The sequence below is a fragment of the Oncorhynchus masou genome, chromosome 7, assembly GCF_036934945.1.
Source record: "Oncorhynchus masou masou isolate Uvic2021 chromosome 7, UVic_Omas_1.1, whole genome shotgun sequence".
NCBI classification, from domain to species: Eukaryota; Metazoa; Chordata; class Actinopteri; order Salmoniformes; family Salmonidae; genus Oncorhynchus; species Oncorhynchus masou.
The window spans coordinates 23,210,764-23,432,718 of record NC_088218.1 but is presented as its reverse complement, the minus strand read 5'-3'; the positions used below and the strand labels follow the sequence as shown (position 1 = coordinate 23,432,718).

General features: G+C 45.3%; 10 protein-coding genes, 1 non-coding gene and 2 pseudogenes across 22 annotated transcripts; 3 read left to right on the top strand and 10 right to left on the bottom strand.

Moving 5' to 3' along the window:
* Positions 1 to 5,847: 5,847 nt before the first annotated feature.
* Positions 5,848 to 76,147, bottom strand: LOC135543544 (CLIP-associating protein 1-B-like). Of its 6 annotated transcripts, XM_064970887.1 has the most exons (39): positions 76,025 to 76,147; positions 74,807 to 75,368; positions 72,393 to 72,471; positions 72,071 to 72,174; positions 71,868 to 71,959; positions 71,684 to 71,759; positions 70,385 to 70,482; positions 70,139 to 70,209; positions 61,384 to 61,518; positions 60,524 to 60,609; positions 60,290 to 60,382; positions 59,897 to 60,042; positions 59,556 to 59,691; positions 58,618 to 58,688; positions 58,462 to 58,521; positions 57,752 to 57,829; positions 57,382 to 57,549; positions 56,172 to 56,218; positions 21,892 to 22,071; positions 20,462 to 20,569; positions 19,644 to 19,799; positions 19,227 to 19,331; positions 18,437 to 18,499; positions 17,872 to 18,002; positions 17,336 to 17,580; positions 16,663 to 16,726; positions 16,186 to 16,349; positions 15,377 to 15,599; positions 14,991 to 15,092; positions 13,817 to 13,960; positions 13,172 to 13,287; positions 12,324 to 12,465; positions 11,786 to 12,017; positions 11,331 to 11,404; positions 11,002 to 11,169; positions 10,708 to 10,836; positions 9,927 to 10,133; positions 8,970 to 9,086; positions 5,848 to 8,745 (listed from the first exon to the last, which is right to left on the bottom strand). In XM_064970887.1, the coding sequence occupies exons 2-39, from the start codon at positions 74,999 to 75,001 to the stop codon at positions 8,662 to 8,664; spliced, it is 4,689 nt and encodes a 1,562-aa protein (XP_064826959.1). In that variant the 5' UTR covers positions 75,002 to 75,368; positions 76,025 to 76,147; the 3' UTR covers positions 5,848 to 8,661. The 6 variants fall into 6 exon arrangements, with proteins under 6 accessions (XP_064826959.1, XP_064826961.1, XP_064826960.1 ...); XM_064970889.1 differs by lacking the exon at positions 14,991 to 15,092; XM_064970888.1 differs by lacking the exon at positions 18,437 to 18,499.
* On the top strand, positions 72,815 to 72,944 carry LOC135543632 (U4atac minor spliceosomal RNA). The gene has a single exon (XR_010456244.1). It is a non-coding gene; the product is annotated as a U4atac minor spliceosomal RNA (small nuclear RNA).
* A 2,246-nt stretch (positions 76,148 to 78,393) lies between the features above and the next one.
* On the bottom strand, positions 78,394 to 87,467 carry LOC135543541 (H(+)/Cl(-) exchange transporter 4). Its single transcript, XM_064970884.1, has 14 exons — positions 87,290 to 87,467; positions 86,382 to 86,542; positions 86,079 to 86,178; positions 85,625 to 85,812; positions 85,264 to 85,386; positions 84,892 to 85,098; positions 84,692 to 84,772; positions 84,255 to 84,527; positions 82,094 to 82,366; positions 81,655 to 81,841; positions 81,332 to 81,533; positions 80,877 to 81,073; positions 79,920 to 80,139; positions 78,394 to 79,228 (listed from the first exon to the last, which is right to left on the bottom strand). The coding sequence occupies exons 1-14, from the start codon at positions 87,300 to 87,302 to the stop codon at positions 79,138 to 79,140; spliced, it is 2,316 nt and encodes a 771-aa protein (XP_064826956.1). The 5' UTR covers positions 87,303 to 87,467; the 3' UTR covers positions 78,394 to 79,137.
* Positions 87,468 to 88,057: 590 nt separating this feature from the next.
* LOC135543543 (putative claudin-24) lies at positions 88,058 to 89,922 on the top strand. The gene has a single exon (XM_064970886.1). It carries the CDS (start codon positions 88,398 to 88,400, stop codon positions 89,079 to 89,081), a length of 684 nt encoding a protein of 227 aa, XP_064826958.1. The 5' UTR covers positions 88,058 to 88,397; the 3' UTR covers positions 89,082 to 89,922.
* Positions 89,891 to 96,661, bottom strand: LOC135543542 (claudin-34-like). The gene is made up of 2 exons (XM_064970885.1): positions 96,524 to 96,661; positions 89,891 to 95,858 (listed from the first exon to the last, which is right to left on the bottom strand). Exon 2 carries the CDS (start codon positions 95,546 to 95,548, stop codon positions 94,769 to 94,771), a length of 780 nt encoding a protein of 259 aa, XP_064826957.1. The 5' UTR covers positions 95,549 to 95,858; positions 96,524 to 96,661; the 3' UTR covers positions 89,891 to 94,768.
* A 186-nt stretch (positions 96,662 to 96,847) lies between these two features.
* On the bottom strand, positions 96,848 to 126,094 carry LOC135543538 (protein Shroom2-like). The gene is given in 11 exon segments (XM_064970881.1): positions 96,848 to 98,563; positions 98,862 to 99,134; positions 99,731 to 99,911; positions 100,755 to 101,345; positions 102,090 to 102,815; positions 103,320 to 103,405; positions 103,630 to 104,544; positions 104,547 to 106,218; positions 106,534 to 106,668; positions 123,502 to 123,650; positions 125,078 to 126,094. Coding segments are annotated over 11 exon segments (5,211 nt in total). The 5' UTR covers positions 125,288 to 126,094; the 3' UTR covers positions 96,848 to 98,290.
* A 416-nt stretch (positions 126,095 to 126,510) lies between these two features.
* Positions 126,511 to 135,166, top strand: LOC135543540 (integral membrane protein 2B-like). Its single transcript, XM_064970883.1, has 6 exons — positions 126,511 to 126,730; positions 130,690 to 130,818; positions 131,844 to 132,038; positions 133,116 to 133,226; positions 133,350 to 133,500; positions 134,512 to 135,166. Exons 1-6 carry the CDS (start codon positions 126,644 to 126,646, stop codon positions 134,598 to 134,600), a joined length of 762 nt encoding a protein of 253 aa, XP_064826955.1. The 5' UTR covers positions 126,511 to 126,643; the 3' UTR covers positions 134,601 to 135,166.
* A 1,898-nt stretch (positions 135,167 to 137,064) lies between these two features.
* LOC135543539 (abl interactor 2-like) lies at positions 137,065 to 154,491 on the bottom strand (annotated as a pseudogene).
* Positions 154,492 to 154,638: 147 nt separating this feature from the next.
* Positions 154,639 to 159,633, bottom strand: LOC135543537 (cytochrome P450 20A1-like). Its single transcript, XM_064970880.1, has 13 exons — positions 159,460 to 159,633; positions 159,069 to 159,118; positions 158,641 to 158,807; positions 158,053 to 158,198; positions 157,455 to 157,622; positions 157,275 to 157,353; positions 157,018 to 157,130; positions 156,810 to 156,864; positions 156,511 to 156,631; positions 156,111 to 156,222; positions 155,895 to 155,959; positions 155,701 to 155,790; positions 154,639 to 155,482 (listed from the first exon to the last, which is right to left on the bottom strand). The coding sequence occupies exons 1-13, from the start codon at positions 159,586 to 159,588 to the stop codon at positions 155,332 to 155,334; spliced, it is 1,446 nt and encodes a 481-aa protein (XP_064826952.1). The 5' UTR covers positions 159,589 to 159,633; the 3' UTR covers positions 154,639 to 155,331.
* Positions 159,634 to 173,346: 13,713 nt separating this feature from the next.
* Positions 173,347 to 183,145, bottom strand: LOC135543533 (transmembrane protein 237A-like). Of its 3 annotated transcripts, none has more exons than XM_064970876.1 (14): positions 182,967 to 183,145; positions 182,712 to 182,753; positions 181,370 to 181,401; positions 181,236 to 181,249; positions 181,056 to 181,127; positions 180,667 to 180,804; positions 176,331 to 176,430; positions 175,651 to 175,808; positions 175,262 to 175,385; positions 174,987 to 175,178; positions 174,620 to 174,693; positions 174,386 to 174,473; positions 174,107 to 174,228; positions 173,347 to 173,592 (listed from the first exon to the last, which is right to left on the bottom strand). In XM_064970876.1, the coding sequence occupies exons 1-14, from the start codon at positions 182,985 to 182,987 to the stop codon at positions 173,528 to 173,530; spliced, it is 1,242 nt and encodes a 413-aa protein (XP_064826948.1). In that variant the 5' UTR covers positions 182,988 to 183,145; the 3' UTR covers positions 173,347 to 173,527. The 3 variants fall into 3 exon arrangements, with proteins under 3 accessions (XP_064826948.1, XP_064826949.1, XP_064826950.1); XM_064970877.1 differs by having other exon boundaries at positions 180,667 to 180,801; XM_064970878.1 differs by lacking the exon at positions 182,712 to 182,753.
* Positions 183,146 to 183,301: 156 nt separating this feature from the next.
* Positions 183,302 to 185,754, bottom strand: LOC135543536 (MAGUK p55 subfamily member 4-like). The gene is made up of 4 exons (XM_064970879.1): positions 185,100 to 185,754; positions 184,833 to 184,926; positions 184,285 to 184,419; positions 183,302 to 184,088 (listed from the first exon to the last, which is right to left on the bottom strand). Exons 1-3 carry the CDS (start codon positions 185,263 to 185,265, stop codon positions 184,404 to 184,406), a joined length of 276 nt encoding a protein of 91 aa, XP_064826951.1. The 5' UTR covers positions 185,266 to 185,754; the 3' UTR covers positions 183,302 to 184,088; positions 184,285 to 184,403.
* Positions 185,755 to 187,296: 1,542 nt separating this feature from the next.
* Positions 187,297 to 192,264, bottom strand: LOC135543534 (MAGUK p55 subfamily member 4-like; annotated as a pseudogene).
* Positions 192,265 to 194,687: 2,423 nt separating this feature from the next.
* On the bottom strand, positions 194,688 to 215,975 carry LOC135543532 (alsin-like). Of its 5 annotated transcripts, none has more exons than XM_064970871.1 (35): positions 215,859 to 215,975; positions 215,183 to 215,287; positions 214,764 to 214,912; positions 213,590 to 214,572; positions 212,954 to 213,317; positions 211,487 to 211,658; positions 211,165 to 211,261; positions 210,993 to 211,070; positions 209,844 to 210,041; positions 209,479 to 209,704; positions 209,005 to 209,194; positions 208,794 to 208,859; positions 207,516 to 207,678; positions 207,284 to 207,415; positions 206,878 to 207,006; positions 206,664 to 206,687; positions 205,557 to 205,627; positions 205,202 to 205,268; positions 204,829 to 205,019; positions 204,637 to 204,702; positions 204,439 to 204,537; positions 204,100 to 204,264; positions 203,815 to 203,926; positions 203,611 to 203,688; positions 203,330 to 203,463; positions 202,970 to 203,134; positions 202,700 to 202,823; positions 202,265 to 202,422; positions 202,039 to 202,155; positions 201,491 to 201,667; positions 201,194 to 201,239; positions 201,040 to 201,101; positions 200,761 to 200,910; positions 199,069 to 199,165; positions 194,688 to 198,860 (listed from the first exon to the last, which is right to left on the bottom strand). In XM_064970871.1, exons 2-35 carry the CDS (start codon positions 215,200 to 215,202, stop codon positions 198,822 to 198,824), a joined length of 5,109 nt encoding a protein of 1,702 aa, XP_064826943.1. In that variant the 5' UTR covers positions 215,203 to 215,287; positions 215,859 to 215,975; the 3' UTR covers positions 194,688 to 198,821. The 5 variants fall into 5 exon arrangements, with proteins under 5 accessions (XP_064826943.1, XP_064826944.1, XP_064826945.1 ...); XM_064970872.1 differs by having other exon boundaries at positions 207,272 to 207,415; positions 209,533 to 209,704; XM_064970873.1 differs by having other exon boundaries at positions 209,533 to 209,704.
* Between the last annotated feature and the right edge of the window lie 5,980 nt (positions 215,976 to 221,955).

Genomic DNA, 221,955 nt, shown 5'->3' with positions numbered 1-221,955 from the left:
AATTCAACGTATATTCCATGTCGGTTCAACGTTTTTTTTTTTTTTTTCAAATGACGTGGAAACAATGTTGATTCAACCATGTGCACAGTGGGAGGTATTCAACATAGTATCCTCAACAGCATAAAGCGTCTCGATATCTGGAATTACTGAATTGCTCATATCTGTACTCCATTGGTTAGTTCGTTTCCAGCCATTATTATGAGCCGTCCTCCCCTCAGCAGCCTCCACTGCTGTTCTCATTTTATACCGATTTAGTAGGTATTTCCAACGTGCACAATTGTCAGTAAGCACGTCCTTTTCTACGGTCGTTTCTTTCGATAAATATATACAGTAGTATCATCCTACCAAAGCTAGACACTGACCATTCATCTGACCCTCCATCTGTCCAATACCACAGACGAGAGTGACCTGAACCACAGACGTTCAAGTTGAACAAGTCCTTGAACCCCTTGAGCAGAGCAATGTTCACTAGATGACAAAGCAGCCAAGGACTTGGAAACATTTGCCTCAGTCAGTTCAGTTGTCCTGTTTTTACTAAGTGTTTGAACCGAGGGGTCTCCAAGGGAAACGGAGCCTCTGGTGGAGGGCCAGCTGGACTAAAAAGAAGAAGACATAAAAGTTGTAGAAAAAGTAGGGAAGAGGCTAATGGGGCTCCACTCCTTTTAAGTGTGAAGTACCAGAGGAATAGACGAACGTGGAGAATTCCCCACATTCACCAATTGACATTGAGGAGGAACACTGTTAATTTTCTCCTTTTCGGTCTTTTGGCTGAGGAACTTTCAAACCTGTGATTAAATAGGACTGAGGCTGAAGTTAAACAATATCCTGAAATGAATACAGTATTGACATCCATCAACTAACGGAGATACTGGATTGAGACAAAATCATGTTTTTGTTTTGTGGTGTATCAATTATGCTTCTTTTTAGATGATTCTCTTGCAGATAAGAATAGTATGTGTTGTACTCTATGCATAATACATGAGGTGAATTTATACTTTAACTAGCATCAATTCATACACATTTCCTTGGAGAGATAAGAAATTCTACAAATTAAATGAAACAAAATGGTCCTTTTTGTCCTTTCTATTTTTACCACAGATGTCGATGTCATAGGGAGGATTTATGTGTTTGCATTCATTTAGAGGATTGTTGAAACAAAATGTGATCCTCCTTCCACTCATATCACCTCCATGAATATTCAGTAGCCTCTGAGCACTGAGGGGGAAAACAAACAAAAAACAAACACAATTATCACAAGTGGCAATTTCAACCAGATGTCTGTAGGATTTGCCGGGCTGCGGCTACGGTAACTACAGTGTTTGATGGAGAACAAGCGTTCCAGAATCCTCCGTCCAGCCAATCGGCGAAGCTCTGGGGGTTCTAATGACCCCTAGGTCAGAGGGGTCACCAGAGTAAAAAGCAGATCTGAGAAACGGCGGGCCCATTGCCAAGACAGGCCCATAAATCCCCTCTCTCAGAGGAAGCAATCTTGTATTATGCTGTTAAATCAAACTATAATCACAGCCTTGCATTGTGCTGCTGGCCCCGACCCATGGCGCAGAGAGGAAGCTACAATACGGAAAGAGATCAATTAGCCTGTGAGCTGAGGAGGAAAATAATGTGCTGCTCTGAGAGAGAGAGAGAGAGAGAGATAGGGGGAGAGAGAGAGAGAGAGAGAGAGAGATAGAGAGAGAGATACAGAGAGAGAGAGAGATAGGGGGAGAGAGAGAGAGAGAGAGAGAGAGAGAGAGAGAGAGAGATACAGAGAGAGAGAGAGAGAGAGAGAGAGAGAGATACAGAGAGAGAGAGAGAGAGAGAGAGAGAGATTGTTCTGTTGCTTCGCAAAAATACATTTTGTCAGCTTTACCAATCTTTTTTATAAATAATGAATAAATAAAATCACTTATTTTCTGCATTAAAAATACTAAACTAATCATTTTATATGAATATCTAGATCCTAAATAATAACATAACCTCAGCAAAAAAAGAAATGTCCCTTTTCAGGACCTTGTCTTTCAAAGATAATTCATTAAAATCCAAATAACTTCACAGATCTTCATTGTAAAGGGTTTAAACACTGTTTCCCATGCTTGTTCAATGAAACATAAACAATTAATGAACATGCACCTGTGGAACGGACGTTAAGACACTAGCAGCTTACAGACGGTAGGCAATTAAGGTCACAGTTATGAAAACGTAGGACACTAAAGAGGCCTTTTTACTGACTCTGAAAAACACCAAACGAAAGATGCCCAGGGTCCCTTCTCATCTGCGTGAACGTGCCTTAGGCATGCTGCAAGGAGGCATGAGGACTGCAGATGTGGCCAGGGCAATAAACTGCAATGTCCATACTGTGAGATGCCTAAGACAGCGCTTCAGGGAGACAGGATGGACAGCTGATCGTCTTCACAGTGGCAGACCATGTAGAACAACACCTACACAGGATCGGTACATCTGAACATCACACCTGCGGGACAGGTACAGGATGGCAACAACAACTGCCCGAGTTACACCAGGAACGCCCAATCCCCGCATCAGTGCTCAGACTGTCCGCAATAGGCTGAGAGAGGCTGGACTGAGGGCTTGTAGGCCTGTTGTAGTAAGGCAGGTCCTCACCAGAGATCACCGGCAACAACGTCACCTATGGGCACAAACGCACCGTAGCTGGAACAGACAGGACTGGCAAAAAGTGCTCTTCACTGAAAAGTCACTTTTTTGTCTCACCAGGGGTGATGGTTGGATTCGCGTTTATCGTCGAAGGAATGAGCTTTACACCGAGGCCTGTACTTTGGAGTGGGATCGATTTGGAGGTGGAGGGTCCGTCATGGTCTGGGGCGGTGTGTCACAGCATCATCAGACGGAGCTTGTTGTCATTGCAGGCAATCTCAAAGCTGTGCGTTACAGGGATTTCCCGCAAGACAGGAATGTCAGTGTTCTGCCATGGCCAGCAAAGAGCCCGGATCTCCATCCCATTGAGCACGTCTGGGACCTGTTGGATCAAAGGGTGAGGGCTTGGGCCATTCCCCCAGAAATGTCCGGGAACTTGCAGGTGTCATGGTGGAAGAGTGGGGTAACATCTCACAGCAAGAACTGGCAAATCTGATGCAGTCCACGAGGAGGAGATGCACTGCAGTACTTAATGCAGCTGGTGGCCACACCAGATACCGACTGTTACTTTTGATTTTGATCCCCCCTCTGTCCAGGGACACATTATTCCATTTCTGTTAGTCACATGTCTGTGGGAACTTGTTCAGGTTATGTCTCAGTTGTTGAATCTTGCTATGTTCATACAAATATTTACATTGTTAAATTTGCTGAAAATAAACGCAGTTGACAGTGAGAGGACGTTTCTTTTTTTGCTGAATTTATCTACTTCGAAGTGCTCACTGTAAGTTGAGAGAACATTATACAGACAGAATAACAAAAACATATTCTATAGCCTATGTATGAAATGGTGTAGATCCATTGTTGAATGCATGTTCAACAGGTTGAAGTGTTGTCAACTTAGAGCAGACTGGTTCAATTTAGCAGCCCTTAAGCTCTCTCTAGTGGACACACATGGAACAGCTTTAAGTCACGAACAAATTTGACAGAAGGCCTTTAAGACATTTACCATACTGTACATACAGTGAGTAGATTGATTATAGTGTAATTACAGTGTAATTAAATCACTACTTTAAAAACATATACAATACTAGTCAAAAGTTGACATACTCATTGAAGAGTTTTTTTTTTACAAGAGTGTGCAAAGCTGTCATCAAGGCAAAGGGTGGCTACTTTGAAGAATCTCAACTATAAAATATATTTTGATTTGTTTAACACTTTTTTGGTTACTACATGATTCCATATGTGTTATTTCCTAGTTTTGATGTCTTCACTATTATTGTACAACGTAGAAAATAGTCCAATTAAAGAAAAACCCTGGAATGAGTAGGTGTGTCCAACCTTTTGAATGGTACTGTATATTTCACATCACACATCTTCAGAAGGGATACAATCATTAATTAGAGTGTTTGTAAGGTGTTCTAGTTTTTGTTTTATCGTCAGATAGAATTATTTTCTACGGAATATCCTTTTAACTAGAAGTGGCTCTCTGCTGGCTTGAAATGACATGACATGTGTTGTGTTCAGACTGTTTAAAACACTGACTATCACATCAATCCCTGAATCCTACTTTGTTCCAGTTTCTTATCATCCTGAATAATAAAAAAGAGAAATCCACCTCCTGGATTCCCAGATCAGCAGACATCTAGTGTCAGTTTGACACTGGTGCTGATCTGCTCTCTACAGCTGGGGGACTAAGCCAAGGGCCTGATGAGGGCCCTTCCATATTAAACAGGCAGATTAGACACGTTAAACGGAGGGCAGCCTGGAGAGGTGCTGTTACCGAGACCTCCGGGGTCCTGCTGCTCATCAGGCAGGTACGGTAGTGCAGTCACACACACACACACACACACACACACACACACACACACACACACACACACACACACACACACACCAGGAGGGAAACCTCTCCTCTCTCCCCCACTGCCTGCTCTGCCTCACTGTCTTCCTCTCCTCACTGACCTCTTAGTCTGCCAGCGTCTGCTGCCGCGGTAATGCTACCACCATTCCCATCATGCACAGGGGCATACGAGCTCCCATGAGTCCCCACACCGCTCCCTGCCATCTGCCGTGATTTATAGAAAATGGCCGATGATTTATGGCCTAGTCATCTCACAATGAAGTTGTTTTCTTTCATTATGGCGACCTCCCGACCCAGCCGCCACTCCCCTGCATGCTTGGGGAAATGTGTGCTAATCATACACCATAAAGATCTTTAAACAGAAGGGGGGGGGGGGTTGGCCGGGGCAGTGGAAATGGAAGGGGCTTTAATAAAATTAATTTCAACAGCGTGTGAATACTAATAGAGCCGAGTAGAGCAGACCTTGGTGGCGGCGTGTCGGAGATGAGACGCGGCCACCGCAGAGAGATACCAGCCTTAATGAGACTGTTTTAGGTTATTAAGGACGGTGGAGACTAGGTAGATGCCTGACAGGCCACGCACCGTAGCTACTGCACCGTTTCTCCTTCAGCTTTTGATCTCAAATTGAAAAAGGACCTTTTTGGAGTCTTGGGTGATCCAGAAGAGTTCAAAGATGAATGCCTAGTTAAAGCTGGTAAAACCTGGATGTCTCAGTGGTCACATATTTGCCCCAATGTTAATTTAATCATATGCTGCTGATTGTAACAAACAATACAGGGAATCCACTTCAAAGCTGGCCAGCCTACTAACACTTTCTTTTTTTTATCACTAATGATGCAGGTGGCGATAGTGTTTATTGGTGAGTCTTCAGATGACTGGAGAACGCACACAAACCAAGGATACGGCAGTGACAAATGAGCGTCTGCGGTCTCATTGCTGATTCACCACATCCCTAGTGTAATGGTCTGTGCCCTCTATCCTACCCCTGATTGGGGAAGGCTACGGTGCACCTGTGAGCCCATAAGAGCAGCAGGACAGCTAATAATTGTTCAATTCAACTTTCAGTTTGCCTCCTCTAATGCCGTGTACACTAGCACGCGGTGCCGCGCAGTGAAACGCCGCTTCCCATTCGTTTTCAATGGAAGGAAAGCGGTTAGAAGCAGAGAGGGCGGAGGACCGTGGTAGCCTACTTTTGCAGCCAAAATGATTTAAAAAAATCTATTAAATAAATACACAGAGGATGCTTTTTTCCTCTCAAGAAAATGCAAAGAGCGCCATCTGCTGCTATTCCCAAGTCCTGCAGGAGATTTTTTTTCTCCCACATTCTCGGGAAGATACTGTATATCTGCTCTCAATTTATACTTCAAATATACAACATATGTGATTACATGCTTCGGACAGGGACTGAAGCTGGTTTATTTCAAGTTTAAATTTCAACAAATACTATCACGGGTGAAAGAAGTGAACAAAACATGAAATATGTACAGTCATAACACACAGAAAATATAACAGACGGCATATAAATATAGGTACGGGAGGGATAAAACAATGACTAGCTAAACAGAAGAAGCATGCATTGCAAATGGTTCACAAGGAATAGAACAGCCAAGCCAATATTACATCTGTGGGAAATACTGCCATTAAACTATTGCCTTTATTTACAGCAGCCTTGGGATGCATCCCAAATGGAACCTTATGCCCTATATAGGGCACTACTTTTGACCGGGTCCCACAAGGGTAGGGAATCGGGTGCCACATGGGACATAACCTTGGTCTTCGACGCAACAACTTTCCTGTCTAATTCATGATGTATAATACAGCATTTCGAAATAGGGGCAAAAAAACAACAATTCAAAAGCAGTATTCAGAAGCTATTAGTATGGATTAATATTGCAGGTATACTGTAAAAAAAACTAAAACAAGGCACAAGCAAATACACACTCAAGATACATGGCTTGAGGATAATAGGGTTTGGTTTTTGATACAGGCCAGTGTGTGCACACAGCATACAATTACAGTATAGTATACAATGTTCGGTCTGTTAAATCAGCCCTAGCTTGGTAGCTGTGATGGATATCAATAGTGTGTGTGTTATATAATACAAGCTGACCAGACATTCATAGATTAGAAGCAACGTTTCTTCAACATCAACAAGTCGCAGTTGGGAATGTTAGTTAATCATTGAGGTTGCTGGGTATAATATTGCATGTTCCCTCGCATGCAAACGACTCTCTTTTTATAACAAGTCTGTGAATCAATGATTAAAAGTACTGTACAAAACACTCATTTTGAGTTTAATTTTTGATTCAATTGCAACAGGCAAGTCTAACAAAAGAAATACTGTGTTTGTATTTGACAACATTTTGTACTTGGTCATAGCAATAGCTGATAAAATTGCTGAGTTCTCACATTTGAGAAAAAGAGAAACATTGTGCACTGTTACAGTACATTTTAAGTCAATGTAGTGAAACTGTAAGGCCCGATAGTCTTCTCAGTAACACGCCACCTTTATCTGGACTTTTAACAAGGGATGGGCTCAATTCCTTTCAATCAAATCAGGAAGTAAACTGAAATTGCAATTTCATTTTTATCCCCATAGACAATCATTGAGGAAAATTGGGAATTGGAATTTCTGAATGGACTGAATATAAATGGAATTGACCCCAACTCTGAATTCTTGTTCTAACCGAAACAACTGTACCTTTAACATTCATAATAAGGAGAGTAAAATACATTAGGTTTAACGCCATGATTAGTATTTCTAAAGCAGCAGTAACATTTCATAGGTGCGCATAAAAAGGTGCGCATAAAAATGACATCTATACATTTCAAACAAGGATGGTTCACTTACAATGGTCATTTACAGTGCTTTGACAAAAAAGTTCATCCAAGTAGTTGGATTTTTTGTAACTAATTCATTATTGCTGGATTCAATTTAAAATACATTTCCCCCCCCCCCCCCTGTCTTTAAATTGTAAAAAATAATAATATTTGCACTGGCACTTAAAATGTCCTTAGATTATCGATTAATAGCTCAGATTGTCATTGTATTTCTACTATGTGACGAATAGGTACCGCCCATATTTCGATTTTAGACTAAATATTTCACATTTGAAAATTCTAGGACTCTTACATTTGCAAGAATACTTCAGATCCCAGTAGTTTTGACTCATTACAACGTGGCCCGAATGTTAAAGCACAAAGAACAGCAGACTCAAACGCCACCAACTCAACCAATAACTCCCCTTCCATAATAATGTATGAAGGGTGAGACTGTAATCCTTGTGAAAAAGGAAAACGTTCCTTCACTAGTTGTTGGGCCCAAACCACAGTCAAAACACAGGTGTTACACACAGAAGCAGTTTACATAGGCGTATTCAATACAGCTTTTCACTGCGTGTACTAATCATTGGCCAGCCAAATGATCTTCTCCCACTAATGGAAATGAACGTTGTTTTTTTTAGATTCTCACTAACTAAGAAATTCTACCGCTTCACAAGGATTATTCTTTAAAATACAGGCTTAACAAAAACATAGCATCGTCACTAAGAACAAATTCTTCAGACGGCAAATACTACAGAACAATTACTATCAAAATCGCCATTTTTAAACTGCCCCTTTACAAATAGCACGTTTCCAATTAAGCCCATCTGTCCATCGCGAGAAGGAACAGAGGCAATGAGGCGGTCGTGTGCAGAGCGACACTCTGCTTCCATCAACATTAAATCCTTTCAGACGGTTTAAAAAGGACTCCGGTTTCATTCAAAGCTCTTTACATTCATTCGACTAGGTCTGAAGTAGTGTCGCATTCGTATCTTAATAAAAAAGGTGGAATAAACGTATTTACAAGACGACAAAACAGAAGGAAATAAAATACTGATTGCAACAGGCATAGGGTTTCCCAACAAGGAACAGCCTACAGCCTTTATTAGAATACATTAAACCACAAGGAGGTCTGGAAAGAAAGATTGAGGCACAACTGTTTCCCTATCTGGGTCACGTTCATTAGGGCACGCCATGGAAAATATTTCAAAACGGTAAAAAGAAAAGAAAATTAGTGTTTCTTATTGGACCAGTAGTCCAGGTAGTCCCTTCCAGTTTCATTCTGTTTTGCACCGTTTGGTGCCCTATGAACATAACCCTGTACTGTATGTACCTGCACACACATGGATGAAGCCGGAGGGCCATGTTCATTAGTATGAGGAGATGTCTGAAGAGCTGCTGCTGTTGCTGGTGGACGTCTGGGCTCTCTTTATGTACAGGTTCAGCAGCTTCATCTGGTGGGATAGTAAGGACGCTGAATGAAACCAACACATCCCAACATGACGTTTCAAGATATTGAAAAACATTCTGCAACCAGTAGATCTTGAAAAAAAAAGAAGGGAGTTAAAGACATTGCCTGTATCCTAAATGGCACCCTATTTCCTAGTGCACTACATAAGGAATAGGGTGCCATTTGAGACCGACCCAGACAGGGTGCTGAGATGAGAGGGTAGCGTACCTTGCTTCCTGTGAGCTGGGCCAGGTAGGGCTTCAGCTCTTCACCGATGACAGAGTAGACAGCCACCAGACAGAACACACTGGCCTTCCTCACACTGCTCTCTGTGTTGTCATACCCCTGTACAGAGAGACATCAGAACAATATTAGACATACACCGAGTACAGCAAACATTAGGAACACCTTCCTAATATTTCAGCCCCCCTCTTTTGCGTCGGGGCATGGACTCTACAAGGTCTCGAAAGCGTTTCACAGGGATCCTGGCCCATGCTGACTCCAATGCTTCCCACAGTTGTGTAAAGTTGGCTTGATGTCCTTTGGGTGTTGGACCATTCTTGATACACACAGTTCTTGACACAAACCGGTGCGCCTAGCACCTACCACCGTACCCTGTTCAAAGGCACTTCAATATTTGACTTGTCCCTTCACCCTCTGAATGGCACACATACACAATCCATGTCTCAAGGCTTAAAATTCCTTCTACAACCTGCCTCTTCCCCTTCACACGGATTGAAGTGGATTCAACAGGTGACATCAATAAGGGATCATAGCATTCACCTGGTCAGTCTATATCATGGAAAGAGCAGGTGTCCTTAATGTTTTGTATATACTCAGTGTCTAGACAGTGTGGCATAATCCCAACGACAGAAAGTCATTATCTTATGTAACTAAACCCCAAGCATCAACACTTTAGTGGAAGTAGATGCATATCAAGTGCTTCTATTTGAAGTAGATACATTTCAAGTGCTTCTATTTGAAGTAGATACATTTCAAGTGCTTCTATTTGAAGTAGATACATTTCAAGTGCTTCTATTTGAAGTAGATACATTTCAAGTGCTTCTATTTGAAGTAGATACATTTCAAGTGCTTCTATTCCGTGTCAACTAATCAGTAAGCACATCAATAAATCAACCAATGGACTAACCAATCATTCAACTTAACCTATAAAGCCCTTTTTACCTGCAGTAGTCCTGGTATGATGTCAGGCAGCAGCTGGTGCAGGGACTCCTTGGTGATGCGTTCGATCACCTTGGTCTGCATCTTGATGGAAGCCAGGTTGATGGGGTAGTCAGCTGTCTGGACGATGGGACACAGCACCTTGATACACTGTTCTGGGTGGATGGACCCAGCCAGGGTGGAGGCTGACTCCTCTGCTGCCCGCACAACCTGGGTAGAGAGGGAAGGGTAGAGTGAGGAGGGTGAAATGTTTGATCATGGAATGGATTCATTTTGGTTTATTGGCAGAGAAGGGTACATGTACAGTACCAGTCATAAGTTTGGACAGACTACTCATTCAAGGGTTTTTCTTTATTTTGACTATTTTCAACATTGTAGAATAGTAGTGAAGACCGAAGAACTATGAAATAACACATGTAGTAACCGAAAAAGTGTTAAACAAATCAAACTAGATTTTATATTTGAGATTCTTCAAAGTAGCCACCCTTTGCCTTGATGACAGCTTTGCACACTTAACCTTCAAGAACTTTTATATATAAAATATATTTTGATTTGTTTAACACCTTTTTCATTACTACATGATTCCATGTGTTATTTCATAGTTTTGATGTCTTCACTATTATTCCACAATGTAGAAAATAGCAAAAATAAAGAAAAACCCTTGAATGAGTAGGTGTCCTAAGACTTTTGACTGGTACAGGCGAGGCTATTAACTCAAGATGCGTAGACTTAGCATGTCCTCTAAAGCAGAGCCTCATAAACAGAGACAGCGAGTGAGAGCTACCTCTTTGTGGGAGTCTTTGTGTGCCTCCAGAGTCTTCATGATGGTGAGCTCTGCATAGTTCTTGAAGCGGGCCGGCTGGTTACGTAAGATCTCCTTCAGCACTCGTAGTGCCAGGGCCCGGATGGTGTGCTGCAGGTTGGGGGAAAAGGACACGACATGCTCAGAACCAACCATTCAGAGACAGTGGAAGGAAAAACAATGGATTAAAACAGACTGTGGCATTGCTCCCAGGACAGGAGTTTACTTTATCTGCCCATCCATCCATCCATTTATCTTTTCCTCCAGAGTCCTTACATCTTGGTCTGACAGGGTCTCCAGCAGCAGGAGCAGCATGGTTTTGAAGTGTTCCTCCCACACTGCCAGGCTGTCCTCCCGGGCTATCTTCAGCAGCTCCACCAGGGCTCCCCTCCTCTCCTCTGGCCTCTCACTGGGGTTAGACAGCTCCTTCAGCAGCTCACCCGCCTTTCGACGACCACAATAGATATTAGTCAGTGACCGCTGAATTACATATAGATCACTAAATGGAATTTGATAGGATCTCCATGGCCGTGACTTTATGGTGTTATTATGTAGCTATAGTAAAACACTGAAAAGATTGTTGTTAAATGAATTCAATCAATCACCAGTTCCAGCTGCTCCGAAGGGGAACTGTTCTTGGTGTGCAGCATCTTGTTTTCTCCACCACACTCTTGGCGACCTGCGAGGAAGAGGGTTGAGAGGGGGGTGGGGGAGTCTTACCTTACAGCTAATATATAGCCTATTATAAACAGGGTGGTCCAAGCCCTAAATGCTGATTGGCTGACAACCGTACAGCACGGGTATGACAAAACATGTATTTTTACTGCTCTAATGACGTTGGTGACCAGTTTATAACAGCAATAAGGCACCTCAGTGGTTTGTGTTATATACGACACCTGGGCCTTATTGCTTAAAATGTTTTATGACCATCCAAAATGGCACCCTATCCCTATATAGCTCACTACTTTTGACCAGAGCTACGTAAGGAATAGGGTGGTCAAAAGTAGTGCACTACATAGGGAACAAAAGGTGCCATTTCAGACCCTTGAGACAGCCTCACCATCTCGAAGCTGCTCCACGTCGTCCTCGTACACCGTCTCTTTCAGGGCAGCCTTGTCGTAGGCGCTGATGGTGTCTGTGTAGTTATAGGGGTTGTAGTCGCGGCCCCGGGGCCCGGAGAAGGAACGCGGGGAGGGGGTGTTGAGTAGGGAGGTCTTGTTGTCCAGGGCCGTGCGACCCCCGGGCCCCTCCACTACGTCGGCACCAGAGTGTGATGCTGTTCCAACACCCGGCTGAGGAGAAACAAGACTATTGTTAAAACGTAACATAACAAATGTAGAGTTTTATAAAAATAACTAAACGTATGCATGTCCATTCTATAGGAGATAAAAATATTCACCAGAGAGAACATTTGCCAAACAAGTGCACTTGTTCACTTCCCCCTCTGGATTTAAAAGGAATGGGCTGTGGGAAGACACTCCCTCTAGTCCATTCTAACACCAACCCAAATATTTTAAATCAATGAGGGGGAGTGAGTGAGTGAGTGAGTGAGTGAGTGAGTGAGTGAGTGATAGTAGGGAATTGCCCAAGTCCCTCACCGTGTCCTCTCTCTTGCCTCTGCCCGGCTCCATGAGGTCCTCCTGACTGCGGAAGCTGAAGTTCTGGATGGCCTCAGTGACGCCTCGCAGGGAGCTATAGATCTGATCGGTGTTCAGGTTCTCTGTGTCGTACTCCAACATGCTTCAGGTCACACCGTGAGGGGAGGGTTATTAATCAAGTACGACACTTACATCACCACCACAGAAAGAAGACATCTGCTCAGTGGGCAAAAGCGGGGGGAAAAAACTGGTTGAAACGACATCATTTTATTTACCTAGTACGTGAAGATGTCATTTCAAGCAGTTTCTCATGTAAAAGATCAACCGTGCATAACAGTAGGTGTTGACAGAGACAGAGTGGAACAGACTGGGGAGTCAAGGTGTTAATGTGGTGAATCCCCCGGAAATGTGGGCAAATGAGAGCACAGATTGCTGCTGCGGAATGAAAAACAAAAGAGACCGTGGGGTAGGGACAAATCAAGGTTGACACAGCTATGTGACAATGTACCTGGGAGAGTAAGCACTTCGTAGGGTCTTCAGGGAGGGGGCAGCAGGGGTGGAGGAGAGAGGAGAAGGGAAGGGAGGGGGGTACTTTGACAGGCCATCGGCACTCCAACCCCATAGCCGACTGTAATGTGCCCAGACCGCGACAAGGGAGGGAAGGAGGGAGGGAGGGAAAGAAAAGGGGGGATAGAGGCGCGAGGGAGAAAAAGAGAGACGTGAGGAGGGAACAGAGCCGAGCGGGGGGGGGGGGCTACTTGTTGTCGTTGTTAGTTAAGTTAGTAGTGATGTAACCAACTTCTACGGTGTGTTGGGGACCAGGTATTAAAAGGTTCCGTCAGACCTACCTGGGAGAGAGCGCGCCCCCACGAGAGCAGTTGGTGGGAGAGGTGAGGGGGCTGCTGCGACTGCTGGGGTGGCGAGGCGGGGGAGGAGTCCGTCCCATAGTGCTACTGGGAGAAGCCTGTGGATCACACAGAATCGGAGCAGGTACAGTACATTATAAACTGGGTGGTTCGAGCCCTGAATGCTGATTGGCTGACATCCGTAGTATATCAGACCGTATACCACGGGTATGACAAAACATGTATTTTTACTGCTCTAATTACGTTGGTAACCAGTTTATAAATAGCAATAAGGCACCTCAGGGGTTTGTGATATATGGCCAATATACCACGGCTAAGGGATGTATCCAGGCACTCTAAGAACAGCCCTTAGCCGTGGTATATTGGCCATATACCACACCTCCTCGGTCTTTATTGCTTAATCATTTGATGCTATCCCAGTATGTTTAGATTACAATTGTCCATGTTACAGCAAGCAAGGTTTATGTTGATGGCTAACGGTGCCAGTGAGAAGAGGATCTTCCTGAGCAAATTCCCTACTCTTCTTCTCGTGGTGAGTAGATATTTGGGATCCAGCCATTTTATCCCTGCTCAGTCTCATCCTCTCGACGACGTTGACTAGACGTGAACATCAGAGTCAGGTCTTACCACTCCGGTGTTGCTGGAGTTCCGTAGGTGGCTATGCAGCAGTTTAGTGGCTCCGTCCTGGAAGGTCTTGGGCAGGGCCCCCAGCAGCATGGTGAACTCTGGGGTGTTCAGCTCAAACAAGGCGATCAGAACCACCTGGGCCGCCTGGGGGTTAAAGGGTCACAGCGAGGTCAAAGGTTAGAGGTCATCAAAGAGGGCGTTCACTTTCCCCCCACTGACATTGATATGCGATATCACGCAACAGTGAAGTGCATTTCAAGGTAATGTTTGGAACATAGAAAAGAGAGGGAACATTCGACAAGCCCATTCTGCTCTCACGGAACCATGAGTCACATCAGTCAACGTACTGGCGAGCACATGATCCATATGCACCGCACGGAAATTCAGCTAGCATTCAGTTAGTCAGGCGAGTTAGAACCAATGTCAGTTCTCGTAAACCAGTTCAAGAACCAGCATCGCAATGCTCTCGGGTGAAATTCCATGCATGTTGGTCAACCAAACCTGGTCACTGCAGATAAACAAGAACTATGAGTAACAAGTAACAGCAGCACAGGCTATTAGAAAAACACAACATTAGCGCACATTCAGAGCCATTGTGTTGCCCACCATTCCCACCCCGTCACTTAAAGGGGCAATCTGCAGTTGTGACATAAACGGTTTGACTTATAAATGAATTATACGTACCCAAATATTAGCTTGTTTAACTCCATTGTTTGTAAACAAAGTAAACTTAAAACAAACACAGTATAGCCTCAAAACAGTTAAAACTATAATTTTGATATCATGGATGGTTAGTCCTTGCATCCCCAGCTCAGTCTATGAATTTAAGAGTGGTTGCATTTCTCCAGCCCAATCTCTCGTCTTGTTTTTAGCAAAACAGTGGCGGGGTCACCACCTTGCTATCTTTTCAACTGCTGATTGCCCCTTTAACATTCACTCATTACGAAGAAAACTTTGAAAGCAGAAACAACTGTTCTGGCTCATTCAGGGCCATTTCAGTCCCCATTCCCACCCCCTGCACTGTCCTTTACATCCCCAGTTATAAAGCAGAAACAACTCTGTGTCTGCCAGCAAGGCGAAGTTGGGTTAGAGACAGAGAGCCCAGGCTTGAGGAAGTTATGTGAGGCAGACTGCAGACCGTGCAGCTGACTGATGGGTCGGGGGGCTCTACTACCTGCTTGCACCTCTCCTCCACGTTCCCCTCTCCAGGTAGAGGGGCTACGGTGGTGCTGGGCCTGCCTGACAACTCCTCACCTGCCCAGCTATGGTGGAAGCTCTGGGGTTGGGGGTCGACCGACGGGTAGGGTGGGGAAATGATCCGTTTAAAATACAAAAATAAAAACAACCAAAAAAGGGATAAAGCCAGCAAACAATAGTTATTTTAGAGCTTCGGCTGATCAGTTGAAAATTGGCCGGCTGGTTAAATCTGAGACATTTACAGAAATGCTGATTAATGTGCATTGTCCCTGTGAAATATAAAGTCAATAAAACATTTTTAAAAAGTCTGATGCTGTTGCTATGGAAACAAACAAACAAACAAACAAACCCAACTCGACCCACCTTCCGGACGTCGGAGCTCTTTGGTTCTGTGGTCCAGGTGATGATGCGGGAGACGGCCAGACGTGTCTCGCTGGAGTTGACAAAGTCTGCGGGGTCCATTTGACGGGCCAGGCACTCAATGTACCTCAGGATGGCCACCTTGACCTTCAGGTTGGGGGTCTGGGTCTGGTCCACGATGAAACGCATCAGGATGTTAAACTGCTGGTCGAACGGGAACGAGTCCCTGGGAAAGAGAGGAAAAGAAATAGAAAAAGGCATGAGATGAGAGGGATTGATCCACTAGAACAGGGATCAGCAACTAGATTCAGGCAAGGACGGTTTTTTTCTTGTGTGGATTGTCGTGGGGTCGGTACCCAATTACAAATCATTTGTAAATGGCAAATTGACTGGAAGAAGCCCAAACCGATATAATATTTGACTAAAACAAAATCATTTCAAACCTCATTTGTATATTATCACGTGTCTTTCGTTTATGTGTGGAAATACTTGGGAACAGATTTCCCAAATTAAAATGACCTGGATCTGATAAAAAACAACAACATATGTCCAACAATGAAAATGCAAAAAAAAAATAAAAAATGCTCAGAAAACATGGGGGGCCCTGCACTAGAAACTCTACAAACAGACAAAAGCAACATCTAAGGGCTTTTCACACGACCAAGCAGAGCCAAACCAAGCTGTACTGAGCTGGCCTGATTACACATCCACCATAGTGGGTGGAATCGTGCTGAAAAGCTAAAAGTGGAGGGAAGAAAAAAACAACAACACCTGTGTGAAAACGGTAACAGAGATGGGGCTTTAGTTCTGACCTGGTGACGTCCAGAGCCTTCTGGACCTTGGCCTGTACGGAACCCAGGAGGTCAGCTCCCATCTTCTTCAGCAGCTGGGTGAGCAGGACAAACAGCCAGTCCTGCACGTCCTCTCTGTGCAGGGTGATGAAGTCTACCAGGGTCTCCAGAAACATGCTGAACACCTGACACAGTGACCACCCAGCCCGTCAACAATAGGCGATACATATTTACTTCACTGTTAAGGAGTATTACAGTAGGACGACATACAGAACATCAATAATTAACCAATCAACTATCTGAATAGTTGGATTCGATTGCATTACTATTAAAAAGTGACGGACAAAACAAAAAAAAACACTTACTCGCTGATGTTATAAATCCACCGCAAAGACCACCATGCGACACAAAAACAGACCGTTAGTACAGTAACTACATTAGCGTCACGTCAGAACACAGGTTATATCAGACACGGGGGGGATCGATTGGGGGGCTCACCTTGCTGTGTGGGTCAGCAAACATCCTAGTGAAGATCTCACACAACCGCTTCAGCTCCACACGACTGCGACACACGAGCGGGGGGGAAAGTAAGGCGATCAATCGCACAACACCTTTTGGTTTCAGACAGATTTCAAATCAAGTCAAACTTTATTTGCCACATGTGTCCGAATACAACAAGTGTAGACTTTACCGCGGAATGCTTACTTACAAGCCCTTAACCAACAGTGCAGTAAAAGAAGAAAAGATTGACCAAGTAGACTAAAATAAAAAGTAGCAATAAGAATAACATTAACGAGGCTATATACAGGGGGCACCGGTACCGAGTCAGTGTGCAGGGGTACAGGCCAGTTGAGGTAATCTGTACATGTAGGTGGGGGCGTAGTGACTATGCATAGGTAACAAACAAACAGCGGGTAGCAGCAGTGTACGGGGGGGGGGCGGTCAACGTAAATTGTCCGGTGGCGATTTTTATGAATTGTTCAGCAGTCTAATGGCTTGGGGGTAGAAGCTGTTGAGGAGCCTTTGTGTCCTAGACTTGGCGCTCCGGTACCGCTTGCCGTGCGGTAGCAGAGAAAACAGATTTGTATCTAGAGCACAGTTGTCTCAGTGACGGCCTCAAATACACGACAATACAAAAGTTCAAAACAAAAATAGATGGTCTCTATCCCACCTGAGAATTCTCTGGCTAACGAGCAGGTTCTGTAGTCCCAGCAGCCCCTCCTTCCTCTCAGACCAGTTGGAACTGGCACAGTGGTTCAGCACCTCGGCCACGTCCTCCGTCTGTCTCATGTAGTGGGGCGGGCCGCCGTTCCGCGAGCCATACGAGCGCTCAGAGCAGGCGCTGCTGGCGTCGCTGTTAGCGTCGTCGTCTGAGTAGATGCCCGGGGACTCATACCGCCGCCTGACTGGCCGCCGCTGAGGGGGTCAAGGGTTAAGAGGTCAAATGGTCATACAGGTACACATACAGCATACTCACGAAGTCATGCCACCGAGTGAAGAGAAACCAACGACACTTACTGTTCAACAAGCTGCCATAAGACTGACTACACATTCGAGAGGCAAATAAGAGTCCAAATAGATCCAAGAATCCAAGAAAATGTTCCACCAAGAGAAAAAGCCATCAAAGCTATTATGATCAGCATGCTGTGACTCCGATGGTAAAGAGGATAGAGAATCTAAGTCACACATGCCGGGGTAAACATCCACCTTGTTGTTCCTGGCGTCTCCTAGTAACAGGGCGTCGGCTACAGCTGCCTCCACCTCGGTCCCGGTGTTGAGGATCCTCATGGCGTTGACAGAGGCTGAGATACGGGCCTGGTGGGCCAGACCTAGACGCTCTGGAGGAAACACAGAGATATTGTAGTACTTTTAGAATAGTATTGTGGTATTATAGGAGCACAGTAACACAGTATTATTATGAAGGACAAGCAGTCAAACTATTAAATGGGGTGTAAAAGTCACAGGGGGAAAAACAAATGAAGCAAATTTCATCAGCAGGTCATGAGAAACTCAAGAAAAGAAAACACTAAATAATATGATGAACTGAAGTTTTATTTTATAGCACAGTATAAGGGCCAATAAAAAAAGTGTACTAACAAAACAGAATGACACAAAATAACACAGATTGACTTGAAAAATAAGACGCATCCAAACTGAAATAAGGAGGATGCTCAGCTCTCCATCGCCCTCTGTGGGTGATCGAGGCAAACTGCACGATGGAACACTGACATGCCATCTGTCTGGTCTAATAGAGACATGCAGGACAGGTCACCTGAGTGGCCCACAGACTCAGCCGAGTGGAGAGCACTGGTGGAGCGGGAGACACGTCTGGACGCTAGAGGAGGAACAGTGGGAGTGGGGTGACACTTTACTTGGATAGTCCCATCTACTAACCCTTATCCTAACCGTACACTTATCCTTACCCTAAACGTCACCCTTAGCCTAACGCTTATTCTAAAACTAACCGTAACCTTAGAAACCAGTGGCTTATCAACAGATAGTTTGACCATCTGTCGAGCTACAGATGGAAAACCGGGAGAGGATATCACACACGTGAAGTTAGACACGGCTTTAAAAAGAGCATCATCTTCAACTCATACAGTACATGACTTGTCAACCCGAGCAGGAGGAATTCTACCATGTGGCAACGCTAACTGGCTTCATGCAAACATTCGCGGGAAAAAGATTGAGAGGCGTCCCGGGGTTGGACACAAAGGCTCTGATGGCAGGTCCATAAGCTGACTGCGGACACAAGTTTAGTATCATCTCATCCTGTGCCATGTCATCAATGACTCTGGCATGATTAGTAAAAAATGGTTGCTGAGGAAAATGTGGTTGTCACTCAGGGGTGAAAGGAAAAATGTGAAAGACACAAGTAAAAGGCATGCAGAAGACGGAAGCAGAAGAGGTTGGTTTCGGTTGGTTTCCTTGTGGTCTGATGATGGCCTTTGTGTTCTACTCTAGATAGGGTATTGTCAGGGTTCAGGCCCCGGACAACCAAGCATTTGAGGGGCATGGTGGCTATGGTCTCTGGGCTGGGCATGTTACTATACCGTACTCACCCAGAGGAGAGAATCCCCGAGCGGGGCTGGTGTCCCGGCTGCTCTCCCTAGAGGTGTCCCTGCTGCAGCCCTGACTCATGCTGGGCCGGGGGATACGACTCCTCGCTAGCATAGTGGTGGTGGTGGTTTGGGGGGGGACACAGAAAGGGAGAGCAGCAGCAGGAGGAAGACGAAAGAGCTTTATAACACACAGCCAGACAGACAGCCCAACACACACAGAGAGAGAGAGAGAGAGAGAGCCCAGCGGAGTAGAGGAAGAGTGGAATTAGTCAGGACAGAGGAGAGGAGGTTGCATTCAGTGACAGACAGGGAATGAGGCGGTTCAGAGAGCAGAGAGGTTGGAGAGGAGGAGTACAGCTGTAGAGGGGCTGTTTTCTGTCTTCAGTGTATCTGTGTGTTGTCCTTCCTGGTCCTTACCCAGGCCTGATCTGTCTGGACTGGTGTCTCGGCTGCAGCCATGACTGCGGGGGACTTTAGGCCTCCTGTCTGATGGCGTTGTCGCTCCAGTTGCCCTGGGGATCCTGCCGTATGTGTGGCTCAGAAGACGACCAGGGGAGCCAGACCGACTACCAGCTGCAGCACGAGATAGTATGGTGTATTTATAAAGGGAGAGAAATACATACCCACACAAATGTCGAAAAGGTGGTAAAAAATGTCAAACAATTGCTCTCGATCAGTGATTCTTGATTCTGGGGACCCAAAAGGGTGCACATATTTGTGTTTGCCCTGCACTACACACCTGATTAAAAGTTTGATGACTTGATTAGTGGAATCAGGTGTGTAGTGCAGGGCAAAAAACAAATATGTGCACCCTTTTGGGTCCCCAGGACCAGAATCAAGAAACACTGATCTAGAGAAACATTGATCTAGAGAAACACTGATCGAGGGAAACACTGATCTAGAGAAACACTGATCTAGGGAAACACTGATCTAGGGAAACACTGATCGAGGGAAACACTGATCTAGGGAAACACTGATCTAGGGAAACACTGATCGAGGGAAACACTGATCTAGAGAAACACTGATCTAGGGAAACACTGATCTAGAGAAACACTGATCTAGGGAAACACTGATCTAGAGAAACACTGATCTAGGGAAACACTGATCGAGGGAAACACTGATCTAGGGAAACACTGATCTAGAGAAACACTGATCTAGAGAAACACTGATCAAGAGAAACAATGTGTCTTTTTTCCTAACGGCATGTTGCCCATATATCGGGAGAAGACACTCACGTTGAGACACTGACACCATTTTGGCTCGACTTCTCCCCCTACTGTCTGTGACAGAGGGGCTCGCCCCCACGCCGCTCCCCGAACTCGTTCTCCTGGTACGCACACGGCCTGGAAGGGAGAGAGAGAGAGAGAGACAGACAGATGGAGAGAGACAGTGATAGAGGGAGAGAGAGAGAAGGGAGGGAGAAAACAGACTTAACATCCCGTGGACACAGATTCCATTCAAATGCAGACACACCCGGCTTGGCGACACCAGCCATCATCACCTACAGCCAGAGATTTCAGACATAAACCGAGACACTGGCTAGTCTAAGTCTATACTTGCAGGTTGCTGCCAGCCATTTCAACAGACACATGCACTCAACTCTCTATTAAGCTGGTCCAAGCAAGAAATCTCAAATCACAAATGCCTCATCCTCTATAACAAATGTTCCATCTCAACATATTCATTCACAACAATAGATACAAATACAGAAACATGATTCACAACAAGTCTATTCCAGTATTCTGTTCTAGGTAGGACAATGGTTCATTCAGGGGAAAAGGAGAGTACAGCACAACAGGATTTCATGAAATTACAGTTAAACAGGCAACGATAAAGGTCAATAACCCAACAGACACTGAGGCTGCCATGTGAGTTGGACAGGTCTATTTGTGGACACAATCAATGTCTCAGTCTCCTCTCCCTGGCTACCAACCCCAGTCCTGATGACCCAGTACAACGTAGTTCTACCATGCAGACAGTCCATGCAGAGTTCAACAGATGAGCAGCGTATATATTCAATGACGTAGCACACTACAAAGATGACCACTGTGAACATGGCGCAGTATATTGCACAGACCAAAAGGGGGACAGAGATGAAGTCTTCCAGCTCCCACACATCAAGAACAAACACACAGTTAGCCATCTCATCTTACCCTCTGGTCTAATGTTACCAGGTGTGTTGTCTAAGGGCAAAAACAAGAGCAGGAGAGTCCAGGAGAGAGGTTAACAGAAGTTAGCAGGATTATCCCCATATGGAAGACTGGGTGGGGGTTACAAGATTTTGGAAAGGCCTTAAGATGTATTTTAATCATCATGTTTTGAAATAGAATTATAAAACGGGGTGGTTCTAGCCCTGAATGCCGAAATGGCTGACTGCCGTGGTACATCAGACCGTATACCACGGGAATGACAAAACAGTTTATTTTCACTGCTCTAACTACACCGGTAACCAGTTTATAAGAGCAATAAGGCACCCCAAGGGTTTTGTGGTGTATGATCACTATACCGCGTTTAACGGCTATATCCGGGCACTTGTGCCTAAGAACAGTCCTTAGCTGTGGTATACTGGCCATATACCACCCCCCTCGGACCTTACTGCTTAATAATAAGAACACACACACACACACACACACACACAGAGACAGAACATATGTTTTTGGCTCACCAAGAGAGGCGTAGGAGCCGGGTGGCAGAGCGGAGGCAGCGCTGAAGGCGGCCGGCGAGGAGGGCACGGGAGGCATCCTGGTCTTGGCACAAGCGGTGGCGGCAGCGTTCACGTCCACATCGCTACGGGAACGCTGTAGAGAGCCCAGGGTGGAGGGACCTCTGGAGGAAGCCGCTTTCGCTTCGGGGAGAGGAGTGAAGGGAAGAGAGGGAGGGAGGAGAGGAAACGGAGAGGGAGGAGAGAGGAACAATGGTTATAAGCCAAGCTCTCTACCCGAACGCATTTCGTATAGAGAGAGAAAAGAGAGGGCGAGAAAAGAGGGAAAGCTATAAACCAAACTCTTGTTTCAAGTTGGAATGTCACGTGCACAAGTACAGTGAAATTCCTTTCTTGCAAACTCTAAACCCAACAATGACGTGATCAATATCAATGTAGTACAACAAATAACACTAGGTAGAACCAAAACCCACAGGAAATAAAAATAAGAAGAACCCCAGAAAGTAAGATACTACATACAGGGTCAGTTCCAATACTATCTTTACAACGTGCAGGGATACTGGATACACTTCAGACAGTAGATATCACAGACATTGTTGCTGTGCTTGAAAAATCATGATCGACATCTTTATGAAAAATATATCTTCTGGTCTCTGATTATATTCAGAGCTGTGGATCATTTAACTGATAGAAGAGATATGAGATATTTTCTCCAGTCTGTGGTAGTAACGTCTGTGGTACTAACGTCAGCGGTAGTAACGTTAGCAGTAGTAACGTCAGCGGTAGTAACGTCAGCGGTAGTAACGTCAGCGGTAGTAACGTCAGCGGTAGTAACGTCAGCGGTAATAACGTCAGCGGTAGTAACGTCAGCGGTAGTAACGTCAGCGGTAGTAACGTCAGCGGTAGTAACGTCAGCGGTAATAATGTCAGCGGTAGTAACGTCAGCGGTAATAACGTCAGCGGTAGTAACGTCAGCGGTAGTAACGTCAGCGGTAGTAACGTCAGCGGTAGTAACGTCAGCGGTAGTAACGTCTGCGGTAATAAAGTCAGCGGTAGTAACGTCAGCGGTAGTAACGTCAGCGGTAATAACGTCAGAGGTAGTAACGTCAGCGGTAATAACGTCAGCGGTAGTAACGTCAGCGGTAGTAACGTCTGCGGTAATAACGTCAGCGGTACTAACGTCAGCGGTAGTAACGTCTGCGGTACTAACGTCAGCGGTAGTAACGTCAGCGGTAGTAACGTCAGCGGTAGTAACGTCTGCGGTAATAACGTCAGCGGTAATAACGTCAGCGGTAATAACGTCGGCGGTAGTAACGTCAGCGGTAGTAACGTCAGCGGTAGTAACGTCAGCGGTAATAAAGTCAGCGGTAGTAAAGTCAGCGGTAGTAACGTCAGCGGTAATAACGTCAGCGGTAATAACGTCAGCGGTAATAACGTCAGAGGTAATAACGTCAGCGGTAGTAACGTCTGCGGTAGTGCGTCAGGGCGGTAGTAACGTCAGCGGTAGTAACGTCAGCGGTAGTAACGTCAGCGGTAATAACGTCAGCGGTAGGAACGTCAGCGGTAGTAACGTCAGCGGTAATAACGTCAGCGGTATAAACGTCCAGCGGTACTAACGTCTGCGATAGTAAAGTCAGCGGTAATAACGTCTGCGGTAGTAACGTCAGCGGTAAGTAACGTCAGCGGTAGTAACGTCAGCGGTAGGTAAACGTCAGCGGTAATAACGTCAGCGGTAATAACGTCAGAGGTAGTAACGTCAGCGGTAGTAACGTCAGCGGAAATAAACGTCAGCGGTAATAACGTCCGGTAGTAACGTCAGCGGTAGTAACGTCAGCGGTAGTAACGTCAGCGGTAGTAACGTCAGCGGCAGTAACGTCAGCGGTAGTAACGTCTGCGATAGTAAAGTCAGCGGTAGTAACGTCAGCGGTAGTAATGTCTGCGGTAAGAACGTCAGCGGTACTAACGTCTGCGATAGTAAAGTCAGCGGTAATAACGTCAGCGGTACTAATGTCAGCGGTACTAACGTCTGCGATAGTAAAGTCAGCGGTAATAACGTCAGCGGTAGTAACGTCTGCGATAGTAAAGTCAGCGGTAGTAATGTCAGCGGTAGTAACGTCAGCGGTAATAACGTCAGCGGTAGGAACGTCAGCGGTACTAACGTCAGCGGTAATAACGTCAGCGGTAATAACGTCAGCGGTAGTAACGTCAGCGGTAGTAACGTCAGCGGTAGTAACGTCAGCGGTAGTAACGTCAGCGGTAACGCGTCAGCGGTAACGTCAGCGGTAGTAACGTCAGCGGTAATAACGTCAGCGGTAATAACGTCAGCGGTAATAACGTCAGCGGTAATAACGTCAGCGGTAATAACGTCAGCGGTAGTAACGTCAGCGGTAGTAACGTCTGCGGTAGTAACGTCAGCGGTAGTAACGTCAGCGGTAGTAACGTCAGCGGTAATAACGTCAGCGGTAGGAACGTCAGCGGTAGTAACGTCAGCGGTAATAACGTCAGCGGTAATAACGTCAGCGGTAGTAACGTCAGCGGTAATAACGTCAGCGGTAGGAACGTCAGCGGTACTAACGTCTGCGATAGTAAAGTCAGCGGTAGTAACGTCAGCGGTAATAACGTCAGCGGTAATAACGTCAGCGGTAGTAACGTCGGCGGTAGTAACGTCAGCGGTAGTAACGTCAGCGGTAGTAACGTCAGCGGTAATAACGTCAGCGGTAGTAACGTCAGCGGTAGTAACGTCAGCGGTAGTAACGTCAGCGGTAATAACGTCAGCGGTAATAACGTCAGAGGTAATAACGTCAGCGGTAGTAACGTCTGCGGTAGTAACGTCTGCGGTAGTAACGTCAGCGGTAGTAACGTCAGCGGTAGTAACGTCAGCGGTAATAACGTCAGCGGTAGGAACGTCAGCGGTAGTAACGTCAGCGGTAATAACGTCAGCGGTAGTAACGTCAGCGGTAGTAACGTCAGCGGTAATAACGTCAGCGGTAGGAACGTCAGCGGTACTAACGTCTGCGATAGTAAAGTCAGCGGTAGTAACGTCTGCGGTAGTAACGTCAGCGGTATGCGTCAGCGGTAAGTAACGTCAGCGGTAATAACGTCAGCGGTATAACGTCAGCGGTAGTAACGTCAGCGGTAATAACGTCAGCGGTAATAACGTCAGCGGTAGTAACGTCAGCGGTAGTAACGTCAGCGGTAATAACGTCAGCGGTATAACGTCAGCGGTAGTGCGTCAGCGGTAATAACGTCTGCGATAGTAAAGTCAGCGGTAGTAACGTCAGCGGTAGTAACGTCAGCGGTAATAACGTCAGCGGTAAGTAACGTCAGCGGTAGTAACGTCAGCGGTAATAACGTCAGCGGTAGTAACGTCTAACGCGATAGTAAAGTCAGCGGTAATGCGTCAGCGGTAGTAACGTCAGCGGTAGTAACGTCAGCGGTAATGCGTCAGCGGTAGTAACGTCAGCGGTACTGCGTCTGCGATAGTAAAGTCAGCGGTAATAACGTCAGCGGTAATAACGTCAGCGGTAATAACGTCAGCGGTAGGATGCGTCAGCGGTAATAACGTCAGCGGTACTAACGTCTGCGATAGTAAGTCAGCGGTAATAACGTCAGCGGTAGTAACGTCAGCGGTAGTAACGTCAGCGGTAATAACGTCAGCGGTACTAACGCCAGCGGTAGTAACGTCTGCGGTACTAACGCGTAGTAACGTCAGCGGTATTAACGTCAGCGGTAGTAACGTCTGCGGTAGTAACGTCAGTAACGTCAGCGTAACGTCAGCGGTAATGCGTCAGCGGTAGTAACGTCAGCGGTAATAACGTCAGCGGTAGTAGCGTCAGCGGTACTAACGTCAGCGGTAGTAACGTCAGCGGTAGTAACGTCAGCGGTAGTAACGTCAGCGGTATAACGTCAGCGGTAGTAACGTCAGCGGTATAACGTCAGCGGTAACGCGTCAGCGGTAATAACGTCAGCGGTAGTAACGTCAGCGGTAGTAACGTCAGCGGTAATAACGTCAGCGTGCGTCAGCGGTAGTAACGTCAGCGGTAGTAAAGTCAGCGGTAATAACGTCAGCGGTAGTAACGTCAGCGTAGTAACGTAGCGGTAATAACGTCAGCGGTATAACGTCAGCGGTATAACGTCAGCGTAACGTATAACGTCAGCGGTAGTAACGTCAGCGGTAATAACGTCAGCGGTAATAACGTCAGCGGTAGGAACGTCAGCGGTACTAACGTCTGCGATAGTAAAGTCAGCGGTAATGCGTCAGCGGTAGTAACGTCAGCGGTAATAACGTCAGCGGTAGGAACGTCAGCGGTAATAACGTCAGCGGTAGTAACGTCAGCGGTAGTAACGTCAGCGGTAGTAACGTCAGCGGTAATAACCTCAGCGGTAGTAACGTCAGCGGTAGTAACGTCAGCGGTAGTAACGTCAGCGGTAATGCGTCAGCGGTAGTAACGTCTCAGCGATAGTAAAGTCAGCGGTAATAACGTCAGCGGTAGTAACGTCAGCGGTAGTAACGTCAGCGGTAATAACGTCAGCGGTAGTAACGTCTGCGATAGTAAAGTCAGCGGTAATAACGTCAGCGGTAATAACGTCAGCGGTAGTAACGTCTGCGATAGTAAACGTCAGCGGTAATAACGTCAGCGGTAGTAACGTCTCAGCGTAGTAACGTCGGTATAACGTAACGTCAGCGGTAACGCCAACGTCTGCGGTAACGTCAGCGGTAGTAACGTCAGCGGTAATAACGTCAGCGTAGTAACGCTCGGTAGCGTCAGCGGTAGTAACGTCAGCGGTAGTAACGTCAGCGGTAGTAACGTCAGCGGTAGTAACGTCAGCGTAATAGTAACGTCAGCGGTACTAACGTCAGCGGTAATAACGTCAGCGGTAATAACGTCAGCGGTAGTAACGTCAGCGGTAGTAACGTCAGCGGTAGTAACGTCAGCGGTAATAACGTCAGCGGTAATAACGTCAGAGGTAATAACGTCAGCGGTAGTAACGTCAGCGGTAATAACGTCAGCGGTAGTAACGTCAGCGGTAATAACGTCAGCGGTAGTAACGTCAGCGGTAGTAACGTCAGCGGTAATAACGTCAGCGGTAGTAACGTCAGCGGTAATAACGTCAGCGGTAATAACGTCAGCGGTATAACGTCAGCGGTAGTAACGTCAGCGGTAATAACGTCAGCGGTAGTAGCGTCAGCGGTAGTAACGTCAGCGGTAATAACGTCAGCGGTAGGAACGTCAGCGGTACTAACGTCTGCGATAGTAAAGTCAGCGGTAGTAACGTCTGCGGTAGTAACGTCAGCGGTAGTAACGTCAGCGGTAGGAACGTCAGCGGTAATAACGTCAGCGGTAATAACGTCAGCGGTAGTAACGTCAGCGGTAGTAACGTCAGCGGTAATAACGTCAGCGGTAGTAACGTCAGCGGTAGTAACGTCAGCGGTAGTAACGTCAGCGGTAGTAACGTCAGCGGTAGTAACGTCAGCGGTAGTAACGTCAGCGGTAGTAACGTCAGCGGTAGTAACGTCAGCGGTAGTAACGTCAGCGGTAATAACGTCAGCGGTAGTAACGTCAGCGGTAGTAACGTCAGCGGTAGTAACGTCAGCGGTAAGTAACGTCTGCGGTAATAACGTCAGCGGTAGTAACGTCAGCGGTAATAACGTCAGCGGTAGTAACGTCAGCGGTATAACGTCAGCGGTAATAACGTCAGCGGTAGTAACGTCAGCGGTAATAACGTCAGCGGTAATAACGTCAGCGGTAGTAACGTCAGCGGTAGTAACGTCAGCGGTAATAACGTCAGCGGTAATGCGTCAGTATGTAACGTCAGCGGTAGTAACGTCAGCGGTAGTAACGTCAGCGGTAATAACGTCAGCGGTAGTAACGTCAGCGGTACTGCGTCCAGCGGTAATAACGTCAGCGGTAGTAACGTCTGCGTAGTAACGTCAGCGGTAGTAACGTCAGCGGTAATAACGTCAGCGGTAATAACGTCAGCGGTAGTAACGTCAGCGGTAATAACGCGTCAGCGGTAAGTAACGTCAGCGGTAGTAACGTCAGCGGTAATAACGTCAGCGGTAGTAACGTCAGCGGTAGTAACGTCAGCGGTAATAACGTCAGCGGTAGTAACGTCAGCGGTAGTAACGTCAGCGTAATGCGTCAGCGGTAATAACGTCAGCGGTAATAACGTCAGCGGTAGTAACGTCAGCGGTAATAACGTCAGCGGTAGTAACGTCAGCGTAGTAACGTCCAATAACGTCAGCGGTAATAACGTCAGCGGTACTAACGTCTGCGATAGTAAAGTCAGCGGTAATAACGTCTGCGGTAGTAACGTCAGCGGTAGTCAGCGGTAGGGAACGTCAGCGGTAATAACGTCAGCGGTAGTAACGTCAGCGGTAGTAACGTCAGCGGTAGTAACGTCAGCGGTAATAACCTCAGCGGTAGTAACGTCAGCGGTAACGTCAGCGGTAGTAACGTCAGCGGTAATAACGTCAGCGGTAGTAACGTCTGCGATAGTAAAGTCAGCGGTAATAACGTCAGCGGTAATAACGTCAGCGGTAATAACGTCAGCGGTAGTAACGTCAGCGGTAGTAACGTCAGCGGTAATAACGTCAGCGGTAATAACGTCTGCGATAGTAAAGTCAGCGGTAGTAACGTCAGCGGTAGTAAAGTCAGCGGTAGTAACGTCAGCGGTATAACGTCAGCGGTAGTAACGTCAGCGGTACTAACGTCTGCGATAGTAAAGTCAGCGGTAATAACGTCAGCGGTAATAACGTCAGCGGTAGTAACGTCAGCGGTAGTAACGTCAGCGGTAATAACGTCAGCGGTACTAACGTCTGCGATAGTAAAGTCAGCGGTAGTAACGTCAGCGGTAGTAATGTCTGCGGTAGTAACGTCTGCGGTAATAACGTCAGCGGTACTAACGTCAGCGGTAGTAACGTCTGCGGTACTAACGTCAGCGGTAGTAACGTCAGCGGTATTAACGTCAGCGGTAGTAACGTCTGCGGTAGTAACGTCAGCGGTAATAACGTCAGCGGTAACGCGTCAGCGGTAATGCGTCAGCGGTAGTAACGTCAGCGGTAATAACGTCAGCGGTAGTAAGCGTCAGCGGTAATAACGTCAGCGGTAGTAACGTCAGCGGTAATGCGTCAGCGGTAATAACGTCAGCGGTACTAACGTCAGCGATAGTAACGTCAGCGGTAGTAACGTCAGCGGTATAACGTCAGCGGTAATAACGTCAGCGGTAGTAACGTCAGCGGTAATAACGTCAGCGGTAGGAACGTCAGCGGTACTAACGTCTGCGATAGTAAAGTCAGCGGTAGTAACGTCAGCGGTAATAACGTCAGCGGTAATAACATCAGCGGTAGTAACGTCGGCGGTAGTAACGTCAGCGGTAGTAACGTCAGCGGTAATAACGTCAGCGGTAATAACGTCAGCGGTAATAACGTCAGCGGTAGTAACGTCAGCGGTAATAACGTCAGCGGTAATAACGTCAGCGGTAATAACGTCAGCGGTAGTAACGTCAGCGGTAATAACGTCAGCGGTAGTAAAGTCAGCGGTAATAACGTCAGCGGTATAACGTCAGCGGTAATAACCTCAGCGGTAATAACGTCAGCGGTAGGAACGTCAGCGGTACTGCGTCTGCGATAGTAAAGTCAGCGGTAATGCGTAACGTAGTAACGTCCAGCGGTAGTAACGTCAGCGGTAGTAACGTCAGCGGTAATAACGTCAGCGGTAATAACGTCAGCGGTAATAACGTCAGCGGTAGTAACGTCAAGTAACGTCAGCGGTAATAACCTCAGCGGTAGTAACGTCAGCGGTAGTAACGTCAGCGGTAGTAACGTCAGCGGTAGTAACGTCAGCGGTAGTAACGTCAGCGGTAGTAACGTCAGCGATAGTAAAGTCAGCGGTAATAACGTCAGCGGTAGTAACGTCAGCGGTAGTAACGTCAGCGTAGTAACGCGTCAGCGGTAGTAACGTCCAGCGGTAGTAACGTCTGCGATAGTAAAGCGGTAGTAACGTCAGCGGTAGTAACGTCAGCGGTAGTAACGTCAGCGGTAGTAACGTCAGCGGTAGTAACGTCAGCGGTACTAACGTCTGCGATAGTAAAGTCAGCGGTAATAACGTCAGCGGTAATAACGTCAGCGGTAATAACGTCAGCGGTAGTAACGTCAGCGGTAATAACGTCAGCGGTACTAACGTCAGCGGTACTAACGTCTGCGATAGTAAAGTCAGCGGTAGTAACGTCAGCGGTAGTAATGTCTGCGGTAGGAACGTCAGCGGTACTAACGTCTGCGATAGTAAAGTCAGCGGTAATAACGTCAGCGGTACTAATGTCAGCGGTACTAACGTCTGCGATAGTAAAGTCAGCGGTAATAACGTCAGCGGTAGTAACGTCAGCGGTACTAACGTCTGCGATAGTAAAGTCAGCGGTAATAACGTCAGCGTCGTCAGCGGTAATAACGTCAGCGGTAGGAACGTCAGCGGTACTAACGTCAGCGGTAATAACGTCAGCGGTAATAACGTCAGCGGTAGTAACGTCCCAGCGGTAGTAACGTCAGCGGTAGTAACGTCAGCGTAATAACGTCAGCGGTAGTAACGTCAGCGGTAATAACGTCAGCGGTAGTAACGTCAGCGGTAATAACGTCAGCGGTAATAACGTCAGCGGTAATAACGGTAGTAACGTCAGCGGTAGTAACGTCAGCGGTAGTAACGTCAGCGGTAGTAACGTCAGCGGTAATAACGTCAGCGGTAGTAACGTCAGCGGTAATAACGTCAGCGGTAGTAACGTCAGCGGTAGTAACGTCAGCGGTAGTAACGTCAGCGGTAGTAACGTCAGCGGTAGTAACGTCAGCGGTAGTAACGTCAGCGGTAATAACGTCAGCGGTAGTAACGTCAGCGGTAATGCGTCAGCGGTAGGAACGTCAGCGGTAGTAACATCAGCGGTAATAACGTCAGCGGTAATAACGTCAGCGGTAATAACGTCAGCGTAACGTCAGCGGTAATAACGTCAGCGGTAGTAACGTCAGCGGTAATAACGTCAGCGGTAATAACGTCAGCGTAGGGCGTCAGCGGTACTAACGTCTGCGATAGTAAAGTCAGCGGTAGTAACGTCAGCGGTAATAACGTCAGCGGTAATAACATCAGCGGTAGTAACGTCGGCGGTAGTAACGTCAGCGGTAGTAACGTCAGCGGTAGTAACGTCTGCGGTAATAACGTCAGCGGTAATAACGTCAGCGGTAATAACGTCAGCGGTAGTAACGTCAGCGGTAATAACGTCAGCGGTAAGTAACGTCAGCGGTAATAACGTCAGCGGTAATAACGTCAGCGGTAGTAACGTCAGCGGTAGTAACGTCAGCGGTAATAACGTCAGCGGTAGTAACGTCAGCGGTAGTAACGTCAGCGGTAATAACGTCAGCGGTAGGAACGTCAGCGGTACTAACGTCTGCGATAGTAAAGTCAGCGGTAGTAACGTCAGCGGTAATAACGTCAGCGGTAGTAACGTCAGCGGTAGTAACGTCCAGCGTAATAACGTCAGCGGTAATAACGTCAGCGGTAGTAACGTCAGCGGTAGTAACGTCAGCGGTAGTAACGTCAGCGGTAATAACCTCAGCGGTAGTAACGTCAGCGGTAATAACGCCAGCGGTAACCGCGTCAGCGGTAGTAACGTCAGCGGTAGTAACGTCTGCGATAGTAAAGTCAGCGGTAGTAACGTCAGCGGTAGTAACGTCAGCGGTAGTAACGTCAGCGGTAGTAACGTCAGTGGTACTAACGTCTGCGATAGTAAAGTCAGCGGTAATAACGTCAGCGGTAGTAACGTCTGCGGTAGTAACGTCAGCGGTAGTAACGTCAGCGGTAGTAACGTCAGCGGTAGTAACGCGTCTGCGATAGTAAAGTCAGCGGTAGTAACGTCTGCGGTAGTAACGTCAGCGGTAATAACGTCAGCGGTAGTAACGTCAGCGGTAGTAACGTCAGCGGTAGTAACGTCTGCGATAGTAAAGTCAGCGGTAATGCGTCAGCGGTAATAACGTCAGCGGTAATAACGTCAGCGGTAGGAACGTCAGCGGTAATAACGTCAGCGGTACTAACGTCTGCGATAGTAAAGTCAGCGGTAGTAACGTCAGCGGTAGTAATGTCTGCGGTAGGAACGTCAGCGGTACTAACGTCTGCGATAGTAAAGTCAGCGGTAATAACGTCAGCGGTACTAATGTCAGCGGTACTAACGTCTGCGATAGTAAAGTCAGCGGTAATAACGTCAGCGGTAGTAACGTCAGCGGTACTAACGTCTGCGATAGTAACGTCAGCGGTAGTAACGTCAGCGGTAGTAACGTCAGCGGTAATAACGTCAGCGGTAGGAACGTCAGCGGTACTAACGTCAGCGGTAATAACGTCAGCGGTAATAACGTCAGCGGTAGTAACGTCAGCGGTAGTAACGTCAGCGGTAGTAACGTCAGCGGTAGTAACGTCAGCGGTATAACGTCAGCGGTAGTAACGTCAGCGGTAGTAACGTCAGCGGTAGTAACGTCAGCGGTAATAACGTCAGCGGTAATAACGTCAGCGGTAATAACGTCAGCGGTATAACGTCTGCGGTAGTAACGTCAGCGGTAAGTAACGTCAGCGGTAGTAACGTCAGCGGTAATAACGTCAGCGGTAATAACGTCAGCGGTAGTAACGTCAGCGGTATTAACGTCAGCGGTAATAACGTCAGCGGTAATAACGTCAGCGGTAATAACGTCAGCGGTAGTAACGTCAGCGGTAGTAAAGTCAGCGGTAATAACGTCAGCGGTAATAACGTCAGCGGTAATAACGTCAGCGGTAACGTCAGCGGTAGTAACGTCAGCGGTAATAACGTCAGCGGTAGTAACGTCAGCGGTATAACGTCAGCGGTAATAACGTCAGCGGTAGTAACGTCAGCGGTAATAACGTCAGCGCGTAGTAACGTCAGCGGTAGTAACGTCAGCGGTAGTAACGTCAGCGGTAGTAACGTCAGCGGTAGTAAAGTCAGCGGTAATAACGTCAGCGGTAGTAACGTCAGCGGTAGTAACGTCAGCGGTAATAACGTCAGCGGTAATAACGTCAGCGGTATAACGTCAGCGGTAGTAACGTCAGCGGTATAACGTCAGCGGTAATAACGTCAGCGGTAGTAACGTCAGCGGTAGTAACGTCAGCGGTATAACGTCAGCGGTAGTAACGTCAGCGGTAGTAACGTCAGCGGTAATAACGTCAGCGGTATAACGTCAGCGGTAGTAACGTCAGCGGTAGTAACGTCAGCGGTAGTAACGTCAGCGGTAGTAACGTCAGCGGTATAACGTCAGCGGTAATAACGTCAGCGGTAGTAACGTCAGCGGTAGTAACGTCAGCGGTAGTAACGTCAGCGGTATAACGTCAGCGGTAGTAACGTCAGCGGTAGTAACGTCAGCGGTAAGTAACGTCAGCGGTAGTAACGTCAGCGGTACTAACGTCAGCGATAGTAAAGTCAGCGGTAATAACGTCAGCGGTAGTAACGTCAGCGGTAGTAACGTCAGCGGTAGTAACGTCAGCGGTAATAACGTCAGCGGTAGTAACGTCAGCGGTAGTAACGTCAGCGGTAGTAAAGTCAGCGGTAATAACGTCAGCGGTAGTAACGTCAGCGGTAATAACGTCAGCGGTAGTAACGTCAGCGGTACTAACGTCAGCGTTAGTAACGTCAGCGGTAGTAACGTCAGCGGTAATAACGTCAGCGGTAGTAACGTCAGCGGTAGTAAAGTCAGCGGTAATAACGTCAGCGGTAATAACGTCAGCGGTAATAACGTCTGCGATAGTAAAGTCAGCGGTAATAACGTCAGCGGTAGTAAAGTCAGCGGTAATAACGTCAGCGGTAGTAAAGTCAGCGGTAGTAACGTCAGCGGTAACGTCTGCGTAGTAAAGTCAGCGGTAATAACGTCAGCGGTAATAACGTCAGCGGTAGTAACGTCAGCGGTAGTAACGTCAGCGGTACTAACGTCAGCGGTACTAACGTCTGCGATAGTAACGTCAGCGGTAGTAACGTCAGCGGTAGTAACGCGGTCAGCGGTACTAACGTCTGCGATAGTAAAGTCAGCGGTAATAACGTCAGCGGTAATAACGTCAGCGGTACTAACGTCTGCGATAGTAAAGTCAGCGGTAATAACGTCAGCGGTAGTAACGTCAGCGGTAGTAACGTCAGCGGTAATAACGTCAGCGGTAGTAACGTCAGCGGTAGTAACGTCAGCGGTAATAACGTCAGCGGTATAACGTCAGCGGTAATAACGTCAGCGGTAGTAACGTCAGCGGTAGTAACGTCAGCGGTAGTAACGTCAGCGGTAGTAACGTCAGCGGTAGTAACGTCAGCGGTAATAACGTCAGCGGTAGTAACGTCAGCGGTAATAACGTCAGCGGTAGTAACGTCAGCGGTAGTAACGTCAGCGGTAGTAACGTCAGCGGTAATAACGTCAGCGGTAGTAACGTCAGCGGTAATAACGTCAGCGGTAGTAACGTCAGCGGTAATAACGTCAGCGGTAGTAACGTCAGCGGTAATAACGTCAGCGGTAGTAACGTCAGCGGTAGTAACGTCAGCGGTAATAACGTCAGCGGTAGTAACGTCAGCGGTAGTAACGTCAGCGGTAATAACGTCAGCGGTAGTAACGTCAGCGGTAGTAACGTCAGCGGTAGGAACGTCAGCGGTATAACGTCAGCGGTAGTAACGCGTCAGCGGTAGTAACGTCAGCGGTAGTAACGTCAGCGGTAATAACGTCAGCGGTAATAACGTCAGCGGTAGTAACGTCAGCGGTAGTAACGTCAGCGGTAGTAACGTCAGCGGTAATAACGTCAGCGGTAATAACGTCAGCGGTAGTAACGTCAGCGGTAGTAACGTCAGCGGTAGTAACGTCAGCGGTAGTAACGTCAGCGGTAATAACGTCAGCGGTAATAACGTCAGCGGTAGTAACGTCAGCGGTAGTAACGTCAGCGGTAGTAACGTCAGCGTATAACGTCAGCGATAGTAACGTCAGCGGTACTAACGTCAGCGGTAATAACGTCAGCGGTAGTAACGTCAGCGGTAGTAACGTCAGCGGTAGTAACGCCAGCGTCAGTAACGTCAGCGGTAGTAACGTCAGCGGTAATAACGTCAGCGGTAGTAACGTCAGCGGTAGTAACGTCAGCGGTAGTAACGTCAGCGGTAATAACGTCAGCGGTAATAACGTCAGCGGTAGTAACGTCAGCGGTAGTAACGTCAGCGGTAAGTAACGTCAGCGGTAGTAACGTCAGCGGTAGTAACGTCAGCGGTAGTAACGTCAGCGGTAGTAACGTCAGCGATAAGTAAAGTCGTCAGCGATAGTAACGCCAGCGGTAGTAACGTCAGCGGTAGTAACGTCAGCGGTAGTAACGTCAGCGGTAAACGTCAGCGGTAATAACGTCAGCGGTAATAACGTCAGCGATAGTAACGTCAGCGGTAGTAACGTCAGCGGTAGTAACGTCAGCGGTAATAACGTCAGCGTAAGTAACGTCAGCGGTAGTAACGTCAGCGGTAGTAACGCCAGCGTAGTAACGCCGTGCGATAGTAAAGTCAGCGGTAGTAACGTCAGCGGTAGTAACGTGCGGTAATAACGTCAGCGGTACTAACGTCTGCGATAGTAAAGTCAGCGGTAATAACGTCAGCGGTACTAACGTCTGCGATAGTAAGTCAGCGGTAATAACGTCAGCGGTACTAATGTCAGCGGTACTAACGTCTGCGATAGTAAAAAAAAGTCAGCGGTAGTAACGTCAGCGGTAGTAACGTCAGCGGTAATAACGTCAGCGGTAAGTAACGTCAGCGGTACTAACGTCTGCGATAGTAAAGTCAGCGGTAATAACGTCAGCGGTACTAATGTCTGCGGTAGTAAAGTCAGCGGTAATAACGTCAGCGGTAATAACGTCAGCGGTAGTAAAGTCAGCGGTAATAACGTCATCGGTACTAATGTCTGCGGTAGTAAAGTCAGCGGTAATAACGTCAGCGGTACTAATGTCTGCGGTAGTAAAGTCAGCAGTAGTAACGCCAGCGGTAATAACGTCAGCGGTAGTAACGTCAGCGGTACTAACGTCTGCGATAGTAAAGTCAGCGGTAATAACGTCAGCGGTAGTAACGTCAGCGGTAATAACGTCAGCGTAGTAACGTCAGCGGTACTAACGTCTGCGATAGTAAAGTCAGCGGTAATAACGTCAGCGGTAGTAACGTCAGCGTACTAACGTCTGCGATAGTAAAGTCAGCGGTAATAACGTCAGCGATAGTAAAGTCAGCGGTAGTAACGTCAGCGGTAGTAACGTCAGCGGTAGTAACGTCAGCGGTAATAACGTCAGCGGTAATAACGCCAGCGTAGTAACGTCAGCGGTAATAACATCAGCGGTAATAACATCAGCGGTAGTAACGTCAGCGGTAATAACGTCAGCGGTAATAACGTCAGCGGTAGTAACGTCAGCGGTAATAACGTCAGCGGTAATAACGTCAGCGGTAGTAACGTCAGCGGTACTAACGTCTGCGATAGTAAAGTCAGCGGTAGTAACGTCAGCGGTAGTAACGTCAGCGGTAGTAACGTCAGCGGTAGTAACGTCAGCGGTAGTAACGTCAGCGGTAATAACGTCAGCGGTAATAACGTCAGCGGTAGTAACGTCAGCGGTAGTAACGTAGTAACGCCAGCGTAGTAACGTCTGCGGTAATAACGTCAGCGGTAGTAACGTCAGCGGTAGTAACGTCAGCGGTAGTAACGTCAGCGGTAATAACGTCAGCGGTAGTAACGTCAGCGGTAATAACGTCAGCGGTAATAACGTCAGCGGTAGTAACGTCAGCGGTAATAACGTCAGCGGTAGTAACGTCAGCGGTAGTAACGTCAGCGGTAATAACGTCAGCGGTAGTAACGTCAGCGGTAGTAACGTCAGCGGTAATAACGTCAGCGGTAGGAACGTCAGCGGTACTAACGTCTGCGATAGTAAAGTCAGCGGTAGTAACGTCTGCGGTAGTAACGTCAGCGGTAGTAACGTCAGCGGTATTAACGTCAGCGGTAGGAACGTCAGCGGTACTAACGTCAGCGGTAATAACGTCAGCGGTAGTAACGTCAGCGGTAGTAACGTCAGCGGTAGTAACGTCAGCGGTAATAACGTCAGCGGTAGTAACGTCAGCGGTAGTAACGTCAGCGGTAGTAACGTCAGCGGTAGTAACGTCAGCGGTAGTAACGTCTGCGATAGTAAAGTCAGCGGTAGTAACGTCAGCGGTAGTAACGTCAGCGATAGTAACGTCAGCGGTACTAACATCTGCGATAGTAAAGTCAGCGGTAGTAACGTCAGCGGTAGTAACGTCTGCGGTAGTAACGTCAGCGGTAGTAACGTCAGCGGTAGTAACGTCAGCGGTACTAACGTCTGCGATAGTAAAGTCAGCGGTAATAACGTCAGCGGTAATAACGTCAGCGGTAGTAACGTCAGCGGTAGGAACGTCAGCGGTAATAACGTCAGCGGTACTAACGTCTGCGATAGTAAAGTCAGCGGTAGTAACGTCAGCGGTAGTAATGTTCGCGGTAAGAACGTCAGCGGTACTAACGTCTGCGATAGTAAAGTCAGCGGTAATAACGTCAGCGGTACTAACGTCTGCGATAGTAAAGTCAGCGGTAATAACGTCAGCGGTACTAATGTCAGCGGTACTAACGTCTGCGATAGTAAAAAAAAAGTCAGCGGTAATAACGTCAGCGGTAGTAACGCCAGCGGTAATAACGTCAGCGGTAGGAACGTCAGCGGTACTAACGTCTGCGATAGTAAAGTCAGCGGTAATAACGTCAGCGGTACTAATGTCTGCGGTAGTAAAGTCAGCGGTAATAACGTCAGCGGTAATAACGTCAGCGGTAGTAAAGTCAGCGGTAATAACGTCATCGGTACTAATGTCTGCGGTAGTAAAGTCAGCGGTAATAACGTCAGCGGTACTAATGTCTGCGGTAGTAAAGTCAGCAGTAGTAACGTCAGCGGTAATAACGTCAGCGGTAGTAACGTCAGCGGTACTAACGTCTGCGATAGTAAAGTCAGCGGTAGTAACGTCAGCGGTAGTAACGTCAGCGGTAATAACGTCAGCGGTAGTAACGTCAGCGGTACTAACGTCTGCGATAGTAAAGTCAGCGGTAATAACGTCAGCGGTAGTAACGTCAGCGGTACTAACGTCTGCGATAGTAAAGTCAGCGGTAATAACGTCTGCGATAGTAAAGTCAGCGGTAGTAACGTCTGCGGTAGTAACGTCTGCGGTAGTAACGTCAGCGGTAATAACGTCAGCGGTAATAACGTCAGCGGTAGTAACGTCAGCGGTAATAACGTCAGCGGTAATAACATCAGCGGTAGTAACGTCAGCGGTAATAACGTCAGCGGTAATAACGTCAGCCGTAGTAACGTCAGCGGTAATAACGTCAGCGGTAATAACGTCAGCGGTAGTAACGTCAGCGGTAGTAACGTCAGCGGTAGTAACGTCAGCGGTACTAACGTCAGCGGTACTAACGTCTGCGGTAGTAACGTCAGCGGTAGTAACGTCTGCGGTACTAACGTCAGCGGTAATAACGTCAGCGGTAGTAACGTCAGCGGTAATAACGTCAGCGGTAATAACGTCAGCGGTAGTAACGTCAGCGGTACTAACGTCTGCGATAGTAAAGTCAGCGGTAATAACGTCAGCGGTACTAATGTCTGCGGTAGTAAAGTCAGCGGTAATAACGTCAGCGGTAATAACGTCAGCGGTAGTAAAGTCAGCGGTAATAACGTCATCGGTACTAATGTCTGCGGTAGTAAAGTCAGCGGTAATAACGTCAGCGGTACTAATGTCTGCGGTAGTAAAGTCAGCAGTAGTAACGTCAGCGGTAATAACGTCAGCGGTAGTAACGTCAGCGGTACTAACGTCTGCGATAGTAAAGTCAGCGGTAGTAACGTCAGCGGTAGTAACGTCAGCGGTAATAACGTCAGCGGTAGTAACGTCAGCGGTACTAACGTCTGCGATAGTAAAGTCAGCGGTAATAACGTCAGCGGTAGTAACGTCAGCGGTACTAACGTCTGCGATAGTAAAGTCAGCGGTAATAACGTCTGCGATAGTAAAGTCAGCGGTAGTAACGTCTGCGGTAGTAACGCTCATGTGTAGTAACGCGTCAGCGGTAATAACGTCAGCGGTAATAACGTCAGCGGTAGTAACGTCAGCGGTAATAACGTCAGCGGTAATAACATCAGCGGTAGTAACGTCAGCGGTAATAACGTCAGCGGTAATAACGTCAGCCGTAGTAACGTCAGCGGTAATAACGTCAGCGGTAATAACGTCAGCGGTAGTAACGTCAGCGGTACTAACGTCTGCGATAGTAAAGTCAGCGGTAGTAACGTCTGCGGTAGTAACGTCAGCGTAGTAACGTCAGCGGTAGTAACGCCAGCGGTAATAACGTCAGCGGTAATAACGCCAGCGTAGTAACGTCGGCGGTAGTAACGTCAGCGGTAGTAACGTCAGCGTAGTAACGTCAGCGGTAATAACGTCAGCGGTAGTAACGTCAGCGGTAGTAACGTCAGCGGTAGTAACGTCAGCGGTAGTAACGTCAGCGGTAATAACGTCAGCGGTAATAACGCCAGAGGTAGTAACGTCAGCGGTAATAACGCCAGCGGTAGGAACGTCAGCGGTAGTAACGCCAGCGGTAATAACGCCAGCGGTAGTAACGTCAGCGGTAGTAACGCCAGCGGTAATAACGTCAGCGGTAGGAACGCCAGCGGTACTAACGTCTGCGATAGTAAAGTCAGCGTAGTAACGTCTGCGGTAGTAACGCCAGCGGTAGTAACGCCAGCGGTATTAACGTCAGCGGTAGTAATAACGTCAGCGGTAATAACGTCAGCGGTAGTAACGTCAGCGGTAATAACGTCAGCGGTAGTAACGTCAGCGGTAGGAACGTCAGCGGTAATAACGTCAGCGGTAGTAACGTCAGCGGTAGTAACGTCAGCGGTAGTAACGTCAGCGTAGTAACGCGGTCAGCGGTAACGTCTGCGATAGTAAAGTCAGCGGTAGTAACGTCAGCGGTAGTAACGTCAGCGATAGTAACGTCAGCGGTACTAACGTCTGCGATAGTAAAGTCAGCGGTAGTAACGTCAGCGGTAGTAACGTCTGCGGTAGTAACGTCAGCGGTAGTAACGTCAGCGGTAGTAACGTCAGCGGTACTAACGTCTGCGATAGTAAAGTCAGCGGTAATAACGTCAGCGGTAATAACGTAAGCGGTAGTAACGTCAGCGGTAGGAACGTCAGCGGTAATAACGTCAGCGGTACTAACGTCTGCGATAGTAAAGTCAGCGGTAGTAACGTCAGCGGTAGTAATGTCTGCGGTAGGAACGTCAGCGGTACTAACGTCTGCGATAGTAAAGTCAGCGGTAATAACGTCAGCGGTACTAACGTCTGCGATAGTAAAGTCAGCGGTAATAACGTCAGCGGTACTAATGTCAGCGGTACTAACGTCTGCGATAGTAAAAAAAAAGTCAGCGGTAGTAACGTCAGCGGTAGTAACGTCAGCGGTAATAACGTCAGCGGTAGGAACGTCAGCGGTACTAACGTCTGCGATAGTAAAGTCAGCGGTAATAACGTCAGCGGTACTAATGTCTGCGGTAGTAAAGTCAGCGGTAATAACGTCAGCGGTAATAACGTCAGCGGTAGTAAAGTCAGCGGTAATAACGTCATCGGTACTAATGTCTGCGGTAGTAAAGTCAGCGGTAATAACGTCAGCGGTACTAATGTCTGCGGTAGTAAAGTCAGCAGTAGTAACGTCAGCGGTAATAACGTCAGCGGTAGTAACGTCAGCGGTACTAACGTCTGCGATAGTAAAGTCAGCGGTAGTAACGTCAGCGGTAGTAACGTCAGCGGTAATAACGTCAGCGGTAGTAACGTCAGCGGTACTAACGTCTGCGATAGTAAAGTCAGCGGTAATAACGTCAGCGGTAGTAACGTCAGCGGTACTAACGTCTGCGATAGTAAAGTCAGCGGTAATAACGTCTGCGATAGTAAAGTCAGCGGTAGTAACGTCTGCGGTAGTAACGTCTGCGGTAGTAACGTCAGCGGTAATGCGTAATAACGCGTCAGCGGTAGTAACGTCAGCGGTAATAACGTCAGCGGTAATAACATCAGCGGTAGTAACGTCAGCGGTAATAACGTCAGCGGTAATAACGTCAGCCGTAGTAACGTCAGCGGTAATAACGTCAGCGGTAATAACGTCAGCGGTAGTAACGTCAGCGGTAGTAACGTCAGCGGTAGTAACGTCAGCGGTACTAACGTCAGCGGTACTAACGCCAGCGGTAGTAACGTCAGCGTAGTAACGTCAGCGTACTAACGTCAGCGGTAATAACGTCAGCGGTAGTAACGTCAGCGGTAATAACGCCAGCGTAATAACGCCAGCGGTAGTAACGCCAGCGGTAGTAACGTCAGCGGTAATAACGTCAGCGGTAATAACGTCAGCGGTACTAACGTCTGCGGTAGTAACGTCAGCGGTAGTAACGTCTGCGGTACTAACGTCAGCGGTAATAACGTCAGCGGTAGTAACGTCAGCGGTAATAACGTCAGCGGTAATAACGTCAGCGGTAGTAACGTCAGCGGTAGTAACGTCAGCGGTACTAACGTCTGCGATAGTAAAGTAGCGGTAATAACGCCAGCGGTAATAACGTCAGCGGTAGTAACGTCAGTGGTAGTAACGTCAGCGGTAGGAACGTCAGCGGTACTAACGTCTGCGATAGTAAAGTCAGCGGTAATAACGTCAGCGGTAGTAACGTCAGCGGTACTAATGTCAGCGGTAATAACGTCAGCGGTAATAACGTCAGCGGTAGGAACGTCAGCGGTAGTAACGTCAGCGGTAGTAACGTCAGCGGTAGGAACGTCAGCGGTAGGAACGTCAGCGGTAGGAACGTCAGCGGTACTAATGTCTGCGGTAGTAACGTCAGCGGTAGTAACGTCAGCGGTAGTAACGTCAGCGGTAGTAACGTCTGCGGTAGTAACGTCAGCGGTAGTAATGTCAGCGGTAGTAACGTCAGCGGTAGTAACGTCAGCGGTAGTAACGTCAGCGGTAGTAACGTCAGCGGTAGTAACGTCAGCGGTAGTAATGTCTGCGGTAGTAACGTCAGCGGTACTAACGTCTGCGGTAATAACGTCAGCGGTACTAATGTCAGCGGTAGGAACGTCAGCGGTAGTAACGTCAGCGGTAGTAACGTCAGCGGTAGGAACGTCAGCGGTAGGAACGTCAGCGGTAGGAACGTCAGCGGTACTAATGTCGCGGTAGTAACGTCAGCGGTAGTAACGCAGCGGTAGTAACGCCAGCGGTAGTAACGTCTGCGGTAGTAACGCTCAGCGGTAGTAATGTCAGCGTAGTAACGCGTCAGCGCGTAGTAACGTCAGCGGTAGTAACGTCAGCGGTAGTAACGCCAGCGGTACTAACGTCTGCGATAGTAAAGTCAGCGTAATAACGTCAGCGGTACTAACGTCTGCGATAGTAAAGTCAGCGGTAATAACGTCAGCGGTACTAATGTCAGCGGTACTAACGTCTGCGATAGTAAAAAAAGTCAGCGGTAGTAACGTCAGCGGTAGTAACGTCAGCGTAATAACGTCAGCGTAGGAACGCCAGCGGTACTAACGTCTGCGATAGTAAAGTCAGCGGTAATAACGTCAGCGGTACTAATGTTCGCGGTAGTAAAGTCAGAGGTAATAACGTCAGCGGTAATAACGTCAGCGGTAGTAAAGTCAGCGGTAATAACGCCATCGGTACTAATGTCTGCGGTAGTAAAGTCAGCGGTAATAACGTCAGCGGTACTAATGTCGCGGTAGTAAAGTCAGCAGTAGTAACGTCAGCGGTAATAACGTCAGCGGTAGTAACGCCAGCGGTACTAACGTCTGCGATAGTAAAGTCAGCGGTAGTAACGTCAGCGGTAGTAACGTCAGCGGTAATAACGTCAGCGGTAGTAACGTCAGCGTACTAACGTCTGCGATAGTAAAGTCAGCGTAATAACGTCAGCGGTAGTAACGCCAGCGGTACTAACGTCTGCGATAGTAAAGTCAGCGGTAATAACGTCTGCGATAGTAAAGTCAGCGGTAGTAACGCTGCGGTAGTAACGTCTGCGGTAGTAACGTCAGCGGTAATAACGTCAGCGGTAATAACGCCAGCGGTAGTAACGTCAGCGGTAATAACGTCAGCGGTAATAACATCAGCGGTAGTAACGTCAGCGTAATAACGTCAGCGGTAATAACGCCAGCCGTAGTAACGCCAGCGGTAATAACGTCAGCGGTAATAACGTCAGCGGTAGTAACGTCAGCGGTAGTAACGTCAGCGGTAGTAACGTCAGCGGTACTAACGTCAGCGGTACTAACGTCTGCGGTAGTAACGTCAGCTGTAGTAACGTCTGCGGTACTAACGTCAGCGGTAATAACGTCAGCGGTAGTAACGTCAGCGGTAATAACGTCAGCGGTAATAACGTCAGCGGTAGTAACGTCAGCGGTACTAACGTCTGCGATAGTAAAGTCAGCGGTAATAACGTCAGCGGTACTAATGTCTGCGGTAGTAAAGTCAGCGGTAATAACGTCAGCGGTAATAACGTCAGCGGTAGTAAAGTCAGCGGTAATAACGTCATCGGTACTAACGTCGCGGTAGTAAAGTCAGCGGTAATAACGTCAGCGGTACTAATGTCGCGGTAGTAAAGTCAGCAGTAGTAACGCCAGCGGTAATAACGTCAGCGGTAGTAACGTCAGCGGTACTAACGTAACGATAGTAAAGTCAGCGGTAGTAACGCCAGCGGTAGTAACGTCAGCGGTAATAACGTCAGCGGTAGTAACGTCAGCGGTACTAACGTCTGCGATAGTAAAGTCAGCGGTAATAACGCCAGCGGTAGTAACGTCAGCGGTACTAACGTCTGCGATAGTAAAGTCAGCGGTAATAACGCTGCGATAGTAAAGTCAGCGGTAACGTCTGCGTAGTAACGTCTGCGTAGTAACGTCAGCGGTAATAACGCCAGCGGTAATAACGTCAGCGGTAGTAACGTCAGCGGTAATAACGCCAGCGGTAATAACATCAGCGGTAGTAACGTCAGCGGTAGTAACGCCAGCGTAATAACGTCAGCGTAGTAACGTCAGCGGTAATAACGTCAGCGGTAATAACGTCAGCGGTAGTAACGTCAGCGGTACTAACGTCTGCGATAGTAAAGTCAGCGGTAGTAACGTCTGCGGTAGTAACGTCAGCGGTAGTAACGCCAGCGTAGTAACGCCAGCGTAATAACGCGGTAATAACGTCAGCGGTAATAACGTCGGGCGGTAGTAACGTCAGCGGTAGTAACGTCAGCGGTAGTAACGTCAGCGTAATAAGTAACGTCAGTAACGCCAGCGGTAGTAACGTCAGCGGTAGTAACGTCAGCGTAGTAACGTCAGCGGTAATAACGTCAGCGGGTAACGGCGCAGAGGTAGTAACGTCAGCGGTAATAACGTCAGCGGTAGGAACGTCAGCGGTAGTAACGTCAGCGGTAATAACGTCAGCGGTAGTAACGTCAGCGGTAGTAACGTCAGCGGTAATAACGTCAGCGGTAGGAACGTCAGCGGTACTAACGTCTGCGATAGTAAAGTCAGCGGTAGTAACGTCTGCGGTAGTAACGTCAGCGGTAGTAACGTCAGCGGTAGTAACGTCAGCGGTAGGAACGTCAGCGGTAATAACGTCAGCGGTAGTAACGTCAGCGGTAGTAACGTCAGCGGTAGTAACGTCAGCGGTAGGAACGTCAGCGGTAATAACGTCAGCGGTAGTAACGTCAGCGGTAGTAACGTCAGCGGTAGTAACGTCAGCGGTAGTAACGTCAGCGGTAGTAACGTCTGCGATAGTAAAGTCAGCGGTAGTAACGTCAGCGGTAGTAACGTCAGCGATAGTAACGTCAGCGGTACTAACGTCTGCGTTAGTAAAGTCAGCGGTAGTAACGTCAGCGGTAGTAACGTCTGCGGTAGTAACGTCAGCGGTAGTAACGTCAGCGGTAAGTAACGTCAGCGTACTAACGTCTGCGATAGTAAAGTCAGCGGTAATAACGTCAGCGGTAATAACGTCAGCGGTAGTAACGTCAGCGGTAGGAACGTCAGCGGTAATAACGTCAGCGGTACTAACGTCTGCGATAGTAAAGTCAGCGGTAATAACGTCAGCGGTAAGTAATATCAGCGGTAGGAACGTCAGCGGTACTAACGTCTGCGATAGTAAAGTCAGCGGTAATAACGTCAGCGGTACTAACGTCTGCGATAGTAAAGTCAGCGGTAATAACGTCAGCGGTACTAATGTCAGCGGTACTAACGTCTGCGATAGTAAAAAAAAAGTCAGCGGTAGTAACGTCAGCGGTAATAACGTCAGCGGTAGTAACGTCAGCGGTAATAACGTCAGCGGTAATAACGTCAGCGGTAATAACGTCAGCGGTAGTAACGTCAGCGGTAGTAACGTCAGCGGTAATAACGTCAGCGGTAATAACGTCAGCGGTACTAACGTCTGCGGTAGTAACGTCAGCGGTAGTAACGTCTGCGGTACTAACGTCAGCGGTAATAACGTCAGCGGTAGTAACGTCAGCGGTAATAACGTCAGCGGTAATAACGTCAGCGGCAGTAACGTCAGCGGTAGTAACGTCAGCGGTACTAACGTCTGCGATAGTAAAGTCAGCGGTAATAACGTCAGCGGTAATAACGTCAGCGGTAGTAACGTCAGTGGTAGTAACGTCAGCGGTAGGAACGTCAGCGGTACTAACGTCTGCGATAGTAAAGTCAGCGGTAATAACGTCAGCGGTAGTAACGTCAGCGGTACTAATGTCAGCGGTAATAACGTCAGCGGTAATAACGTCAGCGGTAGGAACGTCAGCGGTAGTAACGTCAGCGGTAGTAACGTCAGCGGTAGTAACGCCAGCGGTAGGAACGCCAGCGGTAGTAACGTCAGCGGTACTAATGTCGCGGTAGAACGTCAGCGGTAGTAACGTCCAGCGGTAGTAACGTCAGCGGTAGTAACGTCTGCGGTAGTAACGTCAGCGGTAGTAATGTCTGCGGTAGTAACGTCAGCGGTAGTAACGTCAGCGGTAGTAACGTCAGCGGTAGTAACGTCAGCGGTAGTAACGTCTGCGGTAGTAACGTCAGCGGTAGTAATGTCTGCGGTAGTAACGTCAGCGGTACTAATGTCTGCGGTAGGAACGTCAGCGGTACTAACGTCTGCGATAGTAAAGTCAGCGGTAATAACGTCAGCGGTAATAACGTCAGCGGTAGTAACGTCAGCGGTAGTAACGTCAGCGGTAGGAACGTCAGAGGTACTAATGTCTGCGGTAGTAACGTCAGCGGTAATAACGTCAGCGGTAGTAACGTCAGCGGTAGTAAAGTCAGCGGTAATAACGTCAGCGGTAATAACGTCAGCGGTAGTAACGTCTGCGGTAATAACGTCAGCGGTAGTAACGTCAGCGGTAGTAACGTCAGCGGTAGGAACGCCAGCGGTACTAATGTTCTGCGGTAGTAACGTCAGCGGTAATAACGTCAGCGGTAGTAACGTCAGCGGTAGTAACGTCAGCGGTAGTAATGTCTGCGGTAGTAACGTCAGCGGTAGTAATGTCTGCGGAAGTAAGGTCAGCGGTACTAATGTCTGCGGTAGGAACGTCAGCGGTACTAACGTCTGCGATAGTAAAGTCAGCGGTAATAACGTCAGCAGTAATAACGTCAGCGGTAGTAACGTCAGCGGTAGTAACGTCAGCGGTAGGAACGTCAGCGGTACTAATGTCTGCGGTAGTAACGTCAGCGGTAATAACGTCAGCGGTAGTAACGTCAGCGGTAGTAACGTCAGCGGTAGTAACGTCAGCGGTAGTAACGTCTGCGGTAGTAACGTCAGCGGTAGTAACGCCAGCGTAGTAAGCGGTAGTAACGTCAGCGGTAATAACGTCAGCGGTAGTAACGTCAGCGGTAGTAACGTCAGCGGTAGTAACGTCAGCGGTAGTAACGTCAGCGGTAGTAACGTCAGCGGTAGTAACGTCAGCGGTAGTAACGTCAGCGGTAGTAACGTCAGCGGTAGTAACGTCAGCGGTAATAACGTCAGCGGTAATAACGTCAGCGGTAGTAACGTCAGCGGTAATAACGTCAGCGGTAATAACGTCAGCGGTAGTAACGTCAGCGGTAATAACGTCAGCGGTAGTAACGTCAGCGGTAGTAAAGTCAGCGGTAATAACGTCAGCGGTAATAACGCCAGCGTAATAACGCGGTAGTAACGTCAGCGGTAATAACGTCAGCGGTAGTAACGTCAGCGTAATAACGTCAGCGGTAGTAACGTCAGCGGTAGTAACGTCAGTAGTAAGTCAGCGGTAGTAACGTCAGCGGTAATAACGTCAGCGTAGTAAAGTCAGCGGTAATAACGTCAGCGGTAGTAACGTCAGCGGTAGTAACGTCAGCGTAGTAAGTCAGCGGTAATAACGTCAGCGGTAATAACGTCAGCGGTAGTAAAGTCAGCGGTAATAACGTCAGCGGTAATAACGTCAGCGGTAATAACGTCAGCGGTAGTAACGTCAGCGGTAATAACGTCAGCGGTAGTAACGTCAGCGGTAGTAATAACGCAGGTAGTAAAGTCAGCGGTAATAACGTCAGCGGTAGTAACGTCAGCGGTAGTAACGTCAGCGTAATAACGTCAGCGGTAGTAACGTCAGCGGTAATAACGTCAGCGGTAGTAAAGTCAGCGGTAATAATCAGCGTAAAGTCAGCGGTAATAACGCCAGCGGTAGTAACGTCAGCGTAGTAAAGTCAGCGGTAATAACGTCAGCGGTAATAACGTCAGCGTAGTAAAGTCAGCGGTAATAACGTCAGCGGTAGTAAAGTCAGCGGTAATAACGTCAGCGGTAGTAACGTCAGCGGTAATAACGTCAGCGGTAGTAAAGTCAGCGGTAATAACGTCAGCGGTAGTAAAGTCAGCGGTAATAACGTCAGCGGTAGTAACGTCAGCGGTAGTAAAGTCAGCGGTAATAACGTCAGCGGTAGTAACGTCAGCGGTAGTAAAGTCAGCGGTAATAACGCCAGCGTAGTAAAGTCAGCGGTAATAACGTCAGCGGTAGTAACGCCAGCGGTAGTAACGTCAGCGGTAGTAACGTCAGCGGTAATAACGTCAGCGGTAGTAAAGTCAGCGGTAATAACGCAGCGGTAGTAACGTCAGCGGTAATAACGTCAGCGGTAGTAACGCCAGCGGTAATAACGCCAGCGTAGTAAAGTCAGCGGTAGTAACGTCAGCGGTAGTAAAGTCAGCGGTAATAACGTCAGCGGTAGTAACGTCAGCGGTAGTAACGTCAGCGGTAGTAACGTCAGCGTAGTAAGCGGTAGTAACGTCAGCGGTAATAACGTCAGCGGTAATAACGTCAGCGTAGTAATAACGCGTCAGCGGTAGTAACGTCAGCGGTAGTAACGTCAGCGTAGTAACGCCAGCGGTAATAACGTCCAGCGTAGTAACGTCAGCGGTAGTAACGTCAGCGGTAGTAACGTCAGCGGTAATAACGTAATAAGCGGTAGTAACGTCAGCGGTAGTAACGTCAGCGGTAATAACGTCAGCGATAGGTAGTAACGTCAGCGGTAGTAACGTCAGCGGTAGTAACGTCAGCGGTAGTAATTTCAGCGGTAGTAACGTCAGCGGTACTAACGCGTCTGCGATAGTAAAGTCAGCGGTAAGTAACGCGGTAGTAACGCCAGCGGTAGTAACGCCAGCGTAGTAACGCTCGCGGTAGTAACGTCAGCGTAGTAACGTCAGCGGTAGTAACGTCTGCGTAGTAACGTCAGCGGTAGTAACGTCAGCGGTAGTAACGTCAGCGTAGTAACGTAGCGGTAGTAACGTCAGCGGTAGTAACGTCAGCGGTAGTAACGTCAGCGGTACTAACGTCAGCGGTAGTAACGTCAGCGGTAGTAACGTCAGCGGTAGTAACGCCAGCGGTAGTCAGCGGTAGTAACGTCAGCGGTAGTAACGTCAGCGGTAATAACGTAGTCAGCGGTAGTAACGTCAGCTAATGTTCATGTAGGAACGGTACTAACGTCTGCGATAGTAAAGTCAGCGGTAATAACGCCAGCGGTAGTAACGTCAGCGGTATAACGTCAGCGGTAGTAACGTCAGCGTAGTAACGCCAGCGGTAGTAACGTCAGCGGTAATAACGCCAGCGTAGTAACGTCAGCGGTAGTAACGTCAGCGGTAGTAACGTCAGCGGTAGTAACGTCAGCGGTAGTAAACGTCAGCGGTAATACGCGTAGTAACGTCAGCGGTAATAACGTCAGCGGTAATAACGTCAGCGGTAGTAACGCTCAGCGGTAGTAACGTCAGCGGTAATAACGCCAGCGGTAATAACGTCAGCGGTAGTAACGTCAGCGGTAGTAACGTCAGCGGTAGTAACGCCAGCGGTAATAACGCCAGCGGTAGTAACGTCAGCGGTAGTAACGTCAGCGGTAATAACGTCAGCGGTAGTAACGTCAGCGGTAGTAACGTCAGCGGTAGTAACGCGTCAGCGTAGTAAGTCAGCGGTAATAACGTCAGCGGTAGTAACGTCAGCGGTAATAACGCCAGCGTAGTAACGTCAGCGTCAGCGTAGTAACGCCAGCGGTAGTAACGTCAGCGTAGTAACGCCAGCGGTAGTAACGCCAGCGTAGTAACGTCAGCGGTAGTAACGTCAGCGGTAATAACGCCAGCGGTAATAACGTCAGCGGTAGTAACGTCAGCGGTAGTAACGTCAGCGGTAGTAAAGTCAGCGGTAATAACGTCAGCGGTAGTAACGTCTGCGGTAGTAACGTCAGCGGTAATAACGCCAGCGGTAGTAACGTCAGCGGTAGTAACGTCAGCGGTAGTAACGTCAGCGGTAGTAACGTCAGCGGTAGTAAAGTCAGCGGTAGTAACGTCAGCGGTAGTAACGCCAGCGGTAGTAACGTCAGCGGTAATAACGCCAGCGGTAGTAAAGTCAGCGGTAGTAACGCCAGCGGTAGTAACGCCAGCGGTAGTAACGTCAGCGGTAGTAACGTCAGCGGTAATAACGCCAGCGTACTAACGTAGTAAAGTCAGCGGTAGTAACGCCAGCGGTAGTAACGTCAGCGGTAATAACGCCAGCGGTAGTAACGTCAGCGGTAATAACGTCAGCGGTAGTAACGTCAGCGGTAGTAACGTCAGCGGTAGTAACGTCAGCGGTAATAACGCCAGCGTAGTAACGTCAGCGTAGTAACGTCAGCGTAGTAACGTCAGCGGTAGTAACGCCAGCGGTAGTAACGCAGCGGTAGTAACGTCAGCGGTAGTAACGTCAGCGGTAGTAACGCCAGCGGTAATAACGTCAGCGGTAGTAACGTCAGCGGTAGTAACGTCAGCGGTAGTAACGTCAGCGGTAATAACGCCAGCGTAGTAACGTCGGTAGTAACGCAGCGGTAATAACGCGGTAGTAACGTCAGCGGTAGTAACGCCAGCGGTAGTAACGTCAGCGTAGTAACGCGTCAGCGGTAATAACGCCAGCGGTACTAACGTCTGCGATAGTAAAGTCAGCGGTAGTAACGTCAGCGGTAGTAACGCCAGCGGTAGTAACGCCAGCGTAGTAACGTCAGCGGTAGTAACGCCAGCGGTAGTAACGCGGTCACGCGGTAGTAACGTCAGCGGTAGTAATGTCAGCGGTAGTAACGTCAGCGGTACTAATGTCAGCGGTAGGAACGTCAGCGGTACTAACGTCTAGCGATAGTAAAGTCAGCGGTATAACGCCAGCGGTAATAACGCCAGCGGTAGTAACGCCAGCGGTAGTAACGCCAGCGGTAGTAACGTCAGAGGTACTAATGTCTGCGGTAGTAACGTCAGCGGTAATAACGTCAGCGGTAGTAACGTCAGCGGTAGTAACGTCAGCGGTAGTAAAGTCAGCGGTAATAACGTCAGCGGTAATAACGTCAGCGGTAGTAACGTCTGCGGTAATAACGTCAGCGGTAGTAACGTCAGCGGTAGTAACGTCAGCGGTAGGAACGTCAGCGGTACTAATGTCTGCGGTAGTAACGTCAGCGGTAGTAACGTCAGCGGTAGTAACGCCAGCGGTAGTAACGCCAGCGGTAGTAATGTCAGCGGTAGTAACGCCAGCGGTAGTATGTCAGCGGAAGTAAGGTCAGCGGTACTAACGTCAGCGGTAGTAACGTCAGCGGTAGTAACGTCTGCGTAGTAAAGTCAGCGGTAATAACGCCAGCAGTAATAACGCCAGCGGTAGTAACGCGTCAGCGTAGTAACGTCAGCGGTAGTAACGTCAGCGGTACTAACGTCAGCGGTAGTAACGTCAGCGGTAATAACGCCAGCGGTAAGTAACGCCAGCGGTAGTAACGCCAGCGTAGTAACGTCAGCGTAGTAACGTCAGCGGTAGTAACGCCAGCGGTAGTAACGCCAGCGGTAGTAACGCCAGCGGTAGTAACGTCAGCGTAGTAACGTCAGCGTAGTAACGTCAGCGGTAGTAACGCCAGCGGTAGTAACGCCAGCGGTAGTAACGCCAGCGTAATAACGTCAGCGGTAGTAACGCCAGCGGTATAACGCCAGCGGTAGTAACGCCAGCGGTAATAACGCCAGCGGTAGTAACGTCAGCGGTAATAACGCCAGCGGTAGTAACGTCAGCGGTAGTAAAGTCAGCGGTAATAACGCCAGCGGTAGTAACGCCAGCGGTAATAACGTCAGCGGTATAACGTCAGCGTAGTAACGCCAGCGTAGTAAAGTAATAACGTCGGTAATAACGGTAGTAACGTCAGCGGTAGTAAAGTCAGCGTAATAACGTCAGCGGTAATAACGCCAGCGGTAGTAACGTCAGCGGTAGTAAAGTCAGCGGTAATAACGCCAGCGGTAATAAAGTCAGCGGTAATAACGTCTGCGATAGTAAAGTCAGCGGTAATAACGCCAGCGGTAGTAAAGTCAGCGGTAATAACGCCAGCGGTAGTAACGTCAGCGGTAATAACGCCAGCGGTAGTAACGCCAGCGTAGTAACGTCAGCGTAATAACGCCAGCGGTAATAACGTCAGCGGTAATAACGTCAGCGATAGTAAAGTCAGCGGTAATAACGCCAGCGGTAATAACGCCAGCGGTAGTAACGCCAGCGGTAGTAACGTCAGCGTAATAACGCCAGCGGTAGTAACGTCAGCGGTAAGTAACGTCAGCGGTAATAACGTAATAACGTCAGCGGTAGTAACGTCAGCGGTAGTAACGTCAGCGGTAGTAACGTCAGCGGTAATAACGTCAGCGGTAGTAAAGTCAGCGGTAATAACGTCAGCGGTAGTAAAGTCAGCGATAATAACGTCAGCGGTAGTAACGTCAGCGGTAGTAAAGTCAGCGGTAATAACGTCAGCGGTAATAACGTCAGCGGTAATAACGTCTGCGATAGTAAAGTCAGCGGTAATAACGTCAGCGGTAATAACGTCAGCGGTAGTAACGTCAGCGGTAGTAAAGTCAGCGGTAATAACGTCAGCGGTAGTAACGCTCAGCGGTAGTAACGCCAGCGTAATAACGCCAGCGGTAGTAACGCCAGCGGTAGTAACGTCAGCGGTAGTAACGCCAGCGGTAGTAACGCCAGCGGTAGTAAAGTCAGCGTAATAACGCCAGCGGTAGTAAGTCAGCGGTAATAACGTCAGTGGTAGTAACGTCAGCGGTAGTAAAGTCAGCGGTAATAACGTCAGCGGTAATAACGTCAGCGGTAGTAAAGTCAGCGGTAATAACGTCAGCGGTAGTAAAGTCAGCGGTAATAACGTCAGCGGTAGTAACGTCAGCGGTAATAACGTCAGCGGTAGTAAAGTCAGCGGTAGTAACGTCAGCGGTAGTAAAGTCAGCGGTAATAACGTCAGCGGTAGTAAAGTCAGCGGTAATAACGTCAGCGGTAGTAACGTCAGCGGTAATAACGTCAGCGGTAGTAACGTCTGCGATAGTAAAGTCAGCGGTAATAACGTCAGCGGTAATAACGTCAGCGGTAATAACGTCAGCGGTAGTAACGTCAGCGGTAGTAACGTCAGCGGTAGTAACGTCAGCGGTAATAACGTCAGCGGTAGTAACGTCAGCGGTAGTAACGTCAGCGGTAGTAACGTCAGCGGTAGTAACGTCAGCGGTAGGAACGCCAGCGTACTAACGCTCGTAGTAACGATAGTAAAGTCAGCGGTAGTAACGTCAGCGGTAGTAACGCCAGCGGTAGTAACGCCAGCGGTAGTAACGCGGTAGGAACGCCAGCGGTACTAACGCTCGCGATAGTAAAGTCAGCGGTAATAACGCCAGCGGTAATAACGCGTCAGCGTAGTAACGTCAGCGGTAGTAACGCCAGCGGTAAGTAACGTCAGCGGTAGTAACGTCTGCGATAGTATAGTCAGCGGTAGTAACGTCAGCGGTAGTAACGCGTCAGCGGTACTAACGTCAGCGGTAGGAACGTCAGCGGTACTAACGTCTGCGATAGTAAAGTCAGCGGTAATAACGTCAGCGGTAATAACGTCAGCGGTAGTAACGTCAGCGGTAGTAACGTCAGCGGTAATAACGTCAGCGGTAGCTAACGTCAGCGGTAGTAACGTCAGCGGTAATAACGTCAGCGGTAGTAACGTCAGCGGTAATAACGTCAGCGGTAGTAACGCCAGCGTAGTAACGTCAGCGGTAGTAAAGCAGCGGTAGTAACGTCAGCGGTAGTAAAGTCAGCGGTAATAACGTCAGCGGTAATAACGTCAGCGGTAGTAACGTCAGCGGTAGTAAAGTCAGCGGTAATAACGTCAGCGGTAATAACGTCAGCGGTAATAACGTCTGCGATAGTAAAGTCAGCGGTAATAACGTCAGCGGTAATAACGTCAGCGGTAGTAACGTCAGCGGTAGTAAAGTCAGCGGTAATAACGTCAGCGGTAGTAACGTCAGCGGTATAACGTCAGCGTAGTAATAACGCCAGCGGTAGTAACGTCAGCGGTAGTAACGTCAGCGGTAGTAACGTCAGCGGTAATAACGTCTGCGATAGTAAAGTCAGCGGTAATAACGTCAGCGGTAGTAAAGTCAGCGGTAATAACGTCAGCGGTAGTAACGTCAGCGGTAGTAAAGTCAGCGGTAATAACGTCAGCGGTAGTAACGTCAGCGGTAGTAACGTCAGCGGTAATAACGTCAGCGGTAGTAACGTCAGCGATAGTAAAGTCAGCGGTAATAACGTCAGCGGTAATAACGTCAGCGGTAATAACGTCAGCGGTAGTAACGTCAGCGGTAATAACGTCAGCGGTAGTAACGTCAGAGGTAATAACGTCAGCGGTAGTAACGTCAGCGGTAATAACGTCAGCGGTAGTAACGTCAGCGGTAGTAACGTCAGCGGTAGTAACGTCAGCGGTAGGAACGTCAGCGGTACTAACGTCTGCGATAGTAAAGTCAGCGGTAGTAACGTCAGCGGTAGTAACGTCAGCGGTACTAACGTCAGCGGTACTAATGTCTGCGGTAGGAACGTCAGCGGTACTAACGTCTGCGATAGTAAAGTCAGCGGTAATAACGTCAGCGGTAATAACGTCAGCGGTAGTAACGTCAGCGGTAGTAACGTCAGCGGTAGGAACGTCAGCGGTACTAACGTCTGCGATAGTAAAGTCAGCGGTAGTAACGTCTGCGGTAGTAATGTCTGCGGTAGTAACGTCAGCGGTAGTAACGTCAGCGGTACTAATGTCTGCGGTAGGAACGTCAGCGGTACTAACGTCTGCGATAGTAAAGTCAGCGGTAATAACGTCAGCGGTAATAACGTCAGCGGTAGTAACGTCAGCGGTAGTAACGTCAGCGGTAGGAACGTCAGCGGTACTAATGTCAGCGGTAGTAACGTCAGCGGTAGTAACGTCTGCGGTAGTAACGTCTGCGGTAATAACGTCAGCGGTAGTAACGTCAGCGGTAGTAACGTCAGCGGTAGTAACGTCAGCGGTAATAACGTCAGCGGTAGTAAAGTCAGCGGTAATAACGTCAGCGTAGTAACGTCAGCGTAGTAACGCGTCTAACGGTAGTAACGTCAGCGGTAGTAACGTCAGCGGTAGTAACGTCTGCGGTAATAACGTCAGCGGTAGTAGCGTCAGCGGTAGTAACGTCTGCGGTAATAACGTCAGCGGTACTAACGTCAGCGGTAGTAACGTCTGCGGTAATAACGTCAGCGGTAGTAACGTCAGCGGTACTAACGTCAGCGGTAGTAACGTCAGCGGTAGTAACGTCAGCGGTAATAACGTCAGCGGTAGTAACGTCTGCGGTAGTAACGTCAGCGGTAGTAACGTCTGCGGTAGTAACGTCAGCGGTACTAACGTCAGCGGTAGTAACGTCTGAGGTAATAACGTCAGCGGTAGTAACGTCAGCGGTAGGAACGTCAGCGGTACTAACGTCTGCGATAGTAAAGTCAGCGGTAGTAACGTCAGCGGTAGTAACGTCAGCGGTACTAACGTCAGCGGTACTAATGTCTGCGGTAGGAACGTCAGCGGTACTAACGTCTGCGATAGTAAAGTCAGCGGTAATAACGTCAGCGGTAATAACGTCAGCGGTAGTAACGTCAGCGGTAGGAACGTCAGCGGTACTAACGTCTGCGATAGTAAAGTCAGCGGTAGTAACGTCAGCGGTAGTAACGTCAGCGGTACTAATGTCTGCGGTAGGAACGTCAGCGGTACTAACGTCTGCGATAGTAAAGTCAGCGGTAGTAACGTCAGCGGTAGTAACGTCAGCGGTACTAACGTCAGCGGTACTAACGTCAGCGGTAGTAACGTCAGCGGTAGTAACGTCAGCGGTAGTAACGTCTGCGGTAGTAACGTCAGCGGTAGCAACGTCTGCGGTAATAACGTCAGCGGTACTAACGTCTGCGATAGTAACGTCAGCGGTAGTAACGTCAACGGTAGTAACGTCAGCGGTAGTAACGTCTGCGGTAGTAACGTCAGCGGTAGTAACGTCAGCGGTAGTAACGTCTGCGGTAATAACGTCAGCGGTAGTAGCGTTAGCGGTACTAATGTCTGCGGTAATAACGTCAGCGGTACTAACGTCAGCGGTAGTAACGTCTGCGGTAATAACGTCAGCGGTAGTAACGTCAGCGGTACTAACGTCAGCGGTAGTAACGTCAGCGGTAGTAACGTCAGCGGTAATAACGTCAGCGGTACTAACGTCAGCGGTAGTAACGTCTGCGGTAGTAACGTCTGCGGTAATAACGTCTGCGGTAGTAACGTCTGCGGTAGTAACGTCGGCGGTAGTAACGTCGGCGGTAGTAACGTCGGCGGTAGTAACGTCGGCGGTAGTAACGTCAGCGTTAGTAACGTCAGCGGTACTAACGTTAGCGGTACTAATGACAGTGATGTAATGACAGTGATGTAATGACAGTCCTTACTCCTGGTCACGGTGTTTCCCATGGAGCTCTTGGCAGACTGAGGGCGGCTGTGGAGACAGACAGAGATAAACAGTGATTAACCTGACTGACTAAGATCAATACTCCTTCAATTCTACTACTTCTCAGATCACAGACAGACAGACAGACAGACAGACAGACAGACAGACAGACAGACAGACAGACAGACAGACAGACAGAGAGAGAGAGAGAGAGAGAGAGAGAGAGAGAGAGTGGCCCTACACAGAGAGTACAAAGCGGCAGAATACCTGACCACTGTGACTGACCCAAAATTAAGGAAAGCTTTGACTATTTACAGACTCATAGCCTTGCTATTGAGAAAGGCCGCCGTAGGCAGACATGGCTCTCAAGAGATGACAGGCTATGTGCTCACTGCCCACAAAATGAGGTGGAAACTGAGCTGCACTTCCTAACCTCCTGCCCAATGTATGACCATATTAGAGAGACATATTTCCCTTAGATTACACAGATCCACAAAGTATTCGAAAACAAATCCAATTTAAAAAAACTCCCATATATACTGGGTGAAATTCCACAGTGTGCCATCAGAGCAGCAAGATTTGTGACCTGTTGCCACGAGAAAAGGGCAACCAGTGAAGAACACACACCATTGTAAATACAACCCATATTTATGCTTATTTATGTTATCTTGTGTCCTTTAACCATTTGTACATTGTTAAAACACTGTATATATAATATGACATTTGTAATGTCTTTATTGTTTTGAAACTTCTGTATGTGTAATGTTTACTGTTAATTTTTATTGTTATTTCACTTTATATATTCACTTTATATATTATCTACCTCACTTGCTTTGGCAATGTTAACACATGTTTCCCATGCCAATAAAGCCCTTGAATTGAATTGAATTGAGAGAGAGAGAGAGAGAGAGAGAGAGAGAGAGAGAGAGAGAGAGAGAGAGAGAGAGAGAGAGAGAGAGAGAGAGAGAGAGAGACAGAGAGAGAGAGAGAGAGAGAGAGAGAGAGAGACAGAGCACTAGAGAGAGAGACAGAGCACTACTCGAGAGAGATAGAGAGAGCGAGAGACAGAAAATTATAGAGAAAGACAGAGTGCCAAGTAAGAGACATGGAGAGAAAGAAAGACAGAGACTGCCAAGTACGAGAGACATGGAGAAAAGGACGGAGACAGGGAGACAGAGGGCGAGAAGGAAAGAACGGGTGGAGTGTCTCACTTGAGGCTCTCCTGTGAGGAGGAGGAGGAGCGGTCTGAGGCATGGAGGGACAGGATGCTGTCAGAACTCTTCATGTGGGACTGGAGAGCCTTCTGATAGGACGACTCTAGAGCCTGGAACAGCTGCTCCGCCTCCCGGCTGAAGTGGCAGTGGAACGTCCAGTAGCACCTGCACAACACGACAAAGAGAACAGAGGCCCAGAAACAGTGACACAGCCTGTCGTCAACGGGGCAATGTTTCAGGTTGGCAGATAAAACATCAAAATGCGGAGGAAAAGTTCTTACTGTGACGACATGCGATGTTGGTGAACTCATATTTTCAAATAGGAACATGGTTAATGCATGTCCGACATAGTGTGAGAGTGACTTACTTCCTGGCCACTGATCTGGCCTCGGAGTCTGCATCATGGACTCCTTTCTTGATGGTCTCTGTCAAAACAGCTACATTCCTGTGAGGGATCAAGAGTAGGAACACCAGCTTCATTCTCTCTGCCTGCAGCATCCCAACACCCTCCTCTCCACCAAAACCACCACAGCATAAAAAGCTACGGCTACGTCCCAAATGCCAACGCTATTCCCTATATAGCGCACTGCTTTTGACCAGAGCCCTATGGCACCCTATTCCCTATATAGTGCACTGCTTTCGACCAGGGCCCATAGGGCTCTGGTCAAAAGTAGTGCCCATGGGGCCTAGTCAAAAGCAGTGCACGATATAGGGAATACGGTGCCATTTGGGACGCAGAGTAAATCAATGAGAAGGCGACAAGAGAGCTCCCCTGACATCCCAGTCAGAGATTTGGTTTCACCACAATGATGAAGCACAGTGTGCTTTTATGGGATAGATATCCCTCCCTGGCATTGCCATGGAAACTGCTGAGATGAGGAGCCAGTCACTGACAACAACGTAGTTTCATGTTACCTGGACGGGCTCATCACAAACTCACTGGGCAGTGGCTTGAAAAAAGGTTTACAGTACAGTGGCTACCTACAACATGGCAATACAACACTGAGTTGTTGAGGAGGGGGGACGATTCTAAGTATGAGTTCATAGGCCTGTCTAGTAGCAGCCATTTAAGCGAACCTCTCTAGAGAGCTGGTCTGCCACTCCTGCAGCAAGAGGTCCAAGAACTCAAAACTGCGCCTGGGAATAGAACAAGAAGACAGTCAGGGAAAACAAACAGGCGCTCATGCTCGAGTGTGATTAGGGATAAGTCTTTGAGGCAATTTGTTGGTTTACCTTCTCACGGCCACAGATTTGGACTGGCAGCTGCCGGTCACGATAGGAATGAGACGAGGGTAGTGTGTATGCTGGAAGACAGAAATATAGTCATCCTCGTATCACTGGTCCAGTTTTATACCCGTTCAGTTACTAGCTGCTCTAGTACAGATTGAGTGAGGAACACACGAGGCATCTTTGGAGAACAATCGCAAGCAACGACCAACAATGAACGCCCACATCGGAATGCAGTGGAATGTCGTTTGCAGCCCTCGGGTAGGAAAAATGTGAGTTAGTGTTCTAAACAAAGAAAGGCTAGCCACTCGGCCATTTTGTCTGACTGACGCTCAACTCAACTGAACCACCCAGCTCAATTCAAACTCAACTCAACTGAACCACCCAGCTCAATTCAAACTCAACTCAACTGAACCACACAGCTCAATTCAAACTCAACTCAATTCAACTGGTGGGACTAATAAACAACAAGATAACAAATGTAAAATAAACTGTGTCTGTAGAATGTACACACATGTGGCAAATTGAAATCAAACTGGATGAACATCAGAAATAGATGGGAGAGGTGGAGGTTAGAGGAAGGACATCAGAAATAGATGGGAGAGGTGCAGGTTAGAGGAAGGACATCAGAAATAATTGGGAGAGGTGCAGGTTAGAGGAAGGACATCAGAAATAGATGGGAGAGGTGCAGGTTAGAGGAAGGACATCAGAAATAGATGGGAGAGGTGGAGGTTAGAGGATGGACATCAGAAATAGATGTATGTATATATATGTATATATATGTATATATATATATATATATATATATATATATGATGCACACAATTACATTGATGGAAGCTACAATCTATCTGCACTATTAAAGCTGATCTACCACCTAAAATAAAGATATATATAAGTCTAATCATACTCTACTTATTTCAAATGTAAATAACTTCACTCACTCTGATGATGAGTCGTATGACAGCGATTCCGGATGTGGCCATGACCTTGGCCGAGTTCGAGACCAGGGTTAGGAGAGTGGGCATGATGGACTCAGCACAGTGGTCAAACCTGTTCCCCAGGATGTAGGACAGGTGGCTGCAGGATAGAGGGACCGTATGGACACGGAGACAACTTAGAATGAATGCTATCTTATTTTCTACTGATGGGGCTGTACAATAAAGTGTGTGTGTTATTAGTTTGTATGACGTAATAACAGTATGGCTTCAGTAACGTTAAATAAAGTTTTGTTTGATTTGAATTGAAACCGTGAGTAAGAGGATAGGACCCGAGGGCTCCTTACCCCAGAGTGATACAGGCCTCTCTGACCACCTGAGAGCGCAGGTCTTTAGAGGACATCTTGAAGGCTGCCTCCGTGAGACGCAGCTGCTGGGAGAAACCGTCAAACTCCACCGCTCCCGCCAGGAGCAGAGAACGCATCTTCTTCAACTAGAGAAGAAGAAGATGCAGCGGAAACCAGCAAGCCGTCAATCGACGTCACACTTCCAATCAAATGATAGACGTGGCTGCTTCATAGAAACAGACACTTAATGGTCAGTGGCTACAATCCAAAATCCGCACTCAGAATGCATGGCCAATACATGGCATCAAATGATACGCTAGTGTGGATACTGGAAGGTAGCCAGTGTGATGAAGTCATCTGGAGGTGAGGGCCGATTGGTTGGGCGTCTCTTACCGCAGTGACTCTGTGCTCCCAGTCTCGTTTGTCGTCAGCCAGCACCTCCCTGATCTTGGTCATGGCGTCCTCCATTTCCCTGTTAGAGAAAAGCTGAGAGGAGGAGAGAAGAAGAACCACTGAAGAGGAAGCACATTCCTTTAATATACGACTTGTCACATAGGGCCTGTTTCACTGCCCAAGCGAGAATAGCACGGAACGAGTTTTGATATTGTTATGAGAGCGAACACGTACTTGCATAGCGGGCACTTCCTCGAAGGCACGGATGAAGTCCTCCTCATCCACAGCCCCTGCAGCAGCCGCACTAGGACCATCTCTCCCTGATATAAGCAGAGGAGCACCAGGCCAAATTGTTAACTTTACCAGAAAGCTATTCTAGTGGGCTACTATTCACACAAACATGAATCTATTATTCACACAAATATGAATCTTGGATTGGCTGCAGCCTTATGGGATTCACGCAGGGCATATCACGCTCAATTCTCAATATCCCATGTTTCTATCAATCTGTATTCTGTTTGTCTCTGTGTTCTGGTTCCATTACATCATCACATAATCCTCACCATCTGCACTGTCCCAAGGGTACAAGACACTATACAGCTCCACAGTGAATTATCTTCCATACAAACCCTGGACAGAGGTCATTATTCAGGGCTCTGCGCTGACCTTTTTTTTTTTACAAGGAGCACGTATAAGTTGAAAAATGTAGACCCACACAAAGAAATTTAGGAGCACAATGAAAAGTACTTGAGATATTCCTTTTTCTAGGTGCACTGGTGCTCTTAAACTATAATTCAATGTGCATATGTGAGTAAAATGCTCGCACTGCTGAGCCCTGTTATTACCCATTGCCAAATAAAGGCTTATCTAGATAATCCGGTCATCATAATGTCTAAAAAGCATAAGAAATGCACACACACAGACACAGACAGACGCACACAGAAACACACAGGGATTCTTGAGGAAGCAAATGAACGGAATACTGTGGTAGGAGAAAGAGCAAATCACAATTTGACAATGTTAAAAATACACATGGCTCGTCGTTCCATCACCAACACACACTCTGCTGGTGCGAACAGGAAGGGGCGTCTCACCTGTTGATTTGGTGCTGGAAGCAGAGCTGGGCCTACGGAACGACCCCATGCTCACTGTCTTCTTCCCTAACGACGGGCCCTTAGAAGAGGAGGACCGCCCACCGTCCACCGAATCATCATCTTCAAAGTTCTTATCTGGGAGAGAAGGCAAAACAGAGAATTCAAGTTATTTCCACTCTGGCACAATTTGAATGCTGGCTGTACTGAACAAACAAAGAATGTTTTATATCAGTGCCGTGTGCTCAATCCCACCCCCTCCTACAACAATAACACATTTCAGCAGCAGCCTGCATGACCTTTTGGCATGACCTTTACACAAACACACACATGGGTCATCAGAGTACATTCTGTAGTCAAATGTCTCGGTCTGATTCCGGTAACCGGGGGTTGCGCCCTCATGCTGTGGAGGTGAAGTGACTACCCCCCACCCCCAAAAACAGTGGTGAACTGAACATGTCAGTCCCGGTCAGTCGGCCCGGAGGGAGCAGAGTCATCTGCCGGGCCAGCGATCGATGAAACACAACCCCATGCATTATTCAGAGGTCCACACAAAGCAGGGGCAGCACACCAACGCATCCCGTCAGTTATATGTCGTCTACCTCACATTGTTCCTCTCCCCATTGCAATATTAAAATGAGGTACACTGTCCATATCACAACGAGGTGAACGTCTAATAAACCAGCCTGGTATAAAACCCAGCTCTGAGCATACCGCTGTCATCATCATACCAGTTGTGATGAGGGTAGCTCATAAAATCCAGACATTGTTACTAATAGCCTTCAGAATGTCTGAGCCATCAGACTTCATAGCGTGTACTCTGTACCCAGCTGTCCTCTCCTGTCTGTCACTGTTCAACTGTCTGTCCCCAATCTCTCAATCTTCATCTTAGTGACAGGTGACTCCCTCCCTCAACACTGTTGAGCTGACCCACATTCCTCCACGGCGCTCATTAATATTAATACAACGGGTCTCTCCTCTACCTCCACCCCCCACCACGTGTCAAGAAGAAAGAGAAGCAGAGCTTACAGGCACAGATCCTCCTGCAGACGAGTTTCCTCAGCATGTCGCCAGACAGTCCAGTCCAGACCCCTTCCTCATAGTCTCCAGTCTCCACAGGTCTCCCAGCTAGCTCCCTCGCTGCAGGCAGCTAGCAAATGACAGCTACACTCTCCCCTCTCTGGTGCGTGAGCACCCGTGGCTCAGGCTTTGCTGCCCTCCTGCTGCACAGTTCACACTCTCTCCCACTAACACACAAGCGCTTGCTGTGCTGTGATTCTAGGTGCCACCCCCCTACTGAGCACAGTGAGCCGGCCCGTAGAGCAGTGACGACAGAGAAAGCAGATGGGCAGCACGGGGGGGGGGGGCAAGGACACACCCTCTCTGTCACCATGATATGACACCCAGCCTGGGAGTGGGAGGAGCCAGACAGAAGCTGATGAGCCATGAATTCAATCTTAACAGGTCAGTGAGCCTAGCGCCATCACCGGAGAGTGAGAGACATGAGGGAATATCACACTCCATCTACAGGCTGTTATTCTCTGTCCTTCAAGATCATTTTCCTTAACAGATTTTGTCAGCACAGACAGCAGAGCAAAATGGAGGGAAATTCACGGCTGAAGGATGGGCTGAATGCAAATGCTAGAGTATAGTTTAGGTTCAGGATTTGCATTGTTTGCATTGTAAATAAAGACTGTGTTTTTTTTCTGGATTAAAAAAACGGGCCTTAGTTGGTAGGTGTGGCCATGGGAGTGGCCAATGGTTTGGTCACAGTCCAAACAACTTCAGAAGCTGTTTTAAAGCAAATTTCCAGACATTTTTGTTGCTATCTGAGTGACTCAAACGTTATAACAAAATCAATGGGGGCCCCATGCCATGACAAAAATACTCCTGAATGCATCTTTTGGGGAATTTTTGATTTTCCTTGACTGTCTAGCTTTAATTTTGGTGATTGTTCATTTTTATTCCTTTAAGTTTACATTGAAAACGTTTTTCCATCCGAAAAAACACTTAGGAGCCCCGCCTAATACTTTTTTATGCAGAAAAACCCTGGACTCTGTGTGAGCAAGGGCAGTACAACTTGTCTGAATGCAAAACACCCTGTCTCGTTAAAGCGACGAAGAACATAGGTTTTGTGTCTAAAATTGTTGTCTATGGTTCCAGGTCAATATGCATGAGTGCATCCTAAAAGAATACAACACAATCAGCAATGAATCACAAGCACATAAGACCTGCTGTATAACACAGTAATGTCACACAAACCAGACGTTCCCTAATTCATCCCCTAGATGGCAGTGCCCCCTGATAAACGCACCAGTTGTTGTCTGAGAAGAGAGCAACAACAGCTTCAACCTGAAAGTGATACTGTGGAATTCAACCTATAGTACCTCTGAGGAAAAGGCTCCATTAACCTCCACGGTACCTGAGGACACCTACTATCAACACACAGCTAGCTCTTCCTCTTCACCATCCGATAACTTGAACACAAACCAGCCATTCTCTCACAGAGAGACTTTCTCACCGGGGAACAAGCTATTCGAGCACCGGACAACACAGGAGCAGCACAATTCAGCAGCACCATTCGTTTCAAGCATGAACGCCATTTCTGCAAGAAAATCCATACATTTCAGGAGTCATTTCTCACAATCAATGAGACACATCGGAGTGAAACGAAGACAGCATCAAAACAATTCATCCAGTGTGGCCTGAATGAATGAATGTTGAAGGGGCCTACATGTGCACATAGCCAATCCCATGCATATGGGCACTCTCTTCACTCTGGTTAGATCTCCCTTATCATGAAAGAAAAGCAATGTAAATTCAAATTTTCATTATTTATTTTTATAAAGTTAGAGGGGAAGAGGTGAACAAATTGTTGCTGGCCATTAATAATGAGAAACCACTTGGTATTGACATTTTAGATGGAAAGCTACTGAGGATGGTAGCGGGAATATGTTGCAGCTCCTATTTCTCATATCTTCAATCTGAACTTGAAAAAACATTTTTTCCCTCAGACCCGGAGGGAAGCTAAAGTCATTCTTCTTCCCAAGAATAGTAAACCACCCTTTCCTGGTTTTAACAGTAGACCAATTTCATTGTTGACCATAATCTGTTAGCGGTTAAAAAGTATGTGTTATGGCTTTACACCCTCAGCTTTTGATCAAGGATATGGCAATCTAATAGAACACACAGGGTTTTTGAATGGAAGCCTCTCTAATCTAATACATTGTAAACTGTGGAATTCCGCAAGGGAGCTGTCTTGGCCTGTTACTGTTTTCTATTTTTACTAATGATTTACCATTAGTCTTAAACAAGCTAGCGAAATCACTGCAACTCTAAACAAAGGAGTTGAAGTTAGTTTCAGAATGGGTGGCCAACAATAAACTAGTTCTGAATATATCTAAGAGCATAGTATTTCAGTACAAATCATTCCTTAAGCTCTAAATCAGGGGAGCCACTTGAAAAATATGAAACGTCACGAGCTACAAAAATGTTTCTGGCTTTCAAATAGAAACATTCTTCTCTTTTCCTCTCCCCTGCAACTCTTCCCTGTTCCTTACTCTACAAGAGAAAGTAGCTGTAACGAGGTTCTTCGTTTGTCGAAAGAGAGTCGGACCGAAATGCAGCGTGTTGGTTACTCATGTTTAATAATGAAACAAATAACGGAACTATACATGAAATAACTAATAAATATAAAACAACAAAACGGAACGTGAAACCTATTACAGCCTATCTGGTGAACACTACACAGAGACAGGAACAATCACCCACGAAATACAAAGTGAAAACCAGGCTACCTAAATACGGTTCCCAATCAGAGACAACGAGAATCACCTGACTCTGATTGAGAACCGCCTCAGGCAGCCAAACCTATACAACACCCCTACTCAGCCGCAATCCCAAATACTACAAACCCCAATACGAAAATACAATACATAAACCCATGTCACACCCTGGCCTAACCAAATATATAACGAAAACACAAAATACAATAACCAAGGCGTGACAGTAGCGGACTGTTTTCTGACAATATACCTGGTAAAATAATGGTTAATAAACAACTCTTAAGGGGGGGCTCTATAAAATACAAGTGTTCATAGAGAAACAATGGAATTGGATGTTCTGAGTCAATGTCATTGGTTAAATCACATCAGAAGGCAATTCTTTTTTAGGTCTGGAAGAAAACAAACAAATACTTTCCCTTTAATTGCACATCTAGCGAGTGACAGGTGCCGGTCTAGTGATGGTTCTGCACTGCTACTTTTCATTTCATGTTAAAAATAACAAATAATAGAAAATAACAAATAGTAGATACAAATGATATACTTCCTCGTGATATACTTCTGCCAGGCAAGCCTACTTTGCATATAACATTTAATTGAGATATGTTTTCCCCAACACTTTCTGTCAACCCACAAGACGGTCATCACACCAACTGGCTACACACGGAGTGATAGACAAATGCACCACACAGACAGATGGGCAATATTGCTGGACCTTAATTGGTCGATAGTGGCTAACCAGGGGTGGGGATAAGTGTCAATGTTGCGTTGATTAGATAGTAGCTGGGAGCTTTGCGCTGTCTGACACTTGCAAGATTTGTTAAATGACAGGTTGCAGTGAAACACATGAAAATTGCATTTACTTTCAGAATTGTTTGGCAAGCTACTCATAGGTGGACTGGAGATCATCCTGTCGGAGACCCCTGCTGTAGACCTAAGCTGGATCTGGTTATGAAAGATGTGGCTATAGGACAAGATGAGAAAACTAAACTTCTCCGTGACACCTTAGACTGTAAACTGTCAGGACTAGGTTACCACAACTGATCAAACAAGTCCTACATGCTCGATTTTAACGGCATCTTGACTCCTGCCCGGTAATATGGTCAGGCAACACGTCTTGTCTCGCAATGTTCCAAGAGTGCTAATGTCAACAGCATGTTGACCTTTCCTGGCTCAAAGTAGAGAAGAAAATTGTCTGCATCACTTAACGTTTTTGAAACTCCAAACTGTCTATTCAATCAACTAACACAGACATTCATACTCCACAAGGCAAGCGACTAAAAGTATCTTCTTAGTCCCTGAAGCCCAAAACGAATTCAAGGCAACGCACCCTAATATATAGAAGCCATGATACTGTAGCGTGGAACTCCCTGCCATCTCAAATCACTGAAGCAAGCAGAAAAAGTTGCTTTTTTAAAACAAATAAAACAGCAGTCCACAGTGCCTCGGACCTAAGTAGCTGTAGCATCTCCCTCGCAAGCACATTTGGTGTTTGGATTTCCAGTTAAAGCTAGGATGTGCCCTTGGTATCAAGACAAGAGTGTGTGCTCAGAGAAAGCATTTGTAAGCAAGGCCTCGGTAGAGTAGGAATGTACTGCTCCAAGTGATATGATAGTCTGTTCAGCTTACTGATGTTAGTCAGCAAAGAGCAAAGTTTCATGAAAGTGTATTATTATTTTGTGTGTGGCTGGTGGATGCTACTAGGTGTGAGTGTGGCGCGGAAATGAAAATGGACATGCAAAATAAGTTTACGATAACAGGAGGAAACTCCGTAAAAAGAACCGGAGGAAACTCCAAAAATCATGGGACTTTGTTCAAAAGGCCACGCACTAAACCTTAGCTAAGCCTTTAAGGGTGGTAGACTAACACGGTAGACTAACACGGTAGACTAACAGGGCAAATGTTTGGTTTGGTTCATTTCTATGCACTAAACAAGGCGAATGAGGTAGATGAAACCCTTCTGACAGTAATGACAACTCTGTTCAATTTATTGAACAGAGTGAAGTCCACATATGTCGCTAATTTGAAGGATTCGATTGAAAGGCTGGCTGGAGAAAACTCCAACACGGTTGCTGAAGGTGAAGGATTCAATTGAAGCCTTCAACGGGGAGAAACGGCATCTGTAGCTCAGTTAAGAGCTGAACGGCACAGTTGCCGGGGTGAAAAACTGTGGTCGAAGCCTTGGCTGGAGGAATTGTAGCATCTCCATTGCCGTTTTCGGTGCAATTGCATTCAGTAGAATCTATGAATCACGTTATCATTATGAATAGTATTGACTTCCAAACGGATTCCTAATGTTGTGAGATTCTCGCCAGTGTTTGCCAAACAACTGGTCCTGAGAGATTAGGATCAGGACCTGCAATTGTAACAGCAAGAAACTGTAACAAAATGAATGAATGCAGCGTAGCCATTATTATTGCATGGATTGCTAAGGCATAACAATATGAAAGTGTGTGTATTCTTATTTTAAATGTATGTACTTCACGTCTATTAATGCTATGTATTGTAATGTTGTTATGTATTTGCATTGATTTAGTTCTGTACCTGTCTATTAATGTTATGTAATATGTTGCTTAATGTAGTTCTGTAGTTCAGTGGAATTGTCTGTTATTGTTATGTAATAGGTCAGGTTTTACGTTTTGTGTGGTCCCCAGGAAGAGTAGCTGCAGGTTTGCCTGTAGCTAATTGGCGAGCCTAATAAAATACAAAAAATACTAAATATTATGAAAGCACTAGCTAGCTGTAACTCTACCCTACCGACAATAGGCACCTCTGCCAGTCATTCAGTGCCCCCAATTTATAATTTGTGGTTCACAAGTATTCACAGAGCACAGTGGGCACCTTAATTGACTGGCTACTGGCAACAAGGAAGTGATGAGGAAGAAGACATTAGTAACATTCAGTCCTCCTCTCTTTCTTCTGACCAAGACACATGTCCAAGTTCTCCAAAGGGGAGGAATATGAGCTAAATGAACCAGGCCTAATTTGGCTTGTATCTAACATCATCTTCATACAATGTTTCAACAATGTAAAACACAGTAACATAAATAGCCCAAACTATTTCCTTTATAAAGAAATGAAAGAAAGAGAAACATCCTGTATGAAATCTCCTGCGGTTCTCACCAACATCGCTTCCTTTCATTTACCTACGGAGGCCACCGGTAAACACCATACGCATAGTCATAACATAGGCTAATAATCCCAAGGCAAACACGACTATATAGCTCATCTACCCACGCAGTAGCTATACTTTGTAGAGTGAAAAGAGATCCATACCTTCTCCTGTGGTCATAGCAGGGCTGTTGATTCCACACACTAAACAGAGCTAAGTAACAGTGAGCAATAAGGACAAACACTGCCGTCTGTCTCTGCTCTATTGTGTCTACCTACTGTACTCCGGGCTACTCCTTCCCCTCCCCTCTAGCTAGGTCTTGTGACCGCACGGACGACAAAATGACACCACTCTCTTCTCCAAAATAAGAGCCTGCGGCAGAGTCCCTTGTGTTGCTGCCTCTTCCTAGGCTCTCTACCTTTCCCTTCGCCAGCCCAGATTCAAATCCAGTATTAATCCAGCACGCCATAAATGTTTTTTTGGGAAAATGAGTGTTTCTCATTGGACAAATTCAGATGTAATACCTCCCCGTTTCAATCGGGTTGGTACCAAATGAGTAGGACACAGGATTCCAGGGCAGAGAGAGAGGTTCTTTCCACTTGCCTGGACAGTTGACATTCATGAGCTGTCAGCTGCACAGGAGAGGGAGCCCTTTGAAGTATTTGGTGTGGTAAAGAGGCAAGGCCAAGGCATTGCCTTTATGCCTGGTTAACCTTTGAGCCGCACAGGGGGAGAAAAAAACTGTGTCGACAGCAAAGGGTTTTCCCCTTTCTTTGGCCCACTAGATGACTAGAAAACGCCAATGAGATGTCGGTCGATGACATCAATGAGGCATTACCATAAAAGAACCAGCATGACACCTTGCTTTGGCCAATTTGCTCAGGTTTGATATGAAGTCGTTCAGCCTGCTAAATAAAAGCAGAGATTACAGCAGCTCAAGTCTAATCTCTACAGGGTGAACTCCTGTGATGAAAGTGAAGCCTCGTGACCACAGCAATTAGAACCTTTATGTCCCAGACTTAACAGGCCTGTGGAGACCAACATGATACGGCCGAAGCAACAAAGGGACACAGCTCCGATATCAGCCGGTCCTGCCACCATACTGCTGCTTCAGGGCAAGGCCCTACCCTGTGCGCAGAATACCAAGAACATGTCCAATAGAGAGCAGCTGAAAGGAGAATCTGACCCCCTGCCTGCAGCCCTGCATTTCTGCAGAGAGACTGCACAGTGCATACTAACTGTTCTCTTCTGAAAGAGCACTGGTTTCTCCGATGTTGGTTTTCTGTCCAGCTCTGAGTGATCTGAGCCCAGGTTCTGTATCCACAAAGCGTCTGAGAGTAGGAGTGCTGATCTAGGATCAGATCCCCACCTGTACATACATCTCATCTTAATTTGCCCAGAGTCTCACAGCAGGAAAATAATCCTGCAGCAACAGGAAATGTGAATTATTATGTGCATCATCATTAATAGACACGTTCGTAGGGGTTGATGACCAACTTTAGAAGCCTTTTTAAACCTCAAATACACTACAAGTGGCATTTCATGCTGGGCAGGAAAATTCTCTGCAACAGCAGTGATCAAGTGAAGATAGCAGCCATGTATAATTTGATGCATTGTGATCTAAAAGCCAAAAAACTGATCCTAGATCAGCAATCATACTCTGAGATTCTTTATTGATATGGGCCCAGATTGGATAGGAGATCCCCATCAACTCCCTAAGCATAGTCATAATCCCAGTGCACTGCTTGCACTACACCAGAACGTTTCAATATAACAAAGCTCAATGGAAAGGGAGGAATGTTTCCATGAGTTGTTGGATAGAGGGAACGTACAACAGTGGGAGCAAAGGAAGTACTGTGCTTACCTGAGACAGGGGACAGGATCATGTTCCCCGATCTTTGAACTTCATCAAATTTACTGAAAATGACATTCAACCTGGAAAGACAAAAGACAGTATATTGTTTTAAAGGCATCATCATACATTTATGACGAGGCGCAAGCCTAAAAGCAGACAGTCAGGCTCCCTGGTGATAGCAGAGAACTGGGTCATGGGGATTGCACTTCCCACAGAAAGCCTTGGTATCAGAAACACAACAGAGGATGAAGGTACCGTGACTGTGGCAGTCCCTTTTTCCCCAGGTCCATCCGCACCCGCTCCCCGACGTGTCGGTAGATTTCAACAAGACAGTTCATGGCCCCGTCTCGCACCTGTGTGTCAGGAAATAAAACAGGAGACATTTCACACGGCTTCACTCATCGGTCTGCCCACTAACCGCTCGACTCTGCGGACATAATCATTTGTCTGGAATGAGCATAAAATGAGATGTAAAAAAGACAGAAATCCTCTCTTGTTGACTAATAGTCAATATAGTTGTGCATATGAAACGGACAATGATAAAAGATGGCTGGCACTATATCAGTACAGGAAGAGAGGTTCATGGTCACAGTTTCCTGTTCCCGACAGGAAGTGGGAAATGCTGTTGACGTTTGTGATGACCGGAGAAAGAGCAAAGCCTTTTGAAAAAGTCTACAAAACGGGCTAATTGCAAGGAATAAACAGACATGAGATATCAGGGAAATACTGAAGTCTGATAAGTTCACATGGAATCTGTAACACTGTTGGTCAACCACCAGAGAGTTCTAAAACACCAATAATGCTGTTGTCAAAGCTAAAATCCAGTTAAACACCACAATGTATACAAAACAAAAATATAAACGCAACATGTAAAGAGTTGGTCCCATGTTTCATGAGCTGAAATAAAATATCCCTGAATTTTTCCAAATGCACAAAAAGCATATTTCTCTCAAATTGTGTGCACAAATTTGTTTATATCCCTGTTAATAAAAAGACACGCTAAAATGTGCACTTTTGTCACACAACACAATGCCACAGATGTCTCAAGTTTTTAGGGAGGCGTGCTGACTGCAGGAATGTCCACCAGAGCTATTGCCAGAGAATTAAAATGTTAATTTCTCTACCATAAGCCACCTCAAACATCATTTTAGAGAATTTGACAGTACGTCTAACTGGCCTCACAACCGCAGACCACGTGTTACCACGCCAGTCCAGGAACTCCATATCTGGCTTCTTCACCTGCGGGATCGTCTGAGACCAGCCACCAGGACAGCTGATGAAACCGAGGAGTATTTCTGTCAGTAATAAAGCCCTTTTGTGGGGATAAACTCATTCTGATTGGCTGAGCCTGGCTCCCAAGTGGGTGAGCCGACTGCCTCCCAGGCCCACCCATGGCTGAACCTCTGCCTAGTCATGTGAAATCCATAGATTAGGGCCTAATGAATTTATTTCAATTGACTGATTTTCCTGATATGCACTGTAACTCAGTAAAATCGTTCTGTTTATATATTTCTGTTCAGTATAATTGAATAGTCTAAAATAATGTAACTATACCTGGCTTGTAGGGTCTCCTAAAAGATGACATATGTGGGGGACAATTTTGCTGAGGGTCAAGCCTTGAGCTCCATATCTGTAAGGAGAAGAGCATTTCATATATTTTTTAAAGCACACAAAGAATGTGTAAGACAAAATAGATGAAAAAGTACGTTTAAACCATTCCTGGCTATTATGAACTTACACATTTAACGTGGCGATAAGGCAAATGCAGACACTCTCCCGGGTCCTGTTGTTCTTGTGTTTGAATCCTCCTAACATTCGGTCCCATACATACTGCAAATAAATACAAATAAAAACATTTATTGTAGTCCGTTTTTTTCAATAATTAAACGTTTATTTTCTATACTAACACGTAGGTGAGTCTACAGTACGTGCTGACATTACCTGTGGGTTAGCAGCTTGGTCCATGATCTTTAGTAGAAGAGCTTGGTCCTGGTCCCTGACTTGGTCCTTTGAGTCGCCTAGTCGATCTATCAAACTCGGCAAAACTAATGGGAGGAAGAAGGCAAGGACAAAGATATGAATTTTGTGACAACAACTCAAGGTGACAAGGACACAAGCATTTCGCTACACTCACATGAACATCTCACATCACATCACATAACCATGTGTATGTGACCAATAAAATTTGATTTGATTTTGACTGAAGAAAACGATGAATCATAAACATCTGTTGGAATGCATACAATTGCCAGAGATAGCTTACCAGTTCCAATCTGTGTCCTAAACCGTTCCTGTAGTCTTGTTACTAAAGCTGAGAGTATGTCCATTCCCAATAAAGCCACCTAAGAATGAAGATCAAAATAAAACATGTAAATACTAACTAAATAACATAGGCTATTCAACAAAAGCATAAATGTTAGACATTTTGAGAAAGAATGCATAACATTAAAAAAAGATTCCTTTGAAATACAAGTTCTGTTGCAAAGGATTGTGGGTAATGTGAAAAATCTTGCTTTTGTTCCCTTTGTTAAATGTTTAAAAGCAAAGGAAGCCCTCAAAAACAAATAATATATATTGTAACAATGTACTGATGCTGCTGTAGGACTACAGTAGAAAATAAAATATTAACCATGTCGGAAACCACTTTGAGATTTGATTAGGTCTTAGCTGGCACTAGGGAAGGTAACTTTCCTTGTCTTGGGGTGGTATGGGACACTCAATGAACGTGTAGTGAGAGTATCCCTGCTAACACCATAATCAACACTTTCGCATCACCTGAGCTTCTTGCTTGGGCTGTGGTGCAATTTTTGGAACCTCAGGGTTTATATTTGTACAAAGAGAACCATTTCCTGCTGTCTTGTGTCCCCTAGTGGATAAGTTCACATTGCACATACAACACAACACTATTGCTGGTTGTAACAACAAATTCATAATATAAAAAATGTGTTAATAGCTTTAATTGACATTAAAAAAAAGGTGATGAAGTCTATTCGGAAGTGACAGGACACAAAAACACACCATTTCAGAACAGGTTGTCCGTCAACAGCTGTGAGCCTGCTGCAGTGCCCCCTCCCTCTGAAAGTCCTGCAGTGTTTGACTAGGCCTGCCTTCCTTTCCTTCTTCATCAACAGCTTTCAACCTACTCCCATCTGATGCTGAAACAAAAACACAGCACTTCTGGCGCTGATAGTAACAACAAACTGGTCTTTACTAGTAGGGCAATGACAGAAGCAAGCAAAAATGTAAAAAATCTACTAAATCCTGATCATTCTTCACGTAGGGGTTTAGCCTATACATTGATTCTTAGTCATTCATATGTGGCATTCTCCTCCCCTCTACTTGTGGGGGCCAGCTCTGGTAGATAGACACCAGACAAACTGGGTCTCATCTGGGGTAGCCTAATGATAGTTTGTAAAATAAGCTCACCACTATCGCTGTGGGAATCCATGTCCCCATTACTGTACTGTTCTCTCGGAGTAATCACTCTGATTGAAGGGGACACAGTTTCTAGAGCAGCACAGGGTGCAGCTTTCTGATTCGCTGCGAGAGAGGTAAGCTGTTTTCTATGCGTGTGAGTGCGCGTGTGTGTGTGGCAGCAGAGTTGTTGACATGGCTTCTCCCTTCATCACACACAGAGTTCAGAGGTCAGCTCCAGCCTGAAAGCACAGACAAATCAAAGCAAGCGAACCCCGTGCTCGAGCTCAGTCGTTAGATTGCTCAACATCAGAGCATGAGAAAAACAAAGTGTAGTGTTGATAGTGTCCCGCTCCGCCACCTCAATGTTTACATGGAAGAAGCAGTTAGAGACTCTGACCCCTGACAGTCTGGCTGAACATTTGTGGAGTTTGAATAGCTGGGCCGAATTGTCTGCTCTGCTGATAACATCAGGGTCCCATATTATACTATAGCCTTTCCGCAGTGCAGTGATGTTGTAGTTAGCTAGAGTTTGCAGGACAAATGTCCCTAGGGGAATACTGTCTCGAGTGGATACAGATCAAACACAAAGGATTCAGGCCACCAAACAGATAACCGTCCCCTTGGTGAAGAATGAATTCCTTACCGCTCAGCCTTCATCTTGTGTTTGTGCCTGTGCTGAGGCTGAAGACCTAACAGTGAAATAATGGGTGGGTGATGTAATGTTTTGGTTTGCTGGACATGTAGGTTAGCTAGGCTTAGGCTACATCTGATGAATCCCAATCACATCTTATCTAGGACTGACAAGGTGAGATCTACTCTGGTGGGATCTGGAGGTCAAGAAGACCTTCAAATTAGCAAAGTACTAGGATATACAGGGATCACAGACACCAATTGGTTTAGAGTCCATCCACCTCATTCTGCACGGTTCTTTATGACAACCAGCTATTAAAAGCCCCATTGTACCGAGCGGCCATCAACGGTCATCAGGAGCTAACCCACTGGTCAGCTCATCACTGACATGAAGTAGGCCTATAAAGCAATTCGCCTAATATTATGCACAGCAAGCCTTTGTGTGACGTTTGAAGCCACTGGGCCTGTAGGTTATATTCTCCCCCCTAGGTGACAGTCTCACACACCATAGCTGAATTATGTCCCAGTGAATGACAGGTTCTTTCCTACACTTGTGTTACACCAGCCACTTTCACCTTATGGTTATAGCGGCAAGTGCCTGTGACAGTGCCATCCCATGGTATCCCATACCTTGAAATTGCTGGAGTTGACCCAGTTGGTAGCGACACCATCCACCATTCTGTCCAGCATGGTCTGGTCCTGCTCCAGGACCTGGGACTTGTCCATGTCCAGGATGGAGTCTATGATGTCCTGGCCCACCTGTAGTCTCCTACCCAGGTCCTTCTGCATAACCTGTTCCATACAGTACTCCATATTCCACTCCATAGTGTCTCACCAATGGTATAACGCCCACAATATCACGAGACAAGGAAAAATGTATAGGCCTAGACTGCTCACAGAGAAGATCTCAAGTGTAGTGTAGGCCTATATCCCAGATATATTACACACTTTCCTATATCCCAGAAAGTGTGTAATGTTTTTCCCAAAAATATGCTGTGGAGATGAAATCACGGGGAAGTCAAGAATGCAGAGATAACAGAGTCCAGTGGACTGTCCAGGGGTTTTAAGTCACTCGTGTTCCAGATCAAACTACAAATATTATCAGTTGTGGACAAGAGGACTGAGGATGAAGAAGAGGATTGCTGAAATGATTGTACTTCATTCTTCAGTAATTCTTCACTTTCCTGTAGACCTAAAATAGAAAGGGGATACAGACCTATTATAACAAGTACATCAAACAATAGACCTCATTGTAACACAAACTAAGCAACACAGTGTAATTACAGTCAGTGTAACAATGAGTAGCTAGTTAATAACAATAGTATTTAGGTGGACTACTGAACTGAGAATTACACACGAACGTTACACAGCAATAAAGACCCATTTTTATTGAAGCATCGATACAGAATTTACTTCGCTAACGTCAGTTACCGAGCGAGTTAGCTAGCTACTTCACATGTGAAAGTTGCTAGCTAGTGTTATTGGTTTACCATGCTAGCTGGCTAGCTTAGTAAATGAGAGCTAGCTAGGTCGCATTTGTGCTAAACAAAATTGATAACTAGCTAACTTGAAACATTACGAATGACCTGATATATAGACACATAACTATTTAGGTAGTTAAAACAGTAGTGTTAAATAGTAAGCTAGCTAACATTTGATTAAATGCAGCTAAAGCTATAAATCAACGCTGAATCTCTGGCTCCTCTAGCCAGCTTCCGTTGGCTAACTGTCTCTTGTAGCTACCAGCAAACACTGAAATGATGCTAACAAATATCAGCGGTCAACTCATTAAGCAATTCCTGTCACTAATGTATCAAGGGATTATTAACTATCTAGTTAGCCAATTACCAATCATCTGCATCCAGCCGCTCGTCTCAATTCAGATTTGTTCTGAAAAAATCAAGAGCCAGGACACTGGACTTCCAACAGGAGTATTATAGCTAGTAGTAGACGATGAACCCGCACGTACTGTATGCGTGGAGCCAAGTACAGTACTCACAGCAAACGTTATGTAGCTTGCTAGCTAGTTCGATCCAATGTGTGACGATATCATCAAGCGAGCAACAATTTATTAAAAAAGGTTCTGCTAGCGACATTAGCTATTTGGTTACATTGTTTACAGTAATAATTCCCAATGAATGTCACACGTTTGTAGCTTGTTTGCACGACAACAGTTTATTTTACCTTTATTTAACTAGGCAAGTCAGTTAAGAAGAAATTCTTATTTACAATGACAGCCTAGGAACCTACAACCCCTCAGCTGTCTGTCCAGGGTTAGAATGACAGATTTGTACTTTGTCAGCTCGGGGATTCGAACTTACAACCTCTCGGTTACTAGTCCAACGCTCTAACCACTAGGCTACCCTGCAGCCCCAGGCCCTGGTATCTCTCACTTTCAAATATTTCATTGCAAAACAGTAACACTGACAATTAAGAGTTTGTACAGTGTGTTGTATCTCAAATAGTTTCAATTTTACTTATAATAAAACACTATGTGTAAATAACCCTATTTGAATTTTAATACAGTGCAGGTGTCAAAGCAGGCTGTTTATGGGATGACCTGATCTTAGAACTTGGTCCTCTTTTTTAAAATAATGTGACCATATCCTGTTTGTCAGTAGAACCTAAATAATAAACTCAGCAAAAAAAGAAATGTCCTCTCATTATTATCGTCCTCCCTAGCCCTCGCACTCCGATCCAACACGTCTCAGACGTGCTCAATGGGATTGAGATCCGGGCTCTTCGCTGGCCATGGCAGAACACTGACATTCCTGTCTTGCAGGAAATCACACACAGAATGAGCAGTATGGCTGGTGGCATTGTCATGCTGGAGGGTCATGTCAGGATGAGCCTGCAGGAAGGGTACCACATGAGGGAAGAGGATATCTTTCCTGTAATGCACAGCGTTGAGTCCTGTCTCGTCCAGCGACGGTGGGTTTGTGCCCATAGGTGACGTCGCTGGTGATATCTGGTGAGGACCTGCCTTACAACAGGCCTACAAGCCCTCAGTCCAGCCTCTCTCAGCCTATTGCGGACAGTCTGAGCACTGATGGAGGGATTGTGCGTTCCTGGTGTAACTGGGCAGTTGTTGCCATCCTGTGCCTGTCCCGCAGGTGTGATGTTTGGATGTACCGATCCTGTGCAGGTGTTGTTACACGTGGTCTGCCACTGCGAGGACGATCAGCTGTCTGTCCTGTCTCCCTGTAGCGCTGTCTTAGGTTTCTCACAGTACGGACATTGCAATTTATTGCCCTGGCCACATCTGCAGTCCTCATGCCTCCTTGCAGCATGCCCAAGGCACGTTCACACAGATGAGCAGGGGCCCTGGGCATCTTTCTGTTAGTGTTTTTCAGTCAGTAGAAAGGCCTCTTTAGTGTCGTACGTTTTCATACCTGTGACCTTAATTGCCTACCGTCTGTAAGCTGTTAGTGTCTTAACGACCGTTCCACAGGTGCATGTTCATTCATTGTTTATGGTTTATTGAACAAGCATGGTAATTATCTTTGAAAGACAGGGTCCTGAAAAGGGTCCGTTTCTTTTTTTGCTAAGTTTCTTGTAGCAACCCTCAATTATTAATTTGTCTGGGTTCCTTGTGTTTCAACATAGGACAAAGATATTACTAGCATGTGATGAGTATCGTATGCCTACCGCAATTGAATTATGTCTTAAACTTTGTATCTATGTTATATAATACAATCTCATCCTTGTTGACACAACGTCTTCTTTTATTTAATGTCAGAACTGCGAACATTGCAAATAGTATATTGTGCATCACTTAGACGTTATTTACAAACACCAACAAAAGTGCTAATATCCGTTTTCTGTGCCAGTTCCAAGTTACAGTAATGTTGAACAGCTCATATTAGAATAATAAATATAAACTACAGTAGTGTTCAATTGCTTGAGATAATGACAAATTGATAGTTTCTCAATACAGTAGTAACAATGAATGGATGGATTTAAAAAAATATAAATTGAATTATCTTTCGGTATGAAATGACAAAGAGAACCTAGTGTGGCTAAATCCATAACCAGTGGCTCGTCAGGACTGACAAGCATAGGATAAAACAAACAGAACGGAAGTGAGGCAGGTTCAATAGTTCCACAGTTGTTTTCCACAATACATTCCCTCGGCATATTAAAACAAAACCTATGAAACTGGTGAGGGACAGCATGGAGTGAGAACTATAAAGTAACAAGAAAAACATTGTACTTGGTGGTGTTTTCTGGTTCAGCTATTTTTCTTCCAAAGTGCATTATTTATTGCAAAAAAAAACAACAAAAAAACATATCCTGGATAAACTAAATCAATTGACATGATACGCGGTCTTCTAGCAAATACATACAGTACCAGTGTTAAAACTATGTTATTACAGTTCAATATTGAGAAACATTTGAGAAGCTGCAAATGTCAAAGTAACATCAACATGTGAAACATACCCTGGGAACAATGGGTTCTAGGGGCCACCAACTTAACATTGACAACTTAGACTGAAGTCAGTTGCAGTCGGCCTTGAAGCGTCACTGAAAACATAAATATGGGGTCAGCAGCACATCAAACTAAAACATACTCATCCCAGACATAAGATGCTTCCCTCCTTGCCATGATTGACACCTCTCTTCCGGCATCTCTCCATCTTGGTCCTCACACCCCTATTCCTCCACCCCGCCCTCTTGATCCCTCTTTCCTGGTCCTCACACCCTCTTCATTCATCCTCCTCCTTACACCTCCCCCTGTTTTCATCCGTCCATTTTCTTTGTTGCATTTATCCATCTTAGTCCTGATCCCCCTCTTTCTTCACCCCTCTTGCTCCATCCCTACATTCTAAACACTGGGGGCCTGTATTTGAGAGGTGACTTTTCTTCATTGCAGGTTACAGTAGCGTTTCACTATTTACAGTCTAAGGGAGGGGAGGGGCAAAGAGGTGCTGTGGAGAATAAAGCTTCTTCTTCTTGGGCCACTAGTTAAACATGATGGATTCTGGGTCCTGGTTCATCATCTGAGCCATGTGACGGAGGACATCCTTCTTAGTGATGATGCCCAACAGACGCCTAGAGGGGGGGGACAAAACAAAACAAAACACAAATCATTCCACCGTCCAATAAGCCTCGGAATGATTCAACAGAGTCTATAGTCTTCATAAATCTAACACCAAAGTAAAATGAGCCGACTTTAGAAGTGTGCCTGTTTTCCCAAAAGCATCTCAAGACAAAGTTTATTGTTAGAACCTTCAAAAGGAGCATACTTAAATCTCTGAGCTGTTTCCCAAAGCCGCAGTTACTAAAGTTGCACTCGATTTAGTGCATTGTTACAGGGTAAGCATTAGAATTAGACACTTTAATACTTGTTGCCATAGGTGATAATATCTCATGGGAGCTGATCTGTCGTCAGTGTTGTGGAATAATTCTAATGTTAAGGTACGATTTGAAAGGGAGAACGCTGATCCGAAAACAGCGCCGTCTTTCCTTCGATCCCATTATTATTGCGCTAATGCATCAACAACGCATTTAGCGAACGTTCTATCTGGGTGGTGTTTAGGGAAACGTATTCGTTACATTTTACGGCCCGTTGTAGGAAAGGTCCGTTGTTAAAACAGTCGTAAGCCTAAATTCCATCGCGATCGGGAAACCGGGCCCTGGACTGTATGTCGCTCATGGGCAACTGCTCAGCATAATACATTCTAAACTCATCTGGTGGACGAAGACTATGTTTGATTGGTTCATTGACTGATGACAGACTCACCCGCTTCTGGTGACCAGACACTGTCGGAGGCCCAGCTTTCTGAAGATGTCCACCACGGTCTCCATGGGGGTGTGGTCCGTGACGGTGAAGGGGCTGAGGTTGAGGATGCGCCGCAGCTTCAGGGGCTGGGGGTCGCAGGCCTCGGCCACCTGGGGGTTGTCCTCCGTGAAGTAGACCACAGAGCTGCTCACCACCCCGTCCTGCTTCTGACGGGCAGTCTCTGAGAGACAGAGAGAGAGACAGAGAGAGACAGAGAAGTATCAGCTGTGGCTCCTCAGACTCGACAGATAATAATGAACCGACACATTAAATACAGTATTGCTCAACACATGCTGATGGCTTTATATGGGACTTACAGTAGCTATTGATCACAACTTACAATTCATGTTCTCCAAACTATTTTTTAAATATTTAGTCTGTCATTTCACGGTGAAAACAACCTAATGTAACAGTCCCACTATTTTTCGTTAAATGGAACCTTTATTAGTACCCTAGACATTGATGTTGTCGAGGGAGGCCAGAGAGAGGTCATTTTGGAAGTGGGTTGCTCATTTGATTGTTGGATGGAGTGGGTCTTTGCTGAAAAGCTTCTTAAATACAAGCCCCTCAAATCACGCATGCACAGCCTTGGATATGAGTGCATGTCGGTAGCACTGATATTTGGCAGCCTCGGCCACGTTGCATACTGTAGGCTTACAGAACACGGCCTTTAGATTGCAGGCCCGTTTAAGACTTGAGCAAAGCAATTAGCAAGGTACTGTTCTCTTGCAGCTGTTATGGGCATCCTAGCTGTATGGAGAACGTGCTTTTTGTATCCTTAAGTGTCTATGCATCCAAGACCTTCGAAATGTTTGAATCTTTCTTGATCGTAATGTGATTTGTGGATTTGAATAAAGTATTTCAAATGTGTGTGTGTGTGTGTGTGTGTGTGCGTGAGAGCCAGGGTTAATGTCTTACTGATGGCCACAGTGAGTTCCCTGCGCTGGACGAAGCCGATGAGGCGCTCCGACTCTCGGGACACGACCACAGGGAAGCCGTTGTAGTCGGTGTCCTTGATGAGCGTCTCCACGTCCTCCACCGTGGTGCTGTCCTGGGTCAACACGGCCAGGGGGGGCTCACTGCGCCTGGGACGCATCACATCCGTGGCCAGGGTCCTGTGTACAGATCACATTTTGGGAATTCTTAGGGTCTGTTTCTCAGACACAGATGAATCCAACTCCTGGAAGCAAAAGCATGGAGAATCTCCATTGAAATATATTTTTAGTTCAGGACTATGCTTAATTTGTGTCTGGTAAAACCAGCCCTTTGAGAAGGGTTGACTCTTCAGGGTTGAGACTTGGACTAGGGGAGGTGTGAGGTTCCTCCCCTAAGGAGGAGGAATGACAAAGTTCCTAATATGTATCCCGTAATACCTGTGCGTGAACTCGTCCCTGACGTCCAGGTAGGGGTAGCCGTTGAGTTGGATGTGGGACTCGTAGATACCCTCCTTCCCAAAGGCGTCCGCTACCCACTTACTGGTGACGGCTGCGGCCATGAGGGGGACGATGTACTCCAGACCACCGGTCAGCTCAAACATAATGACCACCAGGGACACGGTCATCCGGGTCACACCTCCTATAAACAACAAAACAAAAGTTGATGACCTGAGTGTTTATTTTATAGAGTAATCCCTCTCTGTTTCAGTCTGTCTTCTTCCGTTTGGTGCCTAATGAACACAACCCTGATGATAACTCACCCAGACATGCGGCAGCGCCCACCATAGCGTAGAGGCCTGGGGTAACACAGTCGGCTCCGGGACGACACCAGTTCTTAAAGATGATCCAGTCGTGGTGATGGTAGGCCATCTGCTCCACAGCGATGCCTACGATTCGCCCAGCGATGGCCCCCACAGCCATACTGGGGATAAACAGCCCAGACGGGATCTGAAGACAACACAGAGGACATAAAACAACACGGTTGAGAGGTGATCTGAAGACAACAATCACCCAAGAACACGGTGACCCTACTCACAATATCTGGGATCAAAACGTGGCAACACTTTATTTGAAGGGCACCTACATAAAAGGACCTAACATTTTCATATTTCATAACTAATAAGCAGTTCGGTAACATTTCATAGCTGCTTATGTCAGCTAACATAACCCCCATCTAGCCATGCCGTACAGCATACTGACCTTCATGCCAAAGGTGAAGATCGTTATTACAATCTTAAAGATAAGCGCCAGGGCCAGCTGCCACAGAGCGCTATAGACCCCGGGTCCAGCAGGGCGGTCTGGGATGTCGTCCACCGGACGGCTCATGTTGGGGTTATTAACGTAGTCACACAGCTGAGAGGACTCCAGCGCACCGCAGTCGTTGAACAGCTCGGAGATGAGCTCGCTGGTGCTGCGCCGCGTGTACGGGTTCGGGAACGCCAGGACCGCGGTGATACCCGTTATCACGATCACCTTAAGTCAATCAAATCAATCACGTTTATTGATGAAGCCCATTTTACATCAGCAGTTCTCACAAGGTGCTTTACAGTAAACCGGCAAAGATCCCAAAAAGCAAGCAAGAAGCAGAAACTGGCATTACATTTGAGTCATTTAGCAGTTGCTCTTATCCAGAGCAACTTAGTTACAGTTGAAGTCAGAGGTATACATACACCTTAGCCAAATACATTTAAACTCAGTTTCACAATTCCTGACATTTAATCCAAGTCAGTTAGGATCACCACATTATTTTAAGAATGTGAAATGTCAGAATAATAGTAGAGAGAATTATTTATTTCAGCTTTTATTTATTTCTTTCACATTCCCAGTGGGTCAGAAGTTTACATACACTCAATTAGTATTTGGTAGCATTGCCTTTAAATTGTTTAACTTGGGTCAAACGTTTTGGGTAGCCTTCCACAAGTTTCCCACAATAAGTTGGGTGAATTTTGGCCCATTCCTCCTGACAGAGCTGGTGTAACTGTCAGGTTTCTAGGCCTCCTTGCTCACATACACTTTTTCAGTTCCGCCCACAAATTTTCTATGGGATTGAGGTCAGGGCTTTGTGATGGCCACTCCAATACCTGGACTTTGTTGTCCTTAAGCCATTTTGCCACAACTTTGGATGCTTGGGGTCATTGTCCATTTGGAAGACCCATTTGTGACCAAGCTTTAACTTCCTGACTGATGTCTTGAGATGTTGCTTCAATATATCCACATTATTTTCCTGCCTTATGATGCCATTTATTTTGTAAAGTGCACCAGTCCCTCCTGCAGCAAAGCACCCCCACAACATGATGCTGCCACCCCCATGCTTCACAGTTGGGATGGTGTTCTCCGGCTTGCAAGCATCCCCCTTTTTCCTCCAAACATAACAATGGTCATTATGTCCAAAAAGTTATATTTTTGTTTTATCAGACCAGAGGACATTTCTCCAAAAAGTACAATATTTATCCCCATGCGCAGTTACAACCCGTAGTCTGGCTTTTTTATGGCGGTTTTGGAGCAGTGGCTTCTTCCTTGCTGAGCGGCCTTTCAGGTTATGTCGATATAGGACTCGTTTTACTGTGGATATAGATACTTTGGTACCTGTTTCCTCCAGCATCTTCACAAGGTCCTTTGCTGTTGTTCTTGGATTGATTTGCACTTTTCGCACCAAAGTACGTTCATCTCTAGGAGACAGAAGGCGTCTCCTTCCTGAGCAGAATGACGGCTGCGTGGTCCCATGGTGTTTAAACTTGCGTACTATTGTTTGTAAATTGCTCCCAAGGATGAACCAGACTTGTGGAGGTCTACAATTTTTTTCAGGAGTCTTGGCTGATATCTTTTGATTTTCCCATGATGTCAAGCAAAGAGGCACTGAGTTTGAAGGTAGGCCTGGAAATACATCCTCAAGTACACCTCCACTTGATTCAAATTATGTCAATTAGCCTATCAGTAGCTTCTAAAGCCATGATATACTTAAAGGCACAGTCAACTTAGTGTATGTAAACTTCTGACCCACTGGAATTGTGATACAGTGAATTATAAGTGAAATAATCTGTCTATAATCAATTGCTGGAAAAATGACTTGTGTCATGCACAAAGTAGATGTCCTAACAGACTTGCCAAAACTATAGTTTGTTAACAAGAAATTTGTGGAGTGGTTGAAAAACAAGTTTTACTGACTCCAACCTAAGTTGTATGTAAACTTCCGACTTCAACTGTACAATTAGGGCATTCAACTAAGATACTAGATTGTGATTTGGCCCATCTGCTAAATCAGTGCTAGTAACAAGTAACTCAATAGAAGAACCACCCTATGGGTCCTGGTCAAAAGTAGTGCCCTATATTGGCCAGGGAATAGGGTGCCACAGTTAGTTACCTCTAGGACGGGGTACTTCCCCAGCAGAGTGGTCTTCCTCCTCCTACACCAGGCGATGTTCCCCCGGATGAAGAGGGTTCCCCAGAGGCCCCCGAACACCCCCAGCAGGATGAAGGGGACCAGCTCAGCCATGTACCAGGGGGTGTGGTACTCCACGTAGAACAGGACCAGTCTGCTGTTGCCGAACGGGTTGATGGCGCGCAGGGTGAAGGCCGCCACCAACGCAGCGAAGAAGGAGCGCCACAGAGTCTTCAGCGGGAAGTAGTAACTCACCTGAAGAGGACAGAGATTACATACCGACGGCGGTTCAACTGAAACACTTTGGCATTTCAAAGGCAATGGATCAAAAAGAATAACAGTGACATATCTGGAAGTGAGATGACATTTGATTGAATGGACACAGCAGGTGATTTATAACGGACTTAAGTATACAACACCTCCTCCAGGCTGAAGAGAACTCCTCCAATCGGAGCTCCAAAAGCCACTGACACCCCAGCAGCAGCAGCAGCCGATAACACCTGCACAACAGACCAGCCGAGTCACATACAGACTACAACTAAATACTTTGAAATGGTTCCAATCTCCCCAAATTGTATTATTTCTGCAAAAATGGGAGCGTAATGGGCTATTACTGTACCTCTCTACGCTTGCCCTCGTTCTTGCTGTACTTGGAGAACAGGGAGCAGAAGAGGTTACCACAGCAGCAGGCCACGTGGACCAGGGGCCCCTCCTTCCCCAGGCTGAGCCCGGAGGACACAGCCAGGACCAGGGTCACCGTCTTGATCAGCAGGGTCCACTTCCCCAGGTACCCCCGGATGATGAACCCACTCAGGATGGTTTTGATCTACACAAGACGACACACAGCGTCCCCTCACTGGGATAACCTTTGCAACTGTGCAGTTATCGGAAATTAATACACACTCTTTTCAGCCAATGAAAATGAAGTATTTCAAATACTATAGGCGCGGTTGTTTTCTATTTGTGAACACTACCATTTCAAAACACTCACCTCAGGTATACCTGACCCACAGGCGTAGGGGGCAAAGACTCTTACTAGAGACACAGCCAGGAAAGAGAATAACAGCGCCCACAACACATACAGGAAGTAATTCAACACATACGCCCCGGCACCCTGGAGAAACAAGAACAGGTGGAATATATGGGTTTAAGGACCTGATACACAATCATCCCACCCGCTATCACAACAAACACCAAGATAAACCTCAGAAACTGAGAGTGGTTACATTTCCCCAAGTCACACCCCTTTATCTAGCCACGTGACGGCTGCCGTTCTTCGGGCTAAAACGCAAAGTCAGTACTGTGGCTTTAAATCAAGAGGACGTCTGGTTAACGGTTATTGATCTGCTGACCTCAGAGTGACCGGTCATCAGCTCGGCCCACTTCTGCCACTGCGGACACTTGTCTCTGTCGTCGAAGGTGGTCTCGTTGGAGGTCCAGCAGCACTGCTCATGGCTGTAGTAGAATGCAGACAGACACACCCCTTCCTTCAGGTCGGTCATCCAGTCCACAGCCAGGTCGATCACTCCAGCCAGCGTGCCTACACGGGAGGACACACAGCACGAGATCACAGATCACACTAAGCAAGGGAACAGGCAAGCCTATCAAAAGGATTCAAACCAGACGTGGTATTTCACAACTCTGGCTGTGTGACTTTTGATTGTTTGTTAAGAGAGCCACGTGTCATGTCATATGTGTGCAGTATGAATCACGGCACCCAGAAGCAAATCTCATGTGCGCCATACGAGGGACTAGAGCGGTACCAAAGAGGTCAGACTTTTTGCAGGATGTCTCTTTGGTTCCTACCTGTGAGCATTCCTATGAGCAGCATCACCACCCATCCTGACCAGGCATCCAGAAGACTCTTAATCAGCTCCCAGTAAGACTCCTTACTCTTGGTGGTGATCTAGAACAACCATCAAATCAACCATCAGCGGCAGATTCAACAGATCATCAGGTTAAGATAATCAGGTGGACATCAAGAGTTTTTCTATGGTGATGACGATTATGAAGAGGAGGATGAAGAAGAAGAATTATATCCTCTGGGGAGGAAGAATAAGAAAATGCTTAGAGTGTAGAGCTGGGTGTGGGTGTGTGTGCTCCCCTCACCTTCCTATGGCGGTCTGTGTCGCGTGACTTCTCCCGGAGCCAGTCAATGGTGTGGAAGTCTTCGTAGGTGCTGACATCAGGGAAGGGCTCGTCCAGGAAGTCCATCAGATTCCCAGTACCATTCATCTCCTCTGAGGGAGTGGCCCCAGTACTGCTGGCCCCTGGACAGAGAGACAAAATAAGATTTGGTTTTTATTGTCTAATGAAGGCCTTCACACATGCCCATTTTTTATTGTCTAATGAAGACCTTCACACATGTCCAACAGAGATACAATTCTGCTTTATCCCAACCCCTCTAAAAGACACACACAGACAGAGGTTGAAGAGACCGTGAACCCAGCCAAGGCAGGTCTCTGATTCTCAACACGGTATGAAGCACTATGCTGCCAATAATGCCCATGAGATGTATAAAATTGTAATTCTTGGGATTCGGATCACCAGACAGACCTTGTGATACTGTGTCCAAGTTTTAGCTTCAGTTTGGACATTTGTCCAGGGCAGACAGTGGGCCCTATTTTTATGTTCTTATTAGCATTTTATTGCACATAACTACATTAGCAGCTTACTTGGATAAATGGTCGCTATAATTCTGTGATGTTTTTTTTTCCCCTCTGGGGGTAGCTACGTCATGCAGAAGCAGTGAAAACAGTAACGCTACTGAGCAGTCAAGAATACAAGAGTAGGCTAGCTACTTGAGGGCCATGCATGAATACTGAATTACAAATCATTGATCAGTGACAGCGACATATGCCTTCATGTAGCTATTAGATATAGTTAGCTATAGCAAGTAGATATGGATGTAATGAGACCAATAATGTTAACGTTAATTCTAGTTAAGATTTGGCCAGATATGCGTCAACCTTTATTAATTATGACATTATTAGACATGCTATGAAATGCATGCTTACCGTCTCCGTCCATTGTTCACACAACCCGACTCCTCAAAATAAAGACATCTAATATCTCTAAGCTATATAATCATCAATATTGAATGCATTTTGATACTGTGTTAGGTTATCGCCGGCCAAACCTGTTTAGAAAAGAGAGAAGAGGACGTCATAGATTTCTGCTTCCCACAATGCATTTGCTCAACCTGCCAAATGCATGAAGGTAGAATTGTGAGTAGTGAAATAGTGACACCTTGTGGCTGAAATAAAAATATTTTTATTTTAATCCGTTCATTCATGTCAGTGCGTAGGCTACTGTTCACTCAGAGAGACCACCAGACCACTAAACCGCCTCTATAAAGAGGGTCATTTGTGTACTATTGTGTGTTGAAAATGTTTGTTCTACTCTCCTTGACATGGCCTGCATATTCAGCCTCATACTTGGGTCACAAGCTCTGTATGTCAGAGATCTGATACAGGAAAAAGGAACGTATCACCAGATATTGTTCCACAGTAAAACAATATAGTAAAACAATCACTTGATTTCTTTAAAATAGCACTTCATAAACAGGCTATTGAATGTATTTGATCAATTCAGTCTCCTAAATCTCTCCTAAATTATGTCCGGAGGCAGGCCAGAGGCTTCAACCTCACTGTGTGTGTGGAAATGGACATCACCATAGATCTGAATGATGCTGTTGGTCAATGCGTCTGACTCTCACTCAGTCACTCTCTCCTGACCACTGAGTATAGCAGCGGCTGAAGCAAGCCTCCAAGGGGAGGGCAACATGTCATCAAGCCACTGCTTTCCTCCTCTCAACTGCAGATGATGAGTGCATGTGAGTGAGTGACTGATCGTTTGAAGAAGTTACTCCCTCCCAGCCCATGCTGGTAGTAGTAAACCCTAATTGGGCGTACGGTCTTTTGAACAAATTGAGCCTCGATCAGAACCTACTGGCCGTGGCTTCCTCTCGCTTCAACTGGCTGCAGTTCAGAAGGACAGGAGCAGAGAGAAGCAGTCAGGAGTCCTGCAGTCAGGATTCCTGACTGCAGTTGACTGTGGCACAGAGAGACAGGGAGAGCAGGCAGCTCGGGAGCCAGAGAGTGGCCACTCAGAGTGGGCAGCACTATGGATCCGGGGGTGTGCGCTATGGAACTCCTCGGGGTCTTCTTCTCTATTGGTGCCTGGATCTGCTCGCTGGCCACCACCATCATGTCCAACTGGCTGACCCTGTCCACCGACCTGCTGCCCGCGGAGAGCTACGAGCTGGGCCTGTGGGAGACATGTGTGGTGCAGGACCTTGGAATTCTGGAGTGCAGACCCTATGACAGTCTCCTCGGCCTGCCTCAGGACATCAAACTATCCCGGATCCTCATGTGTGTAACAGTGGCCACGGGCCTCCTGGGTCTCCTGCTAGCCATTCCTGGAATCTACTGGATCAACAGCTGCAACCAGGGGTCTGAGGGTTTGAGGGTGAAGAGATTGACGAAGATGCTGGGGGGAATATTGTGCTTGGTCGCAGGGATACTGGGTCTCATACCTGTGTCTTACATCGCTCACCTGACGGTCATGCGGTTCTTTGATGAGGCCGTGCCGGCCATTGTGCCGCGCTGGGAGTTTGGGGATGCCCTGTTCTGTGGCTGGACGGCAGGGTTTCTACACCTGGTGGCTGGCTCTCTGCTGGTCACCTCCTGTGTGTGCCTTCAAGAGGAGCCCTGCACCTTACAAATGCCTATACCGCTACAGAGAAGACATACACACGTACACAGTACCAATACCCCACATAGGAAGAGGTCCATGGAATATGTTTGATGAGCTATTGAGAAGTGAGAACAGTAATCTCAGTAGCCTCTGCCCTTTCTCTATCGATGGTGAATAAAACACTGCTTATCTAAAGCTTTTTCATGCTTATTTACATTAGCTATAGTTATTGAGTACTCTTGCTGGGACAAATCTTTCTTCATATTCTGAGACAGAATTTACACACAATGGTGGTACTTATTTCAATCACTCAAACAGGGTTTGGTGCATGTCATGTTTGCAAAAATATCACCTACATTTATCAAACAGAAATTCTTGATGGAACCAAAGAGACTAAAGCTTTTAAAGCTGCCATTTCTTCCTTGGTACTGTGTAAGAGATAGTGTGCAATGGTGCCAGAGAATATGATGACAAGCAGTATTTTGTCTGTGAAATGGCTGTAAACTATTCTGGCCAAGGTTGATTATTCTGTATGTCAATGTCAATGATTGTCTTGGATATCATATCTTATCACAATACAAATGATTTTTTTTACAGCATCTATCATTATTGTCCAATAACTACATGAAGCCAGATTGAATGAAGCTGATTTCTCACTAGCAAGGCCATAAAAATGTATCCCTTCTTATAGCCTACACAGTTACTCAATCAACAATGCATTACAGGAATACTGAATCATACAAATTGTAAATAGAACAAAGAGAAAAGGTATAACATATTGTAGAAAGCAAGTAAGAATTAATGTGAGGAATGTACTATAATGTGAGGAATGTACTAAGTATTTGGGGATGTGTGTTTTAAAATATAAGGACTTGATTGCAACAACTTGACAAGACAATGACTTCATGGACATTTGAGGATCTGATTGTATTTGTTTCATTTCTGCTGAAATTTCCACTATACATTCTCTCTAGTTAGAGGCCAATATTACAGATTTACCACATACATTATATCAGATATATATATATATATCAATATACATTATCTTGTATATTCCTCTGTCGTGGTTTTCTGACTCTGAATTGATCAGACATTATCGTGCCACAGGGCAACATATCCTATATCAGTTATATCCATAGTGTACATAAAAAAAGTTGATATTATCAAATAAAGAAAAAAACCTGACAAAAACCTGACCATGATTCATTCCTAAGCTCACAAACCACTTGCTTGTGTTACATAAGCGCAAACTGTTGCTAGACAACAATGAGGAAGTGATTTTAAGTAAGGTGAGATGACAGACCAAGTCCAGTGGAAACGGAGCTTAAGTCTAATTCCCGCTGATTTCGGTCTTGGCTCCTGGGCTAAGCTGTAGTTAATGAACATCAGAATAATGATACGTAATGTGAGGAATGTCAGATGTCCTGGACATCGCCCATTACACACAAGCTTGCTCAGGCAGGTCAGGTTCTTATACTTCATTTTTTTATATAATTTCTCCTTTATTTATTTAGTCAGGTGAGTCCCATTGGAAATTAATCTCTTTCTCAAGGGTTCCCTACATGGCCAAGCAGAAACAACAGCCATAAAACACTGTCTATTTCAATGTTATAATTTCATCTCCAAATGAGACCATGTTCCCCATGCAGTGCATTAATTTTGACCAGGACCCATAGGGAGCTGGTTAAAAGTACTGCACTATTTAGGGAATAGGGCACCATTTGGGACACAAACTTGCTTCTGAGTGTGCTCTGCTACAGTTCCTCTCAGGTCTTCACATTACGAGAACCCGCCTGGACTTTGAAATGCTCGATTTGCTCCCCACCGCCTCCTGTGTCCAAGTTGTCATCTGAAAGATCCCATTGTTGTCCCCTCACAATGGAAGTCATTATAGTTTCCTATGTTAATCGCTTGATCTATCATAGACAGTGGTTGGTCCTGCATCAGAGAAACACATGAAGCCAACCACTATATGTTAAACGGCTCTATTGTCACATGTCACTTTGAAACACAATGAAAGGGAACATTCGAAACCATTCTATCCTACCTCAATCTCACAGTCACAGAAAACCACAACAGCTCTGTTGTACAGTGCTGATAAAGTTATGCTCCTTTCTCAGCAGATTGTGAAATGCATGGTGGGATATGTCTATCGCTTGGTGGTTAATGATTAGGGTCAGTGTGGTTAGGGTTATCACTATTGACGATTAGGGTTTGGGTTACGGGTTAAGGACAGGTTAGGTTGAGGATTTGGGTCTGGATCAATGAAGTTCAATGAGTTGCATCGATCTATTCCTTCACTATCAACTTTACTGTAACAACTTTACAGACTCATTTACAAAAATAATTGTACTGGATGTACAGTCTTACATCCTATTTCGCAACAAAGAATCCTTCACTCATGCTGCCAAACATACCCTCGTAAACTGACTATCCAACCGATCCTGGACTTCGGCGAAGTCATTTACACAATAGCCTCCAACACTCTACTCAGCAAATTGGATGCAGTCTATCACAGTGTCATTCGTTTTATCACCAAAGCCCCATATACTACCCACCACTGCGACCTGTATGCTCTCATTGGCTGGCCCTCACTTCATACTCGTCGCCAAACCCACTGGCTCCAGGTCATTTATAAGACTTTGCTAGGTAAAGCTCCGCCTTATCTCAGCTCACTGGTCACCATAGCAACACCCACCCATAGCACGCGCTCCAGCAGGTATATTTCACTGGTCACCTCCAAAGCCAATTCCTCATTTGGCCACCTTTCCTTCCAGTTCTCTGCTGCCAATGACTGGAACAAACTGCAAAAATCACTGAAGCTGGAGACTCATATCTCCCTCACTAACTTTAAGCACCAGCTGTCAGAGCAGCTTACAGATCACTGCACCTGTATATAGCCCATCTGTAAATAGCCCATCCAACTACCTCATATTATTATTTTTGCTCCTTTGCACCCCAGTATCTCTACTTGCACATTCATCTTCTGCACATCACTCCAGTGTAAATTGCAATTATTTCACCACTATGGCCTATTTATTGCCTTACCTCCCTAATCTTACTTCATTTGCACACACTGTATATAGACTTTTCTATTGCGTCATTGGCTGTACACTTGTTTATTCCATGTGTAACTCTAACCACTAGGCTACCTCCCGCCCCGTTGTCTGTGTCACACTGCTTTGCTTTATCTTGACTAGGTCGCAGTTGTAAACGAGAACTCGTTCTCAACTGGCCAACCTGGTTAAATAAGTTCAAATAAAATACAAATGTAAAAAATGCAATATTTCCCCCCCTGAAACATTATGCCGAAGGCAATAAGGAGGTGGTGACACAATGAAGTCAATGCCCTGGGGACAATAACTAAGAACTTCAATGCCAGGGCGAGTGGTGACACAACGGTGGGGAATCAGAACATGTTACACAACATCTACAAAACAATAAACCTGTCATCACCTTTCAACCTTCTACCTTAATGTCTGAGATTTACGTCAGCCAAAAGCACTATGCCACGTAGTTATGCTGTAGTAACGCTATGCTAACTATAGACTAGACCAGGGCTCTCTAAGTTAACCCTGTCCCTGGACAGCTACTGTCCCGTAGGTTTTCACTCCAACCCTAATCTAGCGCACCTGATTATAATAATTAGCCGGTTGTTAAGCTGAACCAGGTTAATTACAGCTGGGGTTGGAGCAAAAACCTACAGGAGGGTGGCTCTCCAGGAACAGGGTTGGAGAGCCCTGGACTGGAGACTAAACCCACAGTCAGGTCCTTTAATATCCTCATTCTGCCCATGATGAGAGTGTGTCCTGCCCACTATAAAGTCATCTGCATCCATTAGCCAGACCACAACCAATCCTCTAAATGAATTGAGTTCCTCTGCAAACCAAAAAAAAAAAAAAAAAAAAAAAAGTGTTGACCCCTGACGGAAAAATCTATTTTGTTCCCTCCCAACACAGTGTGCTGTCCACAGGATCTGACTGTTCGGACTTTCAGCCAGAGTAACAATCCCCACTGTGATTGTCCTTACTCCGGCTTTGAGAGGTCTGGTCAAGGACTCATATGCCCTGCCACAGCCAGTCTCAGCCTCCTCCCCTGCACTGTTCACATGAACGGGGCCCAAATGAGAATTAGAGGCTCCACAATACACATCACTTCTTCTTGGCCACTGGAGTCTTCATTTTGGGAACATAGTTAACAAGGACATTACTTACATTTATCAAAGCAAGTTTTTTTAAAAACTGAATAAAAATCTTTAACATCCTCAAAAAAGAGCAATGAATGAACACATTTGAAAAGAAAAAAAAAATCAAATCCCTTCCTCTTCTGTAGCACAATCAAATGGATGATATGATTTTGTGGGACTGAGACTGTCAAAACACCTTTCTGCCAGAGCCAATATTTGACTTGAACACGATAACACCTTACGGCCTCTAACGGAAGCCTCGTTACCAGGAAACAATGTGGTCTAATAGGGGCAGACAGTGTGTGTGTTCCTAATTGCACCCTTTTCCTTTTATAGTGCACTACATTTGGTCTCTGGTCAAAAGTAGTGCACTATATAGGGAATAGGGTGCCATTTGGGACAAAGCCAGTAACTACCCACCGTCAGTGGGGGAGCTCTACAGAGTGCAGACTGCAAGGCAGTCAGGGATAGAGGATAATTGAGGTCCTTGCCGGGCTGTCTAAAACCAGACCGGGGAACAATCCTGTTGCTCCTCCACATCAAAACAAATAGTGTGTGATAAAATTGTATTGATTCAAACATGGTCTCTTTTAAATCACATGATTTATCACAACTATTTCTGATTGAATTGTGCATGTGTATAATATTGTTCCTGGATGTCAAGAGCCCTTAAAAGTTGACGATTTAGAACATTTAGAATATGATCAAATAAAAACAGAAACGGTACAAATTCTGCATAATTTACAGAGAAATACATTCAATGGCATCAGCAATACAGGTATGAAATGTAAAACATTTAATGTAATCAGTTTTTTAAACTCCCTTTGGAGTTATTGCAAAGCAATGACTAGAGAGCTGTGTTGCAAGCATGTCCTCAAAAGAGAAAGCGTGTGTCTTTGTGTACCCTCCAATTTACTGCTTCTCTACAGTAGCAGTATTAACTCAATACAACACAAACACACTGTGAAATACTCTTGACTATTAAATGAAGGTGCTTTTCTGATATCAACTACAGCACAATCATTCGGTATAAGAATGTTACGAATCAATGTAGGATCACATAGTCTGACATATTTTAAAGGGCAAGGCAATCTGCAGTTCAAACAATAGCAAAGTGGGTACCCCACCACCGTTTTGGTAAACAGCTGGAGGGACGGGCTGGAGAAACTTATGCATTCTCAAATCCATAGACAGAAGTATGGATACGAGGACTGACCATCCAGGGTAACAAAATTATAGTTTTAAACACATTGACGCTATACAGTTTTTGCTTACAATTAGTTAAACAAGTGGAGTTAAACAAGCTTATAGTTGGGGTTCTGATGGGTATAACAGTCAAACTCATGACGCATTTCTAAGTTATATTCTTCAAGAAACAAAAATGGGTGTACACAGAGTATACAAAACACTAAGAACTCCTGCTCTTTCCATGACAGACGAGGTGAATCAAAGGTGAAAGCTATGATACCTTATTGATGTCACTTGTTCGGAGCTCGTGGGGGGGGTTCTCACAAGAAACATATAGTTGCATCAAACGGCTATTCCTTTATGTCACATGATATACAACATTGAATATGGTCAAATCATGTCTGATTTCAGAAACAAACTAAAATCACAAGTGCTCATCAGAGCGGAAGGCAGGATTGTCCATGGCCTGAGAGTTATTCAGACTGTCTCCTGGGTCTGTGGGACAGGGTAGGGATAATGTCCCAACACTTGACCCATCAAAGTGTCTCGCCTCTGGACAAGGCGGCTCCACTCTGGGTCCTACCTTGACAGGGAACCTGTAGAAGATGAAGATAACTCCACTGACGATCATCATGAACGACCCTACGATCCCGACTCCGATACCTGCCCCCGCGTTCTGGGTCACAGGTGCAGGGGGCATGTGGAAGTTCGACGGGAACGCAATCGTCTGATTGGTCACCACCGAGTTCAGGTTCCACAGGAGAGGTATGAGAAAACACACAGCAGACAACAAGCACAGAGTACCAGCCACTGCGAACGCACAGCGGATAGGCGTCTGCTTCTCCAGGCCAAAATAGACGTTCCTGAGGGCGTAGACGGCGGCAGCGTTTCCACAGAACCCCACAACCAACCCTATTAGAGTGAGCACCTGGGCCGTGGCGACCTCCGGGGGCGTGAAGGTGTCCGACAGCGCCATATTCTGACAATACATGACCCTGAACCCCGAGGTCACGAGGGTATGGCTATAGAAACACACCCTCCAGATTCCGACCCAGGCCACTCCTGAGGTGATGAAGGTCAAGTCGGCCACCTGCCAGACCCTCCACTGGATGAGTCCAAGGGTCACCGCAGTAAGGACCCAACCCACGGCGCTCAACCACAGGCTGACGAACTGAGGGTGAGCCGTGTGAACCAGGTATGCCATATCATAACACACAGAGAGCCTCACCTTAAACGGACAGCCAAGATAATCCACCGCCAGTTCTCTTAGTCTGCCTACAGACAAACAACATCTTCCGATCAGATGAACTGAAGCCCCGTCATCTCAGACAGAGCTCATCTCAGAGAGCTGCCATACTGAATGAACAGCGATCGATCTTCTTACTGATCCTGTTTTTCACCCTCAGGCTCCAGTCTCGCACCTCATATTAAGGAAGAGGCTTGGATACGTGGTCGTTTTCCCCCAGATCCGGTCCTGCTGACTCTAGGTTGGAAGACAAAGCAACTGCTGCCCTCTGAGAGGAAACATAAACATGCAATGTGGTGAGAGCAGGCAGCTAACACCACACCTGTGAATGTGAGGAGCCTCGACACAATACATATTTGAGGAGGAAAGACAAAACAGAGAGATGAATGACTGAATGGCTATGACAACTGGTGCCATGACAAAGTCTACAAACAGGGAAATTACAATGGGGGTTAAATGCAGTGGATAGGGACACATGAACTAGATGTTTTCAACAGGCTTTATGTCCCCATTTTAACTACCTCAAAAGGCTGTGGTATGGTTTATCGCATGCCACAACGCAACACAATCAACATGTGTAAGAGTATGCCGAACGTGTGTTTTAAACTGATCAAATTAGTTCAAAGACACATGCAGTATCCAAGAATAGCATGTGAACACGTTGATTGGATATAAGACAGTGGGTTAAAGCATATAGCATACCTCGAGAGCCTTGACAAATTTCATGAAAACAACACAATCCCCATGGCGACATCGAGTACCTAATTATCACTAAGGAAATCTAGCAATTTACTTTGCCTTGTCTGAAAATTGCCTTTATAAAATCAACTGTATGACGTAAAAGACAGAGCACGTTAGATCGATAATCAAATACACAGGATGTGGTGATAAAAATCTAAATACAAACTGATAGCGGACAAAACAACACATTACCTCTTAGTTCTGACAGGTTAGTAGTGGTGAGAGCTACAGATCAGCAGTCAGTGTGCCGGACCGGTCATCAATCGTCCTGTGTTCGTACCGATGTAAACAAGACCGACGCTTCCTCATCTTGTACTACATATAAAGTCACAGTCATAACATCTCTGTGAATGATTGACTCCTCTATTGCTATTCACCAGAAAGAGGAAAGGGGAGGCGGGGTTAATTAACCGATCCTACATCAGGCCACACTTAAAACCCTGCCATTTCTTAGCTTAGTCATTGTCGTTACGGCCACTGGCCAGTTGGGTAATAAGGTTACAAATACCAAGACCGTCAGAGTCATACTGTTTATTGTCTTCAAATTGATGTGAGAGTACAATGCATGTATGTATGGTTATACAAAGCATGGACATACAAATCCTTTAGTGTTCACAGTGGCAGACGCCCCAAGCACAACGTCAGGTTGAGATGGGTCCCCAAAACAGGGGAATTCTGGGACGATAAAGTGCTAATTCAATCTGTGATTTTAAGATTCCTTTGTTGGTCAAATTGCACCTTCCGCTTTTAACCCAACTCTTCCAAAAGAAAGAAACTGCCATTCAAAATACACATACATGTTTTGGACAGGCGCAGGGGTCTGACACACTGGGCGCCTGTTGTTGTGGGGGTGGGGGGGTTAAGTGCCTTGCTCAAGGGCACAATGGCATCTAGGATTTGATACCAGGAACCCTCCGGTTGCCAGCTCACTTCCTGACAGATTTTTTCTTGTCGGACCCGGGACTCGAATGGGCAATCCTCCGGTTCCCGGCTTGCCTCTGTACCTGCTGCTCACAACGGATTTCAAATGTTTAATTACCCTTTTATACTTTTGGAATAAATAAAAAAAAGACCCAGCACATGAGTATAAAATAAACATTGTCAAGAAATACCATACTAATGTATGGGTAGTGGGGGCTAAGAACAACATTGGTTGAAAACATACACATCTGTGTTGAAGCCATTAGTGGTGTGTTTAGTATGATATGTACTGTTGGGCAAATATGAAAATAACTTTAGACTTCTGAGCCAAACCAACACTGTCCCATTGAGGAAAAACCCTGTTAATGATCTAATTATAAAACCTATACTTCACAATAAGAATATGTATCATTTGTATAGTAATTAACTACAACGTAGGTTTATGAGTGAGTTTACCTGAAATGTCAAGTCACCTGTAAATATTTAAAAGGCTACAATAAATTACTAAAAAAAACATCTTCCATCACGTATTATATTAAACGGAGACGCTCCGCCTCGTCTTGGGAATCATTTGAGAGCATAGCCCTCACCACGAGGCCTCACCAACATCCCTGAACCAAACACATTTAGCAAAACAAGTTTCATCGATCTTAATGATATTCTTCTAAGGAGCTACTTTAAATCCAGAAACAGGGTGTTTCTTCAGCACAGAAAAACAGCTCCTGTCTGTACTGTGGACCTGAAATGTAACAGGCTTCAAGAAGTCAGTCAACTACAACAGAAAGCACACGGAAAATCCGTCATATCCAAATCCAACGGCGCCTCTCTGAGGCTCTCTAGTGGCCAGTCTGTGTCAGTACACCACATCGCCTCTGTGTGGCCATTGTCAGAAGGAAAAGTCTAAACGAGATCCTTGGAACGTCCTAACTCTGACGTCACCCTATTGAAGTTGAAAGGTAAAGGTTAGGTGAGGGTTAAGGTCAGGGTAAGGGTTGAGGTTAGGGACATCCCAAGCATCTCGGATTGCACTAAGCATCGTCAGAACAGCAGCCGTTGCTCCAACAATAAACTATCCAGCAGACATTTCAGCTGCTCCTCTCCCAGTTTGATCTTGTCTTCCAGCTTGCGCTGCTCGATGATGAGGGCTGACTTCATCTTGACAAAGTGCTGGTAGTCTGCCAGGCTCTCGTGGCTGAGGTGAGCAGCCATGATGCTGTAAACCAGGCGCTCCCGCCGGTCAAGGTTCTCCTTGAGCTCTTTGGCGTCTTCGTGTTGTCTGATCAACAACTTCCTCTTCTCTGACAGGGTACGCTGAGAGAGAGAGAGGGCAAACAGAGGGTGCAGATCAGTAATAGGGATACTAACAAATGCAGGGAAGCAGTTATGATGGAAGCAGTCGAAAACCTTCCTGATTAATTTACAGTACACACATCAATTAATGTTGAACATGAATATTGTAAGTTGGTAAATGCAAACATCCCTTTAGTCTGGTGTGTAATAGTACTATAGCTCTGAGCTAATGAGGATGAGTGTTAACTATCTAATCCTGCCTCACAAGCAGCGTGGGGAGTGATCTACGTCCTGCCTTAACTTCCACCCTAGCCACTACCTTCTCTTCTGGTGTAGTGTCTTCTTCCAGACTGTTGAGAGCGTTCTCCACCCTGGCCAGTCGGCCAGACAGGGACAGCAGCAAACTGACCACTTTGTCCAGATCTCCCACGAACATCCTGAACTTGTCCAGCTCATTGGGCTTGCAGACCTTCTGCACCACGGCCTCCACCTCGTCCCCCAGAGAGTTGTTGTCGTGGACATCCTCCTGAAGGCTCTCCCTGGCCTCGCGTAGCACCTGCAGCTTCTTACCCAGGCTGTCAATCAGCTCTTGCTGTGGGGAGAAAGACAGCGACAGACAAGGGGATGACATTGGAGAGAGCCATTTCACAAACTGAATCGTACTTGAGGAACTATTCCTTAATCCCGGAGAGCTGCAGAACGGTAGGTTGTCTTGGCTCAGCAGTGAACCACATTCAGCTAATCAAAGTGTTGAAGATCAGTGGAATCGGGTATGACGACGCTAAACTTGGGGAGAAGCTGCAGTCCTGTGACTCTCCGGGAGCTGGATTGGTGATCAGTGATAGATATGGCATGAAACAGTCAGTAATAATAAATAATAATCATGTTTCATTGTCACATACACCAGATGGGTGCAGTGAAATGTGTTGTTTTAGAGTAGGGCTCTTCAACCTTGTTCCTGGAAAGACACCATCCTGTAGGTTCCTACTCCAACCCTAATCTAGCAGACCCGATTCCATAATAAGCTTGTTGATGAGCTGAATCAGGTTAGTTACAACAGGGGTTGGCGCAAAAACCTACAGGAGGGTAGCTCTCCAGGAACAGGGTTGGAGCAAAAACCTACAGGAGGCTAGTTCTCCAGGAACAGGGTTGGAGAAAGAGTCAATATACTATGCTGTCTCTCTGTACCTTCTTGCTGGCCAGGTTGATGTCCAGTTCGTCCTCCGAGTCTTGCTCCAGCTCCTCCAGCTCGTCCTCCTGCATGTCCTTCATCTTGTTGAGCAGCTCAGCCTTGGGGGCAGATGTGCTGTAGTAAGAGGAGCTGGTCACCAGGGACCCTGTGGCAGCAGACATGCCCTCCTCCTCTCTCCTGGAAGGGATAGAGACAAAAAGCAGAGGGTTCTTTAACCAATAAGGCCCAAGGATGTGTGTATATGGCCAATATACCAAGGGCTGTTCTTAAGCACAGCACGAAGCGGAGTGCCTGGATACAGCCCTTAGCCGTGGTATATTGGCCATATACTCCAGAGATGCCTTATTGCTATTATAAACCGGTTACCAACATAAATATAAGTCGTTTTGCGTCATTATTATCTGATATGCACACACATCTGGAATGCTGTTTTAGCCAGTCAGCATCCAAGACCCAAACTACCTGGTTTTTAGTTCTGGTTAGTACTGTATATTCAATACTATTGAGAAGAAAGCAGGCAATAGGATGTCACGTGAAATGCAGGAGGTGATCGCTCAGTATCGATGGGCCAGAGCAACTCCTACACTTCTAAGATCGCAGAGAGGTCGGTTCAAATTGCAGGTAAAATGGAAGGTTTATGCCCCTCCATTGTATTCAGTTGTAGTCTGTGATTCAATATATTGCCAACAGGCGGCATCCATGTTAAGACAGCCACAGTCTATGGGTTGATCAGTGTTTATAATTGGACTAATGTGTTTTTGTCATGAATACATTTCCCTCTACTCATCCTCTCAATGGGAAGAAACATTAACACCCCATAATGTGTTTTTTAACTCATCTGAACAAATACCTCTGAAGTGGGAGAGGAAGTCAGTCAAACGTAAAAAACACAAAAAACGATGTGTGATTATCTCGATTATGTAAATGATGTAATGTAAATGTAAACCAGTAAATGCACAGTTCATTTGTTCATAAATGTTATAATTCTGGACTGGCAGATACCATTTCCAGTCAGCTCACCGGTCATCCATTCCCCTGGGCGGCAATCCCTGTTTGGGGGAGACTTTCCTCCTCTGGTGCCCCCCATCCAAGATCTGCTCCCCCTGGGGGAAGATCCCCTCCATCAGATCCATGGTGGTCTTCATCTTACTCTGGTCCAAGATGTCCACCAGGGACTTATCCTTGTCCATGACGTCTCTGGCCAGCTCCTCTCTCCTCACATCCTCCTCCGAATGACTCTTCTGAGGCTGCTGGGGACCCATGGTGGAGGTACCGGAGGGGCCGTTGGTCTGAGACTGCCCAGGGGACAGGGCCTCTTCTGGGGCTACAGTGAGGGTTGGGTCCCTGGGGGGACTCTGGGGCCCATGGCGTGTGTAGGGGGTGTAGGCACGGAACAGGGAGTAGGGCTGCGGCTCAGGGGAGGGCAGGCTGGTCGGTAGGGGCGGGGGAAGGTCGGGCCCCTCTGAAACTCCAGGGGCCCTATTTTTCTCGCTGTGCAGCAGGTACTGGCGGCTCTCCCTCTCTGTGGTGCTCTCAGCATGGACGATCTTAACAGGGACCTTCTTCCCTACACTGCTCATCTCCATCACAGAGTTGGTCCTGTTCTCTGGCCTGTATAGAGAAAACAGTAGCTAGTCATAACTTACAGTTAACCAATGTATTGGGAGAAAAATGTGTGGAATGTTGTCACTTAAATGACACAAATAATGTTATGAACACATTCTTTAACCTTTAGTCTACTTTACAGCTCAGTTTACTGAAACGGGATTTTATGTCAGGAGTGAGTCACATTAACCACATCTTCAAGCTTACAGTCCATGTTACTGTCTGACAGTGGACAGGTTGAGTCAATGATAATTAGAGGGATGGAACGGCGCCGTCGACTGAAAGGTCATGCAGTCAGTCAATCATATGACCAAATAAAATTACAGCCTTCTGTCTCCAGGCTTAATGTTAATGTCCTGGCTACTGTGGCAAAAATACTGTATGAGCCCCAACGCTGAGCAGCTGAAACCAAATCATTGGGAAATGGATCATAGGAAAACTAAACCATTGCATTCTGGTCTGTGGCACATCACACCATGTAATTCCAAACAATCTTCCATGGCCGCCTCTATCAATGTGCTGCTACTACGATAACGAAACGAGACTTCAAATGGAGCTGCCTCACGCTACAGAATCAGGAAATAGGCTCCTGCAACTAGGGGCCGTGCTGGCTCGGACAAGGCTTACTGTAAGTAAAGCAACACAACACAGGACAACAATCCCCAGTTAGTTACGTAAGGCTGTACAGTAGTTTGAGGGGGAGCTGAGGAGACGGGCATAAGAACGCCAGTTAAGCTGCTTAGCGCTTACCTGCTCTGGGCTTCATCCTGCATAGACACAGAGACAGGGGGCTGGTCCGTCAGCCTCTGTGGAGCAAACTGAGGAGAGGGAGAACTAGTCCCACCTGAGGAGGGAACCGTCAGACTGGCAGGCTGGTAGGAGAAAAAAGGAGAGTGGGAAGAGGGGGAGGGTGGCGGCTCTAGTGTTGAATCAGCTGCTCCCTCCTCCGTGCCCAGTCCAGCGGTTCTCCCAGGGGAGGGAGAGGGGAGCTGGGTGGAGCCCAAGGAGCAGGCTTGGTTTGGGGCAGGATCCAGCTCTGGGCCATGGGAGGAGCAGCTGCTGCTGGATGATGGTTCAGCCTGATGGGTGCAAGGGCCAGGCAGGAATTCCTGGGGAGACAGTCCGTAGGAGGAGGATGTGGATGAGGGGGTTTCCAGGCCGAGGAGAGGCCAATGTGGCATGCTGATGAGGCCTGTATTCTGAGGCTTGGGAGCGGGCGTTGGAGGTGGTAGTGGTTGCTCAGACACAGAGCTGTGGGTGTGATTGGAAGGGTACGGGGGGAGAGCGGGGAGGTTGTGGGCGGGGTTCGCAGAGTCACGTTTGTATCTGTGTTCGGAGGGGAGAGGGAGGGGGGTGGGGGTGGCCACGTCTCTGCTGCTGTGTGGCTCTGTGTCGGTCAGTCTTGGAATAGACGGTTGTGGAGGCTGTGGGAAGTGGTGGAGCTGGGCTGGCTGCTCTCTGCTCTCGCTCTGCCCTCTGCCAAGCAGAAGAGGAAACTATAAGACATCAACATACTCACACTAAGTACATATTCAACTGAAATGAGGATCAGAGTCCTTTCTGATTGATTTTTATTTTCACAAATTTAGCATATACTGTGAAAAAAATATTTCCATTTTTTTTAAATTAAAAACAAATCTCTGTAATAACACCCAGGATGCAGCGAGTGTGTTTATAACCGGAGACCTGAGTTGACTGTGATAACCAATCCTGTTTCAGGCTAACACTTTTAGCTGTAGCTTGACCTCCCAAACCCTAATAACTACACCTAGGCTGAACTGGCATGCTCCCCGCCAGCCCTAACTCAAACTGCTATTGTTATTAAACTGTAGTACACACTCATGTACATGCGGGTGTGCGTTACTGCACCGCCAACAGGTAACTATCACCTTGAAATGTGTTCCAACATCAGGTGGATAGGTTATAACCGATCTGAGCACAGAAACCTTAGTCGAGAAGAGAATCATGTGGAATGCTCACCTGGTGGGGTAACTGCCTCCTTGCTGGTCCCGTCTGTGATCCAGATACGGGTTTTCAACAGTCTCTCTCCATGGCACAGGGATCTTCTGAAAGAAAATGAAGAACACACTGAATTGCCTTAATATAGCTGGCCCAATATAACCTTCTTTTAAAACAGCACTCTGGCCAGCTGGTTTAATGTTTAGACAATACAACATGGACTTTGATATCTATGAAACAAACTCATGCATGTCTGCGCTAATGTCAAAGGAAGTCACGCAGATCACTTCACTACCGCTACACTAAGAAACAATTCGATGGAAACGCTCACCTGTGTGTGGAAGTCTTGTGAGGGAGACGATCTGGACCTCTCGTGGACACAGACAGGCGTCTCCTCTGTTCCCTGGTCCAGGATGTTGTCAGCAGAGTGGTACCTCCCCTGGGGCTTTGTGTCTGAAGCCTTCCTCTGCATGTTCCAGGTGACCTGGTACTCAGCAAAGGTCCCCAGCCTCTGCTGCTCCAGTAGGGCCTGTCTGCCTGCGGGGCTGAGGGGGTCTGGGTGGTGGTCACTGGAGGTCTCACTGGCAAGGCCCGGCCTCCAGCCCTCCTCAGTTTCGCCTGAGTGGGCTCTCCCTCTGGCCTTGCCCTCTCCGCGTTCCAAAGTGCCGGAGGTGGTGCTGGAGCTCTGCTGGCCTGACTTGTGGATGGTTGAGATGGGTCTGCAGAAGGAAGGTTTAGCAGCCATTTCAAAGAACTTCCGCCGGTCTATAAATGACCGTGCTGTTCCAACAGGATGTTCTCCATCACCCTCCACTCCGAGCTTGTTGATCTTGTCTGGCTCGGAGAACGAGTGGACCCTCTTGTTCAGAGGGAAACGCTTGCGGCCGCCAATGCGGGAGACTATGTGTGAGTTGGGTTTGGTTAACTGAGCCTCCGACCCTGACCCGGGAGGTTCTAGGTCTCTCCTCCTAAAGGACGTGGCCTGGAGGACCCTCGCCTGCGCCTCTTTGAGGTGGTCCTTGTAGGACGTGGAAAAGGAGCCATCAGAGGAGGTGGACTTCCACCCCCCCGGGTCTGTCTCCTCTTCCTCTGGCTCCTCCGTCTCGCTGGGGCAGGTCAGGGTGGCAGCACTCCGGCTTTTCTGCAGCTGGGCCCTCTTTAGCTGGATCTCGTTGCGGAGGGTGGTGGCGTATCGGTCGCTGCGTCTCGCCAATTTGCCTGTTGCCATGTTGTCCGTTAAAGCCTCCTGTAGGGCGTGGTTGGCTTCTCCCCGCCGTTGGATGGTGGTGGTGGTGCCGTAGCAGGGTGATTAAGAGCCTGGTGGAGAACACTCTCCTGGGCTAGAGAATGAAGCATGGGGCTTCTACTCTCCTGAGCCAGACTATGGAGCATGGGTGTCTTTTGAGAAGAGATCTTATGGTTCTCCTGAGAGACCCAAGGGTCTTCTCTCAGTGGTGCCACCTTGTGGTCCTTGGGTGGACTGGGAGAGTAAGAATTTCTAAGCTGGGCCTCTGTAGGTCTCTGGCCCTCACTCCTCCTCTCATTCTCCTCAGTGGTAGGTTTACCAGATGAGGATAAGGAATTAGAGGCTGTGTGGCCGTAAAGCAGAACATTGGCCGGTTGGAAATTTCCGTTCCGCTCCTTGCAGTTGGTGTAAGCAGGCTGAGGATTAGGAGGATACTTGACCTTGTTGGTCTTGTGGAAGGAACTTGTGGAGCCCCTGTCATTGGAGCCCTTAGCTAGCTCCATGTCCGATCTCCAGACCTCTGATTTGCTCTGTCTAACACAAGTCTCTGGCTGGGCTGGCTGCTTGGTTGTGATGCAGTAGTACCGGATGTGTCCTCCGCAGTCATAGTTCTGGTCGATGGTCGAGGTGGACAGGGACGTGGTGGAGGACCTCACGTGGTTCCTGCTGTTACTGCAGTTGGTAGGGAGCTCCTGGAGGCTGTGGTAGTAGCTACCAACGCTCTGCGGCTTCGGTGGATGTGGGGCGGATCTGGTCTGCAGGTAGAAAGTGCCTTCGTCGCTGTACTGCCGCTGGTGGTTGGGCAGGCACGTGAAGGGAGATTGACTCTGTCTCACGTCCTGGCTAGACACAGAGGACAGTTTGTTTGGGTTGCTGAGCTGGTTGTGGTTGTAGTCAGGTGCTCCTGCTGCTATGTTTGGGTGGAGGAAGTCTTTCTTGCAAGGTGGAGGGTTGTAACTGCACCTAGGGTCTACACCGTTCTCATCGTGAGAGATATGGTTGCCCCGGCCTCTGTAGCTGCTGTTCTCTGGGGCCTCAGCCAGCCTGTCCACCCCTCGTTCCTGGGCCTTCATCTGCCTGAGTGGTGGAGCTCCAGGCCCCTCTGTGTAGGCAGGGTACACCTTGGTGACAGCAAAGCTGTCATTGCGCAGGGGAGGAGGAGGAGGAGAGGGGGGCGCTGCTACCCTCCTCCTCTCTGGGACATGCCACACAGGGCCTATGTGCGATCTGCCAGAGCCTGAACTGGAGTAGCGGGAGCCAGGCTGCTCCTCTGGGACTGTCCTGGGGCTCTCTGAGCCTCCGCCCCCCTGGGGCCGCTGGAGGTACCGGCTGTGGCGCCTTCCATCCTCACTGGTCGGAGTTTGGACACCCTTATGGAACATGCTGCTCTCAGTTGCAGCAGTGTCAGTGTTGGCGAGGGCCAGAGCAGGCTCCGGGGGAGGGCTGGTGGAGGAGAGGCAACTGAAGGCCGATTCTCTCTTCCCACCAGATCCTCCACCCCCAGAGAGAGGCTCAGCGCTGCGGTGGTACCTGCTGGGGGAGAGGCATCCTGGTTGGAAGGGGTGTGAGGGGCGCTCTACTCTCTCCATATTCCCCACGGAGCTGAACTGGCTGGATAACTGGCGTAGATTCGAGTCGTGGTCCCCGCAGCTGGAAAGGTCTTTTGTGGATGCACTAGAAATAAAACAAGAAATTGTGTTGATAATCTGGTTATCGGTAGCTAAATTAGATTTATATTAGGTATTATTAGCCATTTATTCTGTGTTTCGTTCTTTGATAACTGACCTACTTTTACATTCTTGCATATAATGACCGGAGATGAGAACCCCATGAGAATAATGGCTACCCCTACTTCTGACGAGATGGAGTAACCATAAACTCTCTGAATGTAACTCAGACAAATTCTCTATGAACTGTGATGACCCTAACGGGCAGTGTCGGAGTAACAATGACACTAGAAGGAGGTCATAGATTCTTCCAGCAGCTCACCTGACTTCATGTTTGACCTGCCACACAGGTGGAGGTGCAGGTGGAGGCTCGTTGTGACTCTCTGTGGGTTCGGGGTGGTCTTCTGTAAACTTGGAGGAGTGCCATGAATGGGGCCGGGAGACTGGTTCATTCCTCCTACAGAGAGAAGGTTAAGGAAAGCATGTTATTGAAATGCAATTAAAAACAGAAGGCAACAGACAAACAATTCTTTCTCATTTCAGTCTCACCCCTTGAAGCGGTTCCTCCTGATATGCATGTCGGAGAGAAGTAACAAAAATATGTAATTCAGTAGAAAAAAAAGAAGAAACTACTACTACAAAAAAAATACAATCTGATGTGGAAAAGTTGTTGTTTTACATTCATTGTGTAGAAGTTATGAACCAAAACAATGAAATATAGACCTGGACAGATGAGATACAATGTGAAGCTTTCACCGAACAAACCTGACATATAGACAAGCACCACAGACAACTACGGTACTCTACGCCACGTAATGTTGGAAGCTGGGATGCAATGGGTGACATCAACAACAGAATGGGATTGGGTTCAAACATTGAAGGTCACAAGGGACCACTGAAGGATCGGTTTTGGTTTGCCAGTGTACTGGAGGAGGTTGCTATTCCACAATACCTCATAGAACTTCGTAATATCTTGGTGAGAAAGTTCCTGGCCACATGTTTGTCAGTTTCTGATTCTGATGGCATGGTGGTCTGTGAGGCAATATCCACCATTTTCATTTTCCTGGGCATGCAGCAGAGGAGGAACAACATACAATATTGTCAAAATCCTAAAACAAATCCCTAGTCACTATCATTTAACATTTTAGTAATTTAGCAGAGGCTGTTATCTAGAGCGACTTACAATAGTGAGCACACTTTTGTTTCTTCCATACTGGTTTTCCAACTGAGCTACAAAGTACTGAAGATCCTCAGTATAATGTCAGTGACTGACCAATGAGAACTGTGCACCCCCTTCTGGCCAATAAGAGATTTATGCTTTATATTCATTGTACATTAAATGGTATGTAACATGGGTGACAGACCTTAATAAATTAGTAGTTCATTTGGTCAACTCTTAAGACGTTTGATGAATCAGTCCTCAAAACGCAAGAGGAAACCACCATTGCAGTAGAAATCTGTGAGAAATATCTGTTATTTAGAAGAACAACACAGACAGAATAGAAATGACCTTTAACATGGTCTGTCTGGTGGTCAACCCACTGCCATATGGCTGTACGGCGACAGACAGAGAGAGATCCCTTGAGTGTAAACAGCATGGTGTTGTCGGGGGCTTAGCCTTTGAATCAATTAGAAAGATGAGATCAGTGGTTTCACACTATGTGCAAGCTGGCGACTGTTCAACACAAACCTGGGTTCAAATACTATTTGAAATATTTCAAATACATGTAGTTTTTGCTTTAGCCTGCCTGGAGTGCCAGATGGGTGGCATTTGCACTTTTACAACTATTATATTGGTTCCATTGCATCAGGAAAGTTCAGTCAAGCACAGATAAAGAATGTGAAATGATATCAAATAGTATTTCAACCCATGTATGGTCCAACAGGGCATTTTCAGTTTTAATTCACCCTGTGACCCACACCCAGTTGGAACGACCAGAATGGACTAGACAAGAGCAACATATTGTGGACTACAGATACTGTATAAGCGTAAGGCTAAGACCCACCCACTCAAATCCTTAACCTCTCTGATCTACGATACAAGACTCCTACATTCCATCATGGGGGCCAAAGGAATGTGAAGATGTATTTTGCTTTGCAGTCAGCCCCAAGTCTAAAGTGGGACATCAACGTTGGCAATCTTCCAAAAACTCACGCACTTGGTTCATGGAGTCAAGCTAATTTCTGGGAGGGAGGCAGAGGGCACCCTGAGAAGCTCTCCTCAATAAGAATCATAAAGAAAAGAGTGTCAAAGACAGACCACGTAGGCACGCACGCACATCGACACGCACTCACTACCGCCTTCCCTCCAGTCAGTCAGTGGTCCTGAGAGTGGTACGCTCCCCTAACAGAACCCTAACAGAGCTCACAATAGAAATGCAAATAGTATTCTAGTCAGGAGTCCTTATTGTCAGGGTTACAGCTGAACTGCCACAGCTACTCAGAGGGGAGGAGGAGGAGACGTTGGGGCTAGTTTTTGAAAATCCTCCTCCGGTTTCAGTGAAACTGACATTCAAAAACCAACAGTAGCGAAACTGACCCAATTGGGTGTGAATATCTAGGCTATGCGGGCAGCAAGTGTGAAACGCGTAGCCTAGACTGTAGGCTTAGATAAAAACAGAATAAATCTATAGGAAAGCTTCGTAAATACACATGGAGGGAATTAGCATTTCAAACTGAAAGAAGAGATTTATTGAAACAAAATTTTAAGTCGCTCGGCGTGGAGTTGACAGAGCATTAGGTAGGGAGACGGATGAAAGAGAGGGAAGTCCAATGAGCTTAAGAAGAAATCAAAGAAAACTTACCAAAGAATTATGAATCACGCTGTGGCATTTCAGATGCACTCTTTTGTTGTCAAGTTCTCTTTCAGCAAATAACAGTGCCTCAGAGAGCACTGATAAAGCAGGCTGAAAATGACTGCTCCTCTCCTCAGAGCCTTTCTACGCCGTGCATTCCTTTGAGACACTTCAATGACTGACAAGGCACTTCTACAGACCCTGGTCAGATTTTACAGCTTCTTTGGCAAAGGAGCTATCTGTGCAAAGGAATCCTCCACATCATAACTTCTGCTGCATCAATCCAATCACAGAAATCTCAAACACAGAGACAGAGAGCTCTTCTGCCATACTCTTTACACACACAAACTGACTGACACTCCATCTTGGTGTGGCTCCAACAAGTGTGTTTGCTCCCAGTGTTGTATATAATAGGAGATTTCCTAGGGGATTGTGGGGATTTACCTCGGGAGGGGAGGGGTCAGGGTTATTGTCATGCCCAGGGTCCTTGCTTTAGATCAGTCTATGGGGCTCTCTCATTGGCTCACAGCCCATTAACAACTCGCATGGAGTTTAAAAAGTAAGATTGCTTGCGTCGTCAGTCAGCACACACACTCGATAGTCACACAGTGAATCCTGGCACGTGGCAGTTAGCTTGGACATAAAGATTTGTTTTAAACAGCTCCCATTCCAGAGGAATCTGTCAAGCTGATTTGATGACAGCATTACAAAACAGGCAATTGGCAACCAACCAATGCACAACACACAGTTGGAGTTGGGAAGTATGCTGTATCGTAGCAACGAGACCGAGATCTCCACTTAATTAACGGAGTCATAGGTCAGCTGACAATGGAGAGAAGAATACAGAAAAACAACTAATAGTACACTCTCTCGTTAGTGAACACCGTAATGACCTTGACGGCAGAAAGACAAGGCCAAGATAACTAACTACTTGACTTCACTATCTGAATGATATCAGTCATGGCGGAAAACACAGTAACTCGATACAGAGGGAAAAGAAAAAGGCACCCGTAGAGATTATTTAGTCCTGCAGTCGAAGAACAAACAAGTTGATGTGTGTAAACCAAACACTGCAAGTCCCTAAACACAATCAATCCCAGTTTAAAATAACAGTAAACATTTCTAAGACAAGAGCTATTTTTCGACTGGCTCAGATAACCAGCGAAAAACCAGTGACTCTAATAAGGACGTAGAACTGTTGAATCATCACCTCGCTGGACAGAAGAACCAACCCAAACAGAATCAGGCAGTGTGCCCTGCTATGGCTCGGCCCGCTGAGCCCCGTTGCCTGGTTTTTAAAATGGGGGCTGAATGAAACAAGCAACACAATAGAAAGTGCAAGCGTAATCACAGCTGGGCTTATCGTCTGGTTACAGAGAGGAGACCTCAGCATCAGGCTCCACACCCACGATACATGCCGTTCTGTTCCTACAGGGTTCAGATACCAGCCTGTAAAATAAGTGGGTATAGTATGTGGCAGAGGAACGACGGTCAGTCCTCTTTACCCTCATTCTACAAAGACATCTAGAACAATAAACTGATGGCCTAAAAAGTCCTAACACATATCTGATAAAGTCACCCCAAAAATGTAAAGCGTCTGTCTCAGAGCAAATGCTTACTCTAGAGTAGAACAGTTTGTCTTTGTGTGGGAGTGGAGGTAGAGGGGAGAGTAGAGAGGCCCCCACTGTCATGTTAATGGTTCAGTGTTAATCCAGGGCTTTGCCTGAGGATGGGCGACTCCCTGCCTGACAGTAAACACTATAGGATCTTCTTCTCCCTCCTCACATGTTTAAGTTGACTATACAATACCTCCTAAAGGACCATTTAACCGCAAAGCCCAATTCAATTAAAAGTTGGAGGAAAAGTTGGAAAGATGTGCTTGTTTTATTTTGGCTGTCAGCAACCCGGTTTTCAAATCTGATCAGGGATGGAGGACAAAGCTAGTGTGTGACATAGCTATAATAAAGCAATATAGACAATTGTCATTGTGCAAAAATGACGATTTTTGAAACACTAAGACTCCTAACAGATGAGCTTTACAGCAGATAGTTTCAGTGTCCTCCTTGTCCTGTGAGTCTTACTTCTAGATAACTCTTACCATTAAAGTGAATAACAGAGAAAAGCATACCTGAAATGATGTCTTCAGTGACGTCCTAGTCCTACCCTCTCAATCCAGGCATATCAAGGGAGATAAAACAGCAACCACCCCCAGAGCCTGGCTGTCCTCATTTGACTACACTGCCTTCCCAAAGCAGAGATGATGAAAACAATGAGCTCGAGTGAGACAACCTATCCCAACTAGCAATGTCAACTCACCTAGGCAACATGGAACGTTCCACTTTCCACACCAAGCGGGGGGAGGCTAAATCTACAACACATTAAAAGAGTTAATACAGTAAAAGACCATCTTATCCAGATACTTCACAAACTATGGAGTCTACACCAGAAATAAAGCATATTATTTTACACTGGTTCATATAGGATTTGCATAAGATTTTAGCTGGTACAATCAGTCAATTCCCACCTTTTCAAAAACATTTTTTTAACAGTGTTTACTACTTTGCCCTCTCTCTAAGCGGAGTGAGTTCATGCCTGTGGCTTTACAGGTTGTAATAGGATTCAGGCATTAAGACGCTGGAGCCAGTCAGCAGGGACCTTGTACGATGTCATGAGGCATGAGTTTACACTAAACTACTAACATATCTCATTGGATTCACGTTCTATTTTTTATATTTTTTATCTGTTTTATGCAAGTACGTGCCTCAAGAGTGGCCTACTATACTATAACACACTTGAACTGAGAAAAAAACATGTTTATAAGAACACAAAAACCCCAAAGAGAAATTCAACTACATATAAAAACCATTCTGATTTTCATAGAGCACTTTGAGTTACATGAATTCACTAGGCTTATAGTACATATAAAACTTATTAAAAATCATATGAATATATATATTACATATAAAAAAAAGCAACTTCATCCACTAGATGGCATGTTGTTGTGCCTCTTCTACTTATCCCATGTTTTCTGCAGTTGTTTGTTCTGGTTAGCAGCAGGGAGTGTGGAAGACCAGAGTCCAGAGAGATTAAAGTACATTAACAGCAGAATACAACACAGAGGTGTGAACGTCTGATTGAGGATAATCAATACTGGATGCCTAAATCAAATCAGGGTTGATCCATCATTGGCCCCCCCATATTCAATTCACTGTGTGTGAGAGAGAGTTAAAGTCTAAAATCCACAGGGGGGTTCACAAAGAATTCACCTAAGAATACTCTGCATGCCTTTTAGACCAGCATACGGTCATTAGCTAGTTACTGGTGGTGCCAAAACACAACGGGTTGGCAGTTTGGCCATGGTCTATTCACACACAATTCCTTTCACACACACAGGGGCCCTGCCGGTTGAGTGGTGACGGTCCCCTACCACCACCACCAGCTGTCTCTGGGTCTATCTACGTCAGGGACAGCCAACGACACAGCCACAGCCAGGCAGCTAGACCAACCAGCCAGGACCCTGGAATTCAGACAAAGCCCCTGAGAGAGAGCGCTGGTTGGTCCTGGCTCCCCAAACAATGACCCTAACTGGCCCTCTTTGTGTGATTGACAGGGTGCACTCACATGGAAAATGGTTCCCCTTTTGTTCCGTGGTCCCTTCTCTAATGGTGTGATGGGCTAGCTAGTGTATCACACGTCTGTGGCCGACTGATAAACTAGAGGACAGTCTCAAATGGCGCTATAGCGCTTGAGATGTGCGCAAGTAACATAATTATTGTGATTAAATTGATGTTTACCTTCAATTGCCAAGTATTCTCAGAAAACCTTGTCATTTGGCATTGAAAGGGTAACATTCCTGAGTAATGAATGAGTCATAATGAGGAAGTGTTTGACCTGTAGTGGGGCAGTCGGCGCTGAAAGTCAGAATGATTAAGGGTCTGTCAATGGGATTTAAAAGTGTAGAAGCATAAGGGAAACAGAGCCGATGGGTGTCTCTGGACAGAGTGATGTCTGATGATGACAGAGAGCCGAGGTAAAGTGGGCTAAAGGTCCTCCATGTTTTGAAACTTGGCATATCTCACTCTCTGCCCAGACCCTCACCCCCTACTCCCCAGATACTCCTCTGTGCCATTTAAGAGTTATTATCTAACCTGAAATAACAGCTGTGACACACAGAGAGAAGTCTGGACAATGGGTCCATTGTCTTCCTCAGCCAATGAGCAGAGGCCCAGTCAGTCTCTACAGGACATGCAGCCCCCCTGCCTAAGTCATGACATGGGCAGTATATTTCTGCTGTATACAACCTATGTGAATCCCAAATGGCACCCTATTCCATATACAGTGCACTACTTTTGACCGGAGCCCTATAGGGCCTCGTGAAAAGTATTGCACAGTAGAATAGGCTGCCATTTGGGACACAAACCTAGACAGCCAGCCAGAGGAGCATGAGAAAAAACACAACACTGGGGCCGTAGATCTGGCTTTTCTAGTGTAAATATACACTCAAAGGCACTAGATATTAGTGTTGCACTGTATACCAAAAGTTCTGTACTTTTTCGACATTAGAGCATGAAAGACAGTTTGGTACTAGAATGTTTTATTTTCTGTACTTCTGTCAAATGTGTCTCACGGATCAAGTCTGTCTATCCCCGCTGCCAAAACGAACGAGTGTGCTCGCATACTCCCTTAAGTACTGTTTGTCCATTTTGAGACGGCGTAGCCAGTAATACATTCAATTAATCTAACTCAAGAAATATATGTCTTTAATTTTATGTTCCCCCCCCCAAAAAAAGAGCTTAGTCGCGCAATTTTACATCTAAGTATTTATCTGTGAAAGAAATGTGAATGAAAACGAGTCATCTCTCATTGAATAACAACAAAGACGAAAGAATCCCTACAGTTGACCAAACGCCGACGAAAGGAACTTCGGCTTGCCTCCAGAAGAAAATGCGGTGTGCCTGAACAGCCTACAAAAATGACTTGCTGAAGTCCAAAACGACACCAAATGTCGTCATAATATAAGTACGAACTCTATCGAATGTTTCCGCATGCGGACGACTTTATAGCGCGTGCACACCGTGTCTGCTCCACAACCTGCACTGGGAGTCCTGGGCTGTTAACTTCTATGCAGCATGAGTGGGGAGCTAACACACTTGAATAATGTGACACTGAATTTAAATATGTTGAAACTGTTCACAAAACAATCTCCATACAGGCTACAACACTTTACTATGCAGGAAGATACCAGCAGCTTCCAGCTTTGTAGGCTAACTTCCGACTCTGACTGTGTGTGAGAGAATAGAGCTCTGACGGCCACCCCACCAGTGTTGCCAATACATTTTCAGGGTAAATTGCTCGAGGCAGATTGATTTGTTGCTAAATGACGTTGTGATGTCATTGCGTGATAACGTGAAATTGCGTCATGACGTAGAATACACGACAATGTTACTCAAATTGACTGGCCATCTCCGCGAAAAATATGATTTGACATTTGTTCAGGTACAGACTCCCACACTTTTCTGTACTTCTGGCTGTACAATTTTGATTGAGACATGATTGATGTTGCAAGTTCTGTTCAAGATCAAACATTCGTGACCAACTACATTCATTGGGTTTTGCTCGTAGAACCGGTACCACTGCTGCTGCAGTCAGCCAACAATGATTTGCAATTTACTGAAATTGCTGCTGCCTGTGCACGGGCTGAGCGCCTGCTGCTGACGTCACTCACAACGCACTTTTGCAGCCAGGCACGTGTGTTGTGACTGAGTGTGTGACAGAGAAAATAGTTTTTGTGTCATTTAGAGGGGAAAATGCGTGCATTTTAGCGTTTGTCACTTTTCAAAAGTTGCTAAAAGTTCAAAATACAATTTTAAAAGTAGCTAAATTTGTTGCTAGATGCTGTTTGACAAAAACGTTGCCAGGGTAGTCTGAAAAGTTGCTAAATCTAGCAACAAAATTGCTAAATTGGCATCCCTGCGCCCCACTCTTGCTAATGAATTTGATAATGAATGACGTCATTACTGGTTAAAAAGACTTTTAAAACAGCACTTTCCCTATAGGGCAGTCTTCAATGTCCTCTACACTGGCTTTCTCTCACTGTTGTGTGGAAGGGGTCACATAATATAAGCCATGTACTGCATTCCGTCCCTGTTGGGTAGATATCTGATCCCTGTTGGGTAGATATCTAAAAAAATATATACTTCACACTGCTGTACTAAGTATAGTAGATATCACGGATGAAAGTGTAAAAAAAATATATACTTCACACTGCTGTACTAAGCATAGTAGATATCACAGATGAAAGAGTCTAAAAATATATATACTTCACACTGCTGTACTAAGCATAGTAGATATCACGGATGAAAGTGTAAAAAAATATATACTTCACACTGCTGTACTAAGCATAGTAGATATCACGGATAAATGAGTGTAAAAAAAAAAAGTTTTTAAAAATAAGACAGAAGTTCGCACCTAGTCCGAGTGTTACCATAACAAGCTGTGGCCTTGCCCTTTGTGGTTAAGTAATGATCAGTTAGCATTCCACTCTTCCAGTTCAAACTAAGGTATACTGTACTTTATGACCAAGCAATATTCTTTAAATGACATGTGTCTAGTATAATGACAGTCCTGATTATGCATGTCAGTGGTTAGAGTTGCACCAATATATAGTCCCTGAGACCATACACATTATCTTCACACATACGGTACCAGTCAAAAGTTAATTTGGACTTAGTGGGACTCACTAAAAATAATTTGTTTTTCAACAGGACAATGACCAAAAAACCACACCTCCAGGCTGTTTGACCAAGAAGGATAGTGATGGAGTGCTGTATCAGATGACCTGGCCTCCACAATCACCCAACCTCAACCCAATTGAGATGGTTTGTGATGAGTTGAACCGCAGAGTGAAGGAAAATGCAACCAACAAGGAACTCCTTGAAGACTGTTGGAAAAGCATTCCTCATCAACCTTGTAGCGGTATTTATTTGAGAGGGGTAAAGAAAGATTTTGTTCGGGCGCCAGGCAGGTATTAACCATGCCGAAAGGAAAAGAGTAGAATAGAGAGTCTGTTGCAGGGTAAAGCACTGGAATGAGAGGGAAGAGAAAGAGAGAGAAAAAGAGAAATCTTAGCTGTGGTCTTCAGGCCTGCCGGTGTACGGTCTGACTGTCCGATGGTTTGTTGGTTTGTATGGTAAAGCTTCGCAACAATGTTGCTACTAATCCATGCGATCCATAACGGGCGCGGTCCCAAACAAAAACAACCACGATCTAAAGCGATCACACCGATGATTGAGTTAAATACTTTATAAACTACAAACGCTGAAAAACAAACAAAACTTCTGCAGCACAGCAAACACAATCAAATTGTCGCGCCAGCCAAGAGCCCCCCCAAAGAGCTGAATGAGCTCTCTTTATCTCCTCCTTCCTTAGTGCTTATGCGCTCTTAAAGTGGCAGTGCACGGTGAAGGCTCCGAGCAGATTTCGCCACACTCCTCCCCCATGAAAATCAAAGCCTGTAGAATCAGAGAGGACGCAGGCTTTGACAGGTTCATGTTCCTGCTACACAAAACCAGGGAAGTCCTCATCATCAGAGTCCTCCACGAAGAGGTCCTGCAGGTGTTGCTTTTGCCTGCGATCCAGCTCTTCTGCCGTAGGGTAGCAGGGCTTTAGGTCAACAACATGCACTGTCCTGACATCTTCCCCAGTGTCCTCCAAACAGACCAAGTAGTTCACTGGTCCCAACTGCTGCACTACACGGTATGGACCTTTCCATCTCGAAGCTAGCTTGGCAGTGAACTTCTTAGATGCCTTTGACAGATGATGTGAACGTACCCAGACACGAGACTGGGGTGGAAAACACACGTCTCGTCTATGTTTGTCATAGTTTCTCAGCTGTCGTTGTTTGGCTTTGGTTTTGCTGGCCTCCACTCTGGCTAGCAAGGTGTGGTGGTGTTGTACGGCATCAAACGCTGGGCAGTCAGGTGAAACATTCGAACTTTGCAAGACCCTGTCCATCGGACCTTTTAGTGGTCTTCCCAGGTGGAGTTCGGCGGGAGTGACCCCAGAAGTCTCCTGCACGGCAGAGTTCAGTGCAAAGCGAAATTCTGGAAGATGCTGATCCCAACTTGTGTGCTGATCCCCCACGAATGAAGCAATCATCCCCTTCAGGGTTCGGTTTACCCTCTCGGTAAGGTTGGTCTGAGGATGATAGGCTGTGGTCAACTTGGCAATTACACCCCAGTAGGTACAGAGCTCTTTGTAGATTCCTGATATGAACTGCGGACCTCGGTCAGAGAGGATTTGGTCTGGAATCCCGAATCTGGTAAAAACCTCCCTTCTCAGAATTAGAGCAATGGCTGATGCAGTGGCTTTGCGGAGGGGAAACAACTCCACCCAGTGTGTGTAGTAGTCCACTACCACCAATAAAAATTCATTCCGTGTCCCCCGGCTGGGAGGAAAAGGTCCCATGAGGTCAATTCCCAAAATTTCATTTGGATGGTTCACCACGGTCTGCTGCATTTTCCCGGCAGGTCTGCCAATGTCTGGTTTGTATTTCTGGCAGACTTCACACTGCTGTACAAACTTCCGGGTATCAACCCACATGCCTGGCCAGTAAACCACCTCTTGTAGTCTTCGATAAGTTTTAAAAACTCCAAGATGGCCACTCATGGGATTGGCATGATAAGCTTGGATTATCTGGTCACACAATGTAAAGGGAATGAAGACGCGATAATGGGTGCTGTGTATTCCATCTCCTCTTGGAGTTTTTCGATACACTTTATCCTGAATTATGCTGAACTTATCATTGAAGCGACTCTTGGAGTCTTCTTCAGACAGACTCTTGTGGATCGCCATGATGGCAGCATCCTTCTGCTGTGCTCTCCATACACTCTCATCATCCAGAGGAAAGGAATCATCCAGACATTTAGCGGTAGCATAAGTACTGCACAAGGGAGGACAAACATTGGCAGTCTCTGTAATCCGAGAAAGGGCATCTGGTACAACGTTCAGTTTTCCTTTGCGATACTCAATGATGAAGTCAAACTTCTGCAGTCTGATAGACCAGCGAATAAGGCGGCTGTTGGTCTTGCCTGATGCCAGAACCCACTGCAGAGCAGCATGGTCTGTGACAACGGTGAAGATCTTTGCCTCCAAGTAGTAGCTCCATTTCTCCAAAGCCCAGACCACAGCGAGGCACTCCCTTTCAGTCGTTGAATAATTCCTCTCGGCTGAATTAAGGGTGCGACTTGCATAGGCAAGAACTTCTTCTGTTCCAAGTCCTGTTTGTTGAGCCAAGACTGCTCCAAGTCCTGTTTGACTTGCATCCGTGTACACAATGAAATGAGCATTCAGGTTAGGATGTCCAAGCACTGGAGGAGTAATTAGACTGTTTTTGAGTGCTTCAAATGCACTTTGGCATGCAGGGGTCCATTGGAATTTCACACCTTTCTTCTTAAGGTGGTTGAGGGGTTCAGCTACCTTTGAAAAGTCAGGCACAAACCTGTGGTACCATCCAGCCATGCCCAGAAACCGCTGAACAGCCTTGAGGGATGTGGGAATTGGGAATTCCTGCACGGCTGCAACTTTGGCTGGATCTGCATGGATACCTTCAGCATTAACCACATGACCAAGGAACTTGAGTTCTGGCAGACAGAAACATCACTTCTTCAAGTTCAAGGTCAAACCTGCAGCCTGTAGCCTGTCGAAGACGGACTGAATGTCTTGCAGATGATCCGCGACAGAGGAGGAGTAGATTATGATGTCATCCAGATACACAAGACAATTTCTACCCCTCAGATCTCCCAGGACAGTCTCCATCAACCTTTGGAAGGTTGCTGGAGCATTCTTCAAACCAAAAGGCATGACTTTGAAGGAGTACAAACCAGCAGGGGTGACAAAGGCAGTCTTGTCCTGACTAGCGGGATCCATTGACACCTGCCAATAGCCACTGTTCAGATCCAGATTACTAAAGATGGATGCTCCTGCCAGAGATTCCAGTATGTCATTTATGTTTGGTAGAGGGTAGGCATCGCTTTCTGTTATAGCATTCGGCTTCCTGTAGTCCACACAGAATCGATATCCACCATCTTTCTTAGGAATCAGGACAACCGGAGAAGCCCATCCGGAAAAAGAAGGTTCCACAATTCCATTCTCCAACATGCTTTTGAGCTGTTCATTGAGAATTGCCAGTTTGGCAGGGGACAGCCTGTAGGGACGCTGCTTAATTGGGACCTCATGCCGGGTATAGATTTTGTGTTTGAAGACGGTTGTACGGCCGAGTGTAAGAGGACAAACCTCACTGTTCATGTCCAACATCTGGGAGAGCTGCCACCTTTCATCATCTGACAGACATGCCTGTTCCACTGCTTGTTTGATGTAGAAATCCGCATCAGGTTTGTTTTTGCTCTCGGATAGAAGGGGGGGTACGGCGGTTATCAGGGTGATAGTTGGGTTCTCGGACTTCACTGGTGGAACATGTTTTTGTCTTTGTCTCTTTATATTTTCTCTGTCTCTGACTTGACCTTGTCCGGACTCTCCATAATGTAGCAGGCTCCAGCCTGAAATCAGTGCATTACCAGTTTGAAATGGATGAGGCTGAGAATAGTCAGAGTGCAGCCGATAGGAGGGTTCGGACATCGAGATGGTCAGTCCACTGAAGAACAGGAAGTCTAAGCCAAGGACTACAGCAAATGGAAGGCTTGAATCTGCAAGAATTGCCACAGGAAGGTTAATAGTCTCACCATGCAGTTTTATTATTATACTAATCCAGCCCAAGGGGGTGGTAGGTTCTCCATTGGCCAAGTACAATGGTCCCTCCTCCCATGTTTGTAGCTCCTCATGAGGTAATGCCATGTTCTGCCACAGGGCCTCTTGCATCAGGGTGTAAGATGCCCCTGTGTCGATTATGGCCTTCCCTCTCCAGTTCCTAACAGTCAGAGGAACCAATAGTTGTTGCGGAATAGGAATAAGACCGCTAGCTGTGCAATCTAAAGGCTTCATGGTGGGCATTAAGGCTGACCCAATTGTATGCAGGCCACCACGTCTGTCTAGACTTTTAGTCTTCGGTCCTTTCTGACCTTTTCCTGAATCCTGACGCTGGACATAGAGCGGGCAAGAATCTGGAGGATGTTGGACTTTACACCTCCAACACATAACTGGACATTTGTCCTGGATCTTGGGTACAAATATCTGAGACGGTTTAGCCCCAGGAGAGTTATGGGTATACTGGGATGAGAGAACAGGGTTTTTAGTTTGGAGGTGGTGCTTCCAGTCCTTCTCAAACTGAGTCCCAAGACGCACCAGATCATCCACGTTCTGCACACGTTCTCGAAGTTGACTAGCAAGGCGGGGAACCATGTTCTTAAGAAGGAGTTTGACCATCTCCTGCTCAGTAATGTCAGCCTTCCATCTCCTACATAGAACTCGATAGGAGAAGGCAAAGTCCCGTATTGGCTCTGCTTCACCCTGGACTCTGTTACGAACACGTTCCGCCAGTTCATCCACATAGTCCTCTGAGAGGAAGGCTAAGAGGAATATATTTTGAAACTCCTCCCAGGTTGACACATGTTCACGGGCTATCTCCCACCAGTCTCTTGCTGTACCATGAAGAACACTGCGGAGGGTAGCAAGAACCTCCAAGTCAGTAAGGGGCCGGATAGAAAGAAAATCATTACACTTAGATAAGAAAAACAGTGGATCAACATCATCTTCTGGGCTGCCAAAGGTGGGGAAAAGTAGTTTGATAGGGAGGAGCGCTCTAGAGGAGGCATGACAGTGGCAGCGGGAGTTCTGTTGTTTAACAGTATCTTCAGAGGGGGTTTTGTAGTACTACCTGTTCCTATTCCCTTACTGGCCAAGCCAGTGGCAGAGGTAAAACCTGAGGGAGGTGCAGAAGATTTGTCCAGAAGGGAAAAGCACTGCATTACCTCCTGGTGCAGCTCTTCCAGTTGAAGGTCTATGGCCTTCTGTGCTTTTTCCATCTCATTAACAGTGTCCTTTTGAGTCTGTTCAATCAAAAATCGTAGTTCCCCTGTGAGAGAGTTCTTCATGTCCTCCATAACTTCCTTCAGATAAGAACGCACTCCTTCACAACAGAGGCTGACTCCTCTGCTCTCTGTTTTTGTTCCTCCTCAAGAAAGATTATGACTTGATGATGGTTAGTTTCCATTTGTGTTTTGAACCGGTGCAGTTTTCCTTGAATATCCTGCTTCAGAGAATCTTGTAAATATTTCTGTCTCTGAACAATTTGTTGTTGGTTTTCCTCCATTTGACAGGGAAGGTAATCCAACCTCCGCTGCACATCTGTCTGATGAGCCTCCACACATTCACTGAGTTTGCGAATGGCATTCTCCTGCATTGTCAAACTATGATTGGTGTGTGTCCATTGATGTTCCAGTTGTCCAGTGATCACAGAGAAACTTCTCCCAGTCTCTCTGGACAGGGTAACCGGAAGGGTTTGAGGGGAGGGTAATGGTGGAGATGTTATAGGTGAACCAGAAGCCTGGGGATTAGGGTCAGTGCTATCCAACTCCATTAGTCCATCCACAATGAAAGAATCCCGAACATAGTTACCATCAGGTGTGTCCACATTGACACAGTATGGGGTTCCAACAAAAGACATGATTCAACCTTGTGTGGATGGTGTCATGAGTGTTTCTCTTCAAGTCCCTGTTTGGGCGCCAATTCTGTAGCGGTATTTATTTGAGAGGGGTAAAGAAAGATTTTGTTCGGGCGCCAGGCAGGTATTGACCATGCCGAAAGGAAAAGAGTAGAATAGAGAGAGTACCACTACCAGACCCACACACATCAGCAGAAGAGACTGCCTAGAGTGTAGCCTGTTTACCAGATAGCCAGTGGAGAGAAAAGAGAATACACACCATATAAAACCCACATCACAGCACAGGGGTAACCCCAACAAGAATACTTCATACAATAATACTAATAATGGCAGAGCAATTCAACAGCATCTTCATACAAGAACGAACCCAGTCATCAACAGAGGATTTGCAATAATCTGTATTATTTTCTAGTGGATGAGTGCAGAGGGTATGAATGTGGGGGGTGTTCATTGACACAACAAAGGCCTTAAAAATGTCCACAGTCTTCTCGGCCACATGTCATTAGTACACCTCACCTCAATACAGTTCACATTACAATACACAACTTGCAAGAAACCTCCCTTTTAACTAAAATGTCCATCAAAATACTTCTGGCAGGGCAATAATAGTCCAGCTCTAATGAACTTCAATGGGAAGTGCATTTGAAAAATAGAGAGTCTGTTGCAGGGTAAAGCACTGGAATGAGAGGGAAGAGAAAGAGAGAGAAAAAGAGAAATCTTAGCTGTGGTCTTCAGGCCTGCCGGTGTACGGTCTGACTGTCCGATGGTTTGTTGGTTTGTATGGTAAAGCTTCGCAACAATGTTGCTACTAATCCATGCGATCCATAACGGGCGCGGTCCCAAACAAAAACAACCACGATCTAAAGCGATCACACCGATGATTGAGTTAAATACTTTATAAACTACAAACGCTGAAAAACAAACAAAACTTCTGCAGCACAGCAAACACAATCAAATTGTCGCGCCAGCCAAGAGCCCCCCCCCAAAGAGCTGAATGAGCTCTCTTTATCTCCTCCTTCCTTAGTGCTTATGCGCTCTTAAAGTGGCAGTGCACGGTGAAGGCTCTGAGCAGATTTCGCCACAACCTGGTTGAGAGTGTGCCAAGCTGTCATCAAGGCAAAGCTTGGCTACATTGAAGAATCTCAAATATAAAATATATTTAGATTTGTTTAACACTTTTTTGGTTACTACATTATTCCATGTGTGTTATGTCATAGTGTTGGTGTCTTCACTATTATTCTACAATGTAGAAAATAGCAAAAATAAAGGAAAACCCTGGAATGAGTAGGTGTGTCTAAACGTTTGACTGGTACTGTACATAAAATATTGTTAACAAACCCCAACAAAGGTCAATGTGTGACTGCATCTTGTCCGCAACACCAATTACAACTGCTTTATGTATCATCCCAGCAGGTCAAAGTGTGTTGAAATGATACACCCCCAGCTGGTTCTGAAATGCCCTTTCTGAATGCACCGACTACAATACACAGGACTCCTCGTTTCCAAGATAGTGTCTTTGTGGGTTAAGGTTAGCTTGTTTGACACTTTGCAGACACGAGTCCAGAGTGAAAGTAATTTGTACAAAAAACACTCTTCCTGATATGCCCAACTCTTGTGTGCTGAATTTGGTATTGGTGTGTCAGTTTAAGATAAAACAATATATTTATGCATATCCGTACGTGGGATGTATATACCGTTTTAAACACAGGGCACTTCTCAGCACAATGGGAGAGATGGTACCCAGCAATCACTCTATGATAGTGCCCAATGAGACATCTTGTATTGTACTCTTATTCAATGTCTGTCATATTCAATTAAATTCAATAGAAATGTATTGTGCCCAGGTGTAAGGGCAATTTAGTTGCAGCTCATAGCCTACCTTCTGACAACCAGGGCGAGGGTCTTGTGGGAGCTCTTGACCAGACAGACGGCCTCTTGCCTGGATCCACTGATGGGAACTGTGTTGATGTTGACAATCTCATCTCCCACCTGCAGGCTGACTGTCGCCGCCTTGCTGCCCTCCTCCACCTGAATCACACAACAGAAATGTTTAATGAAAGGTGTTTATAAGTAGTTTATTCATCCTTAATAAAACAGTTATAACATACTGGGGCAAATTGAGATTTTGTGACTGGTAACATTTCTGAAGTGAAGAGTAACAATTGCAGAAAACAATTGCACACAGATAGTGTTGGCAGGGGAAAAGGGGCACAGTCAAGGGATGCTGTCAGATAGTGACGTGGATAAATAGCATGTTAAGACTTAATTTCTCATTAGTGAAATATATTTTAATAACAGTGCACTTTCCATAGTTCATCGGTTTAGAATAATATCACATTCCATCCACAGACTGTTGACATGACCTTCTCTTCAACCCTACCATGCTGGCATTGAGTCAACTTCATTAAAAAATGGTCCCATCATATCCACCCTTCCAAAACCCCTCTATCCAGCCCCGTCTCAACGTTCAGAGTGGACTAGTCTACTACTGACAAACAAATGGAGCAAGTTACAAAGTACTGTGAAGTGTATGATTTTGTAAATTCTATAAATCTAAAATGAACAAGATGGATTGTTGTTTTCTGTAGCTTCTGAATGTGACGAACAGCTGGAGAACACAAGCAATATGGAGTAAACCCAATCCCTGTAAGAGATGGTGGCCAGTGGCCATGGATCTGTGCTCAGTCCAGTGTCCAGCCTGCACTGGAAGAATTATCCTGTGGCAACCTGAGAGCTCTGATAAAAAATTTAACCATAAGCAACTTGAGAACGGTTGGAGCAGACTTGTTGCACATTCCATCACTTATTCTCTACACATACAGGTGTACAGGAGAGGGGAGGAGAATGGAAACTGATAAACAAACTGTTTCCTCATTCTGTTGGAGAGCAGCACTGACTGAGCCAATCCTGGTCTGCCAAACACACCTTATCTTCACTTCTGCATTCCCCACTGGTTCCTGGCACTGCTGTGATGAGTATGGAAGACAGCCGCAGCCCCCCCACCCAAACACACATAGAACACAACTCGTGGTGGCTAGAGGAGATGTGCTCAAGACATTGACCAGGGCAGAAGTTTAAAGGTAAAAATGTGCAACATACCACAGGCATAAAAGGTGTGGGGACAGCCCCAACTATTTATGGACTGAGAAAACATGTCAGTGTTTGATGAAACACACACAGTTAACCAAACAGGAAACTACAGTGATGTTCCAGTGTTTAAATCTCCACACAGCCTTATTTTCATATCATGGGAAACAGGAAAGGTAAAACCCATCTGTGACAGTGGAGAAATACATATATTTATAGTTTTTATTTGCGTGATTGATCTATGGTACTTGTTATTGCTGTTAATTTGCACGTTGTTAAATAGTGTGGCTAAAGTTAAGTCAATACGGTTCTCTGTATTTGTCTTCATCTTAATAATCATCATAGATAGATAAGATAGATAGATATACCTTGGTTATGAGCAGTGGTTCTCGGTGCTCCAGCCCCCCTCTCAGAGTGAACCCCCAAGGGGCCCCACCAAACAGCATGACATCCACAAATCTATATTCAACATCATCCTTATTCCTGTCCCCGACAGCCGTGAATATGTCCGCGCCTAGGAAGGCTTTGACTTCTCTGGCTGACATCCTTAACTCGCTTCTGTAGTCGACGACGTCCATGGTGTTGAAGAGGGATTAGAATTCTGACAATCAGAAGTTCCCGACCAGCCCCCGTTTTATTTCACAAGAGAAAGATCAACTAACTTAGTCACTATAATTTGCTGTCATATGTGAACACCTGCCATACTCGACAACGCGTTTAGCTGATGAATAACAACAACGCTCAGCTTGTACAGTTGTAGTTTATCCTGGTTAAGACAGCGAATCGATATAAACTGTCCTCTTTCTTTCCTTATGTTTTCCATCACGTACATATTTTCCCCGTCACTCATAGTAACCAACGGTGACGAAAAAACATAGACCTACCCTCCTCTCCAATTGTACCTATTCAACAGGCATAATTTGATGCCTCACGCATCGTTTTCAACCAGCTGGCTTCTCTTTAAGCAAACAACAACCCAAAGTTTTGACACGTCTGAAAAAACATGGTTAATGTTTTAGAAAAAATAAATAAATATTAAATCAAATAATTTAGGCAAGCCTACTTGAGGAGAACAAGAAAATAAAACGGAGTTTGGTGAAAACCCAGTGTTGAAGGTCTGCACGGGACAGGCACCTGCGACGAGACACCTGCGCAGACAGAAATAGTAATGGCGTATTTTTGTATGCACTATAATCCGCCATGGTTCGTTCGATAAAAGCCTATGGAGAAAATGAATGGTGTTTTTTTGATTAACTCCGAAAATAAAGTATGGTAAATACGGGCTTCGAACATTTTATTCTATGAGATCATCTTCCTCAGCTAATGTCACTTTGTGAGTTTTGACGAATTTATGTCATTAAAAAAAACACTAAGGCTTTATAATTCGCTAAAGTAATGTTAACTGACTGATACTATATCATAGAACAAAACGTATAAACTCTCCGAAACCTGTGTTAACCTCAGACCTTATTTTTGGCGTTTGTCCCAAAACGGTATTATTTCGCCATTCAGTTTTCCCACAGGGATGGCTGAACGAAGCAGATGTAACTAATTTCCGGGTTTTAGGACCACAAGCTGGCGAGCAGAGGCACGCGCTCGATCGTCAGACTAACATTATTAATGATTTCGATCTCTTTTGAGTTTCTCATGTGCAACATTTAATCAACACATTTTATTCCATACGATAAATGCCTATCTACCATTAAATATATTTGAGATTGTACTGCCCCCCAGTGGGAAGAAAAAAAACGTTCAAGAAAGTTTGTAAAATCGTATAGGTTCTTGAATGCAGCCAAATGCCTGCAATCACTCATGTGACCCGTTCGGGATGTTTTGTGTTTTTTTTTTAGCAACGTCATTGTAATCAGAGACCGCACGAAGACATTCCTGCATAAGGTGATTTCGTCGCTTGGTCTAACATTTAGATTTTAAACATGGTGAAAGTAACATTTAACTCGTCCTTTGGACAAAGGGATTTGAAGAAAGCATGCAATGCTGAAGCGCTTATTCCAGAGGAGAGGGTGAGTTGAGCTAAACCAATGTGGTTAATATTTGTTGCAACAAACGTGGAAGACGCAACTGTAACCGTTCAAACAACGTATAACCATAACCGAAACAAAGTAACGTCGATTAGAAACATGTCTAGAGTCTTGATAATTCAACCCATGACACGGGCGATGTCGGAAAATGGCTGCTACACAAATCATTTTCGGCAGACTGAGTGTTGTTCGCAGTTCCTGGCCTGTGCAGGACCGTGTTAGCTTTTCGATTCGGTGTTGATTTAGTAGAGGCCTGGAGGCTTGAAATACCTGAAGAACATTCAGGTCGTCTTTCCTATTCATTCGAACAGTTCTTCCTGTTTTGGTTATGAAGAGTAAAATGTAAATGCGTTTATGTAGACGCCATAGACAGTCGTGATCTGAATTGACCAAATTAAGTGTATTCATGTCTTAAGGTCGGTGTGTTGTCTTTCCTCCTGACAAAATGCATGCTGTGTACAGACGTTTTTGTTAACCTATCAATTGTTAGATGCTGTATCAGCAATAAGAAGCCTGTGAGTCCAAACTCACCCCAAACCCATGGATTCATGTTTACGGTTGGTGCAGGGTATTGCCCATAATAAAGGCACTAGAGGTCGACCGATTATGATTTTTCGATGCAGATACCGATTGTTGGAGGACCAAAAAAAGCCGATACCAATTAATCGGCCTATTTTATTTATTTGTAATAATGACAATTACAACAATACTGAATGAACACTTATTTTAACTTAATAAAATACATCAATAAAAATCAATTTAGCCTCAAATAAATAATGAAACATGTTCAATTTGGTTTAAATAATGCAAATAATGTTGAAGTGCAGTGCAATATGTGCCATGTAAGAAAGCTAATGTTTAAGTTACTTGCTCAGAACATGAGAACATATGAAAGCTGGTGGTTCCTTTCAACATGAGACTTCAATATTCCAAGGTAAGCGGTTGTAGTTAGTATTTATAGGACTTTTTCTCTCTCTACCATTTGTATTACATATACCTTTGACTATTGGATGATCTTATAGGCACATTAGTATTGCCAGTGTAACAGTATAGCATCCGTCCCCCTCCTCGCCCCTACCTGGGCTCGAACCAGGAACACATCGACAACAGCCACACTCGATGCAGCGTTATCCATCGCTCCACAAAAGCCGCGGCCCTTGCAGAGCAAGGGGAATAACTACTCCAAGTCTCAGAGCGAGTGACGTTTGAAACGCTATTAGCGCGCACCCCGCTAACTAGCTAGCCATTTCACATCGGTTACACCAGCCATTAGGCTGATAGGCTTGAAGTCATAAACAGTGCTGTGCTAGCGAAGAGCTGCTGGCAAAACGCACAAGTGCTGTTCGAATGAATGCTTATGAGCCTGCTGCTGCCTACCATCACTCAGTCAGACTGCTCTATCAAATCATAGACTTAATTATAACACACAGAAATTACCTGCCTTTGGTCATTAATATGATCGAATCCGGAAACTTTAATTTAGAAAACAAAACGTTTATTCTTTCAGTGAAATACGGAACCGTTCCGTATTTTATCTAACAGGTGACATCCCTATGTCTAAGTATTGTTGTTACATTGTTACATCTAAATATGCAGGTTTAAAAATACCTTTTTTTAGTTTTTTGAATTTGACCCCTTTTTCTCCCCAATTTCATGGTATCCAATTGTTAGTATTTACTATCTTGTCTCATCGCTACAACTCCCGTATGGGCTCGGGAGAGACGAAGGTTGAAAGTTATGCGTCCTCCGATACACAACCCAACCAAGCCGCACTGCTTCTTAACAAAGCGCCATCCAACCCGGAAGCCAGCCGCACCAATGTGTCGGAGGAAACACAGTGCTCCCTGCCATCCAGGACCTCTATACCAGGCGGTGTCGGAGGAAGGCCCTACAAATTGTCAGACTCCAGCCACACTAGTCATAGACTGTTCTCTCTGCTACCACACAGCATGCGGTACCGGAACGCCAAGTCTAGGTCAAAGAAGCTTCTAAACAGCTTCTACCCCCAAGCCATAAGACTCTGGAACAGTACATTTAAATGGCTACCCATCATTTGCACTCCCTTTGTTATTTACTGCTGATCTTTTAATTTTTTGTTATTCTTATCTCAATTTGTTAGGGACTTTTTAAAACTGCATTGTTCGTTAAGGACTTGTAAGTAAGCATTTCGCTAAGGTCTACTATACCTTTTGTATTCGGTGCACGTGACAAATACTTTTGATTTGAAGATTGACCTTCCAACAGGACAATGACCCTAAGCACACAGCCAAGACAATGCACGAGTGGCTTTGGAACAAGTCTCTGAATGTCCTTGAGTGGCCCAGCTGGAGCCCGGGCTTGAACCCGATCGAACATCTCTAGAGAGACCTAAAAATAGCTGTGCAGCGCCATTCCCCTTCCAACCTGACAGAGCTTGAGAGGATCTGCAGAGAAGAATGGGAGAAACTCCCTAAATACATGTGTGCCAAGCTAGTAGCATCATACCCAAGAAGACTCGAGGCTGTAATCACTGCTTTGTCATTGTGTGTAGATTGAGGGAAAACAACTATTTAATCCATTTTAAAATACAGCTGTAAAGTAACAAAATGTGGAAAAATGAAAGTGGTCTGACTACTTTCCAAAGTATCTGGGTGGATACATGGTTCCATTGGAAATAGAATGCAGATGCGATTACAAGTCGATAGAGAATCTGAGTTAGTTGAGGAATAATATCAGAGGAATGCAGCAGCCAGGGACAGACCTGGGAAGAAAATGCCCCTGCATAGAAAGACCTGGCCATCATGTCTGTTTCACCTGTAGGGGAGCAGTTTGGACAGTCAGACGGGTGACATGTAATGCTAATATCCTGGATAAGGTGTCAGACTAGTGAAGGTCTGTGACATGACCAGACAGCATGGTCCACAGAGACCATCCACGAGCCACCTCATTATTCCTGACCTGTAGCCATGTTAATAAGCTAACCTGAAGTGATGAGTGAGACAAGCATGTCCATCATTCAATAGCCCCAGTATCTGTTGCAAATGTTGGATTAATGAAAATATGCACCTTTGGTTTACCTCAAGCACGTCTCTGTATCGACACTGGACTAACGAGGGAGGAAAAACAATATGTTCTTCCACTAAAGTACGAGCATCTGTTTTGTTTTCCTCATCTGATCTCCAGGGAGAGCTAGAGCTGTTGACATCCACTCTTTTGTTTCAATACGAATCCCACCCCAACTCTGCATAAACAACTTCAGAAAGTTAAGGGAAAGGGCCTGCCGCCAAATTACAACATGTGCCCCTGGGCGCTGTAATATTAAAGTGAGGGAGCAAAAACGACAGATGGTGGAGAGGCCTAAAAGATAAGGCAGTAATGGTTAGAAAGAATGTCTTGAAGAAGTAGATGATGGAAAGGAGGTGTGAGGTCACAGAGAAGCGAGGGAGGGTTGGTGAGAAAGGGAGGGAGGTTTAGCTGTGTGTTTTGAAGGGCACGTTACATAAGCACCCCTCTATCACTACTACCATACTCCAACTGATATGAACAGAACACACCACAGCTGTATTGTGCTTGCATAGTCACACTATTTGAATCAAACACCGTTTGGCTATGTTGTGTTGGAGCGATTTTTATTTGAACAATAGAGGGTTTATAGAGGTCAGTTTTCTTAATGCTAGCCATGATTCGTCTGGGCTGACATAGCCTACTGTTCATTGAGAAAGGTTGATGGGTTGAACCTATGTAATGGAACACAGGCAGACATGCGGGTATTGCGAGAGGCTGTAGGCTCTACTCTGTATGTTTTAGAGGACCACAATGGCAAGAAGTCTTTTGACTTTTTTGTTTTATGTATCCTCTGCAATTGTAATATAGGCCTATGTACTGTATCTGTTGCCTGGTGTAATGTATTTTAAGTGATCAAATCAAATGTGCATGCACTATATCTGTCTTCTTACACTCAGGACCTGGAGGATGGCATGCGGGTGCGTCGGCAGTCCAAGGTGTGCTGCTGGTACAGGTGCCTGGGCCTGGCTCTCATGCTGTCAGGTGTGGTGGTGGGAGGGGCCTACCTTTACAAGACCTACATACTGGTGAGGGACTGTTGGTTAGACCCCTATAATGCCATAGGCTCAACTATATACCGAACAAAAATATAAACGCAACCATTTCAATGGTTTTACTGAGTTACAGTTCATATCGGGAAATCAGTCAATTTAAATTTTCATTAGGCCCTAATCCATGGATCTCACATGACTGGGCAGAGGCACAGCCATGGGTGGGGCCAGCCAATCAGAATGAGTTTTCCCCCACAAAAGGGCTTTACTACAGACAGAAATACTCCTCAGTTTCATCAACTGTCGGGGGTGCCTGGTCTCAGACGATCCCGCAGGTGAAGAAGCCAGATGTGGAGGTCCTGGGCAGGCGTGGTTACGCGTGGTCTGCGGTTTTCATACCAATTAGACGTACTGCCAAATTCTCTTAAACGACGTTGGAAGCATCTTGTGGTATAGAAATGAACATTCAATTCTCTGGCAATAGCTGTAGTGGATATTCTTGCAGGCAACATGCCAATTGTACTCTCCCTCAACTTGAGACATATGTGGCACTGTGTTGTGACAAAACTGTACATTTTAGAGTGGCCTTTTATTGTCCCCAGCACATGCGTAATGATAATGCTGTTTAATCAGCTTCTGAATGCCACACCTGTCAGGTGGATGGATTATCTTGGCAAAGGATTAATGCTAACAGGGATGTAAACAAATTTGTGCACACAATTTGAGAGAAATAAGCTTTTTGTGTATATGGAACATTTCTGGGATCTTTTATTTCAGCTCATTAAATATGGGACCAAGACTAAACATATTGCGTTTTTATATTTTTGTTCAGTGTTGTTAAAGATGCCTTTCCTTGGTTAGAGGACACATTTGCATACACTGTGGGCTGGTTTCTCAGACACAGATTAAGCCTAGTCTTGGACTTTTGAATCAGCCCCTAATCGGGAGATATTTCCGGGAAACCAACCCAGTGTGCTAGCTATCTACAGTGTTGGTAAGTTAGAGCGAGTCAGGGTGAGAGACAAGTCCTCACTGTTGTCGTCTTCCCTTGACTTCCTCAGGAGCGCAGGGTGTATTGGTGCGGTGTGGATTATCTTGAGCAGGACTACATGGTTCAGGACGAGGTGGTCTTGCCCTCTGCGCTGAGACACATCCAGGAGAGCATCCGTGTGCTGGAGGAGGTGGAGCTAATCAACGTTCCCGTGCCCGAGTTCTCAGACAGCGACCCAGCCGACATCGTCCATGACTTCAAAAGTGTGAGAGGAGAACACTGCTACACACACACACACACACAAACCAGGTTTCCATCCAACCTTTTTTATGCGCCTGAAGTGCATGTCGGATAGTCACGACAGGCCGAAACTGAACATTTGTCGGTCAACTTTCCAAATGTCGACAACCCTAAATACACTAGACAAGGTGAGCTCTTTTGTGTTAGTAAAATGAATTGTGAGAAAAGTCGGTGGAAACGCTTTTATGTGCAAATATTGATATAATAACCATCACATCGAAGTAAACTTGGGAGTCACTCAATGACATGTGCACCTCTCACTGCGACTTGTTTGGGAACCATGCAGTTTATTAGGCTACAGATGAAATCGGTTTTGAAGAACTTCGGAGTGGTGAACGTGGAAGGTAATGACCACGGTGCGCCTTTCCAATAAATATCCAGAGTCTTATTCTGGCGACATGATCAGCAAATGCTTGGCTGCCGTTTTGACAAATCAAAACTCTTGCTCTTTTGTCAATCTTGTCGTGTAGGCTCATACTCCAATATGTATCTGAGCTGTTGGCTTGAGCGCATTTGGCAATACCAGAGTGGGCACACTGAAAATCTGATGGAAACCCATTTAACTTGTATGTTTTTTTTTGGTTCATGGGAATTTAACTGCAAAAGGTATTAAGTCATCAAGCACAGCCTTTTATCCACAACAAGTCAATTTGATGAAATGCATCTCTGGTGTGGGAATGTGCATGTTGTTTTTATGTGGATTTTAGAAAATTCACATGAATCTGTTTAATTGGATGGAAACCTACACACACACACAGTGGTGTGAATTGTTGTTGAGAAATACTGCATATGTGACATCACAGAGCTCGGTCTATCTATCTGCTACCATGCATTTACGGCTCAAAGAGGAAAGTCATTCCTCCAGCGTATTATCCCGTAAACTCCGATTTCTAGAAACCGGTAAGTGTTCAATACTGTGTTAATAAAACACGTGCTGAATTGAAGTTGAACGTAATCGTGTGTGTTGAAGTCTGAGGTTTGAATGTAAAATACCTCCGGGTGTTTTTGTAGCGTTGGATCAAATTCCTTTCCTCCTCCTCAGAGGCTGACAGCCTACCTGGACCTGAGCCTGAACAAGTGCTACGTCATCCCGCTCAACACCTCCATCGTCATGCCCCCCAAAGACTTGCTGGAGCTGCTCATCAACATCAAGGTACCTGTAACACACACACATACGACTGGAGCTGTTTATGTATTTCAATAATTAAAAAAAAAATCTATAAAATGTTGAAGGAAATAATGTTAATTAAGTGTGTGAGTTGCCCCTCCCCCCTAGGCTGGTACCTACCTTCCCCAGTCCTACCTGGTCCATGAGCAGATGATAGTGACTGAGCGTCTGGAGAACGTTGACCAGCTGGGATACTTCATCTACAGCCTCTGCAAGGGCAGAGACACCTACAAGCTGGAACGCAGAGAGACCATACTGGGTTAGTACTGCTGACACACACAACATACTGGGTTAGTACTGCTGACACACACACACAACATACTGGGTTAGTACTGCTGACACACACACACAACATACTGGGTTAGTACTGCTGACACACACACACAACATACTGGGTTAGTACTGCTGACACACACACACAACATACTGGGTTAGTACTGCTGACACACACACACAACATACTGGGTTAGTACTGCTGACACACACACACAACATACTGGGTTAGTACTGCTGACACACACACACAACATACTGGGTTAGTACTGCTGACACACACACACAACATACTGGGTTAGTACTGCTGACACACACACACAACATACTGGGTTAGTACTGCTGACACACACACACAACATACTGGGTTAGTACTGCTGACACACACACACAACATACTGGGTTAGTACTGCTGACACACACACACAACATACTGGGTTAGTACTGCTGACACACACACACACAACATACTGGGTTAGTACTGCTGACACACACACACAACATACTGGGTCAGTACTGCTGACACACAACATACTGGGTCAGTACTGCTGACACACAACATACTGGGTCAGTACTGCTGACACACAACATACTGGGTCAGTACTGCTGACACACAACATACTGGGTCAGTACTGCTGACACACAACATACTGGGTTAGTACTGACACACTGACACACAACATACTGGGTCAGTACTGCTGACACACAACATACTGGGTCAGTACTGCTGACACACAACATACTGGGTCAGTACTGCTGACACACAACATACTGGGTCAGTACTGCTGACACACAACATACTGGGTCAGTACTGCTGACACACACACTTTTTAAGATGTACCCCGAATAGTCATGTATTGACCATTTTGTGAAATTCCTTCAGCCCCTTGGTGGACACAGCATTATACTCTGGCCAATGAACAGGTGCCATAGCAGATGTTTTATATAGGTCTACACACCCATTTTTAATACATATTCCTTCATCTGTACCTTGCAGGCAGGGAGAAGCGTGAAGCCCTGAACTGCAGGACGATCCGTCACTTTGAGAACAAGTTTGTGGTCGAGACACTCATCTGTGATCCTTAAAGTGAAAGGGGACTGGCTGCTTCAGACAATCCATGTATAGTTTCACTCACTGTCTGCAGTGAGATTTTTAACCCTTCTCTATCTCCCATATCACCTCTCATAGATCCTTTACTATTCTGTACTGCTGGTAGTTTTGAGTTGTCAAATTTAAGTCCAGATGATTCCAAGTCAATACTGTTGTATAAAACTAATGTATTTTTCACTTTGTGTAAAGTAACATTTTCATTTGGGGGCAACTCTTCTCTTCAAAGAATAAGATGTGTTCAGCTTTTCTTTACTCTGGGGTTTATTATTGTTAAAGAAAGTGTTTAAACGAACACTTAAGTCAGTTAATTACACTGTTATCAGGTATAACTAGATTGATGAAATATAAACTCAATGAGAATATGCTTACTTTAGCATAGAAAATGATTTTTGTATCTGCTGCCACTGCTGTTACAGTGGGATGAAACAAGAGGAATCTCATACCCCACAGGTCCGTCTGAAAACAGAGCACGTGGTAACTAACATGTTAATATAGTCTGTAAAAAGGAAGATTAATACCACAATAAATCTTAATTGTTTTATTGGTTTTTGTTCTCATGGTTTTACAAATGATATTTCTAAAGTTAAACTTTTTTTACTGTGCAACACAATGGCATTATGGACTGTTTTAACTTGACATCCAGAGAGATCTTGGTCTGAGGGAATAGAACACTTGTTCTAACACTTATTCTCCATTTACACATTAAATGAATGGCTCCTCCTGGAGTAGTCAAATCCCATAACTTTATTGATCTTCAGATGTTGGGATAAAATTTGCCATGGATTTAGCTTACACTTTAGTCTTTGGATGAGGCTGGTTTAGTAGTACCTGGGGTTGCATTTAGCGTTGCACAGCATTGTGGAACATTGCAGATAAATGTCCTGAATAGAGCTGACATGAGTCTTTATGCTACATGTCAGAGGCATGTTTATTCTACATAACATATCTGAATATTCAAAAAGGTTGTGCTTCGCTGACCTTGCCCCTAGGGTCCAGTTCTGGGGCTGCCTTGTGAAGGGCCAACTGGGTTTCAGACACCACTACAGTATTACGAAAAATGGCATGCAAGAACAGACGCACTTTCAATAAAAAATAAAGGATTTGACTGACAGACAAGCACAGAGCCCTCAGACACGGCCAAGCACATTGGAAATAATACTTGTACCTCAAACACTCAATGCATCGGTTTTGGTGCCGGTTTGTAATCAACGGCCGGCTTTTATGCTCATTTTAATTAGTCCTCATCCGAGGCAGTAATACAGCTTAATTTTATAATTTCAGTAACAATTATCTTTACAAATGTGCTTTCAATTCCAAACAACTCAAAGATCTACATTTTCAAACCCATCCCACTGGCTATTTTTATTGCAAATGGAAGTGATACCTTACACACACACACTTCAATATGGCACAAGCTTCCTTTATCACCTCCTACAAATGCATCATGAAACCCCACCTGTCAACGATGGTAATATGGGTGAATATTTAAAACCAAACCAATAACCACATCTAAAATATTAAGACAGGAATAATATAGCAGAAAAGGAGACTAAATGAATATTTTTTCCCAAAAACATGCAGTCTGCCACCCTTTGAGGTCCCACTACAATAAGAATCAAATATTGAAATTGTTGATGCAAATGAGTGGCCAGAATGTTTGTCTACCTAAAAGGTGGCTTCCTGACAGTCCCTCTACCAAGACAGACAAAATCAATCTCTGTCTTGAGTACAAGGTGAGGCAGTGACTTAACTCAAATTGCAAAATTAGTGTCTTATCCTTTCTACTTTGGGCCAGATGGCTATCTAAGTGTTTCTCAAACTTGTTTTGAGCCATTGAAGCAGTCTTCAATTAGAGCTGACCAAATCAGTGTCGTCATCTCAGGGACCAAAGGTCGAGAAACAACTGCTCTACCTAACTATCCTGATACGAGAACTGGCCTGTGAAGTGAGGCAAGTGCAGTAGTGACTGAGCATGCTCTAAGCCCTAGTGTTTTAAGCTGCCCTAGCTAGCCTGGGGCCAGAACCAATTCATTAACTACTGAATCCAAACTGAAGGGAGTTTCATAGTTCTTTTCCCCCAGTCTTACCCGCCACTAATGTCTGTTTTGTCAGGGACTGTCAAGCTTTGATGTGTTGCCAAACTTGACATCATATAAAGTTCAAGCACAACAGTCCATCTCATCCCACTAACCAATATGAGCTCCTGGTTTTAAATGAAAGAGTCTAGAAAGGCTCTGGGAATGTCAGGAGAGAAAATATTGGAAAGCATTCTCATCTAGTGTCTTCTCTTGGGCTGAGAGTAGAGAACTTCATCGGGATCATCTGACACCTATTTCTATCCTTAAATCAGCAGCCCTGCCCGCCGTACCATCCCTCCCTATATAATACATGGTCCAAATAAATACAACTTTAAAATAAGCGCAAACGGGCAAAAGGAAATGAGAAAAATATTTTTTAAATCACAATAATCCTTGTGGCCTTCCTTATAATAATAGTAAAGACAAAATTAAGCCCTAATAGTACATACAAAAACCACCACCATACAGTCTCATATCATTCAAAAACACAGGGAATATCTACAAGTGGCCGTTGTACAATGTACTTCATCTGGTAGACCGGTTGAGGATAGTTGTATACTCTTCATGAACGCTCAATCTCCTCCTCGTCGACTTCCACAATGTGATCATGCTCTGCCTAACAAAGTCTTTGACCTTCCTATCTACACCTCTCCTCAGTCGGCGTAGTGCATGATGGACTCGACGTAGTTCCCGGGGAAGAGGCCGGTGGTGCCACTCATCGTTCCTTCGTACCAGCCGTCGTCGTTCTTCTTGATGACGTAGATGATGGCGCCCTCGTTGAAGGACAGCTCGTCCTCCTTGTCCGCCGCGTAGTCGTAGATCGCCACCACTGTGCACCAATGAGAGAGGAGGATGTTAGAGGAACGAAGAGGTCAGGGGAGATGGGTAGAGGACAGGGAGATGAGGGTGAAGAACAGGAGAAGTGGACAGGGAGATGAGGGTGAAGAACAGGAGAAGTGGACAGGGCAGGGGTTAGATCATGGTGGCAGAGAGAATCACTCACTACCTTTCTCCATGTAGGTGCGTGGGGCCCACGGGGGGTCCTCCTCTGCATAGGGATCACTGTACTCCACAACGGCCGACTCTTTCCTCCTCCTCCTCATCATCCTCATAGTCCTCTGGAGGTGGAGGGGGCGGGGTGGGTTCCTCAAACACAGCTTCTTCTATGGGGGGTGGGGGAGGGGGCACGTCTGAGACTGGGGGGGGGGGGGTGGGGGTTTTACAACAGTCAGAAACCACCATGCCTACATTCCACTGGTTGGTTAGTTACATGTTGACTGACACTGGCATTCCCATGCATGTGGCATAGGGCTGCAGTGGTTGTCTTAGGTATCCATGCTGAAAGTGTATAAAGAAAAACTGGGGGAAAGGAGAACAATTTCAACATGCACAGATGAGAAGTTTATTTTTTATCGAAGTTGATGGATAGTTCAGCTTTGAAGTATCGACAAAAATAGACTCACGTCGTGAGTAAAATAAACACATGCACGAGGGAGCCACTGCGAAGACGAGGCAACAAGGCAGAGGAGCTAAAAGCCACTTACTGGTCTCCTGTACCCGAGCCACAAAGCCCATCAGAGGGAGCTGGGGAGTGATCTGCATGGACGGGGGAGGGGGGGCAACAAGAGGACCTGCTACAGACACACCACAGGAGAAGCGGGGAGAGCGAGAGAGGAGAAAGAAAGAGGGAAGAAAAAGAGCAGCAGATCGTAATTAGGTAAGGAAGGAAGGCAGAAAGAGAGATGTGGTAGAATTAGAATTTAGAACATGATAGAAGCCAGTTAGATCAGTAGGCAGACTAGGCATTAAAAAGGGCTAAATCAAGAGCAGGAATCCTTTCACACAAAAAAAAGACAGCGAGCTGCCGGGACCTAGGCGCTTTGTGCTTTCCCATAGGTTCACCTGTCTGCTGAAATCAAATGGTGTTTTTGTGTATGAATTTAATACTCTGAGAACTCACAAAATGACAGTTTGCTTCCACAAAATCTAAAAACTAGTATTTAAATGTTTTTTAACCAAACTCTCAGCCAAGTAACAGAAATAATTTGGGTAGGTATACATTTTGTTCCTACAAATGAGTTAAAGGATGGACCAGGAGCCCAAACGCTCCAGGATCCAAACCAGACAATAATATATGAAAGAAAACTCTAAAATGCAGACTCAATATCTATCTACTTCCGGCGCCGACAGAGATGGCCGCTTCGCGTTCCTAGGAAACTATGCAGTTTTGTGTTTTTTTACGTGTTATTTCTTACATTAGTACCCCAGGTTATCTTAGGTTTCATTACATACAGTCGAGAAGAACTACTGAATATAAGATCAGCGTCAACTCACCATCAGTACGACCAAGAATATGTTTTTCGCGACGCGGATCCTGTGTTCTGCCTTACAAACAGGACAATGGAATGGATCGCATGCAGCGACCCAAAAAAACGACTCAGAAAAAGAGGGAAACGAGGCGGTCTTCTGGTCAGACTCCGGAGACGGGCACACCGTGCACCACTCCCTAGCATTCTTCTTGCCAATGTCCAGTCTCTTGACAACAAGGTTGATGAAATCCGAGCAAGGGTAGCATTCCAGAGGGACATCAGAGACTGTAACGTTCTGTGCTTCACGGAAACATGGCTCACTGGAGAGACGCTATCCGAAGCAGTGCAGCCTACGGGTTTCTCCACGCATCGCGCTGACAGAAACAAACACCTTTCTGGTAAGAAGAGGGGTGGGGGCGTATGCCTTATGGCTAACGAGACATGGTGCGATGAAAGAAACATACAGGAACTCAAATCCTTCTGTTCACCTTATTTAGAATTCCTCACAATCAAATGTAGACCGCATTATCTACCAAGAGAATTCTCTTCGATTATAATCACAGCAGTATATAGCCCCCCCCAAGCAGACACATCGATGGCTCTGAACAAACTTTATTTAACTCTTTGCAAACTGGAAACCATTTATCCGGAGGCTGCATTCATTGTAGCTGGGGATTTTAACAAGGCTAATCTGAAAACAAGACTCCCTAAATTTTATCAGCATATCGATTGCGCAACCAGGGGTGGAAAAACCTTGGATCACTGTTACTCTAACTTCCGCGACGCATATAAGGCCCTGCCCCGCCCCCCTTTTGGAAAAGCTGACCATGACTCCATTTTGCTGATCCCTGCCTACAGACAGAAACTGAAACAAGAAGCTCCCACGCTGAGGTCTGTCCAACGCTGGTCCGACCAAGCTGACTCCACACTCCAAGACTGCTTCCATCACGTGGACTGGGACATGTTTCGTATTGCGTCAGATAACAACATTGACGAATACGCTGATTCGGTGTGCGAGTTCATTACAACGTGCGTTGAAGATGTAGTTCCCATAGCAACGATTAAAAGATTCCCTAACCAGAAACCGTGGATTGATGGCAGCATTCGCGTGAAACTGAAAGCGCGAACCACTGCTTTTAATCAGGGCAAGGTGTCTGGTAACATGACCGAATACAAACAGTGCAGCTATTCCCTCCGCAAGGCTATCAAACAAGATAAGCGTCAGTACAGAGACAAAGTAGAATCTCAATTCAACGGCTCAGACACAAGAGGCATGTGGCAGGGTCTACAGTCAATCACGGACTACAGGAAGAAATCCAGCCCAGTCACGGACCAGGATGTCTTGCTCCCAGGCAGACTAAATAACTTTTTTGCCCGCTTTGAGGACAATACAGTGCCACTGACACGGCCTGCAACGGAAACATGCGGTCTCTCCTTCACTGCAGCCGAGGTGAGTAAAACATTTAAAAGTGTTAACCCTCGCAATGCTGCAGGCCCAGACGGCATCCCCAGCCGCGCCCTCAGAGCATGCGCAGACCAGCTGGCTGGCTGGTGTTTACGGACATATTCAATCAATCCCTATACCAGTCTGCTGTTCCCACATGCTTCAAGAGGGCCACCATTTTTCCTGTTCTCAAGAAAGCTAAGGTAACTGAGCTAAACGATTACCGCCCCGTAGCACTCACTTCCGTCATCATGAAGTGCTTTGAGAGACTAGTCAAGGACCATATCACCTCCACCCTACCTGACACCCTAGACCCACTCCAATTTGCTTACCGCCCAAATAGGTCCACAGACGATGCAATCTCAACCACACTGCACACTGCCCTAACCCACCTGGACAAGAGGAATACCTATGTGAGAATGCTGTTCATCGACTACAGCTCGGCATTCAACACCATAGTACCCTCCAAGCTCATCATCAAGCTCGAGACCCTGGGTCTCGACCCCGCCCTGTGCAACTGGGTACTGGACTTCCTGACGAGCGCCCCCAGGTGGTGAGGGTAGGTAACAACATCTCCTCCCCGCTTATCCTCAACACTGGGGCCCCACAAGGGTGCGTTCTGAGCCCTCTCCTGTACTCCCTGTTCACCCACGACTGCGTGGCCACGCACGCCTCCAACTCAATCATCAAGTTTGCGGACGACACAACAGTGGTAGGCTTGATTACCAACAACGACGAGACGGCCTACAGGGAGGAGGTGAGGGCCCTCGGAGTGCGGTGTCAGGAAAATAACCTCACACTCAACGTCAACAAAACTAAGGAGATGATTGTGGACTTCAGGAAACAGCAGAGGGAACACCCCCCTATCCACATCGATGGAACAGTAGTGGAGAGGGTAGCAAGTTTTAAGTTCCTCGGCATACACATCACAGACAAACTGAATTGGTCCACTCACACAGACAGCATCGTGAAGAAGGCGCAGCAGCGCCTCTTCAACCTCAGGAGGCTGAAGAAATTCGGCTTGTCACCAAAAGCACTCACAAACTTCTACAGATGCACAACCGAGAGCATCCTGGCGGGCTGTATCACCGCCTGGTACGGCAACTGCTCCGCCCTCAACCGTAAGGCTCTCCAGAGGGTAGTGAGGTCTGCACAACGCATCACCGGGGGCAAACTACCTGCCCTCCAGGACACCTACACCACCCGATGTTACAGGAAGGCCATAAAGATCATCAAGGACATCAACCACCCGAGCCACTGCCTGTTCACCCCGCTATCATCCAGAAGGCGAGGTCAGTACAGGTGCATCAAAGCTGGGACCGAGAGACTGAAAAACAGCTTCTATCTCAAGGCCATCAGACTGTTAAACAGCCACCACTAACATTGAGTGGCTGCTGCCAACACACTGACACTGACTCAACTCCAGCCACTTTAATAATGGGAATTGATGGGAAATGATGTAAATATATCACTAGCCACTTTAAACAATGCTACCTTATATAATGTTACTTACGCTACATTATTCATCTCATATGCATACGTATATACTGTACTCTATATCATCGACTGCATCCTTATGTAATACATGTATCACTAGCCACTTTAACTATGCCACTTTGTTTACATACTCATCTCATATGTATATACTGTACTTGATACCATCTACTGTATCTTGCCTATGCTGCTCTGTACCATCACTCATTCATATATCCTTATGTACATATTCTTTATCCCCTTACACTGTGTATAAGACAGTAGTTTAGGAATTGTTAGTTAGATTACTTGTTGGTTATTACTGCATTGTCGGAACTAGAAGCACAAGCATTTCGCTACACTCGCATTATCATCTGCTAACCATGTGTATGTGACAAATAAAATTTGATTTGATATAACACAAAAGACAATTTGCGTTCTGGTAGGAGTGATAGTGTTGCTGGTCAGGGCTGTTACCTGGGACCTGGTTGAAGTGGGGTCCTCCGTTGGGCTGGTTCAGGGCCAGGGGCATGTTGGAGTTGGGCTGGCCCGTCAATGACGCGGGCCGGCGGTACGGCAGAGACCCCCCACCGCAGGAGAGTTCAGTGGTTGCACCGGTCGGTTCATGCTGAAGAACTGGGGGGCACCTGGGGTACAGACAGCATAGGGAACAAGAGAGATTTTGGTACAGTGTAGCTATGTCGCTGAACTTAGCACTTCTGGTTCCCGTCACATGATGCACTTAATTAAATGGGATCAATTTAAGCACTTTGCTGTTTTTGGTATTCAGACATCGTCAAAGACCCTTTTCAACATCACTTACTGTAAGAGCACAAGAACAATTTAACTCATGCACAAGTTGTGATGATAGCATGCAGGTGGTGACTGGGAGCGATGGGAGAGAGTTGCCCTAAGGAGGGAATGAGAGACACCCAGAGGAAAAAGGAAAAGACAGAGGGACAGATCAGACAGTGAGAGGGAGGATGATGGAGGAATTCTGATCATGCAGGGGTGGAGAATGACTGGCCCACGTGACAACATGCCTGCTGGTACACAGACAGATACAGGTCCTGGGATGATGGGAGAGATGGATGTGATCCTGGGATGATGGGAGAGATGGATGTGATGCAGGGGTGGTGGTGGTGGGACACTCACCTTGTGCGGGGGTGCTGAAAGCAGCAGGGCCGGTGCTAGTGATGGCAGTGGGGAGCTGGGGTGGGGGTGGGGGCACGGGTGGACCCTCAGGAGGGGGGGTGGGGGAGGGGTTAGGAGCTAGAGAGAGTACAGGGAGGCCATCAGGTGGGACGGGAGTAGTGGTGGCAGTGGGAGGTGGCTTAGCATGGTTGGGAAGGGCAGGGGCAGTACCTGCACCATCAGCAGATGGGAAAGTGAGGAAGGCAGTAGAAAAAAGAGGAAAGGAAAAGACAGGAGAAGGAGATAAAGACAGGTGCTCAGACACTATCAAGGGGGAAGGAAGGAGAGAGTTTAAAGCAGTCTGACAGACCGTATTGCTCTTTAGAGAGCTAGTAGGCGGAGCTTAGACAGTGGGCAGGGTATGGGTCCAGACCTTACCTGGGAATGCTGTGGGGGGCGGGGCAGGCGTTGGCACGGCAATAGGCAAGCCCACGGAGCCGCTGCCGCTATTCTCTCTGCTGCTGCTGCGGCTGCTGCTGCTGGGGTGGCTGCCTCCACTGCTGCCACTGCTAATGATGTCACATAACCCAATCAACACCCGCTTGCATTAAGTAATTTACCGTCTAGATTAGAGGTTATATATACACTTTGTAGGGCCGGTTTCCCAGATACAGATTAAGCCTACTACTGGACTAAAAAGTAGTGTGATTTTTTTTGTCCAGAACTAGGTTTAATCTGTGGTGGAGGAAACCCGGCCCTTAGAGCCCTATTGGTATCAGAGGACCTGCAAGCACAACCTACCAAACCAGAGACTCTCCTGGCCCAAAATCCTGCCCCCCACCTACCTAGCACTGAGTGGATTTAAATGAACAGCTCTGCTTTGAGATGACATGTACAGCAATAAAGAAATGAATAAAACGTCACAAATTACAACATGACATTTAGCGGTGGTCCATTAGTGAGACGTGACAAAGACAGAGGCGCCACAAAGCTGGAGGCATCTGAAGAAAATCAAGGCGAGAATAAAAAGAGGAGACTGGAGACGGAATGAGTGAGAAACTGGATGGATGGAAGAAAGGACCAACGCATAGATAGATAGGTTGAGCTGAAAGAACTGTCTGTTTAATTTAAGCCAAGGTCAACCATTGCTACTATTAGTTTTAACGTCAGTTTCAAATGTAATAATGTGCTCAGAAGGAAATAGAAAAGGGACTGACGGAGAAAAGGGATCAGCTGAATTACAAAGGCCAAGCTTCAATTCTCTGGTGGCAGATACTCTGTCATGTAGTCCTAAAGATCTTGTTCTCACTGCCTGGTAGGAGCCTCAGTGACAGCCAGAGATGCTCGTGTTTATCTCATCTGAATTTCGTCTGCTGTTACGCAGGTGATAAAGAAACATATTTGAATACATTCCTATCTGAGCTGTACTTTCATTCTGTGTTCTTGGTGTAGTGCCTATTCGAAGTGTTTCAGGCCAGTTTTTCTAGTGATATTATTTTACAAGTCATGTGGGTAGGGTTGGGGGAAAAAGGAGTTTAGTAGCATGCAGCTACAGTGTCTGTAGTCTATTGCAGCAGATCTTTACTACAGGGCAGTTGAATCTAAGCGTGTCTGTTCAGTGAGTCCAGGGCCGCTCGAAGTGTGTTCTAGACGTGTTTTTAGCTAGCGGTGTGCTGGGAGCATGCGGGGCGGGGTACCTGTACGTGCGGTTCCTCTGATTAACAGACGCAGTGCGTGCAGGGCTCTGCTGTGGGGGCGCCATGTTGCCATGGCGCGTCGGGCTCGAGACGTAGTCGTTAGGGACAACGGGAGGACGCACCGGCTCGAGTGTCCTATAGGGGGAGTGGCGCCTGCGAGGGGAGGGGTATGAGAGGAGTTTAATATCCACAAGTGAGGGGTGGAGGAGGACAAGAAAAGGAGGACAAACATGGGAACCAAAATAAATAAAAGAGAACCAGTGCAAACTCAAAATGGGGTGTAGGTGGGAAAAGGCATTAAATGCGTCAGCCGTGTCCACAGCTGCTGCTGCTTCAGTTCTTACACAGCCCAACATCAACCGAGGACAGTGATGTCTATTGATGTGCTGCAGTGGAATAAAAAGCCTCAAAAGTATGGATGAGCAGCCAAGTCTTTTCTCCCCCTGTGCTTGTTTAAGGGATGGAACGTTGAGCGCTGTTGCCATGGAGAGCATGAACAGCCTGAATTAGAGTTGAGGGGGGAGGAGTCACATGACATCACACATATGGGGGGAGGGACAAAAGCAACCAAAACACCACAGACAGATGCCTCCTCTACACCAGAGACTGGACTTGGGCAGTGTGTCATGGACGACTGACATGCGTCTCGTTTTAGGGGGGGCATGTTTGAAGGTTACACACACAAACACACAGCACTTAAACTTTAGAAGAGCCATAAAACACAATGTCATAAACCATTACATGCATCACTGTTATGGACAGGTCTGTAGAGGGGGATACAAACTGGACAGGGACACATAACAGGACAGAGCAACAATAACAGTAGCCCATAATGTCAAGTAACAGATTTGAAGATACCCATTCACTGGAATGACCTCACATCTGAAGAAATTAGGTATGCACATTAATTAGATCAACAAACAGAATATAATGTGCCACAGGCTAGCTTTGACCTTCCACAAAGAGGTCTGCTCCGGACCTTAACTAAATGTCACTGAGGGACACTACAGTAATCTGTAGTACAAAGGGACACCTGGTGCCTGGATGATCAGATCTTGTCCATTGATGAACATGTTTTAGATGTCTGATCGTGGTTGGCTGAGACTAAAAGCATGTTTTTCTCAAGGACATGAGCAGCATGGACAGGGGTTGTGGTACCTGTCACATCTACATACCCAATGGTTCCCTTCCCTGACATGGGTGGGCTGGGGGGCTTCTGTGTGGGTGGGTTGGTGCGAGGGAGACCTGCGGCTCCAGCCTTTATGTTCTGAGCACTGGCCTGTAGGACACGGTGAGAGGTTACAAAAACAGGGAAGTACTTGTCAACAGAGCAACAACATAACCTGGGATCAGACAAAACACACTCTGGTCTTACACGCATACCAACTTTGTTTTTAGAGTTTTACATTTCGTTAGAAATCCTTACCTTAAACCTTAGCAACCACTAGGTTCATTTTAAAAAGGCAAATAAGTGATGCAAAGAGAGAGAGAGAGAGAAAGAGGAGGATTAGTGACTAATAGTGAGAAAATGCACAGAAACACATGTAGCAATGTTATAGGCCTACAGTCCACAGATGTTGTTAGGGAAGCAGCGAACAAGTCACACACTGTCCTAGACAAAGTGACTCACACCATTACCACCACGCCCTCGTGCTTATCCCAAGGGCCTACTACTGTCTTTGTACCAAACAGGGGGGGGGGGGTTCCCCCCAAAACGCTTGTTGCACTAAGATCAGTGTGTGTTTGTCCATGATCTTAGTGCTACAAAAAAAGTTGATGATAACTCACTCCAGTACAAAAACGAGACGTACTACTATCATCAGGAATGCCCCACTGCTCCCTACCTTGACGCCGTGGCCCATGTCATCCAACAGGCTGTAGTCAATTGGCTTGCGGATGTAGCGCACCGGCCTCTCTGGATTGGCCGGAGCAATGATCTTGTGCGTGCGAGACGTGTTCTTATTGGTGGTCAGGATGCCAATCTCCCGCCTTGCCACTTTCTCTTTGTGGATGTCCACTGTCTGGGGCCGCACAAGGGGGAGAAATACAGTTAAGTCCATTTCTTGACAGACTTGAACAAAACAGCATTTTGAACTATGCTTATCGTTTCGAATCAGGTATTCTTAGGCTATATGGATGTGTGTGTATTTTGCAACGCGTGCATCTGTGTGTGTGTGTATATATACAGTGTGTTCCACGTCCCGGCAGCCGTACCTGTGAGATGTGGTTGATGGAGGACTCCATGCGGCGGAGCTGGGAGGCCTGAATGTCAAGCATCTGCAGGACATTGTTGGCCAAGGTGTTGATCAGGTAGGCTACGCTGGCCAGGGACTGGGTGGTGTAGTTCTTAGTCTCCTCCAACGCTCTGTGCTTATCTGGTGACTAAGGAGTGAGAGTGCGAGAGAGGATAAACAGATAGACATCAGTAACAGAGAAACGAGTAGAGAGGCAATAAGAAAACAACAAAGCCAAGCAGCATAAAAAAGGAGAGCATCGACATCATATAAATAGGATCTTGCAGGGGCTGAAGGATGACTAGGCAAGCTAAGGCCATATGTTTTCAGAGGGAAACAATTTCCTGGAGATGACGCTGTCCTTGCTTTTCTGACCAAGACTTCCCTTGTTGACAGTGTGTACTGAATGACATTACTTTTCTCAAAGGTCAACCCTCGACCCTCCCCCGTCTGCCATGGATGGTGTGTTAAAGACAGACAATGCATGGCTTCTGGCATGTTTTTTTCTTAATGAGCAGCAGAGAAACACAAGATTTCAGTCTTGGTGGTGTGGTTCGATGTGGCAGTTACTGATGTTTGCCTCCATGAGACACCATAGGAACAAAGCCAGCATTATTGCTGCACTGACGAGAAGGTCTGTCTCACTGTCTGCAGTAGGATTAGATAGAGCGCAATCACCGCAGCTGTGTATACCGGGTTAAAGCAAGTGAGCATTGTCGAAACTCACAAAACTCATCGTCTTTATGAACAAAATTATCCCATTTACACTTTGTAGTCAATTTTGACACTACAATAAATGTGTTTGACTAATAGATGCCACGTAGGCCGTTTTCTATCAGAAGTTGTTTACGTGTCAAATAACTTGTTGACCAACCAGCACCTGAATAGGACTGCACATCACATTATTTAATGCGTTCATACATTTTTTATGTAGTTATTACACATTGGTTACACTATCACTCGTATTTCATATGTCATTGATACGTATGCTACGATGCTGGTAAAGTTGTCTCGCGCAACTACACTGCTGTTCATAAAAAAAGCTAGCTTGCTCATGGATGCAAAACATTGTTCTTCCCCAAAAACATAGCAAAACGACAATCTGTTTCAGTCGCGACGGTTAGCTAGCTAACTCAATAGCTTGGCGTCATCATCTAAAATAACCCTAATTTATAAGACAGTTCTTATTTGATTAATGGTGGTCAGACCCATCTATGTGAAGCTAGCCACAATAGTGTACTTTGCGGTTAGCCTTCAAAGTAAAAAGTATGTAATTGACAGTGATGCAAATAATAGAACTATGCCATAATTTAACAGATCAAGCTAAACAAGGTTGGAATGTTATATAAAAATCAACAAAAGATCATTTGTTAATTTAACAAGATTCTGTTGCAATCACACTGGATGTATTATACTTTAGAATTGCATTGGGGGCATAATTATTTCACTTTACAGCCTTACCTATGGATTGTGGCTCAATGACATGGAGTATCAGTCTACTCCAGTGACACCCAGAGAACATTAGCATCGTAGCTCTTATTGCGGGACATTTATTGTCAATCCTTAGATAAAGCTGTACAGTGCAAAATGAATGTCAATACTAACAAGGGAGGTGATTTCAGTCACAGTCCCGCAATAAGAGCTACACCTCTAATATTTTATTTATTTGACCTTTATTTAACTAGGCAAGTCAGTTAAGAACAAATTCTTATTTTCAATGACGGCCTAGGAGTGGGCTCACTGCCTTGTTCAGGGCAGGACGACAGATTTGTACCTTGTCAGCTGGGGGATTCGAACTTGCAACCTTTCGGTTACTAGCCCAATGCACTAACCACTAGGTTACCCTGCCGCCCCAGGGGTGTTACGTTATTTGTGTAAGCTCTTCACAGTTGTGTTCTGTGGGTGTCACCGAGTAGACTGATACCACATTTCATTGCTTCACATGCCAACATTGTTTAACATTATCTAGTCTAAATATGACATGACTCCACCAATTGTAACCTTCTGCATAAGTTTCAAATATGTACTTTTATTTTGAAGGCAAGACGCAAATTCCCCTACTGTGCCTAATCCTTATTGTGGCTAGCTTCACAACACATAACCCGGTCAGGTCGAGCCTCACTCGTCAGATGAAGCTAGCTGGCTGCTTATAACGTCAGCTTTGGGCAACAGGGTTAAGTAGCTGGCTAGCTATTTACTTTCATGAACTGAAGTTCAATTTCAATAGGAAAACAACAAGTGGCTACCTAGCTAATACTGACTCACAAGGATTCCTAAATCATTGCTAAGAACAATGAACATAACTGCAGTGTCTACTGGTCATTGTTTTCAGACTAGCTCGGTACCAAGCTAAAGCTAGCAACCCCGGAAGTTGCGGTCGAACAAAATGCTTTATTACCAACGGGGCATTGTAAACACATTGTTCGTGACCGGTTTTTGCTTGTTTGCAGACTTTTTTGTACAGCTTTGACAGTGCTGACAGTAGTGGTGACACTTGGCTTGCACATGCAAATTCAGAACACACAACATTCTATAATAGAACTGTGTTATTTGACTTGTCAAATTAAAAAGCCAATTAAAGTGTTTTGACGTGTATCTTTTTTGACACGCAAAGACCCAAACGGCGTTCCATAGTATGTCTAGCTAATAGCAGTGACGCTATTACTGTTTAACTCCAGTAGGGCGACGTCTTTACAATAGTGCACTTGGTAACGTTAGTGTGTACCGGTGCTCAACCAGTCGCAAAATCCAACATCACCCACAGCAGAGAACGGTTGATTGTCAAGGGCAATGAATTCCATTATCTTGGCGTTAATGGATTTCCCTTTTTGAGTTGTCTCGCTGAAATGTTCTTACTCTTTCAAATGACTGCTTGACTTGTTAACTGCTCAATACACACAGCAGACATTGAGGGCTAGGTTAGGAATGCTTTGTTGCACATGTAGCGCAAAATTTTACCTGGCGTCATTACGCCATGTACCTACGTTATAGAGGTATGCACGTCAGCTTTGACATTTGTTTTTCCACATCGGGCCAATACCAATGTTGGCATTTTTAGCTAATATCGTCCGATTCCGATATATTGTGCATCCCTAATAACTTCTGCTGTACATACCCTTCCTATTCATATACTGTCCATACACACCATTACACATTATTTATATACATATACACCTGACTCTGACATTACTCGTTCTGATATTTCTAATGAACATTTTTGGGATTTACGTGTACGATTTTGTGTTAGGTATACTGCACTGTTGGAACTAGAAGCATTTCGCTGCCCTGCGATAACATCTGCAAAATTCACAGTAGCCAGTCTAATAGGTAAACCACTTCGTTCACAAAAATGGTTCGCTCCGACAGACAGTGAGTCACGTGGCCATGGCTTGCTATATAATGCAGGCACAGGTATACAGTTACTGTTCGTTTGAACTTTAGAATGGGCAAAACAAGTGACCTAAGCAACTGAGCGTGGTATGATTGTCGCTGCCAGGCGCGCCGGTTCCAGTATCTCAGAAACGTCTGTGCTCCTAGGCTTTTCACGCACGACAGTGTCTAGGGTTTACCGAGAAGAGTACAACAAACAAAAAACACAAACAAAAAACATAGTCAGCGGCAGTCCTGTGGGCAAAAACAGCTGGTTGATGAGAGTTGAGAGGCAACAATCGTGCAAGCTAACAGGCAGTCCACTATCAAGCAAATAACAGCGCAGTACAACAGTGGTGTGCAGAAAGGCATCTCGGAATGCACAGCTCATCGGTCCTTGTCACGGATGGTTTATTGCAGCAGACGACCAAACTGGGTTCCATTCCGATCAGCTAAAAACAAGAAGAAGCAGTTCCAGCAGGCACACGATCACCAACACTGAACAATTGAAGAGTGGAAAAACATTGCCTTGTCTGATGAATCCCAGTTCCTGTTGCGTCATGCTGATGTCAGTCAGGATTTGGCATAAGAAGCATGAGCCCATCCTGCCTGGTGTCAATGGTACAGGCGGGTGGCAGTGGTGTAGGAAATGTTTTCCTGGTACATGTTAGGTCCCTTGATACCAACCGAGCAACATTTACATTCCCCGAAGAACTCCAGCTGTTCTGGATGCAAACAGGGTCCAACCCAGTACTAGATGGGAGTACCTAATAAACTGGCAACGGAGTGTATGTGTACATAACCAATAAAATTAGATTTGACGGAGAAAGTTAAAGGAGCAGGATAGGTTACAACGACAACGAGCCAACTGGCAGGCTGCTACTTAATATTCCAAATGGAGTTATTTGTAACTGTAGGATTAGAAAGTGCATGCACTGCATCTGCTGCGGAGAACATGATCACACAGTCGTCCGGAATAGCATCGGACATCACACTCTCTGCAGCTGATGTGAGTAAAACCTTTAAACAGGACAACATTCAGAAGGCCGCTGGGCCAGACAGATTACCAGGACGTGTACTCCGAGCATGCACTGACCAACTGGCAAGTGTCTTCACAGACATTTTCAACCTCTCCCTGTGAGTCTGTAACACCAACATGTTTCAAGCAGACCACCATAGTCCCTGTGCCCAAGAACACTAAGGTAACCTGCCTAAATGACTACCGATCCGTAGCACTCACGTCTGTAGCCATGAAATACTTTGAAAGGCTGGTCATGGCTCACATCAACACCATTATCCAAGAAACCCCTAGACCCACTCCAATTTGCATACTGCACAAACAAACCATCAGATGATGCAATTGCACTCCACATTGCCCTTTCACACCTGGACAAAAGGAACACCTATGTGAAAATGCTATTCAATGACTACAGATCAGCGTTCAATACAATAGTGCCCTGAAAGCTCAATAAGCTAAGGACCCTGGGACTAAACACCTCCCTCTGCAACTGGATCCTGGACTTCCTGACGGGCCTCCCACAGGTGGTAAAGGGTAGGTAACAACACATCCAACACGCTGATCCTCAACACAGGGGCCCCTCAGGGGTGCGTGCTCAGTCCCGTCCTGTACTCCCTGTTCACTCATGACTCCAACATCATCATTACGTTTGCTGATAACAACAGGGGTAGGCCTGATCACCAACAATGATGAGACAGCATATAGGGAGGAGGTAAGAGACCTGACCGTGTGGTGCAAGGACAACCTCTTCCTCAATGTGATCAAGACAAAGGAGATGATTGTGGACTATAGGAAAAGGAGGACCGAGCACGCCCCCATTCTCATTGACAGGAGACTGAAAATATTTGGCATGGGTCCTCAGATCCTCAAAAGGTTTTAGAGCCACACCATCGAGAGCTTCCTGACAGGTTGCATCACTGCCTGGTATGGCAACTGCTCGGCCTCCGACTGCTAGGCTCTACAGAGGGTAGTGTGTACGGCCCAGTACATCACTGGGGCCAAGCTTCCTGCCATCCAGGACCTCTATACCAGGCAGTGTCAGAAGAAGGCCCTAAAAATTGTCAGACTCCAGCCACCCTAGTCATAGACAGTTCTCTCTGCTACCGGACAGCAAGCAGTACCGGAGAGCCAAGTCTAAGTCCAAGAGGCTTCTAAACAGCTTCCACCCCCAAGCCATAAGACTCCTTAACAGCTAATCAAATGGCAACGTTACCATCTATGCATAGTCACTTTATTAACTCTACCTACATGTACATATTACCTCAATTATCGCGACACCGGTGCCCCCACACATCGACTCTGTACCCTGTACATAGCCCAGTTATTGTTATTTACTGCTGCTCTTTAATTGTTAGTTATTCTTCTCTTGCTCTTTTTTGTATTTTCTTAAAACTGCATTGTTTGTTAAGGGCTTGTAAGTAAGCATTTCACTGTAAGGTCCATCTATACTTATTGTATTCCGGCGCATGTGGCAAATAACATTTAATTTGCAGCCTCAGTTAGCCTAGCTAGCTTACTTCTCCCGGTTGGATGCTGTCCTAGACAGGTACTACATAATCGTATTTGATGATAAATAACCTAGCTATGGCAGCTATTAGTCTACTATAGGGCGAGTAGGCTTGGCTGGTTGCTGTCTCATCTCTCCCTCCTACCTCCCCAAGTCACTTGCTCAAAGTATGGCCCCTCCCCCGCCTGCTATAGCAGCACCTCTCTCCCTCTTGGCTTTATCAGCTCCAGTTAATTAAGTCGCTTAAAAACATGATTTTCTGCTACTTCCATCACTCGGATCAGATCGGCCCTGGATTCTTCCGGTCTAAATGGAATGGGTGTATTGTCCTCGGGTCCGTCCAGAACGGGTTTCTATATTTTTAAAAATGAATTTATGCATATCGAGTCACGGTGGTAAAGTCACAGATCGGAACAGGCCCAACTTTTTTGGACCCGTGAAGACCTCTAGTTCCAGGGCAGTGGCACTATTGACAAACGTTTCACACTCGGTGTCAGAGCCGCACTTTATATTAGAAAAAACGTACTTCATGGCATGACTAACGTTATGAACCACCAGTAAGTAGTCTATGAAACACCGATTTTCCCACTCCACAGTCAGTAGTACAAGAAGTTCGGCATTGGTGATACAGGATGTCCGATCCAATTTGCTTGTGTTGTGTGTTTTGGCACATAACACATAATAAGGCTATAACATTAGCTAGCTAACGCTAAGTATTAGCAGGAGAAGAACGCTTACAAGTGCCACACATTTTTTTTCTTCACGGCCACTATTTACAGCCTGCTAATGTTGACACGAATTGGGAATTTCAAACCCCTACCACTGGAGAATTTGACAGTAATGGCAGCGCAGCTAACTAGAAACCGTGGCTAACGTTAGTTGGAATTAGTTAGCTATAGTCATAATTCGTTTACCTATGGCTCCTTTGATTCTCTTCTGGTAGCAGAACGTGAGAACCAACATTTTAATTCCAATTCCTTACCGTAGCTGAATACCTTGTTGTATACCCCATCACGACAGTCAATCATGAAACCAGCTGTGCCCATATAATTCGTGTTAGCTCAGCTAGCATTATTTGGTTGGAGGTAAATAGCTAACGAAGTCAAGTTAGTAAAAAAATACTAACTAAATAAACGTTTGATAAATGACGACACATGTCTGTCGGTTGGAGAACGGCAACCAATGTTTTCATATTAGGAAAAACATAACTACGTTCTGCATAAAGTAGCTAACTAAGGTTAGCTAGCTATCTATAGCCTAGCTTGGTCGCGCTAACAGGAGCACCCTTGCAGTGGAGTCGCTGCACCTCATCGGCATAGCTCGTAGCCATCACTTCGCCCACCGTCAAAGATGATAGTCGTAGAATATATAATTGATAATGTTATAAAGTATCATTACCTGAACATAGTTGCTTTCGCAATACTCGGCAACTCTTTCTAAATTGGTAAAACTATCTAATAAAGCACTACGTCCAGCTGGAATCTCCTCTTCCAAAAGCATTTGTAACTCCGCCATTTTCACATCTTTAGCAATCAATGCATGCCAGATCCCAGCCTCTCCAACGCTCCTGCAGAAGTGGCGTTGGGCATCCCAACTATGACGGAGTGTATGACAATCTGACACATTTAAGTGGATATGATACCTAAGATCTTTGCTCTTTCAATTCCTTTCCAATTTACATTGTGACTGGTGTAAATTATTACAAAGCCCAAGAGTCTGTTTTGAAAGGAAACAAAACCACATGGAAAAAGGCTGTTAAATCCAGAAGTGATGGATATTATTTTTATTTTAAACAATTAAGGCTAATGTAGCGATACAATGGAAACAGGGCTGAGGATTGAACCAGAGACACTGCAGATACAAAGTAAGCACTTGTTGACAATAACAGCCTAGACTTCTTGACAGTGGCAGGATTTGCTCACAACAGAGGGGCTGCAACAAATGTGCAAAATATTATATTCCTATCCTAACACACAATTAGTGTAAACTTTATTAAAAAATGAACTGTCTAAAATGTCATGTATCTGGGGGAGTTGGGACCACGTGTTTTGGAAGGCAGTTCAGCTGGAATGTTGTGTAGAAGTCCAAGAGTGGAGATAAAATAGTCATCGCTTGTGCAGCATTTGGTTTAAGGCAAGGTTTAAGACAATACATAAATGATCATGTAGCTTGAAAAGATAGCTGCTGATCCTCATATTGAAATGGGGGGGGACAAAAAGCTACTTCAGGTGGTAGCTCAAATAACCGAGTCACCATTGGCAATGACTTTAGCTAATCAAAACCATGTTCAAGAGCTGACTGACAAGTAGCCCTACTAAGCTCATGTTTACAGCATTTTAAACAGTTCCACTCAGTCTAGAATCTAAGCTAACTGACAAGTACCTTCCCAATTAACACAGTTCCTCTTCCACAGATGGAGTTTGAGACAAATGTCCACTGTTAGTTAGTTTCTTCTGCTCACAGTGATCCATGTGTCATCTTTAGGTGTGGACACAAGCTCAGATCTGGCCTCTACCACCTGTCCCTTCACCTGATGCAGCTTCAGTTGGCGCACTACAGTGCTGAGGACGACAGTGGCCACTGTGTACGCAAACCTGAAATGTGGCGAAATGGTGGTATAAAAAGTTAGTAACAAGCCCACATTCTTCTTTGCCTGGTAGTGACACTCTCTCCATTTCCTTTCATTTGATATTGTAGAAGAAATATGGTTAAACTGTATAACAAGTTGCTCCTGTGCAATTACAACTAGTAAATGCCCTAGCCCCTTGGTTAATCTCAAGTACACGCCACTATCCTTTCCCATCCCCGTTACCTCAGCTCAGGACAGGCCTGGTTCCCTGAGAATCCAAGCAGAGAGAAGCTTTTCCTGGCTGAATCTTCTGTGAATCGGTCTGGGTCAAACCTGGGTGTACAAAGTGCAGGAATTCAAACTTGGTACCAAAAAATCCAGCAAAAAATGCCTCTTTAGGTGGCAAAAGGTTCAAAAGAAAATACATATGAACAGACTTGTAGGGACGGCTCCAGGTGTCTGCATCCTGTAGGACTACCCCAAGGGCATAGATCACCAGTGTCTAAAAAAAACAACATAGGAATAAAGTGTTTTAATTATTCAATTTAAACAAAAAAAACAAAAAATCATTTTAAATCCATAAGCACTTGCTGACTGTGACAATGAGATGTGGATAATAAATAGACTAAGTTGGTTAGAGGAGAATAAGATACCTCTTTAGGAATAATGTGCTGATCGACTTTCCCTTCATTTTCCTGGAGCCGGGCTGCGATGGGCGTCAGTTTGGCTGTCCGCACAGTCTCGTTCAAAACCTGCTGAAAATACCTATAGTATAGAAGATGCATTTGATAAGCATGATAAAATGTATCTATAAACATACCTTGAAGACATGCTACCATGAGGATATCTGCCCCTTCTGCTGTGACCGACTAGGGTTCAAACCCAGGTGTCATGTGGGCCACAAGGCTATTAGCCCCTGTTAGCTTAGGCATTAGCTCAGGGAGCTACACCGGTCTTCAGGTCTCATATAAGGTACACGTCATGCAAGAGTGGATCTGAAACACCTGTTACACTGCATCACATTGTTTATGTTATTTGGCTGTCAGAGGTCACCTGAGCTGTGGGATCTTATCCAGAGAAACAGGCTCAGAGCCCAGAACATCCTCCAGCTCCTGATGTAGCTTCTCCTGAACTTCCTCTGATGTGGACAGGAAGTGTACTGCCCAGATGCACACTTGGAAAATATTACAACCACAAAGAGAAACATCAACACTTTGTGAGAGAGATTTTCTGACAGAATACTAACCAAATGTATGATTTTATTCTCTCAGAAACAATTGACGATTGGCTACACCATAAAAGCCGCAAGTTCTGACGTAGATAGGCATGATCTATTTATTACTAGTACTCACAATTAGCTGTGATGACACAACCTGCCAGTGTGAATACCATGCTGTCCTCCATCACCTACAAAAGAGAAACAATGAAAACAAGTGTTCATTAAAACAAAAGCAGGAAGGAAGTTTTATTTTCCTCTACACGTGAGTAACAGCAACAGGAGGCTCTATGCTCTGCCTCAATGATCCTGTTCTCCTTATAATCAAAGAATCTGTGCATCACCTGTCTCTCTGTGAGGTTGGACTGGAGAAGAGTGTCTACAAACGCCGTCTGGCTCCTTTGTCCTTTCCTGTCTTTAGCCACAGACATCAGCACTGTTTCCATTTCTGCCAGCGCTGTAAACAAACAATGTACTTAGCATGAGGACAGAAAATGTATACACATCTCTTTTCGATTTCAGATACATTCTATAAGGAAGTGTATGCTGAGATGTACAAGTAACACATATGATCCATAGCAGTGAACTAGTTTCCACTCACCGCTCTCATAGTGCTCCTTTCTGATGGAGCTCTTCTCCATGGAACCGTCCAAATAGCCTTTTCCGATCTCCGACCAGATCTGACAAGTAAAGGGAATTATCTGTGAAAATCTGCAAACACTGGTCGTAATGGGCATCTTGTCACCAGAAACGGTGACTTTAAATGTGACTGCTCACTCACTGCCTCATGGTTCTTTCGGAAGCCGATGACTTCAGCATCATCCCGGAAACGGTCACCCAGAGCGAGTTGAGTGACAGCCTTCATGGCCAATCCTAGCAGATGGGCACAGAGGGGTGTGTGCTGGTCCTTAGGGAAAGACTGCCACTTCCCCACTAACTCCTCCACCAGCTAGAACAGGACAAAGGGGGAGGGAGACAGAGAGAGCGTGTGTCAATGGGAAAGGGGGATACTTCGTCAGTTGTCCAACTGAAATGTGTCTTCCGCATTTAACCCAACCCCTCTGAATCAGAGAGTCGAAGGGGGCTGCCTTAATCGACGTCCACAGCGCCCGGGGAACAGTGGGTTAAGTGCCTTGCTCAGGGGCAGAACGACATATTTTTACCTTATCAGCTCAGGGATTCGATCCAGCAACCTTCCGGTTACTGGCCCAACGCTCTAACCACTAGGCTACCAAACTATAACATTCCAGGGAAGTGAGCACAACAAGCTTTTGGAGTAAACAAATACTAATGGATACACAAAAACAGAAGAAAGTATTGCAGAATACTACAGCCAAATATTAAAAACTGCCAAATGAGCCATTGTGTAAGAGGCAAACCTTCAGCAGCATTGGAAAGTTTTTCTCCAGGGTGTTGTTGACGGCACTCTCATACAACTTCTTCCTCATTACAGCCTCTGTGGCCCCTCCACCCGTTCCTGACTGGTAACCTAGCAACGACTTCAGCATTGTCTCAAATGAGTCCGCTACAAGTAAGGATAGAAGATGTCACAGTGTTACTGTTTCTTTATTTCAAAACAACACTGTACATGTATAACGGAAATCACCTGAATTTGTTACAATGTCTATCTATACCTGCATTCCACTTAGAATGGTGCAATCTTTTAAGCATGAATTTTAAGTGGCCCGACTAACCATTGTCTGTATGTAGCCTCGCTACTTTTATAGTCTTGCTACTGTATAAAGCCTCGCTACTGTTTTTCACTTTCTTTTTACTGTTGTTTTTATTTCTTTACTTACCCATTGTTCACCTAATACCTTGTTTTGCACTATTGGCTAGAGCCTTAAGTAAGCATTTCACTGTTGTATTCGGAGCGCGTGACAAATAAACGTTGATTTGATGTTAGTAGGGACAGAGCACCTGTTTCCCTTCCCTCCCAATAGTTTCCCTCCCTCCCCAGTACTCACTAGTCCTGTTGGGGTTGATGTGCTGTCGTAGCTGGTCCACTGAACCCAAGCTGACCACAGGGCGTCCTCCAAACCAGAAGGATGCCACAGGACCAAACTGTCCATGTAGACTAGCCAGGAACTCATGCAGACTGCCTCGGTTCACTATGTCTTGCAGATTTCCATCCCTAGATTAAGAGAATGAGACGAATAAACCAATAGGAACCTAGGTCAGGCCAGGGCCCGTATTCAGAAAACTTCTCAGTGTATGAGTGCTGATCCAGGATCAGTTTAGCCTTTTATATGGAGATGAATAGACAGGGGGATCTGATCCTGGATCAGTACTCCTACAGTGACGCTTATAAATATGTGCTGAGATCGAGTGTGGAGTGCTAAAGAGAGACAGTACTTAGAAAGTTGTAAAACATATTTGGTCATAGTCTACTCACTTATCTTCGGTAGGGTTGAGACCTGGTATACCAGAAGCACTTCTTGATGACTTGATTAAAAAAATAAATCAAGCATGTTACTTTCAGTTTCAAGAGAGACACAAATTAAACATGACAAGAAATTCTGTGCAGTTTACATATTCTAAGTCTATGGCAGTAACCTCTAAAAACTTGAGCTTTGAAATAAATATTTGTCCACTCCACAATTCACTTAAACTGCTGAAACATTTGGGTGCTAAAAGGTTGATGCATAAAATGTCCAGGGATTTTTTTTTTAACTGTCATTTCACTGTAAAACTGCACAAAGTTAGCAGCTTTACAAGTAACGTTAGCTAGTCATGACATGGGTGGATATACGATGTTGCTAATATACGCACAGGCATTGACTTACTGGATACAAATAGAGGACTGCGCCGACCAGAATTATGACAAAAGTCACTGCAAATATCGCAAAGTCCAGCATGTTTGCTGGTGTTACTAAAAAAACGTTTAGACAGGTAGCTAACGCGATACTATACATTTGGTATCGCTACCACGTCTACGGTAGCATCATAACTCCGTGTTCTACTGCAAAGCCTGCACACAGTCAGTGAGGCCAGAGCAATGCATCCTAGAGCGCATGGATAAATTAGAATGTACAGAAGCAGAAACAATCTAACTACAAAATGTTACAAACTACTTGATCTGGCATAGCACAATTGGTAAAATCAATTCATTTTCACCTATCCAGATAATTTAGTGATTGGTCCTAGGGAAGCAATTGTCCATTTTCCAAAAATTCGAACAATACACTTATATTCTGGGCAATGACAAAAGTGTCGGTAGATCATAAGTCCGAGAGCAGATAGTTTTAGTATCTTCATTTCATCACCCTGTTGCAAGAGAACACTTGTAATGTATTCTAGGTTTAAAAAGGCTTCTGAAGTTTGTACTTTTTTCCACTTTGAAATTTCCGACTTGATTTTCCCTTACAATAAAAAACTAAAATAATCAACCCCTACAAAAATGCCCATTAACGATTTTAGCATGTAAATCTCAGTGGGGCAAAAAATGTTTTAGTCAAAACTATTTGTTCAGCACTTTTGGAAATGTACAGTGACAGAATTCAAAACATGGGCCGTTCTTATAGTGTTCTCCCTGTACTTCAAGTCAGAACTGCAGGATAAATAAATGAGGCATATAAGCAGACAATACATTTCTCAAAAACAGGTTATAGGCTACATGTGCACCACCAAGTCAGAACAGTAAGTGAAATTAAGAGGTGAAAATAGAGCACAAATTAGGGTAGGCTACTAACAGCTTACTACACAACATACACTTAGTGTTACTTTCTTAGCTACAGTATACATATCTCCCTGGCATATTACATTATTTATGCATTTGCATAATTAATTTTTGAACTCACCTTGTTGTGCTGTGCTCACTTGAACAGGCAGGTGGCGCGGTGGTCCTTCGTGGGCAAATTTTGTCATGAAACTTTGTCATCAAAGCATTCTCTGGATTTATGGTGCTTTCAAGACAACTGGGAACTGAAAAAACGGTTGAATCATGATACCGTCGGTGATCTTCAGGTCGTAGCTCTCGAAAGAGACCAGAGTTCCTGATTTACAATTCCGAGTTGGATGAAAGTTCAAAACGTATTTTCCCAGTCGTAGCTTGTTTTTCCTGAGTTCCCAGTTGTCTTGAACTCACTAAAGTCAGATTTTGCAGTTCAGAGTTAAGTTGTTTTGAGCACAAATCGTGCTTCATTGACAGCAATGTTGAATGTTAACCATTTAAACTAGAAAAATAGACCCTTGATCTTAGACTTGGGACCACACAGCCACTCCACTGAATAGCAGGCTAATGATTGCTTTGCAACGCTTGCAGTTAGCCACTCATTCCTTCTAAGCCACTCATTGTTGAATTTCCGGTTTCCAACTGGTTGTGTAATGTTTATGTCCAATGGCCGGTGAGCACCGATATGTTTTATCTATAATTTCTCTACATTTTCTATCTTCATATGACAAGGATTAAAAAGGATTTGCCAGTAGATTGTCAACCTAATTAATGATGATGACTGCTAGCTAAGATTTAGAAAGTATGATGTTGACATGATCTGTCCAATCAAAGCTACTGTAGATATAACGTGATTTTACGTAATTTAATCTATGGCCAATTACCTTCTTTGATGGGCACTTCTAATGTTAACTCTATGGCAGCACCCATGGGGCTTGAAATTTCGAGCTCTACCCTTAGACTTGGCGGTGACGTAGTATCCCCATGAGTGACAGATCACTGAGCCAATCACTGCACAGCGCTGCATATTTACTGTTGGCTTGCCCCATCACCACAGAAGGCAATGAGCTAGGCTGAAACACCTGCATTTTGGAACTGCCTTACTCAAGAAAACAAAAAAGAGACCAAATTTGTATGCGGTTTTATTAACTCAATGATATATTTTTTTTTTTATTGTTTGCAAACTGATATGTGCCAAAATAACATACAAAACAGGAAAGCCCATTTTGAATGACAGGTTGCCACTGATCCACATAATAATTCACATTTCCTGTATCTGCAGGATTATTTTCCTGCTGTAGCAAACTTGCTCAAATTAATCCTACATATGTTGGAGCAGTTAGGAGTTGTTCACTCAAATAATGAAAGAATCCTGGGCTGTAAATCGTTAACAGAATTACGCAAGAAATCAGTAACAGACTTACTGCAATTGAATTGGACACAATGGGAAATCATAGAAGTCACAAACCATAGTTGGGGCACCTGCTACTGTCCTTCCTTCCACTGGCATACTGTTATGTTCAGCTTATAACTGTTTTCTTTCTCTTTCTGTTGTCAGGTGATCAAAGTAAGTGTGAAAACAGTCTGGACAACCCCTCCATCTCTCTCTCTCTCCCCACCTCTACAGCAGAGGAGGCTGGTGGGAGGAGCTCAATGAGGACAGGCTCATTGTAATGAATGGAATGTTATCAAACATATGGAAACCACATGTTTGAGAACACGACAATAGAGTAGAGTATAATGTACTTTATTGCATTGTAGTGAACTATACTTTACTGCACTCTACTGTAATGTACAGTGCTGTCCAAACTTGTGAAACATAGATGTCTATGATTGGTTCAGATGTTGTCCAGACCAACCAACTTTGGTCTTGTTTGGGGGCGGGGCTCATTCAATAGCAAAAAGTGCCTGTCTGTAGAATAATACTCAAATATGCAAAGGACGATATTGCATATTTATTCATGTAACATGTTGGACCATGGGAGGTCTACCAGTAGTGGCACTGTTTCAGGTATTGGGCAGTTTCTGCCAGCCTTTATAAGGAAAGTGGAAGTAAGCCATTGGGAGAAGCCATTTTACCTGGAATCCATGTGCCAGAATTGTTTGTTGAATGGATGTGTGTATTTTTGAAAGTGCTAAAAGCCCTCTGAACCCTGTGAAACCCAATGGTGTAAAAATTAAACATTTCCTAAATTGCATCCTGTATAACAGGTCCTAAACTCAAAAATAACTTCTAACACTACAAAGTGCATCTCCTTAGACTGAGATCTATCTTAGTACTTGGTGTGTGTTAGTATGATTATTGTGGCATCAGTAGCAGAGGAGGCTGATGATAGGAGCTATAGGAGGATGGGCTCATTGTGATGGCTGGAATGGAATTGATGGAATGGAGTCAAACGTGGTTTCCATATGTGTAATATGTTTGATACCCGTCTTCCAATAGCTCCTCCCACCAGTCTCCTCTGACTCAGTAGCCTCTAAAACACGTCTCAAAATCATTCCACGGAGGGCAGAGGGTCTCTGGGTTTTTGCTGCGCCCTTGTACTTGATTGATGAATTAAGATCACTAATTAGTAAGGAACTCCCCACACCTGGTTGTCTAGGTCTTAATTGAAAGGAAATAACCCGCAGACACTCAGCTCTCGGTGGAATGAGTTTGACACCCCTGCTCTAAAACATGAGAAACCTGTCCACTGGGTGCATGTTTTTGATGCAAATGATCAAAGCTTGATGATGAGTTCGTTATTTGAAACAGCTGTGTAGTGTTAGGGCAAAACCCAAAACGGGCACCCATGAAGGGCCACACTACTGAATTAGCAAAACCCTGTTCTATACAAGCATATGTTGTAGGCCATTCATGCAAATAAACGGCGTGGCATATTTTTTCTGTCTACTCTAAGATGTAGTGACTAGGTGGAAAACAAGAAATTGAGAAAGAAAAAGTTCTGAGCCAGAGGTAGTTGTGTATACCAAGGGGTGGCGTTATATGGTTGTCTATCATGTCACACATAATTATGCATTTCTGTGTTGTTCAGATCAGGGACGCATAATGTCATTCCGTTATTATTTTAATGGGTGAAAATCCACTTAATTTACTGTAGTTCAATAACCAAAAGAGATGTTTACAAACTCAAGGGGTCATGTCATACTGTGGCTAACACCTCATTCTTCTGCAGACACCTTTCAATCTTAATTCAGAGCAGATATTTAAACGTTTTTGGAAAACGTGGTCACATAAAAAAACTGAGGGAGACGCTTCGCTAATCCTTGACCTCCTTGGTTAATATTGCAACCTCGGACAACATTTTCCCGGGAAAACCAATTTCGCCTAACAACTGTCAAAATTTCCTCACAATGACCTCAAACTGTGATTTTAATATGCAATTAAGTTAAACACAGACTATCCCTTGCTAATCAGGAGACTCTCTGGTATGTTGTGGTGGGCTGTCATTACAATTGCTTACGGGAACCTGGTAAAATTGAAGGTTGTAGTGTGGCTAGCCACAGGATGGCTAAATGCACTGTCAGCATGCAGCCAAAGTTACAAACCCTTTTTGGAGCTAACTAATGTTTTTAAATCGTATTGTGATGTCAACAGCAGATGCTTTGTATTCATAACATGGCTAACTAACATATTGTTATGAGAATTTCGTTATCAATGTTCATAAACATCAATTAATCGACTCAGTCTGCAACCCAGAGTTTGTAAGGTTCTAGGTTAAATGAAACAGACAGATTTCCCAGTTTACAATAGTCAAAACATTTATTCACGAGAGCACTCTGAAGTCCATCATACAAACCCAGTCTTTATAACACATACAAACAAGTTCAAATCTTAAGCTATCATTAACGTAAACATATAAATCATTGTCGTTATCTTACCATTACTTTAAACATATAAATCATATGAATTTCTATCATATCACATACTAACTAACTAAAGTGCTGGTCCCATGTTTCATGAGCTGAAATAAAAGATCCCAGAAATGTTCCATATGCACAAAAAGCGTATTCCTTCTTTCTCTCTAATTTTGTGCACAAATTTGTTTACATCCCTGTTTGTGAGCACTTCTCATTTGGCAAGATAATTCATCCACTTGACAGGTGTGTCATATCAAGAAACTGATTAAACAGCATGATCATTACACAGGTGCAATCAACCTGGACAGGGTATACTGAAAGGATATTGACCTCATTCCGTCAGTAGAGGATGCCTGGTTATTCTTTAAAAGTGCCTTCCTCACCATCTTAAATAAGCATGCCCTATTCAAATCAAATGAACCAGGAACAGATATAGCCCTTGGTTCACTCCAGACCTGACTGCCCTTGACCAGCACAAAAACATCCTGTGGCGTACTGCATTAGCATTGAATAGCCCCCATGATATGCAATTTTTCAGGGATGTTAGGAACCAATGTACACAGGCAGTTAGGAAAGCTAAGACTAGCTTTTTCAAACATACATTTGCATTCTGTAGCACAAACTCAAAAAAGTTCTTGGACACTGTAAAGTCAGTCCCTGGAGAATAAGAGCACCTCCTCCCAGCTGCCCACTGCACTGAGGCTAGGAAACTGTCACCACCGATAAATCCACTATAATTGAGAATTTCAATAAGCATTTTTCTATGGCTTGCCATGCTTTCCACCTGGCTACCCCTACCCCGGGCCAACTGCCCTGCACCCCCCACAGCAACTCGCCCAAGCCTCCCCATTTCTCTTTCACCCAAATCCAGATAGCTGATGTTCTGAAAGAGTCGCAAAATCTGGACCCCTACAAATCACCCGGGCTAGACAATCTGGACCCTCTCTTTCTAAAATGATCTGCCATAATTGTTGCAACCCCTATTACTAGCCTGTTCAACCTCTCTTTCGTATCGTCTGAAATTCCAATTAAGATTGGAAAGCTGCCGCGATCATCCCCCTCTTCAAAGGGGGAGACACTCTAGACCCAAACTGCTACAGACCTATATCTATCCTACCCTACCTTTCTAAGGTCTTCGAAAGCCAAGTTAATAAAAAGATTACTGACCATTTCGAATCCCATATATATATATACTGTATATATACTTTTTTATACTGTATTATTGACTGTATGTTTGTTTATTCCGTGTGTAACTGTGTTGTTGTATGTGTCAAACTGCTTTGCTTAATCTTGGCCAGGTTGCAGTTGTAAATGACAACTTGTTCTCAACTAGCCTACCTGGTTAAATAAAGGTGGAAAAAAAGAAAAGAAAAAACTTGTGCTGGGGGAAAATAAAAGGCCACTCTAAAATGAGCAGTTTTTTCACACAACACAATGCAACAGATGTTTGAAGTCTTGAGGGAGTGTGCAATTGGCATGCTGACTGCAATAATATCCACCAGAGCTGTTGCCAGAGAATTTAATGTTTTAGAGATTTGGCAGTATGTCCAACCACAGACCTTGTGTATGGTGTCAGGTTGGGGGGCGGTTCGCTGATGTCAACGTTGTAAACAGTGTGCCCCATTGTGGCGCTGAGGTTATGGTATGGGCATGCATAAACTATGGACAACAAACACCATTACATTTTATCGATGGCATTTTGAAGGCACAGAGATGTGACAAGATCCTGAGGCCCATTGTCTTGCTGTTCATCTTACGCCATCACCTCATGTTTCAGCATGATAATGTACGGCCCCATGTCGCAAGGATCTGTACATAATGGAAGCTAAAAATGTAATCTAGAATGTCATTGTATGCTGTAAGGTTAATATTTCCCTTCACTGGAAGAAAGGGGCCAAGCACAAACCATGAAAAACAGCCCCAGATCATTATCCCTCCTCCACCAAACTGTTCAGTCGGCACTATGCATTGGGGCAAGTGGCATTCTCCTGGCATTCGCAAAACCCAGATTCGTTGGACTGCCAGATGGTGAAACGTGATTCATCACACCAGAGAATGCGTTTCCACTGCTCTAGATTCCAATGGTGGCGAGCTTTTCACCACTCCAGCCAATGTTTGGCATTGCACATGGTGATCTTAGGCTTGTGTGCAGCTGCTTTGCCATGGAAACCCATTTGTACAGTTTGTTACAGAAGGAAAATAATCATGCAGCAACAGGAAATGTGAATTATGTGGATTATAATGGATATTTTTGTAGGGGTTGACACGTTTTTCATAAGGGAAAAGCTTGTCTGATATGTCAAAGTGGAAATGACAAACTTCTGAAGCCTTTTTGAACCTTAAATACACTACAATTTTTTGATTTCCACTTTTGTCATTGCCCCCCAAAAATGGTGTTGTTCAAATTCTTTTGAAATGCACCATTGCTTCCTCCCATTCAAGTGTTTGAACTTGTGAACAAAGTTGCATGGGATTTCTCTTAATGAGACTCTGTGCAGCCAATGGAAAAGTCCGCTTTAGGTATAATGCCAGGAGCCATTTTGACAGCACTAACACAGTTCCACCTCTGACATTGCCAAAACAACTGCTAATAAGAATGTCAGCTAAAGCCCATCTGATTGAATAGAGCCCTTAGTGTGTTACTGTGCTTCATACAATACCACAACCACAAAAAAATGACCTGCATTGCCGTTGAGATTACATTAAAGTACATGGTGCAAGTGATCAACACTGTTTGATATTCTGTGCAGATTATAGCAATTGTGAAGATTTACACAGTCCTGTGACCCTGAACCTGCATGCTTTCTATGATTACATAAGACATTTGATGTTACAGTAACCTCAATGCAGCCATCGCTGTGTGACTCATTTTAAGGTTGAATACATACTCTTACATTAGTTTGTAAAATAGGCTATTTAATGTTTGTTTTTTTAAGTGATATTGAATTGTTTGGTAAAAAACACAACCAAATATTAACACTTAAAGGAGATGCACCTACTCCTTGGATAGTTCCATCTGATGCACTGGATTAATCCTATTCTTTAACTTTTATTTTTGTTGAGATGGAGACGTGAATCCAACAGATCATTTGTTAATAGGCTATTTACCGTGTTGTTCTGAGCCACAGAATTCCTTTTGAATTTGAGCAGGCGTTTCAAATAAGTTATTGAACTGACAGGGTTGGTTGTAATTATGAATATTAAACTACACTGCTACAGGGTGAAAATACATTTGTTTTAAGGAGTCTCCCAAATCCTGTGGCTCAAGGCACGTCCACTCCTGCTCCCCCACTTTCGTGGTCGACATCACCGGTCCTGGCAAGGGCAACCCATCTTAATGCAGACCAGCCAACCATCATTACTGCACACCTGCGTCTCATCATCAGTCACACATGGACTTCATTACTCCCTTGATTACTTACCCTTTATATAGCACTCGTTTGTTATCATTCATCAGGTAGTCTTGTTTCTAAGTCAGATATTCCTCTTGGTCTGTAGCGGTTGTTGTTATTAAACTCACTAACTTCACCGGTGTCTACGTTACACTTACATTATTAATCTTTCAACTCCTCCCGTAAACTCTCCTTTATCTATGAGAGGGTCTGGTCAAAGTGACTGATTCTGTCCAAATTAGTCTGTCAGTTGTAAACCTTAATACTACCAACTGCTCTCACATGGTCCTCTCTCCTCACAACCAGAGCACATCAATTTCACCAAGGCAACTCCATCTCGCCATGACGTGTCTCTTTGGGCAGATTGTACAGACTGAGACATCACTGGTCCTCCTGGTCTTGTTGTTCATAGCTCTTCCCCTCTGTGAAGTTGAACAGCTACCTGCTGTTAAGGCTGAAGAGCTCGGATAGCCTCTCCTGGCTGCCTCGCTGTACTCTGCTGAAGAATCTGATTGTTAGTGACCTGTTGGTGTCTATTGCTCTGTCATCCACTGTGCTGCGCTGCCTGCTAATCAGGCACACCCTGGTGTTTGGTGGCTGGCACTTGGTCCAGTTCAGAGTCAGTAATATGGGTGTCCTGGGCTTTCTGTTCACCCTGGCCCTCATGGCTATTGAGATTTTCAACTTCATATTCCACGGCCTCTGCTACCTGGTCATCATGACTTCCAGGCGCCTGCGTCTGGCCATAGCGCTAATCTGGGTGGTTTCTGAAACTGTAAATCAAATCAAATTGTATTGGTCACATACACGGTTAGCAGATGTTAATGCCAGTGTAGTGAAATACTTGTGCTTCTAGTTCCGACAGTGCAGTAATATCTAACAAGTAATCTAACAATTCCCCAAGAACTACCTAATACATACAAATCTAAAGGGATGGAATAAGAATACGTACATATAAATATATGGATGAGCGATGGCCGAGCAGAATAGGCAAGGTGCAATAGATGATAGAAGGTACAGTATATACATATGAGATGAGTAATGTAAGATATGTTGTTTTAAGTGACGAGTGATCCATTTATTATTAAAGTGGCCAGTGATATGAGTCTCTATGTAGGCAGCAGCCTCTCCGAGTTTGTGATTGCTGTTTAACAGTCTGATGGCCTTGACAGCTGTTTTTCAGTCTCTCGGTCCCAGCTATGATGCACCTGTACTGACCTCGCCTTCTGGATGGTAGCGGGGTGAACAGGCAGTGGCTCAGGTGGTTGTTGTCCTTGATATTTTTGGCCTTCCTGTGACATCGGGTGCTGTAGGTGTCTTGGAGGGCAAGTAGTTTGACCCTGGTGATGCGTTGTGCAGACCGCAGCACCCTCTGGAGAGCCTTGCGGTTGAGGGCGGTGCAGTTGCCGTGGTGATACAGCCCGACAGGATGCTCTCAATTGTGCATCTAAAAGTTTGTCAGGGTTTTAGGTGACAAGCCAAATTTCTTCAGCCTCCTGAGGTTGAAGAGGCCTTCTTCACCACACCGTCTTTGTTCGATGTGAATAGGGGGATGCTCTCTCTTTCCTGAAGTTGATGATCATCTTCTTGTTTTGTTGACGTTGAGTGAGAGGTTGTTTTCCTGACACCACACTCTGAGTGCCCTCACCTCCTCCATGTAGGCTGTCTCGTTGTTGTTTGTAATCTGTTTTGCATGTTATTTTGACCATTAGTATGAATCACAAATCAGTTTGCACACAATGTAAAAAATATACATATTATTGAGTTAAAGCCACATACAAACATCTCTTTCTTGTTTTCTTGAGTAGGGCAGCTCCAAAATGCAGATGTTTCAGTTGAGCTCAGTGCTTTCTGTGGTGGTGGGGCAAGGCAGCAGAAAATAGGAGCATTGCACCGTGATTGGCTCAGTGTTCTGTCACTCATGGGGACACTACATCACGACCAAGTGGAAAGGGGAATACCTAGTCAGTTGTACAACTGAATGCCTTCAACTGAAACATGTCACCGGTAGACATCGAATTCAAGCCCCTTTGGCTCCTGCCATAGAATTACATTAGTAGTGCCCTTCCAAGAAGGCTCAAGGTCATTGGCCACAGATAAAAAGACGTCAAATCACGTTATATGTACAGTAGCTTTGATTGGACTGATCATGTCAACATCTTACTTTCAAAATCTTAGCTAGAAGTAATCATCATGAATGAAGTTGACAATCTACTGGAAAATTATTTTTAATTCTTGTCATATGAAGAGAAATAATGAAGAGAAATTATAGATAAAACGTATTGGTGCTCATCGGCCATTGGACATTAACATTACACAACAAGTTGAAATCGCAAATTAAACAGTAAGTGGTTTGGAAGGAATCGGTGACAGTGGCTAACTGCAAGCATTGCAACTGGGAAGTTGAGAATAAACGAGCTCAGACTGGGAAAATACATTTTGAATGGTCATCCAAATCCAACTCGGAATTGTAAATCCGGCCTCTTTGTCTTCCTTTGATGACAAAATTTGCCCACGAAGGACCGTCGTGCCACCTCCCTGTTCAAGTGAGCACATCACAACAAGGTGAGTCCAAAAATGTCTTATATGCTGCTGCATAAATGATGTAATATGCCAGGGAGATATGTATACTGTAGCTAAGAAAGTAATACTACGGGTATGTTGTGAAGTAAGCTTTTAGTAGCCCATGTGCCTCACCCTAATAATTTGGTCAATTTTCACCTTTTAATTTCGCCTAAAATTACTGTTCTGACTCGGTGGTGCACATGTAGCCTATAACCTGTTTTTGAGAAATGTAATAATCAAATATTGTAAGCGCTGTCATTGTCTGCTAATATGCCTCCTTTATTTATCCTAAGATTCTGACTTGGTGTACAGGGAAAACACTGTAAGAATGGCCCATGTTCTGAATTTTGTCGCTGTACATTTCAGAAGTGCTTAATAAATAGTTATATTGTCTAAATCAGTCCTGGCTCACTCATTAATGTATTATTCGAAATTACGGATTGCATCTTATCTGCTTGTTGTCCCTTATGCCATAATTTGTACATCTCAATTGTCCGTAGAAACCACATTTGTTTAAAGCAAGTCAGCCATATCAGCTATGTTTTTTTTAAGGCAGTAAATGTGGCTGAATTTAACTGTTTTGCTGCCAGACACACAGTGTTGCCAACTTAGCAACTTTGTCTCTATATTTAGCGAATATTCAGACCCCTCTAGCGACACATTTTCAAAAAAGTGACTAGCGACTTCTTCTGGTGTTATTGGACTTTTGGAAACTCTTGACATAAAAGCACGTATCGTTCTAACTCTTCTCAACGAGCAGCGGGTGCTACCGTGGGCCCCATCCTCATCTGCACATATATCACTCCAGTGTAAATTGCTAAATTGTAATTACTTCACCACTATTGGCCTATTTATTGCCATACCTCCTTATTTCATTTGCACACACAGAATTGTGTATATACAGAATTGTTTCTATTGTGTTATTGACAGTACTTTTGTTTATCCCATGTGTAACTCTGTGTCATTGTCGCACTGCTTTGCTTTATCTTGGCCAGGACTGTTGGATCCTGTATTTTACATTATAGCCATTACCATATATATGATTGAATATTATCTGCTGTTGGCTTGTGTGGATGTATGTATGTGTTATGCAACATAGCTGACTTGAAACATTGTTAAAAGTATCAGGGCCATGGGACTTTCTCATGATGGAAAAATACAGAGAAGCATGAAGACAGGAACTGTTCAAATTAGTTGGGAGGGGGGCACATTCAGAGCGGGGTGTTGCGAGAACAAGCGGTCTTTTGTTAGATAACAGGAGCCAGGTGCGAGATAACGGTATGGAGCATGAGAACCTGGATGTTCTTCACAAGCAAGTTACATCTATCAACAGAAGCGCCAAGAGGCGGGGACCCGCCTGAGCGCCTGAAATAGGCTGGACAAGTTTAAACCACGCCCAGTCTCTACTGTGATAGGCCAACAGACGGGTTGGAACTGTCTATCACAGTATAAAGAATACTGTTTTACATACGTCTTGTCAGTTCCCTGTTCAACCCTGCGCGGTATTACAGAGAGCCCGTATATACGAAAGTTGCATTTTCCATTTATTACTTAGCTAATAAAAAATACATAGTATAAAATCGGTGACTCATGGTTATATTTATCCTGATACCAGATTTGAATTTACGCAACTCTAACAGGACGCAGTTGTAAATGAGAACTTGTTCTCAACTGGCCTACCTGGTTAAATAAAGATGAAATAAAACAAATACAAGTGAATAAAGTTGAATCCCCCATCCTACAATGAATGTTAAGACGATTATGACAATTTTTTTCAAATATCAGTTATTGTCCATCATTGTCGGTTACACGACTATTGTTCCAGCCCTAGTTCCAGTGCAACACATTTTATAGGATTCGATTTAGTGGTGTGGTAATGATCTGGTTTAATGGTGTTTTATACAGAGCCTTCCGAATGAATTCACTCCCCTTGACTTTTTCCCCAAATAAATTGTGTTACAGCATGAATTTAAATTGATTAAATGTAGATGGTTTTGTGTCCCTGGGCTACACACAATAGCCTATAATGTCAAAGTGGAATTATGTTTTTTTAAATGTTTACTAATTAATAAAAAAATGAAAAGCTGAAATGTCTTGAGTCAATAAGTGTTCAACCCCTTTGTTATGGCCTAAATAAGTTCAGGAGTAAAAATGTGCTTAAGTCACATAAGTTGCATGGACTCAGTATGCAATAAGTTTTTAACATGATTTTTGAATGGCTACCTTGTCTCTGTATCCCACACATACAGATAATTGTAAGGTCCCTCAGTCAGCAGTGAATTTCAAAAACAGATTCAACCACAATGACCAGGGAGGTTTTCCAATGCCTCGCAAAGGACACCTATAGGTAGATGATAGGTATAAATAAAAAGCAGATATTGAATATCCCTTTGCACATGGTGAAGTTATTAATTATACTTTGGATGGTGTATCAATACACCCAGTCTCTACAAAGATACATGCGACCTTTCTAACTCAGTTGCCAGAGAGGAAGAAAACCTCTCAGGGATTTCACCATGAGGCCAATAGTGAGTTTAAAACAGTTAAGAGTTTAACGGCTGTGACAGAAAACTGAGAATGGATCAACAACATTGTAGTCACTCCACAACACTAACCTAATTGACATTGAAAAGAAGGAAACCTGTACAGAATACACATATTTCAAAACATGCATCCTGTTTGCAACAAGGCACTAAAGTAATACTGCAAAAAATGTGGCAAAGCAATTAACTTTTTGTCCTGAATACATAGTGTTATGTTTGGGGCAAATCCAATAACATATTACTGAGTACCATTCTCCATATTGTCAAGCATAGTGGTGGCTGCATCATGTTATGGGTATGCATGTAATCATTAAAGACTGGGGAGTTTTCCAGGTAAAAAATAAACGGAATGGGCACAGGCAAAATTCTAGAGAAAAACTGTTTTCTTCCACACTGGGAGATTAATTCACCTTTCAGCAGGACAATAACCTAAAACACAAGGCCAAATCTACACTGGAGTTGCTTACCAAGAAGACCGTGAATGTTCCTGAGTGGCTGTTACATTTTTTACTCATGAATACTTTCTGAAGGCACTGTATTTAATGGTGTGTTATATAACAAGACACATGCTGTTTCAGGTCAATACACTGCAAATGGTATGTTTGGTTTAAAGTCCCCAAAATGACATATAGAAGCCTCTCAGTGGGATAACATTTTTATTATTTCCAATGGTAATCAATACATTTGACAAAACACGCACACATTTGGGTCATACAAAAATAAACTGCTTATTACCACAAACAAGGTGTACATTTTGTGTTGGCTGATAAAATACAGCACAAAAAAAAGATGTGCAAGAAAAAAATGGAAATACTATTCCTCAAGTAGACATTTCTGATTTCTCCTCTGGTCTCAAGGACTCGATCTCCATAGCCATTAGGAATCCTGGTTTGGAGGTAAGTGGAGAGAGAGATTGGCAGCCCATGTCACTTCTAAAGGCAACTGACATACAAAGCTTTTATACACATGAAAAATGAAAACACATCTCTGAAGGGACTTTAACATGTGCGTCATTCGGGAAGGTTGCTGAGTGTGTGTACAATCCAGTCAAATTGCTGTGGTCTGTCTGAGGTGCTCTGTCCCTTCTAGTAATTATATTTCTATGGTGTATACAATTTCAGTATGGTGTATCCAAAACATATTAAACAATTTATATAGATACGTATTGAGACCGCGGTAACATATAGGACCGAGCACGTCAACAATGTCTGTCGCAATTTATCTACGCCTGAGTAGGTGGTGTTTTCAGTAGACCTTTTCTTTCGTCTCTGTTTATTGTGACTGTTGTGCAGTAAGTCTTGGTCAATGTCATGTGGAACTATGTTTGTGGAAATGTTAAGTTGCTGTTTGTTCAATTAAATCTACGAAAACTAAATTTAAAAAACTACTTCAGCCTCACCTTCGGTGTAGTCCATCTCAGGCCTAGTGGAGATGAAGATCCAGGCCATTCCTACCAGCACAGCCACCACTAGGTTCACTATGATCCACGGGTTCAGGATCTGGTGCTCTGACCCAGGAGGCCTGGGGAGGAGAGGGGTTGTAAAAGTCCCAATGCTTTGTTTGTTTGTTTGGCTGTGATATTGAAAAGTGATATTGCTGAGTAAGAAAATCAATATACAAGAACTAACTTAGAACTACATGTTAATATCAAGACAATAAGAACAGTAAGTTAGCACACCATAAGGTCTCGTTAGCACTGGGGTACAGGTTGATGCGGTCACTGGTCATCTGCTGGCTGAGTGAGAGGACCAGAGATGAGAAGTACACTGCAGGAGGAGAGGGAAAGTTACCTCAAGGCCAGAGAGTCAAAGTGCTTGCTGGGCTGCATCATAGGCTGCATCATATACAGGTTGGCTCCGTCTGTCCTGAATTAATGAATTGAGTAACATACTGTAAAGATGTTTTCACTCACAAAAAGAGGCTAGAGCAACTGGGTCCAGGGTGACAAACTCTCTCATAGCCATGGCGCCTTTGGCCAGATTCACCCTGAAATGGAAAGAGAATGAGTCTCTCTCCACACACACACACACACACACTGGGGAGGGACGGGGCACACTGGGGTTTGTTGTAAAATGTGCAAGCCTGTAGCTAGAGAAAGTAGATGTGTGTAGATGGGTCCATTGATGGAATAGAACGGCAGTGCATTGTATACATACACACACAAACACCTCCTAGCTCTAGCCACAGGCTTCCCATATTTTCACAACAATGGCCACATTTATTTTGGGCCTGACCCCAGTGTGCCACACACAGATTCCCACTCTCTCTCCCCTCCTTACCTGTCAAAGGCTGACACGGTGCTTATAGCCAGTAGCAGGTAGAAGAGAGACTGTGCAGGGTAGGCCAGGCTGTGGTACTGCTGCAGTAGGTTAGGCAGAGTAGTGAGATGTTTTCCTGCCAGGGCATAGATCACTATGATGTTCCACACTGCATAGCCTGCTAGGAAGCCGTGGCAGAACAGCCCAACCCCCCTGTACATGAGAGATAGAGAGACGTGAGATAGAGGGAGCACACACACACACAGTCTTTCAAACAGACACCTGTACGCACACACCTGAAGCCACCATGTACCCTAACAGACACATCCTTGGTGGTCCACATCTGCTGGATGTCCACGAAGTTGTCCACCTGATCACTGGACTTCGGTCTGTCTGACCGATCGGCCGCTTGAAACCTCTCTGAAAGTAAAACAACACATCATTACCCAACATAGAAGACAGGACACACAAGGATGTCCAAATAATTCATATAAGGCCAATTTTTCCAGACACAGAAACAAGACAAGTCCTCGACCAAGTAAAGCTTCCAATGGAGGTTTTCCATTGAAATTGCTTTATAGTACAGGACTAGGTTAATTATTCTGTGTCCTGGAAACCAACCTATACTCTTAAACTCTACCATGTACAGCTAACATAAAATAACAGAAGGAAGGGGGACACTCACTGCTCCTCTCTACAAACACCTTCCCCACAGGCTGGCTCTGTCCCAGGGGAGCAGAGAACAGGGAATGCCGGGGGACGGGTGGCTGAGTGTCTGTGATGATGTCATCGTCCTCTACATGAAGCTCGTTGACGTACTGTGTCTCTGACACTTTCGACTTCCTAGGGAATTATCACGAAAAAAGAAAGAAAGAACAAAAGAGAGGGAAACTGAGCTCATTAATAAAGCACATCATAATAGAACCATATAAGTGAAAACATACCACACACATTTTACTCTACACCATAAATCAATGCAATTTGATTTGTCACATACATGTGATTAGTAGATGTTATTGTGGGTGTAGCGAAATGCTTGTGCTTCTAGCTCCGACAGTGCAGTAATATCTAACAAATTACACAACATAAACCCAATAGACACAAATCTAAGTTGGAATGAATTAAGACTATATACATCATATGGACGAGCAATGTCAGAGTGGAACGGACTCAGATACCGTAGAATAATATAGAAAACAGTATATACATATGAAATTAGTAATACAAGATATGAAAACATTAAGTGAATGAGATACCGTAGAATAGTATAGAAAACAGTATATAGAGATGAGTAATGCCAGATATGTAAACATTAAGTGACTAAGATACCGTAGAATAGATAGGCCATATTACAGTGTCTCTTACTTCTTCCTCTTGGGTTTTTTGGTCACTTCTTCCCCTGCCTCTGCGCTGTTCTGGACCAGTCCATCCCCGTTCACCAGGTCAGCCTGGTCATCCTCCATGTCTGAGACACAAACAAGCGAACGAACAACGCTCCACATGTAAGTTAATACATTTCACAAATACAGTAAGTACAACTATGACATATAGCCTATAAATGGTTTTGGTAAAACAGAACGGAATCTATTGAATATAAGTGTAATATAATCTTAACCATGCAGAAGTGATAGAATAAATAATACACAATCAAGATAATGTTTGAGTTAAAAGTAGGAAGAGAAGGTATATGGTTCCCCTGAGGCATGTTGTTACCTATAGTCAAGCGTGTTGTACCTATAGTACTTTGTGCATGACAAGTAATTTTGCCAACAATTGTTTACAGACAGATTATTTCACTTATAATTCACTGTATCACAATTCCAGTGGGTCAGAAGTTTACATACACTAAATTGACTGTGCCTGTAAACAGCTTGGAAAATTTCAGAAAATGTCATGGCTTTCGAAGCTTCTGATGGGCTAATTGACATCATTTGAGTCCATTGGAGACGTACCTGTGCATGTATTTCAAGGCCTACCTTCAAACTCAGTGCCTCTTTGCTTGACATCATGGGAAAATCTAAAGAAATCAGCCAAGACCTCAGAGAATAAAACTGTAGACCTCCACAAGTGTAGTTCATCCTTGGGAGCAATTTCCAAACACCTGAAGGTACCACGTTCATCTGTACAAACAATAGTACGCAAGTATAAACACCATGGGACCACGCAGCCGTCGTACCGCTCAGGAAGGAGACGCGTTCTGTCTCCTAGAGATGAACATACTTTGGTGCGAAATGTGCAAATCAATCCCAGAACTACAGCAAAGGAGCTTGTGAAAATGCTGGCGGAAACAGGTACAAAATTATCTATATCCACAGTAAAACGAGTCCTATACCGACATAACCTAAAAGGCCACTCAGCAAGGAAGAAGCCACTGCTCCAAAATCGCCATAAAAAAGCCAGACTATAGTTTGCAACTGCACATGGGGACAAAGATTGTACTTTTTGGAGAAATGTCCTCTGGTCTGATGAAACAAAATAGATCTGTTTGGCCATAATGACCATCGTTATGTTTGGAGGAAAAAGGGGGATGCTTGCAAGCCGAAGAACACAACCCCAACTGTGAAGCATGGGGGTGGCAGCATCATGTTGTGGGTGTGCTTTGCTGCAGGAGTGACTGGTGCACTCCACAAAATAGATGACATCATGAGGAGGAAAATTATGTGGTTATATTGAAGCAACATCTCAAGACATCAGTCAGGAAGTTAAAGCTTGGTGGCAAGCTTCCAAATGAACAATGACCCCAAGCCTACTTATATAGTTGTGGCAAAATGGCTTAAGGACAACAAAGTCAAGGTATTGGAGTGGCCATCACAAAGCCCTGACCTCAATCCCATAGAAGATTTGTGGGCAGAACTGAAAATGCGTGTGCGAGCAAGGAGGCCTACAAACCTGACTCAGTTACACCAGCTCTGTCAGGAGGACTTATTGTGGAAAGCTTGTGGAAGGCTACCCGGAACATTTGACCCAAGTTAAACATTTAAAGGCAATGCTACCAAATACTAATTGAGTGTACGTAAATGTGATGGAAGAAAAAAAGCTGAAATAAATAATTCTCTCTACTATTATTCTGACATTTCACACTAAAATAAAGTGGTGATCCTAACTGACCTATGACAGGGAATTGTTACTAGGATTAAATGCCAGGAATTGTGAAAAACTGAGTTTAAATGTATTTGGCTAAGTTGGATGTAAACTTCAGACTTCAACTGTATAGTCAAGCCTGTTGTTTACCTATAATCAAGTCTGCTGTTTACCTATAGTCAGGCATGCTGTTTACCTATAGTCAGGCATGCTGTTTACCTATAGTCAGGCATGCTGTTTACCTATAGTCAGGCATGCTGTTTACCTATAGTCAGGCATGCTGTTTACCTATAGTCAGGCATGCTGTTTCAGGCATGTTGTTTACCTATAGTCAGGCATGCTGTTTACCTATAGTCAGGCATGCTGTTTACCTATAGTCAGGCATGCTGTTTACCCATAGTTAGGCATGCTGTTTACCTATAGTCAGGCATGCTGTTTACCTATATAGTCAGGCATGCTGTTTACCTATAGTCAGGCATGCTGTTTACCTATAGTCAGGCATGCTGTTTACCTATAGTCAGGCATGCTGTTTACCTATAGTCAGGCATGCTGTTTACCTATAGTCAGGCATGCTGTTTACCCATAGTTAGGCATGCTGTTTACCTATAGTCAGGCATGCTGTTTACCTATAGTCAGGCATGCTGTTTACCTATAGTCAGGCATGCTGTTTACCTATAGTCAGGCATGCTGTTTACCTATAGTCAGGCATGCTGTTTACCTATAGTCAGGCATGCTGTTTACCCATAGTTAGGCAAGCTGTTTACCTATAGTCAGGCATGCTGTTTACCTATAGTCAGGCATGCTGTTTACCCATAGTCAGGCATGCTGTTTGCTGTTTACTATAGTCATAGTCAGGCAGTCAGGCTGTTTACCCATAGTCAGGCATGCTGTTTACCTATAGTCAGGCATGCTGTTTACCTATAGTCAGGCATGCTGTTTACCTATAGTCAGGCATGCTGTTTACCTATAGTCAGGCATGCTGTTTACCTATAGTCAGGCATGCTGTTTACCTATAGTCAGGCATGCTGTTTACCTATAGTCAGGCATGCTGTTTACCAATAGTCAGGCATGCTGTCAGGCATGCTGTTTACCTATAGTCAGGCATGCTGTTTACCTATAGTCAGGCATGCTGTTTACCTATAGTCAGGCATGCTGTTTACCTATAGTCAGGCATGCATGCTGTTTACCTATAGTCAGGCATGCTGTTTACCTATAGTCAGGCATGCTGTTTACCTATAGTCAGGCATGCTGTTTTTCAGGCCTGTTTATAGTCAGGCATGCTGTTTACCTATAGTCAGGCATGCTGTTTACCTATAGTCAGGCATGCTGTTTACCTATAGTCAGGCATGCTGTTTACCTATAGTCAGGCATGCTGTTTACCTATAGTCAGGCATGCTGTTTACCTATAGTTTCAGGCATGCTGTTTACCTATAGTCAGGCATGCTGTTTCACATGCTGTTTATAGTCAGGCATGCTGTTTACCTATAGTCAGGCATGCTGTTTACCTATAGTCAGGCATGCTGTTTACCTATAGTCAGGCATGCTGTTTACCTATAGTCAGGCATGCTGTTTACCTATAGTCAGGCATGCTGTTTACCTATAGTCAGGCATGCTGTTTACCCATAGTCAGGCATGCTGTTTACCTATAGTCAGGCATGCTGTTTACCTATAGTCAGGCATGCTGTTTACCTATAGTCAGGCATGCTGTTTACCTATAGTCAGGCATGCTGTTTACCTATAGTCAGGCATGCTGTTTACCTATAGTCAGGCATGCTGTTTACCCATAGTCAGGCATGCTGTTTACCTATAGTCAGGCATGCTGTTTACCTATAGTCAGGCATGCTGTTTACCCATAGTCAGGCATGCTGTTTACCTATAGTCAGGCATGCTGTTTACCTATAGTCAGGCATGCTGTTTACCTATAGTCAGGCATGCTGTTTACCTATAGTCAGGCATGCTGTTTACCTATAGTCAGGCATGGCATGCTGTTTACCTATAGTCAGGCATGCTGTTTACCTATAGTCAGGCATGCTGTTTACCTATAGTCAGGCATGCTGTTTACCTATATGCTGTTTCAGGCATGCTGTTTACCTATAGTCAGGCATGCTGTTTACCTATAGTCAGGCATGCTGTTTACCTATAGTCAGGCATGCTGTTTACCTATAGTCAGGCATGCTGTTTACCTATAGTCAGGCATGCTGTTTACCTATAGTCAGGCATGCTGTTTACCTATAGTCAGGCATGCTGTTTACCTATAGTCAGGCATGCTGTTTACCTATAGTCAGGCATGCTGTTTACCTATAGTCAGGCATGCTGTTTACCTATAGTCAGGCATGCTGTTTACCTATAGTCAGGCATGCTGTTTACCTATAGTCAGGCATGCTGTTTACCTATAGTCAGGCATGCTGTTTACCTATAGTCAGGCATGCTGTTTACCTATAGTCAGGCATGCTGTTTACCCATAGTTAGGCATGCTGTTTACCTATAGTCAGGCATGCTGTTTACCTATAGTCAGGCATGCTGTTTACCTATAGTCAGGCATGCTGTTTACCCATAGTTAGGCAAGCTGTTTACCTATAGCCAGACGTGTTGTGTAGCTATAGTCAGATTTGTTGCTTACCTACGGTCGCTGCCTTTTTCTTCTTCTTCCTTCTCTGTGGTGCAGCTTCCGGCGAATCGGGGGTCAAGGCCTGGATGACCTCAGATGACCTGCGACTGCTCAGACCCCCCACCTGGGCCATCTCCATTCCTGAGTCTGCTGCACATACAAAACAACACAACTCTCTTATTATATACTTACGTGTACTTACCATGTGGTTCAAGTCATTACTAGTACTTTAACTGTATATACATGATTATTTGACAGTGGAATACAAGCTTTATAGTTAACCCATAGCCTGAAACTTAAAGGCAAAGTGCTTTCAAAATCTGGAACAACACTGTTCACCAGCAGTTCAACAGAAGGAGCTCCCGAGAACTATTCCTTGGAAATATTCCTTTTCCACCCACCCTCTGGGCTTTCAACACCATCCACCTGACTCTTCGACTTCTTTCTCTTGCTTTTAGGGACCGGCATCTCGTCTACATAGGAGACAAAACAGGTAAAGAAAACTATATCCAAGCCAGCAGCACCAACCAATATTCAATAGTTAAATTATCTATTACAACATTATTCTGAAGGCAACTCACCACCTGTATCTTGACTTCATGCAGTTGTTCAAATGCCATACATATAAAAGGGAAAGAGAGAGCGTGAGAGAGATGTTCTGCTGGGATAAATGAGTTGAAACAGTATCACAACAGCATAAGGAGGCGAGACTCACCTTGACATGGGGGGCAGGGCATGCTGTCCACGCTAAAGAAGACAAGGAAGAAGAGAATGGGGCTTGGCCAACATCTTACATAACACACCTTAATGATTACTTAATATACTTCATTATAATCACTTATTTAACCTTTATTTAACGAGGCGAGTCAGTTTAAGAACAAATTCTTATTTACATTGACGGCCAACCCCCCAAGCTGAACACTCCCCTAACCCAGACAACGCTGGGCCAATTGTGAACTGCCCTATGGGACTCCCAATCACAGCCGGTTATGACACAGCCTGAGAACAAACCAGGGTCTGTAGTGACGCCTCTAACACTGCAATGCAGTGCCTTAGACTGCTGCGCTCTTGGGAGGCCCTCAATCCATACATGCCAAGAGATAGGATCAGAGGGGAACCAAGGAACAATGGAACCAAGCAAGTGGTTGTACAAAGCGCATGTAGATAACACTCCCAGTCACAAACAGTACATTTCTCCAATTGATCTCAACTAGAGGTCGATCGATTATGATTTTTCAACGCCGATGAAAAATGAATCGACCATTCCGATTAATCGTTGGACCTCTAACCTCAACAATAAAATCCTCCAAAACTCAACAACCTGGACTCAGAAAACAGAGTCCTTCTCGTACAGAGAGAAGATCCAGCAGCACCAGGGCCCGGTTTCCCAAAACTAGGCCCAGGACTGTGTATGAGAGAGAACTTACCGTGATTTGTTTTCTCACCATTCCACCCAAGAATCAGAAAGGGCTCTGAGGATATTCCTGTGCCACAGCCTTGGTGGCACTGCCTAATCCTGGGCTAAACCTGCAGTATGCATCTGCCAAGGTACTGGAATACCAACCAATCCAGGCATAGATCAGATCAGACTATTCAGACTTGAGGGATTTGACCCCTTGAGGTGAAAGTGAAGAAGACCCTCAACAAAAATAGCCTAGAGTAAACTACAACACCTTTATTGATGCAATAATTTGGTGTAAGAACAATGTTGATGATTATTGAGGCCGTATTTCATTTCCCTCTCATATTGGGCCACAGTTTTGAAGTGACATAAGCTACACCTCTTCATGGGGTTGTTGACCTTAACCCCTAATGCTGTACGGTTCTGCAGCAAGGTCCCTGTTACACCCTCTCTGATTTGTTGTTGTTTTACCCCTCTGCAGGTTGCAGAAACCAGAGACCTTTGGGAACTGGCTGTCTGAGAGCAGTATTTTGACTGGGCTTGTGCTCATAGGCTACCAATGTGCTGCATACTAGCTCGTTACAAGTCGAAATACTCTTAAGATTTATGATATGGATGGTCGTGTGTGTAGTGGCGCATGCGCGGCTAATGGTACCTGTGGAAGAGGCGGGAGGTCCCTCCGTCGCATACTTTGTGCCTAAATAAATATTTTATAAAAATCAAACTGCACATACTGGGCAACTGGAATAGGACAAAAATCACTAGTTATAACGAATTTATGGATAAATAGTAATAGCTAACTAAGACAGAGCAAAATTATAACTAGCTGGTCAGCTAAATTAGCTAGCGAGTACATTTAGGCTAGAGCAACCTTGTGTTCCGACCTTTACAAGATTAGCAAAATACATACCTGGAATCCTCCTGTGTCCATTTCTGCGGGATACCCTATTAAAACAACCCCGATAAGAGATAGCTAGTTAGCTACCTAGCTGTTAAAACGTTTTGGGCTTGTAACGTCCGCATGTTGGTAGCCACGGTGTTTACCTGACCACTTTGTTTACACTCGTTGCCTTGCCATTACAGTGATTTTTAGCTGAGAAAACAAAAAGGAACTTCCGGTTTTCAAAATAAAAGCCCATCTTATACACATGTTGACACAAAAAGTCACACAAGCACCTATTAAATAACACGCGTTCACACATAAAATTGTATTTTTATACAATTTATACAATTTTACATCACATATTTTTACCATTATTCCGTATCCTTCAGTACTATGAAAACATTGTGTCCACTAACTTGCTCACCTTCCTACTGAAACATCGTACCAATCTAGAGCAATTGAATATACGTTCTTTGGCATTAACATTCATTTTATTAAATCAAATAAAAAAATTAAGAAAATACAGAAATTCAGCATGGACAATTATTTGCTCTGATTGTAAACAAAAGATGAGAAGTTAACCTACAACCTCTCATAGCATACCTATGTAGCACATCAATACATTATCTCCAACTATGCACACAATTTCAGAGAAAAACAGACACATGATTTTTGGTTTAATCCAGCGCCATCATAGTCTTGAATAGGCAAATTAGTCAACAACAGATTCAAACAGACACAAGGACAGTATCTGTATGAGTCTCTCAAACTCACACTAAACAAAACAAAACAAGAAATCCAATCTAAAACAAATTCCACTGAAGAGCAGAGGGCATCTTCAGAAGTAGCAGCCAAAGGTGACAGCCACTCCACATCCATGTTGTTCTCCATTCCCTCTTTTACGATGCCCTGTTTGTGATCCTTTTATGTTCTCTCCTCTCCGCTCCTAATTTCTCATCAAAACTCCTCTGTGGGTCATATCTAGTTGGCAGGAACCCACTGTGTCTCGTCCTGAGCCATCCTCACAGCCCTCAGTAGCTGAACACAGGAGTTTTGCAGCCTGCCGTTCACCATCACATTTTCGAAGAACTAGCAGTAGTGAAACTCCATCTTTCTGGCTGTCTCCTCAATCTCCTGGAAGTCTTCCTCCTGTTGGGAACAGAATAACATGACATTTGGTCACTATCTTAACTATGACATGATGGTCAATATTTCAACCATTTGATCACCATAGGGATGGCATATTATTACCAGGTATCTTTGGAAAAAAGAGGTTCAAACCGTGAGTGACTTCCTGGTCAATAAAAAAAAGGAGAAATGATAATAAAACCATAAGAGTGCTTACTTAGAAAGGGATGTTGACGTAGTCATTCGTGGCGATTTGAGTGTCCTTTCTGGTCTCCTTCATTTGTTCTGCGGTGGGTGGCTTCACATAAATGATGTAGGCCTTGAGCTCATGTGTCCTCACTGACTGGATGGCCTAAAACAGGACAGTCATCATACACGGGTCAATTGAGAACTAATTCTCATTTTCAATGAAGACCTGGCCAAGATGCAACTGAGGTCAACACAGAGCTCACTCCACAAAAGGGCCAAGTCAATGATGAAGCCCCACTGGGGAAGAACCCCAGCAGGACTCACATGAGGCTCGATTTCGATGACACAGATCCTTCCACTGTTCAAAACATCCTTCACAGCGACAAAGCTTGTGCTGTAGAAATGACCTTTGTACTCCCCATTTTCCAGAAACATGGTTTAAAACAAATGCAACACAAAACCCTGGCTTAATATCAGGTGGTCCACATCAATGTTATTAACTTACTTAATCCTCTTTGTCCCCATTCATGTGTTTGTGAGAGGAAAGTGATAAGCTGTTATTCAGTGAGTACCTACTTGTTGTTGTAAACCATGTTCTCAAACAGTTCTCTGTTGATGAAGTGATACTCTTTATCAGACTCCTCATGGCTCTTAGCGGCTCGTGTTGTGTCTGGAGCAGGAAGGACAAATATTTCAGATGACATCATAGGAAGACAAGACGTCATATCATCACATCAAGACATCATAGGACGACATCATATAAGACATTGATTGTATTCATGTCAACAATGGAAGAAAGTCAAATAGACTGGCAGGTTCACAGAGGTTAGGTGGTTTACTTACGAGGCACGGCCCCTTGAAAGGTCACTGGATTGATTTTGAGTAACCGCCTGCGAAGTTCGTTCACTCCAATGCCAGAGGGACCTGAGAGAGAAGAACACACTTGTGAGGTCTCTGTCATGTCGTCACACATATTCTGCGCCAATACAAGTAGAGGCACACTGCCCATTTACAAAAACAGTGACAACATGAATCATACTGCATTATTGTCCACAGAACCATTTACACGTTAGCATGTACTCATGGCAGTCAAAGCAGTGGGTGTAGCAGGACTGCTGACTGGAACCTGTGCTTAGGGACTGGCGCCGGCACAGACGCAGGCTACGTCTGAACCCAGTTCGATAGATCCCCTCGATGTTAGTGTTGAACTCACCCTCCTCTAGGAGTGGGTGGAAAAGGGAGGGGGAGAGCATGATAATGGGATGAATGTGTATGTCACTAGACATGGTGTTGGAGTTGATTCTAATTGAGATCAAAGGAGAGCTCACTAGAGCAAGTTATGTTCACCTTCTCTTAGCTCCTCTCACATTCCAAATTGTAATTCAGAAATGATTGAGATAAAGTAAACAGTGTTATAGTTGAGTGATACTGTATTTTGTATACCACAGGCTACATGAAGAACTTACTTCAACAAAGACTTTACCTACCAGATTCAAAATCTTCCTCATCTCTTAGACAATAGAAAAAAACATACAAAAAATCCACCATAGTCATCTTGAAGTAAACAAATGAGTGAAACAATATGATTCATTGTAGAGGAAATTAGGGAAATCTTACCAGCTTCAACACACTTTTCATCAATGGCCATCAGGTCTTTATCTGAAAGAGCCAAGTATGACAGGTCAGTGCAAAGTCAATAATGAAATGCACTAGATATACAAAAGTACGTGGACACCCTTTCAAATTAGTGGATTTGTCTATTTCAGCCACACCTGATGCTGACAGATGTATAACATGGAGCACACAGCCATGCAATCTCCATAGACAAACATTAGCAGTAGAATGGCCTTACTGAAGAGCTCCGTTACTTTAAACGTGGCACCTTCATAGGATACCACCTTTCCAACAAGTCAGTTCATCAAATTTCTGCCCTGCTAGAGCTGTCCCAGTCAACTGTAAGTGCTGTTACTGTGAAGTGGAAACGTCTAGGAGCAACAACGGCTCAGCCGCAAAGTGGTAGACCACACAAGCTCATAGAACGGGATCCCCTAGTGCTGAAGCGCGTGGCTCATAAAAATCGCTTGTCCTCTGTTGCAACACACACTACCAAGTTCCAAACTGCCTCTGGAAGAATTGTTTGTCGGGAGCTTCAGCAAATTAGTTTCCAAGGCTGAGCAGCTGCACACAAGCCTAAGATCACCATTCGCAATGCAACGCGTCAGCTGTAAAGCTCGCCGCTATTGGACTCTGACGGACAAATCTGGGTTTGGCAGATGCCAGGAGAACGCTACCTGCTCCAATGCATAGTGTCAACTGTAAAGTTTGGTGGAGAAGGAATATTGGTCTGGGGCTGTTTTTCATGGTTCGGGCTATGCCCCTTAGTTCGAGTGAAGGGAAATCTTAACGCTACAGCATACAATGACATTCTAGATGGTTCTGTGCTTCCAACTTTGTGACAACAGTTTGGAGAAGGCCCTTTCCTGTTTCACCATGACAATACCCCCATGCAGAAAGTCAGGTCCATACAGAAATGGTTGTTCAAGATCGGTGTGGAAGAACTTGACTGGCCTGCATAAAGACCTGACCTCAACCTTATTGAACACCTTTGGGATGAATTGGAACGCCGACTGCGAGCCCAACATCAGTGCCCGACCTCACTAATGCTCTTGTGGCTGAATGCAAGCAAGTCCCCGCAGTAATGTTCCAACATCTAGTGGAAAGCCTTCCCAGAAGAGTGGAGGATGTTATAGCAGCAAAGGGGAGACCAACTACATATAATGTCCATGATTTTGGAATGAGATGTTCGACAAGCAGGTACACATACTGTACTTTTGGTCATTGTAGTGTAACAATAACTGCCTCAAATTGAGAACTGTCACCATAAAAAAGGATCATAGAAGGTTCTTACCTTCATTCACAGTGCTCAATTCAGGTAAGCAAGAGGAATAAGATCATTGGTATGTGTATTACTGTTATGGATATATAGTAATAATTGTTACCAGCTGCTTATAATTTGGTCTACAAGAGCTGAAAAGCCAGATGTAAAGATGAGTAGGGAACTCTACTCACAGGGTTTGATGCAGGCTGGTAGGGCTGAGACTACCAGAACTCTTTCTGTTTCCCCCTGAGCAGGTTGGTGGAGGGGATAAGTCCAGCGCAGGCTGAGGTGCTGGGTAGTTTCTTGGCCTGCCACCAGAGGGTGTCTGACTGGTCCACGATCTCCAGCAGGTCTCTCTTCCTGAAGTCCATACCTGCCTCGGCGCAGGGGATGGCCGGGTCCTGCTGGGGACTGTAGTCTGCCATGACAAGCACATATAGCTGGGACACCAGGAAACACAATACAACAGATAACAAGACACAAGGACAATGCAATGAAAATATCTTTACTACAACACTGAAGACAGGAACTGAGCCATAGGTTTTCTTGGTAATAGTAACCTCCTATTGTCAAGAGAAAGACTTTGGTTTTGGTGCCATTATGGTTCTATCAGCTTACATGACTTGTCTGATACTGTTACCAGGGAAGGGTAGGTCGGTAAACATGCCATTACTCACTATCGCCTGGTTGCTGACTGGTCTATCTGTGATGGGAACCACTTTGAACACGAGAGTGCCTTGAGACCGGGCCTGTGGGTCAAAAGACAGATAAACACACGATGTACATCACTGGTGGATATGGTCCACCAGTCCTCCATGGATCATCCGTGCCACAAAGATCTCCCCTGTTATCCCATTACGCTTTATCGTGGCTCCCTAAGAGAGAGACAGAGAGGGGACATGAATCCAGGGTTAAAACCTTTTCCTGTAGCTCTCACACATAGAGTGAGCTCCAAAAGTATTGGAACTTTGGCAAATGTTTAGTTGCTTTGGCTCTGTACTCCAGCACTTTGGTTTTTAAATGATGCAATGATTATGAGGTTAAAGTGCAGACTGTCCGCTTAAATTTGCAGATGCACAAATACCATAGTTGTGCATCTAACTTTCTCACTCATTATTATTCATGATTCATTCAGGATTATCGTTAATCATGGTAGCATCCACATTAATGTAGAAGTGTTTAAAAACATATTCTTATTTACAATAATAGTGACTCCAAAATGACACAATACATTATTTACCATTCTTCTATTGGGCACTAAATAATATGAAACACAAACATTACAAACAGGAAATGCATCCAACAAATGTTTAGACTAACAAGCTTGATGTAGTCATTGCGTGCTATGAATTTGGGACCAAATACTTAACTTTTTACTACTTTAATACACAAAAGTGAATATGCAAAAACTGCTGTAATTTCTAAACGATTCACCCAATATGGATGAAAATACCCTCAAAATAAAACTGACAGTCTGCACTTCAACCTCATTGTATCATTTCAAATCCAAAGTGCTGGAGTACAAAGTCAAAACAACAAACTGAGAATTATCGCTGGGGTGGAACAGCAACAATGACACATTTGGCCAATTACAGGTTATGGAGGGTGTCATGTGATATGAGATGAAAACATCATGAGTCATAAAGGAATAATGGACATGCTTTATTTACAATTACAAAATGAAATAATGTGAAAATAACAGATGACATTCGGGAAACAGAGTAGCATGAAACACAGGCGGACGGCTTGAGGATGGAAACGCAACAATGAACGTAGCCAACACATAACAATTGAGGGATGAATGGTGGGCGACATGAGGGTGATGAAGATAACAGAAAAAAGGTTAAATGCCTTTTGAAGCCGAGATCTGAGGGAATCTTGAGGAGAGGACCATTCCCTGAAGCAGAGGAATATAAGATCTCCTGAAGATACCAGAAGACCACTGTCCTCCTGGCTGGTTCACTTCCTCTTCTTCTTCTTCTTCTTTCCCTGGCTGGAGCTGGAACAGCAGCCAGTCTTGTTGTGGTTGGGGGCGGGTGGTGCAGGTGGTGGAGGTGTTGAGAGGCTGTTGTAGAGGTGGGGTTGCTGGGGCTGGGGTTCCACATGCTTCTTTTGAGATGTGCGGGAAGCACCAACATGCTTTTTGGAAGACATAGGCGGAACCCTGGTCTTCAACCCTGCTTTGGGTGACCCATTACAGGCTGGGGACCGAGACTGAGGGATCTTCCCCTGGGATGTGGATATGCCATCCATAGAGCCAGTGAAGGAGCTGGAGGAGGAGGAAGAGGTGTACAGGGAGCATACTCTGGACTGGTGTGAAAGGGATGTCTGAGTCTTCAAGTTGCTGGCTGTGTGTTCTTGTACCCTGGCTGATATGTTGACTGGCAGGCTACTGCTGCTGGTTCCTCTGTGTGGTTCCGGTGTATCTGCTACCTCCCTGCTGGCAGCGATGAGTGTCTGCAGTCTGCTCACCACCTGGGCCAGCAGCGTCAGGGCCTGGGCATTCTCCTGGACACTCTCAGACATGCGCTCTGTGGCGGCGGCCATCTTCTGCCCCAGCAGCCGGACATCATTGGTGCTGCGCTCCATAGAGCTGGCAGCCTGCTGCACCGTGGACCTCAACTCATCCAGGCTCTTCTGCTTAGCCAGCTCCACAGGGGAGTTGAGAGGCATCTCATCTACCCGCCGATGCTGCATGGGGCTGGGGGGAGCCGTGCGCACCCGGGGACTGACGCTGTAGCTCCGGAACTGCGGAGGAGTTCCAGGGGAATGGTGGTAGTCACCCATGGAGAGATGGTATGCAGCCATGCAGGGAGGGGTGAGAGTCCGGGGCTGGAGGGGTGGATTGTGGTGTGGGAGAGGGGACAGGGTGTTGGCTGACTCTCTGTCTTCGTCGCTGTCTAGCTCCTCGATCACATTATCTCCAGAAGCAGGGAGGAGAGAGAGGTTGGAAAAAGGTCATCTATTAGCCTGAATTAGAGTAGAAGTTCCATTGTGTTGTATTACAATGTACTGAACTGATATGTATTGCAGTGTACAGCACTGTACAACTCATGGCAGTAGATACAGTATTGCATCATATTGTTTTCAGGGTCTTTTCAACTGTAGTTCTTACCAATCAGGACAGAGCTACAGACCGAGGGGGCAGAGCGATTAAGACCTTCTTCTTTCCAGAGGGCATCAGTCTGGTACGTTCTGCAGTTACTCATTGGCTTAAAATGTGGCAGAGCGCGGGGCTTGCCCAGGGGTGGTGGACCCGCAGAAGATAGCAATTCAGCTGGTGGGTAGCTGACTCTCCTTGTGCTGGGCATGACTGGTCGCTCCCCGGGCACTACGTCCCCCAGAGCCCCCACACCGTGCCAGGGGCCCTCCACAGCCCTGGCCCCACCGTGGATCAGCCTTGGGCAGGTCATCTTCCTCAGGGTATCCCAGCGACTGCGGATCCCCTCTTCCGAGCTCCTCTTTCAGGGGGAGAGACAGGGCTAGACAAGATTACCTCTGTCTGAGACCACAGATACCTCTATAGCCCTGAAATAGGGATCTGGGTACACAGGGTACTGCTAAAACTGTCTGCCACCAGGATTGGATTTAGATTTGTTCCAAATGGGTTCCAAAAGAGGTCGCAATGTCAGATGTGGATGGGTAGGAGCTTCCGAGTATATACAGCTTAATAACTATAGGAAAACATTTTGTGTTCAAATTGAGTGACTGGAAATTGTAGATTTTGGTGTCCAAAACTGACCCATCGTGACACTAATCATAAGCCATCCTGAAATGTTGAAGTATTAAAACCATCTCTACTACTATTACTCTGATTGAAGTCATCTGTCACACAATTTAACAATCAAACGAAGGACATGTTATGAAAGCATCATCTGCTCTTTCTTACAGCTTCTGTCAGGTCCTCAGGAGTCGATGCTTTGCATGCGGTGTGCATAACATACAACAGTTCTGTAACCGTGCAATAAAAACGTTCAGTTGTATCCAATCCACGACTCACCAGCTGCTGCTTGTTCTTCACCAGACAGACTATCCTCATGGCCTCCTCATCGTCAGGGAGGTTGTCAGGGATAGGAGGCAGCACAGGGTCATAGTCCTTCTGGGCCACCGTATCATGGGCTGATGTCAGAGCCTAGGACAGAGCACAACTATTTAGTACATTCCTTCAATCAGGCGGACTCAACACACATAAATAACTCACACAACCCAGAAGACCTTAGTTACTGCAACAACAGATACAACGGTTAGGATCATAGGAGCCCTTGTTGCCTCAGGATCTCTCACCTGGAAATGTGGTCCCCTGAGGAGACTGCAAAGCTCCCTGGCCTCAGCAGAAGTGTTCCGAACTGTTCTCAGGTCAGCCAGAATCTAGAAGAGAAGCAGAAAGACGGGTTGGAACACAGACAGCAGCAGAGTGGACACAGGACAGGACTGACACCACTGACACTTCTGACAAGCCAAAAAGGGAAGGAGTAGAGGGAAAGGTCCTACCTGTTGGATGAGCTGTGTTGTGTACGGTAGGAAGGGAGCAGCTGGCTCCCTCTGGTGTTGCCGCAGACACTCATACACCTGGGTGGTGCAGAGACAGAGAAAAGGTTAAACCTACACCCAGAACAAGACAAGAGTATGGACAAACACAAGTCAGAGACACCCTCCACTCACTGGTTGGAGCAGAGACTGAGAGAACGTAGAGATATAGTGAAATACAGCATTCCTAAACCCCAGATGAGAGTATATCACAAACTAGACTCCCAAACTAACTTGGAGCAGAGACTTAAGCCTTGGGGCGTTGAGGAGGCTGTTTAGGAGCTTTGCCCTGTTGATTTCCTTATGGATGGAATGTTTCACCTCCTCTACCACGTCAGACAGGATCTGCCTTAGGCCTGGAGGACAACAGCAACAAAAACGTATATCGTAAAGATGAACAACCATAGGATTCTCACAACATACAGGAGAGAAGTGCATTGCCATCAGCTAGAGGTTGAGAGAGAGGCTGTTTCCTATTACTGACCATGGTCACTCGGTCTAGGGGACGACATCACCCTCTCGGCTTCCACAGCCTGCCTCATGGTGATCACCCAGCACTGACTGCTGGAAATTCACCCCAACCCAGCCATTGGAAAGAGAGAAATAAACAAAGAAAAATGTAATAATTGTATTTATTTTTTTATAATCTTGCTTCGTAGTTCATCTAAAATCTGAATGATAACATCTAATCTTCGTACACATTTTAGATAACAATAACATCATTTATCCTGAATAAAAAGACTCCATGTATAGTACATAGTCATCAGTTCTGCTATGATGGATGTCAACGGGGTGTTAATAACTTCCCAGGTAAAAACAGCCTCCACTGTCACACGTTAAAAGCCCTAGGGGTAATTTAAATGCCCTGAGTGTGAAATAAACTCAGGGTTCAAAGGTCAATGGCACACTTAAGCACAGTCTCTTCTAATTCCGCATTATACGTGCTACCATGTCCCTGTGTGAGTCAATGTCACCCATTCAACAGAAACAAAAAAACAATACAGGTGATGTCCTGTTACATCTTAAACCGAAGTATGAGGATTTTTCATCATGTTACTTGACGGATGGGTGCGGATAGATTGACGGATGGGTGCGTCAATTGACTCTACTATGTAGTAATACTTGAATTAAAAACAGTGGATCCCCTTGATGGGAAAACAATGAAAATCCTGAAAACTGTCAGAGTGAGAGTCTACTGTATCTGGGCTCGTGCCAACTATAAAAGACTTAACACACATTCCTGCGTGCGCACTACTTACCTCTGTGGTCTCCTTTCTTGCAGTCCCTTTGACCCGCTTCCTCAACCCTTAATATTTAGCTCCAGAGGAGGATTTGTCATCTGTATAATACAGTTCACCGATTTTTGCCGCAGAGTGAGAATCCCCAGGGGATCTGCTGGTAACAGGTCTTTTACTACGTAGCGAGCCGGAAAGAAAGGAGAGAAGAGCATAATCCTCTGTCTATCCCAGTTAATCCTGGGCAAGTGAGCCGTTGTCTCGCTCTCTCTCTCTCTCCGGAATTGACAGAAGCGTGTCCAACCTGCTGCTGGCCTGTCCAAGGCTATGCTACAGCTCTGCTCCCAAAGCTTCAACTCTTTCTGCTTATAAAACCCACCAGACCGTGGCCCGATAAAGCTTGCGTCCTAAATGGCACCCTTTTCCCTATACAGTGCACTACTTTTGACCAGGGCCCTGGAGGGCTCTGGTCAACAGTTGTGCCCTATATAGTGAATAGGGTGCATTTGGGATGCAACCATGGCCACACAGCTACCCTGTGTTGAATAGAGGGAAAAGAGGGGATATCCCACAGTGTGTAATTAAACACATCACTGTACTGAGCTCCCAACAGCTGGAGGAGATGGGGACAGAACATGATGATGTCATTATATATTTTAGTACCCTACAACTACTTTTGCTTCTCTAACCATACAAATGATCATGGAAGTCTGTCGCACACTTGTCTCCTTGCTGTGGATTTATTAGACTTATTTGATCAGAAACTGGTGGCCGATGGTGATTTTTGAAGTAATCTGCCAGGGAAAAATATGATTTCATGTTGAGGACAATCCAGAATTGATTTTAGAGATGAACTTTAACCTAAGATTATCATGCTGCACTGTAAAAAGCTTTGGCTTTAAAAATTCTTATTTTTGTATTGTCATTAATTTACCCTCCGTCTGGGTAGCCTTTTAGGAAGAGAAATAGGTCAAAGCTAGAGGATTATCAGCAGCACTAGAGATATTTACGAAATAGTTATCTTTGACGTCTAATGTGACTGTTAAAACCAAAGCATTATTATTATTATCATCATGTTTATTTGTAAGGGATCGTGTACAACATTCCATTGCACCAGATTTAGCTAGATAGCTAATTTTCATCTGTAGTCCTTGGGCAGAAAACAATCAACATTAATACATCAATACAATGCTACAGTATAACACACTATATAGGTATGCATATGAGATGAATAATGTAAGGTAAGTAACATTATTCATCTCATATGCATACCTATATACTGTACTCTATATCATCGACTGCATCCTTATGTAATACATGTATCACTAGCCACTTTAACTATGCCACTTTGTTTACATACTCATCTCACATGTATATACTGTACTCGATACCATCTACTGTATCTTGCCTATGCTACTCTGTACCATCACTCACTCATATATCCTTATGTACAGATCACACGATTCAACATTGTTTTTTAGAGTTCCCAGTTGTCTTGCCAGACTTTGATGACACAGTTTGATGACAAAATTTGCACACAAAGGACCACCTTGTCACACAACATATCTGTTGGATTGTGTTGTGTGACAAAACTGCACATTTTAGAGTGGCCTTTTATTGTCTCCAGTACAAAGTGCACCTGTTTTATGATCATGCTGTTTAATCAGATTCTTGATATGCCACACCTGTCAGGTGGATGGATTATCTTGGCAAAGGAGAAATGCTCACAACCAGGGATGTAAACAAATTTGTGCACAACATTTGAGATAAATATGCTTTTTGTGCAAATGGAACATTTCTGGGATCTTTTATTTCAGCTCATGAAACATGGAAAATTTCAGAAAATTATGTCATGGCTTTAGAAGCTTCTGATGGGCTAATTGACATCATTTGAGTCAATTGGAGATGTACCTGTGCATGTATTTCAAGGCCTAGCTTCAAACTCAGTGCCTCTTTGCTTGACATCATGGGAAAATCAAAAGAAATCAGCCAAGAAATCAGAAAAAAAACTGTAGACCTCCACAAGTCTGGTTCATCCTTAGGAGCAATTTCCAAATGCCTGAAGGTACCATGTTCACATGTACAAACAATAGTAGGCAAGTATAAACACCATGGGACCCAGCAACCGTCATACCGCTCAGAAAGGAGACACATTCTGTCTCCTAGAGATGAACGGACTTTGGTGCGAAAAGTGCAAATCATTCCCAGAACTACAGCAAAAGGACCTTGTGAAGATGCTGGAGGAAACAGGTACAAAAGTATCTATATCCACAGTAAAACGAGTCCTATATCAACATAACCTGAAAGGCCGTTCAGCAAAGAAGAAGCCACTGCTCAAAAACCACCATAAAAAAGCCAGACTATGGTTTGCAACTGCACATGGGGACAAAGATCATACTTTCTGGAGAAACGTCCTCTGGTCCGATGAAATAAAATAGCTCTGTTTGGCCATAATGACCATTGTTATGTTTGGAGGAAAAAGGGGGAGGCTTGCAAGCCGAAGAACACCATCCCAACCGTGAAGCACGCGGGTGGCAACATCATGCTGTGCTCGTGACACTGTCAGCAATTTATTTTGAATTCAAGGCACACTTAACCAGCATGGCCACCACAGCATTCTGCAGCGATACGCCATCCCCTCTGGTTTGCACTTAGTGGGACTATCATTTGTTATTCAACAGGACAACAACCCAACACAGCTCCAGGCTGTGTAAGGGGTATTTGACCAAGGAGAGTGATGGAGTGCTGCATCACCCGACCTCAACCCAATTGAGGTGGTTTGGGATGAGTTTTTTTTCATTTAACCCTTATTTTACCAGGTAAGTGGACTGAGAACACATTCTCATTTACAGCAACGGCCTGGGGAATAGTTAGAGGAGAGGAGGGGGATGAATGGGCCAATTGTAAGCTGGGGATGATTAGGTAACCGTGGTGGTATGAGGGCCAGATTTGGAATTTAGCCAGGACACCGGAGTTAATACTCCTACAATATGTTTCATGGGATCTTTAGTGCCCAGAGAGTCAGGACACCCATTTAGTGTCCCATCGAAAGACAGGACCCAACACACGGCAATATCCCCAATCACTGTCCCCTGGGGCATTGGGATATTTTTATTTTGACCAGAGGAAAAAGTACCTCCTACTGGCCCTCCAACACCACTTCCAGCAGCATCTGGTCTCCCATTTAAGGACTGACCAGGAGCGCTGTGAAAGAAACACAGCCAACGAGTGCTCAGCATATATGGGAACTCCTTCAAGACTGTTGGAAAAGCATTCCAAGTGAAGCTGGTTGAGAGAATGCCAAGTGTCCAAAGCTGTCAAAGCAAAGGGTGGCTACATTGAATAATCTAAAACATATTTTGATTTGCCCAGTTCCACCCGGGCAAGCATAATGACACCAGAACAGCTGCTCACCAATTTGATGGCTCCAACGCAGTTCCAGTTCCACTTGACACCACCAAAACATCCTCTGATTGAATCTAAGCCTGTCACACAGTCAACTCCTTACTGTGGACTTATTTACCAATGTTTCATCAAACATCAGAAACTGGTTGTTGATGGTGATTTATGAAGTAATTTATTAATCCAAAGTTCTTGCTGCACTTTAAAAGGCTTTAAAAAGTTATTTTTGTATGGTCATTAATTCACCCCCTGCCTCTAGCTTTTTAGAAATGGGACAAAGCTTAGAGGATTGTCAGCAGCACTACAAATATTTACAAAACAGTCACCTTTGGTTTTAACAGTCAGATTAGAGGCCAAAGTATCTAAACAATTAAACCAAACTAACAGGGAACAGACGGTTGACTTTTTAAAGGCAAATTTACAGACACAAATGTCATTTAAAAGGGAAATTTGTCAGCTCTCTTTATTGCCCTCTTTACATTAAGATGTACATTAGACAAAATGTTGACATCATTCCCCTAAAAAAGACCAACGTGACAACATACAGATAACGCTACCCAATTTAACACACCTTAACCTGGAAGTACAAGCAGTCACATTATAATCTATGAAGGAAGATGTATGTTAGTCAGTCTATGGGTCAAACACTTGATACATTTCCTATGATGCAGCACCTCATGTCATGTGTTTCAGGTGTAAACAAATATACAGAAATAACCAGTCCTTGCCAAAAGAATTATTGGGGAAAATGGAGGTAAATCTTGGAATGACCATAGAAATTACAAACAAGCTGAATAAAGAGTTAACCAAATACCAGGCTACAATCAAATTCTGTTTAAAATAGCAATTCTTATGTACTGCGTGTTCCATCAAACACTCAATTTATAGTTGTAACAAACTATATTCCCCAGATTAATAATTCTGCCTAGATTTGAGATATAAAAAAAAGAAAATTGCTTTTGGTAGACTTCAATGTCACTGTATAACCAGTCTAACCGTCACAATGCCACTACAGCATGATCAGCCCCCAACTAGTTGAACAGAGACAGTTTCTTCAGGGTAGTGATTGCCTTGCAGGTAGGAACAAATACTGCATCATACTGTCACAAGACAGGCTGCATGAAAGGAGCACACCAAACAAATACATTAACAATATTGCTTCCTGGTAATAGCCTCCATCTGATTTGACGAACCCCAAACAGGAACATTACATGAGCTATATTGCAAGAAGAGATTTATAACAAAAAAAAGAAACAGTCTTCTACTGTGTGTTACCCATCAAATGTCAACATTTCATATAGGTGTTCATTTGAATTCCAGCTCTGGTGTACAATAACAAAGTGACCTGAAAAAAACCAACACCTTGTAGCATTATAAATACCGCACAAACAGAGTGGTTATAAATACATATGACGCAGTACGAATGGAAATATTTTAAAAGGCTAGCATTTGAGGTGCACATTAGCTGGCTGTCATTTAACTGCATCACATGAGACACATTAGAGCGTCACCCAACCTCACATCTTCAAAAATCACCTGAATACAGAGCTGGATATTTCAGATTCCCCCCCCCCCCAGAACAATGAACACAACTATAACACCAAAACTGTACCGAGTGTGCATTTGACATTTCAACTACAAAACAACTTCATCTGGTGTTGCTCTGAGTGAGCGCAGGCTAGCGATCCGTACACAGCCTCAGATATCACAGAGTTTAAATCCTTTTTCGTGTTTTAAGTGGCATCAATGTGACGTATTGCATTGGTCCATTAAATAACATGTGCTTTTGAGGGCTGAGGTCCAATGGAAGTTGCCACCTCACACTGTACATACAGGATGGTGTCTTGTTATTAGACAGGCTCCAAGTTCAGGGTGAGTCTCACTTGGATTTTAAACGTTGCAGTTTCTCTTCATAGACTTCCATTTCACTAACAGAGCTGGGTGACAAACGAGGCGGTTATCATCTCTGCCACTACTGTAGTGCGAATAGGAAATAGCCAGTCATATTCACAACAGTCCACGATCAAGCTAAAACTCCACTGGCTCGGCGCACATCACAGTAAGCCCCTATTCCAGACGGCTTCAAGGAGCAGAATCCTTCATTCAGGGGCTAAGGAGTCACAAAGCCTATGGACAGATGAACTGGCCAAACTGCCAATACAGTTTTACAACACCTTGGGTTTACAGAGGTCAACCTGATCAATCAAGTAGGTGTATGAGCCTGACGACATGGTCACCAAAAGGTAGTGGTTAGAGCGGGGAGCTGTGTAGTGTGTGTGTGTGTGTTTACGTATGTGTGTGTAAGCGCATGCGTCAGTATATGTGTGTATGTAAGGGGGAGGAGGTCCTGCTACAGGGGAACAGATGGACAGTCAGCAGCCTGTCTGTCAGTCATCGTGACCCTCCTGTGACGACCCTGAGACAGCATCACTCCAAACCTCTCCGATCCCTGCCCTCTAATTGGCTGACTGCCACTTTACATAGAGCTGCTGCAGTATACAGTACAGAGATTCTCTGTGGTTCTTAAGTGGTCTTCTCATGCTGGATCTGATAGTAACACGCCTGACGGACAGGGAAATAAAAATGAATATATTATACAGATAGTTAGATTCATTTATTCCCTATGAAGCAGTGTGTTAAAGTGTGAATCGATCACATTAATATGTTATGAGTATCTGAATAAGTTGAGTTTGAGTGCATGCATTTGGATGGTATCTGCCATAGAATGTATGCTGTGTGTGTGTGTGTGTGTGTATGTGTGTGTGTATACCTTGAGTGTGGTGAACATGATGCCGTGTTCTCCGTGCTGTACACAGGGGTCCATCAGGTCCTCTATCAGACTCACCTCTGACCCCAGGTTCCTGATCCTTAAAAGAAACAGCCTTGGTTAACACAACGCAACCAGTCAAAAGTTTGAATGAACACCTACTCATTCAAGGGTTTTTCTTTATTTATTTATTAAAACTATTTTCTACATTGTAGAATAGTGAAGACATCAAAATTATGAAATAACACATGGAATCATGTAGTAACCAACAAAGTGTTAAACAAATCAAAAATATTTTATATGAGATTCTTCAAAGTAGCCACCCTTTGCCTTGACAGCTTTGCACACATGGCATTCTCTCAACCAGCTACACCTGGAATGTTTTTCCAACAGTCTTGAAGCGGAGCATTTGTTGGCTGCTTTTCCTTCACTCTGCCCTCCAATTCATCCCAAACCATCTCAATTGGGTTGAGGTTGGGTGATTGTGGAGGCCAGATCATCTGAAGCAGCATTCCATCACTATCCTTCTCCTCAAATACCCTTTACACAGTCTGGAGGTGTGTTGGGTCATTGTCCTGTTGAAAAACAAATGATAATCCCACTAAGCCCCAACCAGATGGGATGGTGTATCGCTGCAGAATGCTGTGGTAGTCCTGCTGGTTAAGTGTGCCTTGAATTCTAAATTATTCACAGACCATCAAAGCACCCACACATCTCCTCCTCCATGCTTCAAGGTGGGAACCACACATGCGGAGATCATCCCTTCACCTACTCAACATCTCGCAAAGACACGACGGTTGGAACCAAAAGACTCAAATTTGGACTCAGACCAAAGGACAGATTTCCACCACAATGTCCATTGCTTGTGTTTCTTGGCACAAGCAAGTCTCTTCTTATTGGTGTCCTTTAGTGGTTTCTTCTTCAGCAATTCGACCACGAAGGCCTGATTCACACAGTCTCCTCTGAACAGTTGCTATGTGTTTTACTTGAACTCTGAAGTATTTATTTGGGATGAAATTTCTGAGGCTGGTAACTAATGAACTTGTCCTGAGGCAGAGGTAACTCTGGGCCTTCCTTTCCTGTGGCGGTCCTCATGAGCCAGTTTCATCATAGTGCTTGATGGTTTTTGCAACTGCAGTTGAAGAAACATTCAAAGTGCTTTACATTTTCGGGATTGACTGACCTTCATGTCTAAAATAATGATGGACTGTCTTTGCCATAATATGGACTTGTTATTGTACCAAATAGGGCTATCTTGTGTATACCAACATTACCTTGCCACAACGGATTGGCTCAAACGCATTAAAATATATTCCACAAATTAACAAGGTACACCTGTTCACTGAAATGCATTCCAGGTGACTACCTCATGAAGCTGGTTGAGAGAATGCCAAGCGTGTACAAAGCTGTCAAAGGCAAAGGGTGGCTACTTTGAAGAATCTCAAATATATTTTGATTTGTTTAACAATTTTTTGGTTACTGCATGATTCCATGTGTGTTATTTCATAGTTTTGATGTCTTCACTATTATTCTACGATGTAGAAAATAGTAAAAATAAAGAAAAACCCTGGAATGAGTAGGTGTCCTAACTTTTGGCTGGTACTGTAAATATATTTGTAGTCCTGATTGTAATTTGATGAAAATCAGATTTCTGTGCATCTCTCAGGAACATAGTGTGTGTTCTCATTGACTCACCGGGCGCGCAGCACCACGTAGAGGAACACAGGAAACAGGTCGTCCATGGACCACAGGAAGTTATCCTCCAGAGATGACATCACTTCCTTTGTGATCTCCTCAAATGTCAGCTGGATTACCTGCAGCTTGTCGGATGGGGTGAACGTTGTGCTGACAAAAAAAAAAAAAAAAAAAAAAAAAAGTCTTAATACACATCAACCACATTGAACTGCAATATCATAAGAGTGCATGAGACCCATTCATTCATGAAGATATAGTACTGCTCTGGATAAAGCGTACCTGATCTGCTGCAAGGTCTCCGTTGCAGAGGCAAAACAGGCGTCTTTTGTGCTGGACACAACCTAGAAAGAGGACAATCTAACATGTACTTGATGTAATGTTGTAATTCACCCACAGGAGGGCAGTGTGATTCAGAATGTACTTAGTGTCATACCTCAGTCTTCTCCCCCAGCACTGGAACGGAAACTGGCCAAAACTTACTGAAAGCAAAAAGAGATGCATTTTAACATGTTAAGTTATAACTAGTTTTTTCCAGGTCAGGACAGTCGGGTTACATGATCGATAAAAAAAATCAAACTTGGGTCCTTTTCATTTAGCCTCGTACAACTATCCTGACCTCGCAAGCTTACATTCTGTTTCGCTACACGGATTCAACAGAATGTAAGATGGCGAGATCAGAAGAGTCTACTATTCATTCCCAACCTCATTGGTCAGTCCGAGAGAGACTCACTGTTGCACGCCGAGGAAGGCGAGCAGGGCCACGTCTGGCTGTTTGTTGAGGCGGAGGACACACTCCCAGTACACGTCGTCCTCCTTCTCCTTCTCCAGGGCGTACAGGGTGAAGAGAGGGGGGTAGAGACGAGGCAGCAACACCGGCAGGAGCAGAGCGGAGCTACTCACCACACGCCTGGGGAAACCACACACAGGACATCATTCAACACACATTCAGGGGCTTAAATACTTCATTTTTCTTCTGGAAGGAAACAGTATTTAAAGAACAAGTGACATGTGCTCTTTTTACATAAGACATACTGTAACGTAATCTTCTATAGTTTTGTACATAATCCTCCATAGGTAGCTCCCATTGGACCCTCCACTGCAAAACAGATCCATGATATAGCCGTGTTCTCAATCAAATAAACACCCAAATACATAGCCTACATATTTATCTAGAAGGCATCTAAGACTATGGATTCAGTTTATGACTGCTGCGTAGCCACACCACTGAAGACTCTCCACAGGCTCCAACCAGGGAGGGTGGATATGCTATGGTCATACCCAGGTTTGGGCGATTCTAGCTGGGTGTCTGCGCAGTTGGAGTCCTTCTTGTCCTGGGGGTTAGAGGATGGTTCAGGGATCGCTCCACCCTCCTCAGGCAGATCTGGAAACAGGAACCTGAAAGACCAACACGACACATTCAGTACAGCACATGGCTTAAACAGGCTAGCCTAGGGCCAAACTGAATGGAAAAATAGTATCCAACTGTTTAAGGCAACACACACACCTGACGAGCTGGAAGATGCGGGCCAGGTAGGACATGATCTCGTTGACAGCCTGCAGCAGAAGGCGGCGGTTGGCCCCCACCCCCACGTAGGTCATCCTGTAGACAGCCACCAGGGTCTCCAGCAGCCTGCCCAGGGGGTGCAGGGGCATGTCACATGCCTGGGGGGGGGGGGCACAGAATGGAGGACAGAGAAGGTTCATGTGTGAGTTTCGGGATATTCATGTTTTGTGGTGTTAAGTCAGAGGTTAGAACTAAAGAGTAAATCAGTATGAACAAGGACACCTCAAGACGACGGTTCAATCTCTTCACGATTATTAGAAAAACAACTTATCCCATACTGAAAGATATTGCTTGGCAGACACGTTGGTGCGTGGGTCCATTGGCTGAGGGGGATTAGGCGGGTGAGTAAGTCACCTGGGGGGGGCGTTGGCTCACCTTGATGAGGTAACGCCGGATACTGTCATACTTCTCCATGGTAACAGGACCAACATGCTGCTGAGGGATGAACTCCAGACTCTCCAGCATTCTGTTTTGAGTCCGACTCAGGTTCATCTCCGGGCTGCAACACACACACCAATATCACTTAGACTACTGTACGTGAATGACTGAGTGAGTGAGAAATAGTGAGTGAATGTGAGAGAGAGAGAGTGAAATAGCGAGTGAATGTGAGATGGAAGTACTGTGTGTGGTCTCTGTTCTCTCTACCTGTCTCTGTGCTGTCTCCTGCTGGTGGTCAAGGCTACAGCGATGTTCTCCCAGGCTCGTTGGTTCTCTCCCTGGCCAGGGGCCTCACAGCCCAGCCTCATCCAACACTCCTCAAACACTACCCTCCACTTCTCCTCCGAAGGCACTGCCAGGCGCCCCAGCTTACTGGAGACGCACATACAAGGAATTAATAAACATTTTCTATGTTCACATACACATTCACTTGACCGGGTTCATTTCAAAACGATCAAACCTTTTTTCAAGGCATAGATGCAAAAAGATGTCCTGCAGACAGACAGCCTAGCAATTTGCGTGTATGTATGTATGTAAAACCAATGGCATTGAATGGTAGAGACGTACACAGCGCGACCCTTGTCCCCGTCTGAGTCGTAGAGGTTGGGTTTGAAGAAGGATCCGGTGACCTTCAGGCCGGAGCCCCACTCCCCGGTGAAGGAGCCCTCAAAGTAGTCCCCATTAGGCATAGTCAGCACACCCTGAGAGATAGGGACAGCAATGTGCTGTATTATACACGTGTATGCTTAAAATGTATGTGGCGAAGCGAAAATGTGTATGAGTGCAAGCTGTGTGTGTGTGAGACAGACTGTTCAGGCTTGTTTGTGTGCCACTCCTCTTTCACTGACCTTTCCGTTGAGAGTCCAGTCCTCAGAGAACTCTCCTTCATATGTGGTGTTGTCCTCAGACAGCAGGACCCCTGTGCCCTGAGACAGCGAGAAATAATAAAAAAAATAAAGCAAAATGGAGGTGATCCTCTTCCTCTCCTCTAACACCTTGGTGCTAACGTTCAGCTAGCATCAGGAGGAAGAACCCCACTGACCAGAACTCACTTGCATCTTGTTGTTGTTGAAGGCTCCCTCGTAGTACAGGCCAAACTGGGTTACTATGACGCCCGTGCCCTGCCGCTGGTCATCCTGCCACATGCCCATGTACTTCTCTCCTCTGACGAAACAACACAGGTCACCACGTAACATCAGCACTTCAGATACACTAATACCCCTTTCACACTATCAATCCAACCCCAATCGTACTGAGCTAGCTGGATGCGTAACCAGGTCAGCTCGGTACGGTTTAGCACGGTAGGATGAAAAGGGTGGGCTGTAGCGGTCCACTACCTGGTGATGTCATCAAAGACGCCGTAGCCCGTCTTCTTGTCGTGCACCCATTGGCCGATGAAGACGCTGGGGGAGGAGGAGTTCAGCGTGCCGCTGCGCAGCATCCCGTGACCGTGGCGCATGTTGTCCTGGAACGAGCCCTCGTACAACTCACCTGTAGCATACCTGCATAGACGACAGTCACATTGGTAGGATACACAGCGGAAACCCTACAGCCGATGTACATAGACATGCCTGCAAACTCAGGGTCAAGCTTTTCTTTTTCTTTTTTTGTGATTTTTAACCTTAAGGGTCTTTGTTAAATAACGTTGAACTCTTCACAAAGCCAAACAGACTCACTTGTATGTTCCGATGCCGTGCATCTTCCCTTCTTTCCAGTGGCCTTGATAGTGGTCGTTCAGGTTCAACGTCTTGCTGGGCATAACGTAATCTCCAAAACTACGACCCATAAACAAATAGCAGAACAACGAGAAATGCCTTTATTTCTGACTAGGGTGATTGATACATTGATTTATTGATCGATTTACACTGACTGACCCATCCTCCAGTCCGTTCTTGAACGTCCCCGTGTAAAGTCTCCCATCAAGCCACTTCACCATACCCCTGGAAACACATACACAACAAGTCAGCGCTTTCCTACAACCCCCCAATTTTCAATGAATTGTGACTGTACAGAAGTGGAGCCAGAAGTACAAGATCCTGATTCCCTCCTTCCCCAGCTAGACCCACCTCCCATTGGGCTTGCCGGCCAGCCAGCGACCCTCGTAGGTGGCCTCCTTCAGACGGCTGTCCTTGTAGAAGGTGTAGGAGGCGGTCCGGGAGATGGGAGGCTCCGCCCTCTGCCCTGCCCCTGAGCCTGACTGCCCCGCTCCAGTCATGGCCTGGTCCACCGCCTGGTTGATTGAGCGAAGCCACTTGGCCTGGAGAACACAGGTCAGTTAGTCATATTGAAGTGAATTTAATTTAACTGAATGGGTTGTTACAGTCTGTCACCACACGCTCCACAAACAGAACCCAACTAGGCAGCTTTAGCTCTACAAAGACAACCACTACATACTTGTAACCTGAGCAGGTGAGTAGTGAAGCCTGGCTATTGGCCTACCTTCTCCATGGAAGAACAGGCCAACAGGGTGAAGGTCTCCTCAGGTGAGATCAACTTCAGTCCATGCCTGGATGGAACATAGCACAGCTCAGCTGAGGCAGCATTTCCCTAACTCGGTCCTGGGGACCCCAAGGGGTGCACGTTTTGGTTTTTGCCCTAGCACTACACAGCTGATTCAAATGATCAAAGCTTGATGATTAGTTGAATTAGCTGTGTAGTGCTTGGGAAAAAATAAATAAAAATTGTGCACCCTTTGGGGTCCCCAGGACCGAGTTTGGGAAACGCTGAGCTAAGGGGTCAATAACACACCAGTTAAACACTCTGATTGGACAGATAGGGTGATTGACAGACTCACAGGCCAGTGTTCTCCTCCGGGATGGGCTCGACCCACAGTGTGGCCAATGGGAAGACGTGGTGGGTGGAGAACTGCAGGAGAGGGAGGGGAGAGCGAGACCTCAGTATGCCGATACACTCAGCTACAGTACACTGGTTCAACAGTCAGGGAAGTAGTCAGGGCACTGGAGCTAACACAGTCAGATGACCTAGGAGATGCCAATATGCATGGCACACGGAGAGGCGAGGGCGACAGGGCACGAGGCAGGCCGACAGACACAGCACACATAAGGTGGAACCGACAGGGACTAAAAACGCTCACTACTTCATCAAAACACAAGAAAATGCTCTCCTGGGAATGAAACATAAATCAAAAAGTAACAGAAACGGTTTAAGAGAAGAGAACCTGAGACGGCTGATCCTCACGTGTTGTGTCACATGGTTTCAGAGTAATGACAACTAAGGCTCCAGATAGCAAAAAATACAAATTTAAAAAATGGGCCAAAAGGCATCTTAGTTAAATAACCAAGACGCACACGTTGGGAAGACCCAATAACGTCAGTCTTAACTTTTTAGATTTGTGTTTATATTGATGTCCATGTTGCTATGACTACGACGAGGTCATAGAAGTCGACAATATACTACAGAGAGCCTTAGTTATTAAAAAGTATCAGTTCAGCTTTAAAAACACACAGTATCCTGAGGCTAGCATCAGAGGGCAAGGGGACACTGGGCTCGGCTGAGGAGAAGCTGCACACTGTAGAGTGGTGTACAGACCCCGCTCTGGGGCTCCTGATGTTCAGGAGCAGTTGTATTAGTTAAAGCCTGAGGGAGAAGGCAGAGAAGGTAAATAACCACCATTCTTGACTCTTTACTGCGAGCTTCAAGAAATCAAGGCTTATTCCAGCCAGGTGATAGTACACCATATGTGCATGAAGAAGATCAGAAAAACTGTGTGTCTGTCTGTGTGGGTGTTACTTCAAGCTGGGAAGCCAGTGTTTGTTGATTTAGGACAGGCAGAAGGTACCTAAAGAGCTGCTCCATCAAGCCTACATCCTAAGCCAAGCCCTGGCCACACGGGGGCGCTGCATATGACTAGGGGTCAGTACACTGGCTGCTGCATACTTACAAGGCTTTTATAGGGAACCACGCCCTGATAGGACAAAGACAAACACACAACTTGATAGGAGTCAGTCAACACACCAGATATATTCATATCAAATGCTCTGACGGTGTTAACTCTTTTATTTATTTTTTTAAGTGAAAGAAAGAACGAACGAACAAAAAGGACATTGGCACCTTTGTAAGAGCCAGCTGTAAGAGCTGTGAGGCGCTGTGTTTACCTGAGCGTGGACGAGTGCATCGTTGAAGAGGATGAACCAGTTGACAGAGAACCTTCCAGAGTTCTGTAGCGTCAGGGCCTTGTTACTGCTCTCACAGATCAGCCTCCGGCGGGGGTTACGCAGGGAATCCTAGAACAGCATCGCCAGGTTAAATGGGATAAGAGGTTGATAAACTGGAGATTTTGGGCTGAATAAAAGCTCTTATACCCATTTCACACTATGGAGCCAAACCCAAACCAAGCTGTACTGTGGTGGCCTGACTATAAATCCACCATAGTTGCTGGAACCATTGAAAGGACAATGTGAAAAGAAAATATCTGAGCGAGCACAGTATGGTTGGCATTGGCTCAATAGTGTGAATCTGGCACTGATTACTGTGGTCAAACCAACTGACCAGGCCACTGACCGTCATCTTGCCAGGGAAGCTCTTCCAGAAGTGGTACGTGTACTCTGCCTCCTTCCTCCTCCTCTTCAGATGAAGAGCCAGGGCCTCAAACTTAGAGCAGCCGTCCTGCAGCTTCTGGTAGTCCACTGAGCTCTGGAGAGACCGAGAGAGAGACACAAGAAAGTGAGAGTATGTATGAAGGTGTGTGTGAGCGTGTGTGTGTGCACGCCCCGGTCCTAGTTTCTCTACGTACCACCTCGAAGCAGGTTCCCAGTTTGAGCAGCAGCCTGCCATACTCGTGAAGGTGTCTCATGGGCAGGTAGAAGAGCGTCACCAACAGGTCACTCAGAGGAATGTTCTCCTCGCTGGACTCTGCCAGCCGCTGCAACAGCTCTGGACACTTCCCAAAGAATTCTCTGAGCAGAGGAACAGAAGATGGTGGAGGGGATGGAAGGAGGAGAGGGAGGACGGGAAGAGAGGAGAGATAGAAAAGGAAATAAGAGATGTCCTGTTTTAATTCACCGTTCCAGTTAAAAGCATGAGAAGGGTAATTCAGTCGCTCTTGGTTGAAGCCTTGATGAAGAAACACATTGGTTTATAATTAAGCAATAAGGCACCTCGGGGGTTTGTGGTATATGGCCAATATACCACAATGCAACACGGAGTCCCTAGATACAGCCCGTAGCCTGATATATTGGCCATATACCACAAACCCCGAGGTGCCCTATCGCTATTATAAACTGGTTATCCACGTAATTAGAATAGTATAAAAAAAAAAAAAATGTTTTGTCATACCCGTGGTACTGTCAGCCAATCAACATTAAGGACTCTTACCACCCGTTTCATAATTAAAAATAATCCATAAGAATGAATCCTTTGACTTTTCCCTTTCCAATTAAAGCTGCATGAGCTTCCTGAGTCTCGTGTGCAGAATTACGAGGCATCAAACAGCTGTCTTCTGACACAGGCCTAGGTCAATGTCAAGGATAATGACAACACAGGCCTAGGTCAATGTCAAGGATAATGACCACACAGGCCTAGGTCAATGTCAAGGATAATGACCACACAGGCCTATGGCAATGTCAAGGATAATGACCACACAGGCCTAGGTCAATGTCAAGGATAATGACCACACAGGCCTAGGTCAATGTCAAGGATAATGACCACACAGGCCTAGGTCAAGGATAATGACCACACAGGCCTGGGTCAAGGATAATGACCACACAGGCCTAGGTCAAGGATAATGACCACACAGGCCTAGGTCAATGCCAAGGATAATGACCACACAGGCCTAGGTCAATGCCAAGGATAATGACCACACAGGCCTAGGTCAATGCCAAGGATAATGACCACACAGGCCTAGGTCAATGCCAAGGATAATGACCACACAGGCCTAGGTCAATGCCAAGGATAATGACCACACAGGCCTAGGTCAATGTCAAGGATAATGAACATATAGTATAATGGGCACGCAAATGTTAAGGATAATAAGCTAGGGCTGCTAGATGTCCTAGTGTGTGTACACACTCACAGCGAGGGCTTGGCCAGAGCCTGGAAGCCCCCCATCACCAGGAAGTTACCCACAGAGCAGCAGTACCTGGCAGGGAGTGATGAGGAGGGAGAAGGAATGGAAAGAGGAGAGAAGGAGAGGTCATTATCCACACAGAACTGCATGGAAACAACATGTTAAAAACCAGTGGGAGTGTCAGACATTGTGCGTTTGTGTACACAACAGTACATACTCATTGTACGTGTCCAGGAAGATGCTGGCATGCTCCAGCATAACCAGGCTTTTAAACTCCCGGCGGCGGCGCAGGTTGGCGGTGAGGGAGGCAGAGTGCTGGCCAGTCAGGTGACACAGGCGGCTATAACACCTCACCAGGCTCCGTAGCAGCACTGTGGACGCCGGGCCGAGAGCTGTACTCAACGACTCTGAGGGGTAGACGGAGAACACACCATACATACACCTGTTAACAAACACTATGCGAAAGAACACACACATCCAAGAGAAATCAACCTAATACTTACTAACTTACTCTATTTCAGCACACCAATCATTGCAGGTCTGTACGAACAACAACATTATGAAAGCAAAATGTAAGTTTTATGCCAGATCTTTTTGAACACGGACCGTTCACTTTTCCTTGTTGCTTTTGATTGGACATGTTTACCGTTATAATAAAATAAAATAAACTCATCCGCCCTCTCTCCCTAACCTCTGACCCAAGGCCTCTGTCCAGCGGAGCTGTAGCTGCAGCAGTAGTTCTCACCCAGGTCCAACAGGGGACGCAGGATGTGGTTCTTCACAGAGCTCAGCTTGCAGTAGAACTTCCTCTCGGCAGTAGCCAGCTCATGGAGGCTGGCGATGAAACCCATGACGGTGCGGTCGGCTAGCGCCACGCAGCTCTGGCCCCCCGCAAACACACCGCTCACGTAGCCCAACTAAAACACGGATACACAAACCCACACACACACCACTGTCAGGCCAAATGGCAGTTGAAATCACGAAGCAGATGCTTACTACAATAAAAGACGAACATAGCAGGGGTTCAGTACTGTGTGTGTGTGATCCACTACTCACGTTCATGCAGAAGGGGAGCAGGACTGGTTGCTGGGTGTAGCTGTACCCCTCCGTCTGGTCCTGGGGTGTGTCCTGCACCCCCCCTCTGACCTGCTGTCCGCTATAGTAAAGGATGGGCTGATAACAGTCCCCATCGGCCAGGAGGAGGGTGTGCTGCGCCCCCGCACCCACGTCCCAGACACGGATCCCCTCAGACAGCTACAGGGTCACACCAGGGACAAACAGAGCAGATCAGATCACTGTACATAGTCTTGTGTTGCGCTAGGCTTCTACAACTCGGTGGCCTTGTGGTGTCAACCCCGAGAATGGAAGGTTGGGAGCTCAATCCCCGGCCGAGTCATACCAAAGACTGTAAAAATGGGACCTGACGCATCTCTGTTTGGCAATCAGCATTAAGGAGATAGATTGGAGGGAAGGCTCTGCGATAGACTAGTGTCTGTCCAGGGGGTGTATTTGTACATCAAGCTGCCTCATGCTACAGATAAAGGAGATACACGCCAAGGCTACTCAGGCTTATACAAACAGTCCTGCACAAATTCAATAGTTATATATTTGTCCTATGATATGCGATCACTGTAAGCAACGGAGGATGCTTTTCCATTGAGACTTAGCCCCACACCAGGGTGTCTCCTGTGTTTTATGTTAAGGTAGTCTTATTGTGTTTCTATCAGGAGGCTGGTGGCGAGCAGAAACAACAACCTCCGCATCATTCAAGACCGTTGCTTCGTGAGGTGTTCAAGTTCACAGTTAGTTAAATAAAAATCCGAAAATAACCCAGGGCTTGGCTCCAAGTCAGAGCAGGGCCGCTGAAGCCATGGCCCAGTGAGACGCAGGAGCCGGCGAGCGTTGAAGGAAACACTGGGTTAAATCCCCAGTGGAAATGTGGCGTTATTGTTCTACGACGGAGAGTGCTTTAAATCGCTGTTGCAGAGTTTATTCATGTGGGTATATAAGTTTAGCAGTGTTTCTCCTACTCCTTGTTTTCAGCAGCCGTGGCCAAGGTAGCAGGGAGCCAAAGAACACCCTTCACATGCATTGCCCAGCGGTGGGGCGTCGCTGCGGAATGAATAAAGGAGGAACACTGGCTTGGTGTGTGCTAATGATTACTGTATGGGCACCATTTTCCTCAATTAAAAGAAACACACTTACCTTGGCAAGGCGAGGGATAGTAGTAGGAGATGCCATGTGTCCCAGCTGGCCAGAGCTGTTACTACCCCAGGAGAAGACCTTGAACACACACGCACACAAACACACAAAATGTTCACACAGTTGGGAGGAATCCCTCAAGACTCCCACGAGGAGTGATAATGTAGTTTCTGACCTGGGACTGTGCAGTCAGGGCCAGGGAGTGATGTGCCCCAGCAGCCACAAGCACCACCTCCTTACTGCTCAGGCACTTGATGCACAGTGGCTGCAGCCTGCAGGTCAGAAACACCTCTCAGTCAACAACCAGGGCCAAAGCATTTCAGAGTAAGAGTGCTGATCTAGGATCAGGTCTGACCTGTCCATGTAATCTTATTTATCGCAAAAGCCAAACAGATTCTAGGTCAGATTCAGCGCTCATACTCTGATGCTTTACTGGCCTACACAACTGTCAATCATGGTTCTCATCCCCCAACGATTGATGTAGAGTGGGCACTGACCTGGGGAGGTTGTCCCCGTGGCCTAGCTGGCCCTCCTCGCCCCGCCCCCAGCTCCACACCTCGGTCTGCAGGGAGGGGAGCAGCTCCCCCGCCTCTGGGAGCCCTCCCACAAGGGTGAGGGGCACTGCTTGCACCCTGGGCCGGCTGGCCCTCCGCAGCAACCTGGGAGACACTACAGACGGAGACAGACCGATATGTTTCTTAAAAATGGTACATTTTCTACGCTTCCTCTCAAACCATGTTCAGTTACGGCGGTCAACTGCTGCTCTCTGTTCCACAGGTGAGTGTAAACAACTGTAAAGAAATGCTCAGGATGACTGGTTTAGTCATGGAGTGATCATCTACTCTGGAAATACAAAACATTTCTAAGCCTCTGCAATAACCCAGAAATGCAGCCCTCACAGCATCCTCCAGACGACGAGGCATTGAGCCCCGCTGGAGACAGGTACTGTGCCACAGTAAGAGTATGGGAGGGACTGTTAATGATGACAGACAGACCGAGACGGCACTGGGGAGGCATGGGTTGGTTGCTCCCACAGAGAGAGCCATCTGCCAGCCCAGAGAGAGAGCCATCTGCCAGCCCAGAGAGAGAGCCATCTGCCAGCCCAGAGAGAGAGCCATCTGCCAGCCCAGAGAGAGAGCCATATGCCAGCCCAGAGAGAGAGCCATATGCCAGCCCAGAGAGAGAGCCATATGCCAGCCCAGAGAGAGAGCCATATGCCAGCCCAGAGAGAGAGCCATATGCCAGCCCAGAGAGAGAGAGCAGTGAGCTGTCTATCCCCTTCTTGGCTGCAGCAGAGAGCTAATAATAATCATTTGGTGGGTGTTTTAATTTGTCCCGTTTCACAAGACATGTTCAAGCGTGTATTATACCCATGTGTCAAATTAGTTTCTTGCATATCCAAAATTCACTTAAGACAACCTCAGAGAGCTTGGGACAAATCCCGCCTTTCAGCTTTCACCCTACCAAAGTGACAATAGAAGATTGTGCCGTTACTGCAGGCCCTACCACTGACTGTTTCTCAAGAGATTATTAGGCCATCTTGCCTCCCCCACAGATATATATATATATCACACCGACTTCCCCAGCTCTCTCTCCTTCCCTCTCGCTCCCTTCTTCTCCATCTTATTCTCACACCCTCCTCTCTCTTTCTCTCTCATTCCTTACTGTAACCCTTCTGGTTAAGTCCTCACATTAATATGGCCTCACATTCCTCTATGGCGGAGTGCTTTAATCTCAGAACAAAAACCACCGTTCACTGAAAAAACCACATAACGTTACACACACACACTTCACAGCAATCCCAAACATACTGCATAGTACTGTAGTTCAGATGGACGTTCGATATGTTGCAGGCTGGATGAGTGGGGACACACACGCATACTTACACATCAGAGTATAGGAGGAAGATAAGGATAAGAGGCGATGAGCAGAGGAGGAGGATAAGAGACGAACAGCGTATCTACCCTGAGAGAGGAGTCCAGGCAGAGAGAGACGTCGACTCAGGCCCTCGGCTTCCTCCTCACGGATATCCCCCGTGCTGCAGCTCTTCTTCCCCTGCATGGACTCCTCCAGACGCACCCGCACCTCCGCGGGTCCCCCAGGAAACCCACCGGGTACTCCACCGGGTACTCCTGCTACACCCCCAACCCCAGGGTAGTAGTAGTTAATCATCTTCTTCAGGGACAGAGCCTCGTAGGTGGAGACCACTCTCTCGCCCACGGCGGAGGCACAGGATGAGACCAGGTTGTTGAGGGCAGAGCTGGTGGTCACTGGCATGACCCCGGGAATGAGGTCAGAGGTCAGGAGGTCAAGGCTATCTGCTGGGGGCTGAAACAAACACAAGGTGCATTAGGCAACACGCAAAAGAAAACGGACAGAAACAGGAAGACTTCCTATGACCTGTAAGAAAAGCACATTTTAGTTATCCTTGCAAAAATGTTTTACCTTTGCGTGCCTTAATGAACACAACCCAGGAAACACAGCGTGACAGCTCTGTCACTTTTCAAAGACCTCAAACTACAAGAAAGTCAATTTGTCACCCACCAAGTACGCAAAAATGGGTAGCTTTAGGCTTAAAGCATCAACTCATCACTACTAACCTGAAAACTTGCTCCTGCTATGGTCATCTTGGCAGTCTCCTCAGCCAAAGAGGTGTCAGACAGTTTCTTGAGATATTCTTTCACTGCCTGATCATCAGGGTCGGGGGAGTTCCGAGACCCTGCACCCCCCACACCTCGATCAGAGTCTGTCCCAGAAGCAGAGATGTCAGCATCTGTGGTGGTCAAGACTTCCCCATTCTGTGCCACTGTCCTCCCCCTCTCATAGTATGTATGTTCTGTTATGGAGGGATGGGGACCTGGCGCTGGGGCAGAGGTATGAGAGGAGAGGGGCTCTGAAGGGGAGCTCAGAAGCCCTAGTGGAGGGGACCTTCCAGGCCCCAGCCTGGCCTCTCCTTCAGCCAGCAACTCCACCCCTAGGGGGCAGTAATGACTATCTGAGATAATGACGTGGTCCTCCTTGTCCGTCATGGTGTAGAGCAGCTGGTTGCACTGGCCACACTTGTCTGGTATGGGCCGCCGGGACTCCTGAGGTGGTAGGCAACGCACCAAGGCAAGGCTGTGGAAGGCCCCACAGGCCACCTGAAGGACGTGTCTGCCCACCAGGTGCTCCACCTTTAGGGGCTTCCAAACGGGGAAGATGGTGGTGACCAGGCCCAGCTGGCAGCCGCTGCCCCAGGCCCACACCTCGTGCTGGGCAGAGAGAGCAAGGGAGTGCTGCTCCCCGCAGGCCAGCTCCAGGACCCGGATGGTATGGGGGGGGCTGGTGTCGGGGTCCATGACAGCCACTGGAGTAGGGTTGGGGACTACAGTGAGGCTGGACAGGCCACACTGGCCGAACGAGTTCTCCCCCCACATGTGGACCCCACCGTCCTCAGTAAGCGCTCCGCTATGGAAACTGCCCGCTGCCACGGCGACCACGCGCTGGCCACTGAGAGCGCTCTCTAGGACAGGCTTCAGGGGGTCCACCTCCGACACCTGGCTCTGTTTCCATGGGAACTCACCAAAGCTGTACACCTGCCCGCCTAAATACATCACAACATTCCAGTTTTTAGACAAGAGGATCTGTTAGAAATGATTGCCAGTAGTATGTGTACATAAGTAACTAAAAAAAAAACAAAGCAAAATAAATTTATATTTTAGTTATAGATCAAGCAGGCTAATCATAAATGTCAGAGTTTTGCCATTATAGCAAAGGCTGTCCATTGACTCTCACCCTCCACCAGTAGAACCCCATGGCGTGTCCCCAGTGCAGCCTGCAGCACAGGCCTGGACAGGAGCACTCTCTCTGGGGTGACACTATAGGAGTAGCCCTTCCAGGTGTGGAGCGACCCTCGCTCCCCTGAATTGTCCTCCTCACCAGAGCTGTAGAATACATACAGAAGTAGACAGTCAGTCAAACAGACAGACAGACTTTGACAAGTCATGTCTGAAGGATTCTGAACCACACTGATAAAGCATACATTGTTTTTGAATTACCAAGACAAAACATGCCCTGGAACAGAAGTTATAGTAGCTAGCTAGAAAAACAACAATAGCTTTGTGAGGACATAGACTTACACGAAGAATATTATTTGTTGTCATACGATGATCACATAACATTTATTGACAACACCCTACCTACGGGCTACATACCTTTTCCTCTGGGACTCCATCACTGAGATTTATCCATGGCAATGCTGATGCATAGACTGGTGAAATTCAACTTGAAAAACTCCAAATCCGTTTCTAAATTCAGCCCTGTATCGAATACGGTAAACAACATTGGACACAAGACAACTTACATAAATGACTAACTAATGGTAACACTGCCTAACTGAATTGCATACAGACCCTACAGGTAGCTAGGGTGGCTTCAGAATAACCAGCACGAGTGACAGTACGCGAAAGCTTGTGTTGTTGACAGGAGAGAGAGAAATTCTCTTTTCACGGTTCACATGGCTAGCTGTCAATCATGTGGGAGTGAGGTAAACTAGCTAACACTGACCCCCCCCTATTTGAGTAGCCAGGTAACTAACGTTAGCTAGATACGATTAGCTATTTATTTGATGAAATACTATTTTCAGTCCATTAGCTAATGCGTTTGCTTGAAATGACGCAACTAGCTAGGAGGATCACGTCATGCCATAATTACTAGATGCCTACCAAAGCCTTTGACAGTCTAAGTATTGTATTGACTTCGTTATAGTCTCCGTATAACTAACGTTAAATAGCAACTCGGAGCTGACATGTATCCTCCCACTTGCTCCTTGTACTGTAGCTACTAACCATGTATTATTTACAATCTGAGATACAATTGTCTTTCACTTACCGGTCCCCAGACCATATCCATTTTTCATAAACCTGTGAAATGTACAGCGACTGAATCATGCAAGGGATTAGCTGGCTAGCTAATTGCTATCCTTTTTATTTTCGCTTTGTCGTTGTGACCACAAGTTGAACGGAAGCCGAGAGGCCTCAAAGCGTGCGTATTTTCTTGCCTCTCAAAAAATAAATTATAACATCGATTCTGTCAAGTAGCTTAGCTTTGTTAGCTATCTATTTTGAAATACACCAGATATGGAATTCTGCTGTTTAACACTGTAATTTCCTATTTGATTAATGTGTGTCAATGTCAAGGTGAAAAACGGGTGCAGGTACAAGGTGCAGGTAGGTGATACGTTTTTTTTTTCAATTAGTACATTTTGGAAAAATATAGCTGCGAGCAGCAATGATCGGGGTCCACAAGATGAGAAAGGACAATATCAGTTGGATAACAAAGCAAGCACTCTGTCATGTAGGAACTATCTTTCTTTATGTGCAATCAGTGAAAAAAATATGATAAGTATTTTTAGATTTAGAGTATGTGCAAACGTGTATCTATAGGTACAGTGCAGTCATATTTGAATGACTCTAAATACAAAATCTGGAGTGACTCTGACATACAGTGGGAAGAAAAAGTATGTGAACCCTTTAGAATTACCTGGATTTCTGCATGAATTTAAATTAGATTTTCATCTAAGTCACAACAATAGACAAACAGTCTGCTTAAACTAATAACACATAAACAATTATAATTGTGCATGTCTTTATTGAACACACCTTATAAACATTCACAGTGCAGGAACCCTTGAATTTAATAACAGGTTGTTTTTTTGTTTGTTGAAATATACCCTTTTTTCAATTGTTAGTAGCTACTATCTTGTCTCATTGCTACAACTCCCGTACGGGCTCGGGAGAGACAAAAGTTGAAAGTCATGCGTCCTCCAATACACAACCCAACCAAGCCAAACTGCTTCTTAACACAGCGCGCATCAAACCCGGAAGTCATACCAATGTGTCGGAGGAAACATCGTGCACCTGGCAACCTTGGTTAGCGCGCACTGCGCCCGGCTCGCCACAGGAGTCGCTGGTGCGTGATGAGACAAGGACATCCCTACCGGCCAAGCCCTCCCTAACCCGGACAACGCTAGGCCAATTGTGTGTCGCCCCACAGACCTCCCGGTCAAAGCCTGGGCGCAAACCCAGAGTCTCTGGTGGCACAGCTGGCGCTGCAGTACAGCGCCCTTAACCACTGCGCCACCCGGGAGGCCTTGAACAGGTTGACCTTCCTTTTGGCAGCAATAACCTCAACCAAATGTTTTCTGTTGTTGCGGATCAGACCTGCACAATGGTCAGGCTAAATTCTGGACCATTCCTCTTTACAAAACAGTTTCAGATCCACAATATTCTTGGGATGTCTGGTGTGAACCGCTCTCTTGAGGTCATGCCACAGCATCTCAATCGGGTTGAGGTCAGGACTGACTGGGCCACTCCAGAAGGCACATTTTCTTCTGTTCAAGCCATTCTGTTGTTGATTTACTTCTGTCGTTTGTGTTGTTGTCCTGTTGCATCCATAAGGTGTTTCTTATCTGCTTTTTAAATCTAATTTTACTGCTTGCGTCAGTTTCTTGATGTGGAATAGAGTTCCATGTAGTCATGGCTCATTGCAGTTGTCACGACTTCCGCCGAAGTCGGCCACTCTCCTTGTTCGGGTGGCGTTCGGCGGTCGACATTACCGGTCTTCTAGCCATCGCCGTTCCACCTTAAATTTTCCATTTGTTTTGTCTTGTTTTTCCGCACACCTGGTTTATATCCCCTCATTACTCTATGTGTATATTATCCTCTGTTCCCCCCATGTCTGTGTGTGGTATTGTTCGTTTCATTACGTGTGTGACGCTTCAGGGTGGTTTTGCCCCAGGGTATGGTTGTACCCGTGGTTTTTGTATTTTGTACAATTTTGTGTCATTTGTGCGCATTCACTTTTTCCCTTGTGTCGGAGTGTTGTGACGCAGTTGCGTCTGGCTGTTTTCCTCTGCCTGAATAAAGTGTGCCTGTTCACTCATCTCTGCTCTCCTGCACCTGACTTCCTTCGACCAGTTGCGCACACTCTGACAGTAGTACTGTGTGCCTCACATAGTCTGTTCTGGACTTGAGGACTGTGAAGAGACCTCTTGTGGCATGTCTTGTGGGGTATGCATGGGTATCCGAGCTGTGTGCCAGTAGTTTAGGCAGACAGCTCGGTGCATTCAACATTTCAATACCTTTCATAAATAAAAGTAGTGTTGAAGTCAGTCTCTCCTCCACTTTCAGCCAGGAGAGATTGACATGCATATTATTCATATTAACTCTCTGTGTACATCCAAGGGCCAGCCATGCTGCCTTGTTCTGAGCTAATTGCCATTTCCCTAAGTCCTTTTTTATGGCACCTGACCACACGACTGAACAGTAGTCAAGGTGTGACAAAACTAGGACCTGTAGGACTTGCCTTGTTGATGGTGTTGTTAAGAAGGCAGAGCAGCGCTTTATTATGGACAGTCTTCTCCCCATCTTAGCTACTGTTGTATCAACATGTTTTGACCATGACAGTTTACAATATAGTGTTACTCCAAGCAGTTAGTTTAGTCATCTCAACTTCCCCAATCTCCACATTATTTATAACAAGATTTAGTTGAGGTTTAGGGTTTAGTGAGTGTTTTGTTCCAAATACAATGCTTTAAGTTTTAGAAATATTTAGGGCTAACTTATTCCTTGCCACCCACACTGAAACTAACTGCAGCTCTTTGTTGAGTGTTGTAGTAATTTCAGTCGCTGTAGTAGCTGACGTGTATAATATTGAGTCATCTGCATACATAGAAACTCTGGCTTTACTCAAAGTCAGTGGCATGTCATTAGTAAAAATTGAAAAAACAGCTACACTGGGGAATTCCTGATTCTAACTGGATTATATTTCATAGGCTTCCATTAAAGAACACCCTCTGTGTTCTATTAGACAAGTAACTCTTTATCCACATTATAGCATGGGGTGTAAAGCCATAACACATATGTTTTTCCAGCAACAGACTATGATCAATAATGTCAAAAGCTGCACTGAAGTCTAACAAGACAGGCCCCACAATCGTTTTATCATCAATTTGTCTCAGCAAATCATCAGTCATTTGTGTAAGTGCTATGCTTGCTGAGTGTCCTTTCCTATGAGCATGCTGAAATTCTGTTGTCAGTTTGTTTACTGTAAAATAGCATTGTATCTGGTCAAACACAATTCTTTCCAGAAGTTTACTAAGGGTTGGTAACAGGCTGATTGGTCGGCTATTTGAGCCAGTAAAGCTTCCCTCCAGGCCTGAGGGCACACACTCTCTAGTAGGCTTAAATTGAAGATGTTGCAAACAGGAGTGGCATATTTCTGCTATTATCCTCAGTAATTGTCCATCTATATTGTCAGACCCTGGTGGCTTGTCATTGTTGATAGAAAACAATATTTTTTTTCACCTCTTCCACACTGACTTTACAGAATTCAAAAGTACAATTCTTGTCTTTCATAATTTGGTCCGATATACTTGGATGTGTAATGTCAGCGTTTGTTGCTGGCATGTCATCCCTAAGTTTGCTTATCTTGCCAATGAAAAAGTCATTAAAGTAGTTTGCAATATCAGTGGATTTGTGATGAATGAGCCATCTGATTCAATAAATGAAGGAGCCGAGTTGGCTTTTTTCCCCTAAATTTAATTTAAGGTGCCCCAAAGCTTTTTACTATCATTCTTTATATAATTTATCTTTGTTTCATAGTGTAGTTTATTTTTTAATTTTATTTAGTTTAGTCACATGATTTCTTAATTTGCAGTACGTTTGCCAATCAGTTGGGATGCCAGACTTAATTGCCATACCTTTTAACCGGTTTTACTGTCATTTTCATAATGGGTGTGTGCTTATTAGTAACTGGAATAAGTAGTTTCATAAATGTGTCAAGTGAAGCATCTGGTTGATCCTCATTACACACCACAGACCAGCAAATATTCATTACATCGTCAACATATGAATCACTACAGAACTTATTGTATGACCTCTTATACATCATATTAGGCCCAGCCTTTTGAACTTTGGTTTTCCTAGATATGGCTATTATATTGTGATCACTACATCCTATGGATTTGGATACTGCTTTAAAACAAATATCTGCAGTGTCAGTAAAGATGTGATCAATGCATGATTTAATTCCTGTGCTCTTTGTAACTACCCTGGGAGGTTGACTGACGACCCGATCCAGGTTGTAGGCACTGGTTACAGTTTGAAGTTTTTTCCTGAGGTGGCAGCTTGATTATAGCCAGTCAATATTTAAATCACCCAGAAAATATACTTCTCTGTTGACATCACATACATTATCAAGCATTTCACACATATTATCCAGATACTGACTGTTAGCACTTGGTGGTCTATAGCAGCTTCCCACAAGAATAGGCTTTAGGTGAGGCAAATGAACCTGTAGCCATATTACTTCAACAGTATTTAACATTAGATTGTCTCTAAGCTTTACAGGAATGTGGTTCTGAATATAGACCGCAACACCATCTCCGTTGGCATTTCTGTCTTTTTGGTAGATGTTATAACCATGTATTGCTAGCACTGTATCATCAAAGGTATTATCTTAGTGAGTTTCAGAGATAGTCAGAATCAGTGGCTTCTTCCATGGTGTCCTCCCATGAACACCATTCTTGTTTAGTGTTTTACGCATTGTAGACTCGTCAACAGAGATGTTAGCATCTTCCAGAGATTTCTGTAAGTCTTTAGCTGACACTCTAGGATTCTTTCTGTTTGGCCATGTCCGGGGGTATCATCGGATGGGGCCACAGTGTCTCCTGACCCCTCCTGTCTCAGCTTCCAGTATTTATACTGCAGTAGTTTATGTGTCGGGGGGGCTAGGGTCAGTTTGTTATATCTAGAGTACTTCTCCTGTCTTATCCGGTGTCCTGTGTGAATTTAACTATGCTTTCTCTAATTCTCTCTTTATTTCTCTCTCTCGGGGACCTGAGCCCTAGGACCATGCCTCAGGACTACCTGGCATGATGACTCCTTGCTGTCCCCAGTCCACCTGGCCATGCTGCTGCTCCAGTTTCAACTGTTCTGCCTGCGGCTATGGAACCCTGACCTGTTCACCGGACGTGCTACCTGTCCCAGACCTGCTGTTTTCAACTCTCTGGAGACAGCAGGAGCGGTAGAGATACTCCTAATGATCGGCTATGAAAAGCCAACTGACATGCTGCACCCTCGACAACTACTGTGATTATTATTATCTGACCATGCTGGTGATTTATGAACATTTGAACATCTTGGCCATGTTCTGTTATAATCTCCACCCGGCACAGCCAGAAGACGACAGGCCACCCCTCATAGCCTGGTTCCTCTCTAGGTTTCTTCCTAGGTTTTGTCCTTTCTAGGGAGTTTTTCCAAGCCACCGTGCTTCTACACCTGCATTGCTTGCTGTTTGGGGTTTTGGGCTGCGTTTCTGTGCAGCAATTTGAGATATCAGCTGATGTAAGAAGGGCTATATAAATCAATTTGATTTGATTTGACAATTTGTCTTACCGTGGACTGACTTTTAGAGATACTTTTGTCACCCTTTCCAGCTTTATGCAAGGCAACAATTCTTAATCTTAGGTCTTCTGAGATCTCTTTTGTTTGAGGCATGGTTCACATCAGGCAATGCTTCTTGTGAATAGCAAACTCAAATTTGGTGTTTTTTATGGGTCAGGGCAGCTCTAACCAAAATCTCCAATCTCGTCTAATTGATTCGACTCCAGGTTAGTTGACTCCTGACTTCAATTAGCTTTTGGAGTCATTAGCCTTGGGTTTCACATACTTTATCCAACCTACACTGTGAATGTTTAAATTATGTATTCAACATAGACAAGACGAATACAATCATTTGCGTGTTATTAGTGGAGTAGATTTACAGTGGTTTAAATGGACACATAAAATCAGATTTTGGATTTGTTACTAACTCATTTGATTTGTTAATTGGTCCCATGGTTCATGAGAATACGTTTTTCAAATGTTTAAAAATATATCTATTTTTAGCATATTTTAGCATTAGATGCTAATATGCATTTGCTGTT

Coding starts and splice junctions, on each gene's coding strand:
- LOC135543541 (XM_064970884.1), bottom strand. Junction 82,367..84,254: donor GGAAGTACCCCGTCCTAGAG/GTAACTAACTGT, acceptor GATTGACTTAAG/GTGATCGTGATAACGGGTAT. Junction 81,074..81,331: donor AGGGACGAGTTCACGCACAG/GTATTACGGGAT, acceptor ATCTGTACACAG/GACCCTGGCCACGGATGTGA.
- LOC135543533 (XM_064970876.1), bottom strand. CDS start 182,987: ATGGACACAGGAGGATTCCAG. Junction 181,402..182,711: donor ACCTCCCGCCTCTTCCACAG/GTACCATTAGCC, acceptor TGTCTTCTTTAG/CGTGGACAGCATGCCCTGCC. Junction 176,431..180,666: donor GAAAAAGGCAGCGACCGTAG/GTAAGCAACAAA, acceptor TTTGTGTCTCAG/ACATGGAGGATGACCAGGCT.
- LOC135543542 (XM_064970885.1), bottom strand. CDS start 95,548: ATGGCATACCTGGTTCACACGGCTCACCCTCAGTTCGTCAGCCTGTGG.
- LOC135543536 (XM_064970879.1), bottom strand. CDS start 185,265: ATGGGCAGTGTGCCTCTACTTGTATTGGCGCAGAATATGTGTGACGAC. Junction 184,927..185,099: donor CTTTCAAGGGGCCGTGCCTC/GTAAGTAAACCA, acceptor TTCCTGCTCCAG/ACACAACACGAGCCGCTAAG.
- LOC135543544 (XM_064970887.1), bottom strand. CDS start 75,001: ATGGAGTGGAATATGGAGTACTGTATGGAACAGGTTATGCAGAAGGAC. Junction 71,960..72,070: donor ACCAAGCTGCTAACCCACAG/GTAATGTCAGCA, acceptor ATTTATTTGCAG/TATGTATGGGACCGAATGTT. Junction 60,610..61,383: donor TTCCAGCACCAAATCAACAG/GTGAGACGCCCC, acceptor TGCTTATATCAG/GGAGAGATGGTCCTAGTGCG.
- LOC135543532 (XM_064970871.1), bottom strand. CDS start 215,202: ATGGAGTCCCAGAGGAAAAG. Junction 205,020..205,201: donor CCTGTTCTTCCATGGAGAAG/GTAGGCCAATAG, acceptor TGTGTTCTCCAG/GCCAAGTGGCTTCGCTCAAT. Junction 203,689..203,814: donor TCAACAACAACAAGATGCAA/GTGAGTTCTGGT, acceptor TCGCTGTCTCAG/GGCACAGGGGTCCTGCTGTC.
- LOC135543543 (XM_064970886.1), top strand. CDS start 88,398: ATGGATCCGGGGGTGTGCGCTATGGAACTCCTCGGGGTCTTCTTCTCT.
- LOC135543540 (XM_064970883.1), top strand. CDS start 126,644: ATGGTGAAAGTAACATTTAACTCGTCCTTTGGACAAAGGGATTTGAAG. Junction 130,819..131,843: donor TTTACAAGACCTACATACTG/GTGAGGGACTGT, acceptor TGACTTCCTCAG/GAGCGCAGGGTGTATTGGTG. Junction 133,501..134,511: donor ACGCAGAGAGACCATACTGG/GTTAGTACTGCT, acceptor TGTACCTTGCAG/GCAGGGAGAAGCGTGAAGCC.
- LOC135543537 (XM_064970880.1), bottom strand. CDS start 159,588: ATGTATAGTATCGCGTTAGCTACCTGTCTAAACGTTTTTTTAGTAACA. Junction 158,199..158,640: donor CATCAACCCCAACAGGACTA/GTGAGTACTGGG, acceptor CCTTACTTGTAG/CGGACTCATTTGAGACAATG. Junction 157,131..157,274: donor AAAGGAGCACTATGAGAGCG/GTGAGTGGAAAC, acceptor GTTTGTTTACAG/CGCTGGCAGAAATGGAAACA.